The following is a 288358-nucleotide window of genomic DNA, read 5'->3' as shown; positions in this document are numbered from 1 at the left end:
GAAGAAATATCCTAAGTACTCTTATGTAGATGTTTACTGTAAGACTGCCCACAGAAACAAATTTATCCAGGCACTGAATACATGCAGTCTTGACTGGTAGACTAGATGTTCACTTTTGCAGTAGCGTCTACCTGGTATGGGTACAACACAGCTTCCGAATACTCCAAAATAAAGCTTTTAGTGAAATTCATTTTCTTCTCAAAGAAGGTAGTATTTATGGTAGTTCTGCTGAGCAACAAAATTCACTTTTATATTTATCCTAGAAAGCAACAGATTGCAAACCACATTATCTTGTTCTGTGTACCTGTCATGGTCATGTCAAAAATGTACAAACACCTGCTATCAGTGAGGCCCTGTTGTTTCATCAGGGTATATTCACGTCATTTGAAATGCTATCACATGGGCTTTCCTGAGATGAATATGAAAACTAGCAGTCAGTCTACCAGGTGGTTTACCTGTAGTTAGCTTGGTATTAAAGGAATGCAAGGAATTTCGGTAATGTTCTTTTTGGTTCTCACTGCCTTTGTGAATGAATTTTAGCTCTTGATATTGCACGATAAGAAATTGTGTTATTCCGACGGGGGTCTCGGGAATCATTTGTGTGTCTGCTTGTAGGGATAACAGGCTAAAAGAAGCTGTAAGAGCAAGCAGGGCAGCTCCATAAAAGTTGGAAGTCATAGGACAGGAACCTGAAGCTATTAAAAAGTTTGTCCCTGCATCTGGTAGGGCAGTAGGAAGCCTGGCTACCATAATATCCCCTTGCAGTAATGGCTTCAGCAATTTTTAGTCGCAAAAGTGATTGCGGTTCAGCAGCAACACCTAAATATTTATTGTCTTTGTTAGCAACTGAAACACAAAAGTGAGTGATTTGGTTTCTGATGGGAGGCCTAATTTACTCTCTTCTGTTGTACTATAAAATGTCTCCAGATCACAAGAGAGGGAAATAGCTAAGGCTATCAGCCACCCCCAGTGTTTGTGAGGTATGGAATAAGCAAAGTGGTTAGAATGAGAGGGCGGGTGAAAAGCTGCCAGATGTCTGTGACTGTGGCAGGGCTGCCTTTACGCTGCATTTTAATGCAACAGGCCCTCTTGTGAGAGAAGTTCAGCTGTGAGGCTATTTCCATGACTTTCACAGATTTTCAGCTTCGCAGCATTTTTATGTCTGAATGCAGACTCCTAAACAGCCAGCTAAATCAAAACACTCCAAAGAAAACGACACCAGAGGATATGTCTAAAGGCATAGGGTCTAAAATAAGAGGTACATTAAAACCATAAGGGATGAAAAGAGAAACAAAATCAGGCATTCAAAAATAAAAAATAGTAGAGTAAACAAAATAAACCCACTGGATTACATCTGTGTGTCAAGCTCTAGGCAAAAGCAAGATTAACTTTATTGAGGTCAATAAATAAATCTCTCCTTCAGAAACAAATTACTTAATTTAGCTCGATGGTGAGACAGAACCTTCTGCAATGCCCACCCATTGCTAGAGAGTGATTCTATAAATAACTACCACAGTTACACTAAAACAGAAGAGGATTAAAGCTCATGTTTAGCTCCCTTGCAGAGACAAAATATAAAGGTTTTACTTCATGTGAGCAGTGTAGGATATCGCTTAATGCTAGGTGAACGATGGCCATGACAAAAGCCTTCCCAGAGCACAGAGTGACAAACCAAACCATTGGATAGCTTGAAATCTGGGTAGCCTAAACACTTTTGGGATGCACAGAGTAACTATTTTTAAAGATTCTTTTCTTTTTTCCTTCAATGCATATTTTGGTCATTTTATAGGTCATCTATCAAATGACAATGAAGAACATACGGTGAATAAGCTCTGTTTCAAATACGCTAACCACATGAGAGGCAACCTTGTTTTTTTCATCAGTTTAACTTACCTTAAATGCATGCAATAGTGGGATAGGTTCTAATTCTTTCCTAATGATTTTCTAAACCTTTAACTGAAATCTTTTTTAGGAATGGCAAAGGGAAAAACCAGAATGCAGCATTTTATACTGAGTTGAGATCAGTGACGATTATAGAGAGAGAGAAAGGCAGAGAAAAGAATATAAAAGACCAAATGAATCAGACTGTTAGACACATACTAGTGTTTGTCATTGTCTGTATACCTCACTGACAGGGATTTTGAGCTGCTGAAAAGAGGATGTTTTTAATACCGTTTTGGGGAACAATATTAAAATTTTAGAGCAATGTTTTGGGGGAAAAATTAGCCACCAACTTTGGTAGCTGTGAGTAAAAGAAATGGAAATGGGGAGAAGCCTTAGTAATTTATTTTTGGGGCCTCTCTCTAGTTACACATTTTACTCCACCTATTTCCTTCAGAATGCCTTTAATACTAGTTGCTATTTAAGTGACTAGACACATTGAGACGGAGGAATAGCTGGACGGATCCCCTGAAGTAGCAGCTGGCTATGAGGACTAAGGGAATTTATATTTTCATGCATATACAAGGTGAAATTTACTATAGAGCCCTTCTCCCAAGCCAGCGGCTACTTCCCTGGTAGATATGGGAAATAGGGTATAAGGTAAGTTTTTCCCTATGTTTCATCTAGGGATCATCTATTTCATGTACCTGTTAATATTTCTGCATGACCTGTATTATCTATAGCCTGTATTCTGTACTAAGAAAAGGGTTGGTTAACTTTTGACATGTCTCCCTCCACTCTCTCACCCCCTCCCCTTTTCTGTATGAGCAGCCCTTCTTCAGAGAATAGATGAGGCTGGAAGGGATGTCTGGAGGCCATCTATTTATACACATATCTAATGGGAGGAGTTCAGAAGATGGAACCAGACTCCCCCCACCAGTGACCTCCTCTTTCTTGTATGAGCAAACTTTTTCTCATGGTCTTATACTTATTGTTAGCATAGCTGTGGACAAACATAGCGGGTAGAAGGACAGAGAGACAAGTACCAGAATGTAACCTCAGAAGGGTCCATAAGAGAGGAATTGAAGGGACTTGAAGGGAGGAAAGAGTTGTTCAAAGAGTGAATGCCAAATGGCAGAGAAGATAGGCTGAAGAGTGGGAAAGGAGTAGATGTTTCATTCCTGTCTTCCACATAGTGCAGGAGCTGGACATACAGAAGGAATGGTGATAGCAAGAAGTGGGTTAGGTGTTGAGATAGAAGGTAGGCTGAAAGAAGTGGCCCAGAATAAGTCTCAGCAGCCTTTATATGACCAACATTCATGGTCATTTGTCTTCTGATAGATTTGTCACATCAAGGGGTGACCATCCCTTAAATGTAGAGGGGTATTTCACTTTAGCGTTTGATGAGGTGGCCGAGACTGTCCACCTAGGAAAAAAGGATGGTGGTGCTTTCTAAAACACATTGAACACAAAACATTGAAAAAAAGTGCTGGACAATGTCTCTAATATACTCTACTAGGTTACACAAAATCACAGAATCGTGGAATAATTGAGTTTGGAAGGGACCTCTGGAGATCATCTGGTCCGATCCCCTTTGTCCAGTTAGGTTTTGAATATCTCTAAGATGGAGACTCCACAACCTCTCTGGGCTACCTATTCCAGTGCTCAGCCACCCTCAGAGTAAAGAAGTGTTTCTTGTGTTCAACTGGAATTTCCTGTGTTTTCGTTTGTGCTCATTGCCTCTCATCCTGTCACGGGGCACTAATGAGAAGAGTTTAGCCCCGTCTTCTTTACACATTCCCATCAGATATTTATAAAGGGGTAGGAAGTGCTTTCTGTCCCTGAAGGCAAGGAATAGGGCACAGAGAACAGCCAAGGACCAGTCTTTATTTCCTACAAAAAAAGGGTGGCCTTACCTCCCCTGCTTGCTAGGAATGTCCTTTGGCCTGTGCTGTCCCCTAGGCAAACTCCCACTGTTTCTGGGAGCATTCTAGTAATTGCATGGTTTGGGCAGTCACAGGGGTTTGTGCCCCTGTTCTTACCCTCTTTGATTTACTAGTACAGTTACAGACTCAAAAACCAAAAAGGGCTAGAGACAGTGAACTCTGTAATTTACTGGTTGGCTGGCACCATCTATCCTGTTAAGTGGGAAAACCACCTTCAATTGTTTTTGTAGCGGAAGCTGTACAGAAATTTTCTTTCTTTTGCCTTTACAAGAGGATATAAAGACCTGTAAGGAGAAAATTGCCCTAGATCACACTTGGAAAAAGGTATGAAAAGACAAAGAAAAGGCAGTGTAGTAAAAGCAGAGAAGACCTCAGGCCTTCACTTCTCTCTTAAACATTTACACGTTCCTCTCCACACCCATTTCTGACAACACAGTATAAGAATTTTTCATTCTCTTTCATGTTTCAAGCTCTTTTTCTCCCACTCCTCTTTCTCCCATCATCATCATTAGAATATTTTCATTTCTTTTTCAGTTGCCTTACTATAATGATTCTTCTTCCCTATTGCCCTCCGGCTCTTCAACCTACAGTTTCTTCCTCTGTTAAAGAATATTTCTGGCAGTTACATCTTATGAGTAATTGACAGAATATAGTCCTATCCAAGAATAACAATGTAGTAGAATAGGACACCAAGAATTCATTTTTTTCAAAATTGTTACCATGACACTCTGAGGTATATTATCAGACGGGCTGAAGGCAGTACATTCAAATAGCTTTAAAATAAAAGAAAAAAAAGATGAAAGTGTAAATGACACAATAAAATATAATAGAATGTCTATGTACATTCTTATTTAAAAAGTTTCAGCTCAGTGCTTCTCAATTTTTACCATTCAATTATCTGACTAAAATGAGGTTTCCAGCAGTCTCCTTATCGCCAAATCCTATTGAAACTACTTATAGTTTGCTCTTAACTCAGTCTCCTTTCAAAGGGCTGTCACTGAAGAACTGATTTTATCTCAGGTATTTTCTGTTCCAGGTATTAAAAATTGAAATACAAATTTCAGCTGACTCCCCAAAGTTGCACCCAAATAAAGTGACTACTTGAGTACATGTACACCTCTTAAGATTTTTTTTCATACTTAGGCAAGGAATTTCTCCCTCCTGGAGTGAAATTCCCAAACTTTTGGTACTGTGGAACATAAGCAACTTCTGGAAAGTACTGAAAAGTGTTATTGAGGTTACTATTACATGCTTCTTCATACAAACAGTAAATAAGATTCCACTGGAAATTGTCTGATTGATGCTGTATAAATTCATAAAAAAACTACATCGTTTGGGAGGAGGCTGGAGGAGTTAATCCAAATTATTTTAGCATTTTGATCTTCAACATTTCGCTGTAAATATTTGATTTGGCATAGGCAGGAGGAACAGACAGCTGGGGAAGTAGAAAGGGGGAGAAGAGTTTCAGAGAAGAGATAAAGTGAACCTCATCCTCAGTTAACACCTTTGACCTATTTACCCAGACTTAACCTACAAGCACAAACCAATATGAGTCCAAGTATACCCATTTGTAGTAGAGCCCAGCTGGTGCCCAGTGTACCTCAGTTAACCGTATATTTTCATCCTGTTCAGGTAGTCATGTCTTCAAAGCAAAACATAAAAAATATGTGAAGACCAAGCCACCAATCCATTCCCAAGGACTTCACTTAGCTTTTGGAAAATATACTGCCAGAGTGTGCAGAACCTAGGAATAAAACACAGTAGTTTTGAGATTGTTATATTAATCAGCTTTCATTGTTCCAATGTAATGATATTTTTCAAGAAATATGAAAAGGATAGCTACAGAAGATTAATTACACCAAGCTGCAGAAGGTTAAGGGGTCAAGATAGCCTACAGCAGGGCTATAGGTTCTACATATCTCTTTCTAGAGATATCCTATTCCAGAGATAGAGAACATTATGAGAAGATATACACAGTGTTGAAAGTTGGAGGACCAGCTGAAATTCAGGGAGGTGTAAAGAGAGAGTGGAGAATATGGCATAAACGTGGATAAGAAAGAACTTTCGACTGTAATGCATTAAAAGATCAGAAGCAGTGGAGGATTTTTATCAGTTAATTTTAAAAATTTGGAAGTCACATCCGTGCAACACTGAAGGTGCTAGAAAAAGCCTACATAAGTTTGCATTACCCCTATAGGTATCAAATATAAATTTGGTGGCCTCAGAAGTTTTAAATCTGCTTAGCCCTGAATGAATTCAGCCCTGCTAATTTAAACGCCACACAGATAATGTGTTTGATTTCTAATATAACTGATTTAATTAGTATATTTAGATTGCTAGCATATACTTTTCAGAGTTTACACCACCTATGAACACATAGCTGAGTGAAAAGGTACTATTATAAATGCATTTCAAACGGATTGCTACTGTTCATAAAATCTCATAATCATAGAACATTTTATTTGAAAGGGATCTTTGAAGCTCATCTCATCTAACTCTCTACTCAAAGCAGGTGCGGCTAGATTATATCTCCCAGGGCCTTGTCCAGTCAGGTTTGAATATCTCCAAGATGGAGTATCCATAACCTCTCTGGGTAATCTATAGCCAGTGTCTGACTGTATTTATGACAAAAAATTTTTCCTTTGAAGCTAATTAGTATTTCCCTCTCTTGCAGTTTGTGTCCTTTGTTTGCCGTATTATCACTGCACCTTTCAGAGGAATCTAGCTCTGTCTTCCCTATACCTTCCAATCAAATATTTGTAGGCAACACTAAAATCTTCTTTCCGCCTTCCCTGCTTAAGACTGAACAAATTTGGTTCTCTCAGTTTCTTCTCATTGCATCCTGTCCTCCATCTCCCAATCACTTGGTGACCCTTTGCTGGACTCGCTTCTGTAGGTCAATGCATTTATTGTATGGGGGAAGGATACAGTTCTCCAGATGTGGTTTGGACAAGTACTAAATATAGGGGGAATAACTACTTTCCTCAACTTGCTTCGCTGAAAGGGACAACACTGCTGACTTATGTTCAGCTTGTTGTCCACCAGGCTTTGCAGTCACTTTTCTACTCGGTCAATGACCAGTCTGTACAGTTACATTCCATTCCATCCCAGATCCAAGACACTTCACACATCTTTGCTGAAACTGGAAGTCCTATTCAGTCACAGTCTGTGATAGGAGGAGAAATAACAAACATGGTTCTTTAATCCAGTGGATTGATTACCGTAGGAGACAGGAGCCTTGCTTCCAGTCCCAAGTTCAGGGAAATAAAAAAGTGGTATAAGGGCTAGATGGAAAATCCTCTCTTTTCTCTGCTAAGTGAATACTGTAACTGAAAGACTATAGAGCTGTATTATCTGTCTGGCTCAATGAAACATGAGACAGAGCAGCAAAGAGAGAAAGTTTCATTTTGAAAGACTTTATAACTTAAAGATGAGGGTTGTACTATGCAATAACCTGACTGAAAGCTGTGCAGGAGGAGGAGGAAACTGAATCTGACTCTACTATTATCTGGCTGAAATCTACAATCACTGAGCTATATGATAAAAATCAAATTCCTCATCCTGTAACATTTTGAAAGAAACAGCTGGTATACTCTCTTGTCTTGAGAAGAAGTTTCAAAGCTGTACATCCTTATTTAAGATAGGCATGTTTCTGTAATCAGGATTAATGTGTTTAATCCTGCAGCCTTAGAGCGCTCCTCCCTCTACCCCTATTGATGTGCTAGCTGCTAGCTTAGAGCCCTTCAGTTCAGCATGACAATTTTTGTGGCATAATGTTTTATCTCACTCTCCTTTTTCAGGCATGAGACAGCTCTTTTAGGCATAACTCAGGTCTTTGGGCTCCATCAGGCAGCCAAAGTCCAGATCTACGTCCGGACCTTTATTTGTAATTTGGTGTGTTAAGGCGAAACAGCCAATGGGGAGAAAGATTGAGAAGGTGACTCATCCCATAAACCTTCTGAACCAAATGTCCGAATCTTTGGAGGTGACTATTTCTCTCTGTTGGCTGTTGAGGAATGGTCCTGACCTAGCATTTCAGGAAGATGTCTAAACTTAGCTGGGTTGATTCTGAATCCTTCTGTTAAGAGTCCCCTGTGCAGATGCAGCCCTATCCTCTCACCTCTAAGCAATGGATCATGCAGTTGTGTTTAATTGTGCTTAATGACTGGAATAGCTCAAGGTGAGTAAGATGGCCCTCAGGGAGGATGTAGGTTATCTGGGGATTTTGTGATCAAAACCTTTGTACCTGAAAACAAATACCATAAGTTGGATAATGTGAGACTTTTGATTTTCACATGCTTATAATAGTTAATGTTGTATAAAAATGTTCCTAGCTGATGGAGAATAAACAAAGCATTGTGCCTGGAAGGCATTACAAAAAAGCTGTGCAGTAACATTAATAAGAGTGTTAGGATTTTAGAAAAAATGATGAAAACTTGAATTTGCCAGAAATATTTAGCAACATTACAAAAATCCTCTGAGGTATCAGGTGAATTTATATCAATGCAGTCTGCCTGTCTAAAATGCACATGGCAATGAAGAACAGTGAAAATAACATGCTGTTTATTCAGTGAAGAAATCTATTCAAAATAGCATTTAAGGGAGAATTGTCTGCGATAAAAAATAGAACATGGAAATGTACTAAAAGTGAAAGGTATCCAAATTGCAGTCCTGGGGAGCTGGAGACCGTTATTCGGACTCAAAGACAAAAGTTATAGTCTGCTTGAATCCATGAAAGTAAACAGTTGTCCCCTTTCCATCCATAGTCAAAGTGGTCTTACCCATACTTTCCCTTGAGAACAGTCCCTGATCCACGTTCACTCTGTGCACTGTAACTGAAATGGAACAAAATTGTTCCCAGGAGTGCAGAACAGTTAAACAGTATTGATGACCACAAACAGACACATCTTATTTAATGTATATGGACTCCTCCATGGGTTATTCAGAGTTCTATTCCTCGACCCAGCTGGGTCTGAGTCTTGGCCACATCTTTAGTCCTGTTAATATTGAGGGAAGATGTCACCTTAATTCAGGGGTCACCAGCTAATATGTTTGTCACCTTTTCCATGAAAAGTTAGTTGAGTCTTGTTTAGAACTGTTAAGCGATAACCAGTTTATGATCAGTGTTTTTATGGTGATAATCAGTATCAGTAGAGTGGATCCATACTCCTTCCCTCTCCTGCAGCTTGCTTGTGTCCCTTCAGCTAGAACAGGACCATTTAATTTGGAACAGCTGAAAGGATAGGAATGTCGGAAAAAGGAGAGGGAAAGGCGATGCAGAACAAGAGAGGGAAAATTCTGTTAATGGCCTTCAGGCCTTTGAAACGTTCAGCTGAATGTTTATGTGGCTGCATTTTAATCTGTAGTGCGGGAGCAGTCAAAAGGAGAAAGAGTTTTTTAATCCTTTTTTTTTTGATCAAATCACTAAACAGTTCAATTTAGTAGGCAAAATTAATAGTTAAATTTTGACTTATGGAGAGAACCTTGCCAAAATTTTGACTGATATAGAGACTAATTTTGATTCCATGTTGGTAAAACTTTTACTAGGAGTAAGGTTGGAGTTGGAATCCTGTCTAAATCACACCATAGTAAACAGAAAGGTTTCCATTCACACCAACTACACTAAAATTCACCACAGAATCTTTAAATTTTCATTGTCGGAAACTATTTATATACCTTTTTAGAATAACTTATCTATATAACAAAGTGGAACTTTAAGGCTCAAGAACTGTCATTCTGTATCACTAAAACACCAATAAAAGTGTCATTCTTGAATAAAAGTGTTAAAGTAATCATGCTTCTCAGAAAATTGGGACAGACATGAGTTAAAGGTAGAGGTCTGACAGCATTTCTTCACTATACAGTTTTGATGTAGTGAATGTATCTATCTCAGTTTCTGCTGACAGCAAGAATGTCAGCAATAAAATTGTGCAAAACTTGTTCAGCAATGAATAATTTTACTTTCCACACAGCGCCTGCCCAATTAGACCTTTCTTCCTTATACCACTGTACAATATTTTTCAGAGTCTTATGGAGAATTTCAGGTAAAGGTCTAGCCCACAGTGACAATATGTTCATGTTCTCATTCATGCGATGCTGTAAGGTTTTTAAGTAATTTTTATCTCAGTTTAGAGAAGCAAGCTGCATAAGAGGCTGATGGTCTTTTCTCAGTGAGAACTGTAGTCTGTTGCTGCCTGTCAGTTCTGTGATTCTGCATGACTGCTATATTACTCATGTTTACGGCCAGTAAGATCAGTACCGATTCTTGTCCTTTTTTCCTGCTTTTACCTCAGTGCCCCTTCTGCGTGATCCTTGCGTATGGAACACCCTCCCTACAAAAAAAACTATATGAAAAAACTACGTGTTTACATAGCTGCCTCTTTCTATTGCTACAGTAAAGAAGATACCACCAACATTTCTTCTCAAGTAGTCAAGAAATTATACATGAAGAGAAGTCCCTGCTGGGCCCACAGCATCTAGTTTATGGAGCATCTATCTAGCTTATAGGGCAACACAACTGAAGTGTGACTGGAGGAACCTGATGAGCATCTGATCATTACTTGCCCTCCAGTACGCTTCAAATCAGTGATGGCAAGCAGACAGAGTATCATCTGAAGCATCCAAGTCTGCCAACACGTATGTGACAAAGCTGCGTGACATCGCTTTATACGACATTCCAGTGCTCTATTACGATCACTTCCTCTTACTGTGCATGTCCCCCCAAACTCCATTGCACTGGCGGGATGTGTGGTGCTCTTGATTATTTGTTTGTACTGGGATGGCAAGCTAGAGACATGTTAGCAATCCTAGGGCATTCTGGTTGGGGATGAAATTGGAGGAGACAATATAAGGTCTACAGGTATCTTGCCTATTCCTCTTTCTTTGGAAGGAATGTGTGCAGGACTAGTATTGGGGAAAGGATATTTTCATGATCACAGCCATGTGAATATTGTTGACTGGAGAGGACTGTTGGGTTATTAGAGACGAATACTGGGTTAATGTAGAGAGACTGAAGGATAACTAGACTGAGGCCAAAAAAGAGGAACTACTAAAAGTAGGGAAAAAGCCCTTCTTCCTCAGGCATGAGGCGTTTCAAAGGCTCATGGCCAAGGAGCCTAGGTGAGTATAATCACAGCTCTGAGAAAGACTATCTAACCCAGCTGGAGAAGAAGTTAGATGCCCTTCAGCTTCTGACCCAAGAATGCCCCCCCAAAAATGACAATACAGTTGTTTGTCATATTTGCATTGCTCTGAGACTCCCATTAAAAAGGATCTCCAACAAGCTAGTCCATACTATCAGCCTTGTTAAGGCTATTAACAGCACCATTGCCCAAAGGAGTGACATGCCTGTGTCCAGAGGCAGTCTACTCCAGAAGAGTCAACAAGCGGCGGCAGCTGTTAGGGGCAATCCATATCCATCAACAAACAATTGTATGTAAGCATGTCGCCAGCCCCTTTTTTATTCCACTCAGCCATTCCTTCCCACAGTTGACACCTACCACAGAACAAAATTGCTTCTGGAGGTAGAAGTGGGTAGGCGTGTCCTTCTGGTCATGACAAACTCCTACAGACCTGAGATACAGCATTTTGTTGCTGGCAACTCTATGCTGATAGTAGTTTGCAGATTGCCATAGTAACTAGTGGCCTAATTATACCCATAAATGGCTGAGGTGTAAATTTCTGTTCAGTGCTCCTTAGAGCATTGTTCTCATTGTAACCATAAGAGGAACCATCCCAAAACATCCCAAAATATTCCAGGACCACACAAATCACTACAGACAACTAATGCAAACCAGTATTGGCCATATTGGCTATACGTAAAAAGTCTATATGTTTCAAAGGGTGGGATTGATTATGTCCGCACCGTTCACCAGCACAGGTGCCCTCAGTCTATCCCCCAGGAGCCTGTGATATCCCCGGTAGGACCACTCTAGCGTTTGCACCTCTTCTGGCTTGTCTACATCTGCTATACCCCATGGCTTTCCAGAGCAGTTCCACTTAGGAGGCTGCATCCAACTCTGCAGCTTAGCACCTACACTGATCTCTCTGTGCCGTTGTAACAAGCTCTGGCTAGAGATATTATGTATTATAATATATGTAAAAAAAATATACGTGAAAGAAATGCCTTTTTGTTAGGAACAATATTCTATTTCTAGAAAAAGCTATTTGAAAAATAATTGTTTGTTATTAGCAGATGGTGGTAGAGAGGTAGCCACAAATCAATTTCAACCTTTTCTATTAAAATATATCATGAAATAAGAAACTTTTATGGTCCATTGAGTATAAGATAGCCACCATTTACACATACCTACATAAACTTGTTTCTAAAAATCCTCCTGAATGCCAGAAGTTCTGCAATAGGATTAAATAAAATGGCTAAAGGAAGGAGCGGGAGGGGAAGACCTCCAATCTATGTAAACCAAATGAGGATGTGTAATGGTCTTTGCAGGATAATTACATGACGCATGAGAGCATCATCCATTATTCTGAAAGGCATATTTGAAATAAAAATGACAGCCTTATTATGTTATGAACAAATCCTAGGAGGTCCTGAATAATAAATGAGCGCAGCCAACAGAGGCAGCGAACAGACGCAGCAGTTTGCGCAGCAGTTCGCGCAGAAGGGCGCCAGAAGGCAAAGAAGGCACCTCTCCATTTTGCACACTTTGCACAGTGGTGTGTCCTTCCCCGGGGCATGGTCATGACACGCCGCAGAGCACGTTCCCCAGTGGCTGCGGGAGGTGCTGCATCGGCTGTGTCTGAGGCCTCAACCCAGACAGACCCTCAGACAGCAGAGGCAGCTCTGCAGGTGTCAGGCTGCAGGGAGTGCCTGGGGCCTCTCCGCAAGGCCTGGGCTGACAGACAGCTCTCCTGTGTGAGGTGTGCTGTGGTTGACCAGTTGCGTCACCAGATAAAGGAGTTACAGGAGGAGGTTAGTAGGCTGCGTAGCATCCGAGAGGATGAGCGGGAGATTGACAGGGCGTTCTCGGAGACTGTTCAGCTCCGGGAGTCCCCTGCCCCCACTGCAGCGGAGGTGTCAGAGGGCTCAGCACCGTGTGTAAAGGTGCATCCTAACGCTGTTGAAGAGGGCTGGAAGCTGGTGACCTCTCGTAGAAAGAGAAAGGCTCTTGCTCCTCCTCAAGACTTACCCTTGAAGAACAAGTTTAGCGCCCTCCAAGCCGAGGAGAAGCTGGGCATGGCTCCAAGGGAGGCAACTGGCCTGGCAGACCCTGTGCCGTGCAGGAACCCCCGGAAGAAACGGCGAGTGATTGTTGTGGGTGACTCCCTACTGCAGGGGACAGAGGCACCTATCTGCCGACCTGATCTCTTGTCCAGAGAGGTTTGCTGCCTGCCAGGGGCTCGAATAAGAGATGTCGTGGAAAGACTGCCAAGGCTTGTCCACGCGTCGGACTACTACCCTCTGCTGATCTTCCATGTGGGTGCTAATGACACGAAAGGCAAACTGGAAACCATCAAATGGGACTTCAGAGCTCTGGGAATGGTGGTCAAGGGTCTGGGAGCCCAGGTCGTTTTCTCCTCAATCTTGCCTGTGAGGGGAAAGGACAGGAGGAGGAGTAGACGAATTTTCCAAGTTAACAGCTGGCTGCGCCGCTGGTGTTGGCAACAGGGCTTTGGTTTCTATGACCATGGGACCCTGTTTGAAGATCAACAGCTGATGGGGAGCGATGGGATCCGCCTTACCAAGCGGGGCACGCGTGTCTTTGCCAACAGATTGGCCAGCCTGGTACGGAGGGCTTTAAACTAGGCAAGATGGGGGAAGGGGAGTGGTATAGTGGCAGGGGAGTCAGTAAAACACCGCTCAAGTCAGGATGCCTCCAGCGGGTGCATACAACCAGGGGAGACAGCATGGGACATGGCTATGGAGGATCCTCTTGCACCTCTTCTGGGAAGCCTGCGTGCTTGAGTGGCTCTCTGAAAGGCCTGTATACCAATGCACGCAGCATGGGGAATAAGCAGGAAGAGTTAGAGATCTGTGTGCGGTCACAGGGCCATGATCTCATTGCAGTGACAGAGACATGGTGGGATAGTTCACATGACTGGGATGCTGTCATGGATGGCTATGTGCTTTTTAGGAAAGACAGGCCAGGAAGGCGAGGTGGTGGAGTTGCTCTTTATGTGAGGGAGCAACTAGAATGTCTGGAGCTCTGCCTCGGGGTGGATGAAGAGCAAGTGGAGAGCCTATGGGTAAGGATTAAAGGGCAGGCTAACATGGGTGACACTGTTGTGGGGGTCTACTACAGGCCACCTGATCAGGAGGAAGCCATAGATGAGGCCTTCTACAGACAGCTGGAAGAAGCCTCACGATCACAGGCCCTGGTTCTCATGGGAGACTTCAACCACCCTGATATCTGTTGGGAAGACAGCACAGCTAGGCACAAACAGTCAAAGAGGTTCCTGCAAAGCATTGATGATAATTTCTTGACCCAGGTGGTGGAGACGCCAACGAGGAGAGGTGCAATGCTAGACCTTGTACTAACGAACAAAGAAGGTCTAGTTGGAGATGTGAAGGTTGGGGGCAGCCTTGGCTGCAGTGACCATGAGATGGTGGAGTTCAGGATCCTACGAGGAGGGAGCAGGGCAATGACTGGACTTCAGGAGAGCTGACTTTGGCCTCTTCAGGGACCTACTTAGGGGAATTTCATGGGATAGGGCCCTGGAGGGAAGAGGGGTCCAAGAGAGCTGGTTAATATTCAAGCATCACTTCCTCCAGGCTCAGGATCAGTGCATCCCTCTGAGGAAGAAGTCCAGCAAAGCGGGCAGGAGACCTGCATGGATGAGCAAGGAAGTCCTGGCCAAACTCCAACAGAAGAAGGAAGCCTACAGAATGTGGAAAAGGGGGCAGGCCACTTGGGAGGAATACAGGGACGTTGTCAGAATGTGCAGGGATGCGACGAGGAAGGCTAAGGCCCATTTGGAATTAAATCTGGCAAGGGATGTCAAGGGCAACAAGAAGGCCTTCTTCAAATACATCAATAGCAAAAGGAAGACTAGGGAAAATGTGGGCCCGCTGCTGAATGGGGCAGGTGCCCTGGTGACAAAAGATACAGAGAAGGCAGAGTTATTGAATGCTGCCTTTGTTTCAGTCTTCACTGCTAAGGCCAGTCCTGAGGAATTCCAGACCTTGGAGACAAGGGAGGAAGGCTGGAGAAAGGAAGACTCTCCCTTGGTTGAGGAGGATCAGGTTAGAGATCTTTGGTCCAAACTTGACATGCATAAATCCATGGGCCCCGATGGGATGCACCCACGAGTGCTGAGGGAGCTGGCGGATGTTATCGCTAGGCCACTCTCCATCATCTTGGAAAGGTCCTGGAGATCAGGAGAGGTGCCTGAGGACTGGAAGAAAGCCAATGTCACGCCAGTCTTCCAAAAGGGCAAGAAGGAGGAGCCAGGAAACTATAGGCCTGTCAGCCTCACCTCCATCCCTGGAAAGGTGATGGAACAGCTCCTCCTGGAGGTCCTCACTAAGCATCTGGAGGACAAGAAGGTGATCAGGAGTAGTCAGCATGGATTCACCAAAGGGAAATCATGCTTGACCAATCTGATAGCCTTCTATGGTGGAATGACTGGCTGGGTAGATGAGGGGAGAGCAGTGGATGTTGTCTGCCTGGACTTGAGCAAGGCTTTTGACACTGTCTCCCATCACATCCTCCTAGGTAAGCTCAGGAAGTGTGGGTTGGATGAGTGGACAGTGAGGTGGATTGAGAACTGGCTGGATGGCCGAGCTCAGAGGGTTGTGGTGAATGGCGCAGAGTCAAGTTGGAGGCCTGTGGCTAGTGGTGTCCCCCAGGGGTCAGTCCTGGGTCCAGTCTTGTTCAATATATTCATTGATGACCTGGAGGAAGGGACAGAGTGCACCCTCAGCAAGTTTGCTGATGATACTAAACTGGGGGGAGTGGCTGACACACCAGAAGACTGTGCTGCCATTCAGAGGGACCTGGACAGGCTGGAGAGGTGGGCGGAGAGGAACCTCCTGAAGTTCAACAAAGGCAAGTGCAAGGTCCTGCACCTAGGCAGGAATAATCCCATGCACCAGTACAGGCTGGGGGTTGACCTGCTGGAAAGTAGCTCTGCCGAGAAGGACCTGGGAGTGCTGGTGGACAACAAGTTAAACATGAGCCAGCAGTGTGCCCTTGTGGCCAAGAAGGCCAATGGTCTCCTGGGGTGCATTAGGCAGAGTGTTGCCAGCAGGTGGAGGGAGGTGATCCTGCCCCTCTACTCAGCCCTGGGGAGGCCTCACCTGGACTACTGTGTCCAGTTCTGGGCTCCCCAGTACAAGAGAGACATGGCGCTACTGGAGAGAGTCCAGCGGAGGGCTACCAAGATTATTAGAGGGCTGGAGCACCTCTCCTATGAAGAAAGATTGCAAGAGCTGGGCCTGTTCAGCCTGGAGAAGAGAAGATTGAGAGGGGATCTCATCAATGTGTACAAGTATCTGAAGGGGGAGTGTCAAGAGGATGAGGCCAGCCTCTTCTCCGTGGTGCCCAGCAACAGGACAAGAGGCAACGGGCAGAAACTGAAGCACAGGAAGTTCCATCTGAACCTGAGAAAAAACTTCTTCACTGTGAGGGTGACAGAGCATTGGAACAGGTTGCCCAGAGAGGTGGTGGAGTCTCCTTTGCTGGAGATATTCAAAAGCCGTCTGGATGTGATCCTGGGCAGTATGCTCTAGGTGACCCTGCTTGAACAGGGAGGTTGGACTAGATGATCTCCAGAGGTCCCTTCCAACCTAAACGATTCTGTGATTCTGTGATTCTGTGATTCTGTGAAATGACCATCAAACTTCAGCATTTGGTCAGGATAAAGTCTACAGTAGTGATGCAGAATACTTAGATGTACCTTCTGTAGAGTTATGTTTAAATAAACACTGGCAAATGAAAACATTTTCCTGTCTGGAAGTACTAAGAAAAGGCATACCCTGTTGCAAGTGGAAGAAGGGAGTGAGTGGTTGGTGAAACGTGTTTGGATTAACAGCTAAATTCTGGTTAGTCTTCAACCATATGTCATTTAGACAGCATAGGTAATAATTTATGCTTTTTTAGTTTAGTTTAGTTTTTTTCTTTTTTTAATCAGTATCTGGATTATTTTATCAGAGACGCACAAAGAATTTTTACAGCGCAAATTCATTTTAATTTGCAGTGAAATTTAGCACCTGTCAAAATGCCAGTAACTGGATATTGGCACAAAGAAAGCTGAAATAAAATTTTCATAACTATTAGCATAGAAGTGCAAAATTTCACAGGAGGGGTTAAACTGGAGTGACTCATTCAATACATCTTCCTGTTTACAGAGTTTTCAATAATCTAGTAAGGGAAGAAAAATTACCATGTGGCTGAGGTCCGGGAAAGAAACATTTTGAATAAGTCAATTGTAACAGTAGTGTCTGAAAATATGTTGGCTGAAATACTCTTGACAGGTGTTAACAGGTTCCGTGAAGTGGGTCTTTCACTTAACATGGAAAAACAGGCTTACTTACAGAGGATGGATGTGATAGGTCAATGGAAGGAGTAATAAAGCCTGTCCACAGAGTAGCTGAAAACAGCGCTCATGGCAATGGAGTCATGAAAGGACCTGATCAAGAGATAATAGGACACAACGTTGCTGAATATCCATATACCACTGAGGCAGCAGACTGGGTACAATTCGGCAGAAAATAAAAGTGTTTCAAAAATAAGCAGAGAATTAAGGCTTTTGGGGCACAGAACTGACAGAAGATTCAGATATGGCACTTGAAAGCAAAGAGGTTCCCTGTGTCTTAATTGAAGAAAACATCTTCATGTACATTGCTTGTAAACGAACAGGACTGTGGCAAAAAATACCTAACTCTCATCATTCATTTCTCCCTCTATCAAAGCTAATCTTACAAGTCCTTTATCATTATCTAATTGCTTAGATTAATGAGGTAAAAATATATTCAGGAAAAAAGTGCTTAGATGACAAGAAATAAGATACCTTTTAGAGTTGTGAAAGGGCCTTAAACATGTGTCTGTACCTGTCCTGATAGTTAGATATCATTTCTGAAATTAGCTAATATTTTCCTTTGAGGGCACAAAGTTTTTAAGAGGAATTTGAAAGAATGGCAAGATTTTTACCGGAAAATGGGTAAGTGAAACTGAAGAGTGAAGCTGGAAGAGAATATGAATGGGTAGAGGGTTATAGCAAAATGAAACTGTTAGGAGGTATTTGTAATTCGTCATGCAGCTTGAAGAGCATTCTCCCTGGAGGTGTGAAAACATTCATAGTTACACTGCAATGTATGTATGAGGTGACAAGAAAAATTCAACTTCTTCGAGACTTTATTCTTGGCTGTGATCAATGCTCTGTGAACACATGCCCATTTTTTAATTAAGATAATTAGTTTGAAGGGTATTTTGTACAAGCAACATATATTGGCTCAATCTTTTTAAAGGCAGCATGTAACTTAAAATTAATTGAATCCCTCTTGCATTCTCAGCATTCATCTGTTGGTTTGGGTGATTTCTGCCGATTGTAACGATCTCAAACCATCAGTTTACTGAATATCAGCAGGATAGCCATCTTTGTGCAAACTCTTTCAAGTCCACTTGCTAACAGCTATTATCTATAGGTCTTGACGTTAAGTGGGGTTGAGGTACAAATCTTCCCATTTCCAAGAGGTAGTTTTGCTACAAATAAGAACAAACAGAGGAGGAAATTGATCGGAGAGTGAAGCAATTTACAAGACAGGGCCAAATTCAGGTACTCAGCACTGATCCAGAAAGCTCAATAAAATGCTGGGACCTTTTGCCAAATCTTAATAGTAATCATTGTCATTTATGCTTTCAGACTACCTTAGTAACTCCCAAATTTATTATGTCTGTCTGATGGAAAGGAAACCTAGAAGTAGATTTGCTTAGTCACATATTCATCAATCTCATTTCACCATCTGCAGTCTTTAGAATCCCAGAGAGTCAAAAGAAAAAAAAAGCTTCAGGATTTATTAAGTGCAAGATTTTGGAAGACCTATTTATTTAGTGTGTCTGAGGCAGAGATAAGGGCTGGGTCTAGTTAAATATTACTGCTTTGTACAGAAGCGTTTCAGCATGTTGTTTGAATTTCTATATACCTTTGTGCAAAAAGTGACATTCACATACAGATACAAATCTGATTTTCTGAAGAAGCTTGATTTCTACGACATGGAAGAAGGATCACTCATTCCTATGATTTTTTACTTTAAGCCTTATCTTTAGGTAAATGATTTCAATGGCTACTGTCTTTCTGATTTTGGTGATTTAAGATCTAGCACCATAATCAATCTTTTGCTATTACTTCATCAATAAGAGTACAGCTCTATGCATACACAATGCCAACATAACTATATATGTATTTTTGTTTAAAAATTATTTTACAATTAAAAAAAGCAAAATATGCTTAAAATATCATACAAGCACTTGAGTCATATAAATAAAGGCAAACAAGAAAAGAAGTGGGACAACCGTGATGTGAGGACAGGACAGAGATTAAAAAATCGTCTAGAATCATAGCTCTCCATTAGCTCATCAGTAAGGATTATGATGTTAAAAATAGAATCGTAGAATAATTAAATTTGAAAGGGACCGCCAGAGGTCATCTAGTCCAGCCCCCCTTCTCAAAGCAGATCTAATCAGAGCAGGTTTCTCAGGGCCCTGCCCAGTTGATTGTTGAGCAACTCCATGGATGGAGATTCCAAAATATCTTTGTACAAGCTGTTTCAGATCATCCTCATGGTAAAAAAAAATTCTTATATCAAATCAGAATTTCCCATATTCCAACTTGTGTTGGATTGCCTTTCATCCTAGGCATAAAGACAATATAGACACTGGAGTCAAGGATATGAATATGGAAATAATCATAACCAAGAAGGAAACAAAACTCAAAGAGGTTCAGGAGCTTAAGATGACTGTTTAATTAAGGTGGACAGGAACCGATCTAAGAGATGGAAGACTGTAAGTTGTCCTGAAGAAGGGACAAGTGAGTCGTAGAGAGGCTTTTAAAGATCATCATTGGCAGTGATCATTTTTAGCGTTTTCATTAATGTGCACAAAAATAGTACTTTTGTTAATACTTTAATAGTGATGGCATCAGCTTGGAAGACAAAACAATATAGAGAGACATCATAGCTGTGTACAGACATAATTAGATAACCTTTGCAACTGGACAAAAAAGAGATATCAGATTTAATAATGCAAAATGCACAGTAATGCACTTGCTGCCTCCTCTCCTCTCCCGTTCCCAGCCTACACACACTGAATTTCACTTGTGGTCCTATACACAGTATTTCCTATTGTCTGGATGCTTCTGAAAGCTTAGAGCAACCAAAGAAATGACAAGGCAGACATTATCGCTAGGCCACTCTCCGTCATCTTTCAAAGGTCGTGGAAATCAAAAGAGGTGCCTGAGGACTGGAAGAAAGCCAATGTCAGCCCAGTTTTCAAAAAGGGTAAGAAGGAGAACCCAGGGAACTACAGGCCCGTCAGCCTCACCTCCGTCCCTGGAAAGGTGATAGAACAGCTCCTCCTGGGGGCCATCTCTAAGCACATGGAGGACAAGAAGGTGATCAGGAGTAGTCAGCATGGATTCACCAAGGGGAAATCATGCTTGACCAACCTGATAGCCTTCTGTGATGGAATGACTGGCTGGGTAGATGAGGGGAGAGCAGTGGATGTTGTCTGCCTGGACTTGAGCAAGGCTTTTGACACTGTCTCCCATCACATCCTCATAAGCACGCTCAGGAAATGAGGGCTGGAATATGAACAGTGAGGTGGACTGACAACTGGCTGAATGAACCCTCAGAGGGTTGTGGTCAGTGGCTCAGAGTCTAGTTGGAGGCCTGTATCTAGGGGTCCAGTATTGTTTAACCTATTCATCAGTGACTTGGATGAAGGGATAGAGTTCCTCCTCAGCAAGTTTGCTGATAATACAAAACTGGGAGGAGTGGCTGTGCTGCCATTCAGAAGGACATGGACAGGCTGGAGAGATGGGCAAGGAGGAATCTCACAAAATTCAACAAAGGCAAGTGCAGGGTCCTGCATTTGGGGAGGGATAACCCCAAGCACCAGTACAGGTTGGGACCTGACCTGCGGGAAAGCAGCTCTGCAGAAAAGGACCTGGCAGTCCTGGTGGACAAGTTAGCCATGAGGCAGCAGTGTGCCCTTGTGGCCAAGAAGGCCAATGGGATCCTAGGGTGCATTAGGAAGAATGTTGCCAGCAAGTTGAGGGAGGTAATCCTTACTCTCTACTCAGCCCTGGGGAGGCCTCACCTGGAGTACTGTGTCCAGTTCTGGGCTCCCCAGGACAAGAGAGACATGAAGCTCCTGGAGCAAGTCCAGCGAAGGGCTACGAAGATGATGAGGGGACTGGAGCATCTCTCCTATGAGGAAAGGCTGTGAGAGGTGGGCCTGTTCAGCCTGGAGAAGAGAAGACTGAGAGGTGATCTCATCAATGTGTATAAGTATCTGAAGGGGGGGCGCCAAGAGGATGAGGCCAATCTCTTCTCCGTGGTGCCCAGCGACAGGACAAGAGGCAATGGGCAGAAACTGAACCACAGGAAGTTCCATCTAAACCTGAGAATAAACTTCTTGACAGTGAGGGTGAGAGAGCACTGGAACAGGTTGCCCAGAGAGGTGGTGGAGTCTCCTTCCTTGGAGATATTCAAAACCCACCTGGACGCGATCCTGGGAAATACGCTCTAGAGGTCCCTGCTTGAGCAGGGAGGTTGGACTAGATGATCTCCAGAGGTCCCTTCCAACCTCAACCATTCTGTGATTCTGCGATTCCGTGTTCAAGTTAGGACTCTATGGTCTAGATGAGTGGGTAACCAGATAGACAAGAACTGACTGCAGTACTGGGATCAGAGGGTTGTGGTTAATGGGTCATAGCCTACCTGGAGGCCAGTAACAAATGGAATACTGCAGGGGTCTATCCTGAGACCTGTCCTATTTAAATTCTTTATCGATAATCAGAAGGAGGCAATGGAGTGCACTCTCCTCAGTTTTTTAGATGACATCATTTTAGGGGTGGAGGGAGGGGAGTGGGCTAGAATCAGTCCCTCAAGATGCCCTCAAGAGGGACATAGATAGGCTGGAGGAATGGTCTGAAAGGAGCCTTGTGATATTCAACAAGGATAAATGTGAAGTCCTGCACCTGAGGAGGAGTATAAGAAATAACCCCTTGCAGCAGTATAGGCTGGACACTGCCTGGCTGGGGAGCAGCTCTGATGAATAGAATCAGGGAGTCTTGCAGGATAGCAAACTGAACATGGGCCCACCCTATGCCCTGGTGGTAGAGAAGGCTGACAGCATCCTGAGCTGTCTTAACAGGACCATAGCCTGACTGAAGGAATTGAATAGCCATCTTCACTCAGCACTCATTAGACCTCATCTAGAATAGTGAGTCCAGTTTTGGTGTCCCCAATGCAAGGAAAACTTTGACAAACTGGAGTGAGTTCAGCAGGAGCCCCCAAATGGTTGGGGGCTCATGCATTTGCCCTGTGAGGAAAGACCGAGGGAACTGCGCTTGTTCAGCCTGGACAAAAAGAGGTTTTGAGAGTACATGTAGCAGCTTTCCAATATCTGGAAGCAGATCATCCAGAAGACAGAGCCAGGCTCTTCCTTGTGGTGCATGGCAGGAGGGTGAGAGGCAATGGGCATAAAGTGAAACAAGAGAGGTTCCAACAGCGAAGCAGAGGAACGGGTTGCCTGGGGAGGCTGTGCAGTCTCTCCCCATCCTTGGCAGTTTCAAGACCAGAATGGGTAAAGCCATAAGCAACTAATCTGACTTTACAGTTGACTCTTACTCTGAGCAGGAGTTTGCTCCTGAGACCTCCTGAGATCCCTTCCTACCTGAATTATCCTATGATTCCTTAAAACCCTTTGCAGCTCCACTCCAACTGGGGCTCTAGCCAAGCTATAGGATGAGCCTTGCCCCATGCAAAAGAGTTATCAAGGCAGAACTGTTTTTACAGCCTACCACTTCTTTTGGCGTCCCATTGGCAGCCAAACTGTAGCTAGAGCTCCTGGCTTTTGTGCCTTGGGTTGCCTGTGATATTAAGATTCTCTTCTTTTGAATTTCCACAGAGTTATGCACAAGACTGTTAGGCATGTGAATTTATTATATGTGGCTCAACTCAGGAGTGTACCAGAAATAGAACAGGCGCGGTGTGCTACACCTTTAGAGGGTTTGCTGAGCACTGCTCTGTGCTCCTTTCTAGGTGATGTCTGCAGATTTCAATGCAAGTGGGAAGCAAAGTTCTGAAGCAAGAGTAGCATGTGGACTAGCGTGCAGAAGTTTTTAATCATATGAAAACAGCTTACTGAAACCAATTTAGAAATTTTGTAATGTGCCAGAGGACTCTAGGGTTGTTGCCTGTCACTTAAAAAAAACAACTCAGGTCACCTTTAGGACCATAGTGATGTTTTGCAATGTTATCAGAAATTTGTTCTTAGTGCTTGAAAAGCAGTGATTTATCTCCCCCAGCTTCTCTGCTATATTTCAAAGGTAAGTATTTATAACAACCTCTATTCAGTTGGAGATAAAAAAACACATCCTGTTTTTGATATGAAGTACCACTGAGCAATTGATTCCATTGTATTTGCAATTCATAAGGTGAGGAAAAAAAAACCCCTAAGCCCTAGTCCACTGGATTCATCCATCTATGAAAGCATCAGTGCTAACATAATTAAAAACTGTCACAACAGATATAATCTAAAAGGCAACAACGCAGCTTTTAATTTTCCCCATCACAGTAGATCTATTGATCTTAGCAATTCAAATGAGCTGCAGGCCCAGCTCAGAATTTTATTAGTTATAGGAAATTTACCAGAATGTGGAATTTTATTTTATTTCCTGGTTTCAAGCATTATATTGCTTAACTACCTTAGAAAAAAATTAACCCCATGTGGTGCTAGTTTTGAATATTCAGCGTTGTGTTGGACTGTTATGTGAATATAGAGATTGTTTTCACTGTATATGAAGAGCTTGAATGCTTTTTTTAAAAATCTCTTAGTACTGCTGAATCAGATTCATTTTATGTGAAAGAGTCCTGTTTTGCTGCACATGCAGGTTTTCCTGACATCTTTAAAATGTATTATTACAGACCTTTCAAGCAACACACATCCTAGCATACACTGGTAGGGAAAAAATTCCCACTTGTTTGAGAAGTTGAGATATTGAAAATTAGGAAAAGGGCAGCATCAAAACGCTTGAGTGATTATGATGTCACATGTCTGAAAAAGATGACAACTGAAGCAGAATGAGTAGAAAAAGCAACCATGCTAAATGGATGCTAAATAGCATCCGTGTTAAATGGACTATTGAGTGCACACTGGGGAAATAAAACTATAATTAGAAGGTTGCAGTGTGCTCCTAACACTGCTCCAATGTTCCAAGTAGCTGTCTCTATTCCTTTTCTTTCCGCATTGCAAACACCAAATATCCAGAAAGAGGGTTGGCTTGGGAGGAGAGAAAGGATTTGAAGAATATGTTACCAGTGTGCATTTATAAGGGATTATTTCAGCGGTAACTGTGAAATGTCTTGCTCATTTGCTATACTCCCAGTGTCTGTGGTCAGGAGAAGGGAAAGCCTGAACGCACTGTTCAGCTTTCTCTTCCCTTAGCTCCCACCTACACTATCTTACGGTAGAAGTGCACCCACACATGAGATAATAACGCGCACTTAGTCGATTGTCTTGTTAGTATTATTCTAAATAGTGCAGAGCAGTTGAGGCTTCATGGAAAGAAGGAGGTACAGAATAATATTATTCTTCTACTTTGTAAGGGCCAAATTCTTCTTACCATTACAATGGAGCAAATCCAGTTCAACTAAGTGAAATGAATAATGCCACTTGAATTATGAGACTCCAGCAGAACAACATTTGTTCCACTGCTGAAAGACTGCCTTAATCAATTACAGTTAAGTTTTGCTACTTACACTCTTTTGTAGAAATCCTTACTCCCTAAAATATTCCTGGCAGCAGTGGAAATACTAGAGAAAGTAAAGGGATTATAATACCTTACCATAGCCTTACAGGATGAGAAAATAGTTGTGTTGTTTCCCTGTCTTGTCTTGTCAGTTAACATTGCAACTGCATTCCACCCTTACTATGTCTATTGTTACTATATCATGCAGACAATAAAGCTCTCTGTGAACTTTTCCTAGTAGGAAAAATTAGCCCACATCGGTTATGTGTTGTGGTAGGAGACCCAGCACTGCCTCCCAGCTTTCAATGTTATGTGTACCTGAATATATATGTAGGATAGCAGTTGGTCGTGCACCTTTTCCCCTTGCCCCCATAACATGCAAAGGAAATCAAATGTACAAAGCGGAAGAAAGCCACAGCAAAACATCTCACCCATGCATCTCAAATATTTTTCAATGTCACAGGAAACACTACTACACTACTTCCTACACACTTCTTCTCTTTTAGCTGAGGTCAAAGGAAGGTTGGAAAAAACAATCAACCCAAATGCTAAGGTATGCTTGAAGGGAAATAGTCACTAAAGAAGTTTTAAATGTACATGTACATTCATGTGCATGTACACACTTACCAGTCCACACAAATACATTATAATTAAAATTTAAGGTTACAATGTCAAGGTCTCCAGTGTTATTAAATTCTAGAATTAGGATTGTAGAATTAGAGAAGATATTCAGCTCATCTGAGATGTCAGATGCTGAAGTAGGGACCTGGAAGTATAAGGGAAGAGAAAAGGTCAGTGAAGATTTCCATCTTCATCTTCCATCTGCTCTCTAGAGATTTTCACTAATTCTAACATCTAATAAGGCTGCACCAAAAAGTTATCAATTAAAAAAAAAATGAAGGCATCACGATGGTAGAAGGGAGGTAGACTCTCATTGGAACCTCATGGGCACATTCTTGGCAGGTCGGTGAACCATTCTAATGCCTTGTCCCCAAACATGGAGAACCTGGAGATTTTCAGGTAGCTGTAAAGTTACATGTTACAATTTTCCAAATTCACTTTTAGAAATGAATGGACCTTTTAAATTGAAATTAAAAATGCTCATTAGATAGACATCAGGATTTGACATATTTATGCCTAAAGAGCTCAGATTTGGCAATCCACACAGTGATCTGATAATCAGAAGCATTAGATAGCATGAATTACAGGCATCATTAGCAGTACTGTTCATAGTGAAACTGGACCATTCATTAAACTAGAATTCTTAGCCAATTATTAGAGCTTTAAACATTGAGTTCTATAAATATTATAGCAATCACCATGATACTTAAATGAGTCATCTATGATTGCAAATGAGCTTAATGTCATGTTCGAGGCAAGAGTCACATTTTACACTCTCAGCTATTAATTTTCCTCGAGATGAAAAGACTTAAATGAACTTAATATGAAGGACTAGATGATACCTTGGACGGTATTCCTAAATGTTAGAGTATAGGATAATAAATGTCTCCATGAACTTCCTGCATTTTGGTAAAGAATTTTTACTCACGGATCCAAAAATTTATACATGTTAAGACTGTGCATATTAAGCAAGACAATTGCTCCTTATTTTTTTGTTTATCTTTTCAAAAATTTGAACATTTTAATAATAACAGGTAACATTACTAGTGGAAACTCCTACAAACATCAGCTGTTATTGACTGTGTCCTTATGTTATTTCGTGTTCTGTATTAATAATAAAGAGACATGAATAACGCACTGAGCTTTCAGGGAAGGTCTCATATTAACTAGCACTTAGGAGTAGCATAGTACATTGCTAGCATTGCTTTGCTAGCATTGTTTGATTAGGCCTTGTAAAGTAGTAGTAAGATTAACGCACCACCCCTGAAAATCTGACTGAGTTTCTTCAATAGCTGCCAATCAAGAGGAAATCAGAATAGTTCCTTTCATTCCACCTCCTTCTGACTGCCCATGACTACTGGGATCCTGATCTCACTGCTTGGGACAGTTCCATATGCTCCCTCCAGCTCTTTATTTCTCTGCAGCTCTACCTCCATGTGCATGCAAAGCTGTGGATAGGAGGTCCATTTGACTAAAACGATTATACGGCTATAACTGATATTTTTATGCGTGGAATCTCTTATTCCTTTTTTTTTTTTTGTTACCATCCATTATAAATCACACTGAAGATGTCTTTGGGGTTTGCCCTGAGGGCAGCCATACTACCTAAACAGGCCTAATTTTTGTCAGAGATCTTCTCTGGAGCTCAAGCAAATAGTAAATATACTATACACCTTTTCAGAGGTGAAATACATTCTCTTTTGCCTTGGCTTCAGGCTGCAGCTATGAATCCTGTGCTACCTAACCTTACTTGTAGCAACTCATTCCCCTTCTTGAATCCATGATCTGCGTATGCCTTGTATGACCTTAAAAGAAGCAAATGAAATAAGCTTACTTGAGGGACAAGGGGAACTTCTCTCTCGCACTCTGTCTACCCCAGAAGCAGAAAGACAGCAGAATTCACAGGCTTAGTTCAGATGCCCACACCAAAGAACAGAAAGTGATTAGAGATGCTCTAGGGTATCCCACATCGCCAGTGGCTGCTGATACATGGATCTGTCATAGGTGCTCTGTAAACGTGTTTTACTCAGCCCATTAAGCACCTCCCATGTATTCCAGACACAACTAAGTTACTGGTAATTTCAGGGTTAAAAATCTGTGTTGGCTTTTCTCTCATGTACTTGTTCTTTTCTCTGATCACAGAGAAGCACTAGTCTTCTGGGAGTAGATAGAAATCGATCTGAGAAATCCCTTACAATAGGACCTGTCTCCATTCCTCCCAGTTACTCCCGAATGAATTCCTCCAAAATGTGATCGTCTCCTACAAAAAGGGAAGTGGGCACTAGACAGGGTGGGTGTTTTGTAGAGTTCTACAGTCTTCAGAAATGTGAATAAGCTTCCATACCTCTGGAAAAGGCTACCTAAATCTATACCATCTGAGGACCTGAATGAGGGCATTCATATTCAAATGACCTCAAAACAACTTGGAATATAGATGAAAATCCTCTACCAAGGAGAGCTAAAGATTGTTCCCACAGGCCCTTAATTTACTTGGGTAATTCTCTTTGACAATATGCCTGTAGAGTTGGCAACTCTGAATGTTTCACAGAGGAATTACCTTTTTAGCAACCTTTTCCCCTCCTCGTCTTTTGTTGCTTTGTAGTTTAAGCAGCTCTTCAGAAGAGATTTCAGACTCGCACGGAATCAAATTGCTGAAGGGGGCAGCCTTTAGGTTTAGTCCCCAAGCACTCTGAGTCAATTTTTGCTTTTTATTTCAGTGTTGTATAATCTTTGCCCCTCGACTAAAAAACCTAGAAAGTCTAGACAAAGAAACAGAACTGTACTGAGAAAGAGGTGACTGACAAAAATACTTTGTCTGTTACTCACAGAACTGTGCGGCATAAGAAAGTGATAGACAGCAGCATTCACATTAGGTGCTTTCAGAATCAGGAATGTTAGAGAAGTGGTAAACAACACAAGCATGGAAAATTCAGCATGCACAGGATGAGGCAGAACCTCTCAGGAATAGTAGAGTTAAACCTGAATTTGTTTTCTGATTCTAATACATGCTGTGGGTTCCAGCCCCCTTTCCTCTGAAGAAAATGAGCAGCACAAATAGGCGCACACAGAATTCTGACTATTTCTGCCTGCAGTCTTAAGACTCCCTAAGTCTTATTTCCCTTAGAGATCCCTTAAGTCTTAGGCTCTCTGAGGTTCCCCTATCCTGTATAATCAGTGAGGATCTGAAAGTCTGACTACGTAGGATTCAAAGAAACTGGATGACAGAAAATAGAGAAATGCACAAGGTTCAAAGATTCTCTTCAGCACCCTGACATGAGATTGTATCAGGATGCTAACATTAGATATCACTGAGGCTGTTTAGGAGTTGCTTACATTTTCTATTGTTACTTACTTAGCCTTTTTTTTTTCATGTGACATCCTCTTGAGAGAATAAATCAGTGCAGTTATTAGATCAGCCACATCAGTTTCTACTTCTTCCTTTCTTTTTTTGTTTATTTCTCATCTCTCAAAACCAGCTTGATGGGAGGGAGAGGCTATAGAGATGCTCCTCTGAGCCCCACATCTGATTATTGCCTTGACAGCCACAGAAATGTTACTGTCACAACCTACAAGGCTGGACTGGTGCCAGCAAAATACAGCTTTAATAAGATCACGCTCTCTGGTGACTTAGGAGGCTTAACTGCCATATGGTCTCTTCAGGGTTCTTTTCCATAAGTGCTGTGGAAGTGATTGTTCTGCCCAGAGCTGTAGAAGCAGGGATCAGGAACCAAAGTTAACAAAGAGAGATGGAAGTACAGGATGTCAGGCAGATTTATAGGTTGGCAGAGGAGTCATTCATCATGAAGAGTAAATCCTAGTGAATATAGCAGCAAATAATGGTGCAGAAGACAGCAGAGTTAACTGTTCTGTAGCACATTCCCCTCCTAAGGGGTGTGGATGAGTTGTCAACTCAGGAAGCAATCTATCAGCAGTTTATTTACTTACATTTCTACAGTGTTTTCCAAACGCCTAACTACTAAATGTTTAATATAATACAGGTGAGCATGTAGAAAGTAGCAAGTAGGGTTCAAACAGCAAGCTTTGGCAGTTCCCACAGCAATGCTGGGGAAAACAGTCCTGGCAACAACCATGACAGTCCTGATGGAAGTAGTTATTACTTTTCAGTACATCCTTGAACTGATAATTAAACCAAGTGAGATGAAGAACAAAGTAAGCAGTATTAAAACGCAATCAAGGAGTGATAAATGCAGATGTCAATAGTTTAATTAGTGCCACTCTTCCATGAGAGGCAGCAAATAGAAAGAACCGAAAGATTACAGTTTAAGACCAAGTCTAAACTTCAGGGCTGATTGCTGCAGGGCAAAAACCCTATGCAAAAACAGTTGTACTTTCAAAGCTGTGCTTCCACCACTCTTGCTATTTCTTTATGAGGAAGCAGTTTTACTCTACCAATTCTGAATATACAAAATATAGAGGCTGCTGGAGAACCTGGCTGCCAAATAGCTTTACCACTTAATGTTTATGGCATGGATTTATCCTAAAACTCCATTAGCACATTCTGAGCAATCAAGGCCTTTAGTTTTAGATTGTTGCTGTTGAGAACTGTTGAGAACTGTTGAGAACTGTTGAGAACTGTTGCTGTTGAGATCTGTACATCAGAGCTTTTGCTTACTGATCCTTAAAGGGACACAGGCAGTGCTCAGAGAAAGAGGTTTTTCCTTATTGAGACAGACACACCACTATCCCAAGTGATGTTAGCCGTGCCAGCGAACGCCCTCCTCCATTGGCGTGTTCATACCTTCATAGGGGGTTTTGCTGGCATAGGCATGCAAAGCCAGGCATGTGATTTGTTCACATTCTGTATAATGGCAATGTTTAGTAGAGCTGAAGCCTTAGGCAGTGTAACTTGAGGATCTTAAGCCTAATGCATACCACAAGCTTTTGCCAGCATAGCTATTGTTGGCAGGGACAGCATCCTCCCTAATCAATTTGATTATACTACCAAATGACTTGTGTAGACTGGTCAAATGAAGGGATTGTTTGTTTGTCTGTTTGTTTTTTGGCTTAGTATAGCTTTTTGAGGAAGATATAGCTGCACGGTTAGAAAAATTGCTGCTGTTGCTCCACATTGCATCTCCACGAGAGGGCTCTGCTGGCATAGCTACATGGGCACAGCTGGCACCTGAGCTGCCTCCTACAGATTCCTCCACTCCCTAGGAGAACCCAAGAACTGCCAAATGGTGTCTCTGGGACAGTTCCCCATAACCTCTAGCACTAGTCAAAAAAAATTCAAATACACAATAATCAAATATTCACCATTTTTTCAGCCAGCAACTATTGTTACAAAGGTTAAGACCTTTGCAAGATGCAGTCAGGAGGTTTCTTTACAAGCCAAGGGCCAAAGTTTGCAGTAAAAAGTGGAACCCTGCAATATGGCAAAAGGTATCTTCAAGTCTCATTGGCTTTGTTCTCAAGTATTAACGATTTCATGTATTAGATCAATGTGCCTTTGGTTTTTCTACTCCTTAGAATGTAGTTATACTTGATCCTCTACTCTATGTCTGCTGTGTTTCCCTCAGTACTGTAAATCCATATGAACAGCATGTATTTCTTTCCAATCTGGATAGTATAGTATTTACCCACTTTTCATGAGCACCAGCAAGGTTCCTTTCCTTTCTTATTTGCCACTGTACCACTGACCCCATATTTACTCATACGGCACACAAAAAATGAACAAGCTATGTCTGTGAATATAGGCATAGTATGAGTAGCTGAGTATAGGTGAAAGCAAAAACTATCCTATAGCCTTCACCGGTGTAATCGGCATAAAATCTCCCTGCACAGAGCACTGAATATTGACACTTCTGAAACAGAAGTTGACTGTGATATGCACAGCATCAGGAAAACAGAACTAGGTCACCGTCATGACTGGAAAATGAACCATACTTTTCACCGCAGAAAGTGATTGGCTTTATATATAAGAAAGTTGTAGAACATTATTCGCTTTACTACTGAATATTTACAGAAGATTTGTATGCATGAGGCTGAATATACAGTGATTCTTTTTTTATTCTTGTGTATGTACTGAATATTGTTGCACCCTGCAAACCGTGCTTTCCAGAGATTATAGTAGAAACAGCTCCAGCTCTGTAAAATAATAACAAGCCTAAAGTAACCTTTTGTAAATGTGACATGAATTTGAGACCTCTCCAGTTTTATTTGGAACTTAGGCACATCAAAATTTGCCCATTAATCATAGGAGTCTGATCCATGAATATCTGGGCTTGTTATCCTCACTGGACCGTGAGCTAACTGGGTCTGCTACATCTGTGCCTTGACTCCTCATACTCCAGTGTGAATGTAAGCAAGGAATGTCTCTTATATTTTATATATGCAGGGGAACAAAAACGTTTGTGCTTGTCTATGTCTTCCAGGCTCAATGACTGTAGTGTGCTATGATCTACATTTGAAGACTACTCATAAATTTTGGCTGGTTCAAAATGCAAAAGGCAGCTGACATCTCTTTTCTCACCAAATCTTTAGTGAAATGAAGTGCACTAGTATTGCTCAGAACGCACTGGCTTCCTGTTCATTTCCAACTCCACCTGTTAGCTATAGCCCATGAACTGATACATGCTTCTCTTCTCAGTTGTTTAGGATTTGTTGCTACACTCTCTGAGGTTTAGGATGAAGCTTGTTTTGACATTGGTGGTACAACATTAGCTCTGAAATGAGAATTTTTGTATGAATCCAAATAATGGTACTAAAATCTCTCAGAACTGGCCCAGCCATCTAGAACTCCTCTAACACTTACCACCACCACCACCACCACAAACACACGTCCGGACACTACCTTTTTGGTCGTCTTCACAGCTACTGAGTTCATCTGGGAGGCCTAACTGAACCTCACATTAGATGAAACTTGTGAGTGTAGGTGTCATAGTGGCCCTTCCTCAGGGAAAGGCATTTGACTAGAACTTGCCTTAAGCCTTGATAAGCAGCCTGGGGCTCTTAATTTCCAGAGTGTGCTGAGCCACCTTCCCAGACCATGCTGATGAACCTTCCACTTCATTTGGCCTCTGCCTAAGGAGGTTGATGGAGAAGAGCAGCACTTTAGACAAAGATACAAAAATGTTTTATTTAGTTCTTAACTGTTATGTTGTGTCACTCTGTTTTGGTTGAATTTTAATATATGTTTTGGCCCAAGTGCTGAGAGGCAAATTTAATGAACTGGAAAATAAAATTATTAACTGTCAGCATGACTGTTTAGAGGATGCAGTGCCTAGTCACTCTTGAGCCTGCTGCATTTGTAAAGACTCCACAGGATTTTAGTTACATGAGTTTTGTTAATGTCCTGTCAAATCAGGTCTCTTTACCTCTTACCCATAAGCAAGTGATTGCAGGAGAGCAGTCATTAGAACTAAAAGACTATACATAAATTTGAAAAGGGAGGGCATAAAGATTTTTTTATAAAACCTAGCTAGAATGGATTAAAATCTTGATAGTAAGTCCAAAAATGTGAAGTAGTAATTACAGAGAAGGATTTTTTTCACTTTACAGGCATCATTCCAGAACAAAGAGACTTGTGGATAGAAGTGAATCTAGCCAAAGTATCTCTCAGTTTTAGATGTATGTATTGCTTACTTTATGTCTAAGGGGAATATTTTTAGTTGTGTAAACCCTGCCTTGGTGTTCATATAATTATTGTAAAAGTAAAAGAGATAAGCAACCTAGAAAAGAAATAAGTCAGCAGCCATGGCAGATAGACATATTATCTTCTGAGTGTGAAGTCTGTAACGTTTTCAGGAGCAGACCCACTGCTGATCCAAATTCAAGCTCTTTCAGCCACAAATGTGGCCCATGGCCACAAATGTGTCCTGCTTATTTGCTAGGACAGCATGTTTAGCTCTGAAAATATGGTCTCGATAACTTAGCACATAGGTTTTTGTCCACTCTTTGAAATTCCTAGGATAATTCTGCTAGGATGATTCTGCTATGGATGCTGCTACAGAATTCATCTTTGAGAATTGTGTTCCATTGTTTTAATGACTCGCTTCTCACATTCTTCTACACCTGATTAGATTCAGATTAAATGAAGTCATAAGTGCCTAGGGATAAAGAGAAGCTCTTAAAGGGCAATTGGCTCAGACAATGCAAGCCTCTAAGGGGAGTTTCAAGCAGATGCAGTGATTAATTGGTTATTTGAACTTCGTGTGCTGAACTGTTCTGACAGGACAGGTATTTTCATGCCAACTGGCTGACTCCATTGCAAAAGCAGTTTGTTTGTATAAGAGTGCAGTAACAAAATGAAGAGATGGCCATTTTGTGTGCACACTGGAAACATACCCTCAAAAGCAGCATATAGGAGCGGTGCTCAATATTTAATATAGAGCTGTAGCAATTAATATAGTGCAGCTAGGATCCAAGGTCTAGAGTATGCCAAGTATTTGCTCAAGATAGGAGGAAGAGAAGTGTTAGGAATTATATGTCAAATAGAAAACATTTAGCTGAGAAAGTTGACATCAGTAACTTAGAAATAACTGTTGGGAAATGTGGGTTCTTCTGCATAGTGATGAGAAAGTCTTGCAAAATGTACACTGAACCAAAAGTGTAATGGTACAGGGAGCAAATGCAAGGTCCATCAAGACCTATGCTAGTATCAAGAAACCATGGCACATGTTGCCTCCAGTTTTTCATGGGGTTAGCAGTATTAGGATAAACTCCTGAGAGGTCAGTCTGGTCCCTTTCTGCTCTGATCAGCCTTTGCTGAAAAGAAACTTCGTGCCCTACTGCTTCCATTCAATTTCAAAATGTAAACTCTCAACTTCTGTTTCATATACTAACTTAGGAAGTGATACATCTTTATCAAAAGGAGGAATCTCATAACTTGGTCCCTTCTAGGCCACAACCATTTGTCATTTCTGCTGTATTACTTTTGCCTTCTGCATACCTGATATTGACCACATTCTGAGAATATAATCCATTCCCACAGTTTAGTCACTAACAGTCAGCTCTAATTTCTATTTGGGCTCCAATATTGTAACTACTGTGTATAAGAAACTTTCTTGTAACTTTGGCCTCCTCCCATCATTCCTTTACTGCCACATCTATTATGCAGTTAGATTTCACACCCTGACGTTGTTTCCCTAATCTTTCCTTGCTTTGTTCATTGCTATCTCTTTCTGCACATTTTGTTTTGTCTTTCCTTTTTTTCTTTTCCCTACTGCTTTCCCCCATGTAGATACATGTATAGTTACCCTACCGTAGCTTTTTCCTCTACTGTTGTCCCAAAGTATTTCGAAATTTATTTTAACAAAATAAATACACAAGTATACACAAAACTTGAAATAATAGGACTCCTGAAGAACACCAAAAGCAAACACATTAACAAATTATATTTTGGGCTTTTTCCCTTTGCTGTTCTCATTCTTTTGATTTTTGGCTTGATCTATTATGAATAATAAGCCATATAAATACTTTGGAGCAACAACTATATCCTTTGTCAGTATGGCAACTCACACACTTGTAGATGCTAAATAAAAGCTGTAATAAATTGTTGAAAATATCTGCCTCAACAGCTCAATGATACATGTGCTTAGCATTCAGCTTGATAATCTTTTTTTTATGCTAGGCAATTGACTGTGAACTGAGAACAGCTATAACAATATATGCAATTAGTCAGCTTTTATCAGTCAAGGGACTGCTATTGGTGTGTTTACAGCCTGTTTACATGGAAAAAAGTTCAGGCAACCTTGTTTCTCTACAATTTCTGACTGGCAGTAGAAGACTTCTACAGTCATGATCACACTCTTGATTTACAAGGGAAGAAGGAAAGCGGAACAAAAGCTTTTACATGCAATTACTGCTCAATTTGCATACTACATTTCTCCGTAAACAAGCTCAGTGCTTTAAATTTTCCTGTTTTCACTGTAAAAATTAGCATCTAATATTTTGCTACTGTGTTTGCTCAGTGACAAGCCACAGGAGTGCTGCAGTCACCAGATCCTCCCCAAGGTCACCTTACTGCCCTCACAGGATTCACGTTCCCTTATGCGCTGTCCATGCTCAGCAGGGCTGACACCAGATGTGCCCACAACTGGTGGTTAGCGACTTTTCCCAAGATGTTCGATCTGTGGGTCTGAGTCTCTCCAGGTTCCTGTGACAGGCCCAAAAGTCAAGTCTCCTCACACACTTGCAGGACTGCTGTGACCACTAGAATATTTGCAAAGCATGGATTGTATTACAGCAGCCATGGAGGAGGCATTTAGCTGTGCTGAGAGGGACAATGGAGAGACTGGAGAGATCATAAGGCATTTGCAATCTCTAATAGATACTGAAGGAAGGCACAGCTTCAAATACACTTTTTCCTTTGTGTTTTCTGATGATATCCATCTGCTTGGAATCAGGTAAATCTTGATTTTAGGCCACTAAATCATCCATTCATTGCAGATGAAATTCAGTCAGGACTATCAAACACTGCCCAAAGAATCAGGTGCCTAACTGTCAGTATGGTAAAATTAGAATTCTTCTCTGAAGCTGGGCTATAGTTCTGCTACTGGAACAGTTAGACACTGCGTTAGACTGCACAGAGGTAGCAAGGCCTTTTCAAGCTGATTCTTTACCAATTAATGATAGCGTATTATAATTATTATTTAATTAAAAACATTGAGGTGTTGGGAGAATGCAAAGAGCTTGAATTTTTATTTCATAGCATACTCTTAGAGCAAATGTCTAAGGGATGCTCCAGTGCAAAATTAGCTTTAATGCATAACCTTTATATCATTATTAATAATGCTACATTATTAAAAGAGACTCAGTCTGAAAATACAGTTTTGCAGTGTTGCTGCTGGCAGCGTTTTTGCATTTTAGTTATCTGTACTGACGAGCATAAACCTTCAGGTTATCTTTTTGTTTCAATCCAGTCTTGCATTTCACTTTGCAAACATGATCAAGTTGTAGCAGGCACTGAAGGGAATGTGAATGAACTCTGTTTCACTGATTTTTTTTAATCCGGTAGAAATGTGTGAGTGAATTTCCAGTTTTTTTTTTTTCTCCAATGCTAGAAAATACAACAAAGCTGGGAAAAAGTAATCATCTACTTCCAGATTTTCAGAACTTTAAACACAAAATTACATTATGAAACTTCTCAATCAGGCAGTAATTCCATGAGCACATCAAGACAACTTAAGTCACCCATGATACCAAATGTATCTGTCTGTTTCTTAGCATCTGTCACCTTGCATGACTGTGGGGTACACAGGATCACAGAATCAATCTGATTACAGCTAAATTAGAAAAAGAAAGCAACCTCACCTCCCACCCCATGCTCACTCCCCCCAGAAAACAAAACCAAACAACAAAAAACAGTCTACACAAAAAAACCCTAATTTTAACCTAGGTCAGTTCCCTGACCATGTAGGAACATGGAGTGGGTTTAAGGTCTAGATTCTGGCTCCTAAATGTATTTGTCTCCAGTACTGAAGTCTAAACATGGGCCCCTTAAAGAGAGGGTCCGGAATCTGCATTAGAGTCAATAAAGATCTACGTAAGAATTCAGTAGGTACTTGTTACCACTTCAGGTGCCCTAAGATACCTAAAATACCTCCACGGAGCTTGTATCTATGACACAGGATCTAAGGAAGAAAGAACCATACCCTTCCAGAAAGGTGGCTGCAGGACAGGTGGGTTAATCTAAGGAATTTTGCTAGATGTTTATGACTGGCAACTGCATGTTAGTGTAGATATTTAAAAAAATTAGCTGGCTTAATCTCAAGCTGAGATTAACTGTCTTAAGCTAGAACAATTCCCTAATGTCATCTTGACGTTTCCCTCTCCCTCCTAGCTTACCGCCTTTTCCTCATATCACTCCCCTGAACAGAGACTACAAAACAGAGCTTAAAAATGAAAAAAGAATATTCAGGAAGCTAAAACTCTCTCTCAATTATCAAATTTAGCAATTTTTTTTCAATTAACATGATTTCAAGTAACAATTTTCACATATATGAACACCAAAAAAATCTCTAAGTGCAAGCAAGGCTTTCTGCTAATGACAGAAACTTTTCAGTAGTCATAATACTGAAGCATTACCAGGACAAGTGATAGCGTTCGCAATGTAAACTCCAAACTGGTGAAGCAAACTATCGCTAGTGTTGAAATAACTGTGGGACAACACTATGATAGCTATGATAGCTTTGTTCATGTAGCAGACTTATCACCAGGCCTAGTAACCAAATTGAAAATTAAAAAGCTCATTTGAAATAATATTTTGGAAATTCACAGAAGTAAAATCAAATATGCAAACTAGGTACTATACTGCATGAGATATGAAGTTATATCTTCACCAGAAAACATCTATCCCTTCTGTCCAAGTAGACAGACCATCTGCAGATGCACTGGCATTACCATCTGAGAACTACCTTCAGCTGCCTGCAACCGGGTAGGCAGAAAAAGATATAATTAGGAATTCTGAAAGAATTTTCACAAGGATCCATAAAAAGAAGAAGTAGAGAAAGGTTTTTTTTCAGTCAGGCTGAACATCGTTAAGGGTGATAGACAGTTCTGCTGAAAACTCTACAACAGTTCAATATTTTATCTAGAGAAGGCCAATCCTTCTGAGAAAAGACTAGTTACCTTCAGTCCCCCCAATCAGACCAAGAATATTTCTTCTATAACAGAAGAGTTTTAATGTTAGAGATACAGTTACAATGTATTGACTTCTAAGCAGAAGAGCTCCCAAGAAAATGCAAACAAAGACACTTGAAACAACTTAAACAAAATTAGCAAAGGGATTTAAAGTCATTGATTTCACAGTAGCTGATCTTCAAGCATCACAGGCACAAAAAGTCACCAACTTTAGTAAGGGTATCGAAAGTCTCATGGCAAAGCTAAAGGAAAGTCCAAAGGTAATGGAAATGTACGTTCAACATATTCTTCAGGTATGGTTTTGATTTCAGTAGTTGCTAAATTGTTACTTGGTCTCATTGATTGCTAGCCAAATGTTGCTCACAGAATAATCACTGAAATCAGCTTACAGTATCTCAGTTTGCTAAGCTCATGTAAATGACAGCTGTCTTCACAAGCAGAGAAGCTAATTGAAATGAAAGACTGCTAACAGCGAGCACAGCCATGGTCCTGTGCCAAATACATAGCTCTGATTTACAGCAGAACAATCAGAGCTGAACTAGTCTGTGTTTTCATGTGCATCCACAGAGACAAAATAGATACTGCGGAAGACTATTGTAAAAAACAAAAACAAAAAACGCACAATGATCTCGTCTGAAACTTTCCCCTTTTTCAGCATCCTGTTTTTTGTGTGCCTATGGAAAGAAACAAGCAACAAAGCAAAAACTTTGCAAACAATTTTATGTCTTTTTTTTTTCTAGGAAAGAAATCCTGTCTGTTAGGTATAGTGTCCTGTACTTCGTTAGCAGTAGGACTGCATTTCTTCCAGATTCTTTATTAGTGCAGTCTCCTAGATGCCTACAACCAGGCTTGTCTCCGCATGCTGCTACCCTATCTATAAAACTGAAACCCAAAGGTAAGATAGACAAGATAGCATTCCTCAAAGTTTTTCCATTTAGATATTGTTGTACCTACAGAAATTTATTGAACATGAGAAGTCTTAAGTTCCCAAGATTAAAGTACAGTTCTAGTTTATGTGAGTAAAGCAGAAAACTTGCAAGTATGAGTCTTACTGCTATAGAACAGCTTCAAAGCCTGAGCCTTGATGCTGTGACAAGAGACTACTGAATTAAAAATTAGTTTTAAGTCATTGTTCAAATGATTACCTTGCAGCCCCTTATTTTCATGTCTGGGGTGGAGAGGGGGACTTAGTTAATGATTTCTAATATTAGTTTGGAAGCACTGATTACCCTGTAATTAAATTTAAGTTGGCATCAAAAGGATTACTTTCATACTTAAAATAAATCACGTACTTAATGCTTATGGGAAGCCAAAATGAGATTTAAGCAAAAGTAATAGTGAACACTTGAGTAAGATTTATCAGACAGACAGATGACTTATAAGGCCTTGATTCTTCAGACTTTTTAACATGCAAAACTCTTTATTGTTTGATTAGTCACATTGAAAATAATGGAACTTTTTGCGTGCACAGGTGTTTGAAAGATATCCCGCTAAATTGGCAGGAGCTTCTTTATATGTATTCTTCAGTTAAATAGGCTGAAAACCCCCAAATTCCTCTTTGAATCCTTGACAGATTTGAAATTTTTTCTCATTATGGGTAATGCTTTGGATGTCAGCTCAGTTCTCTGCTAACTCAATTGTTTTGGTTGGTTGTCTCTGCTAAATTGAAAACAGCAATTTTCTTTAATCTGCAGCTTTTAAAATATATTTCCCATAATTACCTGCTGTATGGTACTCCTCCCTGCAGTATCTGCTCTGCAATTTCTAATGGATTTCTAGCTGCTCTAGAGTGATCTGCAATACCCATCCATTACAAAATTTGGATGAATCTTCATGAATATTTTATCTGCTAGCAAGATCATAGAATTTTACAGGAAAATATATCTGGCTTTAATCAACTCCATAGTCTTTCTTTATTAAATTATTTTAATACTATCCTTTATGGACAACTAGTATGTGCAGCAACAACATATCTTCCTTCAGGGACACTATTTGAAAAATAGGTACGTTTAAGTATCTCCAAGAGGAAAGTGCATTAAAGAATTCTGTCTTTCCCACTTCTAAGAATCCATTCAGTTTGCGAAGACATTAAGATGGACAAGTTGAATTTCCGGTTAGGAATAAAAGGGAGATGTGGTGGGGAATCTAAAAAAATTCTTGCAACGATGGGGTTCAGCCTGGCTAAATCCAGCCTACCTATTCCCCGCCACTACTTGCCTGCTTCCGGAGGGGCCTAACATCATTGTATGCTTCATTATTCAGGTGTTAGATACTCTAAAACTTGTTCTGGGAAAGTGGCTGCTTATCTCACACCTGAAGTTTTACTGCTTGTAGTTCATTCAGATAGGAAATATTTAATTGCTGTTGAAGTCCTGACAGCAGCCTCAAAAGCTAACTGTGCTCACAACCATAGCTAATTTTTCCCGACCTATTGGCGCTACTTTCCCCTTTCTCTACACCTCATTATAAGGGAGCTTAGAGGGATTAGGGACAAGGGACTGGTCTTGGGTTTGGTCTCCTTCTGAGAAACACAGCAAGAATTAGGAGCTTAAAAGGACAGTAGGCCACAGGAAGCCATCCCCTCACCTTCTGAGGACAGTTTCCTGCCCAGCAGAACTAGGGTTCTGGATTCCCAAGGAAGAGCCTGAATTTTGCAGAGGACTGTTGCTAGGTAGAAGCTGTTGCAAAGCTGGAGGTGGGGATATTTCTTGTAGGCAAGGGAAGTCAGAACCAGGCATTTTCTTGATTAACTTCCTCTGGCTTTCACTCCTAGTTATATGGGGCTCAGCTTTCATGCAGGGGCTGGTGATGCCCCAATGTCCAGACTTTGAGATGTCCTGATTAAGGTATTCTGAAGGATTCTCAATCCTCTTCAAACGGAGCGATCATGCACCTACCACTTAAGTCTTCCTGCTTCCTGAGTAGTTTCTTTAATCATCAGGCTATTGCATTAAAGATAAGTACCACTGTTATCACACTGCTCCATTAAAGTTACCAGCCCCAGAGAAGCAGGAGTAGACTGCAGCCTGAGTGAACAGGTTACTTAAAGGGTGACAGATAGCTAACATTAGCAGTCCGGATCTTTCCTTAAAGTTGTCTAAATTCCCTATAGAGCCAGTGAAAAAAGGAAATCACTTAAACAGAACATACTGGATTCTACCAGTAGGGTTTTAGGATTTGAGGGAAGCAAGTTCCTATCTGGTATGGCATAGCAGAATTGACTAGGAAAGAACTGAAATGCTTATTTTGCAATATCTGTCATGATCAAACCATTCTGTGATTGTGATGAGGTAAGTCAGATGGCTTATCACAACAGAAAGTGATTTCTGTTTTGCTGGGAAATAGTTTTTTACATTGTTTTATGCATATCTTAAATAAAGAAAGTCAAGAATTATTTACAGATAACTACAGTTCTTCTGGCATCCCTTTATCTTCATTTTCTACGTTCTCTTAGCTTTCTTTCAGTTAAGACAGAGAAGAGGAAGGTCTCAAAACTGTTGTGGTTTTGCTAAACTTCACTGTGGCTAGTTGCAACACAGAAATTCCCTCGTATATGCCATGCAGATGGTGGGTATCGCTCTGATTAACAGTCAGTTAATCTCATAGATATGTAGCTGAATAGAATGTGAAAGGTTCAGGCAACTGTTTGGCCAACATAGGCTATAAATGGATTTCATTAGTACTGCACTAGTAACTCAGTGCATTAGCAGAAAGAAAAGTGTGTAGGAAACACAGAGTATAAGTCTTTATCAGGGTTCTTGTTTGTTTTCACTCTAGGTGACAGGGCACAGGAGCTGATGCATCAGTTACTGAATTCTGTGTGTAAAGAGTAACATAGCAAGTAATTGATAAGTCCAGACTAATTTCTTTATAACTGACTATGTAATTGTATGAATTTACTTTTTGTATCCTTCTGCAAACCTATGTAACTTCCATTCACTTAGTTTGGGAACAATGAACAAAATTGATGCAATTCATGCACTAATTTGCAAATTACATTTTTATATTGAAGTTAGAATGACATAATAAGATGGGATTAGTGATGAGGATCAAGATGAAAAACAATTGTTTACAATATAAATTTCTCTATATATAAAAAAGGAAGGAATTATTTCTTAATAAGGATTTTTCAAACATAGCCACAGGGCTAACCGCTCCAAGCTCTTACTCAGTGCAGCCCCTTTATTATAACAGAAAAAATATGGAACAATGCACAGAGAAACTCATTCACTGGTGAATTCCTCTTATATCTTTTCTTTTTTCTCTTCTATAAGCTTTTTGCTTATGTAATGCTTATGCGGAAAAGCAGTGCAGTTGTGAATGGATTGTCACTGGAATAATGCTAATTCAGAGAAAGGGGAATGTTCTTTACAGTGTGGTGACAGATGCAAGTTTACTTAGGCTCTAGTAGAGAGACGAGCACTAGAAGAGAGATCTATTATAGGCTACCAAATCTACTTGGCAAGCTTCCTGAACTAAAAACGATCAAAGACTAAGGGTTCTGGGCAATGGGAAATACTCGCCCTGTTTTTACTCTTCTCCATGTCACTGCTGATAGTCATCACCAGAAACAGAATACTGGATTAGAAGGACCAATGAGGCTGTTCTTAACAGATTGAGATTTTAAAGAAAAAAATTATTTCTGCCTCATAATTAGGCATAAGACTAGAAAAATCTCTGGGAGTCTTTAAGAAACAATTTAAGACAGTTCATTGGGGTATCAGTTAAATAAGGTTTAACTCTAAGAAAGCTGTTGGAGGAGCCTTCATTATCTCTGACTCTACCATTAAAATACATTCCTACAGGTCTGTAATTTAGCTCTCTCCTAATACATTTTCCTCAGGAAGGTTCATCAATTCCTTAGCACTTCTGTTTTCTTCACAGAGATTTTAGGAACTCAGTTCAGATCTTACAGTGAGAAAACAGTTAAACAGTGTACAGTTATATGAGCATTAACAATTAAACCTACAACATTCAATTTCTATGCAACTTGTCCATAGTGTGTGAGCAGTCAGAATTATAATCCTGAGAAAATGGATATGATAGTCAGCTGCGAGACTGAGCAGAGAGCAGTTACATCACACCCAGGAAACTTTTATTTAGCATGTACATAATATTTTCATCCTCAAAGAGTTTTATGGGCAATCACTCATTCATCTCTGAAAGACAAGCAGGTAAGTTTTTCCATATCTGTTTCTAAAGGCTTAAAAAAAAAAAAGTAAAGAAGTTAAATGACTTACCCAAAGCCAATCAATAGAAGAAAGACAGTATCAGAGACATAATTATAAGTCAACTGCACCTAACTATGTCTACAATACATTTTGAGCAGGAGCCTGAAGCCATGCATGTCTAACTTCTTGTGTTAACATTGCACATATGAGGTTGTGGCAACTTCTGGGAAAAGTCAGAGAAGGAAACTTGAGCTCATATTAGCCCCTAGAGCAGCATGCCTGATCCAAGCACCTCTGTAACTTCTTTCAGCAATGTTTCTTCCATTCCTTGTACTGTGATGAATGTACACAGGGTTATTCCCTGAGATCCCTGACCACCTCTCCTCTAAGAGCGAACGGGATTTGTTCACAAAAAACCTCCTACCACCAGCAGTATGGGTTCATGAGTTGAATTAATGATAGTGAGGAAGTTGGATTGGACCTGATAGTTTTCTATCCTGAAAGCAGAAGATGGGTATGGATGCAGCCCTTAGCTTTTATAATTTGACCATAAGACTCCATTTTCCCAAATCCCTTTCTTTTACTCCCTGTTACTCCCATCTTGTGGAGCCTCTCTCAAAGGTTCACTCTTCGAATCTTGTTTTTCCCTATCTGCCTCACAAAAAAAACCACTCTGTTCATGACCATCTGAAATGTAGCTTTTACCATTGCTTCCCCAGTGTGCTTCATTCCAAAATGTTGAAATAAGTCATCTCCTTCTCTTAACACCATAGTCATCCCTTAGCTTCATCACACAAACTCTTCATAGGAGTCCTACGTTCTCCACAGCCCTGCTGCCCAACAGCACAGGTCTAATTCATCTCTAATAAACTCTACTAACTAATTCTTCTGACTTTTTCTATGCCTTTTATCTCCTCTGATCACAACTGCATAGTTCATGTTTCCCCTGTCTCCCTTCTACACTTCTCCAGGGCTGCTAAAGAAATCTTACTTTCTTCCCTCTGTTTCTCACTTCTTTGATGTAAGTCTTCTGCACTCCAGCAAAAGTCCCAGTTCAGCACTCCCTCCCCTGCTCCCCAAAAGTTAAATACACCAAGGAAATCATGAGAATAGAGCAACTCAGATGACTGCAGCCAACTGAAGGCTCAGGGTTTTGAAGAAGCTTTATCCTGCTCTTTTTACCTTAACTTCTTTAACCTCAGCCTTTACTACCCACACACAATTAACTCCCTGGTGATTTATATAATTGCTTGTTACATTTATCAAATAACATAAATTAGACTGTAGATGCTGTGGGGCAGAAAGCATGGCTTACCTCTATCCATTATTCTTGCATAGTGATGGATTACACTATTAAGAGTTGCATGGTTCTTTGTAATTCATTTCCTTATAATGTAGCATTCAAATGTGGTAGAGCCTAGAACATTCAGTCAAATGAGGCTCTTCTTGCCCTCCTGAACAAACACCTAGAGCTCAGAGACCTCTCTTTCAAAAGTAAGAAAAGCAAAAATTGCCAAACTGTGACAAGGAAATCATTCCTATAAAACCATTACATTTGCAGGAGGTATTTCATCTGCTTCTCTGTCCTTGTGGTGTGCTGTGGCCAGCACGTGGCTAATAGTGTGCACATATACAGTCAACCTCTTTAGCCATTAGCAAGTCCATTTTAATTGACTTATAGTGAAGGCTTTGTGAAAAAAAGATAAAGAAGTAGACTTAACGGATTGAATTCCCTGGCCTTCAGAACAATTGCTAGGTTTTGTTTGGTCTTCCTTTATTGTATTTTTTTTATTTTGTTCCTTAATTAATGAAGAATAGCATGGGTTGGAAAGCTGAGCTTATCTCTATTTTCAATGAAGAAACCTTGTCAGTGGAATTCTTCTATGAGTGAAAAATATGAGCCTACAGAGGCCCACTGGTGGGATCCTTTTCTGAGATGAATCTTTTCTGTTTGCAGATACTTCCAACAGTCAAAGCAATTCACCACTGAGTGCCAGTCTGAATGGCTGTAAAACACTTTGCAGCCCTGCCTAAATACACAGGAGACAGTATCTGCACTACTCTAAATGAATGCATCCCTCGCTACTTCAGAGAAACTAAAATGTTTTGCACCAGATGAAGAGTCAGTCCCGTAGGAATTTCCTGCTCTGCCAGTATTAAGTTGCTGTTTCATGTCTTGCTTCAGCTGATCTGGATCAAAAGGTTCTCAGTCCCAGCTCCTTGTCACTGTCTCCTCTGAAGGTTATCCCTCCCTCCCTCCCTGTCCCCTATTCTCCCCCTCTGATATGTGCATGTAATTGTTCCCTAACCCAGTTCAATCAAAATGAAACAGGTTAGGAAAAAAACCCTACTATTTAAAGTGGGTGAGCTAACCTGGATCATTTTGACTGAACTGGGTCAGAGAGTGATTATACATGCAGTTATACTAGCTGAGCAAAAAGGAAGGAGGACAATCTATTTGCTTGTAACAGCTTTAGGCAAACTATACACACAGAGCAGCTTTGGAAGGTACAAACCGGCATGTGGTCTAAGAGATGCTTCACTGCGCACAAACACCTTCCTTTAGATGTGGTTCCAGCCTACCTCACATGCCACAGCAAATCCTTCCGGAACTGTAACAGAGCGGGCAAGCGGCTATCTCAGGTCTCCCAATATGCAGACACCTTGGGAAGTTCTGCTACAAGACTCGAAGTACTGACAAAACCTGATAACTGAAATGGTTTAGAATAGCACTAGGGGATATTTACGGCAAAAGATTGTATGTTTTTCTTTTGAAATCAGCCCAGTAGTTTTATTCTGGCAGACAGAAGCAGCCTCTCTTTATCTGTTCTGGAAGGGAGAAAGAATTTGCTATCACTGTAAGCACGCAAGCATTACTGCTTCCTGTCTAAGAGATTCAGCTATTCCTCAAGTGAGGACAGTTAGTGTAGACATTTGGGTTTAAAAGAAAGCACAGTCTTTGTCAATAGCTCATTTTATATAATAAGCTTGTACCCTTCCTGCCCTTTTATTGAGCTGTAAAGAAACCAACGGAATGTCTTATATGCTTTTTGGATGTGTATTTTTTGGACATGTAGAAAGCTAGGCTTTTCCAGAGCAAGGGCTAATATTACCCCAAGGCTTATTTCTTTCTTGAAAGAAAAAAAATCTCTAATGATTTTGTTTGTTTGATATGTTACACAGAAACACTCTTCATTACATCTTTTCTTCTTCAGTTCTCCATTATCCCTGACCTGAGAACAGTACAGAAAACATTGGCTCAAATAAAACAACATTCTAGGTACTCTTAAGCTAACAACAAAACAGAAGCACAAAAGAGCAACACCTCAGATAGGAGGTCCTGCTTTGTATAATTCAGCCTAGTGTTTTACTTTTCCTTCTTGCAAGACTCAGGACAGGAAACTATCTTGTCTTAGAGATATCATATAGTTACAAAAAGGTCACTGTGTCCCCAGTTGAGTGGCTGCCCAGCCAAGCAACATTAGTTAAGTGACTTAACTTCCCTGTATCTCTCTTGTAAGATGATCTTAAGAATACTGTGGCCTCAGATGAATCAAGAGGCTGAACTAATGGCAACGCCAAGCATTTACTACAGGTGCCCAGAAAAATATTAACCAATATTAAGAGCAGCTGCCAGGTAGTACCACTTGAAAATCCCGTCTGAGAACTTTGCTTCACAATCCCTCTCAAACTGAGCACGTCTTCAGATGCTACAGTTAACACAGCTGACAGCAGTTTACACTAAATGTCTGACAGTGAGCTGTGTTGTCTGAGGGAGCAGACATACGGCTTGTTGCACTAACTCTGCACTGGGCTGTTAATCTTTCCCCACAGGAAAAGGGTGGACAGTTGGAGGCAGTAACCTCTTTTGCCACTGCAGTTAAACTCATCAGAGACTGTGAATCAGAGCCCTTATTATTTTCCACATGAGTGTTCCCCATTTATGCGCTGAAATGATGCATTCAACAGAGAATAAAATAAAGCATTAAATTCTTTAATAACAGACTAGGAGACACTGAAACTTCTTGTCATCAATCTCTAACAACTAGGAGCTGCTGTTAATTTCTTTTAAAATATGGCAGAATATTGAAATGCTATCACTACTGACATGGAATGACATGAAGTGATTCAGAATCTTGTGCACACCGTTTTGCCCTCCTGCTTATGTATGAAATAATGTAGGAGTAACAAAAACATGAACTTAAAATAATGATGTGATTTGAAATTTGAAGTTTAACGTCAAGATTTTTTTTTTCCCAAAGTAAAATTTTCAAAATACAAGGTGTGTGAGGGAAAGATCACCTGTTTAACTGAGAAAACAATAATTGTCTGGTTTTCACTCCAGACTCAGATGAAGTCAAATTTTGAATTTAATCACAAACCAAGATTTTGGAGTTTCAATTTGTGGTTGAAATCACAGAAGAAAAGTGGTAAGAAATACGATACATTTACATGGAAAGAGGAAAGGGTTTCAGGTTACCTGATTTTAAGCCACACATAACTGGGACACATGTATTTTTCTCCATCAGTGGATGAAATTTCTGTTGAATTTATACAGGCAGAAGCAGCACTACATGTGTGTGTGTGTGTCTACGTGTATGTATTATGTATATTTTTAAATATGTACTAGTAAAATAGGTTTACATAGGTATATGAATTTAGACAGGCAAGAACAGCAATATAGTAAAGACATGAAGTATTAATTTTTAAAAATTCAGATTTATATAGTGCCTGGAAGAATAACAGAAAGATCTCTCTTTTGCAGGGCCTATTACATTTAGCAGCCAAATGCAAAGCCAATCCTGCTTTGCATAGATAGATTAAAAAATAGATACAGATTAAAAAAAAAACATTTTGAAAGAGAATTCCAACCTCCCCCTCATATTTTTCATGATTTCCAGAAAAAAATCCACTTATAAACAAAATTGGAAGTTTCAGCTTCCACGCAGGGTGTCAAACTAAAAAGCCTAGAAAGCTGATTTTCCCTTCTTTTCCCTTACCAACTGAAATCAGGCTTTTGGCTGACTGAGCAGCCAGGGTATTCATACTCCCTGGTTTGGCCACAACTTGGCTGATTCTGAAGAAACAGAGAGAAGAGGCAGTGCACTTAGCCTTTCCTGCTTCCCACTAAGCCTGCCTGTAGATTCCCAGTGGAAGACTCTTCTCAGTTTCTTTTATTACGGGCTAAGAGCAAAACTGGCAAGAGCCTGCCAGGCTAAGGCTTAGTTTTGTGAGCTGGAAATATTGCTGACTATGTAAATGGAAGAAAAATCCCTATCAGCTCTGCGTGCAACCTGCTTTTAAGATGTGACACAAGAAATGGGATTAGTAAACAGTGTGAGGAGAGGAAGCAAAATGAACATGGTGGTATAACTTCATGATTATTCTGTCTGAATTATGCACAGCTTGATGGTTGCCTTTAAGATGATTTTTTAACGGCAAATTCAATTTCCTTCTTGCAGACAAAGTGGAAGTAGCACTAGGCATATGTTACCTTCCATTTTATTGCAAGATCTATTTCATTCTGCGAGAAAATGAGACGACTCACGACTAATCAACATGTCAAATCACATTAAAGCACAGCAAATGGCAGGCACAGAGAAACTCTGGGAGACTGCTATTTATCATTTTTATTTACAGAAACTTTTGATGTTCTTGGCACCGTACAAAGCAGAAAAAAGTAAGAAACTCTCCCTTCCCTATGGAACTTACAATCTCTGGGTTACGGTGGGCTACGGAGGACAGGCCTGAGCCCAGAGGAGTAGATAACTGCATCTTTACATGCAGTGGAATCATGCCAGCTGCTGCCTGCCTTTAGAAAATAAAGCGTGCACATCTGGCACGCCAAGCTGGCTTTGCTCTCTTCTTTGGGTTAATGACCCTTCCCAGGGATCCAGCAGAAATGCAGGATCAGCCCTTTGAGAGAGGAGCAAAGCCAGTTTGCAGCACAGGCTGCGCAGGCAGTTGTCCAGAGCAGCAGACTGGCAGGCCTGCGAAACGAGGAAGATTTTGCCTACTGGGTGTGGGGCAGACTAGATTTGCTGCTGCTGGTATTGTTGCTGAGGTAGGGGTCAAGGTGAGTGAGGCAATAGTTATTGTAGCAAGGGAGAAACTCCAATGCAGCACTTTTTCCTTTCTCTTCTGTTCCTGGCCCCAAACTCCTTAAACAGCAAAACTCAGACTTTCCTGAGCTGGCTCTGAAGAGAAGACTGCTCTGTATATCTATACCAAGTTATGCAGTGCTGTATAGAGAGCCTCACACTAGGTCTGAATAAAAGAATACATTTAAACAGCACAGTGCACTGTCTAGCAGAGATGTCAGCTTGGCTCTCAGAAGCATAAATTAAACAGTTTTACGCTGGGGCAAGTTTGTGTGATGTATCATTCTGACATGGCTATAACCCTTATACTTTTGGAACCAGTCCATTTGCAGCCAGTTTGGATACAACTACATGCTGCTATATTGCCTGATGTGGATTTATTCTTTGCGATCTGCTTGCCCTCGCAACCTCAGGAGCTGAGTAATGAGCCACCCCAGGCAGGTCCTAAATCTGCTAGAGCAACTCAGACACGGAATACACTGAGTAAGCAGATGGTGTACCCAAATTAGAGTGGTTTACATGTCATCTTATGACTCAGAACTGTGTAGTGAGCGTAATTCTTGCAACAGGCATGCCTACTTCTGGTAGGCATTATAGAAAACTGTATCCTAGGGAGGGGAATAGACAATGCATGCCGATCGTCATTAAGCAGGAATTGAACCATAGGTGGCTTTGGAGAATGTGAGGAGACAAGACTGGGAGAACATGTGGCACTTAGAAGTAGCATGGTGGAAGAGGAGACAGTGAGAAAGGACATACACACACAGAGCAAGGAGTCTGCTGGGCCTGCAAGAGAAGCTTGTGAGTAGAAAGACTTGGTTAAGTCAGTGTAGGAATTCAGATCTTTCCAGGAGGGAGAGAGGAGGAGACATCTGCCACTGAATGGAAGGCTGATACATGTCAACTCTGCTCCAGCAGAGGTCATTCAGAGACCTTCTGGGTTAGTCTTCTGGGGAGGCAAATAGCAGAAAAGAAGTCAGATTAACTATCCGAATATTACTTTTCCACAAAAGGTAGAATGTTACCTCATTTTTAATAGATTTTTAATACTAATTTCATGGAGGGAGTAGAAATAGTCTTGTTCTACATTTTCAGTATAGTTACTTCTGTCCCCATTATTTTGGTTGAAGATGAAGAGGGGTAAGGATAGGAAAATAGGGTTCTTCCATACTCCTGGCGACCATGCTGACACAGCTCATGTTCCCAGTCACACGATGGGGAAGTGCAGCTGCCCCACACATATGCTCTCTGCTTTCTGGTGTGCTCACTGTTCGGAGCAAACCATCTGCCTTACGCATCAAACTCCTCCTGTGCTGTTACAAAGCGGAAAGTGCAGACAAAGAAGGTGAGGTCAACTGTTAATCAATTTGATATATCACAAAGGAATGTATCTGTTGTTGTTGTTTTAACTGTTGTGTACCTGCTGCATGGGTTACAGGTTATTTCTTACCTGTAGCAACAGAGTTCATGGGAAGAGACACACTTTTATCATAGTCTTCCAGTCCCTCAAGTGCAATTATATATCCCATGCTACATCTTGCACAGAATACATTGTAAACCAGTGATCTAGATTTTGTTTCATATAGAAGCCTGAATTTATCCTTATTGAATAAATGAATTAATTATTCTTTCAGGAGCAGTCTAAGGGAGGAATAATGACTGAGCGGTAATGATTCACTACATATATGTATATGCACTGATATGTATTTTCTCACTGTACCTTGCTTTTCTTGCTCTACCTTCATGGAATGTTCTTTCATTTGTAGGAAGTCATGGTCAATACAAACAATAAGGTTCCATATTTCACTCCTTGTACAGCCATGTTAACTTATTAAACATAAACAGGACCCTGTGTGAGATAGGTGTTTCATGTCTCCATTCTTAGATTCACTAAACATGAACAACGACTCTGAGCATCCAGCTTGAGGCCTTAACTCAAATTTTCCAGCCAGTCAGAGCTTGGCTTTTTGAAAGCTGCATGCAGTCCCTATAACTGACACAGCCTGAATCTCTAATTACTTTTGAAAATATTCTTAGTCTTTTTTTCCTCTGTTTTCAGAATGCTTTGTCTGTCTCCTGACATGTAGGTGTCCTTCAGGGTCCTCTCCCAGCTGAGCACACTGGAAATAGACAGTATTCAGAAAGATCCATAGCTTGTCTCAGTGGTAAATGCCTGGGGCTGCCTTACGGAATTTCCCATTGGTCAAACCAGTAAATCCATACATTTATAGATGTTTTATATTTCCCTCACTCCCAAAGCGATGGGAAGTTGGAGTCAAAATGAAGAAAGTTGGAGTCAAAATGAGGAAAAAAATATAAATGTCATGCTGACAGAGAGGCGACAGATTCTGTAGCAGCTTGCTTTACATAATGAAACCTAATAAATCAAAGACATAAACAAGATTATTTAGGGAATTTTGTTGTTGAAAATTCATTAGTATGTGTAAAAGTCATACTACCATTCATTATGTAATTGTCTCAGAGATGCTCTTTTAGATAAGCAGAGATTCTTGTTATTCATGCGTTTTTTTCTCTTTGTAAGATACATACTACAGAAATTCACTACTGAAATTATTAACAAATCATATGCTGATGAATGAGCACAAAACTAATTAATTATTGCACAATTTGCAGTGCACATGTTCAGTAGAGTATCTCTCAGTTCATGCAAATTTTACAGGATACCCTTTGTGCTTTGATTTTCTCTATTAGAGGATTGAAAAATATTCATTAAAGGATTTCTCTAATGAGCTGTGTTCCAGCATAAAATAGGCCACTCCTTTTATAATTTAAGTGTAGTTTTTTGAATATAAATATCCTCCAATTCCCTATAGGAACTGACTTCAAATGGGAATTTTGTCTTAACACATATTTCAGGATCTTTGAAGGGTCTTTGAAGTTTATAATTGGGTCCAAGCTGAAATGTAGTGTCATTCACTCAAATACTGGAGTTCAAAGATTCATATTGATTATGGCTGGTTAAAAAGATAGTGCTTTATTTTTTGAGATATAGCCCAAAAACCCTGTCGATACACACTTAAGCAGAGAGCTGAGAGAATCTTAACAACCTGAAGACAACACGGCACCTCTGACCCTATGGTCAATTAATCCTGAGTTCCTTTCATATGATAACTTCAGCCTTGCTTTCCATTAAGTGGTTTTATTTATTTATGCTTTTATTTATTCTATTTTCATTTGCTGCACCCTGAGAATGCTTAGCCAGGGCAATAGGCAGTTTTTAAGAATACGAATAAAGGTCAATTCTTACGAGAAACAAGGTAGCCTTTGCTCATCTACTCACGTGGAAAGCATAGAGTAAAACAGACCTTCCAGATATCAAGCTGCATTGCTGTTGTGGCTTTCTAAAGTCTGAGTAAGAGGCTTTGCAACATATCTTAAGTTAAATAGATCTGAACTTCTAGCCTCTGCAGGGACGTAAGCCTAACAGAGGCCATAACTTGTCAGAAGTAGCTTTTCTGAGCTCAGTGAGCTCTTTATGGTTTGCTATCCCTTTCAGACTTGAACTGATGAGGACAGTCCACGAGCTTCAATGAAGTTAAATAGCTAGTTATGTGACGTAGCGAGGGAAGTGAAGCTTCCTTCCTTCGCTATTTTGTCTTTATGAACTTAGCTGATGTTAAAATGAAAACTCACTTTACTTACAAGCTCCGACACAGATGTCCAGTTAGACTCCTAGCTGAGTTGCTGCACTCATCATTGCTGTGGCTTTACCAAGTAGAGAGAGAGGAGTCTTTGCATGTTTGCAAATCAAAACAAAAACCTCAGACTTATCTCAGAAGACACAGAATAGACCTCAGCACAGAGGTTTGGCAGATGTGACACTTGATGATGATGTCCTATCAGAGAATAAAGAAAGAGAAAGAAAAAAGCCTTTTTACCTGCTGTACACTCCAAGCTGTGTCTGTTCCAGGTATGAAGACAGAGCAAGGACCCATCATAAAGAGATTGCAAACTTTGGAATGTTTGGAAGGTGGATCTGTGTTCCACTACAGATACTGAACCATATAACAAAGCTAAAGAGAGTCTGGTTTCAGACCAGGACTGTTCTGGAGGGACAAGCATCTAAGGGCTCTGCTCCCATGCTAATGCTCTAACCACTAGGTTACCATCAAAATTCCTCATGTCTCATCTTCTGGCTCCGTGACCCCTGGCTTCCAGACACACATTCACATACTTTTGAAATATGGGAGATAAGAGTTCAAACTTCTATTCATGCTCAGAAATGAGAGTGAGTTTTCCTAGGCAAGCACTGTAGATGCTAGGTTATTTCGCAAAAGAGAAAACTGCTGCCACCAACTACTACTTTTTTTTAACTCATCTGTGCTCTTAGGTAGCCCTCTTAAGTCAACTGGCATTGCAAAAGAATGGAAACATCTCACGTTTTCTATCAATTCCGTATACTCTCAAAGTAAGGAGGCGCCTAACCTAGGAGGTACTCATTAACATCCAGAGAACATCAAAGGAGCCTACCTTTCTTCACTCACCTTCTAAGGACCATAGAGACTTACCTTAGGAGAGATGGATTTCTCCATTTCTCCACACACACCTTCTGAGCAAGGAATCTGAAAATTAGATGGACTATGCCTACATTAGTCTCATTATGGTCATACAAACTCTGAATCCTGTGATTTTAGATGGTTCATGTTCTGCAACATAGGAAATAATTTTGTATTATATACTTCATGCTATATAATTCTGAATCTTGCTCATTCTTATGAGGTTTATTATCAAAGAAGTGCCAAAATTTAAATATCTGTAAAAGATTGAAATAAGGAGAAATGGAAAGTATTCTCTCAGAAAAAATAAGAGATTATTTATTAGAGAGATGTATGCTTTGTTTGGTGACAAGCAACAGCCAAAAAACTGGTTTATCATCACGATTTTTCCTATATATATTTTAATGGTGAGTGAGAAGGAAAAAAAAACAATATATGCAAGGTATCAAGATGATCAAAATCAATATCAAGCTAAACAACCTTTTTTCTTTTTCTTTTTCTCAGCCAAAAGACTCTGAGGACACTCTTGAATTTGAGTATGAGCATACCATCACATCATAATTTAATCACTTCTTCCTTTTCCTTTCCTGGAAAGTCATCTAGGATGATGTCTTCTATGCTGAATGGTACATGGTAAAAATTTCATTTTTTATACTGTTAGAAACAAATTCATTTAATTTCCTAACCAAACGCAGGCAATTGTTCTTTAATGTAATCAGTGCTGCTGGAATATTTTTTCAATTAATTTTCAGTGAGGAAACACTCCAAGGCTGGAAGAAAGCAGCAATTTCTGCTGCATTATAAGCCGCACTTGCTTTTTCATTGCCTCAGTTTTATCATAAAGATTCAAAGACATAGTTTTCAATTCCTGTAAAATGGCAATCTGCTCACTGAGACACATGAACAAGTCAGGTAATTAGGCTAATCTTGACAGTCAACAATCACCTGTGCCTTCAAACCTGAAATCACTATGAAAGCTTTTTTCTCAGGCCAGAATTCAAAGAGACAAAACAACTATTTTCAACATGATAGCCAACTCATTTCCTTTTGAAGACACTTTTGATGACTGTCTTCCGTTTCTCTTACATTACTGAAAACAAGCATCCATACCTTAATAAAACTAACAGCTTTACAGCTTGACTAATCCACAACCATTTCCAAGAGAACCAGTAATTTTAAAGAGGTAGTTCCCTGCAATAAAAGCCGCAGTGAGTGAACTTCATTCAGCTTGTTCTTTAATTCTCATCACTCAGCCAGGCTTTCCAGTTCCTGCTCACAGTCCTGTGAGAGTTACCAACATCTACCATTCATTAGGATAAATGTACTGTGCATTAAGAACTTCTTCAGTCGTTGGTCATTCTGGCACAGCTGTATTCATTGACAATGCACCCTGAATAATCCACTCAGATCCAAGCCTCTCCTGTGTAAGAAACTGAGAAATATTTGCGAAATCGGTAATTCCAATTGCAAAGAGACGTAACGCTGCTCTGCACGATTCGTGAGTTTTTCCAGTGCCTGATAAATCATTCTGCAAATCATGACAACAAACACGTATTTGATAAAGAAACAATTATTTGACAGCTTTATCACTGAAGACATATATTTTAAGCACTGGATGTCAAGATGGATGAAGAGGGCTACCTCCTCCAAGCTCAAGAGAGCCCTCTGAGTAAGAAATCCAGCAAAGGGGGCAGATGACCTGCATGGATGAGCAAGGAACTCCTGGCAAAACTCCAACAGAAGAAGGAAGCCTACAGAATGTGGAAAAGGGGGCAGGCCACTTGGGAGGAATACAGGGACGTTGTCAGAGCATGCAGGGTTGCAACAAGGAAGGCTAATGCCCATTTGGAATTAAATCTGGCAAGGGATGTCAAGGACAACAAGAAGGCCTTCTTCAAATACATCAATAGCAAAAGGAAGACTAGGGAAAATGTGGGCCCGCTGCTGAATGGGGCAGGTGCCCTGGTGACAAAAGATACAGAGAAGGCAGAGTTATTGAATGCTGCCTTTGTTTCAGTCTTCACTGCTAAGGCCAGTCCTGAGGAATTCCAGACCTTGGAGACAAGAGAGGAAGGCTGGAGAAAGGAAGACTCTCCCTTGGTGGAGGAGAATCAGGTTAGAGATCTTTTGTCCAAACTTGACATCCATAAATCCATGGGCCCCGATGGGATGCACCCACGAGTGCTGAGGGAGCTGGCGGATGTTATCGCTAGGCCACTCTCCATCATCTTTGAAAGGTCCTGGAGATCAGGAGAGGTGCCTGAGGACTGGAAGAAAGCCAATGTCACGCCAGTCTTCCAAAAGGGCAAGAAGGAGGAGCCAGGGAACTACAGGCCTGTCAGCCTCACCTCCATCCCTGGAAAGGTGATGGAACAGCTCCTCCTGAAGGTCATCACTAAGCATCTGGAGGACAAGAAGGTGATCAGGAGTAGTCAGCATGGATTCACCAAAGGGAAATCATGCTTGACCAATCTGATAGCCTTCTATGGTGGAATGACTGGCTGGGTAGATGAGGGCAGAGCAGTGGATGTTGTCTCCCTGGACTTGAGCAAGGCTTTTGACACTGTCTCCCATCACATCCTCCTAGGTAAACTCAGGAAGTGTGGGTTAGATGAGTGGACGGTGAGGTGGATGGAGAACTGGCTGGATGGCAGAATTCAATGGGTTGTGGTCAGTGGCACAGAGTTCAGTTGGAGGCCTGTAGCTAGTGGTGTCCCCCAGGGGTCAGTCCTGGGCCCAGTCTTGTTCAATGTATTCCTCAATGACCTGGAGGAAGGGACAGAGTGCACTCTCAGCAATTTGCTGATGATACAACACTGGGAGGAGTGGCTGACACACCAGAAGGCTGTGCTGCCATTCAGAGGAACTTGGACAGGCTGGAGAGATGGGCAGAGAGGAACCTCATGAAATTCAACAAAGGCAAGTGCAGGGTCCTGCACCTAGGGGAGGAATAACCCCATGCAGCAGTTAACAGGCTGGGGGTTGACCTGCTGGACAGCAGCTCTGCAGAGAAGGACCTGGGAGTGTGGGTGGACAACAAGTTAAGCATGAGGCATCAATGTGCCCTTGTGGCCAAGAAGGCCGATGGGATCCTGGGGTTGCATTAGGCAGAGCGTTGCCAGCAAGTCGAGGGAGGTGATCCTGCCCCTCTCTTCAGCCGTGGTGAGGCCTCCCTTGGAGTACATTGTCCAATTCTGGGCTCCCCAGTACAAGAGAGACATGGCACTGCTGGAGAGAGTCCAGCGGAGGGCTGTAAAGAGGATGAGGGGACTGGAGCATCTCTCCTATGAGGAAAGGCTGTGAGAGGTGGGCCTGTTCAGCCTGGAGAAGAGAAGACTGAGAGGCGATCTCATCAATGTGTACAAGTATCTGAAGGGGGGGCGCCAAGAGGATGAGGCCAGCCTCTTCTCCGTGGTGCCCAGCAAGAGGACAAGAGGCAATGGGCAGAAACTGAACCGCAGGAAGTTCCATCTAAACCTGAGAATAAACTTCTTGACAGTGAGGGTGAGAGAGCACTGGAACAGGTTGTCCAGAGAGGTAGTGGAGTCTCCTTCCTTGGAGACATTCAAAACCCACCTGGACGCGATCCTGGGAAATACGCTCTAGAGGTCCCTGCTTGAGCAGGGAGGTTGGACTAGATGGTCTCCAGAGGTCCCTTCCAACCTCAACCATTCTGTGATTCTGTGATTCTGTGATAAGACTGTGCAATGTGACCAGTGAAACATGCCACAAAAGGCAACCTCCATTGAGATAAGAAAGGCATAGTAGCCTCGCTTTTCTGCCTTTGCTCTTCCCTCCAGAAAATCTGCTTTTGAGGACCCCTCTTAGTTGTTATGCTTATGATCAAGAGTCATGCAAACTTGAGTCACTACTAGAGTGACTGTTTCTATGTGCAGTTGAAAGAAGTAGATGCAATACTAATGTTAGAAGGACCCCAGTCTCTAGGTGTATAGATTTTATGTATACTCCGTTGCATGAGTAGCTCAGGGCTAGTACATGAACAGTAGGTGAACCAAACCTCTAGTTCTCTCTACTTTTGGCACTGTATTAAATTACAGAGGTGACATCTCTCCAGGTCATTTGAACATAGCCCATAATCTATTTGTTTGCAAAACATGAGAATATCATCCATTCTGTGAGGCTTCCCAGTCTGGGTAAACTCAGTCTTGCACACTAGAGTGTCTAGGGCACTTTCATATATTTGTTCACTTTTCTTACCACTCAAAGGCAATTCACATCATAAGGGACAGGGGGTTTCACCTCCTAATGAGTTTGCAGAGTTTATTACTTACTGCAGAAATATATTTAGCTCTGCCTGAAAGCTCTCTAGGTTTTTTTTTCCACTCAAGCCTACTACTCATTATCTGAGCAAGCCTTCATTGTGTTTCTGCGTGTTCTCTCTTGAAGATGGCTACTTATCTGTAATTGAGGATCATGGTTACATTCATAAATATAAGCCATCTCTTATTTGTGGGTTTCTAGAAGTATGTTAAGGCTTATGTTGAACCAGGACATGGGAACTTCTTCCTGGTCTCATGTATGCATTAAGATCTGTTAAAGGTGGTCAGGCTGGCAAAGACCTGCCTGCGACAGATCCAGCAAGAACGGGACTTGGCAGGGAGATCGTGAATAAGGGAGCAAGTATATTTCAGGTAAGAAAAGGGGTGTTCTAACCCGACATGGGAGAGGTGTGAGCGTTTGTGTGTGTATAAGGCAGTCACAGGCAGGAGAAAAAATACAGGAAATCTCAGTTGGGTCTCAGGCAACTTCAGTGCCTGCAGATACTTTGCTTCTCACCAGCTATGGACTAGTTACCACAATGCTGGTCAGACTTCATTGGAGGTGTAAAGAGGCTCCAGCTGCAGTCAGGTACATGCTCTCTCCACTGGATCTCACCAGCCAATTCCCCTGTCCTTTCTCCATGGAGACTGGTCAGAATTCGTTATACTTCCCCTGCTGCTAGGTAAACAAAAGCGTCTGTTGGGCTGGTGGTGCAAGGGTAGTGTGTGTGCTGCAGCTATTTCTTGTGTGGAGGCTCTGTGATCTGAAATGACCTGGAAAATGCATTTTGTTTCTCAGATATGTTCTGGCATGCTCCAAAGCACATGCAAACAGTTTCTTGAAAACTGAAAGGTTTTTTGGCGTATCACTTCAAACAAGCTTATCAAAGAAATTCCTGAAGTAGATGTGTCTCTGGGCAAAACCCCACAACACAGGGTATCAAAGCAATGACCATCTTCTGCACTCCCATGTATTTCACCACTTTGGAACTCACAGTGTTTTAGAAACTGCTAATTCGTAACACTCCAGCAAACTGGAGAAGTGTTATTGTCCTATTTTATAGATGAAGAAGCTCAGGCTCAGGCTGGCCAAACAACTCACCAGTCTAGCTAGTAATATAAAACATCCCTGTAGTTTGTGCAGTGAGAGCTACAAAGCAAGCCTACCAAAGAGCTTCGTGTATGTATGTATCTAAAAAATACAGATCTGCCAGTCAGACACTTTTGCCAAAAGAACTTTTCTCTTGTTGCCCTTTCTATTGCTACCATTCATCCAGTGCCTTCTCTAGATACACATAAACTGCATTAAATATTTATTACAGTTATCTGCCATTTTTATCATGGATTATATGAGGAGTCTCCCTCAGTTGAATTCACAACTGAATTTTGTTGCAGGTGGTGTTGCAGAGGGCATCCATTGCCTTTCTTAAGTAATAGTTCATAAACTTTTCTATTCTTCTGTTGTGTAGAAGCTGCATACACTGGGAAATACATTTTTATTTAGTGTTCTGGTTCTTTCATATTCTTTGTAGGATTCTCCCTCAATAGTCTACCAGTCCAGCTGTTCTCAAAGAAATGTTATACAATAAATCTATTTAATTTGCAGCTTCCTGAACACCTTTGTGGTAAAGCAGAATATGAAATCTGTTCCTTGATTCATTAGAATTTCCTGTGGCAGCTCAGCTCTGAAAAGCCTTTCTTTAGAAGCTGGCACAACATGCTAAACATCCAGAGTTCAATGCTGTTGCCTTTGGATACCGCATAGCGCAGTCACTGAAATACGAAAAAGATATAGAAACAGAAATGCTGCACAGAAATGCACTAATTAGATCATTGCCTATTCAAGGGAAGAGATCTTTCATCTCCAGCTACTCAGGCAATTAGGTGGGGTCCCTCACAGCACACCACAGGGGCAGTCAGCAGATGCTAATGAGTTTTATGCCATAGTTGAGTAAACAACTGGTCATCACAGTCTCATTAAGACTCTTCCATTTCCATGTTTTCTTCCTAGATGCTGGGCTCTGCAGCCCAGTAACACATGTAGAATCCTTGTCATAACTTTGCATCTGCACATACTGCTTTTGCTTGTTCCTTCTGCTCTATCCCCACACTGTTTTGTCCTCAATGTGGAGCTGCTGCTGCCCTTGCCTATTCCGGCTTCACTCCATCGGCATCATTTTGTTCATGTCCTACCCCAGCTTCCACTGAGTATGTAAACTTACTTGTATACATGCCTCTATTTTGAACTCGTTTTAGTGATGGTGAAACTTCCAGTTGCAAAGAACATCTCTTTCAGTTCTGGACATCTATGATGTCAGCCAGGATAGTAGCTGTCACAACTGGACGAGTTTTTAGGTTATTTTATAATGATCATTTGCAATGAAGTAGCAAACATTTAAGTTACACGAACAGCACTTCTGCATCAAGCAGACCAAATACTTCGTCGTAGTTAATTCTCATTATATCTCTTGAACCTGTATTGTTTTTTAAAAACATATCAATTGATATTTTGTACTTTTATTCAAAAATAAAAGTTTCTGCTTGCAAGAAAAAATATAAAACCTGAATGTAAGTCAGTTTAGCCATTTGAATTCATAGAGAGAGTAAAGACTTGCTTTAAAAGCAGATAAAGTAATTTTTGGACTCTGGGCCAGACTGTGCTTTCCGGTTGTATCCAGTGTAACTTTTCATTACAGCGGTGTAACAGATGTGTGATGTGAGAAGCTATATGAGGCCAGAAGCTGAACAGTAGAGCTGATCAGAAAAATTTTGGTACAGCCAAATACTGATGGAATCAGCCATTCTGCTGAAAACTAAGACCTCATCAAATTAGTCATTTTCACTGGTATTTCATTTCCAAATAAACTTAGACTATATCAAAACACTGCTTTAGGCACTTTGGCCAACAATTATTTTTCTTATTCAGAATTTTTCAATATAGCTTTTTATGTAATAAAAAATAAAAAAGTCTGCACTGAAACAAGAAATGGAACTCAGTTGCCTGAACAGAGGTATCTACTGCCATTTGAGATGCACTAGCTGCCAGCCGTTGTTCTAGAAAGGAGAAGGTCTCTCAGAGGTGCTGTGCACAATTAGTATATTGCAGATAGATAAAGCTGTAGTTTTGGATATATGTATTATATGTTGTTATTTAGGCAACCAAATCCCAGCAACAGTGATTGTCAGTGACATAGACGTAATGATGCGTAGACACATGTCAGCGTTTAAGGTTCACGTGTCTAGATTTCTCTTAAAATTAATGATGAATAAGAATTTCCTGAATAAGAATACTTATCCTGTAACATCTTCCCCAAAACATATTTCCTCCACCTTTTGTCCACTCTAATGCTTCTTGAGCTATTCTGCATAATGATCAGTTGTTTCTAACCAAGAACAAACGGTTAGCATAAACAGATATTTATAAAGGTCCATCTATGCAGACTTTGTTCAGGAATGATTATCTTAAAAGAATTCCAAATTAAGACATTCTCCAGGGGGAGAACATTTTGGAAGTGGATGATGCCCAGAAGGGTTGCTCTTATTTGGAGTAAGATATGTGCAGGAGTAAGATATGTGCATAGAATTACTACTGAATTCAGTAGTAATGGAAAAAGATATATATATTTTATACACACACACACACACACAATCCCATCTTACTCCAGAATAATTTTCAGGTGTATGCAAAACCTTAGTTTGCACTTAGTTATATGAAGCAAGCTTTTTCTTGTCAAATCTTTTTTATTCTCAACCTTTCCTTTCTTGAAGTAACCAAACCCTTTTCAAATAGAAGACTGCCAGACCACAGATGTTTTTTTGCTAGCACGAGAACCCTGGAGTATCACTGAACAGGCACAAAGAACATCATAATGCCCAAGGAGTGAAGTATGCTTTATATAAGTATATTTAAGCAGCAGAACCTGTCTCATCTCTCAGCTTGAGGATATCTCACAATAAATGCAGGAAACCTTAAAAGGGTGGGGAAAGAAAACACTAGCTGTTTTAATGCCCTCTGAAATTATGATTTTGATGCAAAGTTAACATGAAGGTGTAGAGAACAGCTCACAAGGTAAATTGGAAACACAGCCACCAAAGTTTTAAGTTAAAGGATTTTTTTTGGTTTATATGTATTTTTTAATGAAACATGGGACTCATGAAGTAGAGCAAAATTCAGAACTTATTATGCAGATTCAGCTCTTGGTTTAAGTTTATGCGTTACCAGAGATTTCTTGAACACCTGGGCAACTCACCCCAGGACTTAGGCTGATAAAAGGATTTGAGCCTGTGAACTGACTCACTCTCAGATTTCTATATCCGATGGGTACCTGCTGAACAGAGACACCAGTTTCATTTTGGCTGCAGCTATGCTGATACGATTCCCATCTATTTCATTCTCAAGAGACAGGTTATCAAAGCTGAGTTAAAACATGCCTATATCTGACCGATGGGTGAGGAAGGCCTGATATGAGGAGCTGAACCGGCAGTCCTGCAGGCATGGGAGCTCCTAGTGGGACAGTAGTGGCAGATAGACGAACGTAGGATCTTTTGTAGCCAAAAAACATCTGTAGTTACAGAGGATGTAACGATAACTATGTCTAAAGAAAGAGAACTAAGACTCTGAAAAGCGTGTGAACTTTCCTAGGCTCATTTACGTAGGCAGCCTGCCTCCATAGCAGAAAAAATTATGCTCAGGATTTGTCTGTGTGGTTTTTATTGGAATATATGTGAGAACCTCAAAGAAAGAGTCAAGCCTGGTCTTGTTTATGTGGCCAGTTTTTCCAGAGACTGAGACTGCCGACTAATTTTGCCCAGATAATCAAAAAGGTGCTGTGGTAAGCATTTTTTTCTTACTGAGCTGGGCTATGGGAAAAAGCATTGACCTGGAGGTGGGAAAGCCTCATAGCTTTCTTTACCCATCCTTGGAGAAATGATGTTTTTTAACATAACCTTCTCCTAGAGAGTACCAGGGCCCTGAGGCCCCCTCCCCCAACCCTGCCTGTCCCTAAACCCCTGGCCTTCCCCTTCCCAGCCCCGGCCCCATCTCAGCCCCGCCAGGGCCATCGGTTGCTGCCCCGCGATGCCGCAGCGGTGCTGGCTCCAGCCCCACCACAACTGTGCCCCTGCCCGGCCATGGGACCCCCCCCAGCCCCCATCCTGGCTCGATGGCGGTGCCCGATGCCCCCCTGCCGGGGCTGGGGCTGCCCCGGCTGCCCCCAGGCCCTGCGCGCTCGGGGTGGGGGAATGGACGGGCCCTGGCAGCCAGCAGCAGCCTGGCCCGACCCGGCTCAGCCATGGGGAGCCCACAACCAACACCGGCCCCGGGAGCCGCCGGCCCCCACAGCGCCCTGACAGAGAGCGGCCAGGAGTTGGTATTTAGTTTTTGAAACCATCAAACATCAAATTCTGTTCTCAGTGTCACCAGTGTGAACCCTATGGAAGAATCTGATCCTGAAACTAATGGAGAATATTTTCTGTCATGAGCACAATCAATCTTTTTTTATTTTTTTAATGCAACTTGAACAGATTTTAGCTTTGGTTTTCTGCCAGGTTGTTTCCTCTTTTTTTTATAGCTTTAACATGAAAACGGGTCAGAGTTTTTGTCAATACAGCAGCATAGATATTCATGAGAGAGAGAAATTTAATGTAGTAGGTTTAATGTAGCTAGTATGTGAATGAATCACCAACCTTTTGTTCTTTGCCTTTTGGTTATTTTGCTTTTTGTCTGTGTTTTATGAACTCGTCTTTCTTCAGTAGACAGGGTCATTGTGTTCCTGTAATATTCATGTTACATTTATGAGGCATGTCCTTTTTTTTTATATCCAGTCACCCTTAACCCATGCACCAAAAACTAAAATACAGTACTGCTTCGTACATATGCGGAGCACAACAGGGAACAATTCTATTAGACATTGAGAATACTAGATAATGTTACAACAACAAGAAACTTATCTATCAATTATAATAAATGTATTCCAGAAGGACACTTCTTAGCTGAGTGTTTAGCTGATATGAAATAAAATAGAGATAGTTATCCAATTACAGCTAAGGTGATATTACAATCACATGGCTTCCCTAAGTGCCCTGTTCTTGCATGCAATGTCTAAACAGATATTGCAACACTATATTGAATAGTACTCTATAATGCAATATGGAGTAAAATAAAATGCCATGCTTGTAGAAAAAAAATCAGCACAAAAGATGACTAACATTTTGCTGTCAATGTTCAGTTTATAGACGTTCTTTAAAATTTCATTATTACTGTATTACCATTTCCATGCTAACCTTATTTTTACTTGTTTCTACCTTTCTGAAAGATTCTCCTTTTGGACTGAACCTTTATATATTTTGCCTAAAATAAATAACGTTTGTCCTCCTTATGACCTGTTCTTCTTATGGTACTTATGTTTTCTTGTTCTTTGCTTTCTCTTTTTTGACCTCAGCTGAAGTGAGCTTAAGTATTGTGACCTAAAATTACATTCAACAACAAATCTTTGTGCAGCAAAACCGTAAGCACTGGCCTTTAAGGATTATGCACAAGGAATACTAAGCACACCTCTGACATTCTGTAAGCCACAAATGAAAAGCAGCTATTACAAATAAATGTGTGCAGTGATAGGTGTATTTCTTCTGCAAAGTCAAAGCTTCTAACTCCAAATACTGCAACAATTCTCAAGGTGAAAAATCAAGTATGTTTTTACATATACAGAAGGGAGCACTTTCTATATTTCAGTGTTGTGCTATGTCTCCCATTCTGGTATCTGAGGCTGTATCTTACTGGTAAATAAAATGGAGCATGTCCAATTCTTTGGCCCTGAGGGCAAGTTGCACAGTACAGCTCATATCTGTACATCTAAATTATCTCTCTCTCGCCCACCTCTGAAAGACAGTGGCCTCCTCTACATTCCTTAATGGAAACAGCTCCTGGCTTGGTCTATCCCATGGCCTTAGACCAAACTCATGCCAATGAGTGTGCTAGCAGTGTGGAGTGCTCAATCTTTATTTACTCTAGCATTATAGAGAGAGCTCAAATCATTTTTGGCACTTATTCAATAGGCATTTGATATTCTAGTGCTTATGGAGATAGTGTAGACCTTCAAGGATGGATTGTGGTGCTTCTTCCCCCAGTGCCTCTGCAAGTCTTGTATATAAGTTACAAATGTTCCACCATCCTATTTGACTTAGCCTGCATATCATTTTGAGCAAAGACTCAGGGCCTGAATCTACTCTTATTCCCTTCTCAGACCTAAATAAGTCCTCTGTTATACTAAAAGTCTGACATTGAAGGACACTGGAATTATTCTCCTTGCCTTTTTCATCCTCTGTCAACTGTCTAATCTAATTATGAATGATGTTAAAGTTAAGCAATCATCCATATGCGATAAGTAATCCAGAGGCATTTAAATGTGAGGCTAAAATGCCATGAAACAATTGGCTTTTGACTGTTAACATGATGTACTGATTTCCTGATGCAATGTGATTTTTATAACAGGTAATGAAAAACACTTTCCATGAAACATTACAATTGCTGGCACTAAAACCGTTGGCCACATCTATGTGGAGATAGCTCTCGGGGTAGTGGGGAGCAAAGACCTTTTCTTCCTCATAGTCTCTAAATGGGGGCCAGATTCTGAAGTTTTTACATCAACTTTAGGCCTTTCTACCTAGAGTATTTGGGAACCCTCAAGCATAAGAATCTTATTAATATATTTTCATAGGGCAGTGTGCTATGCTGCACTCATTCAGAGTTACAAATCTGGGAATGATCCCTCCCGACTAGATAAATTACCAGCTTTCTAATGCAGTATTTTATGTTTCCTTACACTATTACCTTCGTACCTACTCTAAGCTCCCAAGATTCTCTGAAGTTTTCCCTTTTCTAAGACTCCCACTCACGGTTTATTCTTGAGCACACCACAATAATTGAAAGTAAGCAGGTACAAGCCTTTTCAGAGTTCCCAAAATGTAATTATATTTGTAATTATATTTTATTTAGTATAAACATACACAGTCTAGAAAAAATAACAACACACCTGTCAGAATTTCCCCGCCTCAGCTATCTTCTTTTCCGCATTCTTTCAAGATGCTTCAGGCTCCTCTTAGAAATCCAGGATCCACAGTATTGAACGTGAAAACTCTCCTCTGACTCATGGCCTCTCTCACTGTCAGGAAGGCATTTTTCTTTCCTCTTCAGCTTGTCTCACCTGCTACAGCTAACTATATGAGACTAGAACTTAGTAATGTGGTGTAAACCTGGGGCATAAAAAACCTGCTAACAGCAATCCCACCTGAAATATATCTGCCTACAGTACTGGGGTTTAAAAAAAAAATGTGATGAGCCACTTCAGTGAGACCTGCAAAACCTGAAAGAGAGAAAGAAATAAGAGCAGTTCAGGTAGTTCAGGATACTAGAGAATAATTTTGAATATAACTGTAGAAATAAGCTTGTGTTGTATGAATCCTTCTCTCTTCCCAGCTTCCCTGAGTCAGTGATAATTCTCCTCTTGTTCCCATTTTTTCATGGTTGTTTTCAAGGGCGGGTGTTCTGCCTTTGGAAAAAACCAGCAGCCTCAGACCCTGGTCTGCTGCAGAAAAAATGGAGAAAACATTTTTTTCTCTTGTATTCATCTGCCTCAGGCCAAAGAGTTTGCATTGACCTCTATCACCAACACTTTGAATTCTTTTCTAATAGGCAAGTAAAAAAAAAACCCATATTCAAACTAAGGTTGCGATCTAGACATGGACCACATAGAAAGTCCTAAATTGAGGCCAAATGCTATAATCTGCATTTAGATGTATTCTTCATATTATTTTTGTGTAGAGTAACAATTATGGCATATGCTTATACATTTAAAGTCCCTTAATCCAGTAGTTTCTTCTGAATAATTAAATAAGAGGTATTCTCATGACAATAAACATAGGTGGTGATTGCTTGCTTATTTCTCACAAGATTTACTACAAGATCCCCTGATAATCACGTTTCATTTATTACTTTAGAGGAGGGGAAAAAAGGCTAGCTGAGTTACAGGCTTTTCCAACAGTTTCAATAATAAACTATCTTCCACGTTAACACCTTTGCTATCAGCCACCACTGAATGCTTTTTCACGTATAGTCGTATTTTCTCCTTGATTCTACTAAGTACTTGCCAAATTAGATTTTATTTTAAGATATTAAGAAATAATAGGCAATTATGCATTGCTGTTAGAATGCCTATGAGTCAACCATTTAGTTTTGCAGATGAGTTTTTTGTTTCTGTAAACTGTGACAGGTCCTTGTGTTAGGTTTTGCTGCTTCTCCTATGTTATATGCTCATAATGGAGTTAGGGTGAAATATTAGTCCTGCTTAAGTCAATGAATTAAATCTTTTTGACTTCAAGAAGGTCAGAATTCCTGGTTGTGATTATATTTTGACTGCATCAGTAACAGGGAATTGCCTCTATAAGGAAAACAGGACTAACAAAACAGTATCTCATGCTGGAGCTATGTCAGGGCATTCTGAAGCCAATGAAGATTTAGAAAATATCAGAGTCAGAGTACTACAGGATGCCCCGGCTTGAGTGCAAAAAAAGGAGCCCAAGTTAGTTTCTGTCTAAAGGCCTTTATAAATATGAATATGGTAGTGTAGGAAGGAGTAAATTTATCATTCTTGTCACTGACCAAAATAGGATCTGCAAAATAAGACTATGGTATTCCTTTTTCTTTCATTATACACAGGAGATATCAAGAGAGTACCTCTAATTCTGTCTTTGCTTACAGTAGGGTTAATGCTAGATAGGACCTGTCCTGAATCAACACCGTAAGAACATAGGACTTTTGAGCTAGCAGGAGGGTGTCTGCCTGAACTAGCACTACCCCTGCTAGAAAGTCTATTATATCAAAGAACAAACAGACTTGATCCTAGAAAAGGTCTGTGTTTGTGAAGAGGAACTGAGTCAACCGAGACCATGTTGCCTATGGGTCTACATTAGGCCATGGACAGGTACCTGGAGGTGGCTGTTTGTTTCTAACTCCTTATGAATTCATTTTCCAAATTTGGAGACCTTTCTGTGTTTCTCCATTTCAGCTTACCATTGTGTGGAAAAGGTTTCCTATCAGAAAATTAAATAGCTATATGCCTTCAGAATTGTAACTGTAATATTTGCTGGCATTGTGTATTAAACTGCTCCCTGAATTATAACTCCTTCATTTATTAGACAGCAAGTTCTTTGCAGGTGGTATAGCATTACCTGGGTTGAATTGCTCTGGGAGTCATCTGGAAGCAGTGTAAAACAATGGTAAAAATAGCAGAGTTTCATGTATTTCAGCTGATATGTCAAAGATGGTGATCTTCCCTTTAAGAAAATGAATATTAACTTCTTATTGACTTCTACTGATCTTTATTTAAAAAACTTAAAGCTGTAGTGAGAGATTTTGAAATTGTTTTTATGTTTTTACAGACCACTGAATCTTCCACATCATTATATTCTACTTCAAAACTGGTTAAGAACAGAAGACATGGCTATACCGAGGGAATAGATATAGTCTTTTTGACATGAAGGATTTAAAGCTTCTGTTGTAGCTTTATATGAAAAGGTAATTACCTACAGGTTGAAAACTGACATTCAGCATCTTTTTTTTTTTTTTTTAGTAAACATGTCTATACTGTATGATAAAAGACAGTCCAGCTATTAGAAACACAATACAAAAATGGGTCAGATGTGGATTACTGCAACACTGCTGAGAACAATTTTGCAAATGTCAGTCTTTAGGCATTATTTGAAAAGCTAGCATAAGAATGATTTTACTGAAGCAACCTAGATATATTGACTTGCTCAATTTAATGGGTCATAGCAAACATACTCAAGAAACATAGCAACAAAAATTGGGAGTGACCAAAGTCTACGTGAAGGATACCTCTTGTCTTTCACTGGCTTTGGCTAAATCTATGAGAGCTGGGTAAAGATGCACATTCGTAGCATGCATACTCATTAAAAATAGTGAATTGAATCTGCTTTCTCTGGTTGTTCTTATATTTGTTTTCCATGGATATGGTAACATGCATTTCAAACAGGAACAATCAGTTAACAATATATTTCCAATGAAGCATAAGCAAATCAAAGTATATTTTTGTGAAGAAAGCTATTTCCAAGTTTTACTCATCCAACCTGGGAAAAAAGTAGCATCATGTGATCAGCATGTTCTATCACAGTTCTGATTTTGCATATTCCTGCCAGCAGAGTCTACATATACAAAATTATTTACAAGAAATATCTGGTGAATAATTTGAATTGCAAAAATATTTTCTTTTTAATTTACAAAAAAGTCATAAAGAGCTTTCAGGTGACTGGAAGAAAAAGCTGAAATAACCAAATTATTCACTGAAGATGACTTGTGTATCTTTACATAAGATATTTTTATAAGCAATTCTAAATAGGTTTGCAGTTCATGCTTTGTAAATATCACAGAGATTAGCTCTGGGAAAAATTTAGTTGTTTTGGATAGTCAAATGATGTTATCCATTGCTTTCCTAAGGAAGTACAAGTATGTAAATAAAAAACAACATCTCGTTGGACTTTTTAGTTGCTTATCACTTCATTGAGAGGATGGCTACTTCAAAAGAAATTGATGTTTGCATTAAAAAGTAAGATAATTACTTGTCAGATCCTTTTCTGCAAGAGAATTGCTTTATATCTGTAAGCCCAGGCAAGTTATGCCAATAGACAGCACACCCATAATCTACCCAAGCAACTTTCCCCTCTTGTTTTCACAAGGTTGATCAGCAGGTTTTCCTGGGTTGGGCTGTTTGTGTTCCAGGGTATCTTGTATAAAGAGTTGGCTTGTGTCTTATGTGTAATGTCCTTGATTGATTCATTCTCTCCAACATGCAAATCTTGCAATACCGTATGATAAACACACTCTTATCTAGCTGATCGAAATCAGTATTTCGTAACAAACCTTTTATGGTGTGACATGTTACAATTGAGGTATTTTTATTAATTATATAAAACTGTTTACTGGCCACTATGAAAGAAAATACATTTCTTCTTCAGAAATCCATCCTCCCTTTACTCCTTGGTCTTTATAGCTAATTCTTCCAAGCAATTTAAGTCTTCCTGTGCAAAAATAGCCCTCCAATCTTTCCACAATCTGGTCATATTGTAGTGCACTGACGGACTTGTGCATTATTCTCCTCGCAATCAGTAGAGTAGTCCTGTGGTAAAATTCCAGCAAAGCTTGATTTTGAAAGTAGTCTTAAGAAGGCATTTAGGTAGTGTTAGCTTTCCTTCAGATTTTTCACTAGGTGAAAAGAAATAAGATAAGACCCTACAATCATTAATTCAAGTAAGTACTAACACAGAAATGTAGATTCCTTGTCACTATTCAGAAAAACTTCCAAGAGTATACCTAACTCTAAGCCTGCACCCTTAGGAACTTTTCCACAAGGAGAGATGTCAGTGCAATATCCCTGGCCCAAACATTCAATACATATCTTAACAGGTATAAATCCCTGAGATTGTAGATTAATGCCAGTCATGCTAGCTGAGGACTCATTTTCTCACAATGCGTTTCAGCATTCATGTAGATGTTGGCCTCAGTGATTTTAAGAAATATACAAAGAAATTGAAAGTGACATTCGTCTCACTTAAGTTCAGATGTTTAAATTTTAAAAATGAGATTCAATTTGCCTAGCTTATGATGTCTATATGTGCTATCTGCCTGAGCTCCCAATGTATCCAATGCAGATCTAGTTAATACAGCCAAGGGAGCAAAAGGCCACTTCAGCTCACCCTAGAGTCAGTCCTTCCATTTTTTCAGGTGAATTGCTGTCTAGAGACCACCAAAGGAGCCTAAACATGACTCTTGATGCCTAATATTTGGGTAACTGAATTAAAGTCTTAGTATCGACTTGTAGACAACACGGAAATGTTATCTGTCTTAATGGTGGATATTTCTGTTCAATACTTTTTAAAATGAGGTGAGTTTCTTCTGAAGGTGATGTTCTGTCTCCTTTAGTAGTCTAAGTCTAAATGACTAGCTCTCAGCTCTAATTGTTGAGGACTTAGAGTTTGAATCGTTTGCTCAGACAAAGGAGCCTAAGGTCATACTATTTTGAGTATATGAGGATGTATGTATTTAGCCTGTCAGATATGGCATGGGGGAAAACCTTCTGGACTGGCAGCTAGGAGTTAGGCAGGACATTTTAGGGCATCTCAGCTGGCATCAGTTCCCTGTGTTGGGACAGTAGAATCAAGATCCTGACTTTTACACATCTACATATAGGTGAGGAGAATCCTATCCTAAATATCATTGCTGATTTAAGTCCCTCATTTGACGTTCCATTATTTCATGCCACCAGACTCTTTCACTGGGTAAAACTGTTATCAAACTAAGCTGACTGACTGTTGGGTTGTAGCAAATCTCTAGGGCCTTGGCAGAACCCATAGCAGTCTGGACATCAGTATGCTGTAATGCTGTGAGCTGCTTACATCCTTCTCAAAAAGCAAGGTTTTTGAGGGTATGGCTTTATTGGTCTCCAAGTCCTGGTGAGGGTGAACAAAGCCTTTAAAACTTGTTCTGGATATGATTAGTTTGTATCACCTACATTTCAAGACTGCTACCACAAGGAAAAGATTTGGACATTTGACTTTTTTCTTTTTCCTCTTTCTTTTCTTTTTTAAATGAGTGTAGTTTCCTTTTCAATTTTTAGATGTCTCAGATTGGATTGTGGGAAGGAACAGAAAAATAGAAATTGAAGTGAGCTTCCTGGCCTGCCCCAGCAGCCACAACCACCTTTTTTCATTCCTGCAATATATATATATTTAGCATACAAGAACAAGAAGCCAGGAAGACAAGCTCACAAGTATATGCGTGCATGTTGTAATGAAAAACTGGGTATGACAGAAGGAAATATCTGCTTTGAATTGTAATGCACAAAAGGGTCACTGGGTTTCCACAGAGAAAGTATCCGATTGAGTATTACATTGCTTCTCATCTTTGTCTCAAGAATAAAATCCAGATGGTTTACAAAGCCTCTGCATAAAATTCATGCTAAAAGGTCCTCACAAATACCTCTGTGCTTCACTTAGCTTTTGTTACCTTCCCCTTTCTGTCTTTCTCACCTAAGTTTTTAACTGTGAAGAGGAACAAGTAGAAAGTATATGCGCGTATTAGCAGAGCCAGAAATTATTATCAATTCTAATAAGATAAAAAAGTGTTTTCTCTCTTTCAGTGCGTGTGTAATTATTCTCACAAGCAGAGAAGATCAGGGAGAGGTAACGTGTTGGAGACTGTTTTGTCTGGAAAGTGCTTTGTTAGCTTTCAGGTAGGTTACATTTCATGTGATTTGGTGGAATTGCTTTCCATTTTTCCTTTTCATCCTGGGTAAGGGTGAGGATTTAAGCACTCTATAGGGATGTATGCTACAGAAGGTAGGTTAGAGAAATTCTGTGATTATACAAGTTCACTCAACTTTTTTGCTCAATTAATTTTCAAAGCTTTTCAACAGCCGTTGCTGGCTTGTAAATTCTTGTTCTCTCATTGTTTACTCTATCCTCTGCGTGTATAACTTGTAAGATATGTAGACACTCTGGCATACTGGGCTTACTTCCCATCTCAGCTGAATCACTTTTATGCCAGTGATTTTGGTGGAGTTACTCCTGTTTCAGGCCAGTAATGAACAGAAGTCAAATCTTTGTATAAAATGCAAATTGAGAAAAGACAACAATGTATCAATAGCTGATTGCTTTGTAGTATCTTTGCTTTTCCACGAGGATCTCAAAAGGATATAGAACTACTAAATAAAATCTATACTGATGTATTATTTTAAACCTGGGAAAATAAAGAACTTACTATAATTCATTTTCACAGATCAGTTTACGTAGAAAATCTGAAGTGATAATCGCTACCTGTTCTCTGTCCAGTTCTTCCTAGATGGTCAAACCAGAGATTTAAGTCCCCCTCAGCCGCCACAGTTTACAGCTCAGTACTTTGTGTTAGCATACCAGAGTACAGATTGCAGCGACAGAGAAGCTGAACACCTTGCTCAGTTATACTTGCTACAGGGGTGGAAAACTCCAGGACAGGCAGAGGTGGAGTTTTGGTACAAGAACTGTCCCAGCTATCTCCTCCACCTGAGTCAGAGTCTTCAAGCACAGAGAAAAAACAAAATATTTATAGTTTGGTGCTTTATCATAATCATCCAAGTTTGAAAACATTAGCCTAATTTTCTTGCCCATATTGACAGAGGAGATTCCTGAGTCCTAGACCTTTTTTTAGTTACAAATTCATATTTTTTCTCTATGTCCATCTGTCTATCTGTCTCTCTTTTTAGTACAAAATACTATTAAAACATTCCTTTCTGGAAGAACATCTCTAGGATATATATTATTGCCTTTTCTATAGTGATATCTTTCTACTGGTAATTTTAACAGTTGTTAAAAAAAATACAACTCTTCATGTTTTCTGGCACTTTCACACACAGAACAGTTTAGGTAGACAAGCACCACAACTTTCAAACAAAAGGTAAGTTTTCAGAATGACAGTGCTTTGCTCCTCTGCTTATGGCCTTCAGTCTAACTCCTAGCCATGAAACACGCAGCAAACACTTATAGATTGCTTTTTTTCCCTTCAAGCAGATCTTATCTATATGAAGCACTGGAAATAGGTCATCTGAGTGACTTTTCCAAAGATCTGTTTCCAAAGAACAATTTTTTTTTGTCCGAGTGCTTAGCAAGCTTCTATTTTTAACTCCAAAGCAATGTTTTCTTCAATGTAATAGTCATAGAAGTCTGGCTTCCATGGGCATCATTCTTCTTTATATGCTTTCCTTCACTTTGCACCTGAAAAGGTGCAAGAAACTGTTGTTATTGTTTACTGAGTGATATTGGTGCTGCTGGCACTTTGGAAACATAGGGAAATGTGATTCTTATCTTAAGGCTCAGTCAGGCACAGAAAATAGTTCAGACATGTTTGTATGTATAAATGTATTTATTTATTTATTTATAGGCTTAATAGAGCAAGTGTGCTTGAAGGAATGGTTCAGTGACAAGTTGAGACTAATTCTGTGCACCTGAAAGGAGAGGTTTCCACTTCTATAAGAAGGGATAGAAGAAGGTACCATGCACCTGATGGTGCAAACATTCGAAGCCCTAGGCTCTTAAAGAACTCAGAATTATTTCCAATAGAAAGGCGTAGTGTGCCAAATTTGAAGGGGACATTTCTTTCCCCTCAGGACAATGTTGTGACCCTGCCAAATTCTAACCTGAGTAACAGTTTCCTATGAGGTCAGTTACGAAGAAGAGCAGTGAGACACCAGGTTTATTTAATTCCATTTTGGTGCATATCCATGCACTAGAGAGCAAAATAAATTTTCAGGACAGAAAGGGAAATACCATCAGCAGTTGCAGAGAGCCAGAGGCTATGTGGCTTTTGGAGTAGCAGGCAGAAGTTAAAAAGCCTGGGAGCTGGCTGCAAAAAGAAAGCTTGGTGACTTGGGTATTGGGATGAAAGGCCGAGAGCTGGCATGAGAAACAATATGTTTCTGGCACAAGGGGCCAGAACAGCCATGAAAGAGCCTTGTGGGTGGTCCCATTAAGAAGAGAAGTTATAGCTGGGTCTGAAGGAGGCTGGCAGAAGAAGGAGGTTCCTGACTGCAGAATTTGCCAGCCTGCGTATGCTTCTAGCAAGGTAATGACCTCAAGGGAGCTGTCTGGACAAAGTCCATCTCTATAGCCAGGCATTGTGTTGTGGTTAGGGCAAAATGAGGTATGGGGATTGGTAGCCATTCATTTACACAGAACAGGAACAAAATACACCCACAAAACAGGCTGAGGAGGGGTACCTTCATTACAATGGGATCAAGGGAACATGGACCATTCCTGGGAGAGCTTTAGTTAAACATGCATGTAATTCTCTAGTTATTAGGGTTGCACATCCGCCTTAGATTATCTTTTAAAATTCTTTACTAGTCTTAAAATTAGAAGGAAAAGTCTTTACTGCAAATTAAGCTATTTAGTTGTTGCCTTGCCCGCTGTGGGCTTGGAGTACAGTGGAGAATTATTTTCCTAATTTAAAAAAAAAAAAGCTGCAAGATTGTTATAAATGTCTTTTCTCCTTTACTTAGTTTGTTCGTTTGTAGGCTAAGTACAATCATAGCTTTCTAACCTGTTTCATGGATCCTGTTTTCCAAAGCTCTTACCATTTTTGCTGGCCTCCTCTAGATTTTATTTTACTACATTTTTCTTAAACTATGATGACCTGACTGAATACAGTACTCCAGCTAAGTCATCATCAGTGCAAATATGGCAGAACAGTTATCTCACAGACGACACAGAATGACATATACCATTTTACAGTAGCTTAGCATAGGTTATTCAACATTCGTCTCCGAAGCATTCTAACTTCCAGGTCCTTTTCTGTGTTACTGCTGTCCATTAGTAATGCTCTCTTCTGTATTAAATCCTCACATGCACTATTCTAAATTTTACCATTATTGAAATCCATCTTTTTTATATCAAATGATTCATCAGACTGTCAAGTTCATCTTTAGCGAACCCTGCCTGCGATCCCTACAAACTCAATTTTTAATGAAAGTTTTTCATCCAATCCGTTAGAAAATATTACAAAATACTGAGCAGACGACAGAGCCCTAGAGGACCTGACTAGATAACAAATGGTTGACAGATAAACCTAGACTGGAGGTCTGCTGTTAGCTGTGAACCTGCCATACATCATCTATACAAGACTACTTGGCAGAGCGCTGCAGAAGAATCTCAAAGGCTGAAAGTCAAGATACATCCTCCTACAGTCTCTTTCTCTTTACCTGAGACCATTTACTCCAGGGAAGAAGGGAATTACAATGACTGGACATATTTTGTTCTTGACAAATCAGTCTTGTTTTTTTTCTTACTACCTAAGTATCCTAGAGATATTTACAAATTGCTTCTAATAATTTACTTTCATTTTTTTCCCGGCCATCAAAATGGGGTATTTCTATAATTTCATTCTACCCATTTCAAAATTGGAATATGTTTGTCATCAGATTCCTTTGTCTTCCTCTATTTCCTGAAGACAATTGCTGAAGAGTCGGGAATTGCTATAATACTATAGAGTATAGTCCATCAGAACTTCTGAAATTTGAACATATTTAAAATATTCAAATGTTTTTGAACCTGGGTTCTTATTTCTACTTTTCAATCTTATTATGTGAAGCATATAGGGGAATTAAATTTTCATGGTACTTTAAATAAGATAAAAATAAAAATAAAAAACGTTGACCCTTCACTCTTTCTTACTCACTATTTTCGTGTTAAGTACTGGGCCCATTCTTGTCTTTTCCTTTTTTTCACTTCTAATGCATACTTAGAAGTTTTTCTTGTTGTCTGTTTTCTCTTGCTAGTCACCAAAAATGTCCTCCACTGAAAGATACCATTGCATACTCCCAACCAGTGGATTTTTCAACAATAATAGCAATAATACATCTCACCTAGCTCAGTCTCTTCACTTGATTGCATTGTTACATCTCACTTCTAATTTATCTTTCCCCAGAGACTTTTGACAGATAGGCCTCTAGTTTCTTGATAACCATCACAGAAAGCATATTCATTTTTGATATATTATGTTATTCCTTTTTTATAACCATTTTGGGGGTAACTTCAGTGCCAATCTTCTAGCTCCTTGCTCCATGCTATTAAGTCTATGCAAAACAACATAAATTTGAGTTTTATATATTGATTTCCATTTCTGTTAACTTAATGTGGTGATACCAATGGTACGTTTTGCAACCATGGTGAACTTGCTCTACTCTTGCTGAAAGCAAATGAAAGCTGATAATGCTTATGTTTTGCATCAACAAGAATTTATGTAGGCACAACTTGAACAGAACTGAGCCCAAGCTAGTTAGCCCTGCAGTGGTAGAGTACATTAAAACAGTCAACGTATCAGAATGGATGCAGAGCTTTCATTGACTCATGATGCATACATATAAGCTCCCACCTTCCTGCAAAAAAGAACGTATAGATGTATTTTAAGGTGTTGCACAAAGTGACATATTATTTTCTCTCTCAACTTTCTTGTGTACCTAGTTCAAGTTCCCATTTTTTCTACATATTTCCTTTTGATTAGATATTGTTATTTTTTGTAATTATAAGCTGTTTGAATCTCCTCACGAAAAAAAAGCGCTCCTCACCACCTTGGCAAGAGGATGTCCTAAAATGTACATGCATCCCTCTGTCAGACAGCTCAACCAGTTCTCTGTCACAGACCTCACCTTCAGGAGGTTACTGATACTGTTCAGGAACAGTATCAGTAACCTCTTGTTATGGAGTTATTCCTTAATTTCCAAAATTCATTTACCCCTGTCTTGACCCTTGTGTCCAGTTGAAAGTGTTGACATGTTCACTCCCAGCCAGACCTGATCTACTTAAAGCAGATCAGGCAGGATCTACAGATCTGCTTGAAGTAGATCAGGAAGGAATATTATCACTGTGTGAATGCATGGAGTAGTGGATAAAGTGTTGACTCTTTGCAGCTAAACCATGTTTTGATTTTCATTTCAGAGAAGTGGCCCTGTGCTTGTGTTTTAGATGTCACATAGGTGTCTTCGTCCCCCTCCTTGTCTGCTCTCTTTTTAGAACATTTACAGTTGTGACCCACTTCTGACTTTGGTGCCTGCTCTTCTCTTGGTTCCAGGAACTAAGCAGCTCTTGCTGACCCATATAAATAGGAAACCGGGGCTGAAGGAGGAGCAGCATCTCCTTTTGGAGGTAGCCAGCAGCCAGCATCCACCCGAAGGAGCAGTCTGTTTCCGTTAGAACTCACTCCAGCCCTCGCGGTTGAGCCCAGTGTGTCAGTAGTCCTTATGCTCCCAATTATTTTATAGTGGATCCACTTCCTCCCACAACTCATTTATCTGCTTTCTCAGGCAATAGACCAGCTTTCCCTTTTCTGGCTTTCCTCAGCAACAGCCTGTATGCTCCTGTACTAGTGCAGTTAACTGAACAATGTAAAGCGACACTCCAGTGCTACTCAAGAGTGGGAGGGCATTGAGGTATAACTACCAATTTAACACAGTTTATTTTAGAAATTGCTAACCAACTTCAAAGAGCTGTACGTAGACTGGGCCTTCATGCACCTGGGCTTAGGCTGGAATCCTTAAGTTACGTGTCTTATTTATCTGGCTGCTCCAATGAAATTCTCTCTGGATTTTCTTATGTTCGCTGTCTGTGGGGATCCCTTAGCATTAGAGACTGGAGTACCTACCAGCTGGAGGATCTACACTTGCCTCTGAATGCATGCTACACCTACATGTTACAAAACATAAAGGACTAGCAAAGTTCAACACCTGTCCTGAGTTGACTGAGGTTGGTTACAATACAAGGATAGCTGTGCTGTGTGATACTGCGTTATATTTCATTACAGTTACACCCGTCATTTAGGGATAACAAAATTATGTATTTTCAAAATGCTTGAAGATTTGGAGAATAAGGAGGGGCGAAAACAGGGTACACGTGTATGATATTAATATCACCCTTTTCAGTCTTTACTATTTAATCTATTGCTTAGGTGTTTACATGGAGGGGACTCTAAAGAACAAGAGATTCTTGTGCCATGAGAAGGTGGTCCCATAGAAAACTAATTGCCATTGCAGTGATTACTTACCATAAAATCATAAATACACTAGAAATTCATATAGCAAAAATTGTATCATTTTGCAACTTGCTTCTTACAGAAAAGAGAATTCCAGCTACGCTGACTATCTGTCAATGCTCAGTGGATAATTACTTTCACTGTAAGCTAAACTAACTTCCTGTATGAGGGATCTTCTATTCAGATTCCCATGAGGAAGGAGAGCTGAGTGTCTTTTGTAGTTCCCTGTGCCCTGTGCTGAGCAGAAAGGCTAAGGTCTTGCCTGGCATAAAGGGACTGAAATAAGTAGACTGTGTATGCAATGGTGGCTTCTGGGAATGGTTTCAGGACTTTGTATTTCCTAGTTATTTTGTGCTTTTTTGTCAAAGGGTAAACATTTCAAGCTAAATTATTCAGAAGGGATTTAGGAGGTGTTAATTCTTTAAGTTCTGCTGAATAGAAATGTGTGGAGAGAAAAATAATCAAGTGTTCTGTTTTCTGTTTTTGTTCACTGGTTACACTGAGATCTTTGAGAAGAAGGATTGTATAGATGTGTGAGCTAGCTCTGTTGCCTCTTTTCCTGAGTAGGATTTTCATAGGAAGCCACTCCAAACTGTTGCTTGAAGAGTGCTCTCTGAAGCCTACTGAAGGAGAAAAAAGAAAAATCATGGCAGAATAAAGAGCTGTGGTAAAATCAGCATTGATTCTGCTACCAAGACTAGTATGCTTGTGGGATTTCCTCAGCGAATAAGGGACGCTGAGAACTTTCTAAGAGATTATATTTTGGAAAGAGGCGGTAAATGTTCGCAGTTTGTTCCCAGTATGAGGGCTCAGAGTACAATGTGAGTTCTCCTTTTTGAAAAAAAAATCTTCCCTAGAAAGGGGTGGAGGGATATAGCTCCTTGAAGTTTATGGTAGAAATTTAAGTAGTAGCCATGGATCCTCACATTAACGTGGATTATCACATTTACTATGCAGTGTATTCATAAACACTACTGCTATGAAGATTCAAAATTTTAAATGTATGTGTTTTGACAAACTTGTGAGACTGCTTATGAAGGATGCTAATAAGAGAGGAGCGAAAATTGTTTCTTAACATCTCAGAACGGAGCTGAAATTACAAGATGTTGTCCTCTCTGTAGTGACATTAGGGGGACTGATGTTAAGGTATGGCTACGCTAAGTAACCTGGTTAGCCTCTTGGTTTGGGTGAATAACAGTGAATGCCCTTAGTGGTGTCACTGTCTTCCTTCAATGTGCTCACAGTGTAACTTAGGCAGTGGAAGAAACAGTAACCCCCAGGAAGCCATGCTCCTCATAGCACCCCCTCCAAGAGAACAATTTGCTGCTGCCTTCTGATATTGTGCCTTTTGATACTCTGGCATTCACCCCTGATAAGCATCATTCCTTTCATCTTCTATTACGGTTTTGGCCTAGTTTCATGTGATACAGAACAGTTATCCTGACTGCAATACAACTACGCGTTAGCAGCTGATCCCAAGGTAACAACTCTGTTCCATGGCAACACATTTTTTCAGATGTTTTTGTAACTATATTCTTTCTTAGTTCACAGACTCATAGGTGGTAAGGTATAGGCACGCACAAGAAGTTATGTACATGTTGGCTTTCCACACATGAGGTCTGGGTTTTTATCCCAGTCCTCCCTCAGCATGATCTGTGATGTTTTAGAGCAGGGTTTTCAAATTAGGACAGCTATTTCCATGTAGGTTTCAGGTGTGCAACTGAGGGATATTGTCTGAAACCTTGCTGGCATTAAATCTATTAAAATAAATTGTAGTATTGAAGGCAGCGCTACTTTTCTTGTCCTTAAAGTTAAGCACATGCTTAAGAACCGTACTGAACTGGAACTTGTGAACCAAAGTCCCCAAAACTGACAGAAAATGGGAGTGAACTACTTAAGACAAATCTCCAGTACAAAAGAGAGCATTAAAAGAGTGGGATGGGCATGGTGTACTAGAATGCATATACAATTGACACTTTCTATGATATATTCTTTTAGGTATTTATCATAGGCTTAAAACATTGCAGCAGCCTAAGTATTTTAGGGATGTTCCCAAGGAAGCAATGAGTTCTTAATTTACGTGGAGAGGGAAGGACAGAGAAAGACCCACTTGCTATGCATGGCGGCTTTTGATTCTTGAAATTCAGCTCCAGAAATTAATGGAGAGAGATGTGAGTCACGAAAGCTGTATTGCTAGATGAGGAGGGCACCAGAAGTGTGAATCACCATAGGTAAACAGGGATATAAAATTCACTATGCAGTAACATAAAGGTAGTGAGATTACACAGCAGGCTACTTAGGACAGTTGGCGCAGGGAAGACGTCTAAGTCACCTTCTGTTAGTTTTGGGGTCCAATTCTATGCATTGCATCCAGTCTAGGAGACGTTACTAGAATATTGTTCCCCTGACTTTAGTAGCCTTGACAACTCTCAAGCACATTCAAAAGGCAAAAGTTTTTAAAGGCTAGGTTAGCTAAGAAGGAACTTTGTTTAAACACAAGATAGAATTACTTTACATTGTTTATAGTTTTTTTTTTCTCTTTGCCACTTTTTTACCAATCCTGAAATTAGTTGCTTAAGATTTTTGCTTTGCTAGAATAAACCCATGTTATTTTGCCCCTTAGTCTTTGCTGCTAGGGTTGAGACCAAGGAAAGCTGACAAATTCAGCTCACATTTTCCCTCTGGAGGTTAATTATGCAAGCCTCAGTCTAATGTCTCCCCCCCATGAGGTGCACCCTGACATGAGGCTGAATGCTTTCTGCCATGCTATAAGGGTCAGCCAGGGCCTGAGAGTGCCAAGTACTGTATTGAGAAAGTTGTTCCTGGCAGGCACAGAGAACGCCCCTCCTTCCAGGAACAGGTAACAAAGAGCAACCCCTCGCAGCAGACCCCCAGGGAACCTTTCAGACTGTTCCATGGCTTCAAGCTGAAATGCAGCAGCTTTCAGCACAGGAGGAAAGGCTGCAACTAAATTAAGTAATAGAAAATGTTAGACCATAGCAATTTGTGAGATTCCTCTTGAAGAAGATTTACAAACACTTTCTACAGAGATGTTGCCACTGTAAAAATTTGGATAAAAGGTGCTTTTATTTGCATATGAAAAGGGGCAGTTCCTTTAGTCTAATCATTTTGGCAGCTCTAGCTAGCTAGCCCTTTCAGCTGAGACCCCTGTTGTAAAATACTAGACTGTTACACCTGTTCTGAAAGGTACCTAGTAGTTGTTCGCTCCTGGAGGTACTGCAACCATGCTGTTGTTTAATCATTTCAGTCATAATGTTTCACGCTGCTCTGTCAGACTCGTACCTCAGGGAAGTCACTGTGGAACCTATTTAACAGCCAGACTATAAGTAGACCTGAGCTTCTAAGTAAAGCCATTAATGCTAAGGAACAGGCTGCCAAGGTATAATGTTTCTTGGAGGTTCTGCATTAAAGCGCAGAATATAGGCCGTAAAAACATATCTTACATTTACTAAGGTAAAGCATCTGTTATCTGAAAATTGTGCCTAGACACACACCTTCTCTTACTTTCTCTAGACACACCTAGGAGATACGTGACAAGCCCACCTATGTTTGCTTTATCATCTTACAAGTGGATTTGTCATTTCACCATTATATCTCTTTCCTCCTCACCTCCATAACCCCCTCCCAGTTATCAGTCATTCAGTGAGGTTTTGTGTATTTTTCTAAAATATTTTTCTATTTTTCTTTCTAGCAAGCATAGGGCAATGCCTTTGTGATGTGCTTTGTCTTGTCTACTTCAAATGCAGAAAATTAAAAAAAATCAAACTTAACCTACAAGGCTGTTCATGTAATGAGATGGAGTACACAAGAACCAAAAGAGCTGAGAAAATAAAAACAAGAAACCAAGTAATGTTCAAATGTAGATAGCTTTTTATGTTAAACTTTTGGAACAGCTAATTTGTACTCATATTTCACTAGGAGTTGCAAACAGCTCTTGGAATAAATCATGAATCTGAAAGCCTGTGAAGAAGTGTTTACTGCAGCCTAAAATCTGATATTCTTCCTGGAATTAAAAGATACAAAAGGCTTGGGGAGGTTTGCTATTTTTTGCTGCCAAATAGGCAGCAATTACATTGGACCCCTTTTTATAGCTATTGTGTTGGGGTTTTTTTTGATTTGATAACAACACAACAGAGGCAAAAGAGAATAATACATAGGAAGAGACCAATATAAGACTACATAGCTCCTGGAGTTCCCAGGTACTTTAAAATGTCCTTAAAATCCACTCTAACAGGAAACATAAAATGTACAAGAGCAGAGAACATTTCGTTATTGAGAACTCAAGGGATCTGTGACGGGTATTCAGCCTCTTGTTAAGGCAGCATTAAAATAGAAACACTAACACTAAACTTTCTAAATACGGTGGTGCAAGATGTTTCAACTTGGGATGAACCAGATATCACCCATACTATCAAAATGAGAACCCCTGAAGAGCTCTTTTGATTTTCTATGTGCTCTTCTCTTTTGAATCCTAAACAATTTAGGCAAAGCATTTAAAATAGAAAGTGACACATGAAAAAGTGCATAGCATACAGCAAAATAAAGAAACACTATCACCATTCTAAATCACAGGGACCAAGAAGGGAACAGGGCTGCATAAAACTTCAGAGGGCACTGCAGCACTTTTAAGGAAAGCCTCTCAGAGATATAAGAACTGTCAAAACAAGGAAACTTATTTGGAATGGGCTGAAAGCAGCTATGTAGAAAGAAACCTATGCTCCTCTCTTGAAGAAAATCAAGTGCAGAACACAGAGCGAAAGTGATAGCAAGTCCGACTTGAATGAGAAATATAAGAAATGAAAAGATTTAGCTTAAAATAATGGTACCCCAGTACAGGTCTTCCAAAAGCAGAAGCAGAAAAGACCGCCCCAAGAGCATGAGCGTCAGGAAACAGCTCCAGTAACCTGAGTGCCCTGACAATGTGGTTGACAAAATGTTAAACCAGCATTTTTAATCCAAAAGCAATCCAAGTTAAGTCATGAACTTTTGAGTTAAGCATGTGTTCTTTAAATATTAGAACCTGAATTTTATTCATAGTATATACACTCACAGATAGGTTATCAAAAGCAGAGCAACTGCACACCCACTGAAACCAGGCAACAATGCATGCAGAATTACCTCCTTGTGTCTGCGCAGTGCCAAGGAGCTACTTAGATCCCTTCTGTGTTTAATAATGGGGCTCAAAGGAGATATAGATTGAATACTGCGTATTACTAATAACTGAAAAAGGTGCACTGCAGCCTGCATAACTAACTGTAACAGAAAGGGTAATGGCAATGCCTGTGAGCAGCTACAGCAAAAAAATGGGAACACTAATCTGTAAAAATAGTTCACACACCTCTTCTTTCACATTTCTTATTACGATCCTAATTGCAGATGTGCAAATACTTGATTTTTCAGTTTGGTGGCCGAACCTAAAAAATACTATTTAAGTTGTTTTAAGTCAACCCTGAATAGATTTATTTTCTTCCTGTTAAAATAAAAACCAGTAGCAACAATATTTGGTATTAAGGTGCTTTTAACACTTACCAGAATGATTTGTAGCTATTTTTTTTCCCTCCTAAATTAAATAATATTTGACTTCTGCAAAGGACGGTCATCAGAACTTTTTTTTTTCCAAACAAAACTTTTGGGATTTAATCTCAAAGTCTACTAATCATTTTGGCAGACTTAAAACTTCTCTTCTTGTGTAAGCTTGTCCTTCATTCTTATTTGAATGAAGGCACAAATTCCACTGCAAAGATAGCTGTGAAAAGCCACTAACAATTTATTTCCTAATTTCAAGCTATTAGACTTAGTTCTGCCCTCACTTAAATAGAGCAATGTAGCTAGGTCCAGAACCATCAAAGCACTTGTGCATGTGCGTAAAGATAAGGAGTCTAAGCCCGGCAGGATTTATATTTCTTTTTTTAAAACTAGGTCAGTTTTAAAAAATTAGCCAAACATTATTTCAGCAGCTTTCTCCTGCATTTGTGTTCACATATCAACGTCTGTGGTTAGTGTAGCAACTTTTCTGCATTTTCCAAAATCTCTTCTGTCTTATTAGGGGTTCCCATAACACGCACATTGAAGGAAAAGTGACAGAGGGCAGTCTATAAGCTCCTGATCTACTCTGCTTATTTGTTAACTAAGGAACCATCATGGTGCTTCTGATCTCCAGGGCTAGAGCTACACTCTTGCCACAAGCTGGCTTTGCCTTAGGGTGATCCTTGGTTGTACACCAGCCTTTCCCACACTCTAATTTTCGTGTGGAGGAAATCAAGACATATGGGCTAGATGAGACACAAGGAACACTTTTGTCAAGTTCTCAGCCCTCATAATTTGGTGAACCAGGCTTCCTGAAGTTCCCACAGCACAAATCTGTAGCTATTGTGGAGTTAGGGACTACTCCCATCCCACTGTCTCCATAGTAGATAACCCTTACAAGAAGACTAGAAGATTCACAATCAGACAGTAATCAATAGTACCAGGGAATGAGGAAAACTGACCTTGTCGCTTCAACAAAATCAATAAACTAAAGAACATTAAAAAACAGTTCTTTAAGGTATTATAGGTTTAGCAATCTTGGCTGCCACTGGCATCAACGGTATCCAGGATTTTTTAAGAGCAATAGTAATTTCCAAGCTGCTTCAACAAGTTGCCCACACAACTTTATATTCTTTTAATTTCTTTATGTTTTTCTTTCCTTCGTTTCCGTTACACTTGAACTGCAGCTGATAACAAGGGTAGAAATGTTTCCTCATATTTACGGTATGTTAAAGGAAGCTCAGTTCTGGATGTTAAAATTACAGTCACTTCCAAAGGCATTTGTTAAAATCTGCTTTTGGAGAGCCCTGACCCCTATAGCTGCCTCTTTTCTGGGACCTGTGTCACTGATCTGGGCAAACTGGACATCCTTTCCTCTTCCTCCCTATTCCTCACTGGATTGAGGCTAGGAAATCCTTGTTCCTGAGTGGAATGAGGCTGTCCTTCCTGTCTCCTCTGATGCCTCTGTGGGTGGCTCCTATTTCCCTTCCTTCTGCTGATTCAGGCTCAGCCCTAGGAGTCGTCGAGTGGAGAAGCAGGTCTCCACCAGCTGCCCACGGTGGTCAGCTAAGGTCCACCTAAGCTTAGGTCCACCTCACATTCTTGGTCCTGCTCCAGAACCAGTTGATATTAAAAGGACAATTCATAGCCTCCTATTCTTGATCCTATTTGAATTATATATTTTACCCCTTCCTTTCAACCATTTACTAATTTGCCCCCCAAGCATTTAAAGTTTGGTTATCCCACAGATGCACAGGTGTTAAACTTCTAGCAACAGTGTCAATCAGTCAAATACAGACTTCACTCTGTGTGTGCACACTTATCTTTCTGGTGTAATAGTGAGGAAGTAGAACAAACAATAGAGCAATGTCAGCTCATAAGCTGTCACTCCCAACAGTCCCTGTACTCAGTCAGGTTCTCTCTTGATTATTCTCTTTTTCACACAGATTCCCCAAAATGTGATTGTCTACCTGCATATTTCTGCACATGAGCTAATGTTTGAGCTCCCACTATAGTCAAGAGCAACTCTGTTCTTTAGCCTAAAGGTAGGCACCTACTATCATTTACAACACCTTAGGGTTTCTTAGATGCCTGTGCAGGACCAGCAGATATAAATCTGGACTTAGGTAGCAGGGCATTCCACAACACCCAAAATCATATCTGTGTTTAGACAACTGAATCCCATCATGAAGATGTAGATGGCACAGGCAGTGGAAAATGGAAATTAACTCAACTGAGCAAATATAGGTCTGTTTAATATCGCTCTGATCTGCATCGGCTGTGTTGATTGTCTCTCCACTGACTCTATTAGGAGCTTCAACACTTAGTTCAGGCTTATATGTGGACACCTAGATTTAAGTGTCTTAATCTGCAAGCTATGAACTAATCCTGTGAATTCTATGGCTTTGTTGCACAACAGCTTTACTCTAACAGGTAGGATGGTGTACGCCCAGGCGCCTAGAAACGCTATGACGTAAATTACACAGGCAATTGAATTTAGAGCTATACAGGATTAGATCTGAACTACTAGTTAATTTGGGCAGATTAGACTGTCAGATTCTAGTCGTTATTTCTGGATGCTGCAAAATATCTATTAGATTTATAGTAAATATGATCAAATGTAATTAGAGTAAATGAAAGGAGCCATGCGTGACACTTCTGACCATGGGCTGAGCAAAAGGCTGGGCAACAACACTTGACATAAGTTTCTTGCAACTGAAGAGGTAACAAGGCATGCATTTACATCAAAGCCATTCATTAAAAATTAGCCCATCATGAAGCAGGTGGTGTTACTATCACATAGCCATTTAGTAGTGTAAGTAATGATCTCAGTCTGGTTGGTCCACAAGGAGGTCATAGCACAGCAAAGAGTCTATGCAGCCTCCTCATAAATAGTTTTTGAAAGGACACCGCAGAGGAACCTGTTGCTAATGCTTTTACTCATCCTTGCAGAACAGGCCTTAGCCATAGTCAGAGGACACTGTGAAAGGGCAATATACCGACATTTTACATCTTCTCAGATTGTTTAATATATTCCTTCAACTTCTAGATTGTCAGTCTGGTAGCTTCATTGGCAAATTGATGCATATAAAATGAATACATAAATGAATGTCAGCAGCATTAAGAAAGAACAGTGCCAAGAAACTCTGAGAGAAATAATAGATTATTTCTGACAAAAATATCTATGAGGTCTCAAAAGACAGTTGAAAAGACAAGAGAGTATAAGCATTGTGTAAAAATGGGCAGAGAAGCTAGATCCTTCTTACCAGTTCTGACTACAATTGCAGTAAGAAAATTTTCCCTGACACACAACAAACCTGGCTAAAAATTAGCCCTATGTATCTCATCAGAGAAAAAAGAAAACTCTTTGCAGTTGTACCTTGGTTTTTTTTAATGTGATGGAAGACATTTTTGGCAGGTAAAGCTTATGAATTTTAGCATAAAAAATCTGTGATTTTTTGAAAGCAGACTAGCATCACTTTAGGAGAAAAGTATAATTAATTCACAAAATTATTTTCCTACATAGAAAGACTTTATTCTATAAGTGAAATCGTTATAAACTAAGCAGTTGATCTTACTGTCCGTAAATTCTGTAGCAAAACTCCCACTCCCACTCCCTCATCAAAGGGCCTTAAATCTGAGAAATGTAGAACTGAAATGAAGACAAAAGAACTGTGGTAAGGATAAGAGTGACAAAGATTACAAGGGCGAATTAAGTCATGCAAGTCATAAAATAAAATCCAATATTTTAAGCACAGAGTACCAAGACAACTATTTGGGGTTTCAGGAGGTCACTGTAGGGCAGGTTCAGCCTTCTGCTGTTTCCCAGAGTGATGAAATTCTTGATGATGCTGAAGGCCTGCTGAAAGCAGGGGGAGCACCTACTGATAAGCTTGAACCCCAAGCTCATAGACTAACAGGCACCTGAGATGGCCCAGGCTGATTACTTTCAAATCCCTTATGTGGGTTGTAGTGCCCTACAAAGAACTCCCCTGGCAGGAAAAAGGGCCTCTTTGCTGAAATTGCCAGAAATTGAGAGCCCCAAGGTGATAATAACAATGAAGTTACTTTTGTGAAAAAATATCTATGACTCAGTCAAATTGGTGAAGAAATGGGTTAGGAGAAGAAAGAGATAATGAATTATAAATAAGAGGCAGACAGCTGAACTGCATAATACTCAAAGACAAATATTTCAGGGTCAAGTTTAGAGGAAAAAGATTTTCTGAGGATAGGAGTGCTCCTTTAAGTCATGGGTCAGTGCTAGATGTGACAGGAAAGAAGAGAGATTCTTCTAAAATCTTGTTCTTGCCTCCTCCTAAGTGCTTCCGCATGGTATAACAGTAGCAAATAGCTGTAAATGCATGAAACAGCTGCTGCTGTGCTTTCTACTGTCTCCCATAGTCTTTTGATCAGCAAAAAATATAAGCAGAGCAACAGATATGAGCAACAGATTACTTGAACACATACCTAAATTTTAGTGTGTGATTCAGTTCCATTGGTGATAGTAGACCCAAGCTTGTAATTCAGTTTAAATACATGTAAGCGTTTTGCTGAAGAGTGATGGGGTATGGAGACGGATATATGAACCCTCTGCCCAGCACCATCAGCATCAGAGGATAGGCCACGTGTAACTAGAGATGCCAGACTTTAGGTGCTTTCTTAATCTCACCATTGCCTGCTTATGCTTGTTCATTATTTTCTACAGCGGTCTTGAGTTTCCCCTTATAACAGGAATATGAATTGGAGAGAGGTGAAGTGAAATGTGAGAACAGGCTTGAAGGGAACGTTGGATTATCTAACATTGCCACCATCATGGGACACCATGCACTAGTCTCTAAATATCAAGAAAGCTCTACAAAAGTTCCTCTCCCACACCACAGTCCTGGTTGTGGGACAGAATATACAACATCTTCTCTTTGTCCAATCTAGAGCAGTCACTATTTTTCAGATGTGTGGGACAGATTCATTTCTTTGTCTCTCTGCCACAATTTAGCTTGGGTGAGCAGTTGCGCATTTAAGCAGATGAATCTTCCTCAAGGAACACTTGGGAACTTCTATTAGCATTCTCTTCTGAAATTACAATCTATAAAATGAGGGGGAAACTGACAGTATCGATCCTTGGCTGACTGTGACTGATGGAAGATTAACACAGACGAGACAAATGTTAAAATGTTTCTCCTATGAATAAAAAGAGAGGATTGCTCAGAAACTAACTGCTTGGGGTCTTCTCATTGCAGAAGAATGAAAATACAGTGAAAACTGCAATTGGAGAATTTGAGGTTTTGATTAAGTGTTAGTACATGATACTTTAGTTTTCATCTCCTGCTAAATATTACCTTGCCTATCAGTTTCTTTCCTGCATCAGTTTTATTCACTAATATCATTTTTTTCTCTGCATTTAGATTCCTTCTTCAGGTTCCCTTCTTCTGCAAGAAGGGTGAGTGACCCAATTTTATATGTGTGTATATATATATATATTTTTATATATATGTATGTATATATGCAGATGTATATATATGTATATATACACAAAAGATATAAAAATAAATTGTGTGTGTATATATATATATATATATATGTATGTATATATATATATATATATATTTACATAGATACTTATTTTTGAACCAGACACCTGGGCAAAGGAAATATGGGATCTTTTTACTGAAGGACTTATTTGTCCTTACCTAGTATTGTCCCTGCTATTTGTTACATTCACTTCTCACAACACTGTGAGGATGGGTTCATAAGCCTTTTGGGATCTGGGAACGGTGATTCTGTTTGATCTCTGAAATTCAACAGTTTTAGTTGTTGTTTAAATTCTGTAAAGGAAAAAATTGCTGTAACAGTCACTGAAATTGTTTTAGAATCTTGAGGAAATATGAACTGGTCCATGGTATAATGGAATCACACAAGATCAGGGCTACTATATTCATTTTTATTAAGATCTACTTGGCAAATGCATAAAGACCTTCCTAACAGGCAGCAAGATGGTGGCACTGAAAGCCAGCTGGGTTCTGTGCAAGCACCTTCATGGCAGAGAACAGCAAGAGGGCTTTGGCACCTCTTCTTCAAGAGACTGAAAGAAGGGTGAGAGTTACAAAATCACCTACAGATGGGATTCCTCACACCTCACTTAAGTTGTCTATAGTGTCAATGCCTATGTTTGAGGCAGTCATCCCCCAGGTAATTTTACCTGGAGGTAAAATACCTTTCCAATGCCAGATCCAAGGATCAGTCTGACTCATCAGATGCAAGCAATGTGTAATTAAGGCTAATTGTGGTTGCGGTTATTCTCCCATTGTAGCTTTGTTGTTTCAAAGTTCAGAAATCTGCTTGGTTTACTTGAATCGCACCTGCTCAGAAAGCAATTCTAAAACTTTACCTCATGCTTTTTTACTGACATAATAATTATAATTATCACCCCACTTCAGTTAGCAATGTTTTTAGTGTGGCTTCTGAGGGCCAAAGTTGACTGTAGAGGGAACAATATTCCTTCCAAAAAATGCTGATTTTGACTTATGTAAAATATTTCACAGGGATGTGAATGTCATTCTGGAACCATCACCATCTTCTTGCAAGCAGAAGACACAGCCATTAGATCTTAATAAAAATCACAGGGTGCCTCTGATCTGGTTAACCACAGTGTAGCAGAAACTGGTAATCTTTCCACCTATTCTCAGCACAATTCTAATATTATTTTACATTCCCTTCAACAGGGCCAATATGTTTTGTCTTGATAAAAGTCACATATCCCATTTCAAATCAAAGCATTTTGAAATATCAAGAGTTCTTGTGAAATAGAGATTCATATACAGACTGGTGAAAATTCAAGGGATAAAATGCTTAAATATTTTCAAGCACTCTGAAGTTTATTCAAATTCAGCTACAACCATGTGACTGAATCACAAAGAATTATTCTTTTGAAAAAAAAGGATGAATTTTTGATTTTATGTGATTGTGGTACTCCGCAAAAAAAATCCATATAATACACAATAGGCTCTTCAATGATTATTATAGAGAACACACAAAATATCCTGTGGCTTTTGCACAGATATAAAAATCAAGAGATTTGCTTTATTCAGGCCTTTCCTCTGAGTCTCTCTATATGATTTGGAAAGCTAATAACTCTGAGCCCCGGAAAGACCAACCTACTATTAGTATTTTTAGTAATTTTAGAAAATGGTAATGAAAAGTCAATTAAATGGAAACACTTGAACCAAAATACTTAGATGTTATCTCAGATTGCAATTATAAAGACCAAAGAGCAAAACCTTCCAGCAGTCGTCAGCATCATAGGAGACTTTTGACTAAGCCCATTTAAAATCTAAAAGCACGCCTAAATCCCTTCTCATGAAACACAGCTTCCTTTTGTCTAAAATTTCCCAGAAGTGTAAATGTTGAGGTACCGATGTTCAAATGGGACAATTAAAAGGAAGATTAAAAGAAATTTAAAGAGTATCTCTCTTTCAGAACTGCTCTTACTGAAGTTTCTCTGAGTCCCGTTTGACTCCTGGAATGGATCTTTAGTGTTATTCTAGTATCAATATCAGACAGAATCTCTCCCTGCAGAGTAACACATCTATCCTCGCTGAAAGAAGGGCAGATAGCTACAGAGACTTATCAAAATCAAGCCAGAAATCTTGTGAACTACTTATACATTTTGCTTTCATTTTTACATTCCCGTAGTCATAGGGAACACAAAAGGTAACGGTGTACTCACCATGAAGAGAGTAAACATTGCAAAGATTATAAACTACAGTTAAGCTGCATAGTTCCCAATGAAAGTCAAGTATATTTAAATGAAAATACACATTTATATATAAATATATTTTTTTTCCTAAAGGGAATTTAGGATTCTGCCTTTTTTACCCAGCATAAGTTAATAACCATTTATTTTTGAAACTGGAGTATCACAAGCAGCTTGCCAAGATAGACAATTTTGCTGAAACCAAATCTTCATGAGGAAAAACAATTATATTTGGCTAAAAGACTGGCCTTTTTTATTTGAAAATGAAGTGGATTAAATCTTTGAAGGACTACCTGCCTTCTCACCTTCCTAGATTACAAATTACGTGCAAAGAACTCATCTATTCTTAGTATTGACAAATCATGAGTTAAAGAATTCTTTACATTCCCTTGTCATTTGGACAACTCTGCAGTTACCAAAACAGTTTAAGCAGTATGATCTCTGAAGCTATCTCATATACAAGTTACAATTAAATCTGCTGCTTCTTGGTTCTCAGAAATAGAAGAGAGTTAGCGCCATGAAAACTGTATGGCCAGAACAGTTTCTGACTTGGTTAGTCGCTACTACAAGGTAGCAAATCACCTTCTACCACCTTTGGTGGCTGAAACACTACCTCCTGCCCTCTCAGGTAAGGACTCAGTCACAGCAATATATATTTGACTACCCTTGTGTGGGTCTGGACTTTGAGGCAATAGAAAACCTCTGTCTTGTGTAGGGTGCGGCAACTCATCTCTGACAGGCATAAATTCTGAGAACACCTGAGGTTCAGCACCTGCAGTTGTTTCCCGTTCACTTCAAAGTCAAGCTGATACTGTGTGTTGTCAAATGTCCAATTTGTGCTGAGCAGCCTTATTTCATTGCCTTCAACTACTTCTGCAGTAATGACACAGTCGCTCTTCCCTTAGACAATTAAACCAACAGTGCCTAGGAAGAGCAAAGGAAAACAGAGTTCTGCAGCTATGCATCAGCATAACAAGAGAGAGGAATATAACACCAAGCCAGAGTATGCTTGAAAGAGACGATGAAGTGTTTGCAAAAGGTCCTCTTCTTTAACTAGATCTAAGAATCAAGGAGAAGAATGGAAGGAATAATCTGCAAAATCTGCCAAACTATGAAGAAACAAAGATCAATTCCATTATGGCACCCACTGTTAACAATGCTATGCAAACCTTGGCTAATATACTGAAAGGCTTAGTGCCTAGAAAGAAAGTCAATATGGGCAGAAACCACCTTATCACTTTTAGAGCTGTTACAACTCAGCTTGCATAAGGCCTATAGCTATTTTATATCGATTAGCACAAAATCTCAAACTATCTAGAAGATAGATGGGAGAACACATATTAAGTTGTAAAATCCATATCTTTATCTTTAAATGATTGCTTCCTACTCTATTAGGCTTCATCAAAAGGATTAAGAAAGATTGTCTTAGGTGACTTTGAAGTCAAAATCAGTCTGTGCCATTTGAACATTTAGGGAACATGTTTTCTGTCCAAAAGGAGCAAAATAAGGTGGATTGTCTTATTTCCTATAGGTATGGCACCTCACACGTCTTTTAGGAACACCAGAGGAAGGAGAGGCATTTATTCCAAGTTGCTGGACGGCAAATTTACTTCAACAAGTCAATTTCAACATTTTCAAGTGAATTATTTTGGTTCCAAGACTGGACTGAACCACATGTCATGTACTCCATAACTGCTAGCTAGTTTTGTCCTTTGTTTCTAAGATCTTCCATTTCCAAACTGCAGCTGAATGAATAAACTCACAGTGCCTTTCTGTGCAGAGAGCTGTACTTCGGCTCTTCTGCCAGAGGTAGATGAAATACAACCTGATGACTTCTGGACACCTCTACCCACTCACAATGGAGAATACAAAATGTCATATTCATAATAATCCAGTAACAAGTATCTAGAGGTTTTAAATGCTCAAGAAAGCTAACTACATTCTTAACCCTCAAAACAGTTAGCTTGTGAGGTGAAATGTGACATGCTAAAAGCCCTTCAATGCCATTCATTTGTGGGGTTGCTGATATTAGTTAGCACTGTACCAGACAGTTTCAGGCTCTAAGCAGTCTATCTGGATAACTATATTCTTTTGACTTTTGAAAGAAATATAGGAGAGTGATGGATTGATGTTTTGGATAATGGAAATTAATGACTTACGACCTCCAATTATAGTAAATGGGAACTGGAGATGATATAGCTAACATTTATAGAGTTTATACAAGAACGTGCTATGAGAGCTGCTCTGAATCATAAAAAAAACCTTCCTCTTTTCCTGCTCTCAGCCTCTCAGCTTTCACAAGCATCCTATCCTTATTCTGATGAACATTGTTGTCCTTGTATACATGGAGCAGTCACTTTCCTATTCCTTCCCTCCACCGAAAAAAATCGCACTTCCATAGCTCAGCAAAAACACAGTTAAAATTGTAATTCCTGAATCACACGAGAACACTGCTGCTTGTAGTGCTCTGCAGGACAGTATCTTTTTAGGTAATCAAATGAAATTATATTTGCTTTGAACTTTTTTCCTTCTTAGGAAGACAACTCAGGAAACATTCTCTGATGCCAGTAGTCACATACTTTGATCTGGAAAAAAAAATAGATCAGTCTTCAGCAATCCGTAAGCTCTGAAAGCCGTCATAGATGGTTTCAGTATTAGAACAGCTCTGCACATGCTGGGCTGTGATATATTTTATAGAATTACTTCTGAATAAATAGTTCTTCTAACATTCACTTTTTTATTCTAATCTTCATAGCTTGAATTCCATATTCCATACCTGACAACAAAATAACTGTTGCAACAATGAATTGATTGTGCTATGACATAATAGAAACTACTGTGCATTTATATATGCTGGGCTAATTAAATTTACAATAAATAGCCAGCCACTGCAAATTATAGGTCTATATCTCACCAAAAAGTTCCAGTCACATCAGAAGCCACAAGTCCAGAGCTTAAATTGTTTGTACAGCCACTAGAAGACCTTTAATTTAAAGCAGGTTTACTATTTTACTCTAACATAAATCAGAGCCAGGATACATGCCCTGCCTTCAGTCTCCATAGAGTTGTTTGCAATGCTTCTCTGTGACCTGAGACATGTCAAAGAGACGTGTCAAATCTTCCATCCCTTTCCAGCCAATTCTAAGGATTTTCCATTGCCTTCCAAAAATATTTATTCCTCCCTGTACTCTGTTACAGAATCACAGAATCGTTTAGGTTGGAAGGGACCTCTGGAGATCATCTAGTCCAACCTCCCTGTTCAAGCAGGGTCACCTAGAGCATATTGCCCAGGATCACATCCAGACGGCTTTTGAATATCTCCAGCGAAGGAGACTCCACCACCTCTCTGGGCAACCTGTTCCAATGCTCTGTCACCCTCACAGTGAAGAAGTTTTTTCTCAGGTTCAGATGGAACTTCCTGTGCTTCAGTTTCTGCCCATTGCCTCTTGTCCTGTTGCTGGGCACCACGGAGAAGAGACTGGCCTCATCCTCTTGACACTCCCCCTTCACATACTTGTACACATTGATGAGATCCCCTCTCAATCTTCCCTTCTCCACGCTGAACAGGCCCAGCTCTTGCAGTCTTTCTTCATAGGAGACATGCTCCAGTCCCCTCATCCTCTTTGTAGCCCTCCGCTGGACTCTCTCCAGCAGCGCCATGTCTCTCTTGTACTGGGGAGCCCAGAACTGGACACAGTACTCCAGGGGAGGCCTCCCCAGGGCTGAGTAGAGGGGCAGGATCACCTCCCTCGACTTGCTGGCAACACTCTGCCTAATGCACCCCAGGATCCCATTGGCCTTCTTGGCCACAAGGGCACACTGCTGCCTCATGTTTAACTTGTTGTTCACCAGCACTCCCAGGTCCTTCTCGGCAGAGCTACTTTCCAACAGGTCAACCCCCAGCCTGTACTGGTGCATGGGATTATTCCTGCCTAGGTGCAGGGCCTTGCACTTGCCTTTGTTGAACTTCAGGAGGTTCCTCTCCGCCCACCTCTCCAGCCTGTCCAGGTCCCTCGGAATGGCAGCGCAGTCTTCTGGTGTGTTAGCCTCTCCCCCCAGTTTAGTATCATCAGCTTCATGTTCTCTCAAAGCTCCCAAGATTCCCACTCTGCTTATCTTTACAAGACATCCCTTGGATGCTCTGCTTTTAGCCCGGCTTCTTCCTGTCCCAGAAAGTTCTCCACTGTAAAAGATCTAATAATCCTCCAACTTAACCAACTTTTTATTTGCTATCCAAACTCAGCAGAGGTTATATCGTTACAAGGTCTGCAATCAACTCAGTACTGAATTCCATGAATTATTAAAGTAAACCAACACATCCTCAGTATTATTTTACGCAAGACTGCCTCAAGTCTTACTCTACTATTAGAACCATATCGATGTGCCCATGTGACTATGCTTGTGCTGATGTTATGAGATGTGTTGAATTTGAGTCATCTGCATGTCAAGGATAGTCAGTATACACGTGTACACACAAAGATCAAAAGGTTAGTCATCATTTAACATTTTAAAATCTAGCTCATTTGCTATTCAATACCAAACATAGAAGCCTCATTTGATCTTAAATGCTGAATGCAACCACCCACCACTCGTTTTTGAAGTCTCTTCACAGTAGTAAGCTTGGGTCAGAAACTGCCTGTTCTTTTATTGAAGATCTTAATGTGTAACAGGTATTGTTTATTAAGTAGTGTGAGGTAAAAGAGGATGAACAATATATTCTACTCTTTTATATATCAGACTCTGTGTCAGAGTGGATTTCAGAGGTGCTTGTCTCAGAAATCTCTCACTTAAGTTGATGGCAGCTGCATGTGCAAACCATGTTTGAAAAACAGATGTTGTAAGACAATCTTAAATCCACTGAAGTTAACGACAAGCCTCCATTTTCAGTAGAACAGCTTCAATCCTGTAGCAATAACTTTTAAAGTTGTGCATTCCTGAATGTAGCACTGTTCAAGATTAAAGAAATGCTGATGTTTTATTATGAATTTTTGCCATGAATTATGATTAAAAAAAACAAATTTCAAAATTTCTCACTGAACACATTTGCTTCTGGAAGGTTTAATTAACTCTTTCCATTTATTTAATTATTTATATTCTTATACTAAAAGACGTTTCACAATAGGTTGATGACCTGCATCCTGAGAATACCTTCTTCACTCCAGTGACATGAAGGGAGCCATGGACAATTAATTCGGTTATAGATCCAAGATTGTAGATGCCTAAAATTGGACAAGCTGAATCCCTACTTTTGTAACTCAGAAGTCCCTGAAAGCTAGGGAGATTATGATAAGACATCATGACTTGTTGTCCTGGACAAGCTGCAGAACATTACCCAGTGACTCTTCCCCCAGATCCAGAACTTTTCCTGATAGATGAAGTAGCAGCAAATGTGATCTATTTTAATGTGATGTCCTGACTGAGAGAAAATATAAATGGAAGTGTCAGACCCTGTTCATTGCAATGAAAGACTAAGTTTTAGTGTCTGTGGATCTGCTTTTCTTGACAGTAATTAAAACTCTAGGAAACAGCTCTTAATAGGATCAAAAAGGTCTATTTAGCTTTAATTCTCCAAATGCACATCTAAGCTTCCCACTCTCTCCACAGTGCTGTTAAACTGCTGTATATATATGTGCTCTGTTGTCTGACACTAAGGAAGATGGAGTTTTTGCTAAAATAGTAGTTCAGCAGTAATATGACCGTTGCAACAGATAAGGCTGTGGGTAGAAGATGGGGAACAGTTGTGCAGTGAAGGCATCACGAAGCTCAAGTGAGCCAAAAACAGCTGAAGAATAATCATGCTGGTTTTAGAAATGCAAGTGTCCAAAAGGCATTTTATTCATGGGATATGTACATGAAAATTTACCTAACAACCAAGGCAGCCCAGAAAAGCCTTCCACAATGCCACTCAGAAGCAGAATTGGATCATATTTCTCATCAGTAATGTTGGAGACTCTCAGTTCTCTCAAGGGACAAGGGATGTACTGCTCTTTCAGTCTACTGAGATCCCATAAGAGCATCTTTTTGAACAGAGCTACATTCCCTGAAGGGCTGACCTTTCAGGCTAGTACACACCTGCGGGCAAGAATTTTTGCTGGTTCTTCTATTTGTGAAGGAAGTGTTAGTCCAATTTTAGTTGACCTTTAAATATATTCTCTTCATAACTGTCTTCCTTAAATCCATAAAATTTATGCAAATCCTCTATGAGGAAAAAGATTATTGCCTATAAGAACACTGTATGGGAATGAGTATTGCCCCGATCAAAGAGTTTGAACTACATATAGCTTCAAGTGTGGTAGATAATTTTGCTGCTCTGTGTAGCTCTTTGCTAAAGAGCAGAAGAATATCTGATATTAAAAACAAATGAAAATTATGCCTTATTGTATTACACACAAAATCTCAATGGATTGTTTCATGTATTAAAAAAAACTTGTGCGGAGACATTATCTTCATTCCTTTTGCTCTCCATGCACCACCATTTCATATCAATCCCTGTTACATAAAATTTCCTTACGTAAAATATCAGATCGTTAAAGATTTGAGCAGAAGCCTAGTCACACCATCAGCTTAGGTTTGCCTCTAATTGGTAAGTCAGGCCTTGGCTTGCTACATCTTTACAGAGGAAGCTTTATAGACTTTTGCATATGACAGGTAATTTCAAAGCTTGTATTTGCCTGAACGTTAGTTAACGATGCATGCATAAAAATCCTGGCAGTATCTTTGTCTCTACCAGGGTAGGAGAATGACTGGCTACAGATACCACCCTTTTGTTGCAGGTTGAAAAGCACCTGTTATTAGAAGGAAAAGAACAAACTGAACTGAATTCTGAACTCCAGACAAAGGGACTGCTTTAGAAATGTGGAATGTCCTGATTTTTGTCTCTGTTTTTCCTGCCTAGATATTTTTATGGAATTGAACATCATATCATGCAAGAAGACCCCAAGAAATGAAGCCTTCCTCCCATCTAAAAATTTCTGTCTCTATTCCCAGGTGCTACGTTGCAAAGAATGATAGGGTTTATTATCATAAGGTCTTCACAGTGTGTAGATCCAACAGAAAAAATGCATCCTTCAGTGTTGCAGAGATCAGCACAATGCAAAAAGCTGGAAAAGATTGATACATCTAAAGCTAGAAGTCATTATTACTATTGCTCTAAGATATCATTTTCAAGTGCTTAAATGACTTAAGTTGTTGTAGTTCCACTTTCAAAAGGGACCTGAGCACTTAGGAACATAAATCTCATTAAAGGCACAGTCCTGTGATTACTGTAGCATAATGAGTTAATTCACAGCAACTGAGCAGCAATAACTACTATGGTATAACTACATAAGCTATGCAAGTGAGGCTTATGTGACTCTTCTTTGCAGGTTAAGCACAGCTGAATTCTTCTTACTTCTCATCGAGTGTACATGTGGCCTGCTATGAAGGCCACATGGTGGATGATTAAGCTGTAGTAACTCTTAGCAAATGAGGTCAATGGGATCTGAGAATTTATGAATATGCAAATGCAGTTCATGAGAGGTTTTTAACTCATTTCCTAGTCAGAATTACACCCTGCAACAATCCCATAATGACTGTTAGAATAGATACCTGAATGCATATACTAGCAAATACATACGGAAGCTTGCTTCTTTATTTCTAGAAATAACTTTAGATTTTCTGTACTATAAAATATGATTTTAAGTGTCCTTATGCACAAGGATGTACCTTAATATTCTGCCAAATGGCACTTTACTGAGTGTCTGTAGCTATTTTCTATTCCTTTATTTCTTCTAACCATGTCAGGTTACCTATATTTGGGGGAAGATTTCGTACCTTGTATGAGTGTGTGTGTGTGTGTGTGTGTGTGCACATGTACGTGTGTTAAAACTACAAATAATGAAGAGCACTCCAAGAAAAGGCACATTAACAGGTTAATCATCCATATAAGCCCTTATGCAGGTAGTTAAATAATTCTTCTGAGATATAGCTCACTTCTCCCCATTCAAAAAGGTGTTACCGAAGGCATGATTTTTTTTTCATATCTCACAAAATTGCAGAATGGTTGAGGTTGGAAGGGACCTCTGGAGATCATCTAGTCCAACCTCCCTGCTCAAGCAGGGACCTCTAGAGCGTATTTCCCAGGATCGCGTCCAGGTGGGTTTTGAATGTCTCCAAGGAAGGAGACTCCACTACCTCTCTGGACAACCTGTTCCAATGCTCAGTCACCCTCACTGTCAAGAAGTTTATTCTCAGGTTTAGATGGAACTTCCTGTGGTTCAGTTTCTGCCCATTGCCTCTTGTCCTGTCGCTGGGCACCACGGAGAAGAGATTGGCCTCATCCTCTTGGCGCCCCCCCTTCAGATACTTGTACACATTGATGAGATCGCCTCTCAGTCTTCTCTTCTCCAGGCTGAACAGGCCCACCTCTCACAGCCTTTCCTCATAGGAGAGATGCTCCAGCCCTCTAATAATCTTGGTAGCCCTCCGCTGGACTCTCTCCAGCAGTGCCATGTCTCTCTTGTCCTGGGGAGCCCAGAATTGGACACAGTACTCCAGGGGAGGCCTCACCAGGGCTGAGTAGAGGGGCAGGATCACCTCCCTCGACTTGCTGGCAACGCTCTGCCTAATGCAACCCCAGGATCCCATCGGCCTTCTTGGCCACAAGGGCACATTGATGCCTCATGCTTAACTTGCTGTCCACCCACACTCCCAGGTCCTTCTCGGCAGAGCTGCTGTCCAGCAGGTCAGCCCCCAGCCTGTTAACTGCTGCATGGGGTTATTCCTCCCCTAGGTGCAGGACCCTGCACTTGCCTTTGTTGAATTTCATGAGGTTCCTCTCCGCCCACCTCTCCAGCCTGTCCAGGTCCCTCGGAATGGCAGCACAGCCTTCTGGTGTGTCAGCCACTCCTCCTAGTTTAGTATCATCACCAAACTTGCTGAGAGTGCACTCTGTCCCTTCCTCCAGGTCATTGAGGAATACATTGAACAAGACTGGACCCAGGACTGACCCCTGGGGGACACCACTAGCTACAGGCCTCCAACTGCACTCTGTGCCACTGACCACAACCCATTGAATTCTGCCATCCAGCCAGTTCTCCATCCACCTCACCGTCCACTCATCTAACCCACACTTCCTGAGTTTACCTAGTAGGATGTGATGGGAGACAGTGTCAAAAGCCTTGCTCAAGTCCAGGCAGACAACATCCACTGCTCTGCCCTCATCTACCCAGCCAGTCATTCCACCATAGAAGGCTATCAGGTTGGTCAAGCATGATTTCCCTTTGGGGAATCCATGCTGACTACTCCTGATCACCTTCTTGTCCTCCACATGCCTAGTGATGACCTCCAGGAGGAGCTGTTCCATCACCTTTCCAGGGACGGAGGTGAGGCTGACAGGCCTGTAGTTTCCTGGCTCCTCCTTCTTGCCCTTTTGGAAGACTGGCGTGACATTGGCTTTCTTCCAGTCCTCAGGCACCTCTTTTGATTTCCACGACCTTTGAAAGATGATGGAGAGTGGCCTAGCGATAACGTCCGCCAGCTCCCTCAGCACTCGTGGGTGCATCCCATCGGGGCCCATGGCTTTATGCATGTCAAGTTTGGACCAAAGATCTCTAACCTGATCCTCCTCCACCAAGGGGGAGTCTTCCTTTCTCCAGCCTTCCTCTCCTGTCTGCAGGGTCTGGAATTCCTCAGGACTGGCCTTAGCAGTGAAGACGGAAACAAAGGCAGCATTCAATAACTCTGCCTTCTCTGTATCCTTCGTCACCAGGGCACCCGCCCCATTCTGCAGTGGACCCACGTTTTCCCTAGTCTTCCTTTTGCTATTGATGTATTTGAAGAAGGCCTTCTTGTTGTCCTTGACATCCCTTGCCAGATTTAATTCCAACTGGGCCTTAGCCTTCCTTGTCGCATCCCTGCACGCTCTGATAACGTCCCTGTATTCCTCCCAAGTGGCCTGCCCCCTTTTCCTGTAGGCTTCCTTCTTCTGTTGGAGTTTTGCCAGGAGCTCCTTGCTCATCCATGCAGGTCTCCTGCCCGCTTTGCTCGACTTCTTCCTCAGAGGGATGCACCGATCTTGAGCCTGGAGGAAGTGATGCTTGAATATTAACCAGCTCTCTTGGACCCCTCTTCCTTCTAGGGCCCGAACCCATGGGATTCCTCCAAGAAGGTCCTTGAAGAGGCCAAAGTTAGCTCTCCCGAAGTCCAGGGTTGTGATCCTACTCATTGCCCTGCTCCCTCCTTGTAGGATCCTGAACTCCACCATCTCACGGTCACTGCAGCCAAGGCTGCCCCCAACCTTCACATCTCCAACTAGACCTTCTTTGTTCGTTAGTACAAGGTGTAGCATTGCACCTCTCCTCGTTGGTGTCTCCACCACCTGGGTCAAGAAATTATCATCAATGCTTTGCAGGAACCTCTTTGACTGTTTGTGCCTAGCTTTGCTGTCTTCCCAGCAGCTGTCAGAGTGGTTAGAGTCCCCCATGAGAACCAGGGCCTGTGATCGTGAGGCTGCTTCCAGCTGCCTGTAGAAGGCCTCATCGACTACTGCCTGATCAGGTCGCCTGTAGTAAACCCCCACAACAGTGTCACCCATGTTAGCCTGCCCTTTAATCCTTACCCATAGGCTCTCCACTTGCTCTTCATCCACCCCGAGGCAGAGCTCCAGACATTCTAGCTGCTCCCTCACATAAAGAGCAACTCCACCACCTCGTCTTCCTGGCCTGTCTTTCCTAAAAAGCACATAGCCATCCATGACAGCATCCCAGTCATGTGAACTATCCCACCATGTCTCTGTAACTGCAATGAGATCACGGCACTGCTACCGCACACAGATCTCTAACTCTTCCTGTTTATTCTTCATGCTGTGTGCACTGGTGCACAGGCATTTCAGAGAGCCAGCCAAGCATGCAAGCTTCCCAGGAGAGGTGCAAGAGGATCCTCCACAGCCATGTCCCATGCTGTCTCCCCTGGCTGTATGCACCCGCTGGAGGCATCCTGACTTGAGCGGTGTTTTACTGACTCCCCTGCCACTATACCACTCCCCTTCCCCCATCTTGCCTAGTTTAAAGCCCTCTGTACCAGGCTGGCCAATCTGTTGGCAAAGACACACATGCCCTGCTTGGTAAGGTGGATCCCATCGCTCCCCATCAGCTGTTGATCTTCAAACAGGGTCCCACGGTCATAGAAATCAAAGTCCTGTTGCCAACACCAGCGGCACAGCCAGCTGTTAACTTGGAAAACTCATCTACTCCTCCTCCCGTCCTTTCCCCTCACAGGCAAGATTGAGGAGAAAACGACCTGGGCTCCCAGACCCTTGACCACCATTCCCAGAGCTCTGAAGTCCCGTTTGATGGTTTCCAGTTTGCCTTTCGTGTCTTTAGCACCCACATGGAAGATCAGCAGAGGGTACTAGTCTGATGCATGGACAAGCCTTGGCAGTCTTTCCACGACATCTCTTATTCGAGCCCCTGGCAGGCAGCAAACCTCTCTGGACAAGAGGTCAGGTCAGCAGATAGGTGCCTCTGTCCCCTGCAGCAGGGAGTCACCCACAACAATCACTTTCAATAATCATCTCGGGACAAAACAAGGCTTATTTTTTGGCTCTTATAAGGAATGCTAAAAGCAAAGTGAGACACTATCTCAAATACACATAGAGTTCTCATAAGGGTTTGTACAACATCTGGTGTCAGGGCTAGAGCTGGTAAACAGTAATGTTAATACAAACTGATTATATAATGTTACTAATAATACAAAACATTTATAATGCCTAGGGGCTCTACAAGTGTATATCCTAAGGTGGAACATGGATTTCATCTGGAGAGGCAGAAAAAATACATTCACCTAAGGCAGTAAATATCATCCTTCGTAGTATTTCAACTTCTCTGCTGCAATATTATATATTCATTTGCACTGAATGTGTTGCTCTGTACCTAAGAATGGATGCTGTGATCCAAAAGGCATTTGCAGAAGGTTTGTTCTTTTGATTGCAGGATCACTTTGACACGATCTGTTAGAATCACTCCAGAATGCCCTGGAGGTAAAGATTTTGTTTTCATAAACTTGATGAGTTTTCCTGTGGCACTAGATGCAATAGGATGCCCTGCATTCATGAAAAATGCACAGTATTCTCTATGTACAGAACTTAATTCTTTTCAAACTGCTGGTGTTGGATAACAAAAGGTAATGAATTTTTTATATTCCCATCTATTAAAATTCTTAGTCAAATATGCATGAAAGAGAGCATCTTGTGTTGTTTCATTCTTCACGTAAGTATATCTCATATATACCTTGCAACCTGAATACCGCATTTTTTTCTCTCCCCCCCTTTTATGCTTTTTTAGGTCATTCTAGTTTAAAAAGAACAATGATATGCAGAAATTTTAGGGAATTATGTTTTCATGTAAAATAAATCCTAGGTGGCATATTCTGGGAAATTATGCTCTCAGGAATCAAAACGTCAATCCAGTGGTCTGATATTTCGAATTATATTGACAGAATCAAGAGAATGCTCCTGGCATGGGGAAGGTATCCTTCGAATTTAGGGAAGTGATAATTTAACTACATAGCACAGCAATCTGGGAATATCTCTTTCAGTGAGACACCAGCTTCGCTGTAGTCACTGCACAGTAAAAGCAAGTAAATGGTGATTTTTGTGCAAGAGCAATAATACAATTTCCTCCCATACCTAACTGCATAGTGTCTTGCTCACCTGTTCATTGCATGGTCACTGTGAATAGTGGGAATACAGTCTTTTCAGGAAAGCATTTTCTAGTTGACTGTTTTGGTTTCCATGTACTCACTTCTCCCTCATGTATGGTAATACACAAGGAAACCTATGCAACTATACACCTAAACTCTACATCTAAATGCAGCCTCTTCACTTGTTTAGTCAACCTGAACTGCAGATGCAGTTCAAACGCAACTGAACTGATAGGGAGTCCTTCCACTGTGTTTTAGTTTAGGTTATACATACTGATGAGAATGGCGCAACAGAATAGATCTGGATGGGGCTGGGTTTGCCCGATGTTACACTGTGGAAATCTTTGGAGTTAAATGATTTATGTTTTGATTTTTTTTCTAACACCCTCCAAGTTCAATTCTCAAAACATCATCCTCTGCTATCAGCAGAAAATCTGAAACATTCTCATTTTCCTCATGCTGTGAAATTACAGTACATGGTCTTTATAGGCAGTGTATGATGCATCTGGCAAGTGTTAAATAGCTGGCCACCCACTGTGGAATAATAGTGGATGGTTGCAAAAGCACAGTAAAAGTCCATCAAATAAAGGACCAGAATTCCTTAGACAACAGTTAAAACCCCAGGGATAAAGCAGTCGAGCATCACTTCCTGCTTAAGATAGATGACATTAGTATCCAATCAAAAGAGATCTGGACTCACAGCAGAAAACGCAGACCAGACTCTGAGATCTAGATGGGCACCCCGTTAGCTGCACTTGTTATCTGTCCACAAAACAATGCATAAATCTGTAGTGCTGCCTGATTGAAAAAATGAAAGCACTATATAAACCAGTTTATAATTTTTTACAGTTCCTCATTGCAGCTGGCAATTGCTAAAATAGATGATCTCATAGTCTGCTGTGTGCCTGCCAGAGAGCTTGCATGCAGATAGATGCCTTTGTGCTGTAGACCATAGAAACCTGCATAAAATTGGCCTTCTTTCCTTAATAGAGCTTCACGAACAAAGATGAGTTTGTTGCTGACCAAGAACCGAAAGCTTTGTTTTGTAAGTCTCCCTAAATGTATTGCACTTTGCCAAAGGAGAATGTTCCTCAAAGAAAGAAGAAAAGAAAGAAGGAGGGAAAGAAGGAGGGAAAGAAGGAGGGAAAGAAGGAGGGAAGGAAAGAAGGAAGAAGGAAGAAAAAAAGGAAAAAAGAAAATGAAAAAAGAAGGAAAAAGAAAGGAAATAAGGAAAGAAAGAAAGAAAAAGAGAGAGAGAAAGAAAGAAAAAGAGGAAGAGAGAAAGAAAGAAAGAGAAGAGTAAGCGGAAACCAGACAACAAATCAAAGTACATACACTTCTGGCAGTGGATGTTTGTGTCTAAAGTGGGCTGAAACCTTTTTTTTTTTTTTTTTTTTGGAATACTGGTCACATTTCACAAGCTGAATAAAAATGAAAGAAAAAGGAACTTTAATTAATGGGATGCCTTTTGATTTGTAGAGCAAAACTGCCAGAGCAGATGTACCAGCAAAGAGGATTAGATTGTCCCTTCTCTGACGCACTGAAAATTTCTTTTTCCCCTTGTAGTAACCCCCATTGAGGAGAGGCTGTCTTTAGTGTCTAAGATTCAGCACTGCTAAAGAAACTGTTGTATTTGGGTACAATGGGCAGCTCTCACAAGACTAGACAGAATATGTGAGGAGAGAGCTAATATTCCTTTAAATCCAAGGTTGATTCTACTTTAGTATTTAGAAAAGCCTAAATAAAAGAGAATTTATAAGTCTGAGTTCTTTCAAAAGCTTATCAAATAAGTATTAAAGTTAACCTTGAAACAGTCATGACTAGTGTTCATCCTTTTTAACAGCTCATATAAGTTAGATAAAGAGTCTTAAATCTATTTTTGTTTTCTTTATATCATCAGTGTGCTAATTATGGAGATCTTTTTCCCTGGTTGTAGCTCTCCTTCAGTCAGACTGGAATGAGGAAATGGACATTTAACTGGTGAATTTTACATACAAAAGATAGAATGATTGACCAAATTCCTTAGTTATTCCATTTTAAATATTTAAAATGAAGTTTTTAAAACTATGGTTTGAAGAAAAGCTATCTCCATTTTTTATGTATCTGCCCTTCTTCACACTAGTTGTGATAAAAGGTGTATAGAGAAAAACTTCTTTCATCTAACCCTCTGCTTAAGTTTATTTTGAGTTTCTTCTGTACTGAGAAGAAGCAAAAAAACACTGATTCTAGTGGAAATATTCAACTGGCTGAACAGTGCGCGCTTAGAAGGTAATACAGCCTAATTTGGCTAAATAGAAATTAATGGCTGCAGGAATAAATGTAAATACATATATTCTGTCCCATATATTCTGTCCCAAGTATAAGCAGCACAGTTTCTAAAGTGAATGTGTGCACACAAAAGAAGGGCAATGAAGCATTTTGATGCCTTCTTTAGTCATTAGACTTTTCACTGAAGGAATGGAAAGAAATAAAATTTTCAGGTCACACCAATTATTTCTTGCCTTTTCGGGTGACTCCTGAAGTGAAGCAGGTACCAAAGGTTTCAATGTATATGTTCCTTCCTTTTCAAGGGAAAGTAACACCGAACTACATTTATTCCTGCCTTAGACAGCCTAATGCTAACCTTCCCGTCAGATTTCATGATGACGTGCCCAAGATCCTGATCTTATCACATGCTAGTTGTTTAAGTGAAAATATCTTTCCCTGCCTGATATATTCTTGCTGTTAAACTGAAAAATCTTTTCTCTGGACAGATATATTTTGCCTACTTAACCAGGAAGTATCTATCTTATATAAGAAAGTATAGTTTCACTGTAAAGCTGGAAGAGCTATTTAAAATAGTTAATCGAAAAGAAACATTTATGGTAATGTAATTTCTTAAGTCTCATGAATAACATGTTCTTAAAGATGAGTATGAGACATCCTACTACAAAGGAAACTCTACCTTATTCTATTCTGCTTATGTAAAATTCTGTTTTTTCTGGCAGTGTTCTCCACGGTAGTGATAGGAAATATTTTGGCAAGTGTTCTTTTCTATTCTCACTAACAGCAGATATTCTATATCTCAACTTCTAAGCACCTACTTCAAATGAAAAAAATCAATATTCACCATGTTATTTATACGCTATTGGAGCAGTGAAACGCATAAGGAAGATATAAAGAAACCTTTCCAAAGTGTGGTTGGCACCCAAGTATTTTCTTTTAGGTCTAATATTTTTGGTATTTTTATTAAACAGTGGAACCACTCACTAACTTGCATTATCAGTCCTTTTGTTCTCGAAGACAGCTTCTCAGGAGTGAGAGCGAAAGTAACTAATTCTTTGTACTTTAGTTTTAAGGGAAAAAAAACAGGAATAGCTTTCATCATCATTGTAGCTAGATGAACCATCACTTGACGGCATGACTGAGGGAAAGCTTGGGACAACTCATCTGTGAAGCTGGAGATGAGGAAGAAGGAGGATCTTAAACTGAAAAGGAATTAGATCAGCAAGATACAAAGACATCAACAGTTAGAGCCAGAAGTTTAATAGCCCTGATACTCCTTATTTCACAGAGTGAGATATGCAAAGGCACCAAAGCTGTCCTTTTGAGAAAATTACAAAAATCATAAGTTATTTAACATGATCACTGGGCAAATTCTTCTCCTGCACTGCTGCCGCTCTTTTTTTTTTTTTTTTAGAGAAGTTTCAGATGTTTGAGATTAAATATAAACAAGATGAAAAATGTTTTAAGTTTTAAAAGCAACATTGGTGTAGGACAGGGATCCTCAAAGTTTTGTTTCTAGAAGGCCACTCAGTTTGGAGACTGCATAACAAATGGCAGAGATCTAACCTCCTCCAAGAACGTGATAGACTTCAACAAACCACAGTGGGCGTGAGCCCTTGGGGTCTCTCCGAGCTCTGACTGATGGACAGTTTGTTGGCGTCTGGCCACTGCAAGCTCTGAGGACCCTGGCCGGTTCATGTCCAGACACAAGCTTCAGTCTTCAGACAGCTGGAAAAGACTCCAGCCTGGTGATCACTCCCCTGGGGCATGACCACAGCCTAATGTGTGGCCCCTTTGAGAGTCAGGCACAATGGCTCCGTGGGCCACAGGTGACCAGAGCCTGGCATTACCAAGGCTTCTCTAAAAAGGACAGCTGACAAACCACTTCTGTCTCCAGTGTTATGATGTTTCACTTCCCTAAGATGTTTTCTATTACCAAACATCAACCAAAAATCAAAGCTCAGCTGTTTTATTTTGTTGGAATTGACTTCCCAGTATTTTGCTTGGTGCAGAACTTGGTCATTTTTTTCTCTCCTATAAGATAAGTTACTAGGTGTTTTAGGCTATGATATTGAGAAATTCAAATTCTGATGATATTTCTCGAAACTTGCTTCCTCTTCTTACAAAGTAGGTTTTGTATTACACTTTATACTATACTTCTGTTGCTACTATAGGGTCAAGAGCTTTATATTGTCATCAAAAGTACTAACATCTTTTCCTTGGAGAGACCTATTCACCAATAGTATGCCCATCATGGCAGAGGAACCTAAGCTGTTATTTAGCCAACCTTGAGTCCTATAAAACACAGAGCAACAGTTTGCAGAGGCTGCTGGGAAGTGTAATCATCAGCAGCAACTTTATGATGATATTAAGTGGCCGCCACAGCTTCTCCAATATTAAGATTGCAGATGAGTTTCTATGATAAATCTAATGGCATGACCAGCATACCATTAGACAAGCTATCTCAGGGGAAGAGGTTACCGAAGTCAGCTATTCCACTGCTGGTGCAGTATGAAGCTGATGTGCAGTCCCTCTGTTTGCACTTGCCTCCCCTACCACTGATGGCTGAAAATGAGTGCTGTTTACCAGAGAATAGCTGATGAACTGCCCTTGCAGCAGGATCTTGTTTGGTTGTGCATACCCAGAAGTTGACCCCCATCACCAACTCTGAAATTTAGAAACAAAGGATTCAAATGAGCTTAAAATTGTTACTTTTTGGCGAGATTGGGTATTCCTACCAAATTTTGTGTTGTCTTGAAAAGAGATTCCTAAACTGCCCATTCTAAAACTAATCAGGTCATTAGATTATAGATATTTTCCAGAGCTTTTACCATTCTGTAGCAAAACCTCACAACTGGCAGAGTGATGGATTGTAGTTCTTATAGTGCATAGAATCAAGGAGTAGATACTTAGACTCATTGTAAGACGTTATTAACAGTTAGTAACATAATTGTGGTTGTGATATGTGGGTATGGTAATGCTCCCATGATAGAGCTAAGAAGCAGAGGAGTCAAGCAGGGAGAATTTTCTTTTTCTAAAGATTTCCCAATCTCAAATTTATTTCTCTCTCTCTTATATTAAGTATGATTTTACATCTATAGTTACATTATGAATATTTTAATTATTTTTAATGCAATATTTATCATTCCTGGGCACAAAGATTGGCTATAAAATTGTTCTTTTTCTTGTTTAATTTTAAAGATGTCATATTTATTAGAAAGGAAAACATAGTGCTTTTTAATACCTAGCTATTGACAGAGCTAGAAAACATGTCTTCTTTTATACTGGTTTTGCTATATCTCTACTGCCAGAACTAAACCTAGCATTTTGGGCTTGTGCATGGAAATTGAATTAGCAACAGAACGTAATGGGAATAAGTTTATCACAGTCACATTTCTGTAACAGCATTATAACCACTTTACTTGCACTTGCTGTGTAATTAAATTCATGATTCAGCCTGTTCTATTAAATTATGTTCATGTCTACATATGGGAAAATCAGCTTCTTTTTTCCTTTTTATTTCTTTTTTTTTTAATTCCAAAGCAGAGTTAAGATGGAGCCTGTTAAATCAATGCTCGACTATGAAGCACTATCCTAATTCTGTATACCTTATATTTTTTTTTAACTCTAACTTGATTAGTTTGTAATACAGAATTTACTCACTGATCTATTCCAACACTTTAGCTTCACTGTAATTAAATTTTTGTTCTGATATCTAGGGTACAACATTATTACCTGTACTTAAATTCTTAGATAAGTAATGCAGTATCTATTGATGGAGTGATGCAGCCCCTTTATGTTCCGTTGTATATTTCTCCATTTAATGATGCTCTTTGCACATATTGTAGTCTATCTACCTAGGTACTACAAGATTTATTCTTCTTTAAAAATCCTTCAACAAGTTTGCCTTACTTGGTTTCTCTGTGTTCAATCTCCTCCTGATGATAACCTTTACTTGATTCCACAGTCTTATTACAAACGCTTCTCTTTGACACCAAACTCTGGAGTTTTCACCTCACTTATAAACCCAAAACACATACAGCTATTATTATTAAGTCATTTTCCTCTCAACATACAAAATCTTCTAATTGATTCTGAAATTACTCCCACTACAATTCATGTCATAGCTGCTAAAATAGATTTTTTCCACAATTAATTCCCATTGTTCTTCTTTTCCTTCTCCCATCAAACAGAGCTTTTCAGGATTTGCATTTATAACCAGAGAACTAAGAAAAACGTACATTGTGCATTCAATTACTTGATTCAGACACTATCCTTGACAGTTTGCAAGAAAATAGTGGGTTACTAGACCTATGGCAGGAGTGTTCCTGTCACCCTACTCTACATGGCAAGTGAGCGTTGGTCAAAATAAGGCTTATCCAATGACTACCCCACTCCAGCTGTGTAGCCTCAGCACGACTACCGGCAAATGAAGAGACATCAAACAGACATGGAAATGTGCATTCATAGAGAAACGTCACACTGGCTCTGGTTATTGTTATCAAATCACCTTGCAAAGCACATAAATGTGTTATCAGGCAATTCTTACCCCTAAACAGCCAGGTATCCAAGGCAGGGCTGTAGACATAGACTTACTCTTGGGACTGCAGTCCTCAGGTACTTTGGCAGAGTGGGACAGACAAGAAGTGTTATATTAAGAAGGGGAGACGAAATGGACAGAAGCTGTGTGAGCAAAAGCTGAGGCTGAAGTGATAAGCAAGAGAATGAAGTTTCTTCACTGAAAAAAAGAAAAACAAAGCAAGAGGGAGAAGGATCAAAGACTGACCTGTCTTGCTGTATGAAGGCAGTTCTCCTACAGAGAAACAATGTAGAGAGCTTTCCTATTTAAAACTCCTCTGAAATACTGAATAGGAGCAATGATTTACCATTTAGATACATAGTTTATCCTCATTCTTCTTTTAATGCAGGGATTATGCAGGCAGTTTAGGCATGTAATTTAGGCACAGGTGCACTTACACTTTGGGTGCCTGCTTCTGGTAGGAGGGAACAGAAGAGGATTGCATCAAATGGCATAGTGCTGTCCCTTTATGCAGAGGAAAGTACTGACTTTGCTTGCCTTTTAAGAACGACGATACTGGTTGCACAGTGCAGCTTCAAGGTGTGCTATTATGTGGAATATCACACGGCTGGGAGGCTGGCCACCCTTTGTATGAGCTGAATGAAATCAAATCCCCATCAGTTAAAGAAGGTCTAGATTCACGGTTTCTTGTTCCCCAGAATGAGCACCAACGGGCAGCATATGAGGCAAAAAAGGGGCATGACTGCCGGTTGCAGCTCTGGGTGGGAAATAGATGCCTATTTCCTCAGAACAAGTGTATGTGAATGTCCAGAAGTTTTTCAAACCTTCCTTCAATGGCATGCTGAGGAAGATTAGTGCCTCGACAGTTAGATAGCTAAGCAGGCTACAGTGAAGCTGTGTTTCATCATCTGTCTTTCAAAAAAACTTTTATTGTACTTATCACAAGATCCACCTTTGTCAACTTCACTGTCATTAAATAAGTGCCTTAATCTATGAGCAAATCCATCAGAATCAATCGCCTCTTCTCACACGCTGAGGTTCTATTCAATATAATTCAGAGTGACAAGAGTCATGGCCTTCTAGCAAACATGATTCATTGCACCCCCCACAAAATAAACCCACTTTCAATCATTGAATCTTCTCAAACGTATCTTAAGAGAACTCTGCAGTTTACAAAATTTGGAGCAGTCATCAGAGCGCTTTTATTTCCCAGAATGAAAGGTCAAAGCAGATTCTAAATTGGTATCAATTGGCGCAAATCCATGAGCTTCCATGGAGCTGAGTCTATTTACATCAACTGCCTTCTTGTCCTTTTGAGAACAAGATTTTATTGTTATTATTATTATAATTTTAAAGGCTACCAAGGCAGCAACATTTATGCAATTTGTTTTCTGAAACCTGAGTTAATAAAAGGAAGGCAAAACAAACAAAAAACCCCTACTTTCTCTTTATTCATTTTCTAATTAAATCCACATGGAGAAAATTGCCACTCTAAAAATAATTATGTACATATTCCTGTTCTTGCAGGCATGAAAATTTTTTCAGTAAACATGATTGTATGAGATATCCCCTATAATAAGCTCAGTGGTTTCACAACTAATTGTGACATTATATCATAAGAAAAAGTTTATAATACTCCTCCACCGTTAAACCAAAGAAACAAGCATGCACAAAAAATATCCCCAAGCTAAACCCCTGCCTCTTGCTCAGAGGCTGAATCTGCTGCTATGCTCATGCTAAAGAAAAGAGTATCCCAAGCAGAGTCCTCACAGCCACGTCATTTCTAGGACTATTCTTTTTATAGTATTAGGTGCACATAAGAGATCATTTGATCACATATAGAGAATTAAGGATTTACTCCCACTCTGTAGCAGTGCAATTTGCAATAAAATTTCAGTCATACAGTACAGGTGACCCTGCATGAAGAACCAGGAGGCCACAAATATTGCAAGCCAGGCTAATGTCAAGCAGCGCTTAGCTCTGGGAGAGCATCTCTCCCTGACAGACAAGCATCTCGGTCATGGGCTGAGTTCCTGTAGCTTCTCCTGGTCACAGGCAGCACAAATTAAGACACAGCTGCAATAGTATGCACTTAGTTTTAGACTGACTAACAGTTGCTAAGCAACACAGTGACCCTTTTTGTTCAGAGGTATCATTTTGTTAACTGTAATTGTATATACTATCTCTACTTTAATGAGAGATACCTAGTAAATTATACAAAGAAGCATTTCACTGAAGGGAACACAGGGCCCCAGAGAAACTCCAGCTGTTACCGAACAATATTTATTATTCATATGCCAGCCCTGTTTTCTGTGTGAAGCACTTCACACTGCAACAAAGGCAGAAAGCAAAGAAGCTATCAATTGGCATCTTGTAATTCTGAATATAAAAGTTTAACAGTTCATTCCTATGGTCTGCAAGCAGCTTGCTCTCAGCTTAATAGGGGTTTCATTGTCTAGTGAACACTTTTAGCCCTTACGGTAGGTGACCAAATCAGTCCAAGAAATTCTTTAGAATAATGATGGTCTTCGTTTTACTGATGGTTGGCATTAAAGCTACACAGTGTCTTCTCCTTTCTTCTAGAGAAGGGCCTAAGGGTTTAGCAGGTCTATACCAGTGTTTCTTTCCACAGCCTTTGATATATCAGATGTTTCAGGTTGGCAGGCAAAAGCATTTGCTTATGTCGGAGCCAGCTGTGTTGTTAATAGAGGGTCTTTGCAGAAGAAAAAGGAGGTCATTACAGTGGTTTAGCTCATAGCTATTTAACTACATGCAGTAAACATTAAGAGGGGCCATAACATTCAAGATAGGAGAATGAGAGAAAAACCTAGTTTAATTCCCCTACCTTTCATTGTTATATCACTTACTTTGGCTCTGGGTGTTGTACTACTAGAGAAAAGTTCCAAGATTCAGAGAGAGGTAAACCTTTCTGCCTAACCAGAGCACCCTGACATCACAAATTTTAAACAGGAGGGTTGTGAAAGATGAGCCCAGACGACCTACAGCTCTGATGTTTTATTTTATGGGACAGCTTGTTGCCCAGCTGGACAAATCAACTCTAATTTTTTTCTGGGATATGCTTTGTTGAAAACTATATTTTGCAGAGATGGCATATTTGGAAGCATATTTTTGTCTACTGAGCAGAGCTTTGTATACCAGGTAAGGAGAGGTATGAAAAGGAAAATTTCCCAAATACCACAGAGAAGGAGTGAGGAGTGAGAACAAAAGAACCAGCATCACTTTAATTTAGTCTTCAGGTCTGTGAAATAAAAACATCGAATTCATGATTAATAGCCAAAACAGATAACACTCTATTCAGATAGCAAAGTAAGTGATGTAGTATTCACCAGTGCCATGGATACTAGAAGAGTGGGCAGAGCTGTGGTGAGCAAGGGAGAATTACGGTGCCATATGGCAGCAAAGAAACCCACACAGAAAGCACAGCTGCAAGTCCACAGCACCAGCAGCAGCTGCTGGAAGGAACTGAGGGACAGGAAACACCTGAAAAAGCTCAGGAGTAGGAAAATATTATGGTGTGGGGAGTGCTTATGCTGCTAAAATTCTTGCTGTAGGTCTGAGCATGGGTGAATCACTATTGCTGGACACAGCAGTGGAGTGGTACAGGGTCAGAAGGGCGTTTTCCTGTTTATGACTTTTCCAACCCCCAAGAACCTCTCTACTCTCTGTCATGTCTCTGCCCCTTGGCTCTTCATCCTCCCATGATGTGCGTAGTGTGGGCATAATGTGCGGTGCATTCCTGTGAAGGTAAAAGAAGAACCAGTTCTGGGCCTGATATGGAAGTTCCCTATATATATCTCTGCGTTGAGAAGACGTTTTAGATGCAGCGCACAACCAGCAGCCTCCTCTCTGGCTCCTCTATGAATCAGTTCTCAATCTTCACTCTTCAGTCCCTAGCTGCACCTGCTTGTGGTGAGGGAGAAAAGGAAATGCATGCAGAACAACCAGTATTAAAGAATAACCCTTTATCAGAGGCTAGGCCACCCAATCACATGTTGCAGTACCTTCTGTTATGAGTATACAACAAACAGCTATAACTACTCTAACATCATAGAAGGTAAAACAAGAAGGAAATACTGTGGTATTTTTACAGTACGACCCCTTACAAAAGGAAGCTAGGAATATTTTGGCTATGATTTCCTCTCTGAATGTGCACCTTTCTTTCAGAAAAACAGCCAACTTTGAAGAATATTCCCAGCAATGAAGAATCCATCAAAACCCTGAAAAGGTTTTTCCACTAGTTAATTAAACTCACCATAACATGCTAATCAATGGTAAATAATTGCTTTTTAATGGCAACTACTCTGTGCAGCCGTTAATTATCCACAAGTTTCCTTTAAATCATCACCATCTCCAACCATGCAGTAACATACTCACTAATAGCATGAAGCTTCATAAAAATCTTCAGCGATTTGACTGTCTCAGCCCTGCCTCTCCAAAGTCAGGTATTTAGAGTAGATTAGCATATTTGGAGAAGATCAGACTATAAATGGGAAAAAGGGCAAGTTTCACCCATATTTAGCAGATGGAGGTTGGCTTTTGCATAGCTGTTTTTCTTTTTTGCTTAGCCCATGCATTTCATTTGCGCTGAAAAAAAATAATGTCCTCATTTCATTTTGTACGTAGTACATATGGGAAAAGGCTTCCATGTGGCAGCACTGATCTTAACAGATGCTCCCCTTTGGGCAAACATGGGCTTTTAGTGGAAAAAGTGCTGAAAGAGGTGCCAGCTACCTTATCTTAATGGAGCAAATTCATTCTGAAATGAATGTTTAGTTTCACTTCAGTGTTCCTTATTTATGATGTTAGCTATAAGCTGTTATCTGGCATCACAGCCAGTGTTTACCTTAAAGATAGTCATATCAGATACAAAAACAGGGAATTGGAACTTGAATCAGTTAATGAGCACAGTTTGTTAAATTGCTAGCCTAACCCATGAAAAGGGAGATTATGATTGTAGCTTGTTCTTCAGCTGTCACTCATTTCTCTTACAGAAAATGGTTGTTGCTTTTTACACATTGCGTGGAGTCACACTCATGGCTGCCTGATGAACTGCAATAAAACACACGCAGGAAACTCAAAAACTCAAATCATTCATTACTTTTTCTTGTGCATCACTTGTAGACAAGGTGCCAGCTGCAGGAAAATCTCACTCTGCCCCACACTTGAGTTGCAATAGGCCTATTATTCAGTGCCAGGCTATGGTTTCCTAACTTTTCCGGCATCAGCTTAATAGCAGCGTCAGCTGGGCATCATGCCATGTACATCAGCTATGGCTCATTTACCCTCTTGCTCCCAATTAGCTCGATCATGATGATAAAACCAGGAGAAAGACCTTTGGATAGAAGGCACGTATTTATTTGGCCAACAATCTAGTTAAAGGAAGGAAGGATGGGGAACTCATAAAGGGGAGGAAGGATGGATGGATTGGGATCTTGGCTATTCTGCAACTGCTCTGTGTCACTGCCACTTCTCTGAGCCTCCTCTTCTCCTTCCCTCCCCCCCCCCCCCAAGCTGGGATAATTCTTTGCTTCACTCATGGGAGTCTTGTGAGCCATTCTGAGGCTACAGAGACGAGACATAGAAATGACTATAAATAAAGTAGCCCAAGAACTTAAAATAGCAGGATTAAACACTCCTGTTCACAGATCTACAGTTGCTTGCTGATATCTGTTCATCAGAAATTTTTGTTGAATTTCATGTCATCATATTTTATTTGCTATGTCTGTTAGGCTGTGAAGTAATCATCTCAGCTGTAATGCAAAAAGCTGAACATGGTTATTCGGGGCAGGAAAGAGAAATCTTCTCTTTTAAGTTCTTTGTGCAAGAGTTACAATCCACAGCAATGTAGCTGTGCTAGGGCAAGCTCTTCTATTTATCTGACAGGTGGTGTTATTGCTAACCTGCATCATTACTTCTTACAGAGACCTCTAAATTTGAGATATAAGCAGGGCTTACTATATGCTGGACAGGAAAGGGCAATTGGAAACACTCTATTATTGACAGTGACATTATCTGGCAGTGTAGGGACAGGTCACATAAATGCAAAGGTACTCTATCTTTCTGTGAGCCATTGTAAAAGAAGTGTTGTTCTCAGTTCCAACATGGACACACCGAGAGATACTACATGCATCTTCCACAGCCACAAAAGCAGTCTTCATCTGTCAAAATTCTAGGATTTAGGATTTCCTTTATTTAGGGTTTTAGACTCATTTTCTGCAAACTGTTGCCATCCTTTAAAAAATCCTTTGGCCTTTATGATTACCGGTCTTCTGAAAAGAGATGTTCTCTCTGGAGAAAATGGCATCAAATTAATGTTGTATGAAATCCTCTAGGAACCCTATAGCCAGCTCTCTTACGATGGATGTTTAATGCCTGCACAGCCAGTTTGAAAGTGCTGGGTTCCCACACGGCATATTAGGGTCTCAGGGATGGAGACATAGAGAAAGTCATGTTAAAGGTTACACCCCAGACTGAATGTCTGTTCTAGGTCAGGGAGGTGGTAAAAGTCACCTGCAGGTCCTATCTGGGACCTGCCAAATCTGGGCACTATTCCTTTCATTAAAATGGAGGTGGTATTCCTGTTAATTTAGGGCCTGAAATATGCCCCTTATTTCCTCATCTTGACCCCAGGCATTTATCATTTTAGCTGTGATCCTCCATTCATCAAAAAGAGTGACAGTGGAAGAGAATCAGAAGAAGATAGAGATCAACATATTATGCCATTTTTATGTCATTAAGTGTGAGAACACATATGTAAAATATACTGTTTAGAGGTCTTCTTAAAAAGTTTACCTGCAAAGATCTGCTTGTACACTAGTGCAATCTTTCCTAGCAAGATTAGTTCTCAGACTGACTATACCTGAGTACATCCTTTAAAAATCATAACATCCTTTACAGCATTAATTATTTTAAAATAATTTCCATGTTCCATCTAAATGAGCATTTTGGGAAGGGATGGACTCCAGTGCAAATCTCTTTCAACTGCATATTTGTATGTGACTTTCCTCTCCTGGCTCAAATGCTTTGTATTTCTTGTGCATAGCAAGGAGATATCCTAGTATTTTACTCCATTGAAAAGTTTCAGTCATTCTTCAGAGACCAAACGCAAACCAAGATCAAACTTATAGGAATTCATTTAATATTTTCTTTGTAATAAACATCTCTGGTTTCATTCACGTTCATATTCTTTACAAATGTCATCACAAAGTATCCCCTTCTAGCAATAAAAATTCCAGTAATTTTCAAAACTAAAATCAAATTTCACTAAAAGCCTTAGGTCCCCAACCAGAAGATGAATTTTATTCTTGGAGTGTGCTTCAGGAACTCTCATCCAATCTCATTCTAGGATCCATGTGATTCCATCTTTCTTTAAAGTAACTGCCCAAAAGGTATATACTGTGGTGCCTTAAACATGTTCCTAACTTTGCTCACACAAATAATAGAATAGTTAACAGAGTTTACTCTCATGTTTGTAGAACTGGTCTCTCAGTTTCTACATGATCTGAGTATGTAATACAAGTATATAACCTCCACCAAAACAGTAAAGTGAATAGCAGATTTACTTTGTTAAAGTAATGAAAGCTAATACTTATACTAACACCCCATATCTGTCTTTCACCACAGTGCACAAGAGAGAATGTCAGAGAGGCACATGTCAGTTTCACCAATATTTGGAATGCTTTCCATTTTTCCTTCAACGTCTTTCTACCAGGGCAATGCAATCTCAAGCATTCTGTCATCGCTCCTCAAATAATTAACAAGGAGATCGTTTTAATTATGCAAGTCTCTGAATACACCCATTGCTCTCTAACATGGGAACATCCACAAAATGGGATGGTTGTGAAATGGCATTTATATGCAATATCAAATAATCTGGAACAGCATATGAAGACTATCCCAAAAGTCACGGACAGGAAGTCGCCTTTGCAGCCAAAAGAAAATGCTGGTTTTCAACTCAAATAAGAAGTGGAAGAAATGCTTGCTTTCTTAAAAAAGTATTTTGGTGCCAAACATTTTGGAGACATTGTTGAAGAACAGTCCCTCCTCACATAGAGGTTATCCCTGTGATGCTGCCAAGGTCAGTGCCTGAGTGGGTGATATGCCAAGTAAGTGCCAGTTGTGTAATATATACTGCAGCAGGCATGGAAGCAGATTTTACTTTCACACTCGCCTTCTGAATTGGCATTCTTTGCCTCTTTTGTGCCAATGTTGCTTTTCTTTCCCATTCTGTGCCCTCTCTTTTCACTGGAATGCCCTCACCCCTCACATATAATCTGAATGTCCCATTGTTTGCTAGAAAACAAGACTTGCTGAATATGGATTTTATGGAAGCCACACAGGAAAGACAGACTGTAAAACTTGCTACATACCTTATTTATAGGATGAGCTTACCAGGAGTATATTATTTCAACAAAATCTTCGTATTTCTGTCCGATATACTTCCCTGTTCTGTATGATAGAAAACAGCTCTTCATTCCTCAGGAGCTCTTCTTTCTCTTCAGCCCATTCTGTCTTCATGTTTGTCTAAGTTCCGCTTGATCTTTTCCATCTCCCAAAGCCTGATTCTCTTCAGATATCTTCCTTTTAGGTTTTGCAACCTAAATAGAAACCTTTTTAGGTTTCTATTGGTTAAGTAAATAATTTCCTGCTTTTTAGACCTTAACTATATGTTTTCAGTCAAGTCTCTAACAACTCTGTGTAGAAGCCTATATGTACTTGAGCACTTCTTTCTGAATGCTGACACTTATGTATATCTTCTCAGTAGGCAAACTGTGTTCATTGAAGACATCTTAGACGCTTAAGCGTTAGTAGACACGTAGGTTTATGGAAACTAAATGTACATTTGGTGCGCGATATTAGAAGTCCTAAGCTTCTGAAAGTTAGAAGTATCCTTATCTGGCTTAGCTGGAGAGTAAAAACCCTGTTTTACCTGTGCTGCTCTTCATCCAGACCTGGTGTAGGTGACAATTTCTTCATTTTTTGGGATTCCCTCTGTCTGCAATAGGAAGGGGAAGGACATGCTGGTTGAACAGGGACTAGACCCTTTCCATCCCACATCTACCAATCTCTTACCAGGTTAGGACATCAGCCATTCATCCTTTGAAGTTTTATAGAAACCTCATTCCTTTTAGAAACCAAGGGGAGCTGTAGAGCAATAGTTATTCTGCAGATCTGGATGTATATGCAGGTTAGCTCAGCTCCGCAGGCCTTCACTTGTCAGTCAAGCAGCTGTATTGTCAATATGCATGCTCTGATCCTGGGGCAAGTGTTAGGTGTTCCAACTTAGCTTGCATCTCTTTCTTCGTAGCCTAATCCAGCTCATGCTTCTTTTTCCTGTTATCCCAGAACATGCACATAGGCAATTACTGCAGCTCAGCCAATGCTTGGCCAATTTAGTGAACCACTCTAAGATTGCTTAAGCTCCTCCTTGGCTCGGAAATGAGCCCAAATGTTAAGCCAACAAAGTAGCGTATTATAATATTGTATATACACCTCAAGCAGAACAGATAGAAGGGACCTTATTAGCTCATCAAGACAAAAGGGATTTGTGAGATCCGGTTAATACATACTGTCAAGGGTGGCTGCTGCCACTGCAGAGTGACCATTCAGCAGCCTTATACCTGATATACACACCTGTGGAGTCCTTGGCATGCAGTGATTTTGCCATGGGGAATTCCACTTAGAAGAATTTTTTTGTGGAGACAAGGTATTACTTACTATCCATCTATTAATGCCTACTATCAATAGGAAACAAACAACAAAGATACCCCGTGGGAAAAAAGGAAATATTGACTTTCAGAAATTTCTAGACAATATTATTTTTTTGTTTCTACCGAGAACTGTGGCTTCATCTATGTCAAAGCAAGTTAGCAAGAAAAAGCAGTTAATACTCAGCCTGTCAGGCTTCCCTGATTCTAGGTTCATGAACAAGCAGGAACAGAGGGACAAATAGTGCAGCATTTATGGGGAGAGATTGGTAATGGATGGAAATTAAGCTATTTCTCTAGCAATTCTATTATTGGAGAGATAGCTTTTTATAATAGGGAGGAGAAAGTCTGCAGGTGGCTAATCTTTGATGCTCTTTGAAGCACATTTTCTGTTGCAGAAACTGATATCTTGTTGCAACTGAAGTTAGAGGAACAGGAGGTGCAGGCATCAGCTATTTCTTTAAGGAATGTAAATAGACTTAAACCTCACACAAATTTCCCAATATGTCTTTGTAGGATTTGATTGCACAACATACCTTTAGGTAGTTTAAGTAAATTTGAAAAAAACAAAAAAACTTTACAGAACAGATGAGAATGTATTCTTACCTATAAAAAAATATATTTTATAGTGGTCAGAAATATATTTTCTTAGGCTGACCTGGTGATTTACTTTTGCAGTAGGAGATTTTATTCCTCCAGCTCTTCCTACAGTAAATCAGTTGTTCTTTTTTAACATTCACTGTTTCTTAACTTCCTTCCTGTCAGAAACTGTGATGGGATACTCAAATTAACTTGTTTTTCCAGAGACTTTGCAACCCACATTTAATCAGAGACTTCACTTTATCTCATTATTTCCCCAGTTATATTACTCAATGTATTTTACTTCTCTCTCTAACATGTTAGTAACTTGTATCACAGTGCTGCTGGTTCTTCACAAGTAAATAAATAAATAATAAAGAGTACCATAAAATAAGTTTTCTTCTTTGCTTTTTCCTATCACAGGAGGTAATAAAACTTCCTTTTTTTTTTGAGCACTTGTGAAAGAGTTTCTCACTGCCAAACAATCCATAATCTCTCCTGTCACTGTCTTGGCTGAACCCCATTGGAACAAATGCTTGCTTTCCCTTTCCCTTTCCCTTTCCCTTTCCCTTTCCCTTTCCCTTTCCCTTTCCCTTTCCCTTTCCCTTTCCCTTTCCCTTTCCCTTTCCCTTTCCCTTTCCCTTTCCCTTTCCCTTCCCCTTTCCCTTCCCCTTCCCCTTCCTTTTCCCTTTCCCTGTCCCCCTCCCCTTCCCCTTTCTTATCTTTCTGCATCTTCCTTTCCCTCCCCCAATTTCCTCTTCCTCTTTATCTTCCTTTCTCAACACAGGTTTAACTCAGTTTATGTTTAGGATCCTTGAAGGTGGAAGTCCTACCCTTGCATATCTTTGGACAGCCAAAAAGAGAGTGATCCTGATCCAAATTACACAATATGTGAAAATGATAAAAAAGGAACTAACCTATGTTTGGGGCCAAAAATCTTCTGTGTGTTGACTGTCAGACCCCTGCAAACTATGGCCCATGTTTTGAGTTGACACAGACTCCTGTCTCGTTACATGCCCGTACTAGATGGGAAATTACACTTCCTGGTGGACTGTTAGGCTCAAAAAATGGAAGGAAATTAAGATGAGATTAAGATAGTTTTTCTTCCGTTAAAAAGTACAGTGGATGTTTTTAAGAGTTTGAAGTTTAACTCAATTGAGACATAATTATATGGATAATATTTTGCATTAATCATGAACTGATTATAAAGAAAACCACCAATGCGGTTTCCACTTCACTGGGAACCTGACTTTATCTTGTTAACCAATAAATCCATTTATTTTCATTAAGAGATAACTATTAAAAAAAATTCTTTAATATTCACCCATCACTGCACATTGTTAGATTCTCTGTCCTCTCTTTTGAGTTGAAGACAATTCTTTCAGACTAACTCACTTTCCCTGAGTCCTCATATTTCTCTGAACATATTAACGGTTTCTCCATACACAGAATCTTATATGCTTTGCCACTTCTGTAACACCCTTCTAAGGAAATCCATTTGTAGGACACAGTATTAGAATAACAGCTCTCTTGAGGGAGATAATAGAACATGTATTGTATGATATAATGGTATAGCCAGAGTCCTGAAGGCATAGGTTCCTTTTGTTGTGCTTATCACCAACTCCTATTTTAGGCACGCATCGTCGGACATATATTTCAGTGGGTCTGAAGCCTGCTCTTATTTTTGAAGACTACTCCAGTATGCAGTCAGTCCAGAATCAGGCTATTGTAATGTACATGAGATGCAGGTGGAGGAACAGAGCTTGCAGAAAGAAGAGTTTAGAGAAAGGATGAGGAGGTCAATCTATTTGCACACTGCTAAAATGCTTATTGTGGTTGTAGCAGCTCTATAAATAGTCATCCTTATTAAAAAGAAGTTTATTTTTACATGCCTGGAGTCTACTCATGTTATCATCCAAAATGCAATACTTGAAACATAGGGGAGTGCAAATGTGAGGTGAGAAATTCCTAATACAATTTATAAGTGTATCTAAGCAACCAAGAAGAGAACTGGGTATGCTGTCTTATGGCCATCTGAAACTCTACAGTACCTGTCACTCATCAGTGTGGCCCACTCTGACAACAGATGTAAAAATGGTAACTTTGATAAATCTCATCCCAGGAAAAGCAACGTTACTAAACTATGTTTTAGCATCACAGAACCTATCATATATAAAGTATTCCAAAAGAGCTGTTACAGGCTGAGAAGAAAAAGCTTTCCGTTTCTGCTTCATTCACTGGGATGTGTCTCTCACTGCTTTCTTGTCCTCCTCCCTCCAGCCTTAGTCTCCCCTCCTCCTTTCCTTTTCAGCTTCTAATTCTTTCACTGCTTCCCATTCAGGCCTTGCCCTCTGCATTCAGTTTCTGCTTCTCATTCCCTTTCTCCCGCTCCCCACCCTGCCTGCCCCTTTCTGGCTTCAGTTCTTCTTACTCCAGCCTTTTATTTCTCTGAGGGATTTGAATAATCACTCCTTCTTTTTTGATCTCATTGTCATCTCAATAGGTCTTGCTGCCTTCCACCCTTTCCTCAAAAGGTAGGTTTCCAAAGAACGTATCCCCTCCAGAAAGGAGGAAAGAGACCTCTGAAATGCAGTGACCCTTTCTAAATTGGATGCCCCACTGTGTATCATAGAACTAGGCATTTTTCCATTCTATGAGAATGTTAACTTTGTTAGTGAATATATTTTTTAATGAGCACATTAAATTCTACCTTAGTTCTTAAAAAAATGTAACTTTATCTATTAATCCATCATGATGAATTTTGGTCTTCCCATGGCCAATGTTCAGTGCTAACAAGGCTATGCTTTACTCACATGGTAAATTTTATGTAAAACATCAGAAGGAGTGGCAATCCTTGCTAAAATCCAAATAAATGCTTTTACAATATTCCAGATGAGAATCTAAACCAGAGCAGACACATAGTTGATAATATTGACCGCATTTTCAAAATGCTCTGCAAATCTTCCATGTACGATTGAACGGTCTTGAATGCAAACTCTGTACTGCTGAGCATCTAATTACACTATCTGAGAGGGAAGCCGCTGACATCAGTTCTTGTATCTTGCTATGGGTCAGATCAAAGAAGGAGGCCCAAATACTGAGTATATTAGAAAGAAATTTTAGCACTGTATTTCAGGAACACAATCGCTAAGAATAAATTAGAAAATAAGTAGAAAAATAAAATAAGGAACAACTTTGCACTTAATATCAAAGCCTGGCTTTTTCTTTTCGCCATATGTGGAAACTGAAATAAAACAAAATTCTGAGTAGAATGCAGTTGAAGACACAAAGCAAGAACACCTAGAGCTAAACTTCTTCAAAGGTCAAGGATACGGGCATAAGATATTCAGTTAGGCTCTTTGCTTCTTATGTATTGAACGACAGATCACTGCAAGTTTGGTCACTATCTTTCTAGTTAGGCCAGGAAATGCTAAAACTTTTTTTGTTTTCCTGCACTAGCTTATAGCCAGGGTACCAAATAAGCATTTCAAAATAAAATGAATGCACAACCATATGGTTAATTCTGGCTACCATGTTGCAGAGAAAAACACTCATGCTTCTGTTCTGTACTGCAGATGGTTGTGATGGACAGCCTCGTACAGAGCCACATTTATTATTACTGAGAAAAATGTGAAGACAATTCTGAAAATCTATTTAAGCAACATTGTGTTTCTATTGGATGCAGGGATAGGTAACCAGAAAATACTTGTAAAGAGCTGCCATTTCTATTCCATATTCTATTCCACATGTATTATCTAATAATGCAAGCAACTTGGTCAAAGGCAAAACTACCTTCTGGCCAATATATTGCTGTATGAAGCCCTTAAAACACTCCCTTTGCTTTTATCACATTCATCTCAGTTCCCAGAATTTTCATTTCTACCTGCCAGACTGAGCCTGTTGTTACTTGATCTTTTTGTATATCAGAAAGTCTGGTTATGTTTTCTTCTAAACTTGGTAAGTAAGGCTGCCTGGTTGTTTGAAGTGACAGTGGTCTTTAGTAGACACATAGTAGACACATCTGACTCATCATTATACTTTTGTGGGCTGTTGACTAAAGAAAAGAACAACAACAAAAATCCTTCCAAGATCCCTATTCCTCTACACTGGCTATTCCCATTCATCTCAATAGTTTTCTTTGTAATGGAAGATGTAAATCAATAAGTAACTATAACAGATATCTTTTCATTTATAGTTTTTGCTATACAATAATTTGCTATACAATAAAATTTGCTATACAGCAATGTCTAGCATTTTCAGTCTGAAGATATCACACTATTGCCAAATAAAATGCTATTGTGAACATACATATTTAGATTAAACTATCTCTGAGTGCTGTCTTCATAAAACACAGAAACATTCTTTTTAAGAACATCAAAATTCCAATTTCATGTCATTTGCCTATGACCATAGTATTACGAGTTTAAGTCTGCTCCCCCAGAACTCAAAGGAAGAGGAATCCAGCCTATTCTCACTCCTCCTCCTCTTTGCCCTTTGCAAGAATTTAAATAAGATTTCCATATCTACTTTTACCACTTACATTCTGTTTCACAAATAGGCTGTTTTGTGTAAATGCAGATAGCACACGTTCACAGGCATTCCTGTTCTACATTCAGTTTCTACTAGTTTGCATAATTTTCTCTTTAGGGATTCTTACAAAAAGTGACAGGGGGATGGAAGTTTTTTTTTTTTTTTTTTTTACCCCTCAGCCATGAATTCCATCTGTTGTCATGGCACTGAACCCAGTCCTGAATAACAGCCAGCACTGCTTTTGATGTTCTGTAGGATTAGTAAAGATGTCTGATGTTATTGTGCAAGATTATTCATAGGAATAGCTTTACCTGAGTTTTATGCAAATGTTCAGCTTAGAAATTAATAAATAAATATGGTATGCCACCAAAGTTCACATTTTGGGGGCATTCCATGAGACCTTTTCTAGTTCCACAATAGCTTGCAGAAAGTTTTTACAATTACTCTCAGAGTAATTTTTTTTGTGTCTGGAGACACAAAACAAGTGTATGCAGCGTTTTGTCAGAGGTAGTTAAGAAATAAAAAGTAACACAGCCAATCAAATATAGCTGATGGTCTGTATGTCTTCCAACTTTTTGTTTTCTAAAATATGATGAGGATCAAATTTATTTGTATAGTTTTCTAATCAAAATATTTCATGATTTATTTCATGTAGACAAAGTTGCCATTGACCCTAAATCTGGGAGGAGCCGAGTATCTAGCAATTATGGGTATTCTTCAATGTTTGGGACATACAAGATGTTCCATCTCAGACTCTCAAAGCTCTTGACAAACATTAATCAAGCTTTCACAAATGCCTTTAGAGTAGCTGAGTTGTTGTTTCGCTGTTGCAGTGTTGCTTAGGATTGTTTTCTGCCATTTCTTTTTCATCAAAGATTACTGATCTATTAGTTTTCTTATTTGTGGAGACACGTCAGGAATCATGAAGAAATGTTACAGTACGGATGCTCTTCACCATTAGAAAGATTTCCAAGTTTCAGGACAGCATTTCTGGTCAAAACAAATAACTTCTCACCTTGACACGAGCTCAGGAATAGGAAGTATAAACAGGTACCTGCAACAGACAGTTATGAAGGTTGGCAATTGGGCAGAGCTCTGCTGCCTCCTTTTCCTGTCCCTAATAAACCAAGTTTGCTGCAGCTCCTCAGGGAGTAGCCAGGTTATACTGGGCCAGGGCAATGGCTTTTGCTTTGAGAGGAAGAAGACGTAGCAATTGGCACCTCCTGTATCCAATCTTCCTTCGCTGCAGGAACAGCAGCCCCATTTATTCTACTGTTTCACGTGGAGAAGCAGTCTAACACTTACTCCTTGGAAGAGTAATTTTCAGCTATGCCAATACTGCTAAGATGTCTTGACACAGCTTTGGCCCAGAAGAGTAGCCTAGTGGGTTGGTCTCTCTCACAGAAGTGAAAGACTTAGCTGTAAGACGCAGACCTGATTTGACAGACATGTGGATTTGGTGCCCCACAATGAAGGCCCTACTATTTACTATCCTCTGTTGTTTCAAAAAAATGTTTTGAAATCCCTGGTTTCATTTTGCCTCAGAATTGAAATAAATTTTAGAATTGTTATATTTTTGCACTGTATTTTTTTTTCTCTCAATAATCCTAATAATATAAGGCTTAAAAGACAGTGAATGCTATCCTGGGAAGAAGAGTAGGAAACTTTTAAGCTCTTCTTTTACAAGAAGGAAATGATCATGACTATATAGTATATATATAATAATAATACTATAATGCTATAGTAAATAGCAGTCCTTCTCCTTGTTCTCCTTCTCCTGGCTTTTCACCCAGATCTTCAGCTTAGCCTATTAAATGTATATTTCTCCTGTAGTTGATGTATCAGCATCAATACGTATGCAGCACCACATGTGGATGATCAGTATATGGCTGAACAGTAAATTGGTTGGCAGAACAGCTTAGCCACTGGTGAAGTAGAGACCAGCCACTCACTTTATACCAATCCTTAAATATCATTGCTGTGTGAAGCCTCAGTTCCCAGGATCTACGGGCTCCAGCGGATGTGCAAGGAAGTGGCATTAGCTCAGAAACCCTCCTGAGCAGAGACAGCAGCCCAGTTGCCTCTCACTTCAACTCGTCTATCTCTGGTGGAACTAAGCAATATCCTTAAATATTTGCTCAACATTCACAATGTCCTCTGGGCTTGACCCTGTGTCTTTCAGCAGGATTGAGAAAGAGATTTCCATGACTGGAGATATGGGCAATAACTCCACCTTTGCTTTTCAGTGAAGGGAGGGGCAAAAATACTGCTATCCAAGAAAATATAGCATACTGAATCTGGAGCTGCTCTAGTGTGCAGTCAGGAATCCCTTCTGCTGCTCCATAGTATGAAGAGGGTGGTAAAGCACTAGCAGTGACCTCAGCTGTTATGTCACAGAGAAAAGAGAAAAAAAAAACAGTCAAAGAACATGAAGTTCATTTTCAGGTTAGACTGAATCTGATGGTAGAGAAAGACTCTCTGCTGTTATCACGGATATCATTTAATAACCATTCAGTACAGAACATGTAATTGCAGATGCACCCCATTTCTGGCCTATAAAACTAAGTTTCATTGATTATTTGATTTATAGACCACATCCTTTGCAGGCTTCTAGGGTAGCACTGCTATCGGAGCCCACCAGCTGCTTGGTGTGAAGGGGCATACATGTATTAGTAGCCGGTTCCATCAGTGAAATTACTTTAATTTTTCACTGTCTTAGTCCTGTGCACTAGATAGAGCTGCCCCTCATTAAGCAGAGTAGTGCTTGATTCCCTGCTTCCAAAGGGAAGAGTGTCTTTGAGTGAATAAGGGTCATGATATCTAACTATATGAATCTTAATGAGTTTCATTTTCCAGTCATTATTGTCTCATGCAGCCCATAGATGAGATATCACAGGAGGAGTAGCATATAGTTCCAGGACCAAAATGAGCCTCATCTCAACTCATCACCAAAATGAATCTCATCTCAAGAATCCTCCTTGGCCATTTAACATTTAGCCTCATTCTTAAAAAGATCGAAGATTAACTGTTTCTTAAAAACAGAAAAAGACATGGAAGCACTCTCTTTCTCAGTGTTTTAGTAGAATACATTGCATTATTTGCATTTAATTCGGCTTTACAGAGCACTGAAAGTGTCTTCAGAGATAGGAACCTTGTTGATAAAAAGCACAATTGCCTAATCTGTGTCAATCATGCTGATCGATGCTGTAACTATCTTGATGTTATGGTGCTCAGTACTATCAGATGGACTTTGTGGATCAGCATAAAATTATATTTATAATGAAGCTGGGAGTAAATGGTAATTAATATGTGTTGTTAACAGGTTCTCAAGAAGTGGTAGGAAGCCTACTGGGCTCTCTTCTCATAATATATCACCCACAAAAATTTTACAGATAATGTGTATTCAGAAGAGAGAGAGAGGCAGGAACACAGGGGGACAGAGCTCTATCAAAGCAAAAGCATTTAGGGCCAGATTATGAAGCCTTTGCTGAAGTTGTTGAGCACTTATATGTCAAGTCCCATTGACTTCAAATTCTCATTAGCATGAGAAAAGGTTCAACAGTCTGGCCTTTACTGAGATAGTAGGCTTAAAAAATACACATTTGTCCACTTTCAGCTGAAGCATCTCACTGACACTAATTCTATTCAGACTACCCAGCTAAAAGAAAATTGAATAAAGTACCTGCATGTTTTTTCTATGGCTCTTGTGTCCACAGGGGTTAAATTCTGTTTATGTTCTCTCAGAGAACATAACTTCTTCTCTAAGATTGAAAAGAAAAAACACAGTCTGATGCATTTTCTTCTGCCTATGCTGAGCCAATCTTTATAAAACTCCATGTGATTTGAGTTTGGGCAGTTTCTGAAATTTTTCATTTTCCATGTACAGAGAAAGAAACAAGACTTACCACCAACTGAACATTTCAGGGAAAAAAACTGACTTTGGTAAGTTTGCACTCAGGGCAAAATCTGTTTCTTCACATAAAAATAACCTACAAAGGGTTTTTCTTTACTCAGTGTTCTTACTCAGTAAGAATTAGTAGTCAATTATTTCCTAAATTTCAGAGAATTTCAGCTGGGACTATTCAGCCTGGAGAAGAGAAGGCTTAGAGGGGATCTTATCAATGTGTATAAATATCTGAAGGGAGGGTGCAAAGAAGACAGGGCCAGACTCTTTCCAGTGGTGCCCAGTGACAGGATGAAAGGTAATAGGCACAAATTGGGACACAGAAAGTTCTACCTGAACATGAGGAAAAACTTCTTCACTGTGAGGGTGACAGAGCACTGGAACAGGTTGCCCAGAGAGGTGGTGGAGTCTTCTTTCTTGGAGATATTCAAAAGCCATCTGGACACAATCCTGGGCAGCCTGCCCTAGGTGACCCTGCTTGAACAGGGGGGTTGGACTAGATGATCTCCAGAGGTCCCTTCCAACCTCAGCAGATCTGTGATTCTGTGAATTTCAGAATTACATACTGCAGATTTTTTTTTTTTAAGTACTGAGGCAGTGAAAGGAAAGGTGTTGATTCAAGAGTTCTCTTCTGTTTATTCAACATACAAAAACAATTTTGTCCTTTGAGGTTTTCTGTAATTGTTTTGGAAGGTCAGTGAACAGTTCCAGTTGCTGTTTGATACTTCTGCCTTGAAGGAAAATCCAATAATATAGACATTGCTCTAGATTAAAAAAAAAAAAGGAGAGAGAATTTTTTTGTCTAAAATATTTGAGAGACACTAGAGAAAATAAACATAAATAAGAACATAAATAAGAATATGGAGTGGAAATTTCAGGCTGGAGAGGGGTAAGTCATATTATATATAATTCCACTGGTGTTTTTCCTATGCTTTCTCACTTTTTTCTGTTAAAGAACAGAAATCTGTTTCGGCATGTGTATAAATCTTCCTCTCTGTTGTAGAGAGAGTATTTCTGTCTCTGCAACCTGGCTTTTAAAAACATATGTTTCCCACCTGGACTCTTCAAAGTCAGAAGGAAGTGGCAACACTGAAAAGGGTAAGCATAGCCACCTATCTACTAATAATTTCAAAGCTGAACATGAGGCTCTAAGTTTTAAAGAAAATGAACCCATAATACGCACATGTTTATTTTACAAAGTATAGGAATTCGATTAAACCATGAACCCTTGTAAATAGGTGGAGCTGTACCACTAACTCACCAGGGGCCAGGTTTTCATGTTCACTGCATCCCATAACATATTTGTAAATTCTCTACTCCATATAAAATCATTGAACTGTTTTTGTAAACATGAATGATGCACCCTGCTCTGTAAAGCCTCAGTGCTCTCTTTTCTGTTGAGTGGAAATGAAGTGGAGACAGATTTGGAGTGGGAAGACATAGTGCTAGAGCACTGTCAATCCCATTCCTAAAACTCTACAAGTGTATTTTTACAGATATACCCTGGGACTAGCCAAGGAATTTCTAATCTGCATGGAGAAAAAGAAAGATCCACAAGACAGATCCTGCCCATGGCATTGTACCACCTAAACTTTGTGAGACTATTTCTATATAATAATATAGGAAATATCAGAAAGAGAAAAGGCCATCCATATTTTTAGAGGCATTCTTAGTCCAGGCCTGATCTACTGTTGAGGCAGCACTAAAAGCTACAGTCCCCATAAGTAGGATAGCTTGGTTTTAGGAACAATCTTCTGCTGTCTAGGAGAGAGATGTATGAGGCACAACAGCATTTTAACCCAGCCTTTTAAATCAGTAATCTACGTGCATGCCAGAATCATTTATACAAAATCCTATGGTAAGGCAGACACATTCATTTATTCAATAGTTCAAGTATTAAGAAAGGATGTTTTAAATTTTGAACTGATTTATAGTAATTACACACATTACACACATTACATGTGCCTCCTTTTACACACTGCAACAAAATAAATGGCCACATCAGTGCTTTCTTGAACTTGTTTCCTTAAATCAGAATATTAAAGCCTTAAAATCAAGTAAGCTATATCCACGTGGGTATTGTCGGTGAGCAATATGAGTGCGAGGAACAGGCCAGGAACCTAACTCTCCCTTTCCTGCACTATCATTTATATCTATGCCTTATGGTTTTAAGACCTGCTTTTTGTGCAGAGCCATGTTCCACAATGCCTGGGTAGACAATAAATAGTTACCATAAGGATTTTAAGGACTTTTGCTTATGCCTATAGAAGGTGAAGTTTAGGGTAACTAATGAAATTGCTGCCCTCCTCATCTGTCCCATCTTCAGTGGTAGCTTACCTACAGAGCCACTGCAGTAGGTATATTAGTACGGCATTTTAACATAACCTGTCATGGTTTACATCTCTGTAGTATTCACAGCAAGTTCATAAGCTGGAGAGTCACGTATGCCCCAGAAATTAGGAGAGGGGAAAGCAGCTGGGAGAAGAAAACCCTTAGCTGCTCAACTTATGCCATCCATGCTGTAAAATACAGTTCTGAGTACAAAGAAATCAAGAACAAAATATTTCAATCCTCTACTTACCATATATACTAAGAAACTATGTAACTGTTCTTTCATGAAATAGCCAAGATGTTTTATAGGTACTGCACATTTGTTGCCTGTGACAATTGCCCAGCATTATGAAAAGATCTGAATTACAAAAAATCCTTAATTTCATGGCAAACATGCTTGCCAGTATAATAAAGCGATTTGTGATACTTACTTTCATTTTAATAAAAAAATTGGAGATGTGAGCCTGTTTTCTGCTATATGGGAGCATATTGTACATTTCCAGTTAATTTGAGGAGTAGATAGCAAACCACAGGTTTTATTGCATTATTTGTTTTAATTGGAAGCTTTTCGTGCGTGGAGGCTCTAGGACTGTGGAAAAGGGACGTGGTTTTCAGAGTTCTGTTAATGGAATCTGTCACACCTTTACACATAGCAAGTCTCTTAGGCTACTGTCCGCTTCAGGATAGCTAGCAGATAAGGGACACCTTAGCAAGAGCAACTGTCCAGCTTTGTACCCCTTAGGGTGAACTGAAGCGTAGTAGTAACTCATGTCACTCAGGCTACATTTGGCTGTGGGGAAAGAATTCTACAGTTCTGTCCTAGTCTTTCCAATTTTGTTTCCTTCATATTCTTGACTGTTGCTGGAGTCTGAAAGCTAATTTGGAGTTAGAAAATTTAAAAAAATAGTGTGTTGCTGTACTGCACGCACACGCACACACACACACACACGCACACACACACACACACACACACACACACACACACAAAATTCTCCACCTTTCTCTCCACCCTTCCTTGTTAAAGGAGTTATCTCACACATCAAAGGTTGGAGGGTATTTTTTGGTACATTCACAAATCACTCAAGAGAAGAACAAGCTTGTTTGTTCCAAATGATGAAAGTTCAAAGTATTGCATTTATGCTAACTGTTCATTAATGTAGCTATTCATGTATGCTAATCCCACTTATTAAGCCTTCCTGACTTCTATTAATAATAATTTAGTGAAATATGAGATGTTTCAACAAGGTTATTCATACTTTAATACATAATTATGCTAGATATAGGTATAGGATAGCAATAGCAATCTTCCTTTTCAGAGTCTTTACTCTAAATAGAGCTTAGAGTGCCACAGATTGTACAAGGTACTACACACACTACATTTATCTTAAAGACTTTTATTACTCCTGTTACTGAACTGTCTTCAGAGTTCTTATTTCTAAAATCTCCATGTCAGTAGACAAGCACCATTATCTTCCCTAAGCAGATAGAGACCTGTAGAGCAGAAAAAGGAGCAGAATCCAGAAGAGGCTTCATTCATCTCTGGTTTAAGTACTCTGTTCTCTTCATCATCCACACACATAAGTAGCCAACTTTCTCCTTCCTCTCTCCAAGACCAAGAGCAGCTGATTTCTTCCTCCCCTTCTCATATAAGTATTATACCTTCCCTTTCTTCACAGAGCACAGTTCTGCCATCCCATTGACCTGTTTTCCCACTTTCATACAGGGTAGCCCACCTTCTTCATATACAGCACTCTATTCAACCACTCCTCTAACCCCACTGTGCAAACAGCCTACATTTCCCTCCCTCCCTTTATTTCTGGCAACATCAGCCTGCTTGCATTCTCTCCCAGTCATCTTCACAAGCACCCACATCCCATTCTGCTAAGCACCACAGAGGGATGAGAGAGGTATCTTCCTCATCTCCTCCAGAGAAGAGGCAGGAGGTCAGACAGAGGTATCCATGATCTTAGATATATGGAAGGTTTGGGATCTCGATCATGCATGGGCACCAAATTCAGTCCTGCAGGGAGGAATACAGATCTGGAGGGAGACGAATATCCACATATCCTCACCTCTTGCCAGGCACAGCACTTACCTCAGGACCATGAATTTTACTCCAATAGCCAGGCATCTAAAGACAACAGAGAGTGAAGCTGAGCACTGACGGACCAACTCCCCGTTGTGGATTTAGCTCCTAGCAGTTCCCTCAAGGTGACAAATCAGAGAGAGGATTCAGGTTGGAGTTGATGAGTAAGTTCATTTGCCCGTATATAGGCATGTGACACCACTTGAGATGCCTTATGGCTATCATCTGACTCCTTGAAGTTGTAGGTCTCGTCTAAGTCTTGAGACAAATCTGACAGGACAGTGTGCAGTTCATGGAGATTCTCGGGTTTTCGGCTGGCACTAGATGCCTGTATTTAGAAAGCTGAATCAAGCCCTTTAATATCTCCATGTATGCCAGCTAAGTTTTGGGCATGCTCAATGAACACTTAATCAATACACTCAGTGGAATTTAGAGAGCTATTTGATATACCCTGAAAAGTAGACACTGGCATTGAATCAGATAACACAAACCATTTCTCCATTAAGTATAATGGGAGTACAGTCATCCTGGAGGCACTTGCATTTAGGTGTCTTTATTTACAAACTATACCCTATCCAGACAGGCTAAAACAGAACCAGGGATTCAGCTTGGTTTTTCTAAGAAAGCCACAAAACAAGCCAGACTACTGCTTCTGGTGTGGTGAAATCAGGTAATTTGACACTATGGATTGAGTATCATCCCTGTAATTGCCCAAATTATACTAAACTGTGTTTCAGAACAGTAAAAGAAAACAATACAAGGGACAATGAAGGCAATCCAATGGGTTCTCACACATTGTTACTGATTCATAATATAAATTAGGAATGTTTTGGTAAGGCTACCAAGTAAAGAAATACTGATAGAAAATAGTGCTGGAAGAGACCTCAAGAGCCCACACACAATATGTAAATCACCCTGGTAGATGTTGTTATAACCTATTCTTAATAAACTGCCTAAACAATTTACTTTTCTGTTTCCACATCACTAGATATTTTGCCCCAGTGCCTAACCAGAATCTTTCCTTTTACAGTTTAAGCCACTTAGGTACTGTCCTATCCACAACAGATTATAGAGAAGAGCTCCTCTTTGTTCTTCCCCATTCCTTGCAGTCACTTGTGGTATATGTGAAAAATATTTTTCAATATTCCCTTCTTTAGGCTATATTTCTGTAAGGCAGTTTAAAAGGTGGGACAAATGAAGTCTCTTACACATTATTCTGAATCTACGTCTCTTATACATTTATTCTGAATCTATGTTTCCCTACACAGGTCAGTAGCATTCATGAGTCACAAAATCATTCTGCTCTTTGAAAACATGCTGATGGCACAGTTTTCCAATAAAAATTATGTACAACCAGAAACAAACTTCACTGGAGAACCATTTTACTCCCTAAGACAGTTTCACAGGAATCAGCCAAACATGATGGGAATAAGGTGTGCTAACAAGGATCAGTCTCCTTGGTGTTAAGGGATGCCAAATCCAGTGAACTTTGGGACCAGCCCAACAGATGTGGCTGCTGTAGTTCCCTTACCTCCAGTCCAGCCAGTAGCTAGGCTAAGTGTGTATTCCAAAGATGCAGTTATACACATACACACATGCGCGCGCACACACACACAAACACATCCAGCTACACAGATGAACAGAGACATCAGTGCCTTTACTGGCGCCCACGTACACACAAGCAGTACTCACATAAATGTGAACAAGGCAGATGGTCTTATCCTGTTCCTCTCTTTGGCTGATCAGGGTAGGAGTTGTGTAGTAGTCATACACACACATGCACACACATAAACACACACACACACAGACACAGATGTCTCCTGTAGCTGGCACTGGACACTCAGTCCATCCACAGTCTGGCCCTCGCATGCCAGTCTCTCCGTCTGCTGACACGCAGAACCATTCTCCTACTTGCCAGCTAGTCTGGCGTGAAGTTTCACTAGTGATCTTTTGTACAAACACAAACAGAACAGCCAACTCGCATAGAAAAATAGCCAGGAATAGGTTTTAATAAGATAGGATAGACTACGGTGATCAGACATGGGGCTCGCACTGACCAGCTGCATGCGTGCATGTCACCAGACCCTTTTATTCCCCTGCTTCCATTTTCTCATGCTCGTTCTTCCCCCATTCACCTGATCTCTCCCTTTCTGCACGCTGAGCTGCTCCCAGATAATCAACCCAACCCTAATTATTTTTCCCCACTGGTCCCAGTTCTGCTATATCTATACTCATATTTGGTGTTTCTGAAACTATTTCCTAGTTAATCTTGGCCTTACATGGTTTTATTGATACAGTTACCCAGATACTGCTGGCCTTGGAAGTTCTTCTCTCCAAAAGGTCCCCAATACTCCCCTTCAATTATCTGTGAAGTATGACCGTCTCTCACATAACTCTCCCTTAGCCACCTGTGAAATTCAGCCAGCCTTCACAGTGCTATCTGTAACTTCTGTCAGCCTCTCACTCTGTTATTCATTATGTCACACAATTTCTCATGTATTTAAGTAGCTGAACTTCAAGTCAGTGCCTAGTTATCTCCCTACATACCTTACACTTTGCTGCTTAGCTCTTGTTTCTTTGATCTCTAACCCTAATTCTAACCATAAAACTTACCTATAGGATTCTGTTTTCTCCTGAAATTTAGTTCCACGGAAATGCTTACAATTTTTGCAGTTGTATTTTAAAATATTCAAAATGCTGATCCCCACCTACAAGACATTTGGTTAAAGCATAATCTAATAGCACCTTCACAAGTTGCAGACAAAATACTTTGACATTTGGATGACAAACATCATTGTTTTTTCTGGCATATTCAAGTGTGCTGAATATGTGTTTACGTCTTCACCCAGGACAATGCCTGTAGCTAATGAGGCCTCTAAAGGTCTCACTTGTCTTGTGGATGAAGGCATCTACAAGAACGTGATCCAAAAGCATCTTTTGGTTCAGAAAAGGCATCCACCCTTAGTCCAACAGGCACAGTTAGCAAATGCTTACAAAAGAGCAAGAACTGGACATATATATGATACTTTCCCCAAGTAACTTCCAACATCTAACTATAACCATTTCAGGAAATTTCCTGAGACTGATGTTCTGTTATATTATTTAGTAACCTGTAAGGGCAGACCTAGTGGTGGGTCTGCCCTTGAGCTCATGTGAATTCTCTGTGTCCGTAATATCATTGCCAAGCATATCCACAGGCCAAAGAAAGTTCTTCATTGCAGGAAGAACTTTAGGTTTGGGGGTCTTTTTTGAACTTGGCTTGTACTAACATCATTTGCTGTCAACAGTTTCTAATGTTGGAAAAGAAAGTGAATAGTCTATCCCCATCTATCCTCTCACTATTTATGATTCTATAGACCTCTGCCATCTATTTTCTGTTCTCCAGACTGGGAAATCTTACACTTTTTTTCCTCGAATTCCTCCAGTATAGATCTTTGTTGTTCCTCAAACATAGAAGCCATGCCACACCTTTGATCGCCCTTGGTTGTTTTTCTGTTACTCTTTCCCAAATTTACTATGTCATTTTCTGGGGTGAGAAGACAAGAACTGCATACACAGAATGCAAGCTAGGGATTTGCATGTGTGCGTATGAAAAAAATGAACTTCTAAAGAATCATTTTGTATTCAGAATCTGAGTTAAAAGCGATATGTATACGGAAAAGGATTTATAGAGTCACACAAGCAATTCTCTCTGTTTTGTTCTCTGTTCCCTTTCTAATAATTACTAAGACTGTATGTGCTTTTTTTGACTTCTACCACATACTGAGGTAATATTTTCATAGAACTATCTACTATAGCCCCAAATCTCACTCCTGAGTGATAATAGTAATCTCAGAGCCTGTCATTTTCTATTAGAACCTAGCATTTTTTCCCTATGTGCATCACATTTTTCTCTATTTACATTGATTTTTATAGATATTAGTAGCCTAGATATTAGTAGCCAAAATTGATAGGCAGCTTTGAAGATTGAACAGCCAGACTAAATATGCCTAAGTTTTCCAATTAAATTTTATTAAAATTTAGGAAGTTACTCCTTCCTAGCAGTAGATGTTTTGAGATTTCAAAAGTCATAACAAAGGAGTGACTGCCTTGAATATTTTTAGATATTAAAGAGGAACATTCTTTTACTTAGCTATTCATTCCCTATCTGAGAAACTTGTGCCATTTGTTTCAATATGCTAGAAGCCGATAACTCTGCTTCTGTTTATTTTGCTATCTATGTAACAGCATCATTTTGTGGTATTGTCAAAATAGGCCTTGAATTTTGACAAATGGTGGCTATTTTTCAGATAGGTTATTGCATATCAGCATATCTTCGTTGTTCTGTTGCTATTTTTCTTTATGCCCAGGTGAATAGTAGATTTCAAGAAAAAAAGATTTATTAAAAACAATAAGAATAATGGCAGCCAGATAGTAGGTCAGTTCCATGATCTAAGTTGTTTTCATTTCCAATTTTAAAATTGAAACATGACTTATAAAATCTATCTCAGCGGTACAATTTGTTTTCAGTGCAGTTGCAGAAAAAACGATAAATGTATTTAAGAAAGTCTGCGCTTCATTTACCAGCAGTAAACTATTTCTACTGTTCAATATGCATTATTTGAAAAATCCTCTGTGCAGCATCATCAACAATGTTTACCCAAGCATGATGATTATGATAAATTGTTCCAGGGACTTCATATCTATTGTGTTTGTACAACTCCAGCTGCTGTAATAAGAAGGCCACCAGTTTTAGAAATGAAAGAGAAAAAATTTGGTAAATGTGATGTCAATGTAGGAAACATGATTTGATTAGATGTATGAATGAGCCAAAACAACTTGCTTTTGGCTGGAACTTGACCTAGTAGATCTCAGTTTGTTGGCTGATTTGGAGGGAATTTCTTTCTTGATTAAAATAATCAGCTGGGCTATTGTTAAGCATGTCACATACCTAGGAACCTGTTTGTTTACTCTGCATGATCAAGTATCTGGTTGCATGCGTGCCTTTAATACATACTTCAAGCCTGCACTGGGTTTGCCCATTCTGGTTTATTGTTTTTGTAAATACACATTTTGTTTTGACTTGTCTGAAAGCCCTGTCAGGACATATACTATCTTTAAAAAAGAAGGCAACAGGGAAAAAAACCTTTTTAGCCACCGACACCTCTGAAAACAGTGTCTTATTTTTGATTGAAAAAGCCTTTTTCATTGGAATAGAAACTGCTTCCTTACACGCCATAATGAGAGCTTTGCCAACAGTAAGAGCTGGAGGGAAAGCCAACCAGTGAAAGTGCTACTTGTAGACATAGTTCAGTGCACGGGTGGCACGAAAGACGGTGGGCTGCAAACATGTCTCAAAGATCATGTTCTTACAGAGGAGCAGAGAGCAGACTGGTTTTGTACGAGACTGTAACCATCTCTGGCATTTACACAGACCTGATTCTACCTCCATATCTATCCCTCCATTGAAAGTCAACCAAAAATTAGACCTCTCAGAAGGCCACGCTACCGTCCGTTTGGGGACTGGGAGACTGGGAGGGAGGAATCTGTCATTAAATAGTTCACTCCTAATCCTCACTCTTTATTTATCATTTCAGGGTTAATCTTACTGGTATCTGTGGGAAACTACTGTGTTGCTAACAGGTAACTATGCAGTAAGAGGACATGCTAGTGTGGTAGTAGGTCTGCTTGTTTCCAATTTTCCATTTAATAATCCAAGCAAAAACGAATAGGAATACTAAACAGGAGTATGAAATATTATTTTAATTTTCTCTATTGCTGCGTAACAGCATGGGCAAATAACCAAATGCCCCTAGAGGCATATCCATCTGTTTAGAACGTAGGAAGGGATTTGCAACTGGAGTCAGAGCATTTTACAGCATGGCCATGCTTCTTTGACGACTGAAAGCACAGTAAGGAATTCAGCCAGTGGTATATCTTATACTTCACAGGTAATTTTTTTTGTGGAAAAACAGTGCCAACCCTCATAGAAAATGCTTCAGCTTGCCAAAGTGTAGGGACTATATTGTAGGGAGAGAAGTAAATTGTGAGTGAACAGCCACAAATGAATGTGAAGGGAATGCGGACAAATTTGACTCAGTGTTCATGTACATATATATAAGGCTAAACTGTTCAGAGTTAGCATTTCAGGCCAAGATTGCTTATTTCTTGTGTGCCACTAATCTCCATAACCACTCTGCTTGGTGTAACAAGTTACTGGGTTAGAAGGTTGTTCTTCAGCAGACTGAGCAAGAGGCAGCTCTTTTGCCACTCAAGGCATCAGTTACGTACAGATTGTTTTTGTCAGAAGAGACAGAGTTTGTACAGAGATATGGTTTTTATTATGAGATCACCTGATAAAGCCAGGAAGATCAGATATGATTTCTAGCCACAGACCTTTCATCAGGACATCTGCTTTGCTAGAAGAGACAGTACTGAAGCCCTTTCCACAGCTAGTCCAGATAGATACCTGCTAAAAAAGACAGGTGTAAACTGTGCTGTCTTTAGTGCATCTAGCATCCCAGCTCTTTTCAACTGATTCTTACTGAGAATTAAAACAATAAAATTAGATTATCTGAATAGACTTTGTCTCGCCTAGCTACCCTTTATTTGATGGCATCTGGCTCATACCCATTCTCTTTTTTCCCTGAGACGGAAATATATATATAACATCTACCGTCCTGAGGTTTAGCTATGAAAAGTTAGTTCAGGTAGATCTTTTGTTTAGCAAAGGATCAAATGCGCTGCTCCCTGTCACCATTTTTCTTCTCTCTCCATGTTCCTGGAGGCAGCTGCATTTGGGAGAGTAATGCCAATTGAAACAATGGAAATAATGCAACTGCACATGTATTATAAGAAATTGAACTCCTTTACAATATGAAAAAAAAAACCCTTTTTAAAAATGCATTTACAAGTTTTTAATGATCTTGAAACTCTGGTAACATGAAAAATTGAAGGAGATACAAACATTGTTTTTACTTTCCATTTTGTATCTTAATATTAAAAAATAAGGTTTGAGATCCATTGCTGATATTCCTCTGTGTAAAAGGACATTCAGTATTAACTACTTAGGGTAAAAAGTTCTCTGAAAAACAGTATTCTAACTGGGTAGATCTAATAAGTTTGACTTAAATATGGCATTTAATGAATTGGGGTTTGATTACTGTAATATGTGGCTGGGTGACATTCCTAATGACGGTAATCACAACATTGCCAGGATGACATTTTGCTCACACTTTTTTAATATTTTGAATTTACAGATGTGTTCCTCCAGTAAATTATAAACTAAAAATGGAAGTTCCTGTTAATAGTACTGTACTATATCAAGAGATGCCGATGGTATGGCCAAGGAAGGGAAAAGAAAATATGCATATAAACCCAGAAAAGGATTTGACAAGTATCAAAGATAGTACTGAAAATGAAAACATATACCATAAGAAAAGTAGAAGATAAATGCAACATGAAATTGACATTATTCTGAAAAACATAAGCATTCAAACAAGCTAGAAAAAAGATGAACAAGAAAGAGAATGACTCACCCTGGAAAATAACAAGATTGTCACAATACAAAGGAAAATATAGTATCAACACTGAGAAGAGATTCATTTAGACTGAGAACAAACATAACAATGGATAAAAAGAGCAGATTTGGAGAAAATACTCAATATCAGAGGAGAAGAATAAAAGAAGGCTGAAAATTAAAGAAATTACAAAACATAAAAGGGGAAAGGCTTATCGAAAGGGTTGAAAATATTAACACAGAAATGAAGGAGGGACCTATTTTTCACCAAGATTTGCTAATACTCTAAAAAAGGACAAGTAGAAATATTAAGTAATGAAATAGAAGTATTATATAAATCCCAAAATATTTACTGAATTATAGTAATGAAAATAGGCCTTAGGTTTTAAAGAAATTGTACCTGAAATGTTAAACATAAACTCATCTTTTCGGGTCTGCTTGCTACTGTATCATGTTGTGGACTATTTATATTTTATATAACAGCAAGCAGGAGCAGTAATAGCAATCATGTAATTATAACTAAGAAATTGATTTGCCTAACAGATTTTCTTATTTCCAAATAAACCTTGGTGAATTTGACCTGTCATTATACATTAGTACAAGCTAAAATGTCATGACTTACGGCTTACGTTGAAGAACAGTTGAATCGTCCTACCACAGTCAAGTGTATCCTATACCATAGAGAAAGCTTCTCCACCAATCATCCTTCCAGTGCAAGAACCAGAGAGATATTGCAGAAATTGCCCTCTGGCCTTGCGTCTTTTCTAATTTCATTGACACCTGTTCCTAGCAGCTATAAAATAACATCACATCAGGATACTATCATTTTATTCTTATTCTGAACAGGTGAAAATAGACATTGTAAGGCCAGAGGCGACCTTTATAGTCCATCCTTATTATCTCTATATTACAGGCTACAAAACCACACATGAACTGCTTAGTACAGATATTTGTGGTCTTGCTTTGCAGACACTAAATTCTTGATGCAAAGATTTCATATGATTTTCAAATATAAGACACATTCATTGGTGATCTATCCTAAAGTTTTATTTTTCTCCTTGTAAAATACTGCAGCATATTGCTATTGGAAGTGAAAATTACCAATTGATACAAAGACCCTGTCAGGATGTGACTCTGTCTGTACAGTCATCTGTTGTGGAAACAGTTGTGCTGTTTATAAATGCTGTGCTCGCCCTTGCGTGTGGGTGTGTTCATGATGGCTAACTCCTTCGTGGTTAAATAAAAGGGGATTCTTAAAGAAATCCTGCAGGAAAGGGAACACACTGACCCACCTGCAGTTTTTCCAACACCTAGTCAGACATGATAGCCAAGTTAATAGTTGTTAGAAGTGATCCTTTAGCCTTGATCTGGTCACAAACCTTTTCACAAGATGGCACTGACAAGAAGGTGGTTTGCACTATGGTGGAGGGGGAAGTCAGCAAGCTCATACATATTCACAGGCAGCATAATCTAGCTACGTCTAACTGCCAGCTTGAGAAGAAAGCCACGTGGAAGATTTGCCTGAGAGCCATGCATTAGTGCAGTCCCTGAGGCACTGGCAACATTATTTGTCCATGCATGTATGACCCTGCATTTAGGTCTAACCAAATGACTGTGTAATAGGTATGGCAGCGGAGAATCATCGCCAGAGTGTCGGAACAGGCGCTTTCTTTCGCATCCATGGCCTTTAACAAAATTTTCTGAAGATATGTTCTTCCTTAGTATGCTTTCAAAGATGTAGATACTATGTACTTCATGTTGTATATTATAATGATACAGATATATTTTGCATTGCAGTATTGCAGAATTCTTATTCCTACTCAGAAAATAAACAAATTAAAAAATGGTGTTGGAGCTGGTATTAATATTTTGTCTTGCATATGTCTGCCATGTGTTTGAGCATGTCTGCATGTATATAGGTTTGCAGGTCATTGCAGTTGTTTCTTGGCATCTGGGTTCTTTTAATAGCATCAAAATCGGCTGACTGCAGTCTTTAACAATATTTTCCCTTAGGACTATGCTAAAATCGTCTTTCATTGGGTAGGCTCAGCACACAGAACTTGCTTCTTCCCATGACACCAGAAGTCAGTTTAACAAGAACTGTCATTCAAAGCTAATTCTTCTGCTAATGAACCCAGCCCCTATTGTATGCAAACTCTGTGGTGCCCTGAAAGATGCTGACCTTGCATGAGAAGACATTACTACTGTCTATTTTCCAAACACAATCAACTGCTTGAACATCATTGGCAATATCTCCTGCAACTTTTGTTCACTCAGAGATTTCCAGTTTGCTTCATGTTAAGACAGCTCATAACTTCCTAAGCAGCCAGGCAGAGTAAGCGGACATTGAAATGAAAAGCTAACACAGGACTTTTTTTCTTCGTTTTCCTTGAAGGAGAAGACAGCAGAAGTGGCTCTTATGCCTGAGGAGTGAGAGGCCTGGTAGAGCAGCCTACCTATAAAGCACTAAGTGATTTTACACTTAGGTTGCCCCCCATTAAAAGTCACATCACATCCATGCTGAGTAGACAGTTTCACTCAGATGGGATGTTCAGCATTGCAAACACAGAAACCATTCACACCGCTCCTGGGCTGCACTTCGGAGGACCTAGGCTAAAGCAGAGGATCACGTGTAACATCTTGTAGCAGTCGTAGAGCCTCGATTATTATTCAGAGTTATTTCTAACCCCTGCACGGGGTATGTAGGGAACCTCAAATCTTTAAAAACTGCGTTTTGGCACCAAGACGTCAGTGTCCAAACATCTCAACCCTGCAAAGACTGCTCAGCCCCCCGGGAGGCTCGGCCCTGCTCTCTTTCTGATGGGGGCACACGGAGCCGAGCCGGGCCGGGTTGCGCCAGGAGCAGGTGGACGTGGCGGCTCACAGCCCCGGGGGGCCTAGCCCACGCGCAGAGCCCCAGGTCGGCCGGGATTGCCCCCCCACCGCAGCCGCACAAGCTTCCCTGCCGTTGGACGTTGTTGTTTGTTCCTCTTAATTTTTTACCTATCGTTTGCGTGGTTTGGGGCTGGGGTAATTTTCTGGTGGGGGGAGGGTCTTGTTTTATCTTCCCACAGAAATGATGCCGGTGCCAGCGCCCTGACCCACTTCTACCGCGGATCACGATATGCTGCTGCTCCAAGCCCCTTCCCCCGCTCCCCCGCCGCCTCCCCGGGAACACGTATCCCGCTGCGCCGCCTGGCCCGGGGAGCCGCCTGCAGACGCCACCTACGTGCAGCCCGGTAATGCTTGCAAGCCCCACTGAACGCCCTGCACAGTTGCCCTCAGCAGTAAATGCTTGCGAGACCGGGCCCTTAAATCATCGCTCGAGAGCCGACCCGCTTTTTAACGGTGCTTCCCCGCCTCTGCGACCCGCCTCTGCGATCATCGCCGCGCGGCTCAGGGGGGGGCCGCGCAGCCCCGCAGGAGGCACTGCGCGGGGCCGTGCTGCCGGGCGGCCCCCACCGCCGAAATCCCAGGAACCCACCGACCCCCCTCCCCCACCAACACCTCCACGCCTAAATAAACTTTTCCTTCGCATGACCGGGGCGAGGGGTGTGTGGGGGGAGGGAAGGCAGGAAGGGGGTGTCCCGGGGGACCCCGCCCGGCTCCCGCCCCCTCCCGCCCGCGCGCGCACCACACACACTCAAACACACTCACACGCGCGCACCCGCACACCCGCCGCCCGCCCAGCAGCGCGCGATCTCCGCCTCCTCCCCACCGCCCCCTCCCCGCGGCCCCGCGCCACCGCCCGCGCGCCCCTCCGCACGCCCTCGCGCACGCGGCAGCGCGGCCGCTCCGCGGGGTGAATTGGCGCCGCGGGCGCAGGGCGGCCCCCGCGAGAGCCCCCGCGATGCGCTGAGCCCGCGGCCCCGCCAGCACCAGCGCGGCTGATCCCGCCCGCGGCGTGGGGGCGGCCGCCGGGCGCGGGCGCGGCGCGCGGAGCCGGCTCCCCCGGGGCAGAGGAGCAGCTGCCTGGGGAGGCGGGCGGGCTGCGAGACGGCCAGCCGGAGAGACGGGCCGGCGGACCCACGGGCGGGCGGCGGAGGAACAGGACGATTTGGACATGCTCATTCTAGGGCGCTTGGTTGCTTGCATCCAGCTCGTCTGTATCCTCAGAGTGGGTGAGTGAGATTTGCATGAATTATTCTTTGCGTTTCAGACCAACTTTTCTCCTCTGGCTCCAGGGGGGCTATCTGCCTCTGACGCCTTTTGCTTAGAGATGCGGGCGCAATCACCGTCGCTTTCGCACCATGGAAACACACCGCCAGCATCACGGATGGGAGTGTTTCTCTTGTCCCTTTTTACCGCAGCCCCCCGCTGCCGCGCTCCCTGGACGCGAGGGACGCGCGTCCAGCGTGGTCTGGGACGAGCCCTTGCCTGAGCCCGGAGCGGCCTGCGGGCGAGGATGCTGTCCCCCGGAGAGGGGAGAGCCCGCCAAGCCGTGCTGGCATCGGGCTTCACCTGCCCCTACGGGCGTGGGGTGGGAAATTTTACTTTAGTCTCTCGCGTTAACTGTTTTAAGAGAAGCGGTGACGGGTGCGACGTTTCAGGCTAAAAAAAGGACTCGTTTTCCAAGAGCTGGCGAAGTCAGTGATTGCCCTAAGACAAGATGTAGCTGCTACATTTAAAAGCAAAATACGATTCATTCCTTCACATGGGACACGGATTCCGTACCAAATATGCGTTCCTGTACTGATTTTAGAGGACTACTAATATAGCCAAATTAATTTTAAACTCATTCAAATCTGTGCAACTGGAATCTGTCCTAAAAACCATGCAGTGTTCTGTTTTTCAGTATTACATATAACCCCTGTGAGTCGGTTGATGCTGTTGGAAGTGCAGTCTTAAATGCTTTCTCATATGAATATTAAAAGCTTAAGTGATGACTTTGGATGGTATTGAATGTTTGTTTTGAACCTATGAGCTTCTATCAAATCGATCACTAGAAAATATTAGTTGTTTACTTGAACTGAAGTATGAGGAACTTAGGATCTTCAGCCAACTGTATACAAAACCAGTTTTACAATTGGTCTTTCGTGATAAAGTGGACACTAACCTACATTTTTCACCCAATAGGTGGTGCTGCTTCTGAAACCATAAGCTTTATAAACAAAGATCAGTGTTAGGTTACTAGGAGTGGAAAGCAATTTCATACTAAGTTCTGCCAATTAGTAGAAACTGTTTTTTGTGTTTTGTGATGTGAAAAAAGGTTTGTACCTCTTTTCCTAAAGTTTAATGGAATATTTCAACATTACATGTGAGGAATATGATTGACCTTTAATGAAAATGTATGATCCTTATGAAGGCATTACTAACTTTTGATGTGTCCTGTTACATTTGAATGTAATTTCTAAGCTTATGTATTTCTAAAACAAGGACACCAGGAAACATACAGTAATATACTTTTCTTATACTAGTCTGGCAAAGTTTTACCTATCATAAAACTTTGAATAAGTTTTCATGATATCTTTCTTGTGTTCCTAGCCTGTTTGCTAAAATCAAATGTACCCCAAAGACTATTTAAAGGATGAAGTTACCGGGTGTTTGTGTATGTGTGCATAGGTATATGAAAATGTGTGGATATAGGTCAGCATACTATGATGTAATGTAATACAACACGGTTGTATTGTTAGGCTCTGTACTGGAGCCTAACTTTCATGTTCATATGATCCTATCCCATTGTAAGCAATGGAAGACGCAAACATAACTTTTCTAATGAAGCTCCTGTTTTCTTAATAATCTCATCTCACATCTTTTTAGAGATAAGGTGTTTAAGTGTAACGTAATATTCAAATACTTGATGTGCTTGTGCATATTATGCTCATGAATTTAAAAAATCATCAGTATGGGAAACGAACATTTTTCTACTCACATATGAGTTAATACAAGCTGCTCTTACATTTTTTTCTCTAGACGGATACACTATTGTTTTCAGGCCTGACCTGAAGGGGACACCCTTTCTAGATGTGATGGATGATTTGATCTCAATGGTGGTTCATTCTGAGCACTCATGAGCTAGACTGCTTAGTGTGTTCAGTGACGTGATTGTTTCCAAGAATAAATACACTGTTTAGGTTATTAGACAGATTTAATCAGATTTAATCTGAACGTCTTCCTCTTTGAATATCTCCCCATAGCTTCGTGTGCTCTCACCTGACACTATTTGTTCATGAGATTAAATATTTTATTAGGATTTGACATAATTTCCATTTGTTTTCTTGTAACAAAAGTAAAACGATTGCCTGTTACCAGTGTTATGGTTCCTGGGGCTTGGTGAGAAAGGAAGACTGTATTGATCAGGCTGGTTCTCATCATTAGGTTCTTCTGGTATGCAAGAAATCATGTCACATCAGAGTCAGGGGTCCATGAATGGGTCATTGCTGACGAGTGTTGTGATCTGCCAGCGCATCTGAAGACTATGCTTACTAGTTTCGGAGTTTCGGCCCAAAGGAGAGCAAGGCAACTTGTAAATGGAGCTTCATTTGCTTGTAATTTCAAAATGTTGCTGAGTGCTTAGCTCATCATGTACAAAGCCTTACAGGAGATCCTGTCTGATGAATCTGTTTAGGAGTGTTGCTATTGCCTCTGGTAGATTCAGCAGGAAAATCTCTGTCTCATATGTGTTCAGAAAAGAGAAGAAGGCCAAATCAACCTTACTGAAGAAAAAACCATTAGAGTAGACTAAGGTAAAAAATTCCTTTGGGAATGACAAGACAGTGACAGTTTGTTCTCTGTGTTATTGAAGAAATGCTTAGAGGCCTGATTCTAATATCCTTCCTGAGTTATGAATAGCGCCTTCCTCTGCTGTGTTACTGAAGCCAAGCACAGCACTGCTATAATTATTTGTGGAGTGGGGTATTACCTGAGTATTCACAGTGAGAGTCGTTCAGTTAAGTTCAATGGGAAAACCTGTGGAGTAAGATGCTATTCAGTTACCAGTAAGGGCATGAGTAATGTGGTTATTTGCGAACACTACTGAATAGTTAGAATAGAGATTTCCTAAGAAGTTATTGCTCTCAGTAAAATTAAAGAAAAAAATCCCTTTGTGGACAGTTCACTTACTTTCTACATTTTTATTTTTAGTGAGAAATATATGAATCTGTAATTACATTTATTCAGTAGGTATCTCAGGCTGGAGATGTTCTGCCCTGGCTTACTAGTGTGTTCCATGTAACTGTGTAACTGACTTAAAGTCAAGGGGGTACATCTTTTTCACAGATTTTATCTCATTATGCTTACGGAAAAATATCTGGAGTCTTTTCAGTAACTGCATTATCTATGAATTGTCTCAGGCAAGAAAACTTACTGGAAACAGGAAGATGTTTTAACGAATTGCATTATGAATGTGGCAAAATTTGAATCAGAGAGATGCAAATATTTAGATAAGGCCTAAAAAGTGCTCCCTAGTCTCGCTAGTAAAAGGTGTGGATGATTTCCCCAAATAATATAAAAAGTCACTGCAACATGAGCTCATCTACACTTTATTACTATCAGTATCTGACCTCAGACAGGCTTCTACATCTCAAAATGTAACTAATTAAACTCTACTAGTTGCTCAATTAGTAGTGTATAACTTTACATTTTTGCTACCTAGAAAAGATCTCTCATTATTGGTGTCTTTCTGGCATCCCAGTAACATCGCATTATTCACACAGAAGTAGTAACTTTTCCTAAATATTCTATATTTTATTATATGACTGACATCATTAGGACTGTATTTCTAAGCTAGCGGACAGCATATTTTTCACTGCCAACAAGAAAGTGAACTTCTCTACTCTTTATTGAATGGCCCCTAATTAATAATAATCTGAATGTGAAGGACAGCATTGGCTGCGCTTTCTAAATCCGCTCACACATTCTGTTCATTCTCAGGTGGGCACATTTGGATTCACTAAGTCTTTGGACTGTTACAGGAACATGGGGTCAGATCCTACTTTTTATCTCCAATCTCTTATATTGATATTATTTTTGCAAACTGGATATTAACTTCAGCATACTTCAAGCTAAATTATATCAGAGTGATATTACTGAATATTACTTTTAATGCTGTAGTTTATTTTACACTAGGATTATAACCTTTTGCTGTTACTTAGTTCCTATGGAGAAATTTAGTCCTGCAATATCTAAAACACATGAAATAAAACAAACATTAGAGTTTTAGGATTGTTCAAGCAGCTATTTTAACCATCTGTATTCGATGTTATGTGTTTTGGTATCATAGAGATTGTTATAAGCCACAATCTAAATATACAAAATGGATTTATTTTGGGTTCAAAATACTGGCAGATATGAAAAGTTGTGCAGAAATTAATGACATTTTAAAAATTAACTTCATTGTTAATTTATTCAGCACATTAGTCTATGGCTCATATCTGAAATAGCTAAAGCTGCAATTTTCAACATTTAATTAACACAATATAAAAGGAAAGTTTTCTGCATTGTATTCGACATTACTTTTTCTGTAAATATATTCTTCTATCTGAATTCCAGGAAAAAATAATAAATATAAAATTGCTGTGCCAATTGTGTGTGTGAATTGAAACCCTCTGAGTTATAATCTGGATTATAAATCAGGATATTAATTTATTAATGCAGGCGTTTGCCTGCTTCTTGAGGAAGGCAATTTCCTTCATCTTCTGCGCTCATCATTTAAGTAGTCACTTCCCACCATGAGTTGTCTAATTAGGAATTTAAGGGTGAACAGATTCTGTTCTTTCGCTGACAATTTCAATTCCTCTTCAAATGTGCAGTGCTTCTCAGTATTCCCCGTAGGGCCTGGAAGTCTGAGTTAGTTCCGGAGCCCCGGTCTTCCATTTAACAGCTTGATTCTTACAGCTTCATGCACCATTTATGTGGCTTTCCTGTATGAGACATCCTTTGGCTATTCAATAAGCTTATTTTCCCATAAGGACAAAAGTTACCTTTTTGAATACATGTCAAGGGTTCGGCAATAGAAAGATAAATCAACAGGAAGAAAAGGACTTGCAGTATTAAATAAGCAAAATTGACTAAATGAAAGGTAGCAATTTTTTTTTTTTCCAAAGAGGTTGGGGCTATAAATGAAACTTGGCTCCAGTAGGTTTTTGAGGAATTGTTGGCAGTAGAGTACTTTTGTAGGAAGGTATGATGGAGGTTGCTTGTTGAATACAAATTACTGTTGGCAGTCCAGTCTTGAGACTCAGGTGGAAATGAGTGATTTAGTGCAGATTTTAGAAACGGGGTGGGGGTATGTTTTACTTTTTTTATCCGATTGCTTCACAGGGTGATATTTTGAGACCATTTGGTTGAAGCTAAATAGCAGACTTTTTAAGAAAAACTTTGGCACCATCCAAAGTATCATGGATTATTCTGGATGTGACAGGGCTCTCAGAAGCTCCTATTTTTATCTACTTTTTGCCCATACTTGGACTTACGTTTTCTTTGTTCAACTAGAAGTAGCTATATTTCACCCTAGATATCAGCATTTTTCACTACTAATTGAAAACTCTAGTAGTTACTGATAGAGTTAGCTAATTTCAAAATTCCTTATTCCAGTAAAAGTCCTGTTGATGACAAAAATACTATGGCTAAATCTAATACAGAAAGTCAGTGTTGAAAGGAGAATGCCAGTGGAACTTAGATACCTGAACCCAGAATTTTAATTAAAAGTGTCCCTGACTCAATGAGTACCTTTAGGGTCTTCCTGGGAACAGGTGAAGTACCTGTTCTACTTATGTGTTAAGTAACCTCTTTATATGCAGCTTTGTGCATCTTTCCCTCCTAAGTTGAACTGGAATCCAGAACTAACTATTCTTTCAGATAAATTCCCTGATCCCTAAATTGGGAAAGCTTCCCTTAATGCACTCTGGGAAGATCAGAAATCCCAATCCAACTGCTACTGTTGCTTCTATTTAAGACAAATTGATGGCTGAGCCCTCTTCTCATGTTCTTGCCCAGTGATTGAAGCATTTTACCAAAGAAAGCTATTCTAGAGGGCAGAACTGTTCTCAACAAAAGGGGTTTTAACCTCATTCTCCTGACTCTAAGCATTAGGTTCTGGACTCTTCAGACTTGTTGACCAAGCTGAAGCATTTTGCCTTGGTGGAAAAAGATAAAAAGAAACAAAATCATAGCTGACTGACTTAAATACTGTATATGTTTATGGTCCTCTCATCTCATAAAGGGCATAGTGGAAAACTGAAAAGAGTAAGGGAAAGACAGCAAGGATGATCACAGGTTTTGAGGAATGAAGCCAGTAGGAGCCAGAATTACAAAAATAAAATAAAATAAAATAAAAGGGTACTTCTTCCTGCAACAGACCAGAGACTTGTGGAACTCTTTGCTAAAGGTTACTGTGCAAGTAAAAAGTTTTGAGGGGATGCTGAACAAGTTTCTGAAAAAGAAGCCCACTGAGAATTGCTAAGCAGATAGAAGCCACGTCAATTTAAGGAATTTCTGGAGCTGGAAATAGAACCTGGAAGAGTTTGCAAGGAAATTTTCAAATATATCTTTTAAGTTTGCCCTTCTCTTACTATTCCTTAGGCATCTGCTTCAGGCTTTTGGACATAGGACTCTCAGTAGGAGAGAACTGCAAGAGGGGAAATCTGAGTTTTTATGCCTGCTCCTACTTCTCTGTATTTCATTATTGACTTACTGGATAAAATGCATAAATTACTACCACTGCCTTTTCCCTGACTGTTCTAAAAAGAGTAATTTTTGCTTGTTTCTTTGGGAGAAAGTTGCAGATGCTTACTCTCAGGAAGGGATTCCAGTAATGCTTCTGAAAGATCAGCTCCCAAAGGAGGACAGATTTTGAATGCACTTCCCCATACGCAGTGTTTTACATAAGCTATCCTGGGCAGCTAAATGTTGCTTGGATAAGCTCGTTGCTTGTTGCTGCACTCAGATGCCCAAGTCTCCTAGATACGGTGTAGGTAGCCTGAACTGCAAGTTCTGGACTCTCATCCAAGTGCCGAACAGCCAGGTATTTCAGCTGAATGACTTGTTGCATCTGGACTTTTGCTTAAGTCGGGACTCCAGAATCCATAGCTCATGCTTTAGCTTCAGGTTCAGCAGCTGAAAGGAAGGCTAGACATGACTTGGCTACTCGGTGTATAGTGAGCAATATTTACTTCTCTAGATTTGTGTAGCGTCCAATCAAACGCACAATTTAACAATTGTTTTGGTAGAGTCCTTTATATTTCACATGGCAAAAGTATTATTACCTTGGAAAGGTGCTAAAGATTAAGGTATTTCTTTACATTTATAGATTTTAATTACTTGGAAAATTCTCTGTGTAATGTTGAAATATTAGAGATCCTAGTCTGCAGTTTGCAATCAGCAATTTGCAGTTCTATTTTAGCACACTAAATATAAACAAATAAATTCATACCCTTTCAGACTCATTAGGAGTGTGTTAGTATTGCTTCTAAATCAAATGGGTTATTCTAGCATTCTAAAGGGTTTAGGGGGAAGGATTTAGATATGTTTTACACACACACACACACACACACACACACGCACACACACAGAAACACTGATATGAGGAGTTAATAGTTGCTTTTATTCCGTAGCAATTCAGTCTGTTTAATCTGCACTCCTATCTTTTAAAAATATTTATTAAGAATGTTATAACGAGAAGGGAAACCTATAACACATGCAGTGCTATACCAAATGTTCTACAGGAGCTTCTACTTCACTTTTGAAAGGCAAATCCTAGTCTAGATTTGTATGAGTATCCAGTGTCTGCTGAGATAAATAATTCTTATAAAGATATTAGAGCTACTTACCTGATTAGTGTAGATTTCATTGAGAGTTTTCAGGAGCAGTGTATATATTATTACTTTGGATATAAATTGCCATCCTCATTGTCAAAAGAATTCTGCTGAATTCTAGATTGCCTGATGACTGAACTACAAAGCAGGTAACATTACAAGAGGCATCCATCTTTCTTGCTTATTTATCTGTCTGATGAGATATGGTAGCAGTAAAAGCTATGAAGATTTGATTAAAAGCTAACTTCTAAAAGGGTGAAATAAGAGACATCTGGTGTACATTTTCTTTATTGAAATAGTATTACAGATTAGGTCTTTGAAATGTAAATAAAAGTTATTGTATAAAAATAAATGAAATCAAATGTATCCTAGTGAATGAAGATCTATGTTTCTGCAAATGCCCTAACTGAATTTCAAAAAGAACTGCTAACTCATTTAAAATCTCCTTACAAATCATGATGTGTTCTTTAATGCGACTGGTTTTCTGTTTTTTAGAAGCTATCCAGGTCAAAGCCAAATTTTTCCTAAAGTAAATGGGAGGATTTAGTAACTTCTTTGAGATTTAGTCTGGTTTGTATCATAATACTTGAAAAAATACTTTTCCAAATATGATGCTATTTTTCAAAGCTGTCAAAGCCTTAGAAATTAAAAAATTTATAGTGTTCCACAGGGGCAGCTTATATAGAGCAAACTGAAAACTTTTTCAAAGCTAAAGCCAGTGTTTGAGGGAAAATTAATCTTTTAAATCAATATCTAAAAAAGACTTAATTCTTCACTCACTTTATATGCTTAATTCCATGATTTCAATGGAACTTTCCAAAAAGAAAAGCAGCTACTTGCTTAGATTAAATAGCTAATGATCAGAGTAACAGCTGGCTTTATAAAAGTGACCTAACATTACTCCAGGCATTTTATCTTCTAGCTCCATCCCCAAATTGACCAACTGTGTTTTATCCATTTCTCACCATTTGAAAAAAACAAAAACAAAAACATTTAGTGCAAAGTTTATGTCAGTTATTATTTCCCCTTGTAACTCTTATTCTGATAGGTACCTATAGATATAATAATTAACAAATTTGGCAGGCTGGGATTTTCTGGGAGGCTAAAGGAGTCTTCCTACTCCCCCGCCTACTCGTCCGCGTTGGCTGTTATGGTGTGTGGAGCGCTTCATGGTACATGATGCAGTCACCACACAACCGATCCACCCATCATCTGCACAGACTTGGGCTAGTCCTGTGTAGTCTGCGCCTACCTGTTTCTCTGTAATCTCCTTTAATTTTGGGAGAGTGACTCTTTGTTTCATTTATCATGCAATCACAGAATCACATCGACTCACAGAATGGTTGAAGTTGGAAGGGACCTCTGGAGATATCTAGTCCAACCCCCCTGCTCAAGCAGGGTCACCTACAGCACATTGCACACAATTGTGTCCAGATGGCTTTTAAATATCTCCAAGGAAGGAGACTCCACAACAACCTGTTCCAGTGCTCAGTCCCCCTCACAGGAAAGCAGCTTTTCCTCATGTTCAGATGGAACTTCCTGTGGTTCAGTTTCTGCCCATTGCCTCTTGTCCTGTCACTGGGCACCACGGAGAAGAGTCTGGCCCCATTCTCTTGACACCCTCCCTTCAGATACTTGTACACGTTGATGAGATCCCCCCTCAGTCTTCTCTTCAGGCTGAACAGGCCCAGCTCTCTCAGCCTTTCCTCATGGGAGAGATGCTCCACTCCCTTCATCATCTTTGTAGCCCTCCGCTGGACTCTCTCCAGGAGTGCCATGTCCCTCTTGTACTGGGGAGCCCAGAATTGGACAACGTACTCCAGGTGAGGCCTCACCAGGGCTGAGGAGAGGGGGAGGATCACCTCCTTCGACTTGCTGGCAACACTCTGCCTAATGCAACCCCAGGATCCCATCGGCCTTCTTGGCCACAAGGGCACATTGCTGGCTCATGGTCAACTTGTCCACCAGGACTGCCAGGTCCTTTTCTGCAGAGCTACTTTCCAGCAGGTCAGCCCCCAACCTGTACTGGTGCATAGAGTTATTCCTCCCCAGGTGCAGGACCCTGCACTTGCCTTTGTTGAACTTCAGGAGGTTCCTCTCCGCCCACCTCTCCAGCCTGTCCAGGTCCCTCGGAATGGCAGCACAGCCTTCTGGTGTGTCAGCCACTCCTCCTAGTTTAGTATCATCAGCAAACTTGCTGAGAGTGCACTCTGTCCCTTCCTCCAGGTCATTGAGGAATACATTGAACAAGACTGGACCCAGGACTGACCCCTGGGGGACACCACTAGCTACAGGCCTCCAGCTAGACTGCTGATCACAACCCATTGAATTCTGCCATCCAGCCAGTTCTCAATCCACCTCACTGTCCACTCATCCAGCCTGCCCTTCCTGAGCTTACCTAGGAGGATGTGATGGGAGACAGTGTCAAAAGCCTTGCTGAAGTCCAGGCAAACAACATCCACTGCTCTGCCCTCGTCTACCCAGCCAGTTGTCCCATCATAGAAGGCTATTAAGTTGGTCAAGCATGATTTCCCTTTGGTGAATCCATGCTAACTACAATCGTAGCTTGTTGCAGGAAAATCCCAAGGAACCAGATTCTCTTTTTTGCGCACCTCAAGCTTGTATTACTGTAGATATACTGACCACAGTAGACTTACTTTTGGCTCATATCAGTGGGACTATGCATGAATTAGGTCCTGGATGAGCATTATGGAGCAAAGATCCAGGAAAGCAGTTTAAGTCATAGGATAATGCTGACACAAAAACAAATAGGTATAAATTGGCAATGTATTAATTTAAGCTGAAAATTAGAAGAAGGCTTCTAACCATTAAAGCAATGAGATTTTAGAAAGTCTTTCCAATACTAATAGTAGGCGCAAAAATCCTGCCTATTAAAAAAAAAAAGAGAGAGCACCATTTTTTAAGAGTAGAGCTCCATGTTTTTCTGCAAGTTCCTGAGTTCAGCCACTCCTGCAATAGCAAAAAAATCACATCAGTGACATAAGAATCACTTTCAGTGAGTTCCCTGTTATTATTTCAACTGTGCCAAATAAGAAAACTGAGCAAAGTGCATCTAGCTGTACCAGCCAGCTGTCTACAGCTGAAACAACATAAAACAGTCATTCCTCACTCAAGACTAACACATTTGTAAGCGGACATACTAGAGAACTGAGTGGTCACTTAGCACCTCCATTACCACTTAGCATTTCAAATTGCGCTAAGCATTAAAATATCATAAATCAGTCCAGAAAAATATATCTTATAAAATCAGGCGATTTTAAAATGTACATTTTGGATTATATTCATTGCATTTTGAGGCTGTTAACAGTTTACTATTTCAAATAAGTTATTCCTACAAGCACAAGATAAAAGATGTCCTTTGAAGAAAAGTATTTGAAGTCTCATGTGGCTGTATGACTCCAGGAGCTAGGGCTTTAATTAAAATGCTAATTATTAGAAGATCTGTGCGAACTGGCAGTGTTCTCACTTTTTCACATGATAACATCATAGGAAATTAAGGAGGAGGAAGATTCCTTAGTTACCTGTGTCCACCCATTCTGCAGAACCTTCCTAGAAAGTCCAGGCTGGCTCAGAGGTGCTGCTACAGAGATGGGTAAAAGCCTGTTGAAGTTAACGCACTAGAAGTGGGATTTTGCCAAAAACGTCCATGGTGTGCTGGTACAAGTCATTTAGTATATTCAGGTATTCTATTCATAATATAGAACAGTTACCTCTGGCCCAGAAGCATTTTTTTTCCAAATCAGTCAAGATAATGCACATATTGTGAAATGGAAGGACCAGAAAAGCAGAAAATTTCATTGTAGACTTGGAAGGTGTGGGGTTCCCCCGGGAAATTCAGAATGGGAATAAAGCACTGAAAAGTTTTATTGTAATGCAGAAGAAAGGATGAGTACAGGATTCATGGGCAAATGCCAACATTTTGTAACTTCTGCATACTGGATAGAACAATTGCATATAAAGTTCTTTTTACATGGGATAACAGGGATGTGATATGTGTAATTATAAAATAATTAAATACGGCCTCTCTTTTCATGTTTCTGGCTGATGCAGCAATGTTTTGGACACCTTCGAATTGTTATATTTCATTGTCAAATTTAACATTGGCCAGATTCTGAGACTATTGTCAGGCTCATCTGCTGTTCTGCCCATTTCTCTTTAATCCTCTCCATGTCCTCTTTCACATTCTCATATAAATGGCATGACCTCCCTGACATTTTCCAGTGAAGTTCTCTCCTACCCACATGTACATTTTTCCGAAGACACTCGGTGTTGCATTTTAATGTGCTAATGCAAAATTATTCCTGAAACTTTGCTAGGTTCCTCCTCGAAGGTTTTCTGCCCCCTTTTTATGTGTATTTCCTACTTTTTTGACACAATTCCTCTTCACTGTTTCTTCATATATTTTGTACTGGTACTAACTTTCTCCCCTTCTTTATTTGGGATGAAGGGAGAGGTTTTCATATTTAGCTTACTTCTTTATCTGTACAGTAAAATATAATGCATATAAATCAATAAAATAGTTATTAGAACTAACCAAACAGTAAAGTAAAAAAATAAATTCCCTATTTTTCTTTCTGTGTGAGTTTTCTGTTCTGCACCATTGTCTAGTCACTTAGTTAGAGGTTTACAGTTTTTGGTATCTCTTGATTATAGAGTAAAGACAAGTTTCTGTGGTTGACATATATTTCGACAGAGATCAGTCAGTATTACACTCAGCAGAATTCATTCAGGAGTACTTAAAAATACCCTAGCCAAGGAATTTTTCTTTTTGTCCATTAGTGAAAAGTTGTTCCATACAAAAAGATTTTGGAGAGCTACCCTTTAAGTCTCAGCGTTTTTGAGTCTTTTCTGATTTGTGCCATCAGATCAGATGGCTATGGGATTTGTAATATGTGAATGAATCAGCAGAGAAAATATATTTCCGTGTAGCAATAGTCTTCTCCTTCTGTATGGGGATTTCCAACCTTTTTGTGTGAGGTGATATGACTGCGACACACAATCTGCTAAAGATTTGTTTAAGTAGCTATACTACTATGGAAAAATCTTGAGGGAAAGATGCAGCCGGGAAAGCACATATACTGTTCATTGGGAGTATATGCACATCTTAAATGATCCAATAGGACTAACTTTGCAACTATTTAAATGTGTACAATAGGAAAAAGGATTCATCATATGAGAACAAATTACAAGTGCAATTTAGAGCAGATTAAAAATACCCTCATTGCCCTTCTGAATGGAAGAAGACGGTTTCAGCTAAATCAGATGAAGTTAATAATGCAGTGATGCATAATGCAAAGTTTCAGGTTATGTGCAGTTCAGTGAAGTAGGAAAAAATGTATACAGAGCAATGAGAAAACGTAGTCTTGCTTTTGGAACCTAAGATTATGTGAATTAGTGAACTTTATCAAATATGATCGACGTATTCTATCATTGGAAACAGTGCATGTGAATAAAACTTTAATCCAAGTTTTTATAGAAAAATTGTAATTATAGAAGTTATTTGTTCGTTAGTTAAAGAATTGCCTGAATATGCAAGAGCTTATCTAAACATATGAAACCTTGGTTCCCAGAAATGTGCTGTTCACTTGAAGGCAACAGGGAATTTGACCTGCTCAGAGTAGGCATTTTGGCTAGATCCTAGAGATTTATGTCACCTTGCAGTAGAATTCAAATGATGGGTTTGACATCCTGTACCGAGCCACCCACAAGCGAGTTTAAGCATCTAGACTGGAATTCGTAGAAGCCAACATGTTCAGTGCTGGGGTATGCAAGCCTGATTGGTAAAATGAAGACTGTTATAGATAATAAAGTCTGAAAAATTAATAAAGTGGAAAGTGCTTCTTAGGGCTGCATATGGGAATATTTAAGCTGAAACTTCTTGTGTAGCTGCCTAGACCTAACAAGAATATATTAGAATTCAGAATTTGGTGAGCTTCTTTCTCCCAAAAACAGCCATAGAAGATGGTATTGATACCAGATACTTTTCATAATCATCTAATAGTACAAGATTTGCCAAAGAAATAGGAGGTGGGAATTCTAAGCCATTCCCAGATAAGAAAGTTTGAACCACGGCAGTGGAGAGCAGTATCATCCACAGGATGCTAGAGCATTCTCTACTTGAAAATGGGCTCCTGTGCTGGTCTGGACCCAGGCTGCAGATGGGAAAAATTGGAAAGTTTGAAAAAGAAAGACGGACTATGCAGTTCAATGGGTACATTAAGGTGGTCCAACCCAGCAATTTCAGGAGCCAGACTGGATTTTGACACCTGTTTCTTCACCACACCAGCCCCCACCCCCAGAAGCAGCAACTCCTGCCACTTGCAAGCAGCTAATCTCCGGTCTCCTACTTCTGCTGTGGTTACCTACCTCCCCTCCCAACACCCCACCACATTTCTAACTTTCTGCTATCTTTACTTCTTGGATAGATTGATCTAATGCTTATCTAGGTCTCTTGGGTTTTTCTAAATAGCCACCTATTTACTCCTGTTCCATGAAGTCTATGCATCCTTCAGTCTTGGACCAATTCCTATTTTTGTATAGCAGAGACTGAGCCAGCTAGGCACAGAAGTGTATTGTACCCCTCCCCCCCCCAGAAAATAATGAGGTTGTGTCATTAGCCTACGTAGGAAATGTGTGTATTTACACCCCCCCTGTAGGAACATCAGGAGATTTTCTCCCTCCAGCAGGTATGGCAGTTGCACGAGCAACAGCTGCATGTCCAGGGAGAGAACACGGCATGTGTTCCCTGGTGCAGCACATCAGCTGCTTCAGCTGGCACGGAGACAACACTCATTTTCCCAGTGAGTCATTAAGCCTCCCCAAAGCCTCCTATCTCCAAGGCTTTCAGCTGAGGTGGAGCATATTACACCGCTCCCAATACAGCCAAAACCTGAAAGGCTTAATCAAACCCATAAATAATTAAAGTTTGTATAACACTTGGAAGATATAACTCGCTAGATGAGCACAAAGGCTATTGCTGATATTTTAGATCTACAAAGCATCTCCCTAAAAACCTTTGAAATAGGTAATTATAACTTTCTATTTTAGATAGAAAAGCTTTGATCATTCTAGAATAGGAAATAAATGTATGACTTAAAGGGTGAGATACAGTTACGCAACAACGGCAAACTGCTAAATACCGTGACATGACGGACCAAAGAAAGATTTACGGTTGCTCCTCCCAAAACTCAATTTAAAGCTATTTCAATACTTCCGTATTGCATAAATGACTGTGAAAAGTCCCAGGAAGTCTGCAGCTAACATGTACTTATGGTCTGAAGATAAGATATAATCAGAGAATTTTTCTTTCATGTCCTTCTCACTTCTTTGTTTAATTTCTATGCAATTACAAAGCTAAATGCCAGTAAGGTGCTAGAAATGAACCTAATAAAAATGTCCTGACTTGCCCTATCTTATGTTCCAACATGGATGTATTAGTAAGATTAAAAAATGAAAATTGGTAAGATTTAAAAAAAAGCTGATAAAAATGCTTCTGAAAGCAGCATATTCTTTTCTTGTCAAGAGTAGGAATATTTTGGAAAGAAGCTAGCTAAATGCATATAAAACCCTGGAAGCTTGATGTGGCTGTGGTGTTTTCCAAGAGCAAAGTATGTGAAGCTGTCTTCTTCTTTGCTTGACTAGTGCTGATTGTGAGTTCAGCAATAGCATCCACAAACTGTTTCACGGTTTTGTTTAATTTTTCATGAGATTATCAAAATTAATATACTCTTTCGTGTAAAGCAGAGCTATTTATCAACATATTTTTAAGGACCGTAGAAAAGACATTATAGAAGCACTCAGATTTTAAGGATGTATGGAAATCTTCAAGCTAGCAGAGTCCTGTCACATGCAACTAATGTGTGCCTGTTGAAGGCTTCTTCAGAAACATTCTATTTGCTTTGATTAATTGCTTAATAAATTCTGCCTATTACATGTTTGACTAAGAGAAAAATATTTTTCAAATTGCTCCTTGAGGAAATAACTATTATTTAATGCTTTTATAGAAGAAAACATTTAGCTTCCTTGTGGACCTGTCTACTGTCTCAAGTGGCAGTGTATGAAGACTTATCTGCTTTTGAAATTTTACTTACAAAATAAAATGACGTCCAAGTAGAATATAAGAAAAATATTCTCTTACTACGTGTCCATTAAGCTTTCCACTTAGAAATAAAATGTTATTACTATGCTTGTTGATACAATACCAATATACTCTGGACATTTTACCAGTGTTTGAGAAGTATAGCTAGTTATGAGAAATATGGTCATTTAAATTAAACATAGGAGTTCCTCTCCATTTCCGTCTGTGAACGGAAGAATCACCTAACTAGGGTTCTACACTCTTTGGATATTCAACCAGAAAGTAGATCTGAGGTTAAACTACCATGTGGAGGTGCTGTATAATTTAGTAATTAATGATCAGGAGATTACTATCATTTATTATTTTTATATTGACAACCTCTAAGTGTGATAGTCACTGACTAGGATTTCACTGTGTAAGGTACTGTACAAACACAGAAGATTAATATGGTCCCTACTGTAAGTAGTTTACAAATACAGTACAATACAAAAAATAATCTGATGGGACAGAGAAGATGGGAGAAGCTATTAAAAAAACTATTTTCTGTATTATTCAGTATAAAGAGACGTTAACTTCATGAAGCAGCTGTCTGTTGTGGGTTTTTCTAGCCATTCCTGAAAATGATAATTTATAAGAAAGTGCTAAGCAGGTCATTTAGATTTTCTGTCTCAGTTCCTCATCTCTAAGATAAAGATAGTAGTACCTTACTCAAAGATGTATTGTGTGAATAAGAGCATGTTTATGCTCTTTCAAGGGAAAAATGGCATGTTAACTCTCAGCCTTATAATACAGGGCAGAATCCCTCTGCTGCAAAATCACGTAGGTAGACATCTTTAGTGTCTGTGGGACCTCACATGCAGGTGAGTTGGTTTATAGTCACGCTGAATGGTTCCTGTAGCTGCAGTCCCCTTAAATATGATGTAAGCCCCAATTAACTTTATATTTGAGGTGAAGCATGCACATGGAAAGCTAATGTAAGCTAGTGATTTGATAGGGAACAGAAAATCATGAGACCTAGAAACTAAACCTGGAAGGGAATGCCAGCATGAGCATGTCATTTATCTTCCTGGGCCTCAATTTACTGTCCGTAAAACTGAGATAATATCCCCATACTTTGTGAAATCACTTCAGGAGCAAAAGCACTACATAAATTTTAGAGAGCACAGATATTACAGTGTGAGCATAGGCATGTAAGGGGCTGAGATATACTGCTTCTGATGACAAATAGCCCTTTCGACCTGAGCACAGGCATCCTAATGATGTACAGTTTTATATATGTGAGACTGCATGTACTGTTCTTGATGACTTGGGTCAAAACAGCTGATCTGATCCTTATTCTGCAATGGATTATCTCTGAGCATATTCCCGTATGGAAGTGCTTTTCCTATGTGACCCAAAGATGTCAGAAACTATGGATTCCAGCAAGCCCAACTATTACCAAATAGTTCCAATCTAAAAGTCAGCATGTAGAAATATAACAAAATCTGGTATGTGTTTATTATATAAAATAAAACATATCACAACATGCTTATTGCATGCTAAAGGAAGCAGCTATATACAATGGGATACCCTGCTGTTATTTTGTCTTACTACTCTAACTTAATATGCATATGCTGTGCATTGCCAGAATCATAACATCCTACGCAAAGCCAGGACCATAACATCCTACAAAGTTAGGTATTCTTTATGTGTAGCAGTCAGCTACTGTTATAGCTTGGATCGACATGTGTCATGTTTGTTAGTAATAAGATCTGATAGCATTTTTCTTGATGCTACAAGATGGGTATGTGAATATGAGCATAGGACAGGTGACTGTAGGCAGTCATTTTCCATTAGCTACCATCCCAGTTCCACAGGGTCTCCGGTCACATGTTGTCTAGGTAGTTCCTAAAGCCTAATTAGTCTGTACAGTTTATATGTTTTTTGCCATCCATATTATCGGGTAAAAAGGAGCATGGGTGACCATTCACACTTCCATGTTTACTACCAGTTACCACAATGTGGTGTCCTGAAATACGACTGTTGTCTCTAATTCTAACTACAGGGAGGTTGTGCTCTGTATCCCTTACTGATAATTGTAATTCAGTAGTAAATGTTGACTTTTAAGTTGTGACCATAAGGACAAATATTGACGTGAACAAAAGCTTTAAATTGCAGAAGCACGCAGTAGAGAAAAAGTTACCTTTATTTTTCTTCTCTCCTTAAATAAAAATACATTTAAAGTTAATAAAGAGGCCATTCCAGATTTCTAATATCTTCCAGTAAATGATGACTTATGGCCAAAAAAAGTGGTGAACTGAGTGATTGCCAAGAGAAAATGTGTTAATGGTAGTTTCCAGAGAGTGATGAAGAGAGAAAAAAGAGACAGGAAAAGAGAGAAAAGAGAAAGTGAAAAAGAGAAAGAAAGCAAAAAAGAAACCAAGAGGCAAAAGAAGAAAGCAAGCAAGCAAGCAAGAAAATCGAAGAAATAAAGAAAGACAAAGAAAAAGGTTTGCAAATGAGACACACATGACGCTTGTACAGCTTCTGTTTATCTCATCTTTCTAAATTTTTATACTGGTACAGTTTGCATTTATTCACCATTTTTGACTACTACAAAGGTAGCCTGGGGAAAGGGGTTAAATTACTTCTACTTTTGCTTTTACAGGCGTCATATCATCAGAGAGAGAAATGCAATTGAAGTGACTGAGCTCCAACCTTTATCTCTCAACTATTCTTAACATATCTCCTCCGTAGAGTGGGAGAAATGAGCAGGGTAATGCTACTGTTTTGTTTTTTGTTTTTAAACTAGCTAGGTGGAGTCCATTGCAGAACAGTTCATGAGATATTCATTCACCACAGCAGTGAAAACTGATCAGAGTAAGAGATGAGAAGTCTTGTATATAATTGCTTTTAATAGAAATTGGTTGTGTAACTTTCTTGGCGCCCCAGTGACCTTTCAAGGTTTATAGGTATGTAATACTTTTAACAAGATCATAGTGAACAAATTAAAGAAAGACACTTGTTGAGACTTGCAAGGAGAAGTTAAGTGGTATAATGAGAGGGACAGTCATGGATTTGGGGAAGTAAGACATTCCCCACCCCCCCCATATCCACACTTCCACGGTGCTTTGCCTTCTCATCTGTAAGTGACCCAAAATCCCTCCTCTCTTCTCCCGCTCGTGAGTGAATTTTCACATTCCCCTTCCCCTCCTTCTCCTCCTGGGCCCATGTGTGACCTAGATTCCCCTTCAGAAAATCCTGTTTTTCTAGTGGCAAGGAGAGCTCTTGTCTGAAAGAGAAGGGGGGGAAAGCAGATTCTGCGTTATTGTCACTTGCCCCTTATGGTAAGCATCCGTATCTGAGGTTATCATTTAAATGCTGTTTATGCAACATGTAGTCCCAGCACCCTGTTGTTCGCTCAAATTCTGTGGTGCTTTAGCAATATTACGAACACATCACAGTAACAGTTGTTAATAAGTGAGTGCTGACAGTGATATTCAGACCACAATGATCACTATAACCCAAAAAATCAAGGAGCCTTATTCTTTTTAATACAGAAATGTGTGTTCTTACACTGAAAGGTAATTTGTCTGGAATAGTACAATTCATTTATAATGAATGTACCCAGGTCTAATGCTGCCACCTTGTATAATATATGAAACCAAGAATTGGTGGTAGCACTCACCACTTCCAAGTATTGCAGACTAGTGCCTCTATGGACAGAGCATTGTTGTGCATTATTAGATAAAACAGGGACATTGCTGGTTTTCCTCCAAATGTATAGAGCTTCACTAATAACTGGTTTTGAGGGAGGAACATTTGAAGGAGAGTTAAAAACTCAGACGTGTCAGGATTGTGGCAGGGAAGAGTTTTAACCTGCAAATGGGAATAGACAGGCTTGAATGGCATGTAAGTTCTGTAAGTTTAGGTTCTTTCTCAGGGAGACAATATTTGGAAGTATGTTTCAGCTAAATTTCACAACGATTTTAACTGGATTTAAAAAAGTCTAAATTCTTTTTGATGCAATATCTATAATGAGTACTATTTAAAGAATCCACCCAGGGTGCTAGTCATTAAGAAATGTGTGCTTGACTGGTTGCATTCACTCTAGAAAATCAATCAGTGTTCTACTCTTGCAGCTGAAAAGGGAAAATCTTTGTTCTTTTTCCTCCAAGCATAATCCCCTGATGGCTGTTATGAATATCCTGGTTTTATGGAAGAATTCAGAAGAGAAACAGACTATCTTTTCCTATGGCATAAAAATTTTCTAGAAAGATACTGACAGGGAAAAATCATTCTCGTGCAAATCATAATCAAAAGAAATTCTCCTACTCAATTCTAAACTGTATCTGTAAAATTTCTGATATACATCTGCTAGGCATTACAGATTTCTGACATCTCTTATAGAAGAAATCAAATTGTAAGACTAAGATAAGAGGAAGATAATAACTAGTATTCTCATTGATATTTCTTAGTCTTTTGTTTAGCATGAGCTACTAGAAATGAAGTAGGTGGGATACACTGGTAACATCAGAAGACTGAATGAATAACTTAAAGGTGTGTTAGTTCTGAAGCATCACTAATGAAGTGAGATATTAGAACAGGGGTGAATGAAAACAGGTTAATAGCATGGCAAGTTGAATGAGACAAGTATTGTTACACATTATTAACACCATAGGAAAAGTCCTAAAGAAGGGAGTAGAAGGATAAGTGCTCTCAGCATCAACTCTGATGAGGAACCTTGTTACAGTGAGAAACCAGGGTTATGATATAAACTAGACTGAAATTATACTGTTGCATGATGGCCAGGGCAGAATTTCACTGTGGTGTTGAACAGAGGAAAGAATTTGAAACAATGGTACCTAGCATGGTGAGAGCAAATTTTAGCCGCCCTTTTTTTTGCACTTGAGACTAACCTCTGGTAATATCTAAAAATAGAACCTCCTAGGCAGAAAACTATACAGGGCAGGTATTTTATTATTAATTTAGCAAATTAATGATCTCACAATATTAACCTATACAATAAAAACCCAGTAAAAACAAGATGATCTCTTATCATACTTTTCAGCTCTCCTTGTCAAGCATGAAGAGGTTCCTCATGTTACTTCAAGCATTTGGAGTAGGGTAGACATTTTTCTCTTTCTTATATGTCACTGATACATTCGCACTTGCAGTCACCAGTCTCACACCGATATATATGCATCTGCAAAAAGTCAACTTGAACTTACCTTCTTACTTTAAAGTGACAATTTTTTTTTGAGTATGACAAAAAGGGGGGGTGTTATGTATAATTTCCCAGTATTTCATGTGTCACGTTGTTATTTAGCAGAGTAGACATTTAGAAAATGATGGAAAAAGGACACAGTGTTCCGTACAATAATACTATAGGCTAAAAATTTTGGGGGACAGGAAAATTTTGTTAGGGTTAGGGTAGAGGAAAGACATTTCTTAGCAAAGAATTTTAAGAGGTTTATGTTTATGAGGTTCTTCTCCATTTGTTAGTGGAATAGGAAGCCTTGGGACTTCAAAATAATGCCCTCTAAGAGACACAGGCATCTACGAAAGTCGTGATTCTACAACACCTCTTTCCAGCTGTATACTGCATAAGTCAATCCATTATATCTTTATGCCTAAAGATTCATGCTCTGGTAACGCCTGCAGTAGGGAATGAAGAAAATTGTACCAGTCTAAGAAACTCATTCTGTTCTCTAACATACAGAGCTGCTCTTAGATTTCAGTGATTCAGAAAGAAATTAGAAAAAATATAAATGCTAATTTAAATGGCTGTTTATATTGCAAACTATATTTGAAGATTCTTCAAAACTAGATTTTTGGTTCTTTAGAATACATGAACATCTGTTTTTTTTTTTCTTTCATGTAGGAAAGTGTCCAAAACATGGCCACAAAATGTGGAGTATTAAATTATTCGAATCAGAACCTCCTATTATTCAGTGTATGTAGCCATGTACTATAAAGATAAAAGTAAAAATGAAGATACTCATAAAACCAATAGATCCTTCTTCCTACAGTTGTATTCTCCCATCTTCTCTCCCTCCAGTGCCACTATGGATACCATAAGAGACCAGATATATTTTAATGAATGAATAAATGAGACTTAATCCTTACGTGAATAAACTAGTACACTGCCAGTAAGAGAGCAGTGAATCCATTAATTTGGTAATAAGTTAGGTACTGATGGACAGATTAATATGCAACCCTTTCATCACTGCTCGACTTAGTGTTTAGCTAACATCAAACTAACAAATGTGCTAGAAAGAGAATATAAAGTGTGATTTCTCCATATTAATCCTCTAATCGCTCTTTCATTACATACCTTCATAGCAGGCAGAATTAGTGTTAATAATAGGATTTCTATTATTTACTCAAAAAACCCTCTGTCATATCACAGTGTTAGTTTGCGCTGAGTTGGCACTTAGCATAGATAAGATCTTCCCTCACCCTTAATCTAATTATGACAGAATTAATAATGACAAGCCTTGAGAAAGTAAGTGCATGGCAATTAATAAAGGAGTGGCTTAGATATGAAGGAGTTTGCTTTGCTGATAATGACAGAACTCAGCCTACAAATCAGCAGTATAAGATGAGTATGCTGAGAAAAGACAACAGTAATTATAAGATACAAATGAAACCCTCAGGAATAGGAAGATATTGGTGAGTAAATCAAATCTGAGATGGGGCTGAGGCACAAACATGTAGATGGGAAAGGGAGCATGAATTTGATGTAGGAAAAAGGGAGTGCTGAAGTCATGGACCATGTGTTATACGCAGCCCCACAGAACAATTCATCCATCATTCAACTCATTCCTGGCAGGTTTCTTTCTGTAGGGAATTAATTTGATGACAGCAGCCTGCCCTTAGCTGTCATTTTTACCAGGGCTGAGAAGCCTACTGCTATCACGTTGAGCTAATTGCTTTTGCCTGGCACAGTGCATGCACATAAATAGGTTTCTGCCTACACTGGGGTAGAGATGGCTACTAGGAGCAGGGCAGAGAATTCATCTGACCAATAAAAACTTCTTGATCTGATCCCAAGCTGATCCTAGAAAAACAGATCTGACTGTTTTAATGTTTGTAACCATCTTGCAGCCGTCGTATTTACAGTCTTGGTTTTTCGGTGTCATATGCACCTTCCCTGACAGCAGACTAAGCTATGGGACCTGCTCACTGGGTGAGGCTTTGCATGATCAAATACAGGAAAAAAGATTAAATAAAGCAACTAATACATTAGAAAACTGGAAAGAAGTGCATATGGAGTGATGACCGGCAGGAAGGTTAAATGGACAACTTGAAGCCAGCAGGAAATAAATGAAAATTTGTAGGCTGTAAAATGGAGGAAAAGGAAGAACTGGGATTGAAAGGAAAGAGAAAAGGAGAAGAAAATAAACTGGGAGAGAGGAGAGTGAAGGGCTAGCTCTCATTCTGAACTAGCAAAGAGTTTCTTCCTCCAGAAGACTTTTTTTCCCCCCTCAAAAGCTCTATTTTCATTTGGACTAAAAGATCCACAAAAGTGACATATTCCCTATAATTTTAATTCCTCTCCTCTGGAAAGAGATTCCTTCATTCCGAGAACCAGTTCAAAGTCTGTATCATAATTCACTTCAGACAATATTATTCCTAACTGTATACTGTCCTTCACTCAGCTAAAAGAATTCTGGCTCTTTTGCCTCTCACTCTGGCTCATCATGTGACTGTAATAAACTATCTGATTTAATCTTCTAGCTTTTTAACTAGTTCACATATTTCCTATATAATGTGCAGTACATTGAGCTGGAATTTCATGGGTTCTACCTTGAGGAGAAAGTGATATAATTTATTTAATAATTAAATAATCCTGTACATAATTCATCTATCTGCAGACATCAAGACCACAGTTCATTATCTTTTGTTTTAATACCGTTACCTATATTCATTTATTTAGAATACACATGAAATGCGTTTTCCGTTAACTAACGAAATGTTTCTCTTTACACTTTTTCAAAGTGAAATTTTAAAAGTATGAAGGGATATGAAAGCCCTATCAAGGCCTGAAAAAAACATACCATGGACATTTCTAGAGAGGACAGGAAAAGGTTTTAGAGTATAATTTGTCCTCACAGATAACACGGCAAGGAAGGAAAAGGAGAGAAAATACAAAGAAAATGAAACATTATGTCCATTATGTCCTATTTTGAAGAAAGGTATGATGACTTTATGTTGATCTACAGCCTTGGAGTAGACCCTGTTATCAGCAGAGAAATAAAAATGGCCAGATATTTACTCTGTGCTCTTCTGCACATTGACCTCAAAGCAAATGGATTCAGGGATCCAGGAAAAGCCATAGTACCCTGAGAACTTCATAATGCTGCAGTCTCCTAATGAAAGCCAAGACTTGTATGAAACTTGGAATTTGTAGCAAAAGACTAGACCTTTACTAGTTTTTCCTCTCTAACCTCGGTTGTAAGATGCTTGAGAGACTCATGCTGCCATGGATCCTTTGATGAACAGGCCTCTGTTGTGCCTCAGGGGGAAAGTTAATTCATATCTATGTATTCAAAGCATTCAAGGACCAAATATTTTTCAGCTTTCAGGCAAGATTAGAACTTTTATTTTCTAATGTAGACTTGATAGAGTAATCTATTTCTTAGTGAATTAGTCATCTCTAGCATGCACTGCTTGAGAAGCTTCGAAAGCCACACATAGCACAGACAATAGCTGATAAACCAGTAAGAGGTATGCTTTACTCATTCTTCAAATATATCATTGGCTTCTTGCTTACTTCCATGTGTTTTTTTCTAAAAAAAAAACAGTGTTTGATTTCTCAGTTTCTGCTTTTATTTTGCTTCGATATACTTGTACAGAAGCCTGTGATTTGGAAAGAGGCAGTACTTTTCTTCATAAATTATATATAAGTTCAAATAATCAATGCTTGTAACTTGGGAAGTTGCATTTCCTTTAAATGAAACAGTATAACATTTGTATATTGCTTGTTCACAGCAAAGCTATTTCCTGTTTATGGAGAAACTTATTTTCATGGAAGTCTCTTGAAGTTGTTGGTAAAACTGAAGTAACTCTCTGGAGTACCAGAGAATATTGCATGAAGTATTGAATGCTGAATTACAGAAAGCTGTAATGGTGTATGAAATATATCTGTTGTTAGTGGTAGGGATTTATGGACCAAAAAAAGATTTTCTAGCTTCTACTGCTGTCATCTTTTCTGTGCATGCCCTTGGGCAAAAATTATTTAGAAACTCAGGCTTCATGTTTTTCAGATAAGTGTCAGAATGCTTGATTTCTTCCTAGATTGTTTTCAAGAGCAACTTTAAGGTACAGCCTTGAGATGAGCTTTGAATTCACAGATGAAGGTCACTACATATATATAGTGCATGATTATTGATGTCAGCCTAAGGATTTTTACTTATTAGAATTCTCTCACACACTGAGAAAATGGTTGAATAATTTACTCGGAGTAACTGATGCTAAGAACAAATTACCTTTGCTCTACTAAATTCTCTCTTTTCTTTCACTGAGGAGCGTGCTTTACTATTTGGAAATAATTGTTACACCCTGTATTTGGATGATAGTATTGTATTGTATTTGTATAAGTACTGCAGTATTGTATTATATTTTATTTGTATTTGGATAGTTTAAAGCATAAAGGACACTTTACTTTAAAGGAGAATATGTTAAAGTAAAGGAAAATGTTTGTTCCAGCTTATTTGAGGAAGGTCTGTTGCAACCTGTTTGACTTGAGGGCATTTTTTATAGCATTATGAATTTTTTTTACTCTAAGATCACACCTGAGTTTAATAGTCTCACCAAAATCAATAGCAAAATTTCCTGTTCCTTTGATGAAACTGCAGTTACAGAGAGGCTTGGGTGCATCATGAAAGCAAGAACAAGCTTTGTGATTAGAATTGTTATATGGTAGTCTGACTTAAAATATTTTACAGATTGTCAAAGAAACTAGCAATTAACTTTGAACTCTGAAAATTTTCATCCTTACATATAAAAGAGAAGAGTGTTCAATTTGTAATTACCTTTATGGGTTGTAAAAATATACTCTAGATTAAGAAAAAAATATAATTCCTTTCATCAAAAGCCATGAGTTTTGTTCAAGGAAAGGGCATTACAATCAAAACGTTGGTAGATTTAAAACCTTAATGTGATTCTATTAGAAAAAACAAATGTGTGTTTCATTATTGGTAATTACTGGTACTACAACAGAGTCACAGGAAAGGTTTTGCAGATACAGAAGCTGCAGAGAGAAAGGTTTTGAAGCCCCTGTGGAGGGGCAGACTGTAAGGCTGAGAGGTGTGAGAGAGTAAAGACTAGATGGCGATCAGATCTGAAACATAAGCCGAAGCATTTAGGGCAGACTGTACTTCCTTCAGTCTCTGTAGAGGAAAAGACTATTCAGGTAAGTGTCCAACCTTTCTTCTTGATGTAACCTATCGTTCACCGAAAGGTTAGCCCAGGAAGACCTATACAGATTCATCAGAAAGGTTTGGTTTTCTCCTTATGAGACATCTTATAACAACAGGGATATTGCAAAGGGAAACATTTGAGAAAACACTTATGTACACGAGATCCAGTAGGAGCATTTGAATTTGGAAGGCTGGAATCTGCTAGCCTCTTTCTAAGAATAATTCCTAATAATGATACAGAAATATACTTGCAATAAATCCTACATCTGGAAGAGCCTGTCCCAGCTTTTCCTCATGCAAAATCTTTGAATGCAAAATTAGAGTGATGATTTCGTGACCAAAACTGAATTCAGTTTAATTTTTTAAATGAAACTTATAAAAATGGGTTTGAAGAGGAGCAGAAAGAATGAATATCCTCCTTATGTTTGGAAGAATCTGATTATGGCAGAAATGTCTATCACATTTAAAAAGGTCAGCAAAGTCAAGCTGTATTGAGGACAGGTTATTGGTCAAAGTGTAGGTATAGTATCTTCGTTTAGTTTTATTCACGACAATTGCACCAGTGCAACTAGAGAGGTAATATTTTTATGTTAAAAAAATCAATATCATGGCATAGCAAAATAGCATTTTTACTGTAAGTATGATATTTCCAAACTATACTGGTTTTGCATCAAATTAGTTTTAAGTCGTTGAGTAGTGAATATTTCTTTAAAAGACCATTTGCAACAATCATCTAAAATATTTTTTCCTTATTATTTAACTAATTTGCAATTTTTGACTGTAAACTGTGTTTTAGGAGACAAAAGTACGTATTGTTTGAAAGTTTCATCACAATATTCATGCCAGTGAAAGCTTAGCCGCCTCTTTTCTCTGCAGACTTATGTAAATTTCTAGGGACCTTGCGTGAATGGAAAGAGTCTGAATTTGTGTCCATGGTAATCTGTTCGATGTGTGGAGGAAGTTACAATGGCATTAACCCATGAAAAGAATCAGTTGTTTTCAGGGAAAGCAGTCAAGACATGCTTTGCATTCAGATCGCCAACTTGATCAGAGCCGGACATCTTTTTTTTTAAGGATTTCTCTTTGAAAGAGCTTAATGCTAGTCACCTGTTACAGTCAAAATATGTCATTTTGTCTGTAAAGGACATTAAAAAAAATAACGTAAAAGAACAGATACGTCCCTGGGAAAAAAAGGGGAAAAAATCCTGCAGTTGTTTACACCTTCTACTTGTGCTTGCAGAAGCATGAAAATGCCATAACTGTCCAGTCTCATTACCTGCCTTGTGCCATTGGAAACTGAGTGAATTTATACAGTGTTTCTTTAGGACTGGAAATTTGGCAATGCCAGTCCTGTCCTCACTGCCTTCCCAGGTGGAGCGGGAGTCCTGCTCAGCGGTGGCCATCAGATCTGAGAAGTTAGGTGCAGAGGGGCTTCACCAAACATGGGGAATCAGAATCTTCCCAGACCATTGTCTTATATAGACCATTGTCTTATATAGACCCGACATGATGAGAATTCACGTCGGCCCTGCCGCTTCAGCTTACTTTTCCTTAGACCTAAATGATTCTGCTGGTACAGATACTCTAGCAAGAAGAAAGTGGTTGAAACTATATTTACTTTTATGTTTACAAGAAGAAATTGTACCCAGCAGCCTCATTTGGAGTGTTCTCCAGCATTTAAATTAAATTACAGTACAAGGAAGAGTAACATTAGGCAACCTATGTTTATTTATATAGTCAGTAGAGATTTAATTTGCAAGATTAATTAATACCTGTTTTAACTTCTTCTCTATCAGCCAGTGAAAGTAAAAGATCATTCTGTTCCATATCTTTCTTAATATGACACCAGATATTTCCACAGTTTAATGGTAGACTTCTTACTGTTAGGGATGGTTTGCTTTTGATGATGGTGAGGATGACAAGATTAAAAATAATCAATAAAAATAATGTAACAAAATGAAAAGATTGTCTATAATTCATGTCACTTTTTCTACAATATCTGTCTAGTGCTCCTATGAGGATTTTATACCACTGTTGGCTAAATAAATTTGCTCCATTGCTTTGTGAAGCTGCATTATAACTACATTTCCTGACCTTTCTTGAAAATGGCATTATCCAACAGCTTTCCAGTGGGAAGAGACAGGTCTTTCAATGCAGAGTTCAGAATTAACACAGCAAGAAAAGCTGGTACTTGCCCCTAATCGTATTTAAGAGCTATAAGTTCTGGGAATTATTTTCATAAGAGCTACTGTGCCCTGTGCATGTTCACCAGTGGAGATATTTGGCCATTAAAGCTATAATGGGAGACGTGGTAACACCCCATGGTACCAGGGAAAAAGCTGCTGATGGACGATCTCACTGTAAGCAACAACATCTCATTAAGATAGAGAAAGAACAGTTAGGTAAGTGCTATAATGGCTGATTTTTTTACTGGACATTTAAATTGCCTTTCTCTTGCTTACTGGGTATATCAGTTCACAGCCATGTTTCAGTGCAACCCTTATGCCGTTTCGGACTGTTAAGGGAAACATTGCTAAAAAGCATTTAGGCACGCACTTACATCTAAGCAAGGGAATAGCTAGTCATATCCACTTCTCCATCTAGCTTCTTAAAGTTAACTTCTTGGCGTACTTGGAGGTAAGCAAAATGTGTCTGCTACAAAATAGTAAGCAGTGTTTATGTTAAAAAGTTTTAATAGTGACTGCATTTCATCTAGAACAAGTACTCTCACTGCTCCAAATACCATGGTTCATTCAGATCCACTATGCAAATAGCAGGAATAGCTATATTGGGTCAGACCTGATTTCAGTATTGCCTGACAGAGGCCAATGCAGACGCTTCAGAAGAATGGTACAAAATCCCAAAGAAGGTACAAGTGAGATACTCCCCAGTCTTTTCTCACACGTATACTGGTATATGTCAAGTCTCCTTATCAATGTGTTAGGACAACTCCAGAAATCCTTGCTGTCTTTATAGCATTTTGAACTTCATTAAGCTGTTAGCCTCGGCAGGTTCCAGAGGTTCCCCAGATATAATAAAAAATATATCCTTTCACTGTTTTTCTTGCTTTCAGGCTTCTTATGAATGCTCTCCCGTGTCCTTATTCTTCTAGGGGAAGGAAGAATAGAAGTTCCCAATATGAATCTCAGGAAAACTGATTATTCTTCATACTTGTTTCCTTCCCCAAAATAAGCATTCTTAAGCTTTTCCATCTCCCCTTTTTTAGATTTTTTCCATGCCCACGGTCATGCTCATCACTCCTTCCTCACTCCCATGTAATTCTGCAAAATTCTTTTTAAGAAGGCAAGACCAACGCAGAACATAGTTTTCCTGATGAAGTTGCATTGATGTTTTATACAAAGAGATGATAATGTTGTTTCCTCACCATTTCTTATCTATTTCCAGATTTCAGGTTTGAATGCAATCATACATTGACTAAAAAACATCATTCAGCTGTCCAAAGGGATGCCCTGTAGTTTAATTTTTCTCAGTGTACATATTTTTCTGTTATTTTTGCTTCTACATATATCAAAGTAGAACATCCTTTGCTGTTGTTACACATTTACATTACCTGCTATATCTCTCTCAGCATCCTTGAAACTATACGCCTATCTAATCTTAATAACAAACATTGGCACATTGAAACATTTCTGCAAGTGGCATCCTTATCAAAACAGGAAATACTGCTTATTTCTATTTCTAGGACCTCTTAACAAGCTTGTGCATTTTATTTCTTAAAGGTTGGTGTCAGTGCATTAATTTGGCACCCTTGCCCATTTAATGTCAAATTATATTGCAGTCATCACTATTTAATGACTCGGCTACTGTTGCCCTGTGACCTAGCTACCACGTGTGTTTTATGAGTATGCGAATAAAGGCTTCCACTTAACTTGTGTTCCAGAGCTACTTATCAAACATTTGCGCCTGCGTTGTTTCTCTAATGTTAATTTGTCGTCTTAGACCATTTGGCCATTTTACATGTGATAATTGAAATCTTAATCTTTTGTTAGATTGTGCTGTTTGTTTGATCTTGCTTCCGTTTATGAATTCGGTTTGGCTTTCTTTGCTAGGCTATAGCTATATTAATATACTTATATTATTAGGGTTTAGAGTTTGCTTTGATATAGATTCAGCTGTATATTCCTGTGCTCTCAGCAGTTTTATTTTTCCCTAATATATTCTCTAGGGTCTATTAAGTTTAAACTCTCCTTACTCATTCAAGGAAGTGAGCTTTAGCACTCTGTTCGTTTTGTCTAGTTGGACCTGCACATTTAATTGGAAGCATTCTGCAAGAAAACAGCTACTGAGAGAGCTTCTTCTAAGTCTATATGTAAACATCCAAGCCTTCCCCTATTCATAGCTCTCTATTACTAGGCATGATGTGTAACATGATCACAAAGCCAGGCTTCCTCCCTAGCACAATGGCAGAAGTGTCTAAATGGCTCTAATACAAGGCATCCTAATTACTTGGCCAAAGAGTATTCACTGAAGACATTCTCAGTTCAGTCTATTGAAGTTATTTCCCATACCATAAAACTTTTGAATGCATATTCATAAGAACGGGAAAGACTGGCAAATGCTTCAGAGCCTTCTAATTAATGCCTCTACCCAGGGTTTTAGCGCTCTGCCCACCTAGACCAAGGGCAGGTGTCTCTTTGCAAGGGCTTTGTGTACCTTTGAGAGCTTGAAATGGCAGTTCAGTGCTAAAATCTCTTTATAGAACTAAGTCTCCATCACTTAAGAGCCTAAAGCTCTTAGTGCTATTGAAAGTTAAGATCTAAACTTGCAAAGACCTTAGGTGGGTAAATTCCCAATGAGGAAATGACTTTGTCAGTCTAGCTGTAAGTTTACAAGTCACTTTAGGTGCATCGAAATGTACTCATAAGATTTAAGAGTGCTCAAATTATTAACTTGTTGTACATTTTCAGATAATATTTTCCTCTAATTCTCATTGAAGTTATTTGACAAAGCAATTAATTAGTTGGCAATAAACATCATTTAATCTAGGTAGATGAGTCATTGTAATTAACTGAAAACGAATTTAGTAGGTACACTATTTAATTTCTTCGTATTACAGTGTTTGGCTTGTGGTAAAAATTTGCCTTTGAATCATAATGACGTTCTCGGCAGTCTTGTTTTTTGTGGCAAATATTAACTTTCTTAGTGCTAGAAAGGCACAGTCAAATTGCAGTTGGTTATTGAGTGTTGACAGCTGACTTCCACAATATATGAACTTTCAGTGCATTGAACTAATCTGAACCTAGGAAGAGGATTACTGCAATGAGGTTTTCAGTTCAAACCGTGTTATACACTTAGTATAGGAGTGCAAGTAACAAGAGGTCAGAACCTCCATTTTGTGGTTCAGTGCACAAATTAAGGCTTTTCATGGAGTGCCACCACCACCTGAGACCTGGAGAAAAGCTTTGTACTGTGTTAGCAAAAGGTTGGTTTGTATGGGGAACCGGTTATTGCAGTAAGGTGAAATTTCATGTTTACAGTAATTGATTAAGCCGTGTGTATATCATCTTACAGGGCTGTTATTTCCACATTTTAGGTCAAACTTTGTTAAGCTAGGTTTATGTATGCTGACAAAATTCAACAGAGATCAGAGAAAGAATAAGAATTGAAGCATTCAAATTTCTTTTTCCTGAAATCACAAAGCTTTATTCTGCTTCCTATTGCTGTTACCCGAAATGTGCATAAATTAGATATTTGGGGGATGGGGGAAAGAAGTATGTATATATATCTGTACTGTGGCTGTCTTTCTGCATTTCTGTAGACTTTATAAAGCTTCCTAGGCAGATTTACCTTCCCTCTCCAAAATTAAGAGTATATTGTTTACATACAGGCCAATGAGATACATGACCATAGATCACACAAAATACCTGACACACTACTCTCTCCTCACCTCTGAATATTATAAGATACCTGAATTCAGAAAAGGTCTGGGAAGTTCCAATTTTGTGGGTGATGTAGGGCAGAACTGGGATGGGCCTCTCTGTTTGCCTCAGAGTACTCTCGTGAACGTATATAAAACATGAGACAGAATTTGGCCTCAAAACTATACCAAATGATAAAAGCAATATACATAGTGGATGCTAAAGAGTGTAAAAAATGAAGTTAAGAAAGGAAATTCAAGGAAAATAGAAATGGCATGATCTTCATTTGTGTGTGTGTGTGTGTGTGATATCTCATATTTCAGTAAAGCATCTGACAAGAAAAAACCTCAAGCATTAAGAGCATTGTTTTAGCTAATTAAAACAGACCACCACCACCAGAAGCAATCAATACACCGTTTTGTTTCCAGTGTTCTGTAAAAGTAACAATACTGTTCTATATAACGTACCACACGTGGATGTTTGATGAAGCAGCGATACTGATCGTTCACTATCTTTTGCTTGCCAAAAAAAGAGCAAAACGTGCTGGATAGCAAGGGCCCGGAGCACTAACTGATGGAAATGTGTGAAAATACAGCTGTGATATGGTGTTCTACTGCTATTGCATAGGGCAATAGCAAAGCATAGAGGAAAGCCCATTCCATCCACTTCCCTGTGGAGTTATCATTCTTCCATAAATCCTCTAAAAGCTAGGATTACATCTTGCTTCCTAAAGGAGCTTCAAAATACCGTTTTTTGTTCTCTGTTATGTTTACATAGCATACCTTCCAAATTTGTAGGATAATAAAGTTATATGCATGTTGATTTGTTTATATTGATTGATAAGCTTTCGAAAAGAACTTTAAAATTGCTATAGTGAAATTACTACTTATCCTCCCAAAAGCAGAGGCCTGAATAACTAAACTTTGAACTATGTTGGGGCTTCAGCTAAGGGGCACAGTGTAACAGTGCTCGACGTAGGAAGGGGAGAGCAAGTGCTGCTGCTCCTCCTTCTCTGACATTAACCTGGCTTTGCAAGAGAAGGGGTATTCAGTGCTGTGGGCTGCACGTACTCCCCCCTCCGCTAAGGACGAGAAGGTGACTGTGACAAGTACAGCCCCCAAGCCATGGTAGCATCACGCTGTGTTAGCACATACAGCAGCTGAAAGTGAAGGCATAAATGAGATAGTCAATGTTGAAAAAGCAGCATTTCCTAGAAGTTACTACATAGGTGTGTGCAATGCTCAGCCCTGATATTTACTGTCTTCCAAATAGTGTCTATCTGCATTTACTGCCAGTTGATGAATTTAACAGGCACTAATATGGGTGGCATTGCCACTGCAGACCACACATCCAGAACTTACAGCATGGGAGATCCCAGAAAGTGGTGTCTCACATCTGTCCCTTGTTCAGAAGTCAGCCACATGGCAGGGCTATAATAGAAGCATAATGAGCATCCCAAATGAGGTGAGGCAAAGGAAATGCTGTTCTCATTGTCCATATGAGCCAGCTTAAAAAGGAAAGGACTGGTTATTCCATTCAGTGAAAAATTCTGTTTTACATCTGGGAAAAACTCTCGTTGAGCATGCCAGAATTCTTATTCTGGATCTATGTGACTTGTTTCCAATCATTTCTGTATTGGACTGTGCCTTAAAGGCTAAATTCCAGCCTTATGAGTCAGGATGAAATCTTTATTAGTACCAGAATGTACTTGGAGCAAACAATTATCATTTGTCTATTCAGCAGCGAGTTTCTCAAAGGCTTCTATAATTTTAAACACCACAAGCCAGACTGAAAAGTGAGATTAAGGTAGAAGACCCTGCTTTGTGTTGAGATAAAGTCAGTTCTCTGTACTACTGCAAGGATTAACAAGCTGCATCCTACGCTCTTCCTGAACTTCATGGGCACCTCGCCCTCTGAGCCTTCTTCCATTGTAGGGGTTATTGATCGATCACAACTAGTGCGTGGGGTTATTCCTTCCCAGGTTCAGGACCCTGCACTTGCCTCTGTTAAATTTCATGAGGTTCCTCTCTGCCCATCTCTCCAGCCTGTCCAGGTCCCTCAGAATGGCAGCATAGCCCTCTAGGGTATCAGCCACTCCTCCCAGTTTTGTATCATCAACAGACTTGCTGAGGAGGCACTCTGTCCCTTCCTCCAGGTCATTGATGAATACATTGAACAAGAGTGGACCAAGTACTGGCCCCTGGGGGGCACTGGTAGCTACAGGCCTCCAACTAGACTACTGATCACACCTCTAGCCCGCTCTTCCTGAGCTTATACTCCAGCAAGACCAGGATGCTGTAGTCCTGCAGTTAGAGAAGTTGTAGGAAAGGAGAAAGTACAGATTTTGGTTCTTTGCCTGCCTCACCAGGCATTTGTTGCAATGCCTAACAGCCCTCAGGATCCCACGGAGTCATAAATAATTCAAAAAGTAAGATAGTGTTCTATCTGAAAATTCAGGCAATTGGGATATCTTTAGAGTATGCTTTCACGCAGTGTTTTTTTTTTTTCTATTTCCTTTGGATGCTTTGGAACTTATTTTGAAGTAACTATTCCTAAATGAATTTGAAAGTAACTGCAGTTATTCTGTTGAATTTTTTTTATTTATGATTCCCCTTATGCCACTATATGAACAGTCTGCCAAATGCTAGTTAATAGAACATTTGAAATTTAAGTAATTGAAATTTAAAATTTTTTAAAGGAAATAACACATTAAGTTCTTTTATTTTGCCTTTATTCGTGTACTTTTAGTGTGTCAGTGGTTTGCATACTTTTTCCTGTAGTTTTTAGCAGTCATGAGACATTTCCTTTTCCTTTTCAAAAGAGATTTGCATGTAATCAATTACAAGAAGAGGAAGGGAAAGGCTAAGCATGAGTTTCATAACCTGATACCATTGCAAGAAATTGCAATATCTGTGTATGTAAAAATTGTGTGTATGTGTATATATACACTCAATTTATTTATATGTAGTATCATCGTATACCTTTTTTGACAAATCCTTATGTACATATACATGCATGCATGCATATACTCCATGCATTGTTTACAAGATTTCCATTGTATTGTTTACATTATGTTCATATAGTATTTGTCAAATAATGAGACACATATCTATATAGGTGTGCAGTTGGTACTGATTGTCCTTGATTAGCTTTGGAACTTCCTGACTGTCAAGTGCTTTATTTTTCAGTCTTAATGTTGATACTGCAAAGCTTCTGTATGTGAGTTCAGGGTTTTTAAAGTTTTAATATGATGGTTTTTTTAAAGGTAGATGACACAATCTCTAGGCCTTCTGTCCCCTCTCCTTTTTTTTTACTAAAAAGAATTTAACTAAGAAGTTTCACATAAATACTTGCCTGAAGCAAAAAATAATTGAAAAAAAACACCTAAAGAGGCTCATTTCTGGAAACCTCCTGGAACATGACTGGAGGGATAATGGTTGAGTAGAGTTTGCAATTCCAGCATCAAATAAATGAGAAAGGAAAACATTTAATAATTAAAGATTTCCTGCTGCAGAGAATGTCTTCCTCTATCTCCCCCTCACCTTTCTAGGCTTCAGTCTAAGACTGTTCATTAGAATCCACAATATGACTTCAAATTTTGAAACGGTGTGCAAAAGAGAGTTTTTAACAGCTTGACTTTACATACCCTACTGTGTTGAATAGCAGTTATTTCAGTAAATGCTCCTTTGGGATGCCTTGCATAAGATCTACTCATGAGAGATCTAGGCAGGTATTACCAAAACTGTAGTGTTTGACCAAAGCTGTAGTGTTTGACTGATCTGTAGATGTTAATGTTAATGGGTGGAGAGGCACTGGAGAAAGATATTAAAGATTTTTTGCAACCTTTCCAAAAGCCAGTTAAATGTGAACTATCTCAGGATCTTTGGTATAGGACTTAAATAACATTTGTTTTCTTATCATTGCAATTCTGGAGTGTCTATTGCACCAAATTTCCAGTTTGCTGGAAAGGAGTTTGTAAATATTTTTTACACCTCGTTGCTAAATATAAGAGGTAAAACATATATATTTCATTCTTAATTATATGTAATATATTTCTTGACATGCAATTTTGCCAGAAATCAAAATCATAAAAGCTTTCCTCAGTTTGTCTGTGGAATATCCAAAAGGCTGAAGAGGATCATGAAAGTAAAATTAACTTACTGTTGGCTCATTACGATTAATCAAAGTCCAGTTCTGTTCAATTCCATCTGTTTTCTACTTCTCTGGTAATGACATCAGCGAAATGAATTCATTTTGAAACAAAATGCTTATAGTTTACTGAGTTGATTGAATTTGTTTGTTTATACCTGGTCTGGATTTATTCCAAACCTTTGATTTATGCCACTCCATTAATTTACACATGTAGCCTCTGTCTGGACATGGGGAAAGGAATGTAGGTAGGGCATTATATCAGATATGAAAGTGTGTCCTGGGAATCACTGTTTGATATATGCTTTTTAGTACGGAAGTTCTCTTCTTTCAGTCTTGCTAAAATAGTTATTTCTTCTGTCATAAAACCCAGTTTGCCTCACTGCATATATGGGACAATAATATAGCATCTTTGGGAAGATGACAGTCTTCCTAAATGACTTCTGTATTTGGCTTTAGACGCTTAAAATTCATTTAATATCTTTAACAGCAACCCAGTCATCCTGCTTTCCTGGGCAACCTAATTCTGCCTGTACCTAAATTATTGAGATATCTTTGTATTTAGCCCAAAAACTTCACAGGCACTTAATTTCACTCACCCGTGCATGTTCAGAAATATCTACTCTGAAAGGACAAGCACCAGTCTCCCACCTAAAAGCTCCATTGTCATCTAGGTTTCAGTGAGCAGGCACTTGGATACTCCATAAATTCTCAGCCTTAAAACTTAACATAGTCAGTGCTGCAGCTAGCCTCTAATGGTTATCCAAGAGGTGGAAGTCTAGCAAACTGTTGTGCTCCGTCTTCAGATGATGGCTAGGGGTATGGGATCACAGGTGGAAGGGGGCACCTAACATTTCCTACTGCTTTCCCTGTAGTCACAGAGAAGATGTCAGCAGCCACCTTAAACAAATTGCATCCTAATCTGCGATATCCTGAGATACTTCCTTCTTTCTGCTGACTGCATAAGGATTTAGGGGGCTCTGTAAGCCCTAGGCATGTAAAATGCCAAAGAGGTGGAATGTATAATAGGCAAATTAAACTCTTTGCTGTTTTTTTTCATATAGATACGCACTAGAAAATTCTATTCAAATATGATTTATAAACTTAGCTGATACCATAGGGTATATTCTTTTGATCCATAGGATTGTTCACTGTAAAGCTGTGACAGGTTAAGCAACCAGAATACCCACTAGTATGCTCAGTGATATGTGCTTTTAAATTAACCCAATCAATCTTTTTTTTTAGATACAAACACTTTTTGTATGAGTAAATACATACTATTAGTAAATAAACACAGCAATTGTCAAATTGTAAGAAGAATTTTACTTTGGTGTTATATTTATTTTAGGGAAAGTCTCACTCTATTTTCTCAGTCTGCATCAGAATGAGCAGCCTACACTCTAGCATAATGAATAGCACTGACTCTATAGATATCCTGACATATATTGATGCCTAAAATAAGCCTACACAGAAGGAACTGTGGCTTAAAAATAAATAAATAAATAAATAAATTTCTCTAGGGGTGTTAGAATTCTCAGACCCATCTTGACCAAAGACTTACTGACTGACATACTGACTTTCAGGAAAAAGAATATATGAAAAGGTAGAGGGGGGCTATTAAATCATTTTAGCAATCTTAAGGATTTGAGAAATAACGTGAACAAAATAAATAAATCTGTAGAAGAGAGACCATATTCAGACAAATGCAGCTCATTCTCTCAAAGGGGTTTACAGATACTTCTTGTCAATTAGAATTTCTAGACTCTTAGCAGCTTGTGGTCTGAATCTTCTCATTCTTCCATCAGTATAAATCAAGAATTGTATCCGTTAAAGAAATAAAGTTATACCATCATAACGTGGATGAAAGACAGAGAGATGGGTCCTGTGTTCTTCCTATCCAATGGAAGGAGCAAAAATAAAGGCACAATGATTATGGAAAAAACATTATATGTGTCATCAGACTGTAGTTTAGGCTGAGAGGAGGCTAAACTGACTTTCAGTTATCCTTTTGGCTCTTGGTTCTAGCAACTGACATCCCTGACGCCACAGCTACAAAACAGAGAAGCATAAAGACCTGGTAAAATTGGTAAAATTACAACAGCCTGGAACACATTGCATTCCCCGATTACGCCTGAGCTATAATCCTGCCTAGGAACACAGCATGTTGAGTGTAGCATCCCAAAACATAAACATGCGTTGTGTCTCAGGCACTGTCCTCAGAATACCCTTTTTTGAGGCTTAAGGGAGGGGTCCCTGGTGGATACTTGAGGCTTGCTGCCTTAGCATCTGTCAGAGGATTTTCCTTGACAAAATTCAGAGACTTAGGATCCCATTTCCACTTCTTTGATTCATTTACCCTGGCACAGAGTGCCAAATAAGAGGCTCTCACTCACTTTATTTTAGTCTATAGAAGTATTCATTTTTTTATTTTTGCATATGAATACACATTGAGGACCTGGATGTTTCTTTCATTCACAAAAGAAATATGTCAGGAGGAAGACAATCTGTTTATTTATATATTTTTAATGGGGAAAAATACCTACAAAATCTGATTACTCCCACTACTATGCTTTAACCAGAAACTCCTTTTCTTCATGACTTAGAGTGGAACATGAGAGAAGGTTAGCAATAGATAAGTCAGTCCAGCTAGCCCTTATGAACAGCGGAGTTTTTGCCACCATTTTTCCTAACCTTTTGGTCCCCTGGGACTGGAGTGTGTACTAGTTGGACAGAATATAAAAGGAAACAGGTCTCTCAGCCTCGTGCAGAAAACTCTGGCTTTGAAGGAGGGTAGGAAAAGGGGACAGAAAGCATTTAATGGTATCTTGCACATCTCCTTGATTTGCATAGAAATATAATCATACAGTCAGTTAACACATGATCCTGCAACTGAGCTGCCTTGTTCTATGAATAAATCAACAGTCTATGGAAACATGTTCACCAGCTTCCTGAAAGCCTGGAAGCACAGGAGAACATGAAGGATTTTTTTTTTTGTGTGTCATAAAGCAGCTCCTCAACCAGTAGAATTAAAACTATTTTAGGCACTAGCTGAAGACAGTCGGTGTCGCAAGGGTCATGTGGGTTCTCAACCTGCTAGTTTTAAAAGTCCAAGTATCAGTATCATAGATTTACCTGCTAAAATGCAGACTTGCAGTTTCCTCCTCTTTTGTGAAGACTTTCACATTTTTACTAATATCATTTAAATTAAATGTACAGCATGTAAATGCACTATTTAAACAGAGGTATCTACTGTCATATATCAAGAGCAAAATGGATGTCATTTTGTTGATTTCAGAATAAAATAATTTCCTTGCATCATGTCTCTGTATTGTCGGTTGGTCAACACTGAGCATTTACACAACAACACTTGATACAATGCATGGCTGCAACATTACACTGGTAGTTCAAGGGAAGAATTGCTGCGTTGACTTGTGCCCATACACTCGCACACAAATGCACAACTTTTTTCCTTTGCTAGCTATGATTCCTCAGCTGTTTCCTTCCCCAAATGAAGTTTGCTTTTTTCCCCCCCACCCTTTTGCCATGTATTTTTTATGGAAGTAGGCAATACCAAAACCACTGGCAATCACTGCAAATGTGGGAATGCACATGTCTGTGAGTGTGCTGTGAACAGACTGTGTGAACACAATAGGTGAATAGCAGAGTAAAGAAGGTGTATGAATTCCTGAAGTCTTCTGGCATTGATAAAGACTTTCTGTAAGATTTACTGGGTCTATATGTGTGTAATGCACCAAAAAAGTGAACCTTGCCCCTTTTTTTCTTGTTCATTGAAGCTATCACTCCTTGTCTATTAGACCTCCATGTGGAATTTAAAAAGTGGTGGGACGCTCTCACGCCCAAACCCTGCTTAGTTAGCATATGAATGCTCCACTGATTGTTTGAAGTAACAATTAGGAGGACAATGGATAAAGGAGGAAACTGGAGACAGCAACTAACACCTGTGAATCAGAACTTAAACAACTTTCTTTTACATAATTAATTAAAGAAACAGGAACAATGCACATTGACTGAAAATATGTTCCAAAGACAATACTAGTACATGTAAATCCCTTTGCCACTGCTTTCAGTTACACAACTCGCATAAAAGGTTTGATCTTACTGCAAAAATCTTAGTCATCAGTGAATGCTGTGTAAGTGTTGCAAGGGGATTTTTGGCACGGAGGAGAAGGGAAGAGAAAAACATTTAAAGGAAAAAGGAAATGGATGCTATGGACACTTTCATAAAATCGTATTTATTACAGAAGGTGAGAAGAATTCTGGGGTTTTTTCTCAAGAAGACAATCCATATATGTGCTAAACACGTTCATATGCAATTATTTCTGAACCAGGTTATACTGTGTTTCGTTAGAACTTAGTGCTTCTTCAGTTTATGGCCCTAGATATGACAGTCTCAGAAAACCCATATCCTCCAAATTATGTATATTGAAAAATTCCTTGACCACACTGAACTCAATGTTCAGCTTCTACTGAATTCAGAATAGCCCCAACTGCTTCTTTCTGAAGGACAATACAGCAGATGGTTTCTTCAAGTGGGATGTCTGGTTCTGGTTGTATTGTATTAATTTTATGAAGGAAAATATGATTGTGATGAAAAATGGAAAGAAGAAAAGAAAATAGACATGATGTGAACATAAAGAAGGAAAACTGGATAGAATGAAGTTCAGAAAGAACATTGATCCTGCTAGTGAATGTATGGCAAGTCTTTAACTAAAAATTTAAAACTAAGTAACAAATTACAAACAAACAAAACAAAAAACCTCCCACATTTTATGTTCTTCTGCTTGCTTTATTTGTGACCTGAGTGATGATGGTAATCGCATTCTAGTTAATGTATATTTATCTTTCAAAGTCCAAGACAAGAGTGACATAAGTAATTTATTGATAATCAAAACAGTTATTTTATTCTTGTGGGGGGGGGAGGGGTCATCTGCCCTTCATATTCCTGTTAGGCTTCCAGTTTTGATATTGTAAATTCCTTAATGTTTTGCAGATTTGGTGTACGGATACTATAGACAACAACGGAAATTGGTTGAAGAGATTGATTGGTCATATACAGGTAGGCAACATTGTCTTATTGAAGAACTTATTTTATTTTGATGTTGTCATGCTCACTGTTATAACTTCAAGAGCTTGTTATGCATGTATAACACTTTTTATATATCTAAAAAATTGCGCAAGTAGAAATGTTAAGTAGGAAATGGTTTCTGAAAAACTGCAGGAACAAGTATTCCTCTACATACTGCACAGCCGGAGCGACTACTTTTGTTTCTTATATGTATTACTTTTGAAAAGAGCAAGTCCTCATCCATATGGCCTTAACCCTGAGACATGATTTACTTGAGGAAGGCTGAGCCAATACATTGTTAGACATTCTTTTATCATATGAAGATTACTGTTCTGGCAAGTTTGAAAATCAAACAGAAAGGCTGAAACAGGGCACAGCACAGTATATGAACAAGAACATATCCATATATTGCATATGAACCTCTGCACCTTGCTTTTGAAAAGCTGAGCATCCTTTTCACACCAGATCCCACTGTCATTATCAGACTTTTTGACAGGGAGCTTTCTCATTTGCATCAGTGAAAAAGATATACCCTTAAATTCTGCATGAACTTTACTTAATTACAGAATGACTATAGGAAATTCACAATTTGACTCCTAGATTCTTCTGTAAAAGTCAACCCAGTTTCAGTCATATTGAAGAAGTAGTTTTATCTTAAAAAGATAGATATATTTGACCCAGAGTGAATTATGAGTATAGGAAGTGACTTCCTGTGGTTGTGCATAGGTACTGATATTTTTAATAATTCAAGTTCTATTCTAATTCAAATACTGTTTCAAAGGAGGCCAATCTATAGGAAGAAATAAGGACTGTCAGATTTCAACATTTCTTATATTTAGTTCAGAATATATTCCTGAAGTTAAAGAAAGCTATGCTTTTCTTTTTCTTTCTCTCACTCTTTCTCATTTTTGAGACAGTTTTATTTCTTCAAGGTAAAACATTTAACAAGTTTTGATCCTAGGGATAATTGAAACAGGCAAGGCATAAACCCTTCAAAATGAGATTTATAATGATATCTCCCACTTATATGCATTATACTGCAAAATCCAAGTGTAAGATCAATCAATAAAATATTTCCTTTTCAAAATCTATCATTTTTTTAATATTAGAGAAATGCAGGATTACAGATGACGAGAGAGCTATTTATGAGTTTTCTTTAAAGAATCACTGAATGGGTTTTGCCTAGGGTATCACAGAAGGATTGAGCTCTTCCCTGGCCCATGCAGAACACACACCTCCTGTGCAGCTGCTACAACAGCCTCAGGTCACATTTGCTGAGTATTTCTTGTTGCTGGAGCTGTACCACCCAGGTGGAGAGCATTACACCTTGACATGCTGGGGCCACCAAGCATGGCATGACTGCACAGGTTCTGCAAGCCAGAGGATCCAGACCTGTTGCTTCTCTCACTTAATGTGTGAAATACCTTCATTTGGTCACTTCATGTTGCTTGCCCTCTACTGATGTTGGCAAAGCCTTTCTCCCCATCCAGACCTCGATACTCAGTTTCATCTGGGACATGGCGTCTCCAAATGTGAGGGGAGCCTTGCTAGGCAACATGCTCCCTGCCACTATAGCTCCCTGCCACTGGTCCTCCTTCATCACCTGGCCCTGTGCAGGGAGTCTCCTGGGCTGCATCAGTAGAAGCTGAGTGTCCCAAGGACTCATACCACAACTGGCTTTAATCTAAGGAGGACATGGCTTTTCAAAGCTTTTTCTGACGCTGCCTATAAATCAGGTACTCAGTTTCTAGCTCTGACACCTGTGTTGCAGGTCTTATGATATATGTTGTTTTTCTTAAATACCATGTAATTCCTAAATACTATGTATTTATTTCTTTCACAGCACAAAATGATTACATGAATGTTTCAGCTTTCATTTAAAAAATATGCAGTCTTCATGAATGTGGAGTTGCAATTTTAACATGGGTGTATATTAGAGGCACAAAAGTCCAGAAGCTAAGGCATATTTATATTTATCTCAGTTATTTATGTTAATTTATTTATTTTGTATATTTTAATCTTATTATTTTATTCCTGGGGCTCTGCTCAGAACATTTAGAGTACAAGTGCTGGCAATATCAGGTACTTGTATATATAACTGCTATACCTATCTGGGATTTATGATTTTGAGACATCAATCAACATGCACGTTTCTAAGTAGATGACCTTTACTTTTCTCAGTTCATTGTTTCCTCAGATACCAATTATATTCCTCTCTCTTGCATCCTGTTGACTGAAAGACCTGAAACATTACCCTCTGTGTGCCAATGAAGTTTTTTAAGTGGGCCTTGGGGCCCTACAACCATGGAGTTTAGTCAATACATTTCTGTACTAGGATGGTGCTATGAGACTAAAGTAAAACACAACTAGAGAAATAACGTGAATCGTGTAATTTTTGAAGGGAAAATTTCATAATAAAACGATTTGACATAATATTAGTTATATGGCTCTTCATTAAAATCTATTCTTAGTAAAAATCTAATTAATGAAGGTGTAAATATTGCCAGAAACATTCCACAGTACTTCTAAGGGCGCAACTTTCAGCTATAGACAAACCTTGTATTTTCAAGCATAAATGTAGGGTTTTTGTAACCTGACTGATTTACATAAGCACAGCGTTTCAGATGTGGAAAGTGCAAGTACATATTACAGATGCATATAATTCTTTCAGGAGTAAGTGGTTCCTAAAGCTAGCTTATTAGGAAGCTTAAAGTCATTTGACTTTATTCAAACAGCCTTTCAATGTATTTTTGCATTAAAACAGTGATTAAAATGATTTTTGATGACAGTGAATATTTTTAAATGATGTCAAATTTTAAAAACAAATCAAACAATTTTTGCTGCAGAAAAAATAAGTGTACAGAGAAAGTGTATTTCCTCAAATGAGTTACGTAATAATTGATGAGCAAAGATCATTTAGGCATTATTTGGATGCACTACCAAGGCTGGACAATCACATGTTGTTTCAAACTATAAAACCAGCAATATGAGCTTCAATTATTTGTCTCTGTCATATAGTAGAAAGATTATTTTTTATTGATGCTCTGTATATCTGCATAGGTTTTTACCAAAAGGAACGATAAAATGCTCTTTTCCTTTTTTGAACATGGCTAGTTGACTGTTGTTCATGGCACTCCATGTCTCCATCACATATAAAATACCAAATGATATCACAAAGAAGAATTTTTTTCTCAGTGAAATTTCTTTCTGTTAAGGGTCATAATTATTCTTGGGATTGTGTAATTCTGTCATATTTCAGCAAATTTCCCCCCTAATTTAGGGGGGAAAACAGAGCTGGATTCCATTAAAAACAAGAAATTCAACACAGCTTTCCAGGAATTACGAAAGCTGAAGGCTTTCTAAAATTAAATTTACTTTGTAAATGCATGGCATAGCCAGTTCAGTGTTCTTTGTCTCATCATTCAATGGGATTAACTTCAGCTTATGCTGCCACTCATTATGTGATATGATGATACATAACTGCCTCACAGATGCTGGCAACTCTGATCTTGGGCAAAGGGTGATTTTAGTGTAAACCGTTGAGTCTCAGGGTATTCAAAGGACAATATTGGTGCTTGCTTGCAAAAGTGCATCATATTTCCTTTTCCTCTGGGTGGGATCATGAATCACAGAATCAATAGGTTTAGGTTAATTTAGGTTTGAAGGGACCCTTGGAGATCATCTAGATCAACCCCCTGCTCAAAGCACAACTAACTTCAAAACTGAAGCAGTTTGTTCAGGCTATGTATAGCTGAGTTTTGAAAATCTCCAAAGAGGGGGATTCTGCAGTCTGGACAATGTGTTCCACCTTCATTTTGAAGAACTTTTTCCCTGTATCCAACTGAAACTTTCCTTACTGCAACTGGTGATGTTGCCTCTTGCCCTTTCACTGTGCACCTCTCAGAAGAGTCTCTCACTGTCTCCGCTGTAAATCCCTTTTACATAGCAGTAGACTTCAGTCAGCTTCCTCCTTCTCTTCTGCAGGCTCAACACTCAGCTGTCTCTCCTTGTATTGTGCATGTTCCAGCCCCTTAACCATCCTAGTGGCCCTTGATTTATCAATATCTGTCTTATTCTGGGGCGGGGAGGAGGCCAAAACTGGACCTCATATTCCAGATGCAGCCTCACTAGTATGAAGTAGAGGGAAATAGCCACATTCCTTGTCTTGCTGGCTGCACTCTTGCTAAGGCAGCCTAGTATGTCGTTGCCCTTCTGTGCTGCACAGGCACGCTGATAATCTTGAATATCTGGTGTATCTCAGTGGTAAAACTTGGCAGTATGTTGATGCTCATCTTACATGGATACTTTCCACAGTAACGATGGCTAAACATAATGGCTTGCTGTTTTTTGCTCCAATGTTGAGCTCTGAACCTTAAGCTTAAAATTGTTATCGTTCCATGTCTGATTCAACACCCCCTGGAGCTGACTGGCATGGTCCACCTAGTTTATTGACCTTGTTACCATCACTACACTGACAAAACCTTAGTTTTCAATTGAAAGGTTACTTTTACCACCACAAGTGCAGGAAATTTGTGCTGACAGTTTCAAATGTAGACTATAAGCAGATAGTCTGGCTCTGAAATGAAAATAGCCATGTTTTCAATGATATTTAGAAAATGCAATTCTCTTTCTTACCCAAATGAGATTTACTGTTTTAATTTCAGATTTTCTTCTACCATTTTTCAGTACTGAGGTTATTCTACTGCAAATTCACTACGCGTAAAGTTTATGGGAAAGTTGTTGCTTATATCCATAGTCATTTACAGCTGTATTTTGCTTTTTACTCAGCCTAAAGAGTCAGGAAGGATCTGAATTAATTGAACTGTGTCTTAAGAAAACAATTTTGACACTAGCAGCTGATTCTACTTACCCTGTAAGAGGTGTCCAATTTCTATTGCCCTACCATCTGATCCAGGTAAACTGGAAAATTTCAGACTCTCCCCTCATTTTCACTCTCTCCGCCTATTCAGCAGCCATCTGTTGAGAGGATGGACAATAGGTATAGAAGCGTTGCTTTCTGCCCTGTAACTGAAGTGGAGAAGAAGCCGTATTGCAGAGTGTTTGTGTGAGTGTGGACATGGATGCATATGCCTGTCTCCTTGGTCTTGTTATCCCTTTTATGCAAAGAAGCTGTTAACCCTGAATATGATGCTTCAGAATTGCGTGGCTGTGTCAATGTGTTCGTGAGAACCAGGCCCTGGTTCTCATGGGGGACTGCAACCACCCTAACATCTGCTGGAGGAACAGTACAGCAAGGCACAAACAATCCAGGAGGTTCCTGCAGAACCTTGAGGATAACTTTCTGACACAGGTGATGGAGGAGCCAATGAGGAGAGGTGTGCTGCTGGACCTTGTACTAAGAGACAAAGACTGGTTAGAGATGTGAAGGTTAGGGGTAGCCTTGGCCGCAGTGACCATGAGATGGTGGAGTTCAGGATCCTGCGAGGAGGAAGCAGAACAATAAGTAGGAGAACCAGCTTTATGAGAGCTAATTCTGTGATTCTGTGAAAAGGAACATGGAGAAGAGCTAGATGCTGGAGTGCTGGTGTAAGAGAATCTCAGGTTTAGCACAGCCAAGGAATCGTTTCCAAAAGAACATGAAACAATTCCAGGAGGGAATTTAATTCCAAAGGGAGTTAAAGGGTAGAGTCACAGGGTCTGGATCCTATCCTTTACAGGCCAGGGTGGAGTATGATAGAAGATCCAGTTAGTGAGCCAAATCCTGATAGAACTGGCTGTGTGGGAGGGTGGGCAGCACCAGCAGGAGTTTGCTAGAAGCAGAAGCCAGCAGCTGCTGGCTGAACTGACTGTGATTTAATAAACAGTTATACCAGACCAAACTGAAACATCTCCAAGGCAGCCCTGGCCAGAAGCTGATGAAACCTCTTAGCATCATTAGCCAGATAAAACTGTGCTCTGGGGAGATGACACATATCAAATTAAGTTCATATATTTTTCTGCTAGCTAATTTTCATGGCAGTATCGACATAACTTTGTGATAAGATCTGTTTTATCGCCTCATATGAAATAAATCACTTTGTGATTTATAGTCCTAAAATATAATCATGAGTGATGTGCTCTATAAGTTGTGAATAATAAATGAATAATCATAGAATCACAGAATCACAGAATGGTTGAGGTTGGAAGAGACTTCTGGAGATCGTCTAGTCCAACCCCCCTGCTCAAGCAGGGTCACCTACAGCACATTGCACACAATTGTGTCCAGATGGCTTTTGAATATCTCCAAGGAAGGAGACTCCACAGCCTCTCTGGGCAACCTGTTCCAGTGCTCAGTCCCCCTCACAGGAAAGCAGCTTTTCCTCATGTTCAGATGGAACTTCCTGTGTTTCAGTTTCTGCCCGTTGCCTCTTGTCCTGTTGCTGGGCACCACTGGAAAGAGTCTGGCCCCATCCTCTTGACACCCCCCCTTCAGATACTTTATGCACATTAATCAGATTCCCCCCTCAGTCTTCTCTTCTCCAGGCTGAACAGGCCCACCTCTCGCAGCCTTTCTTCATAGGAGAGATGCTCCATATCCCTTCATCATCTTCATGGACCTCCACTGGACTTGCTTCGGGAGTTCCATGTCCCTCTTGTACTGGGGAGCCCAGAACTGGACACAGTACTCCAGGTGAGGCCTCACCAGGGCTGAGGAGAGGGGGAGGACACATCCCTCGACCTGCTGGCAACACTCTTCCCAATGCAGCCCGAGGATACTATTGGCCTTCTTGGCCGCAAGGGCACATTGCTGCCTCATGCTTAACTTGCTGTCCACCAGGACTTCCAGGACTCTGCAGAGCTGCTTTCCAGCGGGTCAGCCCCCAGCCTGTACTGGTGCAGGGGTTTATTCCTCCCCAGGTGCAGGACCCTGCACTTGCCTTTGTTGAATTTCATGAGGTTCCTCTCTGCCCATCTCTCCAGCCTGTCCAGGTCCCTCGGAACGGCAGCATAGCCCTCTAGGGTATCAGCCACTCCTCCCGGTTTTGTATCATCCACAGACTTGCTGAGGGTGAGAACCATATGTTGCAAACAATAAAGAAAAACCTACACTCTTTGGCCCTATGCATTCCTTCTGTAAAAGATACAGCATAAGAAATAAAAATAACATGCGTTCTTTTATTAACCTATATAAAAGTAGCTCTGCAGAGGGTGTCTTTGTTTTTAGTAGACCTTATGCTTCAGAGGCTGTCATACCATTTCTCGCATGATAGCTCATTACATGTGTTTACATCCCCCAGATCACACAGTCACTGATGCTTCCAGTCTTTTGTCACTAAATTTACAGACTCATTAATTAAAAAGCTGATTACATTATTATGGGTTTGGGAAGGCTGATGATTCAGCAGCAGAAATTACAGTGTTATGCATCTGCCCGCACCAGAGACAAGGTGTCCTCAAGTAGGGAGCTACATGCTGGCATTACTGGACATAGAGAAATCCCCTTTCAAGATATCTCAGTGTACTGGATCAACAACATGAAGTATGTTGTTCAAAAAAAAAAAACTAGAAAGCTGTTCAGTATATTTATGTTCAGACCTCTGAATTCATAAAATTTTATGGTTCAGAAGAGTCTATATTAAACATGGGCTGCCTCCCTTCTTTTGAGTCATAGGACAGCTGATCTCTGAGCATTAGTAGTCTGATATCAGCAAAGTACAATTTATTTAGCTTTGATTCAGTCAACGTTTTTTGGGTAAACTGAGTGGAAAACTGAATATATGCAATAGATATGATATGAAATAGATATATTGAATAGATTGTCAATTGGTCCTCATAATCATGGGCTTTTCAAAGTTGGATGCCGGTACATAGTTATGAAGAATGGCATGTTGATGTTCATACTGGGTTCCTAACAGATAAAATCATATCCTTTTTTTATCATTTTACAATTGTCAATAAAGATTTCAGTGGTCTGTTTGCGAGAGTTTACAGCACTTCTAAGGTCTATTCCTTGTCACGTTTTTCCCCTTCATAAACAAAGGAACCTGTTAGATCATGTTCACAAAGAGTACATCATCTCATTTAAACATTGACTAGATTAATCAGATGTGGGAGAGTCTGTTTCTGAGACATAGAGAGTCAAAGCATGAGGTTTTGTGTAAAGTGTGGAATTACTGTTTTGATAAGAAAAAGTCTGACCAAGAGTCAGAAAGATGTAGAGTCTACCCATTAAGTAAATGTGGTTTGAAATTAAAAGCTTTTTTAGGACTACTGTCTTTGGGAATAAACCAAAATAACAGGCAAAAAGCAGACTGGGGATATCTCACAGTGGACTGCAGCCTCTAGTTAAGCATCTTTGCCCTTCAAAAGGATCATAAAACTATCCTCATATATATACCACTGAATGATTTATCATTTACAAGTACGGTCAAACTATGCTACAGTGGGAAGGATATGTACTTGAGGAATGCCTCTGAAATGCATACATGATTACTTTGAGATCATCATCGCCACCATATCAAGTTGATTTATGGATCTGTGAAATTTAGAGCCCAGAAAGTAAGGTCTGCCCCTGCTAATGTTCAAAGAAGGCCTTGTTTTACTCATTTGGTACAATCTGTTTTTTTAGGAGCTATTTTTGAACATTTTTACTCAAAAAGATATTTTACTCTATTTATACTATTTATACTACTATTCTACTGTATTTATAATAGTCTTTTGGGATTTTTTTCTACTGTACTCAAATCCCATTTATTTCATCATGCCCAATTTGCATGAATATGGACCAGCTGAAGTAAGGGCAATAAGCCTGTGTAATCTACTCACAAATTTAACACCCAGTGGTACAAACTGATATCCAAGCCTTGAAAATTCTCGTAAGACAATCATCAACTCATGTATTCCCATAAGATGAAGGAAATCCTTCTAACACGTCACTAACACTGAGAAAAGATCATCTTCCGTGACCATGCCTTTCCCCTGGTTACCTTGAACTAGCGCTCACTGCCTTTCCCCTGGTTACCTTGAACTAGCGCTCACTGAAGCCATTCATGACTTGCTGCAGTACACTAACTCAATAGAAAAACCTTCTAGATCATTTTTCCATGGGTCAACAAGGATTAAAGCAGCTGTACCAAATGCATGTCCAACTCAAGAGAGAGGCAACCGTGGAGCATGAGGAAAAGAACATGAAGAGTAAGAGGAAGGATCCTGAGGAGGAGGCTGGAGGAGTCTGGTCTCCCCCTTTGGCAGCAGAAAGTTCCCAGGTAGGCTTAGATGCCCATAAGTGGAGTGCAAGCAGAGGGAGGAATGTGTGCTTAGGATTTTTCAGTGTGCCGGACTTAGAGTTAAGTAGAGAGTAGGAGGAACAGTGGCTGAGTGGGATGGAGTGGGTTTTGATAACAGACACTGAACAAGGTAATAGACACATTCAAGTTTCATGAACTTGGAAGGAGCATAGATTTGTTTTCCAAAGCTGTCCATTTGGAACATTTCACTCTGAGACATAATAGTTCAATTTCTAAATTTTGAATGCTAAGTTTCTGCGGATTACTATAAATGAACTTTAAAATTCCATTTCCATTTTGGAACGATGTATTTTGGAATTTAATTTTCAAACATTATAATGTGATTTTTTTTCCATGAAAGGAACTCATCAGCAGTTATGTTTTGGATGAATCAGCATTTACTGAAAAAACTAAATCACTGAAAAATCCTCACCTTTCTAAAATTACTTTGTAGAAATGGCACTTTCATTTCCACCGGTCTGCCCTGTTATGTATGAAGAATGTCACCTTCTTGTTTCAGAGGCAAAAATAAGCCACTGCTTCTGTTAAACTGTACGTTCAGAACCAGCACAATTTGTAGCTGGGATGACTGGGCTCTGTGCTCCCTTGTGAAGTGTTAGCACAACTGTTTCATTCCCACCTCTTCACTGTTACATAGGCTGTGAGGCTGTTCAAGTATCAGCAATAGGTAGTTTGATCTGCAGGCTTCCTGTAAGTGGTAATTCATGACAAAGCAGAATAAATTAGCAAGGGCCATAAATCACTTTTATTTGTACACAGAATACTTTCTGTCAGGAGTCTCTGAGGGATGATGGGGTGTTTATTTATATACAATCAGTTTATGTGCAATATCATGACTTGCACTGGCACATTAGCAAACTTCTAAGAAACCTGAATTACTCAGGAGAATTATACAGCTTGTTTACAATGCGAAGATCCACTCTAAGAAGTTTTCGTGAGAAAGGCTGCGCTCTGTTTCTCTTCTTTTCGTTCTGCCCTGAAGAAATAGTGGGGCATAACTAAAAATTGCGTATATCCCAAAGGAAGTATGTGATTGCAAATTAAGGCTCTGTGGCCTTATACTCATACCTGAATTTCACAGCTTCGCTTCCCTTTGCCCTGTTTTACCATTTTGGCTTGTATCCCATTCAAAGTGATCCTTTCGTATGGAGTCCAGCTGAAAGCTATTAAAGTCTGAAACTGTTCTTCTGCTGGGCACCGGCTGTGGCCATGTGCATCCCCAGAATTTATCGGCCACCCTGTTCCCTCCGTCATTTGGTTGCCAGAATTGCAGAAGTTCAGTTCTCAGCCAATCACCTGGTCTAGCTGTGAAAGGTGTATAAAGTCCTTTCTGCTAATAAGGCAGATCATATTTAGCTAGTTCCTGCTGTTCTTTTAACAGTTGCGTTTCCAACAAACTCCATATCCTTCCTGTGCTGGCCTCTTTCTGCTCTCTTACAGGAGCTTTCTTTATGAGAAATTAAACTATGGCTTGATCTGATATTGCCTGGCACTAATCCTATTTTAGGAGCCACAGAAACAATTGACTGTCTTCTTCCATCCTTTATTATAGATTCTGCATGTCAGATCTAAGCTGTTTTCCCTCTGAATGTGGTATTTCTCTGCTAGTGGCTTCTGTGTCAGTGAGCTTTATCCGATGAAAACTGTGTTAACCAGAGACATTTTTAAAAGAGAGTTAAGCAAATGAAGATATTAAAAAAGGAAAAGCAAAGAGAGAGACAGTGTATTAAATGCTGGAAAAGAGAAAGAAGAATCCTTAAGATGTAAGGGCTTAAAAAATTTTTCAGACGTCAGATGTTTCCCAGCTATGCCAGGAGTCAGTTCAGGGCATGGGCGGATGGTCATAGACTGACAATTATTTTTGCTAAGTTAATGGTAAAAACCAAGCACACAACCAAAAGCCTGCCTTGACTTACCCTATTTGGTCACCTGAAAAGGAAAAATTGAAAAAGAAAACCCTATTGCTGGAGTATTTTGGAACATATGGGCCAGCAGTTCATAATTTCTCTGGTACTATTTCAGAGTACAGTGGATTTTCTGTCTGCTTTTACATGCTTTGACCAGTTTGTGTATATAAAATATGGTCTTTTTTTTTCCAGCTGTATTTTTTCTGTCATTTTTCATGAAGGCAAATACCTATGGCTGGAGTGCTGTTTAGTGAAAAATTATAAGCACAAAGATTTTTTTTTTTAATTCAGAAATATCTTTATGAATGCTAACTTTATGGTAGGGTCTGTGGTATGTGTGAATAGTGCCTTGAAATACCGAGTAACGTCATCGCTAAATAGGAGCATTAGCTCATTACTTCTTTAGTCTATATTTTAGCTGCTTTCAGAATACCCAGGACAGATTAAAGGAGACGAGCACATAGCATTTATTGGGGAAGGAGCACATACTTAAATAATGCAACCATACATTTTATTCAGCTACAAATACCTACTTTTAATGGAACAACAGTATCTTACCGTAACTGATCTTTACCAACACATTTCAAACACCAAGGAGGGAACTGTACACCTGTCAGTCGTAATGTGACCATACCATGCGCATCTGTTCAAATAAATAGCAATATTCCTCCTCCTCAGCGTAAAAGGAACAGGTGATAATCTGCTGCAGTGTCTTGATGACTTATCTGAAGTTCCCATTGAAATTATTCATTATATCTAAAGAGGCTATGGAAAATATGCTAAGAAGAGCTTTCCAGGAGGACTCTCTTGTCTTCTCACTCCATCCCTTTCTCTAAATCAATCTTCTTACCCTTTCCATTCAACAGTTTTTGTCAAATTGTCTTATTGTCTGTTTCCTTTCTGCATTATCAAATTCATCTTTTTCCCCCAGATCAAATGATTGTTTAGTGTTTTGTTGCCTGCTTCTCCCCAGCATTCATTAATGGATGCATGAAACAATTGCCACTTTGCTACTTTATCTCCTGTGTTTTCAGGAGAAACTCTTTCTGCTCCCAAGAAACTAATGGAGAAAGAGCCAGCTGAGTGTTTTCTTGACTATCGTGCACTCGGTCTCTCCCTGCTGCTTTTTCCTAAATGTCACGGACGCTCTCCAGCATTGTTACCATGGTGCATTCTGCTGGAATGTTTGCAGAAGTTCACTAAAGCCAACAAATCAACTGCACGTTTATAGGAACATATTAAGATGGAAGCCGTTTACCTGCTGTATCACAGGTAAATAGAACATAACGAAAGATGCATATTGGCGCACATTTTATGTAGAGTTGACCCCAATTTGGTGACATCTGAAAGCCATCCGTCAATTCAGAATAGTCTGTTTCTTTGTCCCTCCCTTTGTGAGTGTGTTGGTATATATACAGATGTGTTACATGATACATATATAAACCTATTGGTGAACTTGTCAACTCAACTGATCAATCAATAAATACAAATGGTGAAGAACAATGAAATGCACACTATGCCTTTACTACCTTCTTTAAGAAGACGTTACCTATTTCTTCATAACTGATTATTCAATCTGAAACATTATCTTTAACAAAAACGTCTTTCTTTGATATCCTTTCCTCATGTGAAAGTCAATACAAATTAAGTCTCTCTTGCATCCAGCCACAGGAAAGCACTTTTTTTTAACTCAGGTTTATAGATAACTATCTGTACATACATTTGCAGCTGAAATAGTAAAGTCCTTTTAAAAGTGCCAATAGATTTTAAAGCTCACTTGAAAATCCTATGTAAATGAGTTGTACAGTTTTCCCTTCAAAATTTAATTCAGTTCATAAACAAATTTCAAACATAAACATGAATAAATTCCTTATGTTCCAAATATTAAACTACCAGTAAATTCTGTTCCAGTCACTTATTTCAAGGTAAGTTGGTTATGTTTTGCATCAACAAAAAGTTAGGTAGACTGGAAATACCTTGTGACAGATTCAGTGATCCTACAGAGAAGAGCCTTGAATTACTTTGGTCTGTTTCTTGGACAAATGTTTCACAGAAACAAAATGTTGTTCTCCCCATTGCGCAACTTTAGCCCCTGTGAAGGAAATCAGTAGGATTTTTCACTGAAGGCACCTTAACTGCCTGTCATTGAACAGTTCAGGTTTATCTTATTAGGACTAGAAGTGGACTCCCCAAGTCCAGCATTGGGCTCTTGTAGGCAATCATGTCTTCTAACTCCTGGATGAAATTCACTAACTCTGTTTTAAAAGTAGTTGGGAGTTTTTACTTCACAGCTCCACTGGAAGGCTATCTCAGCCATCTCTAATAATCTCTTGACATCTCACTAATCTCTTGACATTTAAACCTTATCCCGATTTCCAGACTAGCTGCATTTGTGGGTTGTTTAGGTCACCTGGTTCCTTTGATAAAATCAGTTTGTTTGTTTTTTTAGAGAGTTCTTTTCCGCTGCCAATATTTGAAATTTCCTCTCGTGGTTTGTTTTTTAAATTAAATAAGAACCAAGGTATTTTAGCTTTTTCTTATCCTATTTTGATCATTTTACTAGCTTTTTTCTGCTCATCCATGTTTCAACTTAAATTCCTTTGTCTTTAACATGGATGACCAGAATTTTATGCACTTATCCCAGATGAGCTACCCTGAAACTTTATACAAAGACATGAATACTTTCCTGTCTTTATCAGGAGTTGTCTGATTAGAGCTTCAGAACATATTTGCCTTTCCTGCACTCTGTCATTTTACCGTCCTCTGAAGCTGGCTGGCGTGGTTGGATTCTGTGTTTTCCTGTGAAGAGATGAATGCTGATTAGTAAAAAAGACATATGTTAGTAGTCTCTAAGATTTTATAAATTGTGTTGTTGAATTTCACCCCATTTTTACTCTTTCAGTTCTCAAGGTCACCTGCTTTTTTTCATATGTTATCCTGGACCTTCTTTGTAATGTCATATTTTCACAGCTTTAGGTCATCAGTAATTTTAATTAGCAACACTGGGGAACTCAAGAGTACCCCACACACATATAGCCTAGTCTCTTCCATTTAACACTACTTACTGTTTTCTCCTTTTCCAATATTTACTAAACGAATTAAAACTTTGATTTGTTAGGTACTGTGGTAGCAATTTTGGATATTTACTGATCTATTCAGCACAATTTCTAGTTTTTCAAAAACTTCTGTAGTTATTCTTTGTTGTTGTTGTTGTTGTTGTTTTTACTTTCTTTTTCCAAGGTAGAAGAACCTGGATACCTAAACAGCTGACTATATGCCTTGCTGTAACTCCATTGACTTTATGAACATGAATCAATACAGGGAAGTTATCTCATAAATTGCTCAGTATCCTACACAAACTATTTCATACGTTCAAAGTTGATTTCCTATTCAAGCAATAGTAACTGGCAATGATTTTATAGTCTTCAGATAAATTCTTGTGTGAAATTAAATACCTAGTTAGCAGCTCTATTGGTAGCGTTCTATCACACACAAGTAAATACCATTTATATTTATTTCAATATAAATAATATTTTCATTATATGTGAAATCACTAAATTTTACAACTGCAACTAACTACTTTCATTCAGATTTCAAAATTTCCTCTAACAGTCTGAGCTAAAGCCAACTGAAGTCAGTGGAAAAATATCCCTTGACTTAGTTGAACTTTGAGTCAGTCCTGCCTTATGGTTACAACCAATTTATATTTCATTAGCAATGGAATAAGTTAATGAAAAAAATTTAAATATATGGATTTTAACAGTCATGGAATAGGTAGCTGAAGTGCTCAGAAATGCATTGTTAACATTCATTCTTCTATCAATGTGCAAAAATTATGAAATAATTGGAAAAAATACCATGGCAAAACTGGGGAAGTTGTGGGTATTAGGTAAAAAGTCATTGCAGCAATTAGCTATCCCTGTGCAGACCCTTCATTAGTTGACATTAAAATAAAAATTACAAGCATATTATCTTGATTCTACAAAGCTGATCATCAGTGAAAATTGATGTTGACATTTAATTGACCTGCGACTTCATATTTAATATTTCACTAAGATGAATGGGGCAGTTCACACTTTGAAAAGCTGTTGTTTCAGTCTGTCATAGTACCAGATCCAAATTAATCCAAACAAGGAACTTTTTCTGCACAACCAGGAAAGGCAGACATGTTTACACAGTTCACAGTTACGTAAAAATATAAAATAATTCAGTAGAACCTATCAAGATATATGCAACAAGCCTCTTCCTGGATGAAGTATTGTTCAGTATCTGATATCTTGGGTGACAGGATAGGGAGAGGATTTACAAATTCATGGAGGACACCAAGCTAGAAGTTGCAGGAATTTTGGAGGATAGAATCGAAATTAAGAATGAGCTTGATGAATTGGAGAAATAGTGTGAAATCAATCAAATATTATAACTGTCAATACAGTTATAATAACAAGTACAGAATACTCCAATTGGGAAAGAAAACCAAGCAATGGATGCAAAATGGGAGCTGTCTGGTTAGGCGCCTATATGGCAGTTAGCTATAATTGAGTCTGAATTACTGATATGCTACTGTTGCAAAAAAAAAAGACAATTCCATTCCGGGCTGAATTAACAGGAGTGTTGTATGTAAGACGTGGGAGGCAATTAATCTGCTCTACTAGTCATTAGAAAGGTCTCAGCTGTACTTTTATATTCATCCTTGGGCCACACTCTTGAAGACAAGATGGTGCCAAATTGAGAGAGCGTCCAGAGAAGAAGCAGGTAAGAATCTAAGCAAGTCTGAACTCCTTGGAAAAACTGAAGGAACTCAATTTGTTTAGAAAAAAGAGTTAGGATAATAGTCTTCAATTATTTAAATGTTGTTATAAAGGAGACAGTGATCAATTGTTCTCCATTCCACTGAGGTGACAAGGACAAATCAGCTTAATTTGCAAAAGAGAAGATTTAGGTGCAATAATAGGGAATATTAACAAAGAAAATAGCTAAACCCAGGACCACGTTACTTAGTAAAGACTGTGGAGTCCCTTTCCCTGAAGTTCTTTTTAAAAATAGAGAAGATAAGCATTTGTGAAAGATAGTCTAATTATACTTGATCTTGTGATGAAGGAAAAAGCACAGACACAGCCTTACACATCTACCTGTGTAATCCCCTTTCAAACAGTGCCTAGTATATGTGGTCTATAGACCCAGACTTTCAGTTCTTTACTATTCTGTCAATCATCAACCATTTAGCTAAGACAGTTATTTTCTATACTAGATTTTCTGCCCGGGTTGAAGTCTGAGATTCTGACAGGAAGGCGTGTAGGTAGTATTCCAGAGAAAAATATATTCTTTATAAGGAAACTCAAAAAAAAATGCATAACTTTTTTGAAAAATGTTGAGTCTTTTCTCTGAAAGCCTGAATACGTCCTCATTTTGGAGCTGGAACCTGGAAGGTTGAGGGAGCTTTTATTTTATCAATTCTCCTTCTGTCTAGGGCAAGTGCCTCCTGGGCAAGCTCTTGTCACAAAGTCACCACATAAACAAAATATGTGTTGAGTTAATATAATGTTATCCAAGTTATTTAAACTAATATGATTTACTTTGAATGGAAGAAAAGGAGGGCAATGTTAAATCTGAGGGGGCAGAAGCTTCTGTGTAAGGGTAGTAACTTCTTAAGCCACACAAACTTATTTCCAGTGCTTGGCTGATTTACACCTACAACTAAGATTTGACAAGGCAAATTTCTTGTGACTCCACACTCACAATTCAGTGTGGCTTTTCCAATCCTTTATTTCTCCAAAGTTTTCGGATCCCATACTCTATTCAGATCCTGTTGCACATTTTGAAACTCAAACTCATTTGCCTTGCATGGGCATTAAAAAGCTTTTTGCTCTTCTTTGGACACTTATTACAGACAATTTGAGATTAAATTGATTTCATTTCTTCTCTCTTGAACTACTGCAAGACTGCAGTAATACTAGCTCATTACCTCTGTCTGAGGCAAAAGCTTTCTACAGTAGAGAAATGAAAGTGTGAGCACTTTCTTCCTCATGCTACTGAGAACTTCCAACAGGCTGGATTTTCAGTAACTGAAACTTACTGACTTTCTTGTCAGAGCAGCTCTAGGGTCTTATATTCTGAATTTGTATTACTTTTAGCTTCCTCTGTATTTATGGGCACAGTGTGGACCGGTGCTGCCAGTCATTTCATCGTGCCTTCCACTGGCTTTGCATAGCAATGCACCCAAGCTGTATCACCTGTTCGGCCAACTGACAAGTACTAGTAGACTCTTTGTATTTGTCCTAGCATCCATGATTTATATGAATGTGAGAGCATGAGAAATCAGCTTTGCGAGCCTGCCATCTCAGAACACCTCTACAGCTTCCTTCAAGCCACATAGCACATTGGTGCTAGCACACTCGTCCTTGGTGAATCAGTTTCCTCCGTGCTTTTTTTGCTCTCTGTCTAGCTGATGAGTTCCTTATACCATTCCCAGAGGTGACTGCACCATGGCGTATGATGAATCTGTGTCCCTGGGTGTGTAATATTAGGCTTCTTTTGTGTGTCTTAATGATACTGCATAGTGGAGCCAGAATGCATGCCCGAAGATCGAACAGTTACAAACAAAATCAATCCAGCAACAGCAGATGTAGAAAAAACAGTTATAATCTTCTTTTTTTAGATGTTTGCACCTGCATATCCTCATCACCCTTTTGTATATGTTCTTTTAAAACACAAACCACCTTCTGTTTACTGAGCAGCCCAGAGCGATCACATAATTGTGTGTTTTGTGCATGCTTTTGTAATAAACTGGCATGTTATAGCAGTACATTTAAGTGGATGCTCTTTTAACCAAAGATATAATGATACACCCATTTAGGACCAGATCCTGGATAGCAGTCCTTTGAGATTACAAGGAGCTGAAGGCACTGCAGTTTACAGGCTTATGCACTTGGCTGATTTACAGACAGAGCTGCAGTCAGGAAAAAAATGTTTCCATCAATTCCCAGATATCCTTCTTCTTCCTTCTGACGTCTTTCTATAACCATAAAGTGGCTAAACTCATCGGAAGTCACAGGCTTTTGCTTGGAAGCAGAGCACATAAATGTTGGTGTATATGAGGAGCAGGGCTGACTGTATCTGCATAAAGGCATCATGTCTGTCAGGCTCAAATATCGCTTATTTTTTATAATTTTCAGAGGAAGCATCCACTGCTATTTTTTAGTTGAATTGAAATAAAAAAACATAGTCAAACTATTTTTCCATGAAAATATCCATTTGAAAGATTTTCAGTTTTCTTTTTACATATCTGCACGCTCCATCTTACATACCAAGCTCCAAAGTCTCAGGCTCATACATGAACTGTAACTATATCCTGCAGCTCCTTTCTTCTTCCTGCAGTGTGGTTTAATTTAACTGCAAATTATCACAGCTCACTGGAATTGAGGTTCCAGATGCAGCTTCCCTGCCTCTCAAATTAGATTATCTCTGAATAAATAGCAAAAAGCAGTCCTAGAAGCAGAGACTGGGCTCCAGGCTGTTTCCTCTCCCTCCTACCTCTCCACTGAATGCTATAAGCACTAGGTGAAAGTCTGTTCTTCTTGTTGCCTTGTGACCTGAGGTCTCTTGCTAGCTAGGAGCCACAGCAGCTCATCCTTTTCAGAAAGTCTCATTTACTGATTAGGCCTTTTCCTATTATCTTGATATAATTGCTTCAGGAAGAATAAAACCAAGAACTCAAGTCACTGCTTCCTCACAGTGCTCTAACCCACTTTTGCAGAAAGGGAGCCCTATGCCCTTGATGAACCTCATCCCATCACCGTTAGGGGAGAACCAGCTGAATTGAACAGATTGGACTACCTTCTGAAAAGCATCTCCATTCAACATAGTCAGTGAAGAGAGCAAGGCACTTAGCTTATAAACACTGGATCTCCCCCTGCAAGTCTTCTCACCTTCAGCTCTGTAGCATATTTCACCAGTTATGTTAGATGTATTGAATTAACCCTGTGCACTCTCACAGAGAGGTACCTAAAACATCAGTGCATTTCCCCTCTCAGTTTCCTCTTTTTTTTTTTTTTTGAGTGAAACTACAACATATGGATGCTCAGGAGAAAAATATTCTGTAAAAAATAAGCAGTGTGATTGTCAAGCCTCAAAGGCTGGCAAATACTGGTCCCTCAGACACAGTTATCTAATTTTCTTGAAAATAACTGACCAGATTTCAAGGTGGCAGCAAGCATCCTTTAAAGTCTATGCAGGGCAGCAAAACTGCAATTGAAAAGCCAAAATCTTTAGCAGAAATGCAGCTTATGTGGATATAATGTTTCCAAAGGTTGTTGGTAAATCCACTTCAGGTTTTTCATAAAACAGCTTCAATTAAGGTTGTTTTACATTCCACAGCTCATGGAGCAGGCAGTGCAAGGAGTAATTAATAAAATATTAATGCTGTCGTCCCACAGGACATATTGTTTATACCATCATAGATGCAGATTACATCTTAGATCAATGGAGCAATTTAAAAAAACTCTTTCAGAAGCAGCAGTTGGAGTATGATTACAGTTGTCCACAGTAGTTAAATCATACAGCAAATTAGGAAATATGTGTCAGGACCCATTATTCTAATGGGGGCCTTGTAGGATTTTTAAACAATGTAAGTAGATGCCAGGCTTGCAGAGTGATGACCCTCTTTGAAACAATACCCCCAGCAGAGAGGAGAGACCAGAATACTGTCGACTTGTGCATAGCTGTCAAGTTAATGCTTCACAGGAATCCACAACACTAATCGCCTTTCTTGAGCACCAAGTTCTTCCTTCCGTTGGCTCCCTCACAAGGTATCCCTTAAGCGCTCATTAGACCATCAGAGCTGAAAATTTGTAAATTTGTTTTCTATGTCAGCTACCACCATTTCAGTCATGGCCAGATACAGAAAAGACAGCACTGTACTGCTGATGCCACTTTGTTTCCTGCAGTTTTTGTCAAGAAACATTTTGTTTTCAAAACCCATCAAAATAAAGTAGCATCTTACATATTTATGCCTCATCAAATACCCAGAGTGTTCAAGCTGAGAACTATAAAACAGTATAAGGCAGGGGATGGAAACTCTCTGTCCTGAATGACCATTTAACTAGAACATCTGGAGACACACAACTGCCAAATTTTTAGCAATTGTCATCAACATTAACAAGAGAACCATTATGGTACGTGTAGTTGCAATATTTATTTTATGCAACTAATGGTTTGCCCTAATATCAAATTAAATGATGAACCAAATTAAAAGCGGGATCGTGCCTTATATCTTCAATGGACTCTGTTATAGAACAGGGACTTGTCATACCTAATGTGAAGGGATGAGTTTATGCAGAAACACAGCTGCAGTCAAGTCAAATGATACAGGAGTGCAGTGTGCAAGGGCAAAGAGTAAAGCTTCTTTACTTCCTCCTCTGGCTACAGAAAGTCTGGATCTGCAAGCTCCGGGTTGTTGGAACAGTGACCAAATGTTCTGATGAAATGCGTTTTAGTTGAATTCTACTCAGCTAAGCAGTGAGACACTCAGCTCACTCATTCTACTCAGCTAAGGAGGAGACAACTGTCAACAAAATCCCTTCTTGATAGGAGGCTGAGTGTTAGTGTCATGAGTGCTTCGCAGAGTCCCTCAGTATGTCATTTTGGTGGGATGGCGCAGCAGCACAGGGGCTGGCAAGGAGAGTGCTCTTCAGGCTCTACTTACTGACCATTCCCAGTGTGGCCATGGAATATAGTGGCTGTGGAGCAGCCACTTACTGCCACTTACTGCCATGCCCAATGTGCCAATGGAATACAGTTTTCCAGCCAGTGAAGCAGCCTGCACAGCGCATCCTCAGGTTTTGTAGATCCCTAATTGATGGCTATGCAGAAGACTTGTAATGCCCCAAAAGCTCTACATGCTGGTGTGGCATATGCAGCTCTGGTGAAGAGGTTTTCGCTCTGACTTAGCTTCTCAAGACCATGTTATTCTTTCCTTACAAGGTCCAGGATAGAGGGGAAAGATGATGTTGACTGATCCACTTGCTTTTTCCCTGCTCATCCCCATTAGGAGGAGTAAGATTTTCAGGCAAAAGACAGATCTTTACTAAACTAGGGAAGGAAGGAAATGCAAGAACCAAGTAAGCTGAGAGATGATAGGAGTGAGGGGAGTCCTACTGCTCCATACAAGTCTGCATGGCAAGTCTCCACAGAGTAAGAGCTTCAAGGACGACCACCAGTCAAGGAATTATTTATCAGAACTGTGGTGTGCGAGGACATTAGTTAAGGTAAAGAAGCAATGTAGCTCATTTTTCAGCTGATCTCCACAAATCACAATTCACAGCTTTAAGCAACTGACAGGCAGTATTTTCTATGAAGCCCCAAACACCTTTATTTTGCAGAAACGGTTCCATGGAAACTCCACAGACTGAATCTTCTAGATTTAATGTTTTCCCATAAGGGAACAGGCTGCATTGGAAACATGAGATTCTGGGTTTTATTCCAAGATAGAGGTGATTCTGATGGAGGGGAAGATTGTTGCTGCCTACAACCAACAGGAATTATTTAAAAAACAGTTCACAATTACATTTGCAATAAGGTGTCTCTGCATTCTCTCAGCAACTTTTATTTACATAGTGCTTTTACCTTGCTGTTCCACCCCTGAACTCCCACCTTTTTCTAATCTGTTATTCCATTATCTTAGAATTGATGCAGAAGAATCATAATTCACTTACAGGGTTTTTTGATCAGCTCCTTCAGATTGAAATCTTTGTGTAAATGTTATGCAAGTCATTCATGAATGAGACTAATCTTTCATATCTTCAAAATTATACTAAGAGATATAGATTTAGTATTTGGGCTGCAGAATAAGCTTCCGTATGTCCATGCTCATCTGAGCATCTCCAATGCAGCCTTGTACCTCCTCTTTAACCATCACAACCTTTTGCCAGACTTTCCATCCCAATTGCAATCAAGAACTACATTAGTCATCCACACCTACTCTGGTTAGGGAGAAGTCATACATAGGTCCTCAAAGAATAGGAAAACTGGAATAATTATGACTGTAACAAATATTGTGGTGTACGGTGCATATGAGTGAGGACAAGCGATATTATTCTAGAAAAAAAACCTTTAAAACGGTAGGTGATTGGTTTAGAATTTGCATAACTTGGGTGAAGTTTTATTCTCGGTTTTCCTGAATATTATTTCTTCACCTGAAATCTGGGTTCCGTGTTTGAGAATATAGAAATTAGACATCGTCTTTTGATGCAAACTTCAATCAATAGTCATACAATTGCATCAGAAATCTCTTGATGCATGTGTAGCTATTTGGAGCTAAATGCCATGTAGCAAACACTAGCCATAGCATTTGAGTAACAAACACAAAGCCATTAGTAATTTTTCATATTTAATTATTGATAGCACTTAAATGTTTTAATTACTTTAATAATAATTAACTTTTAATTAGCCTCAGAAATATGCTCTATTTATATAAACAGTTTAATGATGTATGAAGTGTTTTATAGCTACTGATAGTTCTATGACCAGTGTGGATTTGTTTGTGGGACTAGGACCTAGGTCAAGTAACAAAAAGACTGGAGAAATACTACAGAAGAGTTAGACTGTGATTTAGGTCTTGCGTGCCTGAGGAAGCTATATAATTTAAGATGCAAATCTGAAATGTGTAGATACTTTGCATTAACTTGCTATGTAGACTTCAAAAGTGCACAGAGGGTTTAGCATATCCCATTCTGAAGGCATTGCTGACTGAGGGCCAAATCGTAAAGGGAATGAATGAGATCTTGCCTGAAGTTCACAATTAAAGAGCATGAGGGGGGAGTTATTTGCTTCAGAATGATAAGCAGGAAGATGTCTATGTTACCCTGTTTGTTCTGATCCCTGCCCTGTCCCTGCTGAATGCTACAAAATCAACCTTCCAATTCCTTATCTTCTTCTGGGCTCACCGTATCACAGTGCTGTTGACGGGATGGGTGAAGAGGATTCGTTCCCCTTCCATCTTAAATAATCTGTAGCCTAGTACTTCAGGCCTTCTCATGGGAAATGGAATTGGCTGAGGAAGGAGTTTAATGCATGCTCCCCCAGTTTAACTGCCTGATACTGCTAGGATATTGTATTTTAATAGTGGGAGTCCACATCCCATGTTCTTGAATGTAAACATGTGGCTTTGCTTTCATCGCAGTGCTGTTGGCCACATAATCCCAGGGTCACTTGGAGCATGCCAGCTAGAGAGATGCTTTGGGAGGTTGCGGAAAAGGATGAATAGTTTGTGAATTCAAAATAGGTTTTGATGATCACTCAGTTTAATCAAACTGACAGCACCTCAGGGGCACAGGCAGTGGTAAAAATTAGCTAGTTAGGAAACTTTTGGTAAAAATCTGGGAACCTAGAAACTCTAATTTGGATTGATCTTAACATGGATTGATCTCTTGAGCTTGATTAACTACATTTCAGTAAGTGGCACATTAGACATGTTTCTGTTTTGGGGGACGTTTTGCCCTAATGGCCTGTGGGACCCTTTTTGATAGCTGATAGTTTAGTGCACAAAATAGTGGATATCATCATTTTAGTTATAGCTGTCAAATTCCTAGCAGTCTGAAGAGAGAAAATTCTTGTCAGAAAATTTTTACTCTGGGGTAATTCATTCCTTATAAGTGTATTGTTCAAGATAACATAAACTTTTAAGATTGTTTAGAATAACTTTTTTTTTTCTTTAGCATAAAATTGATACTTGCCATCAAGACGAGAAAGGAAAGAAGAGGAAGTAGTAGATAAAATTTCAGAGGATGAAACTTAATCTTCATCTCTTTATGTAGAAGCCCTTCACAAATCTAGAACTGCTGGGATTCTTGGGTACTAAAGGCACCTGTGTGCATCCAATCTCTTCTTAGCACTCTTTGATTTCCCTTATATGAATGGTAGCATAAGCTAACACTATGACAGAAAGAAAGTGCTCCTCCACACTGGGGACAGGTTTGATGGCTAGGCGATGTTAATGCATGACAAATATCATGTCTTTCTCTTGCTTCTACTATCACAGGTTCCTGCTTAAAATAATAAACACACCTTTAATTTGTCCAACTCTGTTATAGCACACTAGACCTGTTCCTCCTCAAATGGCTTAGTGAAAAGAATTAAAGAAAATAATTAAAAATATATTTGCAGAATATATTTTTCAACTTGTAGAAATGAAAGGAAAAAAATTTTTTCTTCATAGAGGAAACAAATCTTCATAGAAATTGATTGTTCTGTGTATTAGCTATAGATTAGCTGTAGATGGAAAGAAAAATACAGTTGCCAAGCCATTAAAGAGATCAGTGAATTTAAAGTAGTGCTAATAATAAAACTGGATTCCTCACTGTGGGCCTTTGAAGGTTAGGCTATAGTTTCTTTTTGTTTCTCTATACAAACTATGCAATGACTTAACAGTTTCAGAAAATATGAAGCAAACAGCAGAGCTCCTAACAGCAGCAAACCCTTTTAGGACATGTTTTAGCACAAGAAGACTCACAGAGGGACAAGAACTTGCTACCTGACTGAGGTAGGTGTAAGACCACAAATGCCCGGAGATGCATGGGCACTGCTGCCCAGAGGTGCATTAAGTGCATGCTTCTGTAGTGGTTAATGCTGCTTCCATCCATTACAAGCATAGTTTTTACTGCAGGATAGGGTTGAAAAGCTGTGAGGATAAACGCTAATAAGGAACAGGGAGTTCCCTGTCTGAGGTGAGTTATACCCACTGCTCATCTGCTTTTAACAGTGCATAATTAAGAATAATTGTCCAGCACTGAACGTAGCTCTGAAAGTCCTTAATACCAAAAGATTTTTAAAATCTTGTTAGGCCTTTTTATAGATTTGCAGAAGAAAAAAATAGATTCGTACAACACATTTTAACTTGAAAGACATTTTACTCTGTAATTACATAGTGCTGTTGTCATGTCAAGCCTGGTAAAACCCCACTCAGTGGAAGAGTTGGTAGTGAGTGTTTTTGAAGATGCAGTAGTCTCACAAAAAGACTAACCACGTAATAGCATTATTGAAATGTAACATGGAACATTATCAGAGGAAGAATCTTATGTACATCCACTGATGTTGCTGTTGCAGTTCTGAAAGAATCAGTTATAATGTCTACATAGAAATGGGAACATAACAATAAGGCTGAAATTTTGCTTAGCCCAATGTTAGTCCAGAAAGGTTTGTGGAATGCTAGGAAGGGCTGGATTTTATTTTCTTCCCATTTATATATTTTGGTACATTCAAAACTGTTCAAGTTGCCTCTGCAGTCAAAAAACCACTAATTTTGAAAATCCAGGTTGAAAGCAAACTTAGGGCATCTTTAGAAACACAGGCATTACAGACTGGCCGGTTCAGTGTGACATTTAGTTAAGTGATCCATCTTAGCGCCTTTGAATTAAAAAAAAAAAAAGCACAAAGTTGCTTAAAAAGGACACACACACACACACACAGAATCATAGCTATGGGAGTATGAAGCTCATTTCCTCAAACATAAGTATTTAAATTTGCTGTGCATTTCTGTATTCCTCTAAGAATAATGCACTGCTATTATTATTTACAAACGTGTAACTTATTTTTTTTTCCAGTCATGCTTGTTGCCTAGCTACAATAATAGCTTGTTGCAGTACATTCCAAAGAGTCCTTCACAGTTGCTTTAAAAAGTTGTGCTTTTAGTGTGTGTGTTAATGTGTGTGTTAAAAATGTGCAACATTTTCAAAAGGATTGTCTTTAATTTGGGGAGGGGGAAGGAAAAGAGATTTGAAATTTTTACTATTGCAATTGAAGTTCTTGCTTAAGAGCCATTTTATGAAGTAGAATTGGCTTTCTAAGGTAAAAAATAATATGCAACAGGGAAATATGTAGTTTAGCACACATAGCTCTGTGTAGGAAATCCGTATGGCACAGTAGAGTACTATAAAGCAAACTCCTGCTCATCTCTTCTTCTATCCTTACCCTTATGCAAACATAGTGTTTATTAAAATTCCTATTAAAAGCCTGCTGATAGATGTTAAAAGAAGAGCCGGCTCTCCTATGGTAGCATGTTGTTCTGGAGATACGTAGGAGCTTCGCTGCATAAAAAATATTGAAGCTCTGTAATATGAGAACCTGAGGAACACAAAAAAAAAAGGCGAGAATTACTTTTATGCTCTTTTGGACATAAGGGTAATATATCTGCTGGCAGCTGCTGGGACTGACTGAGCAGTGATGTAATCCAGTATTCTTTTTTATCCTTATGTTTGTTTTGCTTTGGTTTATTACTGTCTAGTCCTTGCTTTTCAGGATCTTTATATTGTTCTCTAGAGTTGAGATAAAATGCCTTCTTGGTATTCAAGGGTAAATGCCAACATTTTCATGGTTATTTGTGGAATTTTTGCATCCAAAGTTCCACTAGCATTATTTAGTAGAGATTTTTATGTATGCATAGCGGATCTGACCCAAAGTCTGCTGAACCTACTTGTCATTTATTTATATACTTAACAGGCTTCAAATCAGAACTTTTGTCTGTGGCTGTTTTTAGAAATGTTAGTCTTGTAGATAGGTCAGTACTGACAGAAATTATTTTCCTAGGTGATAGCAACATAATAGTGCACATATTTAATAACAGGAAAAAGTGCCTTTGGGCTGTATCAGAGTATTTTTCATGAAACTGAAGAAACTGCTCATTAAAATGTAATGTTCTGGGAGGGAGGGAGGGAAGGAGGGAAGTGAGGGGGGAAAGGAAGGGAGGCTACACCAAAACAGAAGAGAAAAAAAGACAATATTCTCAGTGAAAGCAAACGTTGTTACAGTTGTTAATCTGGTGAGAAGGTAAGAGGAAGAAAATGGCAGATCTCTTTAAATCTATGGTTGCATTTTGTTTCTGTTCTGAGTGCCTGGTTCTGTCACCCAAAATCGTTTCTAAAATACCGCAGATTCTACCTGTAGTAATGAGGAGTGAAAAGTCAGGACTGTCCTAGTGCAATTCATTAAACTGAAATGGTGAGCTGTACTCTGATTCGAATGAAGTCCCTTGCCACTGAAGATGGGTTTCTTTGTGTTCATCTCCTGGGATTACAACAACTATCACTTACCAGACAGATGCTAAATGCTGCACTTGGAAGTCGATTACTGCTTCCTCTTTCTTTGCTCTAGCTGATGGTCCTTTAAAGAGTATTTTTTATGGTCTATTTAAAATTGGTGCGACCTTTGCTTCTACGTGTTTTTTGTCGTACTCAGCCATGACATTTCATATAGGCTGTTACTCATTTGATGTGAAGGAGAAGGAGAAAAGAACTCCATTTATCCCCCTATTCAGGAATAGAAGGATGATATACATCCATTTCTTCTCTGTGCAATAAGTGAGTAGGCTTTAGGTCTACTTCTAGGAAGAGCAGCTGAACTGTGGTGGGGCTGTTCCTGCACTAGAACGCTTTTTTATGCTTGTATCTTCCAAATCAGGAAGGCTTTAGGGGACAAAGTGGCCATCCCACCTTCTACATCCTTCCTTACTAGAGGTATGCCCAGCACCTCAGGAAGCAGTGGGGAGTGCTTTCCTTGTTGGGGACCAAAAAGGCCTTGGACATTGTCATGACATCTAATTGACATCTAATTCTATGATATCCAGCATGAAAAAGTAAATAAAAAATAGCTAATAAAATAAATAATAAATAAATAAAATAAATAAAAAAGCAGCTATAGGGTATATGAAATGAAGTCATAGGCTGTGTTCCTCAGCCTGGCCAAAAGACATTGCCTATTTCTTAAACTGAAAGTGAATCAGCTCCATGTATTCCAGTTCTGTTTTCAGCTCTGATTATTTGTGATTTTAAAATGATCTTTGTCACTCAACAATGTTGTATTCAGTTTCATGTTCTGAAGTATTACTGTAGGTAAAGGAAACCTTTGCTACAATCTGACTTCCTTGGAGCAAGGTCTAGATATAATCAAGGCTTACAATGAACTTCCCATATTGCCAAAAAAGAAATTAAAGCAGAAGGCAGAATGTTTTTTTTCCTCTTTTTTTTTTTTTTTACTGGGCATTTTCCCAACTGATACTGTCCCACATTTCCTGCTTAAAACTTACTGGAAAAGTATAGCATAGATCTATGTTAATTATCAAAACTGTGATTCAAAACTATTAGAACTATGTTATTTATCAAAAATAATTGGCAGGTTTTCACTATATCTTGCTGTGTGATTCTCTGGCAGCATTTATGTGCAAACTCAGGAGCAATGGGATGAGAATAATGGAAAAGAGGTGTCTTAAATGGTTGAGTGACTTTCTCCCGTAATCTTTCTCCTAATCTAAACATCTATCCCATTGAGTGCACTGCAAATGGAGCATCAGTGATTATCTCCTGTATGTCTCTGGCATAGAAGCGTCTGATTATGTGTTTTCTAACTAGCTAGCAATAGCCAGGTTTATAGTGGAGTGAAAGAACGAGAAGAGGAACAGCTAACAGTTGGTATATTGAAAGAAAGCTGTCCATTGGCATTTCTCCTCCTACACATTTTGCTCAGTAATTCGCTTAGTCTGCCTATGAATCATTTTCAGATTGATTTCCAGGAAGAAAAATCACCAGATAGCCACCTTACTTATAATACCGATTACAGTTTTCCTTTTTGTCTCAACAACTATAATTTGATGATGTTTATTCTGTGGGGATGGAATGAAAAAAAGAAAATATTTTCTCCCTCCGTTGGCTTCAGGTTATTTTATTGAGCAATGTCTCAGTGACCGGAGTTGTGGAGGAAGCACAAAGTTTATGCACAGATAAGTGAGACAAAAATATGAAAAAGTATGGAAAAATCCAGAATGTTGTATTTCAGTATTATCAAAGCAAAACGTAATTTTTTAAATCTGGAAACAAAGATTTCATTTTGAAAATTGCTAGCATTGAATCTGGGAGAAAAAAAGGAATTCTAAAAGGTTAAAATTTAAAAATAAATTCAAATATTTCCTTTGAGGTTGCAAAAAATATTTTAATTCATGTGAAGCAAATATTATGTTGTTTATTTGTTTTATTCTACTCAGAATATGTACATATATTTTAAGTTAACCTTCCTGGCACCTATGTCACTAGATCATTGTTTACTTTCTGCACATGTTTTTACAGAAACATTTTGCAAACATACAAAATTACCAGATTTCTGGAGCTGCTCTGGATAATATTGCAGAAAGTTTTGCCACTAAAATCTATAAAAATTATAGATCTGATGATCTGAAGATAACAAAAAGTTTCATCAGATTTTTTCTCACCTGCAAGTTAGATTTCAATAAGGGGTAAGTGACCAAGCATGTTTTATATGAGGAACACTGAAGATAAACATATCAGAATTCAGCTAAAGAGACAGATTTTTGTTGTGCCATCTTTCAGGGTGTTCTCCTAAAGTCAAGCCCATATTTGTCTGTATTTGTGCAACGTGTACTGTCTTTTTGTGGGCACACATGGAAGTATATTAACATAAAATGTAGGTATGGTGATACTTAGATATGAAAATGGCAAATAAGGTGCTAAACAAAATAATACATTAGATGTGTTGGCTTGCCTGAATGCATCTAGTTGCAGAGTAGAAAGAATTTTTTTTCATTTGTTTGCTTCATTTGTATTATTAAATCTTACATTAGCAAAATGTATAAAAATGTGTAAAATACATTATGTTTTCAGTTTTTTCCCCCTCAAAATTTGTGGTATAACTATATTTGGCTCCTGCTCATTTAAAAGCAAGTTCCTTTATTAATGTTAAACTTTGATAGTTTAAATAATATGCAGGTTTTTCAGAGTGGACAGGCATTTAATCTTGCTTTAACATAGCCAGTATATTTACTTTTATTTTTGAACACTTGACCTAGACATTGGCAAACAATTTCAATTTCATCCTGGAAAACCCACAAGCAATCAAATAGCTTTTGAGACGGGAATAATAATTGGCTAAGTTGAAAACTGGGAGCCAAACTCCTCCTCTGTAGTTGTGAGTCTGTCCTGACAAGTCTTTTCACCCCTTTAAGTCTGGACTTTTTTCAATCTGAAAAACTTGTAGAAAGCTTAATGAGAGTAATAATGACTAGGACTGTGAAAATAATTGGGGTCTTGGTTAGGTGGCCAAATTGGAGGTGGGGAAAAAAACATGAAACCTAAAAATATTTCTAATGCACATCAAGATGAAACAGAAATGTTGTTTTTTTACTTAGTAATATGTAAAACAAACCTTCCGTTTCTGAAGATCAAAATGTTTCCCTAGAATAGAGTGTTTCATGTTAGGACCACTATAATACGAGCTATGGCTAGAATCACAAGACTAGTACTGGCAGTACGTTTTTTTTTTTTTTTGGTCCAGCTCTTCATGCACTCAGTTCAAAATGCAAATTGTAATTACTCTTCTAACTTGGAAAAACTGCATTGTACAACTTTCCATAATAAGCTGAATGCATTAGTCATTATGATATGAGGCATACTGAGATATGTTGATCTCTGTCTCCTCTGATGAAGCAGTTTGTATACACAATCTAAATAGTGAATCAGACACAAAGAGGTAAGAAATGACTATGAAGTTTGGTGTTCAGAACAGATTTCGATCGGACATCAAAATTTAAGCTTTGTCCCAGTTTAAGTACGCACATCTTTTCGTAGCCCTATTCTTATTCCTGTTATCTTGGGTTAAAATGAGTTGGCGCCAAAAAAAAAAAAAAAAGTAATACAAAATGTCCTTGAAATCACTTGACTCTCAAAGTGGTAAGCCAGTAAGAGCTTTGTTAAGGCAGATATAGCAATCCACACAGAAGGGACATCCTTCATTCCCCATACATGTTCAATCTCTCTATGTAAAAGTAGTGATACCATGGGGAAAGGAAAATCTGATGCAAAATGGAGTAGGAACAAATTAAGTAGAATTTAAAAATCCATCTCCCTTTTCTTTTATCTATAATATAGACCGTAGGATTCTCATTAGTTTAATTTGTGAAACAGTAAGTGAGGCAGGAGCAACAGAAAACATCAATCAGACTTATGATTATTTCTGTATTACCCCTTATGTTACTCCAGCCGTATTGCCACTTCTGGAGACAGTGTTTATACTCTGCAACGGATAAGAGTTGATTTTTGAACTAAGACTGAGGTCTGATATTGCATCCCTATTCGTAACAGGGTTGGTTTTAACCTCTCTGTATTTCAAAGCTTATGTCTACGAAGTATGGCTCCTTTCCTTTAACGCAGGTTTAAAGCATTTCTTTTTCTGTAACTGTCGCTAACTTTAAGGCTTCTTACAGTTCCTCAGGGCACACATGCACAGTGTTCTTCATCCGAAAGAAAAATGATCCTAATGAGATCTAAGAATGCAAACTCTGGTGTCGAAACAACACTTACTAAAAGGTCGTACTGGGAAGTAGAATTTTCCAGGTAAAACTTGTGTCCTTACCAGTACACTTTTCTGACATCGTTATTAGTCCGGTAAAGCCAAAGCTTTATAATTAACATCCTTTTTATTCAGAAACTATATCTATGCCCAATAAGAAGAAGCAGCGCAGAGTATTTGTTTCATGTATTCAGAATCATATTCCTTTGGTTCGAGGTTTAAATTTTAAGTTCTTTGTATGTATCTTCCATTAATTTAAAGGATATCTTCCATTTTGCGTAAATTGTATATTCCGTCACTGGAAGCCAGCACTGATACGTGGTAGTAAACAGCTGTACTCCCAGAGATGGTTTACAGCCTAGTGGATACATGCATAGTAGCGTGTCGGCACGCTGAGAAACACCTCTCCTGGCAAGCTGCTGAGGCGACCACAGCTCACGCAGCTTCACAGCGCTCTCTTTCAGCTTGCCTAGGTTACTGGCACACAAAAATATTTGACAGATGCTTTTCTTTCAAGTATTTCTGTCAAAAGACAGCGGTGCAGTAACATATTACAGGCCAGATTTTCAAAAGACTGCAGCAGATAGGAGCAGAGTACAAAGCAAGACTTGGACTCTCATTGCAGAGCTGGGATCAGTGGGGCTAAGTATGAGGCACAGAGCTGCATATGAACAATTCATAGGAAAAAAAAGGTAGGAAAATTTTATTTGGACATTCTGTCCTGGGCAAGAAGAGGTGTTATGGTATAAGCAGTCTTCCGTGTAACCTGTAATCTGCTGTGTTCAGGCTCATTTTCATTCATTGTGAATTGTCAGTTACTTCTTCGGAGCTGACAGCTTTGACAAACATTGCTTCCTCTGTGCGCATTTCAAGTTGTATCATGCACACTTTTATTTTTCTCAGATTTCTTTCTGAACAAAGCACAGTTTGAGGGGATTCATTTTCAAAGCTCAGTTCCAACAATGTTTTTCAAAATGGCTCACATTACTTTGATTTATGATTTCCATTATAACACCTACAGTAAAACAATCTGCTCTCGTTTAAAAACATTTGGTTCTTTTTCTTTTACTTTGGCTTTTTGCAAGTCATATAAACCACAGCAGTTTAACCACCTGCTGCCTGCAGTGGGTGCATTTACATTAAAGTTTTAGTTTAGAGCAGGAGTGGGCTTATGAAGCAAATTTCCTGCTTGCTGCCCACTTACCAGGCTTTGGTTCACAAGGCAGAGTTGTCTCAAAGTGTGTGACCTGTCATTGATTCCGTTGATGTTTAATTCCATAGCTTTTCGTAAGGATAGAACTTCTCAGCAGTTACGTAACTATTTTTGCTCTTGACATATGAAATGAACACGGACTCTTGGTCCCCATTAGCGAGCTCAGTATAATTTTTTCCTATAGCTTGTTCTACTTCAGAGAAGTATTTGCATCACGCTTGCAAAAAAGAGCTTCCACATTGCTTGTGCGCCTCCATGCTAAGGTCACCTGTGTGTAATTCTGCAGTTGTAGGCAATAATATTGTCCTTTGCTTATTTAGCTTTTCAGTTACACCAACTGCTGGACCACAAAGAAGAAAACTGATTAAAAGTTGTCAAATACCTATTCAAATTTGCCAGCAGGAGCATTGATTTGGGGCATTCAGTTAATTTGTTTTAGCTGGAAGTCTTATCTCTTGTCTTCTGCAACTATGAAAGTACTTTTCTTTTATTCTTGGATGATTTCAATTAACATTCATAGAACTACAATAGGTATTTTTCTTTTTGTCAACCAGAGAGTGGCAAAAACAGTATTTGCATCTCCTTCATATGTAGCATACACAGGTCAGCTTCTTACCATGACTGTTGGCAAGTGTATTTAACAGGTAACTACATGAAAATCACTGTTCTAAAAGTTTCTTTGGGGCAGGAGGATTTGTAGATGCCATAAGATTTCAGTAAGTGGCAAACTGCAAAGCTTTTTATGAAAAGGGAATCGTTTCTATACAATAAGTTGCTTGACTAATTTGCCATTGTTTCTACATAGAAGAAAAAGTAGAATATTATCAAATCTTTTTAGCAAGCCCACCTCGTAGGGTTGAGGTCTTCATGGGAGACAGGAAATAATGTTCTTCATCAGGCAGTGCCTTTTAATTGCTCTCCTTTTTTCCTGGCAATACTTCACATCCAGAAAGAAAGGACAAACTTCCTCTGCTGGGCCGCAGGCACTGCTGTACTGCCTACAGCAGGCGTCCTGCATAACTCCGCATACCCTGACTCAGGATGCTATGATGGATTATAGTGTTGGTACAAGCACTGTCTTCTGGGATATGCGAAGACTACTATTGTTACCATTGACTTTGCGCTAGGGATTTGTTGTATTATGTGCTGAGACAGAGATAGTAATAAGACTACCGAGTCAAATAATTTACATTCTGCATAGCAAATCTTGAAACACAAAGTATGAAACTAGGAAAACTGGAAAGAGATTATAGTTTCTTTAATTTTAGTATATTTGTTTTAATTAAACTTGATAGTGGATAGCAGGGAATAAGGGAAAATATAAAATTGGGGAAGTTTACGTTCATCAAAATAACCATGGAAGAAAGTGCCCAGAAGTGCAGCGGCAGGAGAGAGAAACAAGTAGGATTCTTGATCAATTATACTGTCATTGGTGGAAAGAGCAGAATGAGGAGGGAAATGCATGTTGGAAAAAGATTCATGATGATATCCTCCTGAAGGAGAGGTTGCATGTGAGCAAGGGGAGTGGGTAGGTCTGTGAAAAGAGAGAGGAGATTGCCAACTGCAGGAGCCTCCAGGTTCGTCATGGGCTGTGGCACAAGGAAGGAGTGAAAGAGGCACCGCACAGAGTGAAAAACTCAGGCTGACTCCAGAGGGATGGCTGTGGGCAGCCAGCCAGGCCAAAAGTGGCAGCACCTTTCAAAGAGCCAGAAAGGGCTCCAAAGAGTTTACTGCAGCTTGGAAAATCACCGAGTTGGCTGAAACCAAACCTGGAAACAAGGGCCTGTCTGAAAGGATGTAGGGGGCAAGCGGAGAATTGTGTACAAATGCTTGTTATTTCTGTTCTGTCTGACCCTGTCTGAAAGCTCTGCTGTTTAAAAAGTTAATTAATCTAGTTTATATTTGAATGAAATTTAATTTATTGGGTTTAAAAAATGTCATTAATTGTTGTGAAATTCACTGTAGGAGATTTAACGGATTCATCTCCAAGTTTTGGTTAACTTGGACTCAAAATCTATTCAGGGACGCTTTTGAGAGAGAAAGTGGAATATTATTAGCCACTCTTTTCTTATGCCTAATACATTAGAAATCAGAATCTTACATTATTTGCGCAGATAATAAACTATAACTCATAGTTAATGTCCAGGAAAAGCATTATTTGAGGAGGAGCTGGAGGCTTGCACAGTGTGATATTCCCAAGGGGGCCAGTACAGAGATGTAATCCCCAGCTGCAGGAAACTCAGATTTATAGCATTATGACTAAAACTCATTTTGGTTCCCTTGGATGTTATGCCTAACAGTTTCTTCTGTTGCTGTTCGAAAGAAGCAAATGAGCTTACATACCAGCTGACGTGCAGTACTTCTGCTGTGGCAAGGTGATATTGGTAACTTGCTTTATTCAATACTTCTTGAATAATTTAGCTCAACTTTATTTCTAGGTACCTAGCTATCCAGATGAGCATCTCGTATTACTGCCTATTGTCATGGTTACATGCTGCATCTCATGTCGTTTTCTGAGTGCAATATAAGGCCTGTCCTTGCTTGGGGTACAATACAGCAAATTTTCCACTGACAAACTGGGATGTATTACAGTGGCTTATAAATGAGCACTGCCTCGTTTCATCACATCTGATAGCATTCAAATGTGTGCATTGGATGCAGTAATATTAGCTCTTAACTACTAGTAAATGAAAAGCTAACTGCAGCAGTTATATTTTTGTATGTCTGTACAGTGAACCCTTGGTTTTAATTAGCTTCTTGAAGTGTTACCAGAATTACCAGTAAAAAGTGTTTATTTTTATGTATATGTATATGTGTGTGCGTGTATGCAAATACCCCAAAAATATAGTATTTTATATATATATATATATATATAACTGAATTAAATAAGTATAATCAAAAGATTCTCAGAACAGCTCTGAACCCATCTAATCTCTAGAGCACCTGAGCATTTTTCATGCAAAATTTTGCTAGAATTCAAGACCTGCAGTCTGCATCCACATTAACTGTGTATAAAATTGTCTGCAGTGAAATGCTGTGATGGTCCTCTGGCAAATGAGCCCTCCTGAAGTGCAAGGCTTCCCATCCACCCTCACCTGGCTGCAGTGCAGAGAAATGGCTGGAGAGCTTAGGCACAGAGTCCTCTATAGGCAAAACCAGCCCATATGTCCACACGCTTTAGCCATAGCATCACTAACCTTTTCCCTTTTCAGAGTAAAATCACTTTTCATTCTTTCCTTTGCATAAGGATTTTTTAAAGAACTTGCCACTTTTGTTTATTTACAGATCTTATTGGTTGGTTGACTTCCGTGGACAGAAGGGATACTGGTAACATTCTTATGCTAAAAAGAGCTGTGCAGAAAGGAAATTCTTGCAGCAATTCCCAAAGATTTTTGTATTATAGTTTGTTTTATCTGAAAGTTTATTTAATTCCTATTTTATTTTTTATTGTTGTATACTGTGTGTGAGTTTTTCTGTTTCCTTCTTTCTCTGGGGATTCATAATCATACATTCGTGACTTTTAATATGGTCAAAAAGGTGACCTAATTCTGAAAGGTAAGGTGCAAGGTTTATGTGCTGAGTATTATGCTACTCCTGAGGCCTAAGAAGCAAAAGTGTTCTGGTCACAAATTACGAACTGTATCTTAACATTTCTATATTAAAAAATGTTTTAAATAAACTGATTTAGGTTTTAAATGTCCCATTCAATGTATGTAACTGTTCACCCCAAATGTTTTCATTTCTAGGAACTTTGAACCAAAAGAGCTGGGGAAAGAAATATTCAGCCTGCAATGGTGCCAAACAATCTCCTATTAATATAGATGAAGATCTTACCCAAGTAAATGTGAATCTGAAGAAACTTAAATTCCATGGGTGGGAAAAGGAAACTTTGGAAGATACTTTCATTCACAATACTGGCAAAACAGGTAAAAACCCGGATTTCACGTATGGAGTTAAATGAGTCAGAAAGGTGTTATAGGACAGTCAGTCAAGGGCTTTTAATGTTTTTTTTCTTTTTCCCTTTTATTTTTCCTTAGCATTTGCATTTCTGAGTTCATCCATAACAGAAAAAAACAGATGATGACAGAAGCCAAGCATAATAGAGAAGTCACTAAAGGAGAAAACGCAAATGGAAATATACACACAGACAGATAGAACCAGAGCAATCACATGATTACCATCAACTCATCATGAGTACTTTTTTGACCCTAAGCAGTAATTTAGCATTTGCTGCAAAATAATTACTACTACTACCTATCTAGAATATGCAATGAGAATACAATTTTTTTTAAGTATGAATAAATTGCCTACTCATCAAGAAGCACTTCATGGACTAGTTGTGGTTTCTAACAGAGAGGATGGGATACATCTCACCTGTCTTTAGACACCTATAATGTGGAGAATTGCATCTAGATTACTCACTTCAGCTTTCTGTTACAGTCAAAGAAGAGAAAATAGGTGCTTTTATGGTCCAGTGGTCTAACCTATCTTAGAAATGTATTTTAGGAAAAGATGAATTATGCCTACAAGTGCCTATTTTGACAAACTATAAAAGAAGCCTATGGTGGCATTTGCATTGCCAAATGATTTTTTTTCACAACCGCTTCACTGTATACCTCTAGAATAGTAGTAACCGCAAACTGTTTGGTTGGAAGTACTTTTTCCTTGTTTCAGCCATAGGTATGGAGTAAGGACTCTCTTAATGACTATCTCTGAGTTTGTACCAGTTCTTGTAGGACCCCTTGGCCAGCCATTTTGTTTTATGTTAGTGTCATTGTTCCTAATTTCTGTTCTTGGCACCATCATATACTTCCTACATACCGCTCAACAAATTGTTTACTTCCCTCTTGCCCTCCCAGCTGAGATAAATAGTTCATTTCTCCTTTAAAGAGAGCTCTGAGGAAACACTATAAAAGGGATCTGAGCTGTTATTCCCCTATAGCAATTCAGATATTATAAAAGGAACTGCTAAGCCTTTCAGTTAAGTTTGAGGAGAGGAATGAAAGGAAGCTGAACTCCACTATCACTGTTTTAGCAAGAGGTCAAACAATTCACAATCACTAAAGGTGGAGTTTCAGTCTTTTCCATCCTTCTAATTGTCACTAGCAGAAAAATATTCAGTCCTTTAACGGTTAGCATACAACTACGGCCTGGTGAAGACTCATCATCACGTCTTTCTGTGCCAAAATGTTCAACAACTAAGAGCTCTCACAAACAGGACAAACGAGGTCTTCCTAGTAACTGGATAAAATTTTCTTTTTGTAGTGTAACCTCATGATATGTATCTAGAATTATGCTAATAATTTAAGGGAGGGGCCTCTTTTTCTTTCAACTCCATATGCTTTCAGGAAGTTTTGCATTTTAGGGATTTCTTTTCTTAAAAGGACAGTTTCATGGCAAAGCCAGTTTTTCTGAGCTTTTGGTTAGTGTGATTCTTTGGCTAGTTTCAGATGATAGGAGTTCATAAAAATAATTCACTTCACTGGATAATTATTTTATGAGTTGCAGCATGAAAGGAAATGAAATATATATCCCTGTGGTAACAGTGGATTAACACACTTTTTACTTGGTTTAGATAATCAACTTTCTGTCAAATTGCTTATGAAGAGGAGGAAAAGAACCATAGCATATTTACCTTTTGGCACCTAATGCTGAAATACTAGAGTCATAGATGCCTTGGCTGCCTTTTATATTGACTCTCTTTTTTTTTTTTTTTTTTTTCTCTCTCCCTGTCTTTCTTCAGTGGAAATTAACCTGACAAATGATTATTATGTAAGTGGAGGTGGCTTAGACACAGTATTTAAAGCAAGCAAGATCACTTTTCACTGGGGAAAATGCAACATATCATCAGATGGATCAGAACATAGTTTGGAAGGACAAAAATTTCCTCTTGAGGTAAAGTACAGAATAGATTTTGAGGATTTGTAGTTCTGTCACATTGTTTATTCAATAATTTTGTTTATCACTCTTTTAAAGCTTATTTCTGTGTATAATCATCACTTAAATCAAAATTAATAATATATAAATTATGTATTTGAAAACAAAAAGGCACGCTGAGGATGTTTAAACTGTACATTTTCACACATGCATTTTAATAGCGAATTAGGAGTTGGTCCAGCTAATCTAATAAAGGCCAAACTCCCACTAACAGTTAAATTCCTAAGAGTTTGGCCCATCTTCTTCCACAGTAATAGGTTATTTAAAGTGTAAAGGCGCTTTTTCAAAGCTGGGGTATTGTTCAGAGTCAGCAGGAGTGAGGAGCTGCTGCGCCTCAGAGGGACAAAGCCCCGTCAGCCTGGCCAAGCTCGAACCAGGGAGCTAGAGGATAAGCCAGGAGCCACCACATGAGTGGAGCTTGAGGCTCCCGCTGAGCCCACCGTGGCCAGGCCAGCAGCCCTGCTGCTGAGGATGGCCCAGCCAGCTGCTTTTCCCGCAGACGTAGTGACTCACCCTCCCAGTTTGCCGAAGTTCGGAGATGGGGAGGAGGAGAAGAGCAGCTCTTGCTGAGCTGAGTGCCATGGGGGCACTCTGAATACAGACTCTTAACCCTCAGAGTGGCTATGTGATTGTTTTCAAACCAAAACGGTGCAGCTGTGGCCTGCAGCCATGCTGCTCCTCACTTGACGCACTGTGGCTTTCTGTGCCAGAGCAAAACAATAGAGCCGTGACGGTCTCCTCTCTTCCTCTGCTCCATGGAGAGCTGTGGCCAGGACCTTTGCCTGGGTGGTGTGGCTTTCCCTACCTCGTAGCCATTTAAAAATTGCCACTCACACTCCCACCATGGAATCCAAAGAAGATTCTTCTCCATCATCATTTCATGAAAGGGCAGCAGGAATAGCAAAAGTCCCACCTCGTGTTGGTGACCTTGCATGGGAAGGGATTTCCCGGCTGCACCAGAAAAGAGTGAGGCAGCTGGACCGAGCCAGTGCCCAGGACTGCACTTAAATGAGGTCACAGATATACGTGGCAATTTTTTATTACCAATGCTTCTCTCAATCTACTGTGAGGCAGATACCGTAGGGGAGTCCTGCCTTATTGAAACTTATGAGGGGGTTACCTCTGACTTAGAGATTCACCTCTAAATTATATGTCCAGTATAAGCCACTTATCTAGACTTACTGTATGGTTGATGGCAAATGACATGCTCCTTGAAAAGATAGCTCCTGCAAAGTTAATGGTTTTCTAAGACAGAGAGTTTGTAGATAGCTAAAAGCTGATGAATTCTGTATCTTCAGATAATGCATATGAGATGTATAACAAGTCATGTACTCATACTAAATTCGTTGCTTGAAGATTTTTCTCGGACTGGGAATATAGGTAACTACATTGATTAAATTTTTAAAAATACATATGTTATGTATGTAACATATTTGAATATATTTTATTTACAGATGCAAATCTACTGCTATGATGCAGATCAGTTTGCAAATTTTGAAGAGGCAATTAAAGGAAATGGAAACTTAAGAGCGTTATCAATTTTGTTTGAGGTAAACAAAATATATCTTTGTGTCATTACACAAGCTTTGAAATGCAGCAGATGTTCAAACTGAATTTAACTGGTTCCAGTGTATGATCAGTGAGTCAAAATTTTGCACGTATTTTTCTAATTTATTTTCACAAAAAAGCAAACAGGCAAACCTGCTTGCTTTCCTTTATATCATCTATACTTTTGGTGGTAAAATGCAACCTTTGATTTTTTCCATGAAGCCTGTACTGCAAAAAAAATGCAATTTCTTTTTAACAGATTGGGCCAGAAGATAATCCGGATTATAATCCAATCATTAATGGAGTAGATAGCGTTAGTCGTTTTGGTAAGTTTATCCCTGTGTTTTATTGATTATTGATTAGACTAAATTCCATTTCAGCATAATTATGTAAAACTTCTTGAATGGTTTGCTGTGTACATATTTCTAAAGCTTAGTTGGATCAATTTTGTTAGAAACAAACAAAAAAACTGTATTTAACTTACCCCCAAACTGCTATATTAACAGCAGTAAATGTAAATGAATAAATAAAACTATCACAAGGAATTTACAACACTCTAAATGCTAACTCGAGAGAAATGTCTGATTTATTTTGTGAGGTTACGTAGTCATGCATTTCTGAATTTTATATAACAGTGGTAGGCAGTTAACACCGTTGCGACAATCCAAGATGTGTCTTACAAGTGTCAGTCTGTATGAATATTAGTATTCTATACACTGTGTGGAGACGAATTCTTTTTGCAGTAATCCTTGTGTAAATCTGAAATAACACAATTGTATTATATTTGTACTAGCAGTATTGAAACCAAATGTTGACACTTTGGGATTTTTAAATTCCTCATGGTTTTATATCAGAGTACACAGATTATGGGGTAGTACATAAGGAGATCTGGGCTCTGTTTCTAACTCAGTTTCACTGTGGCTTCAAAGAAAAACATGAATGTGCACTGTCCTGAGCAGGGATATTTTCTTGCATCATGGCCATGATCCTAAGTAAATGGCTAACTTTCCCAATACTTAACAATACCTGCGTTTTGTGAAACTATTTAAGATTGATGATTTTAAAGTGTTAAAGGCTATTAGTGTCACTATCTTAAAGGCTTTTGAAGGTATGATGCTAAAATTGCAGTTTTTCTGCAGAAAACAAATGCTCAACAAATATTACAAGGACTAACTTTTGTAACTTACAAAGACAGAGGAGCTGGACATGTAAAGCAGTTAGGAGTCATTATCTTTGAGTGTCTTCTTGCATGAAACAGAAAGAAGAAAGAGTATATCATCAAGGCAGATGGTGTCCTACAGCCCTGGATAGGAGCTATAAAACTATAGGCACCAAGACTCAAAATACAGCCAGTACGTGGCACTTCCACGATGAGCAAAATATGATTTTCTTGAATAAACTGTAAATGAGCTCTGGAAATTCAGGTCATGAATAAATCAGGTTGTTCATCCTCAGGAAACATGCATAGCATAGATCTATCCTTGTCTGCTATATACGTGATCTGTCCTTGTCAGTCATATCTTGTATTTTGCATATTTGAATTAAGAGTAGGTGAGTTCTCAAGCTCTACAGAGGAAGAGTCTGGTTCCTTCTAGACAAACTGTTTCTCCTAATTCTTTGTAGAGGTTTGGTTTTAGACTCCAGACTGTCAATCAAAGTAAATGGCATTTTAAATCCAAAGGTGCAAAGTGTATAGCAGGATTCTTAGCATACATGTCCCCAAGCCCCTATCTAAAGTGTGTTAGCCATTCATTTTTACTGAAGGAAGAATGCTTTAGCTAGACACATACCAGATAGCAATAATAGCTACTGTCTGCAGGTGGCTAACATGTAAACAGCAGAAATAGAAGTGCTTTGCTCGACGCTGCTAAATTATATCCCTTTCATTATATGTGGCTAAGAGAGAAGGGAAGAACTAGCTTTTAAAGCTTAACTCAGTGGAACAACAGTCACTGTATGGAAGAAAAACACCAATGATTTGTAATAAGTCATTGATGTAATTCGCTGTTCTCACTAAATTTGGAAGGAACTGTGAAGACAAGGACAAGTCAGAAATCCATCCAAGGGTTTCAAGAAGAAATACATCTGGAAAAGCACAAGTTAACACACAGTATTAATATTCATTAAATATTCATAAGTGAATATTTATTAAAGAGGGAGAAATTTAAAATCACCAACTTTGAAATGAAATGAGTTATATAACGATCCACATTTATTCCAAGAAGTAAAGAACAAATACTATTTTGGATGCATCTGCCAGTAAAACAGATCCTTAATAGTAGTCCCAAACTGAAAAATTCTACCATACGAACATGAATTTGGCTTTCTCTGAATGGACGCTCAGCTCTTCCTCATGCACGCTCCCAGCTGACAAGGTACCAGGTAAACTGATGACCTGAAAAAGGTGACATTATTTTCACAGGACAGCAGAGAGAAATGTCATACTCTCTCGGCAGAGGTCTTTTCCTCCTTTCGTGCTTTGTGTAAAGCTGTTACCACTATATTATCACCATTTTAAAACTCCCTGATCCGCAAAAGGGATGCTTCTATAGACAGGAGTGATATAACTCAGTTCTAACATGGTGACATTTCCCCGGACAATGAGTTCCTGCGGAGGTTAGGATCCTGTGAGAACGCAGCAGCTTGCCCCAATTCAGGAAAAGTTGGAAACCTTCTCACAAGACCAAGCATACGGATTTAAAGTTTTTTTTTTTCCTTTAAAGCTCACTGGTGGGACAAAGATTTGGCATCTTGGACATGTACTAGTACACTTACTGGTGAAGGAGTTACTAGTGAACTGGTTACTTTATTACTGATGTAACTTATTAGATCTTCCTAAGTACACAAAATTGTTATTGAACAATATTTATTCAAACTAGATGGAAAAGGCCCAGTAATTTGTTTGTATGCTAATCTCCCTGGAAATCAAATTTTGAATAGACTCAAAATTAGCCTGTTTCCATAACGGAAGCTCTTCTGGAGAGTTCTAGTTCTATCCATTCAGTGCTTCTGCAGTGTTTTAACTATCTGACTCTGAAAGATTTTTTTTTTTTTTCAGGGAAGCAGGCTGCCTTAGAGCCATTTATTTTGCTGAATCTTTTGCCGAATGCTACAGACAAATATTACACATATAATGGATCTTTATCAACTCCTCCTTGCTCTGAAACAGTTGAATGGATTGTGTTTAAAGATACCATTACTATTTCTGAAGACCAGGTAATTCATTTAATGTGTTAAATCCAAACAGTTGTTCTTAACTCCAAAAAAAACCAGTTTTCCTGTATATGGTGAAAGGTCGTGGCATTCATTACCAGACCAACAACCTGCCATTTCTTTTATCTAGTTTTTAATTTTCCATGAAGCCATTAAATTTATATCTATATCTATCTTTATATCTATAGCCATAGCCATGGCTGTGGCTGTAGCTATAGCTGTGTATATCTATCGTCTATATCTATATCTAGCATCTATATCTATCTACATCTGTATTTATATCTCTATATTTTTTAAGTGTGTTGTTTTTTGCCTTTTTGAGTTCAGGACTAGATTCTGAGTCATTGTTTTCCTTACAAGGGAGTAAAAAATGTACTTCCTATCTCCAAAGACTTTTGGCCCAGATTAAGAGGAGCGTAAAACACTCTTTCCATATTCCCCTGGCTAAATGGTGGTGAACGGGCAGAGAGTAGCTCCAGCAGCAGAATGGTTGGGGAATATAGGTGAAGTAATGATTCACTGCTGGTACAGACCAAAAAAAAGTTCAGTGTCGCCTGAGATAAGTCAACTGGGAAAGTTTACACAACACCTCCTCCCCAGGGTTTTGCTTGTTACTGGAATCCAGTTAATTTGCTATGACTTCTGACATTTCTTTTTTTCTCACTTTCTTTAGTTAGCTGTGTTCTGTGAAGTCCTTACAATGCAGCAGTCTGGCTATGTTATGCTGATGGACTATCTGCAAAACAACTTTAGAGAACAGCAATATAAGTTCTTTGGACAAGTGTTTTCCTCTTACACTGGACAAGAAGAAATTCATGAAGCAGGTATTTACTGAACAGTCATTCCTCTCTTCACAGGTGGAAAGACAATTTTAAGTACAAAATTCATTCCAGTCTCAAGACACTCATTTTAAATTGTGCAGAAAGTAGCACGCTGTATTATTACTCATAAATCTATCACTTCAGAGAAAAAAAACTAGCACTCCTAAAACATGTCAGATTAAATGGAGTGGAAAATTAAATGCTTGTCTTGACCAAACGTTCAGTGAAGATCACATCAGTTCAAGCTCTCTGGCACTACCCTTTTAATGTGTTTCAGGTTTAAACAAAACTACTCTTTCAGGGGCTGCAAGAGGATTTCATTTTACAAACCCGTCTGGTTCTCAGTTGTGTGATGTGGATGCTTTTCCAATAGAAGCTGGAGTGGGATCACAAAATTAATTTCATGTAGGCTACTGAAAAAGAGATAGATAGATGGAGAGAATCCCAGAAGCCAAATTCTGTTTTTTGTTTTCCTTTAAAACCTTAGGGAACTCAGTGAAGGTTATGTGACCAAAAAAACCAGTATATTATGTAATGGGAAACAGGATCTAGCATTAAATATGTAAATAAATTATTTTTATACTCACAAGCACAAGAAAGATTATTCACACTCTAGCAGTAAATATCTAATTTAGAGGCTGTATTGCTACTAAGATGGGGATACCTGTAGATTCTAAAACACAGTTGTACTGAACTGTACTTAATTAGATGTGTACAGATGACTGAAATGCGTGTGGTATAAGTATTCTCCAGAATGGAAACAAGCGTGGTTTTATTTTAATTTGCCTTGGTTGGGTGGATATTTCTCTTCCAACTGGAAGGATTCTGTGTCTGGAACTTGCATAAAAGTTAGAGGATGTCCATCGTTCAGAAGTGCCGGAGGACTTTGTCCCCTGCATGCTCACATGGTGCTGTTTGCTTCACAGCGCAGCGCAGGATAGCTTTATTGCTTCACTCCTATAACTGGCCAGAGACACTTCTGTTTTGACCTCAGTTTCTCATGAACTCCTCAGATGAAGGACGATGAACTGTAATTTTTTCAGATTGGTCTATGCTAAGAAATTTACTTTCTGCCCGGGGCCTTTTGTGCAGCAGTGCTAGAAATTTTGAAGGCTGGAGAAGGAATACAGAACTGAGCTGCAACAGTTAAGCAAATCATGATAAATAAACTGGTATTTCAAAATATAGCTCCCATGGACTTTGCTGATTTGGTCTTACTTGAAGAAAGAACATCCTTCCCCAAATCTCCTCCTTTAATGAAGGCCTCTGGGAGACATGCTGTAATGCAGACCACCTTTCCTAATGACCATGCTGTAGGAAGGAAATGAATCTTCCCAGTCCTTTATAAACAGCAGTCAGTCTACCGTGAAGAAATGTCATGGGTAAAGGATTTTGAAGACAGAGAGCATGACTTCTGCTGCCCTTGTAATCTGCTTGTCTCCTAGATAGCTGCAGTACTGCTTTGACCTTGGCCTTGACCCCTTAAGCTCAGGACCTGCAACAGAAAGAAGCCAATTTCAGCTGTGCCACCCTAACCTAGTTTTGTATGGAGACTGACAAAGGGAAAAGCTGGATAATACTGTGTACGAAGGGCCCCTGCTCCCTTCCTATTATTCCATGTTCAACCCCGTGAAGCAGCTTCCCATGTGCTGTCCCGCAGCGGTATGCGAGTTAAAGCTCTGTAGGAGGTTGCTTCCAACCAGACCTATTTCTTCACTGTCACAGAGAGATTCTGTGAGTTTGGTATCTTTTCTGTGTATTTGATACCCAGACAGATAAGGAAGGAATGTCCCAGGCTAAAGATGTTAGGATCCCTCTCTGCATTAAGTTATACCATTTAAAATTGGAAGGGCCTTCAGCTTCATGTAATGATCGGATATGTTGTACAGAGCATCCAAAATTCCTGTGTCTGTGCAATTAAAACTTCATACTTAGCATATTAAGAGCACATAATTTTGCTTTTACTATAGTTTCCAGTTTCAAGGTAGACAATAAGCTTTTTCACAGTTGACTGATAAACTTGTATAACACAGAACAAAGGGTTTTCAATCTACTGAGTTTAAGAGAAAGTGCTCTGTGCTTACATCACCCTGGCAACAAACTCATGTAGCATTTATTCCAAACTAGATATTTAAAGTAACTAATTGTAGGTTAAAATTCTGATTTGGCCATATGCAAGGGGGGACAGAAGGGGATCACTAAAAATTCAGATCTTCCTGTTTACATATATTTCACATGTTTGTTAATATTTATATGCACTATGTATATGCAACATCAGGTACCCATACATATGCAAATATATATACACAGAATTATTATATAGACACAAAACGCTGCATGCCTACATAGACACAAAATGCAATTACTGGATTTGTTTAATGTACAGCTTTAGAGGAGCACTTACTTTTTCATTTTACATTTTCATTTTAATGAAAGGTAAATAAAAAGCCCTAGGAATCATTAAGCTTAAATGCTAGGATGTAAAAACTGTAACATGAATAAGTCTCTAAGAGTGAATAGGCTTACTTTTTTCTCATTAGATATAACTAAATTCTTGCAGTCAACAGAAAAAAAAAAATTTCTTTAGACAACACAGGAGAAATGGCAAGAGAGGGACTTACTCAAGTACCCAAATGAAAAATGATTTATATAGTGTGAAACCTAGGATCTCAGTTTTTTCCTATTGTATTCAGTGCAGATTCCTATGAGGCAGTAGATTAAGTGCTTAATTGATTGCTGTTATTAATTCATACTATTTCTTAAGCAGAGTAAAGTTTTTTTAGAAGGGCTAAAATAATCTCCCTATTCAATTAAACAAGTTTCAGCAATATACTATAAGAAATTTTCACACAGTGACAAACTCAACATTTTTGGCATGTAAAAACTGCTTTACTGAGGATAAGGGAGATATTTCATTCTTCAAGCCTGCCTAGTGCTACGTATAATTTTCCTATGTGATGCATATATGCATGCATGTAAGCGCTAGATTAAAGTAACTAATCCTGACAAAGGATCCTTGACAATTCAATTCAGAAAGATTTCTGAAATTTTAGCCCTTTCTCTCCACCAGCCTCAACTTGCATGAAAATCCGTTTGTAGCTAGAAATCATCATTTATTCCTATAAACTTGGGAACCATATTGATAGATACTGGACTCACTACTTTTCACTCACTGTAGTCTTATAATAATGCCCTATGGGTAAGTGTAAAACTATGATTCTTGTTAATCTGCCTGGATTTAGTAAAGATATATTAAAAAATGGGTTATTCAAACTGACGACTGACAATACTTGTTGATAAATAATATTTGTCAACCTGACCACTTATTTTGCCCTGCAGAACAGAACTGTGTAAATCTCAGCAGTTATTTTCAGTAAATTTTCATGCAAGAACAGGGGTTCTCAAGAACTCAAGACATTTCCTCTGGTTTAGGATACTTTCTGCTGACATATCTGCCTTTCCTCTCCACCTCCATCATAGAGGTGGAGTAACCTGGGAATACAGAAGAACTACTTTATGCCACACTCTGACATACGACCTAAAAAGTCAGTGATGACTTGACTTACATGCAGTGATTTCACAGCTTCCATAATTGAAATTCTGGATTTTAAATCTCAAACTCTGATTCAACCAAAACTGTAGAGATTCACTTCTCACTCAAAGCAAGCAGAATCTCAAAATTTCTATGGTTATAGGGTTACAGTCTTTTGAGGCCAAGAACATTATTTGTGAATTGAAAAGTATGTAAGAGAAAATAATTAGTAAAAGAAAGCAACAAATGTGAAAAAAAAAAATCCTGAGTTATCCAACTCAGTTACTGAGTTATTTTTTTAAGTTGCAACTTAAAAAAAAAATCAAGAAAACACAACTGAATATCTGTAACCTCAGACTAAGTAACAAGTTCCTTTTTTGCAGTCTCTTTGCCCAAATTTTCAAAAAAGCCAGCGTCAGACAAGAAGTCACTAATTAGGTAAGTTGATAAGTGATCTCCTGGCTCTCCCCAGTCTCCAGGGAGACCAGAGGGAAACTGGGAAAAGGCAGGAGCAAAGTCACTCTGTGTAAGTAAGACTAGCAGAAGAGAGAAGGAGCAGCACAGGCAAAATGAGTAATAACGAGGCGTTGGAGGAAAGGAAGGGACAACAGTTTGGGAAGGAATCAGGCTGAAATAATATGCAGAGGAATATCACATGGGGATATTGTTGGTCACTGTTGGGATGAACACAGAAAACAAGACTAAGCTGCAAAAAGAGAAGAACAGAAAGGGAGATAACATTTCTTTTTTGCTTGGGAAAAAATAGTTGGAAGAACCACCCGGGAAAGGAGGGTGAAAGAGAAAGAAATTGTATTGGAAGCACCCATCTTCCACCTTTAAAAGTTCTATAATGCTGTTCAATTAGCCTGAGCACAGTCAGAGATTTTAGAAACAAATTCACTCATACACAAAAAAGAGGAAGAGAGGAAAAAGAAGGACAGCAGAAAAGAGTTTGGAAGGGGGAAAGCTTTATATCTTTATTATGAAAAAGAGTTTGTAGAGTTTCTTTAAACACCTTCCAAAATAAATATCTGAAAATAACGTTCTAATTCCTTAAAACAAACAAAGAAACAAACAAACAAAAACGAGCTTAGGTCTTCTCTAGTGTGACTCGGGGTGAGAAGGGAATCCTCTTTGCTGAGCTAATGATTTTCTTTCGCCATCTGGTGGAAATGCGGTGGGATAACAAGGTTTAGTAAGTTAATGGCGTGTACGAGGACTTGAAAGTTTATTCTTTTTAATTCACTCTTTATATCACTATTAAAACAATTTAATATAATAAATGAAATAATATATCAGATACATAACACAATAGATCTAAAATATGCAACCTGGCATAGCTACAGAATTCAAGTTACATTACAGAGTAATACTGCCTGTATGTACTGTTAGCACGCACGCACGCACACACACGCGCACACACACTCACGAAATTATCACTGCTTACCTTTCACTGCCTAGTTTAGACTAGAGCTTCGCAGAACTTCCCACCTGCGCACAGAACTGTAGAAATTTGCTCTTTCAAAATATTTAGTTTTGAGTGCCCTCCTGTGTTCAAGTGAGAAATTGCAAATTTAATTAAAGCATTTTTTTCCCTTCCTTTCAGAACTGTAGTATATAGTCCACCAACTGTAGTGTAGTATAGGTATATATCGAGGACTGCTTTCTTTGAGACAGTTCTTAAGAATCTATAACTCTTGCTTTCTCAATTAGCTAGGTAAAATGTGTTTTACTTGCTTTTTGCTAGGCACTTGGAGTTTATTTTGAACAGATTTTTAGATTTGAAAAACATGTTTTCTCATTTACTCCAAATAGGGAATGATTGTATAATTACCTGTGCAAAATAGAGAAGGTAAAAAATTTTTAACACAAATATATTCATTTTTATAGACATTTTAATATATGAGGTTTAAATAAATTGTAAACTTCATGAAATCTAATTAGTGATTTTGTCAAGTTTAATAGATGGAATAAAGCAGTAGAAATGATGTATTAAATGCAGCAAAAGGCTAAGTTCTGTGCCTTTTCAGTGCATTTGGATGTCGTGCATTTTAAAGTCTGAGAATTTCATCCGTAGTATTCTAACTGTGCAGTTTTAAATAGAGAAGAAGATGATTTTATAACTGGAAATGTTAGGGACCCCTAGCCCTCATTCTAAGATATTATAACAAATTTAGTCACTGTGGTCTCAAATTGGGAACTAAATTTAGAGACAGTTTTGACAGTCGTCTCCATTCTTCAGCTCCCTGTCTGCAACCAGCAGAAGGGATGATGAGGACAAGCAGCAAAACGGAGTCTAAGTTCAAACCCAAACTAGCCATGGATGATGTGGCATACTTTGGCTGTTTATTATGTTGCTTTATTCTTTCATGTATTACAACCTATCAGTCATTTTTCAATGATCTTTGCCTAAATAATTTGTGTTTTCTGCTAGAGCAGTTTATTCATACAGTTTTATCTACCTTTGACCTTGCATATTATCTTTAAGCCACAGGCAGGTATGTGGGTAATTTAAAAAACAGGTGGCAGAGTCTCAGTATAGTGGTAGTCTGTGCACCTATATGTCTTGAAGTGTATCAAAACGCTCAGCTTGCCTGACTAACGTGAAAAGGGTGTTGGGTGGGAAGTACTGGAAGACATGCAACACTAGCTGCCTAACCAGATTTATTCTAGTATGCAAGTTCCAGGCTCACAAAGGCAGTGTAGATTAACCAGGGCCACGACTGCAAAGAACTGGGATAGCCAGGGCAATGCCCGGGACCTCGTAACGGGTACAGGCTGGGAAAGTCCAGACATCATTCCCATTTTGCCATACCCAAGCTTCTGCTGCTTCACAACTCCTCCTTCCCAGTCCTCTCAGCCATCTTCTTTGCAGCTGTCGCTACTTGTATTTGTTTGCCAAGCTAAAATATAAAGAAAAGGAGGTTCTTGTTGGATGATGGTATGAAAGGGTGAGGGATGTGGGCTGAACTCGGTTTTATTACCTCACACACCGCAGTTGTCTAGGTGGTGCCTTGAAGTTTAGTAGCATGGCATCGCTACCAGCTAGTCTGATCATTTCTTAGCCTCTTCCTAGTTGCCTTTTATCTCTTCTTTAAGTACAATAAACAGATTCAGACACCCTTGAGAGGAAATTTAAGTAGGAGAAGTTTACCTTTAAGCTTTAAAAATAATCTATTAGAAAAGCTAGGGGAAGAGCGTGCAGCTCTTCTAGTACTTCTGCAGTAGATCCATGAAGACACAAGATGACAGAGATTATTTTTTTTTGCCCTCAGGACGTACATATGAACCTTCATGTTTTGTGTTTTATATTTTATTCCCTGAGGACTGGTTATGAATTTTTCTCAAAATATGGAATTTAAAAAAGAGCAAGGGGGAAGGGTCTCAGTCCTCAAGTTTTTTTAAAATCCTAGCTCTATTGCTGTAATAGTCATTGCAACCAGCACCTCAGATATATTAGAGGAAAGCCAAAAACTAGGCACATGAAGGACCTGCACTATCTTTGACAGGAGGTGGATCAGGATTTCAACGGAGTCATTTAATGAATATCATATTCTTTCTTTTTTTTTTTTTCCTTTCAGTTTGCAGCTCAGAACCTGAAAATGTCCAGTCTGATCCAAAGAATTATACTAGTCTTCTTGTTACATGGGAAAGACCTCGGGTTGTGTACGATACCACGATTGAGAGATTTGCTGTCTTTTATCAACAATTGGATGGAGAAGAACAGACCAAGCATGAGTTTCTGACAGATGGGTATCAAGACTTGGTAACTGTAAACTCTTCATGTTTCATACAAAGTAATAATGGCAAAGCACTCATTGTTAATTATTTTAAAGGATTAAACGATAGCTGGGAGCTGATTCAATGGAAATTTATTTCTGAGGCTGCAGCCCACAGAAGCTATATTTCATTCTTTGGCTGTGCAGCCGCAGATAACAATTAAACAAAAAAAAAGAAAGAAAGGAAAAAGATAAACACATGGGAGAAAGCCTCCCTTTGTCCAAATGAGAGAGAAAGCTTTCTTAAATTGCTGCTCTTATTTGCCTGTAGCCTCTCTCAAAAAAGTTTATGAGCCTATCTAACTCAGAGTTGCTTAGCCATAAAACCCTTAGTCAGTTAATAGTGATCTGTACTTCAGTGTTCGCTGATGTGTAAAGAATGATCTACACAAGCAGCTGAGGAAGGAATCAGAATCGGCACGGTACTGCTATAAATATTAAGTAGCTGATTGTAGTTTTATGATATTTCACTTATGTGATCAATTCCCTTTACCCTCTTTAACGAGGCATAAGCTTATTGGAGGTAATATTACTTAGACTAATATCCAGCGTTAAGTAGTTATGTAGTTGTTTGGTATCTTCCATTTTAAAACATCACAAGAGGCTTTTTTTTTGTTACATGAAAAATATCACTGACAATAACATGTAAAAAGCATATGTTGGAATACCAGTAGAAAGTGTTGGGTGGTTTGTGTAAAAAATGTGTTATGAAAAAATTGGCTTCCAAAAACTTGATGAGTATTCACAAGTAAATGATTAAACAATGTTTTTCTTTTAGGGGGCTATTCTAAATAATCTGCTGCCCAATACCAGTTATGTTCTTCAAATAGTTGCTGTTTGTTCTAATGGTCTATATGGAAAATACAGTGACCAGGTCATTGTTGATATGCCTTTAGAAGACCCAGGTAAGTGTTCTGTTGAGCTTAGTGCTCATTTTTAGCTGAAAGTCTGTATTCAGAGAAGTATTTTGTTTGCAAACCAGTTACAACGCATGACTATCAAAATATGCTGAAATGAAATTCCAAAATCATTACAGTTAACCTTCAGCTTGTTCTTTGCTACTGATTTTTTTATCATGATGGAATTCCCGATTCCTTGTAAACGTTACCTATGAGATACTGCGTGTTAATTTTTTAACTCTTAAAATATTCTGAAAAACACTCACCTGATTTCAAATCTCACAAGTAAATCTTTTAGTAATATAATATAGGGAAATAAAGCCATGTTTGGTATTATTTCTCTATGGTTAAAGCATCCTTCTGACACCCAAAATGAATCCACGTAGCTGAATATTAAGGAAATAAATAATATAAACCAAATACATAACTTACAAATCTGCATCAATTGATTTTGAAATTTGATTACTTATGATTACTTGGAGTTTTATTTCAAAGCACTTGCGGTGATGGAATTCCCTTGCTTCTTAATGTTGCCTTGCAAAAAATTACAAGGTCTAACAATCAAATCTTACTGATTTCAAAGCCAAATTTACCTTTGCAGCCTGCTGGTAAATATGAAATAATTTGAAGCCATAACCTAAAGCTTGATCTTGTCCTTAATAATTCCTTAAAATCTGCGGAAGTTGTAGCATTAGACGGGGTTCCTGCCAAAGTTAGTGAGAGCTGTCTTCTGAATTAAGTACTCTGTAATTAATTGTAGGAACAGTTTGAAATCTTTTTGATCATGGAATGAACCACTTTTTTTATTGAAGGATCCAGAGTTTTATTGTTTATTTGTGTCCTGTATAAGTTTAATTTTACATTTAGCTAAGTCTGTGTAAATATAGAAAAATCCTTAGTGATATTGTGATGTACTTGGGAAAACAGGTTAGTTTTTCATTTCAAGCGAACCACATTTTTTCACAGTGAGAAATAATATAATTCTTGACAACCTCTACCGCATGAATTGTGAACTAATAATGGTAATAAGCTTAACATAGCATGATAGTGTCTGGCTGAAAGTGGGGCAGGGGGAGGAAGGTTCAGGTCTAGCACGTACAAACTTTCCAGAAACGTTTAACTTGTCTTTCAAACATAGCATGTTAGGACGGTACTTTGGAGTCTTCTCATGCTAATATCTACCAGAATTTTCATATTTCTCTTCATTTTTGTAGCGAGTCCATGACAGGGTTCTGCGATTCTGCCTGACATTTTACTTTTCTGTTTATCCTTTATATACCTCTCTAATATTGTATTGCTCCACTTTCTTTCTAGAATTTGTTCGCTTTGTGTTTGAAAAATTGTCTGAGAAGAGGTTTTATCTTATATACTCCCATATCTGTTTCTTCATTGGATCTCAAATAACCAGCTTAGCATCATCATTATTAGACAATAGTTGAGTCAGCAGATTATTGCTTCCAAAACTCCAAAGACAGACATTGTAAAAGTTTCTGGTTTGCACAGGTAATATCTGTAGGATACCCCGCCTTCCTGTCACTGTAGTATCCCCGCGTCAGGGATGAGCGAGACCTGGTTGCAAGCTCCTCTTGGAGCTCCTGGGCTGCATGGCCACCAAGGCAGCACCGCAGGGAGCACCACGTGGTGCTCTGCCGCACGTTCGCGTGCTGCTGGGGCACAAACCTGGGAAGAGGCTTACTGGGGGCATTCAGCAGCCCCCAACTGTCCAGCAGTATAGACATAGCCACTGGAAACGGCATCCCTGTGGTACTTCTGCTGAAGTCAGCAATAGCTTTGCATTAATTTCAATAGAAGAAGGAGTGAGTGCCTTTCTTTGGAATATATACTGTAGAAATTCATTTTGCCTTCCAGTATGTTTGTGGAATTGCTCTGAACCTTGTACACAAACCTGATAAGAGAATTTTTAGTGCAATAAATGTTATATTTAGTAGTTCTGAGGAAAGATTTTATATTCTTCTGCCTGTTTACACAAGCACATCACCAATTTGGTGTTGAAAAAGAAATGAGAAAATGTAGCCTAGGAGACATAATAGTGTAAACATGTATTTACGTGCAATATGAACAAGTTAGCATAATTATGAAGATGTTATTTTTTTGTTTCCTTTCATTTGAGCATTTAAGTGTCTCCTTGATGCTGCGTTAAAGTAAATTAATGTATATAAGAATATTATTATCCTAAAGTCTTCTTTTTAAACAAAGCATTATAAAGATAAAAGTTAAATAATGTGCGTATTAGAACTGTATACACACCTGTCTTTTCAATTTTGAAGCAGTTCTGAAATTTTGCAATCATTTCAGGTCAACCTAAGGCATTTCCTTTAATCTGTCAAGAGCTGTAAAATTGAGGAGAATTATTTCAGGTCAAATGAAGAGTTTTGTTTAGCCCCAAATACAAACTGCAAATTGAATTTCAGTGTTATTTTAATTTTTCAAAAAAAGAAAAGAAAAGAAAAGAAAAGAAAAAGAGAAAGAAGTTTATAACTGAAAATGAAACAGCAAAATGAGTATTTTGAGTGTTTCAGAAAATCTGTTTCTTTGATATGCTTCCTATTTGAAACTGACACAAAGTTATTAAATGTACTTTGTGTTGTTTTAATTTGACACTTCTACAGGGGGTATATCTGAAAGTGGTGGATAAGAAAAGGTGAGGGAAAAACCCCTCTCGTGTAACTGGTACGATTCCTATGAATGTGCATTGCTCTATAAATAAGTTTTATAACTGATGTCTCACCCTTGGGTATAATTTTAAAATAAGAAATAAACTTCCATTCATTTCTAATATTAATTAATGTTTAATTTGCATACTTATTTTTTCTAATTATTTACATCTGAATTAACTGTATTGCAGATATTAAACAACAGAGATATGAGAATGTAAATATCTAATGAGAAAGATTTGTTCAGAGCAACTTACTGGTTACAACTGTAACATCAAATTGGTTTTGTGATCTGCTTTATAGATCTTGAGGCAAAAGGGGATTTCTTGGAACTCCTGCTTGTGAATTTATGAAAGAAAAGTTATCTTCACCGTGAAGACATGAAATAAAATTGACTCATATAAAACATAAAATAAACTTTCATATTCAAGAGTTACTCTGAGTAAAACAGTTTAATTAAAGATGAAATTCACTGCAGTCACCTCCAGATCAATTAATCTACTTATTAAGAGCTTAAATGGGGCATCATAAGTCATGCAGAAGCAGTAGAAAGGCCCTTTTCCGGGAAGAATTCTGCCCTTGGAGTGGCTACTTTTAACATGAGGGAAGTTTGTGTACGTTATGCAACACAAATTTGACTTTCAGAAAGCTTACTTCTACCACTGTTTTAGCCTTTTCTTTTCAAAAAAACATGCAAGAGAAAGCACCCGCCCTGTCTGTGATCCTGCGAAGGGCTAGTGGGAGCTCTGCAGGCTCCGGGTGATCCACTGAACAGACGTAAATCTTGTTCTCGGGAATACTTCATAAGCAGAAAGACATATTTTGGGCCATGCCCTCTGCAACCTTCTGTCCCCATTGCTGGTTTATAAAATCAGTGTAATCTGTGGAGCCATGAGGAGCTCAGATGTGACATTATGAAAATGATCATGCTTGACACTTCTGCTCGTTGCTTTGTTTTTTTTCTGCACTTTTCAGAGCGGTAGCATGTCGGCTTGTCATACACTGTGCCTGTGCGTATACTAGTTTCCCATTAGTGACAGTGATCAGCTGCCCTGCGTGACTTAGCTACCCGACTTCTACTGAAATTGAAGGGAATTGGGTGCATAACATTTTAGTCAGCTTTGAGAAAAGTCCAACCCCTGTGTGTCAGCTTGTCATTCATTAGTATCGGATTTTGAATATTTATCTAAATGCGTGATTTTGACTCTTTATAGATATAAAGTTTGTGTAGTGCTGAAAGTTCTGCAGGAGTTTATGGTGTAGTTTATACCGGTGGTACTTACATGCTTCTACTGACCCAGGAAATGAAAATAAATAAATACCTCTCCTTTCATCCTTCTGTATGGAGACCTTGGTCAGAGTTTATCAAAAAACCCATGCTGGGATATGGCTTTCAAATGCTGTCCCCTGCATGGGAGCTCATTCTATCAGCAATGCTTTGTGAGGATCTGACTATGCAATTTCCTTGTAACTTTTGTCTTTGTGAGTGATTTCTTTTTTGTCTTAAAAAAACACTAAGATATCTTAAATGTGTCACTTAGGGGATGCTTTTTGTAATTTTGTACTGATGAATGTAGATACCTGAAATTTAATTTAAATGGAAGAAAGAGGCTTTACTTTTGTTCTTGCAGTGCCATTTATTACATAAGATAGTACAGAATTGAATTTGTGGTATGAAAATTATTATACAGTTACAAATTGGATTATTGTAAGGGTTTTTTTTAAGATTTGTATTGAGCTTAAAAGTAGGGAAATAGTTACTTTTTTTTGTCTATGTTCTATCATTTCTTCATCTATCATTAAAATGCACTGTTATATGAAAACACTTCTTTGAAACTTTCTAACTAATCATTTAATTATTTTATTTAAAAATGTAAGCTATAAAATAATCAATGTGTGGTTCCAGAAAAAAATAAAGAGAGCCTGCTTATTGACCTGCATCCATCAATGGGTTGTTTTTTGGAGGGAGGAGGGAGTTTCTTCTCCTTGATTGGGGAATGTTACCTCATTGCTGGTATGCTATTAAATCAAAAACTCAGCAACAGGAATAATAGAAATTCTATAAGTGTGTGTCTCTAATGATTCTGACAAATACTTTTGTTTTGTGACCAACTAAATTTTAAAAAGCTTTATAAAATGCCTGGACGTTTAGTGTTGTTAATATGTGTGTTAAATATATATATATATATATATATATATATATATATATATATATATATATATATATAAAATCTGTATTTTAATGCCTGTCCATGGAAACAGCAGGAGGAATTGTAGTTTCTTGCTTGTGGAACTAGAAAAAACATTATTTTGTATGATCTAGTAGAGTCACCACATTTTATTTTTCTGATTGTCTGATTAAAGCTCTGCTCAGGAATAATGACCACAAAATTAATAGTTAGCACTTCTCTTTATTAAAAATATTATTCAGAGAAGTCTGTTGAGTGCCTAATACATGTTATGGGTCTACTGTAAAAAGACTTTTCAAATTAATGTCTACAATGCTTGATGTATATCATTGAGAAGCCAGGGAATATCATTATGTCCTCCTCCCCTTCCTCGCCCCCCCACCCCCACCCCGGAGCCTCCTAGGCTTCCAAGAAGCAAAGGTAAGATAATTTTTCTCTATATTATTCATGAAATATCTCAAGTGGTTAGTTCAGTACTTGATAATTTATAGAAGTTTTTCATAAAAGAACAATTTATAAAAGTTTTATGTAGGATTGTTTGGTCAATACTTTTTTTACATTCTGGAAACTACAGGTAAAACTATGTATAGAGCTTGTTAGTGAGATATTTTATCTAGTCGTATGGTGCATATAATACATATCTCTGTTTTGAAACATAGATATGGACAGTACAAAGAGAATATAAATTAAAGCATAGCTGCCCATCTGACTTTGCAGAGTTGAGAAGTATACAGATGACATCTTTATGTTAGTAAATCGAGAAAACGTCATTTGGGAATCATGGAGGAAAGGCAAACATTGAGGGCTGTGATGCTTTTCTTACAATTACTTCCCAAACTAAAAGATTTACATTTTTGTTTAATGCAAATCAGTCTTCAGAATATATACTAGGATTGATATATAAACACTGAAGTAGAACATTACTTAGGACGAAGTCTTAGAAAGATTCAAATGTGGAATGGATGTTTCTGTGGATAAAGGCGCAGTAAGATGAGTTAATGCTGTGCAAGGGGTATTAGATTTCATCACTCGAGGCCCATGCCAGTTCCTACCAGAGATTTGAAGGTTTCTTGCAAGCTGCTTTGAAGCTTCTCTTGCTGACCACCATCAGAAGCAGAGTACCGAATCTGGCCAAAAATACAGTGAGGAAGAAGGTGAGAGATTGCCTAACAGGATAACTGTTGGACTAGAACCAGCCTCCAAGCATGGTGCCCACATGAGGAATTTACAGTATGAAAATTATAGAACAGATCATTTTTGGAGAATACTTTAGAACTTTCGGATTAAGAGATTTCAGATGTAGAGAAATAGTTGATTCCCAGATTTACCTTTTCTCTCTCTTCTGTCATTTCTGCATTAAACTCCACTTGCTCATGGAAAACATTTTCCTAAACTTGTTTCCTTTGGCCAGGATGTGGTTCCTCAGTGCAGATTCAACATGAGTTGCAGTATCAAAATGAGGCCAGTCAGAAATGTTGTGGCTAAACGTACCCTGTCTGGACAGGCATGGCTACCCTCACAGCTAGTCCTCAGTGCAGGTGGTTAGCCACTTCTTCAAATAGAATCCTCTAAAACATCTTAGTCTGAGTTTCAATAAACGTATTAACTAGTCAATAGCGCCTTTGTAGAATTAATGATTCTGTGAATTTTGAAAGTTGGATGATATGGTATATATTTTTGTTTTATAGAGACTGCCCTCATTCCTGATCTGAATGAAACTGAAGAATATGAGGTATAGCATTATTTTCTTTTTAAAAGAGTTTTTCAAAGTAAAGCATCTATTTAAATTAAATGAAGCTGCTGTTATGTGAAAATTTACCAACATAACTTACTATCTGCATTTCTATATACATACACATGTATGCATATACAGCCTGCTTCTTCAGGTATATCTCCCTAAATAACTCTAGACCATCTAGATAGTTCTTCAGAGCTGGAGATACAAGCAGAAGTTAAGGAAATCACAGGATATGCCCAAATATTTTTCGTAAATAAGACATCAGGATACTGGATCAAATCTTAACGCTGAGTGAAATCGGTGACAAAACTGTTTATTTAGGAGGATCACAGCTGGTTTTTAGTGCTTTTTCAAGAGATATCTTCTTGGTCTTGGTAATAACAAATAAATCTTAGCAATGTGGTAAACTAATGTAAGGGAGGAAGGCACTTTTAATGAACAGAGTGGGATTTGTGTGTGCCTTTCAGACTGCTGATGATTGACTTTAACAGCTGTCATTTCAAACCAGAAAATTCCAAAACTCTTGGAGAGTTAGTCACCCTTACTTCTTGAACCCAAGTTGGACTTTAAAGTTTATTGCAGGGTTTATTACAGCACAGTTTATTCTTTAGGCTTCATAGGTACATTTGGTGACAAGCTTTCTGGCATCCGAGCAGAGAGAGAGAGATGATAATATCAAAATAAAGTTTCTGACAGTCTGATTTGATAACCGGGCCAGTTCCTTCAGTAAGGTCTGCATTTGTATCAAGTGATCACTCAGAACTTTTATTGTATATATTCAAACTTTACCCCCAATATTCTCATGGGTAGCAAGTCCGTCTTGGTTACACAGAGATAGTCTATACTTATCATTCTATTTACCCTCTTTCTATTTGTGGAAGAAGTCTAACCAATAATATGTCTATTGCTCCATATTTATGTAAGCTACATATCTAGATTATTATATTGCCTCTGACAGGACAGTAGCTAAATATCAGTTGAACTTTATTTGGATCAAGGTAATTTAAAAGTATAGGCATTGCCCTTAAGATAATTGATTCTCAGAAATAGGGGTCAATCCAATAAAAGGTTTGGGCACACACAATCTAGATGCTGCTACCTGACTTTCTCCCCAATACTGTTCATTTTGCATTCCTCTCTGTGCTGTGCCTTGCTCACTTCAGTGCAGAAGTGGGAGGTCTACTCAGCCTAATCTATAGTGGAAACTATGGATTTCTTAGACTAAGGAGAACATTGAGTCTCAGTCTCTTGTTTTCTGGATGTTTTCTCTAAACATTAGGCTCCTGAATTTAAAAAAGGAAAATAAAAGGTATTGCCACTACCTCATCTTTTCTGAGCCATATCTTCAAAAGAACAACAGTTACAACCGTATTTTGTGAGAGGATCTCTGCTGCTGGTGTCTGTTAGGCCTTTGTGTGCCTATTGAATCAAATCCCTTCAGAAACTGAAGATGACACTAAATCTCGTTTCTAGAGTTATGCTCACACAAGGTTGGTTCTTCTGCAGTTCTGGATGGGTGCACAGCACAGAACTGCAGACACCACTGTGTCTAGGTCAAAAAGAAAGTGACCACTGAAAAATGTAGATGCTTCCAGATTGCATTTTGGATTTGGGGTGGGGGAACAGAGGTGTTGGATTTGAACTTAGGTCTTCAAAGACCACCTAAATTCTGAGTATATTTAGACATATAAATTATTTTTGGATCTGGTTTCAGAAGTCAGACCCCTAACATACACTTTTTACAAAAAAATTACGTATTACAAAAAAAATTCGTTGTGTTTAGCAAACAAAGGCCCATAACAGGGAATAGATGATATTGTTTACAACACTTGTGAAATTATTACAATTCTGAAATCTTCTGGTCTAGGGAACTAGGAAGATTCATCAGATTTAAAGTCAGACCGTAAGCACATAAAACATCTGATACTGTGATAGTTTAATCAATATCAGAATATTAATGCAAAACTCTGAGACATTCTGATAGCAAAATTATTTTTCATCGAGGTGTGCCGCACCTATCATTACATTTTATTACTGGAAAATAAGTTAGGGCTTTCTGAATAAAGCATATAAATACTGCTAGTGTTTTTTATCTCCCAAACAGAGTAAGACTAACACAACATTTTAGAAGTTATGGTGACAGGATTTTTTTTTTGATGGTACTGCAATTAAATAATGTTTTCAAGAGAGAAGCATACCTACAGGATATATATTCTTGCCGCTAAACATTTTACTGTTAAGAGCAACAGTCTTTTCAAAGGCTTTCTGTAGCTTTATCTCTCTTATTTTTTGTTTTTGTGGAGCCAGGAAAACGTATTATTACAGTGTTTGGCTTTGGTTTGTGTATATTATCTATAAACATTTTCAACTGTCTTTGGCTATGATATTTTTTCGAAGGATGAAGTTGATGAAAAAGAAACAGAGGAGGATGAAGAAATTTCAGTGATTCCTAGCACTGATAGTGCAATAAACCAAATAAGGAAGAAAGATTTCCAGGTGACTACATCCAGCTACAGTCAAGAGAAAACGGAGACAAAATCTAATGAAGCTAAAACAAATAGATACTTAACAAGAGAAAAACTGCATGATAAAGATGATGTTTTCAAAGCAGTTTATTATCCAACTTCTCCACCTGTTAGTGAAATTTCTGAAGAAGAGGAAGATCCTTTTCTGGAATCTGAAACGATTCCTGGAACCCCTCCTCAGATCACTGACTCCACCAAAGGTATTGAAGAAGAATACATATACCTTTCTTCAGGCACTGAGCCAACAAGAATAACCACTACTGGCCATAGGGAGGAAGATTTCTTATTGTCTACTTTTAAACCTGATGAAGAGTCTGATGACTTTTGGAGATCCTTTCTTACCACCTCTTCAGCGCAGTTGGTTACAGAGGAGACCTCCCAAGAAGACATCCTTCCTTCAGGAAGCCCAGATATAAGCGTGCGTGATGATGTTCTTTCCCAAGGCTCCATTAAATATGTTTCAGAAGGTGTAGCACCCTCAAGCTCTGATAAGCCTCCAGAGCATACATACTCCACTGACAGAAATTTATGGTTTCATAATGCTACGGATCTGACAGCTCGATCTGCTGATACATCGGATAGCAGGCAATTGTCTCAGACCAATTATACTGATGCTTATGTTGAGGGATTAAAGCCAGCTACAATACCTTATTCCAGCGGCCCGGTGGCTTCACAAGACACTTCAGATGCGGCTTTAGAATTGCCACATTACTCTACCTTTGCTTTCTCCTCTGCTGAGTTATCACCTCATTCTCTCTCTTCAAGCTCTGGAGAATATGGTTCTGCTTCTGCTGCCAGTGAGGTACTCTCTCAGACAACTCAACCAGTCTATAATGGTGAGATACCTCTTCAACCTTCCTCCAGTAGTGAAGTGTTTCCTCTAGTCACCCCTTTATTGTTTGACTCTCAAATGCTCGACACTACCCCTGCTACATCTGGTAGTGATGTGACCTTGCATGCTACACCTGTATTTCCCAGTGTTGATGTGTCATTTGAACCCACCCTGTCCTCCTATGATGATGTACCTTTGCTTACATTTTCCTCTGCTTCCTCCAGTAGTAAAATGTTTCACCATCTGTATACAATTTCTCAAATGTTTCCACAAAGTGCTACTCCAGCTATTACAAGTGATAAGGTGTCCCTGCATGCTTCTTTGACATTGGCAGAGGGTGATACATTAATACAACCAAGCCTTGCTCAATATGCTGATGTGATGTCACATCAGACTACTCATGCTGCTTCAGAGACATTGATATTTGGTCATAATAGAACTCATATATTTTCTCAAGTTGAACCGTTCAGCAGTGATTTAAATATGCATGCACTGTCTACAATGTCTGAACTTCCTTATGCTTTATCTAGTAATGTGGGATCCCTCCAAAGCTTTACTGTTTCTTATGACTCTGCAGAATTTGTGCATGATTCTATTGACGTATTTCATCAAGATCCTTTATTTAGCAGCTATAACAAGGTACTGGTGCATAAACCGTCTTCTGTAGTATCACAAGCTGATACTTTGCTGCAGCCTACGCACTCTCTATCTAGTGATACGGATTGGTCTGAGGCATACTCTGGTAGTGAATCCCTTTTGCCTGATACAGATGCTTTGACCGTACTTAACGTTTCTTCATCTGATTCTGTAGATGAAATTACAAATGAATCATCTGGGTTTAGTGATGTTAATAAGATGCTTCATAAAAGTGATGTTGCATATGGAGATGAAAGAGAACTGCAAATTTCCTCTTCATTAAGTGAAATGGCTTCCAGTACTGAAAGCAAAGTGACACCTGAACTTTCTACATATGTTTCTAATAATGATATTATTAAGCAGAATATGTCTCTGCAGGAAAGCCCACTTCCTGTTTCTAGCACAAAGGGAATCCTCCCAGTCTCTCTTGCTTTCCCCACTACTAAGAAATTTGATCCTGACGTTAGTAAACTTACAGAAAATCACCTTTCCGTTCAGCCTTTGCATGTTACACCTCCAGCCTTTGATGACACTTTGCTTAAACCTATGCTTAGTGCAATGTCAGATCAAGCTCTCTCTGCCCCTGCTTATAGTGAAATGTTACCCTCAACTCAGCCGTACCTTTCTGAGACCTCAGCTGCATTAAGTAATGAAGCATTACTTCAATCCTCCTTTCAATCTTCTGGCGATGGCACTCTACTTAACACAGCTGCAGCTGTGCCTAGTGATCCAATATTGGCTGAAAGCTCCAGGGTTTATAAAGGTAGTTCTACATTTGACCAAATATTGCATCAAGTGGCACCAGGTTCTGCTACAAATGAAACAATGCTGCATTCTACATCTGCACCTGCTGTTGCTGACATGTTGTTAAATGCTTTTAGTAAGCCCACAGCATCACTTCAAGGTTTATTTGTGTCTTATGCAAGTGAGGAATATGTTTCATCCGGTTTATTTAACAGTGAAGATGTTCAGCAGGTTATGCCTTCGTTATACAGTAGTGATGTTTCATTCCAGCTGACCAATTTAGATAATACGAATACCTTTCCCCCCCAAGCAGCGAGTGTCATAACAACTCCTTTCCTAACAGTTGATAATGTAGCTACTCCTCTAAACAGCCATACCTCCTCAAGCATTGTTGAAAGAAGTGAGGCTGCCATTTCCTCTTCAAGTTCTGCAGTTGGTTTTGATCCTGTTCATATGCCTGCAGTTGTTTCTGATTCTGATGCCTCCATTCATCGCACACTTCCTTTACCAAATGTACATGTGTCTGTAATGGCTGTTTCTCCCAAAAGTGAGATCCCTGTAACTCTGAGCAGGCTGCTGGTTCCTTCCAGAGAATCCTCTGGGTTGTCTCCCAGTATCATGTCCAGTACCGATTTGTGGCCTTCTGTAGTTGAGGATGACTACGATGAATATGATGATGGCTTCCCTGTAAGTAATTGTATTACATGCACTTCCCATAGAGAATCTCAGGACATGGTAGCAGAGGAACAAAACACAAAGGTAAACAATAACAAGGATCAGAGTAACCTAATTATAAGTTCACATTCTGAGAAACCTGAAGAAGAAGAGAAAATTTCAACTGCTTCATCAGACAATCAGATAAACCATGGCATGGACAGACATAATTATACATCAGTACCAACTCTAACAGCAAGCGTGATACCTAAGAAGAGAAACGACACAAAAGTTTTGGAGAACCACATTCAAACTCTTAGTGTCCCATTCCAAAACACATCAGAGTCTAAGTCTTGGGCTGTTTTTACAAGTGATGAAGAAAGTGGTTCTGGCCAAGGTACCTCAGATAGCCTTAATGATAATGAGACTTCAACAGATTTCAGTTTTCCTGATCTTAATGAGAGAGACTCTGAAGGGGCAGTTGAAGCAGGTAACTCAGAATTAACTCCTGGATCATCACAGTCATCAGCCTCATCTGTAACTAGTGATCATTCATCAGTATTCAACATCTCTGAGGCAGGTTAGTTATGGATAAGTCTAATGCATACCATGGAAAGCTGCGAGGGGATATTTTTGTGCCATAGAGAATGAGAAGCTTTTTCACACATATTATATTGAAAGGAAAACATAGCCGGGCCAGTGGGTGTGATTAAGAAAAAAATGGGAACCGGGGATGCATGTTGAGTTGGCTGTCTCATGTATGCTACTTCTGTCTACTCAAAACAGCACCTGAAGCGCTCTTCAGTAATAAGGTTAATATTCTGCCTTTGGATAGACGTATACTGTCAGCGGAAGTTGGATGGTCCACCATCTAAAAACAGAATTTGTTTCATTGTTGTCTAATTTTATTTTTTAAGGTTTAAGAGGGGCATAGGTTCTGTGCACAAAGATAAGTGCTGAAAAAAAGACAACTCTGAGATTCTAGTTTTTTAATTATGGCAGCATGTTTTCTCATTATGTTTTATTTTGTATTCTCCAAGTTGTATTGAGCAAGGAAAAAGATGTTTCAGTTTGATTCTGATTCATCTTGTAAAAGCATTCATTTTCATTCTTAGTGCTTTTGCCACTTTCAAATTTCAATAAGGTGACGACAGTTCGTACTAGAGCTGCTTATTTCGAAAGCCCTAGAGCCAGATTCTCTTGCACTGCTTATAAGAATTAGTTTTTTCCTCCCTAATTAGTCCTCTTAAACTTAGTGAAGCTGTTTCTGAACTATGATTTCAAGGAGGAGTACAGAAGGCAAAACTGCACCTCGTATGGATAAGAACATAATAAATCTAAAGCATTTATTTTGCATTTAAAAATACATTGTGGAAAAGCTTGAATTATTCAGACATATCATTTGGATTGCCTCTCGTAAGAATATTGAAAATCCATGAGTAAAGTTAGAAACAGTATCTACAGTAATAAAAAAAGAAAATTAAAATGGTATTTCATAAAATGAATTGAATATGGGATTTTCATTAAATATTCACGGTATCTGTAGAGGGCAGTATCATCCAACTAATTCCACCTAAGGAAAGGAATCCATCAAGTATGTGATATTTTAAGTCCAGTCTTATAAATACGCGGTTAGATCACATGAGGTCGTATTACTGACAAGTAACAGAATACTAATATGACAAGGTGATAGACTGGCACTCCGTGTAGTTGGGGCTAATGGAATGTGAAGTAAAATAGCAAACACTGAAATTAACAGGAGTCCTACCAGTGTAGTCACTATAAATCTGAATCAATAAGTGAATTAATCCAGTAGGTAAGTAGTTACCAAGTTGTATAAAACACATAGTATGTTTCTGTAAAGTTCAGCAAAAATAACGTGAATGTTTCAAAACTTAAAATACTGAAGTAAAGGGATGTTATCATAAGAGATTTATAGTTTACATAAAAGGTGCAATCTTCAGTTAGCAATGAGCTTGAATTGTTACTGATAGTAATTCAAAAGGATTATACATGACTGGAGCAGCAGTAAACAGACTGAAAGTCTGTATACTAGATATTTTTGAATGACACTATACAGTATCATTTCATGTATATTACTTTTTTCCAATAAAGGGTGCCAAGTATTGTCTTTTAATAGACTAAAAATTAAATGTGAGCATATCTAACAGGAAGTCCCCTGCAAATCAAAGATGTCTTTGCTTTAATTCAATTAAAAAGCAATTAAAACAAATAGACAAAAACTCTCAGGTGAGAACTTCTGAATTCATCGGAAGTTATGTTTTGTTGTTGTGACTATTTAATGTTTCAGCAAAATGATATTTTTTAACTTTTCCAGCTCTTCATAGCTGTTGATGCATATTCATGCTTATTCTGAATTAATACTTTCCTGATAGCACCCTTATGGCTACCTAAACCTGTCAATTTCAAAGCAGGAAGAGAAATTAATAGAGAATAAGTAATACAAGGGATCTAAACATGATTATCACTAGGGGGCAAAGATATACACATAAATGAGTCTGCCTTTCCAGCGGCCATCACTGGAGCAATGGCCAAGTAGGCAAGAAACTGCCTGTTAAAAGAGAAGGTGTGACTGCTTTTCATTCCCCATAGAAGGAAGGCTAATAGGGTTTTGTCATGCAATTTGAAGGAATCCTGTCATCACACAGATAAAACCGGGTTTTACCTTGTGAATTAGTCCAGAGTTGGATAAGCGGATATGAATGCTTCAAAGGGATCATATTCTGATCTCTCATGCACACATGTGGTATCCACTGAAATCACTAGGAAATATTAATTTTAGCCTACTCACTAGAAACTTGGGGACACCTTTTCAGAAGCAACTTCTAACACTGACTGCCACTTTGTGCCTCCAATCGCTTTGCACATTGACCTTCAGGATTTAAAGGGCAGTGAGAGGTTTAGATGTTTGAGCACTTTGAAGCAAAATGCAGAAGGTGTCTGCAAAACACATTTATACATAAAGCCCCTAAACTCAAGAAAATGGAAGCAGATAACCTCCTGGAAATTTGGGTGAAGCTGTTTGTTTTTTGACATCTTTACTAGGACATTTGCTCTGTTGTCGTTTTTTCAGACCCAACTCCATTCCCTCCTCCCTTTTGTCTGAAAGCTTTTTATCTATATATGAATTAGAATTGGTCCCTTGAAATCCCAGTGGAGTGCAGCTTATTTCTGGACACCAAATTTCTGCTCCCATACAGTGTTTTGATTGAATTAGTACTGAACACAAATGCAGAAACCATTAAATTGTCTTAAAAAAATCTTGAGGTTTAATTCCAAGAAGTGTGGAAGTGGTTGTTTCTGTATTTTAACTCATATAAAGGCCACAAATCACAATGAGCTGCACAGATTAAAAAAAATCAGTCCTGTTGTATCAAAATCACTGTTTTAAGGTGTTTACTTTTAAAGGGGGTGGCCAAAATTAAGATTCCAGGACTAGTCTCATCCCCCGCTACGGTCTCTTATTTTCATGAGATTATAAAATATAATTGTTTTAATCTTCATATGGAGTTCTATGCCAAAATATTTCTGTCATCCAGCATTACAAGGATAACAGAAATGTGAATTATAGACAATATAGCTATTTAAGTAATAATTTGATTCTCGGTAAGGAGAAAAGTAGAAAATTAAATTCTGGCTCCAGTCTAGTCAGGAGAGGGAGTACTGTAATCGAATTCAAAGCAGAAAGCAAGATTTCTCCATGTGTCTATACGGCAAATTACAGAATGGACAATGTATTAAAATGTAGAAGCCCTAACTGCAGTGCAGAAATTGCTTAATGATTTTCTATTGTAGTAAAATTGTCCTATTACATTGTTAGCCAAAGAGAAGTTATTTGCATTATATCAGTGGCAGTTTAATATCAAAGTGTTCTTTACACTTTCCAATATTATATATTTGGATCCCTTAATGCCATTGACTTTCAGCTAATAGACTGATGAAAATAGAAAGCTTTCTTCTCCTAATTATATTTTAACAACAATCTGCTATTCTTACAAAGAGAAGTCTCCACTGCTGGAAGGCTGAGTCACATAAGCTTGAATAATTTGCTTTACTCTCTATCTGCTCTTTTTCTGTAAGCTGGTTTGCAAACGTATACATTTTCTGCAGTGCATAGTAAAAAAGAGAGGTAAGTGTTATTAAGCAAGTTCATTTTAAGACACAGTCACTTGTGCTATGCATTTTTCAGAATTTAAACGTGAACTGTTTCAATTTTCTCTGACTACAGAGGCAAGTAATAGTAGCCATGAGTCTCGTATTGGTCTAGCTGAGAGTCTGGAATCAGAGAAGAAGACAGTTATACCACTTGTGGTCGTATCAGCCCTGACTTTTATCTGTCTAGTGATTCTTGTCGGTATTCTCATATACTGGAGGTAAGTTATTTGTCTGTTTATTTTGTTTTTTCAGATCTAAAGAGCTCTGATCTTAAAAAAGTGATTGACATTACTGAGCTGAACAGGCTCAATAATCTAGTCAATGGACTAGATCCTGTCTTTCGCAATCTCTGTGTGTTCCCAGAGGTGTTGTAGTGGCATAAATCAAGGAGGTGATTTCTTTCCAAAGTGCTCAGCTACAGTTCTCCTTTTTGGCTGCAGTGGATGAACCATTGCAAATACATTATGCCCATATTGAGAGATCTTAATAAGCAAATTATTTATGATTGTTAATGGTTAGAAACCAAATGAATTGAGGGAGCACTGGTGAAAGAGGAGGGGGAGGAGAAATAAATAGCATGGGTGCGTTTCCTATATTTCCAGTTCGCTGAACTATTAAAAAAAACAGTTGCTATCAATTTAAGACAAGAATCTGTATTCCTCAACAGCAATAAGCAATTCACAAAGGACTGTAGGAGTATGCTGTAGCTCACCCTCTATGTTAGGAATAGGATAGGATATAAATGTTTATGGTCAATGATTAAGTAGCCCTTAGCAGGTTATGTGACCAGGAAGTTGTTCCTAATGTGTGACTCTTCCAATCTCAGAACCAAAATTTGTTCCTCAACTATTCAAACCATTCAGCAGGTAACTGAGGATGAGTTTCATGTGCACACACATGCTCAGCTTTCCTCATGGGCGTGTTTCTCCATGACTCGCTAAGTTGGTAAGAAGATAAGAAAGAAGTTAAGCTAAAGAGAAGCGATATCTGTAGGAAGGCCTGATAGCATAACCAGCGAAGATAAAAGACTATATCTATCCTATGAAATAAAATCGACCAGGGACCATTTTCCAGCCCTGAGGCCAATTGGCATGGCATAGCTCACTTCCATGCAGCTAAAGTCTCTTTCCTCAAAAAGCAGGGTGGCTGCATTCACATCACCTACTGGGAATGGTCTCTGGCCAGTGTTAACTCCAAATTATGGCTAGGGTTGTGTGGAAGAATGCAAGTTGGCCTAGGCTGAAAACACACCAGGAACCTTTTTAGCAATGTGACAGTATTGCGAGATGGGTGAGAGTGCTGAAGCTTTTGCCTGGCTCTGTTTCTTTGTCTGTAAAGACACAGAGTCTTCCTAAGGATGATCCTTTTTATGCTGTCACAGAGCTCTCAAAATCCATGCAGAACCCTAGCATCTTCCGTGGTGAGATGCTTGCCAAGGAGGAAAGGCTGTGGACCAGAAGGGGGAAATTAGTTGTAAAAATTTGCTGCTGTGGAGATTCTTGCTATGTCATGATTTTTAGGAACTGGATTCCATTATTGCTTGTACACTGCTGGTGTATAAACAGCTATAGCAGGACTGTGTTCTAGATGCTATACGAACAAGAGGGAAGGCAGGCTCGAACATTTCACAGTTGCTTCCAGGAGCATTTCTTTGTGGGTTTATCTTTTTAATTTCTTTTTCCTACCCAATCTTGTTTAATCTAAAATGCATGACTTGTGAAGAACCAGGAACTAGAGGACAGCCAGCCTGTCTCAGCTACTGACTACCCAAAATGTTAGGCTATGATGTCAGGGTTGTGCTTGCTGACTTTTCTCCTTGTCTGCTGATGCTGATTTTCCTGTCAGAGCAGCAGGCTACATCCCGCAGGGGGAAAGAATACATCTCCTCTTTCAGTGGGCTAAGACACTGAGCCTGAGCTGCCTTCGTTCAGCAAGCATGCTGCGCAGTCAGCCAGCCTTTGGCAAGATTAAAGATACTTTTGAGCAACTAATTTTCAGAGAATTTTTTTTTCCTTTCAAAAGAAGTAGGTAATTGTAAGAACTTTCAAAACTTACTTTATTTCTAGTTGGATAATTATACTTTTATCACAGGATTTCCAGTTAACCACTGTCATATTGAGAACCTTCTCTTTTCTTTTACATTATGCAACATTATTCATCTTCCAAAGAGTTTCATCTTTGAGGCTAAATAGTATTTAAAATCTCTTCTATTTGCTAAAGAACACCATCCCTTTTAAGACCCAGATTCTACAGTGCAGTTTTAGTAATCCTACACATGTTACAAGCTTGTTTTTGTCAAATAACATTGTGTTCATTTAGTATTCTTTCTCTGGGAATGAACAATTCTATAACATAGGTCTTTCAAAATAAAACAAAAATCTCGTTAGCAATAATATCTTCTTGAAGTTGAATTTAATATTTCCTGTATTTGTTGTGTACTACAAAATAAAATATGAAGCTCTTTTTTTGTTAATCCTCCAGAAAATTTTCTTGGGCATTATGATGACATCAGTAACATATTTCTTATTTCAGAGGAATGAAATATAAATAGTATGTATTGTAGGTAAGACTTTGTGGCCTTTTTTCAAAGGTGCTGAGACTCTCATCTCTCTTTAAAGCCTGGGAAAAATCAGAACATTATCTGTAGTATTATATTGTTTTCTTTGTGCTTGGAAAATATTTATATAAATGATATAAGCATTTTTATAGGTAGTTTTAGCTGATTAGAAATAATTTGTATAAGCTCTCAATCTTTATTTTTAGAATGCATTTTAAAAGCTTTCCGTTTTACGTGGGCCAATTATTTGCACTCCTTAAAGTTCATAAAAAGTTTAGGTTTGCAAGGAGGTATTATAAATGCCTTTGGCAACAGTATTCATAAAAACTGTGTTGGTTTATACTAGCTATGCATTTGAGTGAGGGAATAGTACTCTGAATTGTTTCCACCATTAGCTCCTGATTTGAATATGAAAAAGGTGTGTTCTCTTAAAAAAGGTCTAAAAAAAGCAAGTAACTAGCAAGGGCTACAATTTCAAGTTTTCCAAGGTTAAAAAAAAAAAAGGCAAAATTATTTTGTTCTTCACTCAAATGACTTCTATCAGAAGAATAATTCTGTACCATCTGTTGTTTGGGTTTGGGTTTGTTTTTTTTTTTACATGAAATCGTTAATCAGCACTTGAAGAAATTCCCCGATCTCTTCACTATCCCATTAAGCACAAGTTCAATCTTTCTGTGATAAAATACTCATTTATCTGATAGAGATAAAAGAATTTAATGGTAATTTTGTCTAAAGAATGTCTAATTGCAGGTAGCAAAATAAAATACTCAGTTTTTAACTACTCTAGTTTTGTATATCAAATCTTTTGTAATTCAAGCAATTTTCAAGCAATGTCATTTTCCTTTCGTTTCTCTAGCCTCCTTAAGATTACAGTAGAATAAGCAAGGAGATTCTTTTGCCTGTTTAATGGCCTTGTGTTCTGGACAGACTTTTTGTACAGCTTTAGAGATAACTTTCTATTCAAACTTAGAATCTTTCCACCTCTATATATATCTGTCTACTTGACTGAGTCCTTGTAACACAGATGAATTGGAAATATTTGAATCTCCTTGCTTGGTTCTTTTAATTTCTTGATGGTGTCATCATTCTGATTTTGCTGAGTTAACCTTATCAGTTGAGGTGATTAAACTTGAAAGTATCTCCGTGCTGACATATACTGGAAATTGCTTAAGTGTATTTGTACTGTTTTGAAAAAGTTCAGAGAGTTGATCAATGAGATTAAACGAGATCGCGTGATTTATAGGAGATATCAGGTTATTTATGCAAGTTAGTTTTCATAATAGTTATCTTAAGCAAGGCTTGGAAAATAGTAAAATGATAATAGCTGTCAGTGGGAGTTGTACCATCCAAGATTCTTATGTATATTTGAATCTCTGTAAGAGATCAGCTCTTATAATGTTGTGAACAGCAAACTGCTAATACAGTTCCAGCTACATTTTTATCTATAGAAATACTGAGTATCCGCTGGCTGGTATGGAGCCTCCTAGAAGCTGTATGACAGCAATGCTTCAGAAGTTGCCAACCCAATGGTGGACAGCACCTTGAAGAGTCATTTGCAATTTTAACTCTCCCCTACCATCTTGCATCTTTGAAACATAGCTATTAGAGAATGTTCATTTTCTTATCTGTAATTTAAAATGGTACCTTGAATCCTGTGTTAGTTTTATGAAAAGGCAGTTGAGAACCCGGTCCTGTAAGGATATTTAGACTTGCACATCCAGAGACATGCTAAAAACAGACTTAAACTTTAATAGGTCACACTCATAAGTCCAGGAAAGAAAAAACTGCTGAACTATGCAATATCTGATTGTAAATGAAAGAGTTAATAAAATTTAAAGATTACAATTCCAGCCAGCAATTTGGAATCATATAAAAATAAATTCTAATAAGTATTTGAGGATACCTAATTGGCCAACATCTTATAAGCAGAAAAGACTGTAAAGCTCTCTGTGAAAAAAAAAATAATTCATCTAAAACCATTCTGTGTGAGCAGTGGGTGTGTAAACCCATCCTGCCAGAGGCATACTTCTGAGGTTTGGCTCTCTTCTTCAGTGCTAAATGTTTTGAGAAGCAATTTCCAACCAGTGTACACTAACTAGCAGTAAATATACATACATACATATATGCAAGCACACACACATACACAGAGTACCACGCCGTGCTGCCGAACTCCCTGACCATCAGAAGCAAGCTCTCAGCAATCCCTGCCCCCGGGATGAAGTAGGGAGCACATATCCTCAGCCAAGGTCCCGTGGCCTGCACACAAGGAAAGGGATGTTCTCTGCAGTTCGAGGCATAGTTTTGTCCCAAATAATTCCCATTTAAGTGTTCGTTCAGATCCAGTATCCCTCCTGTTAAACTGATGAGCTGTTGCTACATGGCTTCCTGTGCAGATACCGACTGTAATTAATTCAATGTTTTAGCACTGTCTCATGTATAAAGTGTGTGTTTGAAGAAGTGCAGTATCTAAATTATGAATTACAGTTTTAGGTTGGTGGTCTAAATGCTGTGATACAAGGTGTAAATTAAATAATCAGGTTAACATTGATCGATGGGACCTTTATCTGCAAGTTTGAAACAGTCATCACTTTTTTCATTAACAACGAGTGATAATTAACAGGAGACGTGATTATTAACATTAGATTTAGTCATGAAGGCTCTCACTGCTGATGCAGAAGCAGATGGAGTACCTATTTATGAGTCCTATTATAGGTCAAGTCAACTGCTATGAATATGTCTCCCAAATGTGTTAAGGGTATAATTTATTTTCAGCCACAATTAACTTGTTAAAGATGCAGTGGCTCAATGAGGGGTAGTAAATGTGCAGCATATTATGAGGGCATTTTAAGCAATGCTTAAGATGTGAGAAATCATTACACTAATTAAATAATTATTTTTAGCTGAATCTTTTTTCATGCAGAGAGCTAACTCTGTACTGTTATTACATAAACTTTATGTATGAGCATTGTTCAAATGCATTGATGGAGGACATTTTTTGGTGTTAGTTCTTTAGTGTTGGGGCAGTAGGTATGTTTGGTTGGTTGTTGTAATTTTAATAAACATACTAGATTTGAATTCACAGTGCCCAGTACACTGGGGGTCAGACTTTCCAAAAGTGATTAGTGATTGGTATTTGTCTACCTTTTATAATCATTTTCCATGCTATCCTGAGACTACCTCTTGAGTATTATACTAGCATTGAGAGAGAGCCTCTCTCATGTCAGTAGCCATTTGAGCTGCTAATTCTGTCGGATGCTACCCTTAGAATCTCTTTAAATTTAGAAGGACGTTCCCTAGTACATCTTGCCTGTGATCTTGGTCTGCGTTCAAAATATCCATTTCTAAATGAAGGTAGGTACCTAATGGATAGCTCTACTCCAAGTGTGTCATGGAAAACTGAAAGCTCCTCCACGACTGTCACAAATATGCTTTTAGAGAATTCTAGCTGGACTGCAAGTATGGTTGCCATCTGAATCACCAGGACTATTTTACATACCTAGATTTTCTTGTTTGTGTAACTGTCCACTTTCTCTTGCATTTTCTGAGAATGTGCACTGTACACAAAGGCATAAAACTCCCACGCATTCCAGGTGTATCTGTGTGTTTCCCTAAGGCTGAATTCAAATAAGCTTAGCAAAGTCTTTATGGTTTACATTAATGGTCTCAGAAATAACGACTATATCCACGTAAACCTTTATTCTCCACCTGTTTCTCAAAATGCCCTCAATATTTCTCTTTGATTATAGCAACCATATCGGGGATTTTATCTGTACAGTGCTACTCATTCACAGGAACACTACGGAAGGAGAATTTACAATAACACTGATTACACAAAAAACAATGATCATGCAATAGCTTAAGCCGACAGCTTTCAAGGAACAGAATCTTGTAAATATAAAATGAGATTAATATTTTCCTAATGCAAATGTTTCTTTTTAAATTTAACCAATTGTGAACAATATTTCAAATAGATTAAGTGACCCAGAGTAAAGATTGCTATTAGCATGTCTAATCATCTGGAGATTTTTTAATTAAGGAGCTTTTGCAATGCTTACAGCAGCATTTGGTTATTTAGTCCCTTGAATTGCTTGCGTTCTTAGCAGATGCTATTCTTATTATCTTCACATCTGGATTATGGTATAGATACAAATAGTATTGTGGATTAAGGTTGATTCCGTTTGTATTCTTCCTTCAATGTTTCTGCAACAGAGCTAGCACCTTCTGGAGTCATAAATTCCCCTGTTTCTGTCTATCAGCTTCAGGAAGTCCTCCTTGTTTAAGGTGTCCCTCAGTGTTGTGACTACATTAGAAAAAAATCATTTAGTCCCAGGCATGGTAGTTCCACAGCCTCCATTCATTTGTTGCAGGGCATGTTGCCATCTGCATTTCAGTGCCTGCAGTAGGATCTATTGATGAATTACCATGACTGATCTCATATGTTGCACCATCTTCGGGCTAGCTTAGTCGCAGGAAAGGGATAGCAATTATATGTGCAAATTTGGAAGTGGCATTTTATTATACTTGAAATTGTTATGCTGCATATACAGTAGCTCCTGGTGCAGAGTGCCTCTCTCAGCTTCCACTGTATCTGATGTGTGCTTCATCTTCTGCCTTTAGTATAAGTAAGGATACAAAAACTATATATCATGCTGAGCTAATGTGGTATCTTCAAGTTGTATACGTAATTTGATGGGGGTATTGAGGACTATTTATATTATAGTAATTCTATTTGACGTTCCATGAGAATTGGTTCTCAAAAACATGATTTTCTGTCTTGACTTAATAATGATAGAATTCCAAGAGAGTTCAGATAACGTTTTATGTTTGCAATATTTATTTGTGTTTCTTACCCTTTAGGAAATGTTTCCAGACAGCTCACTTTTACTTAGAAGATAATACATCACCTCGAGTAATTTCTGTTCCTCCAGCTCCAGTTTTCCCAGTCTCAGGTATTTTTTGTCAACTATTTTGTGGATTGGTGTTAGTTGTTGAAAGATGCTCTTTGTATGTGCCAGTATGAATTCTTTGTATACTGTAACATTTATAAATCAGAGATTTTTGCCCTCTTATACTAATATAGACAGGTGCACTTGATGGAGGCAGAGTCTAGTGCTACTAATGTTCTCTCCTGTAGGAATGCAGAAGAGAAATATCCTTCCCTTACAGAGTTGTTTCAGAGATAGGCTGCATCTTCTAGCTAGTGTCATCCATGTTTTAGCTACACTAAAAAGCTAGTTCACTGTCTCAAAGCAGAGGATTATACCAGCAACACATTCTGGTGTATTTCTTCTTTGTCATTGAGTGTATAACATATGTATAGAATGTTACCTTTTGTTTTTACCAGCAGGACCTACACATGCCTCATCTTTCTGCATTTCATTGGCTATTGTAATTTTTTTTTTAACTTGCTGATATATTTTACTAGTATATATTGCCAGTAGTAAAATTCTCTGTGAGCCTCAGCTAAAACATGATACACAAATGCAAAATATTAGCACTTCCTGTTTCCATTTCCACTATCGTTATTTGGCTAAACTTTTTCTTTCTTTTCTTTCTTTTTGAAGAATATTGGAGGAGCACTGCGCAGCACTCACCAGCTCTTTCAGACTGAGTAGAATGAAAAACATGTTAAATAGGTTAATTCTGCAGGTGATCCCGAGCCACATTTTCACACATGAGAAAAGAATATCTTGTTGCACAAGTAATGCTTTTTCAAATGGTGCAATTATATGGGGAAATGGGTGCCCTCAGAATGACGAAGGGAAGCAAAATCAGTTCTTGTGTAGATAGTTAGTAAATACATTTAATTAAATAAATTGCAAACTTTAGGTTTCTGTTTTAACTGAATTGTAGGCATCCTTAAATGCATCTTGCATTGATTGCTGTTGTTGCAGACACATAACCTTTTTCTAAATGGTTAATAGGCAGGGACATAGCTTGATACTCAGAGAATATGTGATTATGTATGAGTGTCAAGTAGCGTTCATTATATGAAATTTCTGTTCTTAGTCTCTATCAGTAACTGTATTGCAATACAACTGTATAATTTCCTTGCAATTTATTCTGACCAGCTCACCTCAGGGAGACAGTGTTTTCCATTGCTGTGAGGCAGAATTACACTTACTGTTGTTCTCAGTGCATAAAATATGCATTTTGATGCTGTTAGTTTTACTTCTAAAAAGCTGATAAATACTAACTTAAGTATTTTTAAATGACTGAAAAACACATAAAGTATTTTATGGACAAACTCCCAAGAGCCAAGGAAATATTTTTGTTTCACTTGGTGTGCAGTAGCTGTCAAGTGAGCAGTTTTTTATGTTTTCTACCCCATAGTGTTTCAGCAGTGTAATTTTACAGTTGAGGCTAACCGTGATATAATAACTGGCAAACAGCTTAGACCAGGAAGAGCATTCAGTAACTGCTAAGTTTTATTTTTCATTATAACTATGACTAGAAACACATTCCACAGATCTCCTTATCAAATATTCAGTTTTCCTTCCATGCAGTTCTATTGGCAAAGTTGGAAGATTCACAGTTATGCAGAGAAAATGCTCTAGCACTTCAGAATATAATTCAAAGAGGCATTTACTACAAATAAGGAGTTACTGGATAGTATTAGGAGCCAGTATCAAACTTTAGTTAGTATTAAGTGATACCTGCCATGCAGAAGTAGGATATATTCCTGGAGCCAGAAATGACTAAATGGGAAAGCAGCATGACCCGAAAATTAAATAGTAATAACATTAGACCTGAGATCTCTTTCTTCCTTATTGTCCATGCCCACTGGGTCATCTGCTTTCCCTTTTGGTTTTATGTTTGCATATCATAGAATAAACACTTTATGCCAGGTTCCTTCTCCAAAGTGTAGGAATAGTGTTTACACATTTGTTCATCTTCTCTTAGGCTTGACTGGATATATTCACTTTTTGTTTTCAGGTCCATTCATGTAAGTGGAAGACCAGATAGATCTTAATACAAATTAACAAATTCTTGGTAACTGAAAGCTAAAATTATTTTGTGGCCTAAATGATGAGCGTCTGTTGATATAAATAACTTTCCTTCTCATATGACACAGTGATGAAATTGCAAATTATGAAATAAAAATATTTTAAATCTATGAAATCCTTTACAAAAAATCTTCATTCTTCAGAGCACAAACTAGTTAAAATGTGATCTTTAATAGGTAATTAACAGCACAGATGACTCAATTTACATAGCATATTTGCAGGAAAGAAAAGATTAAAAGCCCCAAAGATTTTTGACACGAACCCTAGTGAATATTCTACACAAAAGTGTTTTTCTATATTTATATTAAGTAAGAAGGAGATGTCCTGAAATATAAACATCAGACTGACAGTTTAAGCTCAGTATCAGGACACATAGGGCACATTTATAGGCTGGGAATGTAGATATTTTCTTTGTGGGTGTCCAGAAAATGTTCTTGTATGTGTGTCAGTTCCAATTTACATAGATTAAATGATAAAAAATGTCTTCACTTAAAACCTGAAGTATAGTACCTGAAGTAAGAGTTTGTAGCTGATACTCCTAGAATCAAGCATATTGTAGAATCAAGTTATTGTAAATGAATAGAATATCACAGAATCATGGGGGAAATGGCGGGGGGGGAAATTCCCTGCTGGAAATACTCACTGTTGGAGTAAAAGAGGAGGGTTAGCTGTTGTTTCCTTTGGATATGACTACAAACATGCAACAAGTCAGTTGCAATTATACTGCTGTCATAATGCTGGATTAATTTCCTAGGCTTGGGACTATGTAACTAGTCCATCAGAGTCCCAATGCAATGTTAATCAACCTGAAGCATCCTGCCTCCTCTGCCTGATCATTCTTCCTTTACCAGGAGATACAGACCTTTGCTCCTACTGTCTCACTTTCAGCATATTGCAGAAAATTGCTAAGACTCTCAGTTCCCCTTGACTTCGCAAGGAGTTTTGAGTGCTCTTCAATTTACAGACAAGCTCATCATCTTGCAGAATCAGCGTAATGATTTTGGAGGTTTAAAAACAGAGAAAGACTTATTCGGGGCATTTTCCATGTCTTCTTTCAGAATAGCCCTTTAGAAATGTATAGGTGTTAGATAATAGTTTTAGAGATGTTTTCAGAGTTAGAAAGTGATTTTAATTTTAAGGAGAGACATATATCCAAAATTCATGGTGTAAATTTTATTTCAGGATGTTGTGTGGATTGCCTAAATATGAACTTTTTTATATGTCACTCTGACTTTTTATTCTTCATAAATATATTTTTTGTCTTTTCCCACTCCTAAGATGATGTTGGAGCAATTCCAATAAAGCATTTTCCAAAACATGTTGCAGATTTACATGCAAGTAATGGTTTTTCTGAAGAATTTGAGGTATGGCTCTATGATGTCATCTTTCTTTTTTAGCACATACAAATAACATTAGATTTAAATGCATATGGAAACAAAGAACTGGGCATTACATTCTGACTTGGTGACCAATTTCACAAACACATGTAACCTTGAGCCCAGTAGGACTGCTCATGTATAAAAGCTAGGGCGATTTATAAAAGGTAACAGAATTAGTTTGCAAATGGGTATGGTTTTCAGTGTGTAACTGGTTGTGTGAGTAACCTATACAATAGTTCATAGATGTAGGCTTAAAGCTTTTCCAACACTAATGCCAGCTGAATTCTGTAGAAGCTATCCACATTTATTTGTTCCATTTCCAGAGGAAAAAATAATAATGAGTACACATGACAAGACTTCTGATTAACAGGGAAGCTAATGTAGAGTCTTTCTATATGGTAGTGAAAGCTTTACAGTTCCTTTCATAAAGTATATGGTTCATATGAGGTATTTCAAAACTTTGAAACATATACTCTTATCATATAATATGTCAATATCACCATAAGTAACTAGTGAACTTCATTGTTTTTCATATTCATACACATTATGTCCAAGCTAAAGATAGGTGCTTATTCTACCTTGTAATTTATAAACTAAATATTATAAATCCCAACTTTGTAATCAGAGCTGTGCTATTAAAATTCTTGACATGTATTTTCTAATAACATCACTCCACTAAGACAGAAACAAGATTGTTTATAGATCTCTATTAATTTAAAGCATATTTGTAGTAGTCTGCTTCTAAGACAAAAATACTGAAAGTAAAGAAATCCGTACTTTCACATCGTTTGGTTTTGCTTTTGTTTCTCCATCCACTGGATTGCAGTCTAACAGACCAAAAACTGTATCATTCATCTAACTACTTCATCAACATTTCTTCTCTAAGTCATATAACATTCAGAATATTCATCTGATTGTGGGATCAAACTTGTAAATACTTGTAACTGTCCATTACACATTCATATGTGAAGCTAATCATGTTCGTAGGCACTGACAGAACTGGGCTCCAGATAGGCTGGCTATTAATATGAGCAAATGTTGGAGGATTTTGTGTAAATACAGTGATAACAAAGTGCCTTCACCATAAGTGAGGAAACTAATAAATAAAATCATTCATTGCCTTCTTTTAGTGATCCAACGACCAAATATACTGCATTTCACTGAGCCTACACCTTCTTCCATTCTTACCATAACTATGACAAAGAACCCACTGTCCTCGTCTTTTCTTGGAAATCCTTTTTTTCGTTTATAGATTACCCCAGAATATAGATTACCCCGGAATTAGTGATCTGATCTTTTTTCTACTGATAAAGAACTTACGAGTTAAAGAAGAATTTAAATATAGCCATTATCTTTGCATAATCAGCATACACTTGGAGGCATGGGGGTGTTCAGTTCTTTTTTTATATTACTATGAAACAACTCATGTTTAACATCTAATTTAGCAGGCTGTATCAAAGCTAGTAACCACTTTTCATATATGTATTTAAATAGCTGATAGGGAAGATAGTTTATCTTAAAATAAATATAGAAAACATTGGGAAGTATTATTGTAGTATTTTTAGTCATGGCAAGATATTTCTTATTTAACACCGTGAGCCTTATAAACGCTTGAGTTTCCTGTGAATTAAAATAATCAATAAAATAAAACAAAAAAATTGATTTCTGTGAATTTTATACACTTTGTGCTTGCCTTCTCAAGCCTATCTCCTGCAAGCAGTTTTTATAAACACATTGAGAAACTGCTGGCAGATTGAGGGTTGCAGTGCTGGCCCTTAACAGCCCCATGAGGCTATATGAGTTGCGTTTTATCCTTCCCCACTGAAGGCTTTGCAACTGAACTCAAAGAGAGCAAGAGCATTCATCGGAGAAACTAATGCAGTTATAAGGACCAATAATAACTGTTCATAAATCCTATGAACAGTTAAATACATAGATAATCTGACTAAAGTCAATGATGTTGCTCATATATATGTGCTTTCCCAGACCCAGGGTATAACATTAAAGTTAAAGATAGGAAAACAGATATCAGTATTTTAAGAGGAAAGTTATCTCAAAGTTCAGATTGCTGATTTATTTTTAAGAGTTATGTCAAATTATTCAGCTTTGTTGTTACTATGGAGATATATATTGCATGACCATAACTGTTTTCCATATAGTAATTGTAATTTATATAAACACTTTTATCCATTGTTCTGTGCTGTGGAATTTGATTTTTTTTACTTTTTTTGCATTCATTCCCTCATTAGACACTGAAAGAGTTTTATCAGGTAAGGAATTATTTCACTGCATTTTTTTAGCAATGAAGTAGTTGTAAAATATCATAGATAATTGGGTATAAGGTTGTGGTTTTTCTTGCTAGCTTACTGTTTTAAGACGATATGTATATCTTAATATTTAGTAAACTATGATGTACATTTTTTTTTCAGGAAATCCAGAGCTGTACTGTAGATCTAGGTATTACATCAGACAGCTCTAATCACCCAGACAACAAGAATAAGAATCGATATATAAATATTGTTGCTTGTAAGTAAATGCATCACTTGGTGCTTTATGTAAGAAATCATTGAAGCCAAGTATAGACTTACATGATATAGGGCAGGGGACAGGGAGGGGAACAACTCTAGGCTGAAAACTCCAGGTACTGCTCAGCAAAATGCCTGGAAAGGAATAGATCAGGATCTCACATCTCTTCAAGTTAGTCCTCTGACATTCTGCTGCTTTGATGAGCATTTGTTAGCAAGACATATTTGTGTCTTTTGTGATGACCCAAAGGGAGTTGGGAGATTTCATTATAATGCCACTATAAAGCCAAAGAAGCTGTGTTTTGATTGCCAAAATTAATCCGTCCTTGAGCTGGAAAAATGATTATTTATCTCTCTAGGAGCTTCACAATCCCAGGATATATTTACTGACATATATCAATATAAATTTATCAATTTCATGTTGTATTATGCCCAGCCATGATGTAATAAATCACTTTCATTAGCCAGGACATGTTTTCCAGTTTCTGTGCCCTTCTTCACTATCCCAGATTTTTTCTTGGCTAAAGCACATCTATTCAGTTTTGTTAATCTCTCTTTGAAGTCATTGTCTCTGACCTCTCGATTATTTTGGTGGTTTAATGTACTTAACTGTCTATAGTATTTCAACTTTGTTCTGCTAACAGGAAGCTCTAAATTACATATATACACTAGAGCTTTATAGATAAAGAGACAGAATCAGTGCATCTGGCAAAAGACAATGGAAACTGTACACCAGCAGCAGCCATTCCACCTTTCTGAAGATACCCCTAGAGGGGAGGAAGGTCAGGGAGGTTCTTCTGCCATTCTCTGAGTTTGGGAACTAAACCATCTTCCCCATCTGATGGTATGGAGAGCACTAACCTGACTTTGTTATCAAAGGGCAGTACTCACGCATGGGAGGAAAGGTGACAGCTTTGTGGCAGCTTTTCTTTTTAACAGGTTTTGCACTAGTCCTTGGCTTCTTGAAAGTTTTTTTAAATATTGACTTGCCTTTGTTGATATCAGCAGACCCTAAGGAGGGTCAAGTCTGAAGTACTGGCTCTGTGAAGTGGTGGGTACGATACAGTTCAGGACTAACATCTTTACGTGTGGGAGTGTATATGCAAGTCAGTGTCTGACCTCTCATTACAGTCAGTGGAGCTCTTGGGCACATTCAGTTGTCCTGCATAAGTGACCAGGGCCATCTGAGATGTCCTACGGCATCCTGCCTGCCTTTCTGCTATCAATCCAGAAGGATGTGGATCTCCCACAGGTCCTGCATTACAGTCTTAAGCCCCTCACTGAGGTCTCAGCTACCTTAGGGCATCTCAAGTAGCAAGAACTGCCATGTGCGGCAGAATCAGGTCCCTATAAACAGTGAAGGCTACAGAAACCTTTAGCTGACCCTCAAGTAGTCACCTAGTTGGCTGAATAGGCAGGCAGCTGAGGGCTCTTCAGCTGACTAACTCCATAGGCTCCCATAGCTCTCCAAGCTCCACACTCTTTACCTTGAAATGAATCCCCCTCAAGAAAGGAGTCAGTTACCTAAACACCGGTGCCTACCATCATTTGAGACATCCCAGGGCATCCAGGACTGCCATGCAGGCTCAGCAGTCATAACACAGGACTTACAGAAGACCTGTGCCCTTCACAAGCAGCAGATGGAAGTTATAGGGGAACAGAGCCTAAAATGACCCTAGATGCTTCTATTCAGGTAAATAAATTGTGCACCTCAGTATCACTGTACACTGTACACTATATAATACTTAATACCTGCAAGTAACATTAATCTTTTTTACCACAACATTATATTGTACAGTTAGGACAAACTCACTTTACACTATTATCCTTTTAATTGTCTTTACCTCAGTAGGACTGTTTTTCTCAAGGAACTCAGGTTTCCATTGGTTGCACATTTTGAACTTCCATGGGCTTCACAGAGCTATACACTTTTGTCATATGCAAAGAATATTATATATTTTTTTCCTTTTAAAAAATGTTACAATTTAAATCTGAAATAATTACTGAATTTCTGAATCCATTGATTGATTAGGTTATATTTCTGCAAACTAGAACTTTAAATCTGCCTCATACCTAAGCACAGGCTGTTTGCATATGTGATTGTCACTGTACTACTCGTAAATATTGTAAAAAAACATTTAAGTATTTGTTTAAACATTTGACACAAATAGTATAATCCTTGCAGAAAACTATGCTTATTTTGTCCTTTTTTTAATACAGATGATCATACTAGGGTTAAATTAGCACAACTTGCAGAAAAGGATGGAAAATTAACTGACTACATTAATGCCAACTATGTTGATGTAAGTGCATTTTTTATCTGCCAATCCATTTATCTGTCAGAAGTGTCTTTTCTCAAAATACTGAGGTATTTGTTAAAAAACCTTTTGCTTTGACTTAAACCCACAAAGTGAAGTGCACGTAAGTCTCTAATTCTTTCTTGAATCCATCTTGATATTGTAGCAGTTGCAGCTTAGTGAAGAGCTTTATGAAACATAAACTGTTCTATCACATCTGAATTGTTTCAGAAGCATTTGACGTGTGAATGTTTATTCTTTTATACCATTTTGGTAAGTGGTTAATTCTTCTCTCTGAGATAATCTCAGGAGGGGAAGATGCCATTTGGCTGAGAGCCTCATAGAGATACCATTTATTCAATTTTCGTTACCCAGTAATTTACATGCGAATGATCTTGATTCATTTCTTAAACCACTGTCATAACAGATGTCTCGTAATCACTATCATGTCAACATTCTGCCAGAACACAGGCACTTGAATATATATCCTATTTGTTGGAATGGTAAACATTGACATAACAGTTCCATTCATATGTCATCTGGTACCACAGGCGTTCTGTGAATTAGATAGTTATAAATTCAAAAGTACTTAAAAGCTCTTGAGATTCTTTAAAAATAGATATATAAAATGTCATGTACTCCTCCCAACCTTCTTTTGCTTGCGGACTTTGATTTAACAAGTGTCATTTGTTATATTTCAATTTAGGGCTACAACAAGCCAAAAGCCTACATTGCAGCTCAAGGGCCACTAAAATCGACAGCAGAAGATTTCTGGAGAATGATATGGGAACATAACGTAGAAGTTATTGTGATGATAACTAATCTTGTTGAGAAAGGAAGGGTATGAGTACCTTTGTCTGTTATTTATCTCTCTGATATTGATAGATCTACCTCTAACAGGCTCCTTCCTTTCTTTCAGAAATCTTTTTTAGGCATTTATTGAGCAAAAAGTAGTAGTTTGCAGTAGTTGCTTGTACTAGAATTGGCCATAGAAATATAAGATGAGGATTTGTAGTGTGAAACTAAGGAAAACATTCAAACTCAATTTCCAGCAACTGAAGTCTTGAAAGTACCATATTATTAAAAAAAAAAAAAAAAAGTCTTATACGAGAAAATGCCTTTTTGGATATATTTAGGACCGGCCAGACTGTGGACCATGGGCCGAATTCCTCTAGCAGTCTGTTCCTCGTCAGTCTCTTTCCCAAGGATGCCTTAGACTCTGGAAAGGAGATAACTGTAATTTAAATTAAATATTTTGGATGTTCACTAGGTAGTCCCTGTTAACATCCCATGGCACCCACAGTTCCGCCTGCATCACATGACTAGATATGCATTAGTCTCGTGAGCCAAAATGAGGTGGTCTCTTATCGTAGGATGTGTCTTCATCTGATTACTTGGTGGGAATATGCATGCCCACTGGAGTCACATGAGCAGTCATTGCATCACACTTGCCACACACATACTGGAAGTCAGTGTGCCTGTCACTTGACCTAAAACGCATACATTCTTATCATATGACCAGTTAAATGCCTGTCAGGTGATAGGCACTGTTGGGGCCACACTCTAAGAACTATTTCATTTACAATACCAGACTATAAATGTGTACTGTAGTACTTCTAGAGAAGGCTTAAATGGCTACCCAACCAAAAGGCTCTGTTCTGGCAACACACAAGTTCTCTCCTCTCCTCTCTGATCAGATATAAGAATATTGTACCCATTCTATGACCCAGCCAAAAGCCCCATATGACTCTAATGACTTGAAGCAAAGCCAGAGCAGACTGACCCTTGTGTGGAATGTATTCCAGCTATTCCTGTAGGTCATCTGTCTTTGTCTTTAGATTTTAGAGTGCGTATAGAATAGCAGTTTACACAATATTAGAGTTCTTTAGCTCTGATAGCATGATTTAAACCGCTCTTTTTTTGGAATGTTCCAAATAACGAATATCTCCACACAGCCAGATCTCTTTACAACACAAAATAAATAATACATTCTTTGTTCCCTTGAGATGAAGACTGTGTATATTATAAACTGGGTGTATTGAGAGTTCCTGTACGTTTTTGTGGTTGACTATGCTCTTACATTTGAACATTTCAGCCTGATATTTTAACACTTATTTTTCTTCTCTCTTTCTCTGTTTCTCATTCCTTTTCTAACAGAGAAAATGTGACCAGTATTGGCCTGCTGAAGGTAGTGAAGAATATGGGAACTTCTTGGTTACTCAGAAGAGTGTTCATGTACTTGCCTATTACACTGTGAGGAATTTTACTATTAGAAACACCAAGGTCAAAAAGGTTTGTGGCATCCTGAAAACATATCTTGATCAAAAGGGAGTGCTGAAAGTTGCTCAAAATATTTTAAAACAGTACCTCTTCCGCTGTAGAGGTAAAGCTGAATCCTGTAGGTCTCAGCCAGCCAAGATGCTCATCAACCTCAGAGTTAATTGGCTTGAACAGCTGGTGGAGGCGATACTGGCCTGTGGTGGTGTGATGCAGGGAAAAGGTTGTGATCACACTAGAGAGCTGATGTGGACTTTACCTCCCGGGTGAGCAGGAAGATGACTTCTCAGGATGACAGCAGCTAGCAGAAAATATGAGATGATATATAGGGGAAATCATCCCATGAATTTTCCTTTAAACCCCTTGCAAAGCAGGTGGATCTAACCTACACAAAACTAATTCCCTTTTTGATCAATAAAGCTGGGTGAGATGATTTCTACCCTTTCTGTCCACCTGACAGAGAAGCAGACTGGCAAAAATAACCGGTGGATCACTAGCTGTAGTTTGTTATCCTTCCAGTGCTCTTAGTCTTTCACTATGTCTTTCTAAGGGGCAGTGCCAGGTCACTTTTCCGGTTAGCACTAATAGAAGCACCTGCCCTTCCTGTTCTCTTTGAAAACTGGAATATTCAGAACTAGAAAGTACTTTGGCATGTTTGGCTTGCTTTTAATGAAATAGGGACTGTACTAGTTTAGGTAAAGAACTATTAGTTACATAAATAAAATTATTAAAAATGATGCCTTTTAAATGTGGGATACTTATTCATGGAATTATTCTTATATTGCAGGGTTCCCAGAAAGGGAGGTCTAGTGGACGTATAGTAACTCAGTACCATTATACCCAGTGGCCTGATATGGGCGTTCCAGAATACACGCTACCTGTGCTCAGCTTTGTGCGGAAGGCATCGCACGCCAAGCGTCATGCTGTTGGGCCTGTTGTGGTTCATTGCAGGTGTGGTTTTTACTGTAGTAAAGTTCACGCCACTTTTGCTTTGCAGAAAAATGAATTTTTCAGTGGTGGGTTAAGCAAAACTTCACTCATGTTTAACAATTGCTGATGGAGGAAGATTAAGTTCTTGGCTGATATTTCTGTCTTTGGCAAGGCCAACTAATCAGCTGTCTGTGCCGCTTCTATAAATCTCCATAATGGCTTTAAACAAGGTGATGTTGCTCTGCAAAAAAATACTTTTCTTTTTACTTTCTTGCACCCTTCTATACTATTCTTTTGATTGTTGTGAGCTTACTAGATATGTATGTAGCAGTAATTGTTTCATTTCTGCAAATATACATATCGTTAGGATGTTTTTGGCTCATGCTTTCTTTGGTGCAGGGATACTCTGTAATCCTAAGAGGAGCTCTGTGCACAAAAGAAGACTCACTATATTGCTGGCTGAACTACAACTCTGCTGTTTTTAACATTGCTCTGCGCTCTAGCGTTCATTTGCATCGGAGGAGCATTCTGGGGATCGGTTTGAGGTCTGCATATGCCACAGTGTGCAGGCAGGTGTTCTGTCAGTGCTCATTAAAACTGGGCAGCCCAGGGAAAATTGGTTAAAAATGGCTTGTAGGGCCTGGAATGACTTCACAATGCCCGTGAAGGACCGGGTTATTGTAAAATATATAAGCAGGTTCTGGTTTTCCACTGTAGTACCTCACCTTTGATGGAACATTTGGAAAGAGAACCTCCTCATGAATTCTGTCCTTCTGGAGCTGACTCTGAGGAAGCCAACAGGTAAAGTCGCCTCACAAATGCTGAAAATGAAGATATTTTATTTCTGGGATGATCTAATATGACTGAAATCTGTTTTTAGCCTGGAAAATGAAATTTATGCATTTTGGTTGTTCTACTGCATTTGCACCCTGTCTGTTCTTGGGAAGTTCAAAATGAGAGCCTCCCCAAAAGACTGTGATCTATGCCAGTGGGCTGAGAGATCAGCAACATGATATAAATCAAGTAAATTGATTTTTTTTAGATAATGAACAGTGGTAAGTTGTATGGCTTCAGTCAGACTTCTCCATTGGGTCATAGATATAACTCAAATACTTGGTTATTAGACAATTTTATAAGGCTTTTAAGTTCACTTAACACTGTGGACTGTAGAATTTTAGAGGAGTCTAATACTGGAAATATAACTTTTACTTATCTTTACAGGCTATATGGAGGACAAATATGAGGAACTTCTTGACACCTTACGTAGTTATTTTTGTGTTTTGATACTTTTCATGTTTTGCCTTTGCCTTCTATAACAAGTACAGATGGTGCCTGGTAATCTTTGTAATTTTGTGGGTATAATAGTGTGTCGATAACCCAGACCTTTCAGCTTTATATCATGTTTACTTAGGCAATGGATTACAGGCAGTCTGACCTCACTCTGCCCATGCTTTGTGACCCCTCTGAATACGAAATGAGGTGGCTGCATTAGCATGGACAGACTGAGTTCGGGTCTGCCTCCAAAGGACCATGTAGACCCATCATTGTGTTGCTGCCAAGTTATATGTACCAATACACATAACATTTCCACATAACTTACAGAGAAATTACAACTGACTAATTCCCATATGAGACTACATAACAAAAACTTGCCTCTTGACTTAATACTTCTGACTCTGATATTTTATGAAAGAAAAAGCTGTTTGTTAGTCTAGATTCTTATCACACAGCCATGATTATGCTAAATGAGTCAGAGTTTAGAACAGAACAGGACTGTGTTTTAAGGCAACATGTCTCCAAACGATCGGGGGGGTTTGTTGGTTTTTTTGGTGACATTTCTCAGAGGCAAATTCTTCTCTCAACGCAGATATACTTCGGATACGGAGCTTTCTACATTTGAGAGGTTCTCACTCCTACTCTGACATAAAATGATGGCAGTACCATGACATCAGCTGTTAATTAACCCTTTCTTCTGCATCTTCTCTCTTTAAGAATGGTCTCAACCACCGCTTGCCGTCTTAACCATGTCTGAAGAGTACTAAGCTCTTTCTTTTACATATGTACCTTCTGCAGCTTTGCCACTTCCTAGTATTTTCCCTACTCCAGTATCTTTGAAAGCTCTGTAGGTAGTATCTGTAGGGAGTGGCATAATGCAGCTTGTCCTTTAAAGTGACGTGTGTTTCAGGATAGAAGAACTTTGGCACATTAAATATGCACAAATGCTGACCTACACCACACTTTCTAACTAGCTCAATATCTTTGACAAAGTTCTATAAGTTATCAGTAGTATCAGAAGTATCAGAAGCCCTAAAATTGCAGTCTACTGGAAGCCATTTAGTTCTATTTCAATTGATGGTTTTAAAAAATGGTTTAAATAAATGATCCTTAGACCTATTCTTGCATAAGGAAAAAAGTGATGAGGAAAGATTTTCCTTCATTACTAGCCTTGAAGTTTTAACAAAGTAACAGAATCATATAATAATCTAGTTTGTAGAGGAAAGCCTTCCCCACACACCAATTTATTTAAAAAGCTGTGTACAAGAAACAGTTTTCTTCATGGTTGTTTTACACCAGACTCAAGAATGTTTTTTTGTTTTATAGTGCTGGTGTTGGAAGGACAGGCACATACATAGTATTAGACAGCATGCTGCAGCAAATTCAGCATGAAGGGACAGTCAACATATTTGGATTCTTAAAACACATACGTACCCAAAGGAACTATTTGGTGCAAACTGAGGTAAGACTAAAATATATTTAACAAGAATATTACTTTCCATAGTTCTGTTTGCAGCAGCAGAGATGATACAGTCCTCTTGTTGGCGCCACCAGGCAGAATGGCAACCAGTCACCAGACTGGACTTTCCCATTTGCTTCCCTTGTTTCTATAGTGCAGTTCTTCTAGGCTCACATAAAGCGATGAGCTAGAAAATGACCTATCTGTGGGCTCTTGTCTGTTTGTTAGGGAGGAATCAGAAGATAGAAAGTCTATAAAAGAAAGTATGTATAAATCATGCTTCCCCCAGTAGCGCTTTCTTGGCAGTACATGCATTTTTGTTATAGTCTTTCTAAGGAAACATCATGATTTAGGAATCTTTGCTGACTCTGATCAAACGGTTCAGAGCAGGCATAATAATAAGTAGGAAAACAGTTGTTTTAAGCAAAGGTTATATGCAGCTGTTTTAAACAGCAGATTATATATAGAATAGTAAAAGATCAGAAAGAAACAATAAGGACAACAGCAGGGCATTGGAAAGCCTATTTCAGATTTCAGGAACAGGAGTTAGATTCCCTGGTGCCTTTTAATAGAAGAAAAGGTGATCAACAACAGCATGAGCACTTATTCAAAAGTATGGGAGACAGAAAATGGAAGATAGCAGTAGGAACTGGGAGCAGTCACTTTGTTGCAAGAAAGGGAGGCGGGGAGCACTGAAAAGAAGCTGACTTGGAAATTTAATTCGAGGCTATCGTATCACATATGCATTGCATGTGTAGTTCACTTGCAAATACATACTGTCACTACAGAGGAGCAGCCTTCACTGTAGAGGACCACATTTGAGAAAACTCTACTATAGCAGCAAACCGCAAAGAAATAGTGACCACATCAGAAGTGGCAGCTTAGCCGAAGAAGATGCCCAGGGAAAATCTGAAAATAATTAGGGCTCACGTGTTTAATTTTATTTTATTAGGAGCAATACATCTTCATTCATGATGCATTGGTCGAAGCGATACTCAGTAAAGAAACAGAAGTCCTTGAGACTCACATTCATGCCTATGTTAATTCTCTCTTGATACCTGGACCAACAGGAAAGACCAGACTGGAGAAACAATTCAAGGTGAGCTCTCTGAGATATTAACATGAAAAGGTTTTGACTTGTAAGCATTCTCAGATTGAATGATTTTTAGAGTAGCTATCTCAATGCAAATTTCATCATCTTTCTCTATATATAATTTAAGTGCTGAACCTAGATTCAGAGCAATTAAGAAATGCATGCAGTCAGCTGGAAAAAACAATTATTTATGTACTCTTAAACAGGATTTTTTTTTATTTCTTTCTAAAAACAAGAGCATAAGAAACAGTCCAGTAAGTAGACAGAGGATAAAACTACTACATGCCTTTGCGTGAAGATCCCCAAAGGTAAAATAACTGTCTGGAAAGGTGTCGTTCTGGCAGAAAACATCATGTTCTGTATTGGTCAATCAACGTACTGCCCTCAATGTGCAGCAATAGCTGTAGAGGCAGACATCTCCTCAGCAGGCAATAAACAAACACTCCGGTGTTTCTGTATATGGAGATCGAGGTGTACGTGCATTGGACTTTCAGCTTCCCAGAGGAAGACCAGAGGTCAGAAGCTGGCAGGTATCAACCCGGACCTAGGAGAGAAACAGTACGTTGACTCATGGGGAGAAAGGGAAATCTAGCTAGCTCGCTGAGGTGACTTAAGAAATGAAGACGGAAAATCCTACCTTTTCAAATGAATTTGAATTCGGGAAAGTAAACCATAGTTATTTTTTTTTCTGTGTTATGTAGCACACTAGGCTTTGATTTTCTTAATTTACCAGGAAGTGACTTTTTAGAAGCTTTGTCTCTAAATATTTTAATTCTGATGAGGAATGTGTGGGATAACATATATTCTTTCCACAATTAGCTATTAGATCACAAGTAAAAAACTGCAGATAAGTCAGTAGATAATGAGGCCATGATAAATATTAATATATTTCTTTTCTGAAGTATTTTGGTCACATAGGCACAGTAACTTCAAGATATTGAACTACAGAATAGGGTCAAAGGATTTCACAGTTTGCTACTGTCTTGGCTTAAAGGAACACACACTGTACTGTTGTTGTTTTTTTCCAATGAGAAACAGGTTCTCCTGTCTCAGCTGTGATGTGTTTGGAGAAATAAACATGCCACCATTCCTAAACAGATGAAAGAATAAAATGCATAATATACAGAATATGCAGTGTAAGTTGCAGGAGACCTATAGAGCTCAAATTATAAGAAATTAAACATTATCAGACAGAGGCAGGTCTACTTGAATCTCATTTCTCCTTGAACGCCAAAATTATTAGTGTACGAATATAAATTTGGAGCATTAGTTTATGTAAGAACTGTTTGAGATGAAAAGAAAAAAAAAAGATCTACTTCATGTTGATGGAAATTCTCTGGTTTGCTATCTGTTCTTCCAAATTGGTAGCTTTTGGAGGCTATATATGGTCAACCCAAAATATTACAGAAAAGTCTTTTAAATGCTTTTGAACATTATGATTAATTACTAGCAATCAGAAAACTAAAAACTAGGAAACACCTGGTTTTCAAATTTATTTCATGCTTACGCAGGGTCATTGCGACATTTATACTCATTCCTTCTCACACTTCTCTGACTGAATTGTATTGGTCGAAACAAGTAGGTTAATATGACCTCCATTTAAGTCTTGTATTTTAAGTCTAACATTGTATTAATTCTCTCAGATTTGGAGAGAAAATCAGGAAGATCATAACTGTGATATCTGGAGCTGTGTCACATCAGTACTCACATCTGTGCTGTCCGAGTGACAATGCAGATTTTTCTGCATCCAATTCAGACAAGTTCTTTACTGTTTGAGAAAACTATTTAAAGCTACACAAACAGCTGTGCGGGCACAATGGAAGAAGTGACACCGGAGTGGCACAAGCAGTGAGGGGCTGGACGTGGGAACAACTTAAACTGGCAATTCATCAAGTGCTTCATTGACCTAGAGACCAAGAATCATTTGAACTGCTAAAACAGTGAGCAGAGAAGACTCTGATGACTAGCTGACTGATTTAGCCAGATAACTAGATGCCTCAATTTAAGCAATACAGCTAACCTGCCATACATGCACCCCTATGTTTAATGCAGCTAATAAAGGAAGGCTTCCTGTGCAGTGACCTGATTTTTTTTAACTTCCTTATTTCAGTTACTGAGCCAGTCTAACATACAGCAATGTGATTATTCTACTGCACTCAAACAGTGTAACAGAGAAAAGAACAGAACTTCATCCATCATTCCTGGTAAGCATGTTCAAATTGGCTTCTTGGGTGGCAAAACTTCTATAAACGGTGTGCGTCAAACACTTTAACTGTTCCTCAGCAGGATCTGAGGACTTCTGCATTGGTGTGGGGCAGTGAGCACCTAAGTTTTGTAAAGAGCTTTCAGTGAAGAAATGGTTTAGCAAAGTAACCACACAGAAGAGAATGAAATAGATGGCTGGATAGCACTTCATCCTGATTGATGGATCTTAGTTTTGTTATCATTACTGTAATATGTGAGATCGTTACTAAAATATGTGTTATTCCATGTACAGACTAGTTCATGACTTTTTTTACAGTGGAAAGATCTCGAGTTGGTATTTCATCACTGTCTGGTGAAGGAACAGACTACATCAATGCTTCCTATATCATGGTAAGTCAGTTAACTGTGCTATTACTGTGCCCCACTGTTTGGCTCTTTTCAGAGCTGCCAAGGGTCCACGTTAGAGCAGCACAATTCTGATTTTGAAAGCTCCTCCCAAGCTTTCTTCCATTATTTACTCTTTGCCTTCTCCGTGGAATTATTACTACTGTTTTTAAGTTCAGTTAAGTGTGTATCTGTAGAACCAGAAGTCCCATCATAATTTTAAAAAACAATAAAGCTGAATACCGCCTATGGAAGGATCTTTTGCAAGTAACTAACAAGTTTTAACTAACAGGTTACTGTGCCATGAAACCAAACTTCCTTCCTACCTCATTTTACAGAGATGGTTTCCTGCAGATGTCTGCTGCAACTTTTGCACCTGGCAGAGTCCAGGCACCATAGGTCATCATCTTTTCATTATCTTTCTTGTTCTGTGGGTTTCCTTCAACTCTCTTCCCCTCATTAGCTGAAGGAAGGAGTAAAGTCTGTCTTTTACACAGAACATGTCCATTCAGGAAAGAGATGGGAAAGCTCCCCGCAGTGCTGTTTATGCATGATATTTCATTAGATGCATGAGTGCAAAGGAGATATCATTTGTAGTTAGAAGCTGTCTATGACATTTATATAAATCAAAAAACTGCCTGGGATATTTTTCAGATCTTTCAAGAGATTTTCTTTTAGTTTGTTTCCTGTCACCAGCTCCCCTAGCATGTGCATCTGAGTAGTTTCATTCTGAATTGGCTGTTCAATGCCAACTGCCCACTGCTTTCTTTGGTCTTATTGGTTTGGTTGGTTGAATTTTTCAAAGTTTTAAAAGTTATTTCAGTGTAATTGGTTTCATTCTGTTCATCTGGAAAATATTGCAATGGCAGTTATCTTCTCTGCAAAAGGGGGCATAATTCTGGAATTTATTTTTTAGGCTTCTGGCCCTGCCCAGTAGAAGCTTCATTTAAATGTTGAAAGCTGAACACCAACTCTGAGTCTGATGGGTTTTTTTTTTTGCAGGGTTATTATCAAAGTAATGAATTCATTATTACCCAGCATCCCTTACTACACACTATCAAGGATTTCTGGAGAATGATATGGGACCATAACGCTCAGCTGATAGTCATGCTTCCTGATAGCCAGAATATGGTAAGATTCATGGCTGATTGCTCTAGTTTTCTGTATGAATTTTATTAGTGTTAACATTTTAAAATATGCAAAACATGAGACAATGTCTGCGATTTTGCCAAAACCGATTAAAAATTAATAATACTGTACTGAGTGCAAAATACGCAAAATCATACCCTAGTTGATCCGGAGGTCCTCATCTGGCAGATTTCAGTTGGAATGAGAAGATATTTCATCATTCATATCATTTATAAAAAGGGTCAAACAGCAGGAGTTTTGCTTCAAGACTTTTGCTTTAGATGTAGTATGATCCCTTCAGCTATTATTAAGGGGTAAATATGATGTTGTTTCTCTATCTCATCTCCTAAAATTGCAAATAAAGGTTTGTTTAGTTGGAATTTATCTGACTATAAACTGAGAAAGAAACTCAAATGTTGATACTGTATACATAATTTAATAAACAATGAATGTGTTTTGCAGTAACTAGAGATGTGGCCATAAAAATATCTGAGAGCTTTTAGGTTGGTACTTACAGAAATTTTGAGGCATGACAAGGCGCCATGTTTGGGGATGAGTTTGGAGAAAAGCCATGCAAATACTTTGAAAAGTCTTGAATGACTGGAAAAATAAGGGCAGCCAAGACAATTTATATTTTTGTCTCCTCATCAAACAGATTATGAATGTTATACTTCCTACAGAAGAGATAGTTTTTTAAGTTAGCCTTAGTAAGGGAGGTGTCTGAAAACTTTCATTTCTGGCATTTGTGATCCTGCTGAAATTTTGATTTGTCAATTTAAATCTAGTTGGATTAACTGATTACATACATGGCACATTATGTATTCTGTTGGATTAAGTTTTATTTTGAAGTCTGAAAATGACTTTCTTTTTCTTCCTTGAGGCTGAAGATGAATTTGTTTACTGGCCAAACAAAGACGAGCCAATAAATTGTGAGAGTTTTAAGGTTACTATGATTGCTGAAGAACACAAGTGTCTGTCTAACGAGGAAAAGCTCATAATCCAAGACTTTATTTTGGAAGCTACACAGGTAACATTATCATAAACCTTGTAACTTTTGGGATTTGATTTGTTAAAGGTAATGCCTACATCTTGTTACATTTTCTGTGGTAAATGTGAGAGAAATTAGAGCACCAAGGAAGCGGGGCTGGGCAGAGTGGAAAAAAAGGAAAGGGGGGCCTGGGCTGGCCAAGCACAGAGTTAGGGAGCTTCTGCATGCGCTGCCTGCATGGGGAAGGCAGGGGCCAGCGGGGTTTGAGGAGGCCAAATATTACTGTATAACTTTAGGATTACTGATGGGAAGAGGTGCTTTTGTCTCTGCTACCCCTTCAGCATAGCAGGTGTGCTCAGCTCGCTCTGTATTGCATTGCGCTTACTGCAGCAGGACTTTGGGTGTTGGGCACTTTTGTTGCCATTTCTCAAGAGAAGGGAATGGGAATGTCTTGGGGGTTGTAGCCTGTTGGGCCACAGTTGGACCAGAGCTGGAAGGCTTAGTCCTGATGAGACCCTAGTCCTGAAAAAAATCATGTTTTTGTTAAAAAAAATTTTTTGGAGAATCCTTAGAAACTCAGGTCTCTTTAAACAGTGACCTAAAAGAGAAAAGGTCATTTTTTAACCCTTGCTTCTTGCTTTTAAAATGTTAAGCACTAGTTATGTTGCTCTTTGGTTTTTTTTACTCTTTTAGGATGACTATGTCCTCGAAGTGAGGCATTTTCAGTGTCCAAAATGGCCAAATCCTGATAGTCCTATTAGTAAAACTTTTGAACTGATCAGCATCATCAAAGAGGAAACATCCAACCGTGATGGACCCATGATTGTACACGATGAGTAAGGACTGCAGCTTTCAATTTGTTTTGTTGTTATTCTCTAGAGTCACATTTGCTGCTCATTTAGAGGGAGAGCCACTGAAACAAGACAGAAAGTCTGCACCTAACATTAGTGCTGCTGCTTCTGTTTCAACTGCATCAAGAGACATATTTGGGTTTAATAATACACTGAATGTTCTCTTTTCCATTCTATCATTTTTGATACTCTGGATCATTACTGAGTTGGGCACTGGAGATGAAACCAATCAGGGCTTCATTGTTTATTGTTGAGAGAAATAAGACTGTTTAGCTGAGGAGCCTTACCCTGCCCCAGCTGTTTAACAACAGCCAAAAATACTGAAATATTGTAAACGGGCCCTTAAGCCTTCATGATTCTCTCAGTACATGTTTGTGGGAAAACACTTCGAGACTGACTTTTAAAGACTTCCCAGAAGTTGTAGCCAAATACTGTGAAGGTCATGTTAAGGCACTGCTGTGCAGCCCTGTTTCAGAAAGGTGTAAAGATCACATCATGGAAATTCATCTTACCTGTTTATCTTGGCCCTTATATTTTCTCCAGCTGTGGGAATCTGACCCAGTTTATAGACTTTTCTTTGTGTGTGTTTTTTTTTTTCCGGCTTTCCAAAGGCATGGAGGGGTGACAGCAGGTACCTTCTGCGCACTAACAACGCTCATGCATCAGCTAGAAAACGAGAACTCCGTGGATGTTTATCAGGTAGCTAAGATGATAAATTTGATGAGGCCTGGAGTCTTCACAGATATTGTAAGTAATAAGCAAAATAAGTCCTTTTTTTTTCAATATATATGCATATTATTAGCATGCTTAGGTGTCAGGGCAACTTTATTGCACCACTTATGTGTCAGTTTCTTCATGAGTTAATCAAAACTTATTTTCCAGGAGTTCTGTAATGGACTTACAGCTAATTCCAAAATGAAGCGTTTCCCATGAAAAACTGGTTAGCTGGTTATCAAGTGGGCTTGTTCAAAATGTGCAGAACTGTCACCATCATAAAAAGTCTGCACTATGTCATGTAAATAATGGTTTTAATTAATTGAGAAATAAATTGGTACTCTGAGTAGACCCTGAAATAGCTACCCTCCTTTTCCAGTCCAGGACTGACTTTGAACTTTCATGATCTGTTGAATTGTCACTCGACACCAGTGTCACTGTACTTACAGAAGGGAAGAATTAAAAAAAAAAAAAATAAAACTACAGCAACTAGAATTACCAACTTAAGTTTGTGCTGTAAAGATGAAAATGCATTACAGAAATTAAAGTTATGAATCCTGCCCTTGGTCATACTGCTGCTAATCGAAATACTGCGGAGTTACTATGGGTGTAATAAGGAGAACACTTCAGGAGTGAAACATTAGGGATAGGGTTAGTATATTTTTGACAGGAAAGACAGGACATGACACAGGATTGGCAGATGTTCACATATGACATATTCATGTCATATTCAAGGCATATGACATATTCAAGGAAAAAAAGGCAAACAAATGAAGTAGCCCTAATCCTGACCCCATTCCAACAATGGGAACTTTGCTGTTGACTTTAGTCAGACATGTCCACCCCTTCGCTTGACCAGCCAGCCCAGACTGAGGTGCCTGGCAGACAGCTCTGCAATGAGAGCTCCTCCCACCTCAGCAGCACCATCAGTTCTCTCAATCCTCTTGTCCCAGAAGCTTCCAGCAAAGGTCTGGGCCCTTTATCTCAGATTTCCAGTTTCCCATCTGTTCCTGCTGCAGTTTCCGACTCCCTGCTCTTTCCCTACCCCAGATTTCTGAGTCCATACTAATAGTCCAGCTCCAAATCTCCTCCGCTCTATTTAGTCTATCATACTGCTCACCACTCCTTCCAGCCCAGAAATTCTTTATTCTTCTCATGTAGCCATCCAGGAATCCAAAATATTCCTCTGCCTTTTCAGTGCATCTGCTATTACCTAGTGCAGCACAGCCTTTGCTGTGCCTGCTCTCCAGAAATGCTGCCCTACACTGAGCTGCCAGTGTTTCCTCCTCCCCACCCAGCTCCACCCTGTCTGACTGACTTCTGGCCAACACTTCTGGCACTTCCCGCTTCCTACTGCGCCTAGCTGAGAAGCCCACTCCAGCTAAGCAACGGCCTCTTCACTGACTCTTCCAACACAATCAAATCAAGTCTTGCCTTTCTACACTTGTCAGGGGTTTCAAAATCATAAGCACCAACCACATTTACCAAAAAGAAAAAGAAAAAAAAACTGCCAGAATAGGACTCTGAAGGCAGAAAATGAGAACTTATTCAAGGGGAAAAAAGCAATAAATAAAGAAGCCCTAATCCTGACCCTATTCCTTCAATTGGGAACTTTGCCATAGACTTAAACAAAGATCAGATTTAGCCCATATATTTTAAGAAACGCATTGTTTTTCCTCCATCTAACAAACATGCACTATCTTCCTTAATATTGTGGTCCACTCTGAGTACAGGGGGAGAAATTAGTCAGAAAATTAATAAATCTACTGAGTAACCCTATCAATTGTGGAGGACTGTACATCACCAGACTGACACATTAGCTATTAATTAACAGTGTTATAATAAAATCTAGCATTATTATTTATGAAAACACATTGAAAATATCCCTTTTTCTTCTCCAGGAACAGTACCAGTTTCTGTACAAAGCTATTCTCAGCCTTGTTAGCACAAGGCAAGAAGAAAATCCCTCAGCGTCTATGGACAGTAATGGCTCAGCTTTACCTGACGGAAATGCAGCTGAAAGTTTGGAATCTTTAGTTTAATTAACAAAGCAAATTAAACATACACATACCTACAGCACATCAGTCATACATGACATTTACCATTGTTATTTTCAGTTTTATATTTTATGGGGGGGAAATCTTCTCAGTTATTATATATATAAAATCAGTTCCCATCCTTCATTCAAACAAACAGTTATTTCTGTTGCATATGACTTTACTGTAGAACTTACACCATTAACAATGTGTGCCTTTTCTTGAAAAATTTCTTGTAATACGTTGTTAAGTCTGACTAATTTGATTGACTTTTACAGTGTTTCTAAGAATTGAATTGTGGTATGTTTTTTCAGTATTAGTTTTTGATTCATTTTACTTTTAATAGATGTTAGAGGATTCTCAACTACAGAGAAACATGTCATGGTTTTAGTACTCAGTTTATTTACTGTATTTATAGCAATCTTACATTTGCTAGAAATATAACTTTTAATATAGTAGAATGTAAATAAAATACTGTTCTCCATAACATTCAACATTTTCAGACTTCAATTAGACATTTAGAATAGTAATCTGATACTTACTGTAAATACTGCTACTTCTATAGTGATTCCATGGACCAAATTTATATTTATAATTGTAGATTTTTATATTTTACTACAGAGTCAGTTTTCTAGTTCTGTGTAATTGCCTGGTTACAATGATGTAGTCCAGTATGTTTTTATTTTAACGAAGTCTTCTGATATATAAGTGTGCATCTTAAGCAATTAACCTTCATATAGCTGCATGTAATTTTAACTTTTTGTGGGAACTAGAAATCATTTGTTTTGAAATGAGAAGTTTTTATGAGAATAACATCTGTACTTGGCATTGTTAAATTGTTTTTACCTATGGCATTGCAAAAATAAATATAAATATTCCAGTCTGTGCTTAGCAATCTACCACATACAGTAATCAGTCTGCATTATCATAGGGAAGAGCTTTTGCTTACAAGAATAAGGACTCAAGAATGAGCCAGAGAGCATACTGTTTCTATGGAAGCTCTGAGATCTGATCATTTTGGAATGCTTTAAATTCTATTACTTAATCTTTGCTTCACTTCTACCCACACCTGTAATGTCCAAGTCAATGCCTGTTTTAACCTTTCCTTGCAGGTCACCCAGCGTTGTCAACCACAGGCTGACAGGCTGTTCCAGACCTCGAGA

The 288358-nt window shown here is 38.9% G+C and overlaps 1 protein-coding gene across 7 annotated transcripts; it reads left to right on the top strand.

Moving 5' to 3' along the window:
• The first annotated feature begins 146050 nt into the window (after window positions 1-146050).
• On the top strand, window positions 146051-288078 carry PTPRZ1 (protein tyrosine phosphatase receptor type Z1). Of its 7 annotated transcripts, none has more exons than XM_009687322.2 (31): window positions 146051-146234; window positions 187410-187475; window positions 223939-224118; window positions 225936-226087; window positions 227584-227679; window positions 227937-228003; window positions 230736-230893; window positions 231564-231714; window positions 238825-239009; window positions 239801-239927; window positions 246474-246517; window positions 248921-252494; window positions 256164-256308; window positions 263505-263596; window positions 266933-267018; window positions 269283-269303; window positions 269463-269559; window positions 271779-271861; window positions 272562-272696; window positions 274013-274147; window positions 274920-275083; window positions 275780-275863; window positions 277664-277799; window positions 278749-278895; window positions 281000-281093; window positions 281411-281484; window positions 282481-282609; window positions 283487-283633; window positions 284288-284430; window positions 285057-285192; window positions 287061-288078. In XM_009687322.2, the coding sequence occupies exons 1-31, from the start codon at window positions 146177-146179 to the stop codon at window positions 287199-287201; spliced, it is 7047 nt and encodes a 2348-aa protein (XP_009685617.2). In that variant the 5' UTR covers window positions 146051-146176; the 3' UTR covers window positions 287202-288078. The 7 variants fall into 7 exon arrangements, with proteins under 7 accessions (XP_009685617.2, XP_009685620.2, XP_009685618.2 ...); XM_009687325.2 differs by having other exon boundaries at window positions 146073-146234; window positions 248921-252404; XM_009687323.2 differs by lacking the exon at window positions 269283-269303 and having other exon boundaries at window positions 146073-146234.
• Window positions 288079-288358: the final 280 nt, after the last annotated feature.

Source organism: Struthio camelus, chromosome 1, assembly GCF_040807025.1.
Source record: "Struthio camelus isolate bStrCam1 chromosome 1, bStrCam1.hap1, whole genome shotgun sequence".
Taxonomy (NCBI): domain Eukaryota; kingdom Metazoa; phylum Chordata; class Aves; order Struthioniformes; family Struthionidae; genus Struthio; species Struthio camelus.
This window is presented reverse-complemented; position numbering and strand designations above follow the sequence as displayed.

Excerpts from the sequence above, each read along its gene's own strand:
- PTPRZ1 (XM_009687322.2), top strand. The coding sequence starts at position 146,177 with ATGCTCATTCTAGGGCGCTTGGTTGCTTGCATCCAGCTCGTCTGTATC. Across the intron at positions 271,862-272,561 it reads TTAATGCCAACTATGTTGAT|GGCTACAACAAGCCAAAAGC; the intron begins GTAAGTGCATTT and ends ATTTCAATTTAG. Across the intron at positions 281,485-282,480 it reads TCAATGCTTCCTATATCATG|GGTTATTATCAAAGTAATGA; the intron begins GTAAGTCAGTTA and ends TTTTTTTTGCAG.